General features: G+C 40.3%; 5 protein-coding genes across 7 annotated transcripts in view; 2 read left to right on the top strand and 3 right to left on the bottom strand.

The window, feature by feature from the left end:
* Positions 1-1,005: 1,005 nt before the first annotated feature.
* Positions 1,006-5,341, top strand: PPIL1 (peptidylprolyl isomerase like 1). 2 transcript variants are annotated; one of them, XM_081323617.1, is made up of 4 exons: positions 1,006-1,092; positions 1,746-1,900; positions 2,120-2,188; positions 4,475-5,341. In XM_081323617.1, exons 1-4 carry the CDS (start codon positions 1,037-1,039, stop codon positions 4,693-4,695), a joined length of 501 nt encoding a protein of 166 aa, XP_081179743.1. In that variant the 5' UTR covers positions 1,006-1,036; the 3' UTR covers positions 4,696-5,341. The 2 variants fall into 2 exon arrangements, with proteins under 2 accessions (XP_081179743.1, XP_081179744.1); XM_081323618.1 differs by having other exon boundaries at positions 1,074-1,139.
* A 28,899-nt stretch (positions 5,342-34,240) lies between these two features.
* Positions 34,241-188,572, top strand: CPNE5 (copine 5; the record flags this gene model as incomplete). 2 transcript variants are annotated; one of them, XM_081324931.1, is made up of 21 exons in its annotated part: positions 34,241-34,350; positions 64,538-64,578; positions 73,096-73,142; positions 88,086-88,189; positions 94,063-94,102; positions 96,174-96,250; positions 115,676-115,735; positions 124,260-124,323; positions 132,061-132,164; positions 134,211-134,315; positions 147,536-147,577; positions 148,052-148,127; positions 160,093-160,146; positions 161,346-161,407; positions 175,960-176,006; positions 178,093-178,274; positions 179,384-179,511; positions 180,785-180,887; positions 183,699-183,756; positions 184,214-184,287; positions 188,340-188,572. In XM_081324931.1, 21 exons carry the CDS (start codon positions 34,241-34,243, stop codon positions 188,526-188,528), a joined length of 1,767 nt encoding a protein of 588 aa, XP_081181057.1. In that variant the 3' UTR covers positions 188,529-188,572. The 2 variants fall into 2 exon arrangements, with proteins under 2 accessions (XP_081181057.1, XP_081181058.1); XM_081324932.1 differs by lacking the exon at positions 115,676-115,735 and having other exon boundaries at positions 34,274-34,350.
* Positions 188,573-206,936: 18,364 nt separating this feature from the next.
* On the bottom strand, positions 206,937-207,965 carry LOC308666574 (galanin receptor 2b-like; the record flags this gene model as incomplete). The annotated part of the gene is made up of 1 exon (XM_081325467.1): positions 206,937-207,965. The coding sequence occupies one exon, from the start codon at positions 207,963-207,965 to the stop codon at positions 206,937-206,939; it is 1,029 nt and encodes a 342-aa protein (XP_081181593.1).
* A 7,266-nt stretch (positions 207,966-215,231) lies between these two features.
* On the bottom strand, positions 215,232-268,492 carry SORT1 (sortilin 1). The gene is made up of 20 exons (XM_081324330.1): positions 268,165-268,492; positions 243,870-243,929; positions 241,499-241,572; positions 239,552-239,654; positions 237,982-238,146; positions 236,012-236,085; positions 234,513-234,562; positions 233,139-233,269; positions 231,579-231,723; positions 230,922-231,077; positions 229,791-229,897; positions 229,118-229,220; positions 228,723-228,888; positions 227,485-227,675; positions 226,158-226,347; positions 222,196-222,312; positions 221,244-221,352; positions 220,664-220,770; positions 219,595-219,706; positions 215,232-218,970 (listed from the first exon to the last, which is right to left on the bottom strand). The coding sequence occupies exons 1-20, from the start codon at positions 268,366-268,368 to the stop codon at positions 218,956-218,958; spliced, it is 2,379 nt and encodes a 792-aa protein (XP_081180456.1). The 5' UTR covers positions 268,369-268,492; the 3' UTR covers positions 215,232-218,955.
* Positions 268,493-283,472: 14,980 nt separating this feature from the next.
* PSMA5 (proteasome 20S subunit alpha 5) overlaps positions 283,473-288,358 on the bottom strand; it is a 13,744-nt gene continuing 8,858 nt past the window's right edge. The window contains exons 7-9 of the mRNA XM_081325652.1: positions 286,872-286,974; positions 286,052-286,138; positions 283,473-283,743 (exon numbers count right to left, since the gene is read on the bottom strand). Coding sequence (XP_081181778.1) covers positions 283,666-283,743; positions 286,052-286,138; positions 286,872-286,974 — 268 coding nt within the window. The 3' untranslated portion in view covers positions 283,473-283,665. The remainder of the gene's footprint in view (positions 283,744-286,051; positions 286,139-286,871; positions 286,975-288,358) is intronic.

Consider the following 288,358-nt stretch of genomic DNA (forward strand, 5'->3'; position numbering starts at 1 on the left):
TTGGAATGCTATGCTTACAGTGTTGCAGGCACTCAGGCAATCCAAATGAAAATTATGCAACTTTTCTCCTCGATTTAGGGATAAGAATCAACATTTTTTACTCTGATTATTCAAGAACACTGACAATAAACAATGCTGAGCCACCCCGGAGCAGCTTTTGTATCAGCACGATTGAACTCAGTAGAACCAGTGAGCTTCCAAACAGCGTAGACCTGGCCACAGTTTATTTCAGGCAAGAATGAAGCCATCAAAACCATGCCCGTTTGGCTTGTTTCGTGTATCCTAAGATTGGGACTGAAGTCCTTTGACCGTCCTCTGATTATAGTAACTAAAGTGTAGTCATTTTGAACGGTAGTCTTATGCTTCTTTTTCTTGGAAGAAACAGAGACCTCCTTTGCCTTACCAGTTAAAAACAAAAAATAGTTTACAAGAATCAAGGGCAAGGGATCAAGGGGGGGAAGGCAAGCAGGACGCAATTTTACTTTGCTTGGATGAAAATCTCACTCTGTCTCAGGGAGCGGGGTTAGTTCCCCGATATGTTCAGTGTTGCAAGTTTTAGCTCCCGAATAAAAGAGCTAAAGACAGGTGTTTAATTTGCAAACAAGAGCAAGATGCAAATCGAGTCTCTATTCAATGTTTTACACGCATGCGCTCCTATTTCGTTCCTAAACTCGCCTAAATCCTACGAAGTGCAGCTTCATTTTGCTCCTTTCATGCGAAAATCTATCTATCCCTCCATGCAACATGCAATCCATCCCCGCCTCCAGCGTTACTATCTTCCCCACGCTCTCACCGGAATGTTCCTCCACTCGTACAAACAGCCAAAAAAAAAGAGAGCCGAAAGCAAATTCGAATTTCCCCCTTTTGACTCCGTCACAATAGTGTTTTGCATTCCTTTATAGCGATTGGCCCAAGGCAGGCGGGCTCCCATCAGCAACGCCCACTTTCGGCTTTCTCTCGCAAGGGGACGACGTAGTCGGTGGTACCGGAAGTGTGGCGCGAGAATTTGATTCCCCCAGCGGCTGACAAAGGAAGCATGGCTGCGGTGCCTCCGGACACTTGGCAGCCGCCGACTGTTTCAATGGAAACCACGTAGGTGTGAGAAAGCGTTCGGCAGCATGATAGAGGGAAGGTTCCAGGTTTGGTCTTAGCAAAATCTTAGCAAAATCTCTTAGAAAACTTCTTGGTGGGAATCATTGCAGTCGAGCAGACCGATACCGGTTAAGTTTCCTAAAAGCTGCTTTTTGGAAAGAGTTGAGAGGTGCTAATATCCCAGTGTTTCTGGCTGAGGAATTCTGGGAATTGAGGTCCACATATCCTAAACTCAAAAGACAAATTTTGTCCACGACGATCTGTCCTCAGTGTGATCTTTCAGGTCTTCCAAAGATGCACTCATCAATCACCCCTGTAATTGAGTCCATCCTATTGTTTACTTGCCATCTTTCCCATTACAACCAGAGAGTTAAGTCTTCACATAATATGTCCGAGTAGGATAATGCGTGCCCTGAGTGAGAACTCTGGGTCAGTTTGATGGCGCATTTGTTTGTTTTCATGGCTATGTATGGGATTCTCAGGACTCTTCTCCAACACCAAAGTTCAAAAGCATCAGAAGCTTTTTTTCTATTATGCTGCTTCAAAGTCCACTGTAAAATATGAAAGTGCCATATTGATTATATCATGTTCTGCTTTTTCATCTTAATATTTTATTAGATATTAAATAGCATGAGAATTCTCTCTATTTGCAGCATGGGGCTCATTGTTTTGGAGCTATACTGGAAACATGCACCCAAAACTTGCAAAAATTTTGCTGAGCTGTCTAGACGAGGATATTACAATGGCACAAAGTTTCATAGGATAATCAAAGATTTCATGATCCAGGGAGGTGATCCAACAGGAACTGGTAAGAACACAGTCAAAATATGCTTTTTAGATACTGTTAATAGAAACTAATTGTATAATGTAAATGTGATATTAAGATGGCTGCAGTCTATCCATTTAGCTTTTCCTCAAATTCCTCCAGTCTCATTAAATCTAGGTATCCCAGAAACACAAACTTGCAGGAAGTAGTTTCTGTTTTGGCTTTTCAATTTCTATTTATTTAATCTTATTATTGTGGTAGGAAGAGGAGGAGCATCTATCTATGGCAAGCAGTTTGAAGATGAACTCCACCCAGAATTAAAGTTTACAGGTAGGTAATCATTTAAAAGGATTTATATGCTCTAGATAAATGCTTCATTATCTGTAGTCAAATCAGTTGGGTAAAATTATACTTTAAAGACACATCTTACATCATTATCCCCCCAATTAGTTACTGATGGTGCTCAAATCGAGTTAATAGGGTTTTTTGTTATAATTTCTTTTAAAATTGTTTATTTTTACAGATGTTTTATTTGCTTGACTTGAACTAATTCTGGGTGGCTCACAAAATAAAAAAAATAACAATAAAGTAAAAAATAAATATTAAAATATTACAAAATAGTTATAGATGGCAACCCAGATAATGCACAAGTCCAGCCAACCTACCCCACCGCCTAGGAAAATAGCCAGATTTTCAAAGGCTTTCAGAATGCATTTCTTGAGAGGATGTCATTCTGAAGGATAGGTACCACTGAGAGAAGTTACATTTCCTGGAATCTTGATAGATGACACTATTTAATCTGGCTGGGTAGAAACTTTTGTGGATAAGCAGTCCTTCAGATAACCCAGCCATATGCCACGTAGCTTTATTAGCACTTTGAATCATACTTGGCCGCTAGTTCAGTGTGTGTAGGAGGGAGGTCATGTGGGCATGCCAAGGCAAGCCCATCTTTTATTTGCATCTCTGCATTCTGTACCAGTTGAAGTTCCTAAATGGTCTTCAAGGACATGTAGACCTCATTGCAGTAATTGAGCAATAAGGTGACAAAAACATGAATAACTGTCTGGAAAGTTGCCTGATCCAGGGAGGGAAGCATAGCACTCCAAAATAATTATCTGACTGGAAGGGATGAAAAGGTAAAAACTGTTTTGAGATGCATTCAACTGCTGGTGACTATATGGAGATATCTATGCAGATTTTTTTTTTGGTAAACTACAAAAGTAGTTTATGAAAGTCTTCTCTGGGGTTGTTTTTTTCAATTTCCCAGTCTAGATTACAGGCAAGAATTTTCATCAAAGTACTAATGTAATCAGCCCCAACTCATCTAAATACTAATTTGGTCCTGTTGAGTCTGACTAAGGTTGAACAGTTGTCATTTGCTTAGCCTTCCCCTGTGACTGTAGATATGCAGTGCCTTCCTCCTATCACTTCATCATGGCAAGCAAGGGAATAACAGAGAGAAAGAAGCTATGTCTCTACCTCCCTCTTATGGCCGTTGGAAAAACAGCGTTGGCCAATCATCACACATTTAAAGTGATACAATACAGTTTCTATTACAACACCACAATCATAGTTTATATATATATTGCCAACCCAACCAGTTAGGCCATAGTCATCTACCTAACAAAGTTGGATTCCTTTTAGCATCATTCAGTATTGTGAAAACCCTAATCCCAATGTTTCATGGACCAGATGACTGATAAAAATCTTTTCAACTTTTAAGTCTAGGTTTAGGGGATGAGTCCAGAAAATAGTTATGGAGAAACCCTAAAAGTGGTGGGAATGACACACAGCATGTTCCAGAGAGTGCTGTGAAAGGCATCTAGTATTACAAGGGCTTGTGGATACCAGTTATTGGTCAATAGAGATGAACAGGCATCTGAGTAAGAAATGGGAAATGCACTTCAATTCCAGAATAGGCATGTATGTTATCCTTGTCAGTGGCCTCTTAATGAAGTTGTCGCATACAATAGCTCTGAAGTCACGGAAAGATATCCATTTAAGTATTAATATCTCCTTAATAACTCCTGAGCTTAAACCCATATTTTAATAGTTGGTATAAATGTAAAGGGGGTAGAGGGACGCGGTGGGTTAGGACGCTGAGCTTGTCGATCAGAAGGTCGGCAGTTTGGCGGGTCGAATCCCAAGTGCCGCGTAACAGTGAGCGCCTGTTACTCGTCCCAGCTTCTGCTAACCTAGCAGTTCGAAAGCACGTAAAAATGCAAGTAGAAAAATAGGGACCACTACGGTGGGAAGGTAACAGCGTTCTGTGCGCCTTTGGCGTCTAGTCATGCCGGCCTCATGACCACGGAGACGTCCTTGGACAAGCGCTGGCTCTTCGGCTTTGAAACGGAGATGAGCACCGGCCCCTAGAGTCGGAAACGACTAGCACGCATGTGCGGGGGAACCTTTACATTTACCTTATAAGTGTAAAAGCCATCTGAAACCCATGGGCAGTCCTATAATCTCAAAAATTCTATTGATTTGACTATGAATTTTGATACCGGTGAAGGAATGATGTGCCACAAACATACACCAGGGTGCTACCATTTGTTTGCATATTTGTTACAGGTAACCTAGAAATGATAAACTAGTAATATTTTTTTCCTTCTTAAGGTGCAGGAATCCTTGCTATGGCAAATGCAGGTCCAGATACAAATGGAAGCCAGTTCTTTATTACACTAGCACCAACCCAGTGGCTTGATGGCAAGCACACTATCTTTGGTCGTGTTTGCCAGGGAATTGGGATAGTCAACAGAGTGGGTATGATGGAAACAAATGCGCAAGATCGTCCAGTGGATGATGTAAAGCTTTTGAAAGTTTTTCCATCTGGCTAGACTGGAATCATAAAATTGTTACATATAGACTCTTCCAAAAAAAACCCAAAACCCTGCTGTGTGCCAAGAGATACCTGCCAGCCACTTGCAAAGTAATCTCTACTAAAATTTTCTTCAGGATTCATTGTTGACCTTTTTATTAAAGCTAAATAATCAAGAGATTCATGAACTGTTTGTCATGGATAAATGCCATCAAGGTGTGATAAGTTTTGTTGATAGCATAATTTTGCCATCTATTTATGCTTCATTTGGAATGTAGTAAATGACATGCATAAATAAACATAAAGTTTCAAATGCCCAGAAGTATTCAGGCAACATGTACTATTTTACAAGTCATCATAAATACTTGTTAACCTAGTGCAGAGTCCATATGACTCTGGAAGTAAGATTAGAATGTTCCAAGTAGAAATAGGAAATTGATTTGTTACCATCTGTTTATTATGTAATGATATAAAATGTCATTTATAAAATATAAAATTTGGGACCAAATCATTTATACTTATGGTAATTTAACTCTTGGTCTCATTTTATATCCCTCAAAGTCAAGGACATGAAAACTTATGATACACTGTTTGAATAAAGTGTGTTTTATCAAATACATTTCCTTCTTGTTTTTACCATGATTAAGAATTTAGTGCAGCAAATAAAATACTTCCATATTTGTACATATCTATTCTGTGTTTATCTCCATAATATCATTCATGTGTATTTCTTAAAATTCATACCTACAGATTTCCATAATCTTAACACCTAAAAATATGTAATAGTACTTCAGTACAAATTTGTACTTCAGCACAAAACAAATAATAGGAATCTAAAAAATACTGAGAAAACATTGGATGTTTTTTGACAATGATTGGTTTAACACAGCCTAGAACTCAGTTTATTAGTAACTTAGCAAGTTATACATTTGGTTGTTACTTTTTTAAGACTAGCTAAGTAGTTTATTCAGTCAATCTCTAACGGCACTTTTTGGTGTCAAGCACGTCATCTATAATGCATTAGTTTGCATTAATATTTGATCTTTATATAGACTCTGCTTTCATAAATTTATGGCAGCAAAGACTTTTTTAGTCTCCATAGAATTCATTGTATCGATGGAATATTATGCTAATGGCAGACATGCATATACAAATTCATATGAAGACACCCATAACCTATAAATTGAATGGTCATGAAGAATTAAGAAAATGTAAGTAAAGTTAGGGGAAAATAAAATGCAGGATATATAGACAACTACCTTGATTATGATGATTGTTTAGAAGGTAGATGTTTGCATGATATGAACATTTCTGGACTGGTAAACACATATCTGGAAAAGAAACCCTTTGCTCTTTTCCTGTTTTGTATTGTACATATGTTGATAGTGCACCATTTTAGTTAACCTAAAGGGGGCAGTCTTCCACAAGTATTCTAAACTGACTGTAGAGAAATGATTGAAGAGATTACTAATGGCCATAAGGTGGAGACAGAGCCACCTTATAGAAATATGGCACTGGAAATAAAAATTAGAAGTAATAGAATCATTCTTGAATTATTCAAAAGATTGAAGCATGGTGAAATGAGACTTGGTATTTTTAAAAGCATATGCAAGATCTGCAGATTATACTCTTAATTTCTTTAAAAAAACCTGCTAAGCAAAGTGTCACGTAATGAAATGCCTTTCAAATATATTTATAGTATATAGATTTCACCTAATATTAGCTGGCTGTTTTCTGTATTTGGATTACTTGCATAAAAATATAATATTTCTCAATTTTCTAAAATATTCAATAGTTTTTCAACCAGTTTTTGAAAGATGAAAAATAAAGTCCCAGCAGGATTTAGCAGAAATGCATCTGAGTAAACACAGTTCTCAGTCAATTTATGCAATTATGCTATATAAAAGGCTCACTAGTATAGTACATAATACTTAAATTAAACACAATGCCATAATTTTGCCACCATCAGAATCTAATTGGAAAAACTCTTGACTTTGATAATGAGATGTGCATGCATAATCTGGGAATTATTTTATTCTGAAATCTGTTTTTTATTCTTCTCTTAGCCTTGTCTTCTTCTGGTGGATACATCTTTTTGCTATGATTAATTGGCAAGATAGGAAATAAAATTAACTTCAATAAGAACCAAGTTCCAGGTGGCGACATTAATACCTTCTAATGATTAATCTGTAGTGATTTGTGAAAAGGAAGACAAGCACACCTGAAAACGTCTTAGGTTGACTATGAAAAAGCTGCTGCCTAGTAACCGAGGGGGTTGATTGGTCTGAGATTTTTGATATAAAAGATGTGATGTGATTTAAGAATGCTTAGAGAAACTCTGTACTGCATCAGCCTTCTAGTTCATTTAGACAAGCGCTTCTCCGCAGTGTCAGACATCACTTGTCCAACAGTTTCAGGGCACAACGAGACAGACTCCCTTTTTGAAATCCATTGCTATACAACTGGTAGGAGAATGCATTCTATCCAGTTTCTCTTGCCCATTTTTCACCTCAGCTTGCAAGAGATGAGAAGAGACCCTGCTTTGCTCTGAAATATTAAGGGGAGATACACGAAACCGTGTATATACTGTGTAGTTCTCAAGAACTGGGATCTTCCAAATTGTTACCGGGTTGAGATTAAACAGAGCAAGCAGGAGTTCTAAACAAAGAGTCAAACTGCAGAATGGAAATTCTGGGAAGCTGGGTAATGGGGCTGAGCAAGCCCATCACATTGTTGAACTGTGTTTTTTTTTCCTGCTTTAAAATCCAAAACATATTTTCACAAAATATTGCATTGCCTTTCTTTTAAATAAATCTTTTTTTTTTACCACTGCATTGGTATGGAACATACTTGTAAATAATGATGCCTAAAATTATGCCTCCCTTGTTTTCTAAATCTGGGAGCTGCTTAAATGTTTGATGTCATCCTTTGCCCTGGGGAAGAAAACATGTTTCAGAAGCAATTATGTATTTATTTTCATGAATAAATCTTAGTCCTAAAATTGCCATGTCCTGGTTTTATCACACAGTCTGCAATTAATAGAAGAAAGAAACTCAAAACTCTGGCTCCTCCCAACATCTGCATTGATACTGTTAATCATTTTCTACTGCTTACTTATATAATTAATGCATTCAAATATGGTTCATAATAGAAAAACTGTTAGTGTGTGTGTGTGTGTCTCATACATATACATTCCACAATGTATACCTCACCAAAAAAAAAACCACAGCTGTATTGGAGGAGAATCCAGTTTAAAAGTTAAAAATACTCTGTACCATATTCTGAGATTTTGTCTTTTTACCAGCTGTGAATCACCTCTTAGGAGTCAACATCCAAGACAGGATAAGCATGGTCTAGAGAAGGGGTCTCCAAACTTAGCAACTTTAAGACTTGTGGTCTTTAACTCCCAGAATTCCTCAGCCCCACTATTGTTCTATGAACAGGAGGCTTAATAGTCTTCTTTCTTTCTAGCTTGGTGCCTAATTCCCTCAACTGTTCATGATATGGTTTAGCCTCAAGACACTTTATCATCTTTGTTGCTCTTGCATTTTGTGGGGTCTCAGCATCTTTTTTGTATTGTGACCAGAAATGTACGCAGTATTCCAAGTGTGGCCTCACTAGTGCAGTGTAAAGTGGTATTATCACTACTCATGTTCTTGATGCTGTTCCACTGTTCCTAGGACTGCATTGGATTTTTTTTTGGCAGCTGTAGCACATTGATGGCTCATACTTAAGTGGTGGTCCACTTGGATTAGCTTGATTAGTGTCAAGTTAAGATCCACAAAACAGTATTAATCACTATTGAGTAAGAAATAAGAAAAGGTAAAAAGCCATCTAGGTAGGCAAAACTAATCAATGAGAAATATTAAGTTTCCACACAGAATTAAGAATGTAGATATGTCCTTAGTTCAGAGTAGAGTATGTCAACCTTGGCATGAGTGAACTCTTGCAGTTCATAGGACACTTTAAGAGGTGTAGATTTCAACTCCAAGAAATTCTGACATACTAGTTGGGGAATTCTGGGAGCTGAAGTTCCTACATTATAAATTTCTGGAGAAGGTTGAGAAACATTGCCATACAGTACTTAGTAAGGAATAGAGCCTTGGTGGAGCAGTGGGCTAATGCCTCCTTAAGTAACACCAGCTGCCTGCAATTAGTGCAGGTTCGAGTCCCACCAGGCTCAAGGTTGACTCAGCCTTCCATCCTTCCGAGGTAGGTAAAATGAGGACCCAGATTGTTGGGGGCAATAAGCTGACTTTGTAATAATGCCGCTTGGGGGGGGGAAAGCCCTAATAAGCAGGCATATACATAGAATGAAGGCTATTGCTAAGCACATTGATTTGTGCTTAGATTGTAGGCCGCCCTGAGTCATTGGAGAAGGGCGGGATATAAATGGGATAAAAAAAAATATGAAGAGGACAGATATTTTCTTTATCAACTCACATCCATATGTTTACCTAGGATCCGATACATTGGGAAAATGAAGCCTCGAGTAATTACTGAAAAGCTTCTAGTAACTGATCTAATTCTGAGATAGGATTCTTCTATCTTGGAATCCAGATTTAGTGCAATTCATATTGAGAAGATCTCTTGTAAACAAACTACCAGGAGAATTGTCTAAGTTTCCTACCTGCTACCCTTGAACAGACAGAAAACTCTCTCATTAACCAAGAAAGATCAATACTTACTGGAAAAGGACATCAGCCTATTACTGCAAGCCAGATCATCCTGTCCTATTACATTCTGTCAATTGTTCCAGATTGATACTTCTGCATCTGCACTGTTTTCAGGTTTGCTTTCATTCTTGCCTATTGCTTCTATTCTGATTGCACCTTTGCATTTTTACTTCACTCTCGTCTTGCTTTAGTTCTACCATTATGTTGTACATCCCTGCATAAACTGACACTTAAAGTGTATTGGGAAATCCCTGATGAACCAAGAAAATGTACAATTAAAAGAAAACATCTGCCAAATAGGTAACCTTGATTCAATAAGTTATCATGCTAAGTCAAAGCTAAGGAATGTTAGCTTTGCTGAAAATGTGCTGATTTGATTAGGCAGATCAGGAAGACAAAGAATAGTACCACATATAACAAAACAACAACCAGATTAGAGGCACAATTCAGTGTTTAGAAAATAGCCCAATTCAACTGGACTGAACCAGAAAAAATGAGATTTGGGAAACTGAAGGGCTTTTTTGAGAGTGATGGTGGTGGTGATTTGTCTGTTTTTCTTCTTTATTAGTACACAAAACCCAACAAAGGCTGTAATATTTAAGACAGATATAAAATATTCAGGCACAGGAGCCTGCCCTAAGGCAGGGAAAGTGGAAAAACTTTAATGAACTGTTTTCTGGGATTAGTGATGCCTTAGCAACTTTTCCAAGCTTGCAGAAGCATCAGCTGAAACTGCCTGTTTTGGTCAACAGTTTCTGTTTTTCTCCTCCTTTAGACGTGCACTTCACAGGGCACTTTTTAAAAAGTCTGTGCAGATTTTTTGTTCTGAAAACCACCTCCCATCCTCGAATGTGTTCCTTCCTCCCAAAGATGGCATTTGTGTAACGGTTACAGCAGGAATGGGAATCTACACCCTTCAGATATTGATAAGGTGTAGCTTTCAATATCTTCAACCAGGGAACTGTAGTTCAACAGTCTGAATAGTCACAGGTTTCTTATTCCTGACGTACAGTATGTTTCCCAAAAGCAAAAGATATTTCTAGGAAGGAATGTGGATCAAATAATGATATTGGAGGAATGTGGTGATATTTTTTTTTAAACAGCTGCTGCCAGTTTTGGGCACGGCGGGTGTGGATCAGGTGGAAGGAAAGAAAAAGGAGGAAAGAAAGGGGGTGGGGGTGGTTGCTGTTGTCGGAGAGAGATCAGGTGAAGTCGAAGAGGGATTTGATGTTTTAGCTGATCCCTTTCTATGAAGGAGAGGGAAGGAGAGAGAGTGAGAAAGTAGAATTTTACTGATTTCTTTCGCAGGGGGGATATCCCGAGCGGAGGCAAAAGAGAGAGAGAGAGAGAGTGAGGAGAGAGAAAGTTGCTGGGGTTGCTAAATTCAGATTTTAACAATAAAGGAGAGGGGGGGAGGGGTTTTGACACTGACGAGACCTGAAACTGCGAGCGATGGCAGAAGAGGAGGAGAGGCTGGTCGTTACTGCTTTGGAGACCAGCAGCCATCCAAACTTTGATTATTGTTATTTGTGTAAGTTATAAACATTGTGGGGAGTTGCCCTTGAGAGGCGAGCTGTTACTGCAGAATGCTGACTACCTTTGTTCGTGTTCCTATGGCTGCCTGGAGCCGGGGTTTTCCCCAGTCCACTTGTTTCCAAATGGTTGCTGTGAAATCATTGACTATTGCTGCTATGACTGCCTGGGGCAGTCAAACACCGTCACGCATTGACTATCGGGGCTAGGGGCTGTTCATCTTTGTTCCTGAAAGCCCCCCTCCCCTTTGACGAGGAGAGTCTGCCACCTCCACGCTCCCGTTAGACCTGGCGTTCCCTCCAAACCAGGGGATGAAGGGACCAGCCATTATGGCTCGTCCCTAGGCTGTGAACAGCCGAAGTCACATTTTCCACCAGGCAACTCTTAAAGCAGCATGGAAGAGACTGGGTGAGATCTACCTCTTTTACACGCTAATTACTTTCTGTACCTCCTTAAGCTGCTAAGCATTTTTTCCCCCTGTGGTGAGGAAAGGGGGACTTTATTTCTCTCAAAGCATGTGGATTGAAAGGTTTTTTATTTCCTATTTTTCATTGTCTACTTCTGTTGGAAATCTGGATTCTTTCTTATGAAACAAAAAAAGAAAAACTGAAAAGATTAAGACAACTTTGGGACTCAAAGGGAAACTTTAAAAGGGGCCTGGCTGACTGCCCAGGGAAATAGATAAGATACATAACCTTGATAACTTTGAAACAACAGCTGTGAAGGGCTTTGTGTTCCCTACCAAGGGAAAAAAAATCTGTCTTTTGGATTTTCTAAGTGTAAAGCCTTTAGCTTAAAACACCAATATGGAAGAAGACCAGGAACAAAATTTCCTTATAGATGAAGATTAATAATCTCTCACTATGTTGAAAACATTAATCCAAATTATTACCACAACCAATGAAATACTAAGAGGCTATGTGAAGGAACAAGAAGACAGTCCAGATATGAAAGCCCAAACTTTGACTACAACTAAAGAATCATCTATACAAAATACAACAGAATATTGACATTTGAAAATTCAGAAAAGACATTGACAACTTGGAAAAAAGAAAAGGTGTCTTATACAACTCAGAAGGAACCAGAGGATTTAGAAAAAGAACAGTTGGATGAGAAGATAAACAATTCAGAACAACCATGTCGATATGGAAGAATAAAGAGACAACCCACTAGAGCTACAAGTCCTCTCAAAAAAATAGCGACCGGATGGTTTTGTCAATATCAATTAATATAGATGATATTACAACGAGACTGGTTCGATGACCTAAAAACAAGGACATGGAAGATGATTTGGCAAAGGAAAAAAGCCGGAATAAGACTCAAGAAGAATGGAGTTTCGACAATCTTATTGAAATCTAAAACAGAACATACTTGATAAGATGTGCATGTTGAACACAAGACATTGTTATGAACTGAGATAAAAAAAAATTTTGGTCATTAAAATTTAGCAGTATAAATACTAATAGCTAATTTGAATATTGATTTGTGTATAAAGGTCATGTAAGAGTGAACAGTGTAGATAAGCTAAAAACTTATTGATAAAAGTAATAAATAGGTCTATATGGAACGTTAAAAACAAAAATTATTAATTTAAACAAGAGATAGCAGATACAAAGAGGAAGAGAGAGGAAGTACTAAATACTGAAATAAAAAGAAATTTTGATTATTACTTTAAAAAAACCCTGAAAACTAGCAAAAGGGAAGGATATCATATTGTATCTTTAACCTGTTGACATAGAGGGTCAGAAGTTAAGTTGACGGGATGTGTATTTTGAATATTAGATTTTGTGAGGAATAATGATAGATGAATTGGGAGTATATTAAAAATTTTGGGAATGATAAATATCAAACGTTTAATCTAAATGTTAGTGGAAATTAAAACTGAAAAATCTATTAGGTCATTGATTGTCTAAAAGATTGTATGTTAAAACAACTAGAATATGTGTAAACTAAAAACTTTGGATAGATGTAAGAAAGCTATATGATTGAGAAGATAAAATTTGTCTTTTTAATTTACAAATAGACAGTATATATGAAGGGAAAAAGTGAGGAAATGTTTATGGTAGCAATCTGAAATCTGTACTAATGATATCTGTATGTAATTGGTCGGTCACCACATTGCTTTTCAAATATGTGAATGTAATATTAGAAAATCAATAAAATTTGTATATGTAAAAAGAGAGTCTGCCACCTCCTCACTACACGTGAGCTTCTGCTAGAAAAGACATTTTACTAACACCTTGAAAGCGCAGCTGCAGAGCGCAACGGAGGGCAGTGGGGCTGGGAGGGCCTGGGCTTTGGCGGCCTCTGAGGGGGTAACGCTACAAAAGAAATCTATTTTATTTGTGCATTGGTATTATATAATCAATTTCTTTATAATAGAGCCCTAAGGCTTACCACTAGGTTTTTAACTGAGTGCAAATTACCCTATAATTATAATTGCCTCTTGTTAGCTTCATAGTGACAATGTCTTACAGGAAATGCAATTGTTTCATTGCCAACACTTAATTGCCAATTCACATAGAAAAGCAAAGTTTTCAGCCCAGCAAACATCCTCGTTCCAGTTTTTCAAGGCATTTCCACATCTATAACAGGGACTTTTTGATGGGAATACAAAACTGCAGTACTTATATTCCTTTTTCAAGACTATTAATAGATCATACTGGGTAGCTTATTTATCTTAGAGCAGTTTGCCGAAATGTTTCTGGCTATTTCGTGCACAAAAAATTAGAGTTCTGCTGTTGAGCAAGTATGGTCAGATTTGTCACTGAATGACATCAGCAGAAAGAGATGTGACACCATTTGGAAGATATTTCCTGACAGGTATCAGCTTGTCTAGAGATGGCTAATGAAGTGGCATGCATGGTGACAACAAATTAAGCTGCTGTTTGGATAGTCCTAAAAGAGGATTTTAAAAAAGAATGAGAAAAGTATTTGAAATTAAGGAAAAGGATGTATCTTATTGGATAAGAATAAAAAAAGGAATGCATTAGCAAGCCACGTTAGGAATAAAATTTAGAGCTGTTCTTTACTGAAAATCAAAAACTGAAGTTGACACATGCAGCAAGAAGTAAACGATGGGATCCAGCACTATAGAGAAACAGTCCCATTTTTACAGAAAGTTTTCTTGTTATTCTGCTCTTTCTTTCAGCCTCCTATCTAAAATTTCTTTCTTTTTTTCTTTTTTTTATTGAAAAGTTTTTCAATACATTTTATCTTTAACAAAACAACCTCTCCCCACCCCCTCCCCCCTTCCCAACCCAACCCAACCCTCCCCCCTCCCCTTCCCCCCTCCCCGACTTCCCAGAGCTAAATACAAGGTATAAAAGTAAAAAACAATCATAAACTACCATATGCTAACAACAATAAACTATTAGGTCTATCGCACTTTAGCTCTTATAAAATGACTACAAGCAATATAAATGTCCCATCAATACTTATTCAAATGCTAAATGAAACTTTTTAGTCCCATATTTATTCTGGATGTAATCAATCCATTTTTTCCACTCCACGATATATCGTTGTTGCGAATGGTCTTTCAAATACGCCGAAATCTTTGCCATTTCCGCCAGGTTAGAAACTTTTAAAGTCCATTCCTCTATAGTCGGCAGTTCTTCCTTCTTCCAGTATTGCCCTATTAAAAGTCTTGCTGCCGTAATTAAGTTCAACATCAACTTAGTGTCTACAACAGTAGTATCAGTAATAATGCCCAATAAAAACAATTGCGGACAAAACTTTATCCTTTTCTTAAATATCTTCTGCATATTCCACCGGATTTTAATCCAAAATGCTTTAACCTTTTTACAGGTCCACCATATGTGAAAATACGTTGCGTCTTCGCCACCACACCTCCAACATTTAGGCTGGTAGTTCGGATACATACTTGCAAGCTTTTTGGGATCTAAATGCCACCTATAAAACATTTTATAAAAGTTCTCTCTTAAATTTTGAGCTTGCGTAAATTTTACGTTTCTCACCCAGATCTTTTCCCAAGTATCCATTGTAATAACTTCTTGAATATTCTGAGCCCACTTTATCATGCAATCTTTAACAAGTTCTGTTTCTGAGTCAATTTCTATCAATGCAAGATATATCCGTTTGATATGTGCTGGACCCTGATTTCTAATTTGCTTTACCAGATTTTCATCAGTCATTGAAAAACCAATTTTCTGATCTTCTTTCCACCTGGCCTGTAGTTGCCCATACTGAAACCAGGTTTGAACAATCTTTTCTTCTCGTAAAAAGTTATACGGCTTCAAACACCATACATTCCTCTCCAAACTTAAGATTTCCTTATATGTAATCACATCATGTTTGAACCCAACATTTATGTTTTCTATTGCGTGTTTCGGTATTGCCCATAAAGGTATCTTATAATTTAACTTATGTCTATACTTTTTCCAAACTCGCAACAAAGCATGTCTTAAAATGTGCACCTTAAACACATTATCTACCTTCTTAACATACAATAAATATGCATGCCAACCAAATAACAAATCATGACCTTCAAGATTTAATAATCTCCCTTGTGTTAAGTTAATCCAATCACTTATCGCTGACAACGCAGCAGCTTCATAGTATAGTTTAAAGTTGGGCATTTTAAGACCACCTCTTTCACGCGTATCCTGCATAATCTTAAATTTAACTCGTGGCCTTTTCCCTGCCCATACAAATTTATTGATACCCTTTTGCCATTCCTCCAAGTTTGAATCCTTTTTAAGAATGGGTATCATTTGAAATAAAAACAAAAATTTCGGCAAAACATTCATTTTCACTGCTGCAATTCTTCCCAGTAATGACAATTGTAACTTTTTCCAACTGTCCAATTCTTTTTGAACTTTACCCCATAGCTTTTCATAATTATTTTTATATAACTTTGCATTTGAGGGTGACAAATATACCCCCAAGTATTTAACCCTTTTGACAATTTCAAATCCAGTTAACCCTTCTAAAACAGCCTTTTGTAATACTGTCATGTTTTTAGCCAGTATTTTAGTTTTTTGTATGTTAACCTTGAATCCAGAAACTTTCCCATATTGCATTATTATCTCCATCAGGTCCACAACAGAATTTTCTGGCTGGGTCACCGTAACAACCAGATCGTCTGCAAACGCCCTCAATCTATAATCCTGATCTCTTATTTGAATTTCCTTAATTTTTTCCGAATTCCGTATTTTAATCAATAGTATCTCCAATGTTAAAACAAATAATAGAGGTGATAACAGACACCCTTGGCTTGTGCCCTTTTCAATATTGCATACTTCAGTCAGACTGTTATTTACTATTATACGGGCTGTTTGCTTTTGATATAATGCCCTAATTGGTTGTAAAAATTTGTCCCCAAAATTCATTTTATCTAATACTTTCATCAAGAATTGCCAATCCAGTTGATCAAAGGCTTTTTCAGCGTCCAGAAAAATCAGCGCTGCAGGGATCTGGTTGTTCCTTTCCAAAAATTTCAACGTCAACTATATGCCTCACAAATAAGTGTGCATAAAAGAAGATTATTTTCCAGTTTAGAGAACAGAACATCATTGTGCCTAAGTTGCTACAAAAGGAAATTGTAGAGTTAGGAAGATGACCTTGATGGAGATACGCAAGCCTGCTGACCACTGCAATGAGGGGGAAAACATTTCAAGTTGCAGTGGCCAGGTAAGATTTGAAAGAGGCTTAGACAGAAAGCTGCCTAATTCAATAAATTGTAAATAGCAGAAGAAGGCAGAGCATAATCAGACTTGTGAGATTCTGTTAAAAAGGTAAAGGTAAAGGTAAAGGTTCCCCCGCACATGCGTGCTAGTCGTTTCCGACTCTAGGGGCCGGTGCTCATCTCCGTTTCAAAGCCGAAGAGCCAGCGCTTGTCCGAGGACGTCTCCGTGGTCATGTGGCCGGCATGACTAGACGCCAAAGGCGCACAGAACGCTGTTACCTTCCCACCGGAGTGGTCCCTATTTTTCTACTTGCATTTTTTACGTGCTTTCGAACTGCTAGGTTGGCAGAAGCTGGGACGAGTAACAGGCGCTCACTCTGTTACGCGGCACTCGGGATTCGACCCGCCAAACTGCCGACCTTCTGATCGACAAGCTCAGCGTCCCAACCCACTGAGCCACCGCGTTACTACAGCCAATATCAGTTTTAGCCTTCCGGTGTATTTTTTGCTCTGGTTTAACTAGTGGGTCTGACAGAAGTGAAGAAGAGCTAATGGTCTTAAATGAATGCAAGCATCATGCCTTTTCCAACTGTGCCCTGAAGAATTGCAAAGAAGCAAATGCTGAGATAAGAACTTTCACATGATCTAATTCATGTTACAGCTATTATCTTCTTAACCATGATTATAGTAGGAGATAAACTCCGTCTACAGCATTCCATGCCTCTCCAAATTTTTCACATGTTATTTGGTAGTAAATTTAGATTCAAAAATCAAGGATGACATGTATATACATAATTCAGATGTGGATTTCTAACATTTGGTAAATCTCAGGTATTCTGAGGTAGTGAAATACTCTAATGAATCCAAGTGCTAAAAATAGATTTCACCAACCCCACCACCCCCGTACCAAAACAGTCAATGCTGCCAAAGTTTCCCTCAGAACGGCAGAGGGACAGGCAAAGAGAGGCAAATCATGAAAACAAGATGAAAATAAAAATAATCAGAATGGTTAATTTTTGCGTAAATATTGCAGATTGGCAGGTAGTTGTTGAGACAAAATTCTCTTCCTTAGTTTAGTATGATGTTACAATAACACGGCCGTACAGGTCTGGAAGCCTGGCACAGATTTTTCAAGCCAGGTGCATCTTACAGGTGCTTCAAATCAACACCACAGGTAAACAGCTGACACAGAGGTGCCCTATAATTTCCTGTGCCTAAATCCTCCTATACAAATGCAATTATGTTAAATTAGAAATAAAATCAGTTCTGTCATGCTGATTGGAGCTCTGGGATTAGATTTAAAGTACAGCTTCCTTATGGACCCTGAACCTTGGGTTACAGATGTTTGACACTGCAGCCTTTCAAACAGGAAAAGCTAAATCTTAACTTTAGCCAAGTCAATATTATAGGTAATGCAACTGTAATACACATGAAATGCCCCTGTTTGTAGATTTTTGCTGTTTCAGAAGGCTAGAATTATTCAATTTTCCATCTGCTGAACAGGGCATTCTGGCTCTTTGAGAATGTTGCGTGTATTTGGCAAGACTGTCAAATTGTCACTCAGCTAATCTGCAATTGCCCAAGGTTGACTAAGAATAATATAGCATCAGAATTATCAATGAATGTCTGTATTTTGGCTCAGCTATGATAAGAGAATTACTACAAAGTATATGCTGTGAACAGGTCTGGTTGGCAGAAGGAATATAATAGATGAGAAACATCTTGAAATGGCAGTCCTCTGTTGTTGCCCCAGCATAGACAATCATGCAAAATACAGGGGCAACTGCAGAAAAGGCTGATTCCTCCCTCCTCCGCATTTAATCTTCTTTCTCTGGCAGAAAATGTCAACCACAATTGGCAGAGAGAGTAACAAGGAGATATACCTTGCATAGAAATGAACCAAATTTAGGTGCCCGGCGGCACTCTTTGCCTTGCTCCTCCTATCCTCACTGTGAAGCCAATTAAAAGACAGTGAGGATTTAAGGGTTAGACTGGAGGACTCAAGGTAAAAATTGACGCAGGGGGGGAAAAAACCTTAAGTAAAAAGGCAAAAAAATGTCCATATCTGCATTAAGGAATTACTTAGGAACATTAGAAGCATATTATTCTCACTTGCATTGGGGGACATTCAGAGACATTGGAAAGCTTTGAAATTGTCATAAGAAAGCAATGCGCCATTAAAGAATACTGCTGGGGGTGGGGGGAAAGGAACAGGAAGAACCCCTTAATCAAAGGATAGCTCTCGTAAGCCGATTGCAAGGAAGGGGCATCTATGGGGTTAATAGTCTGGCTTGGGGACCTGTGAGCAGAGCTGAGGGAAAAGTGATTTTCATCAGGTCTCTCCTGAGAAGAGAAAGAGCTCTTAGGTTTCTGAATACTAAGCAAGCTCCCACTTTCTACACTTCAAAAATAAAGCCCATTAATTGCATCTGTGCAGTTAATGGGGCATATAGTTTGGTTCTTAGAACTGTTTACAATAAAACAAAAGAAATTATTTAAAAATTCCCACCATGTCTCCTTCCAGATGCTGGAAATGCCTGTCTTTTGGGCTTGAAAAGCTGCAGATGCACTGGATGTCCGTCAATCATTTTTGAGTTGTTTAAAATTCTGCCCAGCTCCGTGGAAAACAAGAAATAATTATTATGATGATGATGATCATCATCATCATCCGACCATTGCTTTTCCTGACTTTGCAAACACACCGATCCCTCTGCATCGGTAGAGCCCTTGCATATTGCTTGGGCTTTGTGAGTTCTGTTGCAGCAACATGTTAATCTCATATTCCACAAGAAACTCAGGCTGTAGACCCACCAACAATACTTATCCAGCTGAAAAGTGCCAGGAATTTTACATACATGAATGTTATCTTTCTATTACAAATGATTCTCATTTAGCAGCTGGCACACAAATAGGTAGCTATTTCTCCATTGCCAAAGACAATCGTGAATTAATATGCATTCACAAGATGGGGACACTGGATCAAGTGTTTAGAAACAGACGGTTTGTTATAGCAGAAAGAATCTGCATCTTGCTAAATAAAAGACAATGGGTAACCTCCTCAATGACTCTTTACAAATATTGGAAATTACTTGACGTGTTGACAGATTTGAAGTAGAAACCATTGAGATTCTTGGTTTTATGCCAATTCATCTGAGTCTCAAACTTCTTACTCGCTCTTGAATACTGCAGAATTAGATACCCTTCTTTTAGCATCTTTTGTCCTAGGAGATAGTAATTAATAATAATTAATAACCATGCCATATATCACTACCTTATATCATTTATTAAAATTGTACATTAAAATAACATTTATTAATATTTTAAAATGAATATAAATTTCTATTGCTATTTAAGTTATCTTCACCATAAATATGACCCAATGAGTGTTCAGGGAGGAAAAGAATTAGACAGTTTGTTGTGAAAATGCTTTTATTGGGGAAGCAAAGAATGGCACCAACTACTTTAGCTGTTTTGAACGGGGTGCCTCTGATGCTTAGGTGGCAGCAGAGAGAAAAGTCTCTATGATAGAAGTGATAGTACTGTTTTATACTGCGCTAGTTAGGCCACACTTAGAATAGTATATCCAGTTCTGATCACCATGATACAACAAAGATGCTGAGACCCTTAGAAAGTGTGCAAAGAGCAACAAAGATAATGAGGGGTCTGGGAGCTAAATTGTATGATTAATGGTTGAGCGATCTAGTATGTCTAGCCTAAGGAAGAGAAAGATTAGAAGGTGATATGATAGCTGTCTTCAAGTATTAGAGGGGCTGTCACAGAGAAGAGGGGATTGTCTTATTTTTCCAAAGAACCTGAGGGCAGGACAAGAAGTTTCTCAAAGGGAGATCCAACACAGAACTAAAGAGAAATTGCCTGACTGTGAGAACTATCAAGGTAACAGCTTGCTTTCTAGAATTGTGGGTACTCCCATCACTGGAGATTTTCAAAATAGACTAGACAACCATTTATCTGAGGTGGTATAGGTTCTCCTGCCCTGAGCCAGGGTTTGTACTAGAAAACCTCCAAAGTCCCTTCAGGCCTTGTGATTCTCTGTCATTTTGTGGTTGTTGGGATTGCTGCAGCCCAGATGCAATAGTGCTTTTCTTATGGATACTTTGCTTTCTGCAGTAATCTCGTACTTCCCTGCAATAAAAATAGGTGCAAAGGATCCTCACTCTAACCTATGAAGTATAAGAAGTTTACTTGTACCAGATATTCCAGGCAATTCACTGAGACTGCCTTATTTTCAGAGTCCTTAACCATATGCAGGCACGTGACTACCTATGTACAGTTTCTACTGCTAGAAAGATTGTATAGACCACAGGTCAGCAACCGGCGGCTCCAGAGCCGCATGCTCCTGTGGCTCCCAGTCTCCTGGTACGTACGCACCTCTCCGAACGGGTGGCTGTTTGGAGGTCCCAGGGGCGGCTCCGGCAGCGTCTGGGCTGAAGGCGGCGCGGCAACCTAGCGCCCATCGCCAGGGAGACCCGTCGCCGTGCAGGTGCCTCCCTTTTTGCACATGCGCAAAACATTTTGGGTTTTTTTTGCACGTGCATGTGTGTGGACGCATGCGAGCGCACATTTTGAGGCTCCCAATTGTGTGTGTGTGTGATGGAACCGGTTCGGAGTGGCTCTTTTGCTTTTTCCTGTTGCCAACCCCTGGTATAGACAATTGAGTAAAGGAACAAATGGGATGAAATAGCTGCTATGATTCCACTGCTGTTGCTTTCTTGTTTACTATACTGGGTGACTATACTCCTGTTATTAAATCTTTTGTTTTCAAAAGGATTCTAAGGATTTCCCCACTCCAACAATTTTATTCCTAGGATCCTTGTATTTTTTTGTTCTCTTTCAAAAACCATCAAAATTGCTCAGGGCAACCTTTTCTCTCAGTTCTTTTCTCGAAGCATCCAATGCAATTTTACCTTTGTGAGCAAACCGAGATGGGCTTGTTTGTTTCTTCTGTAACAGATGGAACCTATAACTGCTTAGTGCTGTGCTATTGAACCAATCCATTTCACACAGGTCTTCGTTACTAGTTTTTCTCAAATAGAGAATGCACACCATAATATATGACTGGGTCAGGTCATCTTCCATTTGAAAAGCCATTCATTCTTTTTGAGGTCAGCCACAGAGATCTTCCAAGTATGGATATACCTATTTGCTTGGTTCAGAAACAATACTATACCATACTGAAAATAAGGGCTAGAGGTGACACGATAGCGGTGTTCCAATATCTTAGGGGTTGCCACAAAGAAGAGGGAGTCAAGGTATTCTCCAAAGCACCTGAGGGCAGGACAAGAAGCAATGGATGGAAACTAATTCCTGAGTCAGCTATGCTGACTCAGGAATTCTGGGAGTTGAAGTCCACGAGTCATAAAAGAGCCAAGGTTGCCTAGCCCTACTTAACCAGAATGGTTTATCTGCTAATCTCTGATAATTATACATTTTAGCATCCGAAACAGGGTCCTAGCAACTTTTGCTGAATTAAAAGTACAATATGATAGTTTGGAGCGAGCCATGAACAGTGGTCCATTTGTAATGGAGCAAGCATAACTGGTTATAACAAAATGAAGAATAACAAGTAGGACATGTGGCACAATAACCATCTAAATGATTTATTTAGTCAAATTTGCATAGCCACTCATCTTACAGAATGCAACTCTGAATGGCATACCACAATGAAACAGCAAGTATAAAAACAAGAAGATAGCTATATATATATATATGTATATGTATAATATAAAATATTAATTAAAAATATTATAAAAGCATATATAAAATATAAAAAATACCTTTGGCAAAGCATGGCACCTAGTGATCTGAACATATCTCTGGTTCCCTGGGAGAGTGATCCGCTGGTCTGCTTACATAACCACATCTTGAGGGATTTCTAGAACGTCAAAAGAGACGGAGCCAGTCTAATTTCAGGATGAAGGATGTGCCATAAGGTGGGCACCACAGAAGACAAAGAACTTCTGGGAATCACCAAATATCGGTCCCTAGCTGATGGTATCCACAGCATGCCTTTTCTGCCAGATTTAATCATTAGATCTAATCTAAGGTGATGGGGGAGAGGCGATCCCTCAAACAGCTTGCTCCCATGCCATGAAGGCATGAATATTAAATTATTGCAGGACCTCCTAACTTGTTAGCATAGTATTTGAAACGATAATAAAATTCTCTCCGAGGTAATCATTCCAAAGCATCAATGTCATCGAACATGTAGTTATGTATTCTGACTGAATATGGAAAGGGAAAAAAAGAGTTCATCTGAATGTGACTCAGTAGACTATTTTAGGAAGTGATATTAAAAAAACCCTTTATAATCTGTATTTGAACTGAGAATTTTAATTACTGTTCTTTTGTTAAACAGCTTTTGTGGAAAAACACCTAATCAGAGTGAATACATTTGTTTCCAGAACAACTGGTGATGTGAAATGGAAATGCAATGCATGTCATCACAATATAGAAAAGTTGGTGAAAAAATTGAAAAACATTTCTTTGAAAGTGTCTATATGCACTAAATTGAATCTTTTAATGTTTTTAATCAGCTGAATTTTGTACTTTATATTATCAGTTTTAAATCTTATCATGCAAATGTATTTTGCATTTTTTTTTAAAAAAAAAGATTATTTCAAAATGCCAGTTACCTGCTGATTTCCTAAATATCTTTTACATTTTAATTGGCCTCCTGTTTACATAGTCAGGGGTAAATCAACAATAGAGGTAATTCTCAAGTTACAACCACAACTGAGGCCAAAGTTTCCGTTACTAAGCAAGGCAGTTAGGTGAGTTGCGTCCCATTTTATGACCTGTTTTGCCAGTTGTTAAGTGAATCTGGCTTCTCCCATGGACTTTGCTTGTTGGAAGCCAGGTGGAAGTTACAAATAGTGATCACATGACCAGGGAGAGAGCCAATTGCCAAGAGCTCAAATTTTGATCGTGACCTTGGGGATGCTGCAATGATCGTTAAGTGTGAAAAACCATCACAAGTCAGCCACTAAATGAATGATTGTAAGCAAGGCCTGCCTGTAATCCAAGAGGAATTTAGACTGATAAATGTCTGTTGTTCTCTTTGCAAGCAATGTTCTATCGCAGTCTCTTAGTTAGATGTTAAAAAATGGGTTTTTACAAAATATCTTTTTGAAGTCAAGGTACAGTAATAGTAGGAAATAAGATACAGCATCCATTCTCAAGGCATCACTGTATTTCAAGGAGATTCATAACAGCATATATATGCTGTCTGTTCAAAAATGGCTTCTCGAGTTGAAATATGGCCCATCATTTCATGTTATCACAGACTGCGTGGAGGAATGCTGCCCCAGATTCTTGGAACTCTGTAATAGTATGTAGGAATGACCTAAGGAGACAAGGTGAAAAGGTGCTGCCTATGGAACAGTCAGATATGAGGGGATATAACTCACAGCTGCATAGTAGGAAAAGCAAGATGCTCAGGAGAGATCTTCTGTAAGCAAACAGGCTGTAAAGGGGGGGGGGGGAGCAAGATTTTCTACAATATAATCTCCATCTATATCAAAAACTGTCCCAAAGGTGTTTTTCAAAAGGCAATTGGACTTCCTTTGTTTTTCCTTGAAGATGTTTTACTTCTCATTCAAGAAGCTTCTTCAGTTTAACTGAACTGAACTGAAGAAGCTTCTTGGATGAGAAAGAAAACTATCTTCAAGGACAAATAAAGTAAGTTCAACTTCCTTTTGAAAAACAATTTTGGGACAACCATGACCTGGATGATTGAGAATATCCATAGACAATCCAAAAAAGTGTTTTTCAATTACTATAATTTAAGCTATAATTTCATTACTCAACTGGAAATAAGGCCAGGTAAAATTCAAGGTATTATTTATACTTGGGCCAATGGTTCAGCACTTTACAAAACGTTGGTTAACCATATTATACAGGAATAAACGTACATTGAAGTTGATTTAACAAAGAATTTCCTGCTGACCAGGAAATTGATTCTAAATCAAGCTGACGTACACCAATAAACTGATAATGCACAATAATTTATCAAAACTAAACTTTTTATGAAATACAAACAAGAAATATTCATCAGTACAGCATACATATTTAATGAAGATCCAAGAGAAAGTAATACACTGATGAATTTATAATAGAAAATTATAACTTTTATTAGAAAAGCTTATTAATTTGAAAAATGTTGACATAGTATGGATTACAAAGAGATCGGCATATTATACACCTAAAATAGGGCTTCTCATTCTTTGTTATATTGTGCTGTGCTAAAATGATAAATGAATTTGTGTGATAGCTAATAAAACAAATGGTTTCATTGCAGTTAGGATTGGCTAAGAATAATTATTTTAATAATTTTTAATTTATATAACAAATAAAGAAGATTGCAACTGTATAAATAAAGCATTTTCATTGGAAGTGAATAATAAAACACATTTTAAAGTGAGTTTGTTTACTTTTCCATAGTTCTAGAAAACTGAGCTTTATTTTTTAATTTTTTCATTAGTTTATAACATAAAATACAAAAGTACAAAAGAAAATAGTAGGAAAAATAGGGGAGGGAAATGTGTAGGAAAAAGATGAAAAAGAAAGAAAAGGCATTGACTTCTGACTCCCTTTGGTGCAGTAGAATAAGATAACATCAAACCTCAACTTTTTACTTTTACGTAATAGTATAAACTAGCCATTTCTATAACAACAAACCTATCTAAAACTGGGCTTTATTTTTGAGATAACTCTCATTTCTGGTTCTGTGGGTTTTGGGGATCAATATTTGGTCTTTGTAACAGAGCTCAAAACAATCTTGACTTTGCTGCCAGCTTATCCAGGCACAAGGGGAGTAAGCTCTGCCTGTGATCCAGTTTTATGTGTATAGTTTTTCAAGCCTTGCTCCAACCTTGGTTTCTCTAAGAAAAATGGGTGCAGTTCTGACAGTCATTCCAGATACACACGCTCTAACTCTTGAAGATACAAAGTTGGAGCCCCATTAGAACCCAGTCTACACTTTGCTTGGATACGTTGGCTGCCAGTTGGCCTAGGCCAGGGGTAGGGAACCTTGTCTCTTTTATGATTTGTGGACTTCAATACCCAGAATTCCTGAATCAGCCATGCTGACTCAGGAATTCTGGGAGCTGAAGTCCACAAGTCATCAAAGAGACAAGGTTGCCTACCCCTGGCCTAGGCAGAGTAAAAATCGGTCCTGCCAGTGATCCAGTTTTGCTTATTTAGACCTGAATGTACTCTTCACTCTTCTTGGTCAAGCCAACAGCAAGTTCAGTTAATGATCCTGTTTTGCATGTATAACTTGTAACCTTTCCTTTTGAGAAACCATAATCTTGCTCTATGAATAAAGGATGATTAATCACTCACAGTTGCCTTAACACGGTTTTCAAAAATACTTAATAAAATATGATCTAATTATGATGGAAATATTGTCCTGATCATGCTGATATGACCTCAGAATTAATGCATTGTATGGTTTTGTGTCTTCTTAAATGCTTACAAGAGGAATCTTTTATTCCTCTTACTGGAATCTTTCAAGATAAAGCTTTTCAGGTTCAGTCAAGACCCGCAGGCTTCTTAATCAGCAAAGAACCTTTTGTTGTCTTGCTTACATTTTACTGATATTTGCTGTTCGTAAGGGAAATAAAAAACTTCTTCAACTTAAGAAAGGATAACACTGGTTGGATAGAAGTCTGATCATTTTGCTATGCATAGTGTCACTGCTGTCATCATTATCCTCATTTCATGTTGGAATAAGGCAACAAACGTGAGAGTAAATCCCACATAAAAGAATCATTTATCCATTTTACCATAACACAAAAATTATACAATATGTACCCCTTTTTTTACTTCCTGGATTATGGGAGATAAGTCTGGATCTACGAGGCATGTGAATTAATTTTTGTTTGCTGCTACGTATATTGGGATAGCAACAGTGTTTTCTATTTACTACATGGAAGGAATACATTAGAAAAGTAAGCAAAATGCTTCATCTATAACTACATTCTCAGGATATAGGGCAGTGAAACATTTCTAACCAGGCTGGAATAGATCTGCATGAACTCATATACAGTATTTTTGGAAAATCAGTCTCGTGTACATCCCAGCTGTTTTTAAGAGGGATAGGAGACAATTCAGAAGACAATCTCTCTTTCTTAAAATAGCACCCTGAAGATCACAAATTATGCTTTGAAAGTACTTATTTCTCTAATATAACTCATATCCAATGCACTGAATGATTATTGTAAAACAAAGGGGAAACTTATGACAGGGCTAAAGGAAAAGTATTCTTTTCTTATGTTTTTTCTCAACTTTTTCAGTAATCTTAGAGGAATGATTATAGAATTCGATGACAGATTTTATACATTTTTGTAATCTATCATCCACCATCCAAAATTCTCAGTAGACTACCAATTCTAATTAATTATTTTACTAATTTCTGTAATGCATGAAATGACAACCACATTTTTTAAGTAGAGAAGCAATTACAAATTAATTAATCAGTGCATACTCTTGCATCAATAACAATGTCATTACTCAGCTTTAAATGAAGCATTCATGTTACCTTAAAAGTAAGTTTATAAATGCTTTACAAGTGTAATTTTTTTATAATTAGCTGCTTAATGAAATTACAAATAGCACAGGAACAAGCCTTTTGTTTTACAAAGGCCAGAAATAAAGCACTTCTGGCCTTTATAAAATGTCATTCCCCCACCCCCCCACCCCAGGGTCTCGTGACTGCGTTTGAGACCTTTGGCAACCAGGCTAATTCTACTGATTGCCACCAGTTTGATCCTCACCAGCTCAAGGTTGAGTCAGCCTCCCATCCTTCCAAGGTCAGTAAAATGAGGACCCAGATTGTTTGGGGGCAATATGCTGATTCTATAAACTGCTTAGAATGTAAATGTAAAGCATTATGAAGCAGTATATAAGTCTAAGTGCTAAGTGCTAAGTGCTATTACAAGGCTCACCTTTACGGAATGTTGCAGAGTGCCAGTCATGTGGTATTTTTTTACCAGTTTCCAGCAACAACCGTCCATTTGGAAGAATGCTTAATAACTGCAGATTCACTTAACCATCATGATTTATTTAATGACTGTTGCAAAAAAAACCCCTCATTTTGTGGGCGCCTCAACTTATGACCATAATGACTTACCACTGGAAATCTGGTCCCAGTTACAATGATAAATCAAGGACTACCTGTACATTATTTTCTATTTCCAACACATTTAGTCTCCACAGACAATTTAATAAAAGTTCTGTCTTTAGTCCCCTATCCAAGCAAGCTGTATTGCCTGACTCTGCTGGTCGGGATGAGCAAAAAACTCCAGGCGTTTATGGCAGGAATTCATACTCCCAGGAGAGTAATCCAAGCGAAAGTTACCCTACTGCCCAGCTAACGCAAGCAAATACATATACAGAGCAGCAGTGATAAAGGGAAATGTTGGAGGGGGATGATAACTTCAGTGATAATAACAAAGGAATCATTTTGTCCTGTGCAGGAAAAGGCATGGTATACAATTATTGCAGTTTACCAAGAAAACCACATTATATAAAAAAATGACAATATAGTGCCAAATGATGGGTCCCTCAGATCAGATGGCATTCAACGTGCTTCTGAGAAAGAGCTGAAGGTTTTTCATGGTACTAATGGTGTTTATGACATGGCTAGATTCAAGCCTTTAGTATATCTAGTTGCTGATATTTGCCATGCAGAGAAAGAAAATCCAAAGCTGCAAAGACAGAATTACAGTGGGAATGTACGGTAAGTACCACGATCGTGGGAAAGTCCAACACAAGGAAAGGTGAAATGAATCAATTACACCTTGAAATTAAGACATCAGTTGATTGACACTTTCAGTCATATGATCATATTGTTATTACTTAGGACATGAAAAATAAAGAGGGAATGGCATTTTTTTATAGCTGGGAATTGTATAGTAAGAACAGTACTTCCACAATACAGTCAATAAATGAATAAAATTAATTGATTTTTGTGGACAATTATTTAGCAGGATGATTGTCCACGTTTATGCTACATCCACAGGAGAAGAGGGGGTTGATGAGTTTTATGATTAAGTTCAGTTTGAAACTCAGTTTGAATACAAAAAGAAGATGTGCTGATTATCAATGGAAACTGGAATGCCAAAGTTAGAAATATTAAGAAGGCAAATATAATTTGATCATATGACTCAGGAAACTGAAATGAGGCATGAGAACAATTTATCAATTTCTGTCAACAGGATGATTCTTCATTGCTAACACTGTCTTCAAACAAATAGGAAGAATGCCTGTATGCATAGACATCTTCAATACATAGAAATCAAAGTGACTATATATTATTGCAAAAATGAGTTGGAGGTGCCCAATTACAGCATCAAAGACATGGCCAGGTGCTGACTGTGGAAATGTGATGGAATGTAGTAGCCTGGATTCCCAGGAGGAAAGCAGTGCATTCCAGAGGAATAAGAGGAAACTCAATCTAGATATTTGTGAGAGAAAGAGGGTGAAGACAGTTTGGCAGTTTTGTGGCAAATTGTGTGCCACAAAAGAATCACTACTTATGTTTCCTGGGGTGGGGTTGACCGGAACAGATCACAAACTGCTCATATGCAGGTTCTAAGTTAAGCTAAAGAAGGAAAAAGAAAGCCAGCCAGTTTCCAAAATATGAACTTGGGCATATACAATACCTACCATTTTCAAGGAGAACAGCAAAAATTGTTTTGAAATACTGAACCTCACTGATAGAGAAACAGGGAAAGTGTGAACTTTATTTAAAGAAGTTGTGAATGTGAAAGGAGACTGCCCAAAATGGAGAAACAGAAGATAGCAAACTCGATATCGGAAAAAATGATTGAGATTGCCAAGAAGAGAAGCCAAAGCCAAGAAAGACAAAGATCTCAGGAAAGAGTTTAATCAAGATTTTCAGAGAATCATTAGAAGACACAAGAAGCAATATTACAATAACATCCATAAGACATCAAAGATGGAAATAGATTTAGAAAAACAAGGAAAGTCTTTCAAAAGATCTCTGAACTCAGAAAGAGGTTTCAGCGTTGAATTGTTTCAAATGTTATAATAAACTATGTCAATTGACAGATAGTACTATAACTGATTCGAAGAAGATTAAGTAAACATAGGAGGAGTATACTGAAATTCTGTACAGTAAAAATGTCAAATCCAAGATAACTAACAAGGTATATCTCACTTACAAGTACTCCTAGTACTAGAAAATGAAGTTAGATTAGCACTCTGGCCATCACCAACTCTGAAGGCTACAGGAATTGATGGAATAGTTATAGAAGCAAGAGGAAGAAATCAAGTTGTAACCAAGCTATGCCAACAAATTCAAAGGCACACTGAATAATTGAGAACACCAAAGAATACCAAAAAGAATTCAGTATGAGCTTCACTGATTATAGAAATATCTTTGATGGTGTCAATCATATTTAGCTCTGGAATGCACTTAGAAAAATGGAAATTATGGAACATCTATTATCTTCATGCAAAGCCTGTATGCAGTGAGCAAGAAGCAGTACAGGTAAAACCTGGTGAAACAGAGTGACTCCAGGTTGGCAAAGGAGTGAGATAAGATACTCTTATTTATTCAACCTATATGTAGAATATATATTGAGGGAAGCTAGACTGGAAGAAGAGTGTGGTTTTAAAAATGGAGGAAGTCACCAATGTGAGAATGAGAGATGTACCATCTTTGGGATGAAGCCAGTTACTTGCTATTATGTGAGGATTTTTATTGTACTATTATTAAGATATTGAGCATATGTTGATAATATTATTTGGTATATTTGAAACGTTTTAATTTTCCTTTGCTTAGGCTGCTTGGAGTTAAATGACTGAGGAGACATAAATGCAAAATGAAGAAATATACTGCTCAAAAAAAAATAAAGGGAATACAAAATAAGACATCCTACTATTAAATACAGTACACTGTGTTGTTTAAGTGTTCCCTTTATTTTTTTGAGCAGTGTACTAAGATAGCTTAGATCAGGGGTGTCAAACTCAATTTCATTGAGGGCCAGATCAGCATTGCGGTTGCCCTCAGGGGGCCGGGTGGGTATGGCCAGGGTGGGTGTGGCCTACTGGGTGGGCGTGGCTAGAGTGCATATGGCCTACTGGGTGAGCATGGCCAGCTCTACATCGTTCGCATCAAGGGTGCCTATGGGGTCCTGAGCAGGAGTGGGACAGATCTGAGGGTCTTTGGTGGAAGGACGGTCTCTGGGCCAGGGCCAAGGCAGTGGGGGCCGTTCCCTCACTGTTTCCAGGATGGCTTCACGGGCCACATGAAACCACTTCGCGGGCCGAATCCGGCCCCCAGATCCGGCCCCCGGGCCTTGTGTTTGACATGTCTGGCTTAGATGGACAGAAGATACCTGCCCAATCTCTCACTACACCAGTTGGTTCATATACTACTGAATGAGGCAAATGCTGTATTCAAAAGTTGTGAATTAATTCGTTTGCTCTGGGATTATGTTTAAACAACAAGTTGCCTCAGCTAAGGAACGCTGGTCCTAAGAGACATGTTATACAATGGGAGAATGTCTGTAGAGATCCTCGGTCATCCAGGTCATGGTTGTCCCAAAGGTGCTTTTTCAAAAGGCAACTGGGCTTTCTTTGTTTTTCATTGAAGACTTCTCATCTAAGAAGCTTCTTCAGTTCAGTTCTGTTAAACTGAAGAAGCGTCTTGGATGAGAAACGAAACGTCTTCAAGGAAAAAAAGAAAAAGAAAAAGCCAATTATCTTTTGAAAAAGCACCTTCAGGACTCTTTTTTTGGATTATATTCGATATAGATGAAACCTTGCTAATTTTTTTCCTCACTTGACATTTTTGGCAAAAGGTTGAAAATTTATTATTACAGTCATGATGACATGACAGTGGGTGTTATTTTTGTTGCCAGTATAATCAACATTCCTTGATAGCCAGTTCGTTTGCTAAAACTGTGTTAATTTTATTTTATACTGAAATTTAACAAAATATGAATTATATAAACATGTGGTAGATAATTTCTAATAGAAAAAAGTTACACATTTGCATTACTGACTTCTGTGCTGCTATTTAGCAATATTAAAAATCTAAGCAGTATGTAAAGCAAAGCAAGAAAAACTAAACAAATTCTCAAATAATCTTTTAAAAATAATAAATGACAACTTAGCTGCAAAATGTTGAAAATACACTCCTTTACTCACCAGCCCTTTATAAAAAATCCTGTCTTGCATGAAACTGTTTTCAACTATTTAGGTCAAATATATGCTTAAGGCATTTTCTTTGTGATTGTGGGTTGGACAGATGAATATTGCTTATATCACTCACAAACTTTTTTTTTCCACAGGCTGCTGTTTGGTTACATTAGGTTAATATGAACAAAACATGAAAAATATGACCTAATATTATAACAAAAGGAAGGCGGAATCAGAGAATTGGAATATGCTAAATCTTTATCCTGTTGCTTTTTTCTAGTATATCTACTTGCATATACGGAGCAAGAAAAATAACAGAACATTTTTCTCCACACTCTAAATCAAAGCACTTCTTGATAAAAAAAAAAATAGGTCCTAGCTGTGCCTAGCAGAAGCCACAAGGGGCAGATTTCCCAACACCAGTGGTTGTATGTATGCCTGGAATGTGGATGAGCATGTACTGTATATAAGTGTGAGCTGGAGAAATCAGGAATGTGTATTAGAGAGTGACAACCCCCCCCCCAAAGTGTTTAATGTATTTTTTTAATGGGTTGAATAGAGTTGTTTAAAAGTTGTTTTGCTTTTCTTGATCAGAAGGAAAGTTGGTTTTTATTATTTTTATTTTTTATTATGTTCTTATCACTGCTGTGAACCACCCAGAGTTATGGCCCATAAAACAGACGGCCATATAAGTCTCATATACAAATAATATTACTCTTTTTTGTTGCCCGGGAACAAGATAATAATATAAATGACAAGCATGCAAACAGACTCTTCTGGGATAGGAAGAGGATGGGGTTTTGTATCAAGAAGTACTCTGATTCCGGTTCTGTTTATCCTAAAACAGAAGTGGGATTGCACACACTGATTTGAAGGTTTTGCAAAGTTTTGTGGCTGAGATCCCGGACTCCACCCCCTGGCCTTGGCCATCTCTCTCTGCGTTTTGACATCTCCAAAATGGGCCAATACTTCTAAACAAATTTCTACATGCATATTCATCATAAAAATGTATATTGAACTGATGTTATGGTCTTGATGTTTCTCTTGCATATTAAATTTACTTCTTGCTTTCTGACAATCATTTAGCCTGAATGGTGCTGGATAGCTCTGTGACGGTTTATCACCTTTCTTGCATAGTGTAGCCAGGCGGCTGGAAAGTATAATTACTTGTTTTAAGATGTTTAACAAGAAAAAGGAAAACAAAACATACACATACCCTGGAGGCACATACAACCACTCCAGACTATTGTAGAGTTTAGCGTAAGTGCCTCCTGCTCTTCATACCAACCGCATGAGCTTCTCCCAATGGCCTTGTCTATGATTCATCTCTGCCACCATCATACTTCCCAAAGCTTTTACACATGGGAAAGCTGATTTATGTCCTATACCTGAATCTTTGTGCTTTGTCCAGGTCTGCTTAGGCCCGCTCATGTATGAGTAGTGTGTGTGTGTGTGGCTGTCTTAAGAACATACATGTTAGCAGGGCTTTTTTTCTCATAGAACGCTCAGAACGGAGTTCCGGCACCTTTTTTGGATGGAACCTTGTAGGGTAGGCAAGGTGGGTTGTATGACATGTGTGAGTTCCAGCACCTTTTTCTTTTACAAAAAAAGCACTGCATGTTAGGGAATGCACGCGTTCCTTCTCACGATCACCACGCTCGTTCCCCTTTTCTTTCCTGGCCACAGCCCCAGTCTCTGATTCAAGGTCTCCTTCAAATCGCATCACCTACGAGACACTTCGCTAGTTCGCATACTTTTAAATGCCAGGAAAATAGCTTCCTTCGACCGGGTGCCCTCCAGCTGCCTCGGACTATGACTCTGCCCCCCACCCCCACCCCGGTTCGTAGAAGCTTGCAACTCCTAAGCCAAGACGCACGCCATGATACAGGCACCTGCACGGAGACAAAGAGCCTTCGCTCTCCGCCCCTGGAGAAGCGCGGATCCAAATCCCCGCGCGCTTAAGCGGCCGCCGTTGCGGTTGCGAAGGCTCCTTCCAAGCCCTCCCGTGGCTCCGAGGCTGACGCTCCCCCGGGCACCGGCGCAGAAAGAGGTTCCCGCGGGGGATCGGGCTGGGTGGTGGGGGTGTTGGGGGGGGTTTCCCCTGTTTGCCGTAGGAGCAGCGCTGGGTTGAGGCGCCCCGGAGTTTTTTTCTTCCGAAGGAGGTGGAGCTTCCTCGAAATCTCCCTGGCTGGACTTGGGGAAAGCAAGCCCCTTTTATTCCTGAAATCGCGGCGGAGAGAGAGAGCGCGTCACCTCCGATTCAGCTCTCCAAGCTCGGCTTCTCGCTACCGCGGCGCCCAGCGCTTTATGCCCGGCTGGTGCGTGGGTCACAGCGGCGCTTGAGCAAAGAAAGACGTACCGTCAAGGGAACTAGGGAGAGAGCGCCTGTTCTGCCGCCCGCCCGCAGGGCCCGGGGGCTACGATTAGGGCTCAGTGGCGGATTGGTCTCTCCGGCTAGCCGGCGCTCGGCGACTTGTTGGAGAGGCGCCTCTCTCTCTCTCTCCCGTTGCTCTCCCATGGAGGAGGACGTTCTGGACAAACTCGAGGACATGGCGTCGGTGCAGGACTTCGACCCTCTGACGGGCAGCATCCCTGCCACCAAAGTGGAGATCACGGTCTCCTGCAGGTAAAGGGAGGCCGGCGTGGTCGGCGAGGAATGGGTGGGGTTTGCGGATGAGGAGGATGGAGGATGGGGGGTGTGGGTGGATGGGTGCTCAGTTGGAAGTAAGCGAGCGGCAAGTTTCCCGGCGCGTTAGCTGCTGCGAACATGGCACGCGAGGGGCGCCAGTTTGCCGCCAGTTCGAAGTTTTCTGCCACGGCAAACCTTTCGGCTTTTGCGCGGCTGGCTGCTTGGGAAGCGGCTCGGGAACTTGAGGGAGAGAAAAAAAAACAACACAACAAAACACCAACACAACGAAACGAGGTTGGGGGAGCCCGTCCCGCGCTAGCGGCGAACTCGGATATCGCTCTGTTTGCGGAGGGGGTCAGGTTCGAAGGCTCGGTGTGCTCGACCCCCCTGCCCCCCCTCCCTCCCTCCCCACCCGCCGCATTCTCCTGGTTCGCAAATAAGAACAAGGAGATTGCACGCACGTGCGCAAGTTCCAGGACGAGCCCGTGGGCGTGGTCTCGGGGAGCTGGCAGGTAGGGGGCGGGGCTCGTAGGTTCGGGAAGATCTCACCTGTAGAAGTACGAACGGAAGCCGGGCCCTTAATTAACCCCCTGGATGTGCAACTTGGTGTGACTGATTAAAGTTTCCAGAAGTGACTCTTCCGTTCCAAATCAAAATGAAGGTATCCCCCGCCCCCATATTATAGGTCGTTGCCAGGCAGTTAGTGGGGGGGGGGTAGGGAAAATTTTGGTCACTATACTACAAAAATGATGTTGAGACTTTGGACAAAGTTCAGAGTAGAGCAACTAAAATGATCAAAGGCCTGGAGACTAAAACATATGAAGAAGGGCTGCAGGACTTGGGTTTGGCTAGTCTAAAGAAAAGAAGAAACAGGTGACATGATAGCAATGTTTCAGTATTTGAGGGGCTGCCACAAAGAAGAGGGCGTCAAACTATTCTCCAAAGCATCAGAGGGCAGGACAAGAAACAATGGGTGGAAACTGACCAAAGAGAGAAGCAACCTGGAATTAAGGAGAAACTTCCTAACAGTGAGGACAATTAACCAGTGGAACAGCTTGCTTTCAGAAATTGTGGGCGCTTCATCACTGGAGGCTTTTAAGAAGAGACTAGACAGTCACTTGTCTTCTGCTTAAGCAGGGGGCTGGACTAGAAGACCTCTAAGGTTCTGTTCTGTTCTATGCTATGCTATGCTATGCTATGCTATTCTTAGCAACTTTTGGGGATCAACTTTGTCAATCAACATTTGGGGATAGGATTTCATGGTAAGAGCTAGATCCCGAAGACCTGCTTTGGTTAAGTATCCCATTATTTTCAGTGTTGCATATATTCTGCTGGAACAGCTGCATGTGAAAAAGGGAAAGCCTGTATGTTCAATTAAAAATGAATTCTCCTGGTCTCAAGAAGGCCCTATCTTTGTATCTCAGCCAGCAAGGCCAGGAAAGATCTGGAAAGTTGCCTCCAATGGGATGAAGGAGCTCTGAGTTACACGAACCCGTTTACAACTGTTTCATATGTTAACAAAGATTGCCTGTGTGGCTCCAACAAACTTAATTCAAGGGAATGTTTTACCTAGATTGTGCTGTGTAATAAACTGTGAGAGACGACCTATTCACAAATAATGAAATAAGGATGTATTTGGGGAAGAATAAAAACTCCTGAGCTATTAAACCTGCATTAAAGCATTTTTTTTATTACAGTATGCTGAATAAAAGTGGCTTTTGTAATACGAGAAGTCTACTGTTATACAAATTAACTTTAAAGCACTTTAAAATTCCAGGAAGGATTACAGATTCACTAACTGACATGGATCTAGGGCTTATGGAAAACATATGGAGTATTTCTGCATGGAGAGCTAATACTGAACTCTTTCACACATTTTTGAGGTGGCGGAATGGATGGATAGCTGGAAGTTGGCGTAAGATAGGTTGCTGAGGACTGGAAAGATTATTAGCCACTCCCCACCCTGTTATGGAAGCTTACTAAGTGACTTTAGATCGCTAGTTGGTGTCCTTTGACTCAACCTACCTCACAGGACTGCTGCTGTTAAAAAAATTGGAGGAATGGGCCTCAAATGTTCTGAGTGAAGCTCTCAACTTCAGCAATTTTAAGATGTTTGAAATCAACTTCCAGAATTTCCCTGGCAAAGTGCTAAGCTGGTGAATTCTGGAAGCTGAGGTTCAGGCAATTTAAAGTTGATGTAGTTGAGAACGCTGACTTAGAAGAAAGACGGGATAAGAATGAAGAAGAATATTTGTACCTCAGGGTTGAAATGAGGAGTCCTTGGTGCTCTCTGAGCTTGCTTGTTTTCTTGCAGATGTTTCATTATCCAAACTAGGTAATATTATCAGTGCTTGGATAAGAGTCGGGAACAAAATATAAACAATAAGTAAGATATTTTGCAACCTAAATATATCTCTTTGGAGCAATTAAGAACCCCAGATTTTTACATATCTGCAAATGCTGAATATGGTTTGTGGTTTGCAGTTTAACCAGGATTGATGTTTTTGCATATATTATCCAAGATCATCTTATAAATTGCATCATAGGAGAGATAACAGGTTCTCAGAACTATATTTCATAGTGATAAATATTCTGACTCTGACTGTTGTTGAATGATTTATCCCCTTGCTAAGACCCCTGTGCCTGGGCTGTATATGCGGGTACTATCACTGTTAACAGCCTTTGCCAGATAGCAGAACTCATGAAAGTACCTTTTATCATCCAGAAGTACCTTTATTTGCATGCAGAGAAGATTACAGCAAACAAGATGTAGATGATGAATGGACGGTATTCCAAGGTCAAAAGACAGTAATGATCCTGCCTGTCCACGTGTATGGTGGAAGAGTGAAGCACGGAGGAAGAAGGAGCAGGAAGTACGTCCCAGAATGGGAGGGGTGAAAGTACGGAGTTAAGAAGGAGGAGGAAGTACCTCACAAAATGGGAGGGATTGGCTGACCACATTAGCATAATGTTGTAATTCCCCCAAACAACCACATGGTGGCAGCACGATATGCATTACATAGTTCTGACGTGACAGCACAATAAATCTAAAAGAATCCACGTCACAAATTCCCATGTTTTGGACAGATCTACACAGCAACCTTGTCCTTGGGTGAAGAGGGCCACTATCTGTTTGCAGAGAATATTTCTGTATGCTGTCACCTGTATAGCATTGCCTAGCCATGGCTGAGGCAACCTGGGAATGTGCTCCTCTTGGGAAGTTTTTTTTTTTCCTCCCTGTGCTCTCTCACTTCAGAAGTTGTGTGCTGGCATTGTCGAATGTGCTGAAGTGACCTGATCTGTGTTGGCAATTGATTCTTCTAGTTTCCTGTGAGACCATCTCTTCCATCTGGTTTCTGACCTGTATTTCTATCTCTCAGCTTTGAGGGAGATCAGAACCCTGGCTACCATAGCCACGTGCCCTCTCTCCCCTTTTTAAAGGAGTTGGTTGTCTGGTTACCCAAGAGAGTATAAAACTGACTAGGATGTCCTTGGCTTAATGCATATAACTGGAAGTGTTACAGAAATAACTCATCTCTTGTTCCTGTAAAGCCTGCCTGGCTGGAATGTCCTTCCCAATCAATCGCTACTGCCACCTGGATCCCCAGTTCCTTATTTCTTCTTTTCCCATAATGTTCTTTTAGTAATTTACATTACTTTGGGTAATTTACATTAATTTACATTACATTACAGCCTCCCCTTTACTGAAACTCCACTTATTCCGTGGTACTTATCTAATGACTGTCCAAATCCAGACAACCACTAGAGAGCAGCCAAGAGATATAAAATCCCAAGTGCTTGCTGCCATCTTTTGGTCAATATAATAAATAGGCAAGCAGCTGATAAATTGAAATATTTTTTTTTAAAAAATAATCAGTTGGCATTATAGTGGGAAAGAAAACAAATGGGTGTGTATTGTGTTTGTAATGATTGTGCATGTCAGTTAGAGCAGGATTTTCACATAGTGGATACTGTTTGACAGGGCTGGAACTTCAGCTGAGAGAACATCTCAGTTTGAGTGTTGTGCATTCAAGCTGTGCAGAGAAGAGCACAGCACAGAACCTTCTGGTTGCATAGTAAAAACAGCAAAACTCTAGGGCAGAGTGGTTTCTGCTGGCTCTGAGGCAGGAAGAGAGCTGTGTTGATGTAATCTTCCAACCTTTTGTTGTTGTTAGCTGCGAAGTCATGTCTGACCCATCGTGACCCTATGGACAATGTTCCTCCAGGCCTTCCTGTCCTCTACCATCTTCTGGAGTCCATTTAAGCTCACGCCTACTGCTTCAGTGACTCCATCCAGCCACCTCATTCTCTGTCGTCCCCTTCTTCTATTGCCCTCAACCTTTCCCAGCATTAGGCTCTTCTCCAGTGAGTCCTTCCTTCTCATTAGGTGGCCAAAGTATCTGAGTTTTAGCTTCAGGATCTGGCCTTCTAAAGAGCAGTCAGGGTTGATATCCTCTAGGACTGACTGGTTTGATCGCCTTGCAGTCCAAGGGACTCGCAGGAGTCTTCTCCAGCACCATAGTTCAAAGGCCTCAATTCTTTGGCGCTCAGCCTTTTTTATGGTCCAGCTTTCACTGCCATACATTGCAACTGGGAAGACCATAGCCTTGACTATACGCACTTTGGTTGACAGGGTGATGTCTCTGCTTTTAAGTGTGCTGTCTAGATTTGCCATGGCTTTCCTCCCCAGGAGTAAGCGTCTTTTAATTTCTTGGCTACAGTCCCCATCTGCAGTGATCTTGGAGCCCAACCTTTTACACCCCTCTACTGGTGGAGCAGTGGGCTAATGCCTCCTTAAGAAACACCAACTGCCTGCAATTAGTGCAGGTTCGAGTCCCACCAGGCTCAAGGTTGACTCAGCCTTCCATCCTTCCGAGGTAGGTAAAATGAGGACCCAGATTGTTGGGGGCAATAAGCTGACTTTGTAAAAAAATGCCGCTTGGAGGGAGAAAGCCCTAATAAGCAGGCATATACATAGAATGAAGGCTATTGCTAAGCACATTGATTTGTGCTTCTTAGATTGTAAACCGCCCTGGGTCTTCGGAGAAGGGCGGGATATAAATGGGATTAAAAAAAATACCTATGCTAAAAGGGACATGGTGGCTCAGTGGGTTAGGACGCTGAGCTTGTCGATCAGAAGGTCGGCAGTTTGGCGGGTTGAATCCCGAGTGCTGTGTAACAGAGTGAGCGCCTGTTATTCATCCCAGCTTCTGCCAACCTAGTAGTTCGAAAGCACATAAAAATGCAAGTAGAAAAATAGGGACCACTATGATGGGAAGGTAACAACGTTCCGTGCGCCTTTGGCCACATGACCATGGAGACGTCCTTGGACAAGCGCTGGCTCTTCGGCTTTGAAACGGAGATGAGCACCGGAAACAACTAGCACGCATGCGGGGGAACCTTTACCTTTACCTTTAAATACCTATGCTGAATAAGGTATCTTATGGGAAGGGTCAGTTTGGTACACACCTTTTTGGAAATAACTGTTAAGTTCCATAGGACACCTTCCTAGCAACATGGGTAGAAGTCTATTGATTTAATATGAAATTTACAAAGGAAAGGGAATTGTCACCAACCATAAGCAAAGTCTACACTCTGGCACTATTCATTTGGAGAAACAAAAAAAGTCATGAAAGAATGAACAGACTCAACCTGCTTGCTATGTTATCTCAGCTGATGAAGAACCCTAAACAAACTAAAAGCTTGCATACTGTTTTTATGATATTTTGGTTGGATTTCAGGTGAAGGAGTGAATGGATGCTTCATACAACCAGACTAGTCAAGTTGCATGGGAAAAGAGGATGAGAAATTGAGAGAAGACAGTGCAGTAGGGGCAGAGAAGTCATTGTAAGATTATGCATTCAAATATAAGCTTGTATATGTGATATATTCCATGTGAAGGTGTACATCTGCATACCATAGAAGAAACATCCTTTTTCACTCCCTGCTAATTAATTGATTTGGAAAAAGAAATCCCTTTTCAATGCTAATATTCAACCATTTTTATCTTGACCCAAATACATTCCGTACATGCAGTTTTTGTAATTCTTTTTTCCACAGACAGAAGTGGAAGAGTTCTTTTGCAGACAGATTGGATTCAGAGTATTTTTAAAGCAGCAGGCCAAAGAATTTCTTTAGATAATCAGAGCTGCCTAATCCATTTGGCAACTTCAGTACCTCTATTTGCACGGACACAAGCGAACATCGTAATGTTTGTGGTACACTTTTGTGACTCAGGACCTCGGTCTGTTAGTTTGTTAATGAAAACATTCCAAATAGTGTAGGAACTTGTGAGTAGTTCTGATTTTTCCCTTTGCATTGCAATTCTTTAAGGAGTATGACATCTTGGATCTTACATTCAGTCTGAAGTATTGCTTTTCTAGGTGTTGGCTAATTGGGTATAAGTAGCAGGGTCATTATGAAGTAAGCAGTGGATTGAATCATATGCAGTCAAGGTTTTTAACAATTTGAACAAAATGAAACAAATGCTTTCCATCCTGAGTTACCCACATTCATTCAACCATCCTTGCCCTGCTTTCAAATGGAGAGAACTCTTCTGAATAGGGCAGTAAGACTATATTCAACAGAATTAGTACCATGAGGTGATTGTGCCTTGTGCTTCGCTGCCTATCTGGGGGCTGAATTAAAGTGGTTTGTTGAATTAGCACAGTTGACCAACTTCATCTATCATTTTAAAACATAGCACATGTTTTCAAATACTTATGTTACATTTCCATATTAGTCAGGTTTGGGTTGTTTTGATTTAGTATGCTGTGTGAACACAGTCATTTTATTTATTAAATTTGTATGACCACCATCTTGACACATAATTCTAGACAGCTAACAATCAAATCAAAAATATCCAAAATAGCTATTAAAAAAGCAATGTAAAGCGACATTAGTGATCATGAGTAGATCCTCACAGTTTTTGCTATGGTTTAAAATGCAACTTTCTGAAACAGTTTGGGTGTCTCCTTTTCCCCCACTAACTCTAAACAGGACCAGGCCCATCCTCTGCTTTTCCTACTTTAGGAAAGGAAGTTCTTCCTCTTAAGCTAAACCTTAGTTTGAGTTGTGATTTTAAATATAGTTACAATATTTTAATGTTTTATTTTTACCTTTAGCCAACTTAGATGGCCTATGAATGGAACAGCAGCAGTCCATCAATAATAAAGAATATTTAATTGTCCATTTGTTCAAGTTATATAGCTATCTAAATGCATATATCATTGTCCTTTCCTGCAGAAGAGTAACATTCAATATCTGATACATTTCAGGGTAGGATCCATATAAAAGTGCATCCATGTTCTGTCCATCCACTGCAATTTGCAGAAACTGAATCTTCCTTTGCTGCTTAAAACTTTTACTAGTGTCACTAGTAAAATCCCTTTGGTTGCTTAACTATATGTTGACCTCAGCTGTAGCCTTACAGCCATAAATTCTAAATTATTGTAAGAGCAAGTTGGCAACTTCCAAATTGCCTTCCCTAAAGAATTGCATCATAGCGTGAAGCTATTCTGTTACAAACATCCTCCGGCATTTAACTGTATGCCCACAGTGGAACTGCAAATGTACAAGCTGCCATTTTACTACATGAATTTACATTCAATTTCAGAGCTTGAATTAAGGTTACAGCATGGGTCCCCAACCCCCAGTCTGTGGACCAGCACCGGGCTACGGCATGCCAGAAATCGGGCCACACAAACAAGCAAAACCCCATCCAGGGAATGCAGGCAGCACAGGGAACCATGCCTTCTCCGTTCTATGGAAAAACCTCTCTCCTTGGTGCTCAAAAAGTTGGGAGCACTGGTTTACAGCAATGAGAATTCATTCATGTTTGGGTAAACTGATGGCATTTACACTTGCTACAGTTCATGTGTAGCTATGAGGTACTCGGTGAAGAATCCATTTAGTATATTCTAGGGTCTTTTCAACAATTAGCTAAGTCCAGGGTTCCATACATGGATAATGAAGTTGAGCAGAAGTCCTGTATTTTGCTACTGTACCACTTTACTGATTGTCTTCAGCCCAGATGTTTTAAGGAGAGTATATACCCTTTGGAAGCGCAAAATGCATGTGCAGAACTCCCAAAATCATTATTTCCTCTGTAAACTTGAACAGATAGATTTTCTGTTGAGATTTTTCTGTAAAGATTTTCAAGAACTCTTTAATTGCCCTGAATGCAAGCTTATATCCTTTAAAGCACAATTCCTGAACTTTGTGCAGAAGATTTTTCTTCTTTTAGGATGCTTGCATCTAAAAATAAGGTTAACGTGCCTAAATCTTCATTGCTTAGCTCTTTGCTGCTATATAGTGGTCATCTGGATTCAAGCAGCCCAAACATGATACCTTTAAGCAAGAAGGCATTGCTCGGCTGTTCTGTAACTAAGAGCTAGCTCAGATATTGTTAGCTACGGACAAGCCTATTATGCCTGAAGCTCACTCTTCAACTTAGCAGGATTCCCACACCTGCTAAGATTTTTGTGTCTGTTTCGGGGAGCCAAATTAGAAGTGGCAGTTAATTGTGAGAATGTATTTAACCTGCTCTTTAAAAAAAAATAAGTGGCAATTTCAAGGGAGCCTGGGACAATTTATGTTCTATGGTTCAAACAGAGTTCTTGATTTAGAAAGCTATAGGGAGCAATTGATATCCCAGCAGAAATAACATAAAAGAGTTGATGAACTAGAATTAAGCATTGAAACCAGAGAAGCCCAGTTGCCACATTCACACATCTCACATTTTCCCTGCCTTTATTCAGTTCACCTAATTTGCAGACATAGTGCACCACAAACTTGAAGGGGCGAGTTTGGACAGTATATATCAAGCTTTGTGGTTTAACAAGTTTGTGGTTCATTGTATGGCACAAAGGTAGGCAGAGGTTCACAGTTCTGAAAAGCTTTGAGTACAAAGATGGCCAATTCTTTAGCACTGAGGATCCTTCAGCTTCCGTGCTTATGAAGGAGAGGTGTTTCATTCAAACCTGCATCAATCTGAATTGGGGAAAAAGCACTGATAATCATTCCTTCTGTGCAACTGTTAAAGCAGGGTTAAGCCTTTTGTGATCTCACAGCCCCACAACATTTCCAGATTCTTTCTGTCTCTGTTTATGTATTCTTTAAAACCCCTGACTGCAGTGCTGAATTTAACAATTCCGTCATTTTGAGACAGGAAGCCCATGAAAAATAGTATTATAAAATAAAACTAGATAAAATCTTTCTTTCTTTCTTTCTTTCTTTCTTTCTTTCTTTCTTTCTTTCTTTCTTTCTTTCTTTCTTTCTTTCTTTCTTTCTTTCTTTCTTTCTTTCTTTCTTTCTTTCTTTCTTTCTTTCTTTCTTTCTTTCTTTCTTTCTTTCTTCTCCAACCCTGCCCCAAACCCAGATAGTTTAAGTTTCATCCTGTTGCATATCATGGTCCATTCACTTTGCATCACCCTTTTGGAGCTTTTGTCCCCACCCCACCACCTCATTAAGTGCATAAAGAAGCTGTCTGCCAAACGTTTTCAGCCCTGTTAAAAGGGGCCAGATATTGAAAGCCTGATAATCTTTTTCCGTAATTCAGTTATATTGTATTACCCATATGGAAAACCTCTGAGATCTAGTCCATTATTGATTGCTTTGGCTTCTGACAGCTCCCAGAGGTATAGGAAGATATTTTCCCACATCTGCCCCAGGAGTTTATATTACGGACAAGATACCTGACTTTGGATGGATGTGTTCTGCCAGTGCACAGTACTGAGGGTTTCTCCAATATACTTTTTTAAAAACACTTCCATATATTTGGTTTTGATTGTCTCTTCCCTACCCAAGCATTTGCACTGGAACTTTGCTAAAATATTTGTGTGGCATTTTATGCTTGTTGATTCTTTGATATGAAGATTGAAGCTGTGCAGTATTACAGCGTAGATATGAGCAATTGATTAATTTCATATTCAAACAGTTTCAGAACCCTTGGTGAATGGTACCAGAGATTAATATCTTGTTATATTGTTTAACTTATCACTTTATCCTGAAAACTTCTATTGGTTTTTCAATTTGTAATTGTCCCCTTTCCCCATTATTATCTGAAAAACAAAACAAGTTGGAGTGAGTGTCTCCTTAGTAACCTCTTTCCTAAAAGCAAATTTTAAAACTCCCATTCATTTATCTGTCATCAGTGAGTACCTAATGGAGTTTGGTGGCCCCCATGGTCTTACTGTTTGTTCCAAGGCATCCCTTTTAGATAATTTTCTCTTCCATGTGCTTCAGTTCTTTAAAACCTGAAACAGTTTTAAAACAGATTCATGCCTACGCATCCTTTTTCAAGGGGAGACTATGAAGAACTGAGGCAAATGGAGATGGCAGAAAATGAATCTATAGACATTATTGACATATTAAAAATAAATCACTAGGAAAAGAGAGGTAAAACACTTTTCTCACAATTTAAATATCTAGTTCAGATAGGTTTTACTAGCCTTGATGTAGAAATGTATTAGTAATTTGATTGTCTGAAGGCTGTCCAATGCTAAATTAACTTGGTAGTCTTTTGATATGATTTTTGCCCATTTTAACGGCAACAGATTTGTGCTCTAAGAAAAGGAAAGGAAGACACTTTTTGCCTCAGAGAACGAAATACTGTAGACATAAATGCTGTGCATGTAAAGCTCCAAGACATTCATCTTAAAGGAAGTGTAGCAATATATTTCAAAAAAATCCCATGTGTTGCTATGAGCTGCTAAACTATTAGCTAAAATAAAAGTATATGCATGGGTTTGTTTATTATACAGTAATTGCTTAACATCCATTGAAATTAAATATGGATGTCCTAGCTGCATGTGATGGGCTATACAAGATTTTTCGCATATTCCTGAGAGCGCCTAAAATTCCTAAGAATGCCTAAAGTCCACTCTTTCTACAGCATTTATTCTGTAGTTGGTCCCACATCCATGAGAGTAAAAGAGGAGAACAAATCGCAGGAGGAGCCAAGATGAGAATGTGCAGCTAATCTATTCAATATTATCATAATATAATAAAAATGCAAAATTCAACAGAGAGAGGCTATGAATGTAAATTCCAGCCTAGAATGTATAATCCAGAGCCATAATAGATGGCAGTGATAAATTATGTTTGATTTAGGAGCCCTAAAATAACAGTTCATTCCTGTAGTGGCAAATAAACTCAGTGCTTGGCCTTTTAACACACGTAAAAGCAGAAGCCAGTTGTTTTGGCACGCCCTCTGTGTTCTGCTTAGAACTTGGTTATATAGTGATCATATTGCTGCTTCCAGTTTTGTATTGATTAAAAATGTGGTCTCCCAGCCCTTTTAGCTTTTAGGATGTGCAAATGTAAACCTTGTTATAGGTTCTCTGAGTACTAGATGCTAAGTGCCTAATAGTGAACTGCTGAGTATCGCAAGGGAAACAAATTAATTAGAGTTATCCAATATGGGACGCAAAAATCTAGATGACCTCCGGATGGTAGGAGAGAAAGAGAGAGAATAACTGAAAACTCAAGGTCAACATCTTCATATCTGGCTTATGTATTCCTGGAAATTTTAAGCTGACATCTTGCTGGGAATGTAGTGATCTGGCAAGGGAATGCTTACAAGGCTAGCCTGATAGTATCTCCCGCATTATGTAAGATATGATGCAGAACAGGGATTTTTCCCTCTGCCTACTTCTTTTTATACTCAAAGTATATGAAAATTTGTGTGAACAAGATAAGCTCTGATGGGACTTGTAGGAGCACCTGAAATATACACTATAGTTGTGTGTGTGTGTGTGTGTGTGTGTGTGTGTTGCTGTTTTTAATAGGTTAAGGAAGTGCAGAGCAAACATCTTATTTTTAAATGCCCACTTTTGCCATTTTTATTGGCTTGTATTGTTTTTGATGAGAGGAGTCATGGGTTAAAAAAATTCAGAATTAAAATACAGGATTAGATTCGGAAATCTGCTGTCTCCATAATTCATTAAACTCTCTTCAGCTCTGATTTACATTTTTAAATTGGAAGAGCACCTTTTCCACACAAACCCCCCACCACCACAAACCCATCAGTTTGTTGAAAATCCATAAAGTTTGCATTGCTCAATTTTTCTGATTTTTTTTTCCTCAAGGGAGGTATCAGAGGGCATTTTGATGCTTAACATATATAAATCCTCTGATATATTTATTTCAAAGCACTTCAGATGCATTATCTAGCTCTAATCTTTGCAGCAACCCTGTAAGCTGTCTTCACCTTGACTTTCTTTGGCATAAGAGAGAGGGAGAGAGAAAAAAAAATACTTCCAGGCTTTTAAGATTCTGTTATTATAGCCTATATCAATAACATAAAGTTTCAGTATTTCTTGTGGAGTTTGTTTCCTGACCTGGTCTACTTTAGGGCTGACACTATTTAGAGAAGATACCTGAGTTGAATTTTTGGACATTTCAAGGAGAATCATAGAAATCAGTGTAATAATATTTCTGTGAAACAAACAAAGTATATACTTCCCTTGGAACTTGATTATTTCTTGTATTTGTAGTCTTCATGGGTCAGACTTGGATTAAATATAGAGGGGCATCTGATTTTGTCACCAACTGTTCTTACAAGTTGACAAGTTTTATTTCTTATTATTACAGATACTCTGGCCACACGGGGAGAGGGAAAGCACAAAGGAATTACCGGTAGTAGTATAGCAAATAGATTGGTTAGCCTGGTGATGAAAAAGAAGATCCTACTAGATATTAGCAATTCATAATGATTAATAATGGAGGAAAGATCTCCTGAACTTTATCTTGCTTAAGGACAAGTAGTGGTGGTATTCTATACATAAATCGCTCATACAACGTATGTCTTGAGCTTCAGCTTATTGTGCTTTCCTGCTTTTCTATAGATCAGTGACAAGATGATGGAGGACTAGCTGGGGGTTATCCTGGAAGGTTAAAAGAATGCCCAGCTTTTCTATAAAAAGGTAAAGGTAAAGGTTCCCCCGCACATGCGTGCTAGTCGTTTCTGACTCTAGGGGCCGGTGCTCATCTCCGTTTCAAAGCCGAAGAGCCAGCGCTTGTCCGAGGACGTCTCCGTGGTCATGTGGCCGGCATGACTAGACAGACGCCAAAGGCTCACGGAACGCTGTTACCAACCCACCGTAGTGGTCCCTATTTTTCTACTTTCATTTTTACGTGCTTTCGAACTGCTAGGTTGGCAGAAGCTGGGACGAGTAACAGGCGCTCACTCTGCTACGCGGCACTCGGGATTCGACCCGCCAAACTGCCGACCTTCTGATTGACAAGCTCAGCGTCCTAACCCACTGAGCCACCGCATCCTATTCTGAAAGTCCTCTGCAATGCTTTTCTGCTGCTGTTTTACTTTTTTAAAATGAGTTTTCTTTTGTTCTCAAGACTTCCAGTCTTCATTTCCATGTGATATATTAAATCGTGGCTCTTGCTTATACTGGGCTGCATAGCACAGATGAAGATAGACCGAAAGCACAGTTACAGGAGAAAGTGCTTGGCTAAAGGGAGAGTCTCATTAACTGAGGAGTCCTTGAGGGAGTAGTAAGAACAGCTTCGGTCCTCTTTCAAGTTGCTTGGTTTCTGAAAGGAAGCAAAAGGTTGAGATCCTAGCATGCCTATGGGATGCCTGACAAATTATCCAGTCTGAGGTTCTTTCTCTTTAGTACAAAGGAATCTGGATGAAAGCAGGGTGATTTATCCTATGATGATGTCCCAGATTGTGCTTTCCTGGAGCAATTGAGAATGCCAAGCATGTTACGAGGGCTCTGCTTTTGGAATTACTATCTCTCTATAACTGAAAAACAGACATCAGAAGTCCGATTGGGTTTTGTTTTGTTTTTTTAATACAAGGAAATATTAAAAGGAAGGGGCTAATTTCTGTGCCAGCTTTTGGCATCAGAAGCATTTAAACAGAATTCTCCAAGGATACTCAAATTTCCCTCTGCATTCTTCAAGAGATATTAATCCCTTCCATCCATTGCATAGGAACACATGTGCTGTCAAGACAAAATATATAACTTGAAATGTGCTTTCTTGGTGTTTTATTGGTGTAGCTACTATTCCAGCACAAAGAGTATTTCAGTTGTAAAACCAGTAGGAGGGGATGGTTCTTGTTGCTTAGCATTAGTAAATGCAGAAATAAGAATACCTTGCTGCGTAGAAGAAATTGCATCCCAGAATATTTTTAGTTTTCTGAATATATTTGGTGATCCTGATTAATCACAGATCCTGGCTTTCTTGGGGTTAAGCTTCTTGAAAAGCATTCAAAATAAACAGGAAATAAAATAGAATGTAAGTGTCACATTTGGGAGACTTGAATTTTGGTAGTCTTGCTTTGTCATGAAACCTTGGGTGGTCAGACAATCTCTTTCCATTTAATCCATCTTGTGGAGCTATAAAGATAGTATGGAGGATGACAACAGGTAGCCATGGACAGCTGTGGAAGGCAAGAGGGAAGGGTAAGAGATGTCATGAAACAGGTTATATATCATCATAGACTGTGGTGGGATTCAGATATGTGAACAACCAGTTCTCTGTGTGGATGCCACTTCCAGAACTCCATTCTGGGCTTGGGCAACAAAAAAATTAGCTACCGGTTCTGCTGAACTGATGAGAACTGGCTGAATCCCACCAATGATTATAGATGATATTAGGGATTGCCTCATTGCAATAAGGACAGTGAAACCAGTTTGGTTCAGTGGTTAAGTCACCAAGCTAGAAACTAGGAAACTTGAGTTCTAGTCCTGCCTTAGGCATGAAAACTAGATGGGTGGGTGATTTTGAGCCAGTCACTTTCTCTCAGCTGAAGTCATCTCACAGAATTGTTGTTCTGGATAAAATAGGAGGAGAGAGGAATATTAGGTATGTTCACTGCCTTAGTTATTTATAAAAGTAATAAAGGTGGGTTTAAAAAAATATTTTTGAAAATATTTCTCTACCCTTAATTATAGTTCACTGATAGCAGTACAACGGCCTTGTTTAGAGTGATCCCATCCCTACTAGTCAGTGACCAGGTCTAGAACCATCTACAGGGCTGTTGTGAAGATTATTTTGGATATTTAGTGGATAACATTGCTCAGGTCTGCTCCAAGCTGGACTCGACCTGGGCAGATCCAGGTGAGGTGCCTGGGATGCAGTCTTATGGTCTGATCTGGGATGAGTTTGAACATGGTACAGAATTCTCTGTGCTGAAAGCCTGGCCACCTGTTTGTTGGATACAGATCCCTACTGAATCATGAAAGCAGCCAGGAAGATGACCTGTATGTGGGTCCATGCTGTGGTGTCAGCTTCTTTGAGGGAGGAGTAATGCCTCTAGCCTTGAAAGAGGCAATGCTCCATCCCTTTCTCAAGAGGCCAAGCTTGGACCAAGCAGTCTTTTTTTAAAATACAGTTTTTACCGAAGAAATTTTTAACAAGATAAAAACAATACAAATGTTTGAAAAGAAAAAAAAATAAAGAATTTGAATAAGTAAGAAAGAAAATAGAAAAAGAAATAGAAAGGAAATAAAGAAGCAACTGATCTTTTTGACAGCAGTTATAAATGCATTTAGGTTTCACCCTCTCTCTCTCTCTAAGGTTACATCAAAGTTTCCTTCTATCCATGAGTTATCTTTTCTAACATTCAAAACCATAAATCATAAGTTTGGGGTTTTTTTCCTTTTTTCATCTTTTATTCTCCATGTACTTGTTCTAGCAACTCTCGGGAGGATAACCATTTTTCTTTACCTACTGTTTCTTTCTTGTAAAATGCTTCTTATGCTGAAACTCGTAAAGGTATTTTCAGGCACAGTCTGGACTTATATCTGTTCCACATTCTTAATATGATACTTCTGATATTATGAATCTGAAAATCTACATTCACCTTAACTTTATTGTGCCATGGAAAAAACATAATCTCTAAACCTCATATTGTGCCCTTCCAGTCTTCCTTGTTCTTTTGCATCTTGAAGCATTTTATATTTAACTCTTAATTCTTTCTCCTTTCCATTAAAAATTAGTTATATCTTTCTGCCATTGTTTAAATGGTACATCGGTTGTCATTATAGATATTGTTTGAAATTAAAAAAACCTCTCCCAAACAATGACAATTGTAGTTTCTCCTATCTTAACATGTTCCTCTTGATTTTATCCCATGTTTTAACATAATTATTCTGATATAACATACAATTCATGTTAGTTATAGTAATACCAAAGTATTTCATCTTTTCTCAATCTTAAAACCATTTTCCATCAATTCTGTTTGCTTTTTGATGTTCATATTTCTTACTAATACCTTTGTCTTTGGGTTATTAATGTTAACCCAAGCTAATAACCCCAACACAATTTTTTCCATTAATATTTCTATTCCTTCCAGAGGATCTTCCAAAATAATCACAAGGTTGTTAGCAAAAAACCTTTAAAATGTAAGTTTCTTTTTTAATCTTCACTCCAGTAATAATCTCATCTTGCCTTATAGTCAATACTTCTGCAGCTAAAATAAATGGCAATGGTAACAAAGGGCATCCTTGCCTGATCTCTTTCTGTATCTCCAGGGTTTTGGTAATTCCCCATTCACAACTACCTGTGCCTTTTGTGAAGTATAAATCCATGTTACCCATTTGATAAAATTCTCACCAAAGCCTGTATCTTCCAAAGTTTTAAACAAAAAATTCCAGATCAAATTGTCAATGGCCTTTTCTACATCAGGAAAAATCAGTGCTGCTTCCTTTTCATTATGTTGTTTTAAATACTTCAAAATATCCAATACATTTCTAATATTGTCTCTTCGAACCAGTGTTCCTGAATGATGGGACTTCTCCTTGTGTTTTTTTATACAAGTTTTATTGATTTTTTAATATTTACATATACCTGTATTTGTGAAACAATATGGTAGTTGGGTAGTTAAAATAAATGACCAGTTGTAAATAGTTCAGGTTACATCAACAGAGATGCCCTCTCTAATCCCCTTAGTTATTACATAGTCAAAATAAGCAAGTTAGTACATTTCTAGTCGTAACCTAGTCAATTAATAAAATTCAAAATATATTTTCACTAATACATATCAATATCCTGTTTTTAAATTTTATCTAATTGCAATAGAATAGCATTAAAAATATTCTAGAATAGCCTATAGTATATAGGAAAAAGCTTAATTTTGGGGGTAACCCACAATTCCCTATTTCAATAAAGAATAATTCTTTTGTCTACAAAACTTACATTGTTCATTACAAAACATTCTTATGTTTTACCATTAAAGTCTAGTTTTCATCTTAACAAATCACCAGTTATTAGAAATATATTTTTTGTCTTAACCGTTCAACAATTATTAAAATACTATCTTTTATATATAAAATTCTAGATTCTATACTATAGTTCAAAAGTAACCACTCAATATTCTATAAGTCATCTTGACTGTACATCAATTATTAAAATGCTATCTTTTGATATGTCATTCCAAGTTCTATAATATAGTTCAGAGTTATATTCTAAAAGCTAACTTTTGTTTTCCTTTACAGATCTAAAAGCTAAATGTAGAGATTCCCCTTAATCCATAGCAAGATATTTTTATAGTCTATTTTTAGGAATCCCAAAAGAGAAACAAGTTCAGTTTTTTAAATCTAACTCTTGCCTTCCTTTTGTGCCAATCATGCTTCCCTCTTGGCATCTTTAAATTCTCAAATGTATCTTCCTTTCTTCCTATACCCTTATTTGAATCCAGGGAGCGTATCCAAATGTCAGTTTTGCAAGGAAGATGTCCCCTTTGTAACCATTGTATTTTTGCTTTGATAATTCAGTTTTTGATGGTTGATATAATATAGTTGTCATTAAATCAGTCAAATCTTTTTGTTCTTCCAATTCTATCTGGGTTAGGTAGAAAGTAGTAGCTGTTATTATGGTTGTCATTTGATTAATTGAATTCTCAATATAGTGTATTTGAAGGCTTTAGTGTCTTCACTCTTGGTGTTGCTTTCTTCAGGTGCTGTTGCTTTTTGGCTTGTACGTTTTGTAGTTGCCATTAAAGTTTGGACTTTAAAGTTTTCTGTAGGTTGCTTTTGTTGTTCTTTGAAATCTCTTATTTTAGTGTTAGTTTCTACTTCTTCTATTTGGTTTTGAATTATCTTTTCCTCATTTAAAGTCAAATTTTGATTTGGTGGCTTTACGTTCTCAGATTTTTCTTGCAGTTTGGCTTTAATTTGCTCTGTCATTGCCAAAATCGTGTCCAGTATCAGTTTATAATTAAGTGGTGGGATGTATTCATCCATTTCGTTGTTTGCAGTTAAATCTTCCATGGAGGCTATTTTAATAATAGTCAAAGTTTTTCTACCTCCTGAAGAGTTGTATTCAGTGCCAGGTGTTCCCACACTTATCTTTAGGCATAGTGTCAAGGACAGCTCTGTTATTCAGTCAGCTCTCACAACAGAAAAGGGAAATTTACTTGCTGTACCAGGTTTCGCCACAAGATGTCATCAATAACATATAACATGCAATGTAAGAATTTTCTTTTCTCCAAATTAATATAGAACTTTTGTAGGATTAGTCCAAATTTTTTCCTTAATTCACAGCTTAGAGAGAAGATAGGATAGTGGATCCCCAGCAACAAATAGAAGCTTTTTAGTAAATACAGATGAAATTGCTTAATTTCTTTGCTGAATTAATTGAGTTTCTTTTGTAGCTTTGAGGCTTTAAGATTTGTTCCCAAAGTAGATATTCGCTGTTTTCTCAAAAAATGGGGAAGGAAATTTTCAGGAAAGTCCCACAGGAAAATGTTTGAGGGAATAGGAAAGGTAAAAGCTCACCCAGGTCCTCCATATTGCTTCTTAGTGCTAGGTAGTGCTTTTGGCTTTTGGCAGGGAGCGGCTTAATGATCGGCCATCTTTATGGCCGGTCTCTTCTTCTTCGGGCCAAAGGAGATGATCCCGGATTCCAGGGGAGGGCTTCCGTCCTTCCACGATCACAGAGAAGTCCTCCTCTCAGTAATCACCCCTCCAGGGCGATTTTTGACCCTTTTTAGGGTCCTCCCAAAAAGAAAGAAACACACAACAGGAAGCAGACTGTTCCTGCACGTCCGGAAGCTCCACACGTGCAAACCGGAAGCCGGGACTTCTCCTTGTTGAGAAGTTGGTTGGATTGCCATGTTTAGAAACCCGGAAGAAGCAGATTATCTCAACGTGTTTCAGTCAAGTTTCAGGACTGGATTCAGGACAGAGACAATCTTGGTTATGCTTGTTGAAGACCTTTGGCAAAGCTGGGATGGAGGTGATCTATCCTTGTGCTTTTTGATTTCTCAGCTGCTTTCAGTACCATCAACCACAGTATCCTTCTAGACTGGCTCTGGGCAGTTGGAAATTGAAGGCAACATCTTGCAAAAGTTCTTTTCCTCTCTTCAGCTTCGGTTTGCATTAGTAATGGTTGGGGATGGAGAGGTCACTCTCCAGGTCCTTCTTTTGTGGTATTCCACAAGGATTAATGCTCTCTTTATTCATCTTCAGCATATACATGAAACACTGGGTGAAGCTATGTGCTAGTTCAGTAACATGATGATGATAATCAGTTATATCTTTTGACCACAGACCAACTAAGTGCATCTATCAAAGTCCTGTCCCAATGCTTACATACCTGAATGGGGAGGAATCCTCTAAGTTCTACAAAGACTGAGAAGCTGTGGATATTAATGTCACCTAGTTCTGAGGAAGTTCCAAACTTAACCTTGAGTGAGATTGCACTTCTTTATTCAAGGGTAGTGCACAATCTGGGGGGTCTTCTTGGACTCATCGTTCTAACTGGAGCTCTTGCTTGTGCTGTCTCCAAAAAGGTCTTTGCCCAGCTCCATTAGTACACTAGTTGCATGCTTTCTTGGATCAAGAGGCCCTTCAGACAGTGGTTCATGCCCTAATCACCTCAAAGGTCAACTACTGCATTGTGCTGTATATGGGACTACATATACCTTGAAATTCACTTGGCAGTTTCAGCTGGTCTAGGAAGCAGCAGTGGAGGCAATTGTTTTCTCTCGTCCTTACTCTATTTGGTTCAATTATATTGTATTTTATTTTCTTTATTATGTTCTGAGCCACGTAGAAGCAGTTCTGGAGTTGGGCAATACCTAAATTAATTAAATTAAATTATGGCTTCTACAGGCCACCTACATGTACAGAGCCTTATGGATTTCTTGGAGGAAGGACAGGTTGATGTAATTAAATAGGCTTGAAGAATCTCTGGTCTTCTAGGTGTTCCTGAACTATAACTTCCAGCATGTCTCTTTACTGGCCATGCTGCTTACTGGGAACTGTAGTTCAGAGCTTCTGGATGACCACAGATTCCAGTTCTAAGAGCAAATGTCATTTTTGTTTGTTTGTTGTAAAAAACTAACTTTATGCCTTTCTTTAATGTATTTGCAACCAAAATGTTAATTTTTATTATTTCATATCTTTTTAAGATTTAGATTGTAGCAAGTAACTGTTCAGTGTTTTCAGGGACAGAGGGGCAATTAGGTAGATATGGCATAGCAAAACCATTTTTTTTATTTAGATGTATATTAACATTCAGCCACATCACGGTTGCATCATAATGGTATTTTCTGCTCTTATTTATTCTGATTCTTCATTTAAAATAGCCTCATTACCATGAATGTGATTACAAAATTGTTATGGGTCCTGGAGGAGTTTGCAGTATCTAGCTGATGTGACTTAGCTTTGTCTGATGTATGTTAGGGACTGAATGATTACAATACAGCTATTATCTATTTGATACCAGCTGTAGAACAATCCCATGATATTGCTTCTCTAGTGAATCCTCCTGAATTCGTGGCTCTTGATAGTGGCCTCTTTCTCATGGAAAGTTGGGAATGAATTAATGTTAATGAATGAATTAATGTTCAGTGGCTTTTATAAGATGAGATGAAATGGAAACTTTCCTGGACTCATTCACCATGCTCAGTTTGTCAAAACAAAAATAAATCCTGTGACTGAAGAATATCCCTAGTTTATACTTTAGTATTCTCATGATCATTACTCCTGAATCAAATGCTGTTCTTCATTTCTTTCCCAACGCCCCAACCCCTTGTTATATAGATACATGCCTTCATTAAGATTGTTATGGCATTTGAGTCAAGCCAACTCCTGACACCCATCCAGGCATTTTTTGTGAAAGTAGGACAGAAAGAGTATTCAGGTTCTTCTTCTTGAACATTTTCTCCTTTACTGAGTCTAGCTTACATCACTAGGATCTTCTGGGGTCTCCCATCCAAGCACCAAAAAGATCCAATCCTGCTTAGCTAACATTATCTAGGTCTGCTTCCCAGCTCGGCATTAGATGAGGTTCAAATTCATTTTAATCTAGTAGCCTAGATTAAGACTGTTCTCGACTTACAGAGTGGCTGCTTTTATTGTTAGTTGAATAGTTCCATTAGAGTAATATTTACAGTCACAGCCAGCAACTTATCCAAGGTGTCAGAGCAGTAGGTCTTTCTGGATCTAAAGTGGAGATGCCATTGACTGAACATGGGTCCTAAAGCTGCAAATCAGGACCTCTACCTCTCAGCTGTGATTCGTCTTCAATTAATTGTAAGGTTTCTATGGATGTTTTGGCAACTGGCAGAGAGAGGTTTTAGCAGTTTCATTTTGTGCAGCAATGAAAGGGTCTGTTGAAGCTTTTAGCTTTCTATTTTCATCTTATAAAGGAGAGACAACATTGCAGGAAAAACTACAGTGCTCCCACTTAAAATGGCCCCCTTTGAACTGTTTTTTTAAATTTTCCATTGGATTAAATCAGAAGTCCTCAACCTTTTGGGCACCAGAGACTGGTTCCATGGAGAAAAGTTTTTCCATGGACTGGAGAGTGCCTGGGTTAAATGCTGCCTGCATCTCACGGATGGGGCTTTGCTTGCTTATGTGGATTGTTTGCTGGCATGCAGTACCGGTCCATGCCCAGTACCGATCCATGGACCGGGGTTTGGGGACCCCTTGATTAAATTATAAAACCCAATTGCAGATTGTTGAATGAGGATCAGGAACTGTTTCATGTGGAGGAGTTATAGAGAGAGTCTAACAAATGATGGCATTAAAAAAGTGTGAGTGGATTATGATTATAGAGTCTCAGGGCAGGCAAGTTTTATATTTTATATTTATAAAATATGTACATTTGCTAGACATTTCAACATAAAATTCACGATCATCTCTGAATTTTCTAACGGGTGAAGTGGCACTCATTCACATATCACAATAAGCCTCACCTAATTTTGCATGTTTATTGACTAAGCCAAAACCAAGCCAAAGTCAGTCATGTTGAAAAAAAATTGCAAGGTTTGTTTTTCTTTTTTAGCCAATGTTCCGTTTTTTCCTCCTTTATAACTTCCCCCATTTTGATCTTGTGTTGATTTAGAGATAGGAAAAGAGCTTGGAAACAAATCAGGGATAAAATGTGCAGAGATAAAGTTATTATGTAATTATAGTCACTCATTGTACCAAGCCACAATTGCATATAATAGCAATTACGTGTAATAAGTGAAGTAAACAATAATATTTATGACAAGGAGGAAAGAATTGTACAGTCTTGCTGAAGTTCTTTTTTTACTTACAGAAGTGACTTGTCACAAAAATTTGCATGGAATTTTTAGTGTTGATTCTTTGTGATATATGAACAGTTTGTAGGGGAAAAAACCACCATGTTTTTAATTAGTATTTATTGGCTACAAAAAAAGAAGACAAATGGTTAAGTCTTGCCTGGATGGCTCTTCTGCTCAGTCACTCAGCTCTATTTATCTTTCCATATGCTCTCTTTTTGGTTGGCAAATCTGCTTTTGGAATGATGATATCTGTGTGGCACCAATGCAAACTCTGTATACTGTACATGATATGCCTCTAAACCAGACATGTCAAACACAAGGCCCGGGGGCCAGATCCGGCCTGCGAAGTGGTTTCATGTGGCCCCCGAAGCCATCCTGGAAACAGTGAGGGAACGGTCCCCGCTGCCTTGGCCCTGGCCCAGAGACCCTCCTTCTGCCAGAGACCCCCAGATCTGTCCCACTCCTGCCCAGGCCCCCATAGGCACCCTTGATGCAAATGATGTAGAGCTGGCCATGCCCACCCAGTAGGCCATACGCACTCCAGCTGTGCCCACCCAGTAGGCCACGCCCACCCTAGCCATACCCACCCGGCCCCCTGAGGGCAACCACAATGCTGATGTGGCCCTCAATGAAATTGAGTTTGACACCCCTGCTCTAAACTAGCTAGCTAGTGTAATTTTAAAAAAAAATCTTACAGAATCACATTTTCTCAATCAAATTTCAAAGTTAACGTAACTAATTTTATTTGTTTGCAGACTTAAAGCCAACTTGGGGTGGTGTACAATTTCCATATTCAGATTAAAAACAAACAAACATATAAATAATATTGACAGACCACATCAGTAGGAAAAGAAGAAGAAAGAAACAAAATGGGAATGGACCAACAATTAAAATCCTACTCTTCACCAGAGTGAGGAGCAGCCGCATTCTATGGCCTGATGAAACAGTCACAATTTTACAGACTTTTGAAAAGCCTGCCAGGAAGGGACTATTCTGATGTCTGGAAGCAGTTATTCCAGAGGAACAGAAGCATATATGACAAGGTTTCTGAGTTTCCTGCATGTGGAGTCTCCTTTACTTGAGTCAGGCCAGTGTCATTAGGATTCTGGGAGAAGGTGGTCCCCTAATTCTGATTTTAACAGCCAGATTTTCTCTTTCCAAAAATGGAAAGCTTCCAAACATTTTCTTTCTTTCTTTTTTTCTTCTCAGTAAGCTTTAAGAGAGCTGCTAATGGAACCTAACATTGCTCTCTGTTTGATAAAACTAAGTTGCCTGGTTGGAGACACCACCACTGAATAATCAGACTCCTTCTAATTTATTTATTTATTGCTACCATAATCTGACACAGCTCTCCTTCTACAGGATCTCCATTGAATAATGTAATGTGCTTTATTGATCGGACACACTTCTCCCTTCCACAAACTATTTGACTATATAAAAAATTCCTGACAGTCCAAAGGGCTGCAGTGATTAGGAAATAATAAGTGTACCGCTTTTATGGATTTTGAATTGTTTTTCTCATGTACAACATAGCTACTGTTGTTTAACATTTTTAATATTATTTGAATAAATTTAAGAACATAAGGAAAGGCTTGCTAGATCAGCTCAAAACTCTCCTTCCTCACCCAGTCCTGAGTTTGCACCATGTTGGAAAAGGAAAGTAATCAGGTTGCAAAAGTGGAGGTCTTGTTCTGTCAAGAAACAACTATCCTAGACCCATTTTTGTCTTTGCTTATTCATTAACATGCACATAGAAGCATAAGTTTTAAAAATGACAAGGAGTAAACAGCCAGAATGAATAATAAAGCAATTAGCAAAGCAACACTGACTCCCCTTAGAAATGTGCAAAGCCACGAGAGAGAATAAAACAACTCTTTCTCCTGCACTTGGGTGTCAGAAAGTTGAAAAGCTGTATGAGGTATTTTATTTGTAACAAAACAGAAGGTATTTGGCGGGTTGAAGGGTCTTGAGTTAACCAACGAGAAATAGGCAATTATACTGAGATTTCAGCAATATTGCATGCAGAACGAAAACGGATTATCTTGGGAAAATGCTTTTATCAGGGCACCAGCCTCTCTCTCAGAATGCAAAGTTAAGCAGAAAACGAGAGGGTAGACTGAGTTGGAAACCAAGCATCGCTGGTTAAAACAGTATCTCACTGTTATGGTCTGCAAATAGAGTTAGAAGACTGACAAATTTAAGATGCTAATTACAGGCTGTGATGTTCTTGAATAGTGTGATAAATACAAAATGTAATCAGAGCTCACTGCTTTTCAGGAGAGTATCTATGCAGCCCTATTATAGTGCTATAAGAAACCTGTTTAGCTTCAGCCTTCCCCAGTAGGATATGTCTTCAGGGGAGAATTTAAAAAAGTGACATTGGCAGCATGACTGTGTAACTAAAGCCCTGCTCCTTTCTACATGTCTTCCTTGATGCATGCCTGCAGTGTTGAGGTTACAACTCCCACATTTCCCAAGCAATTTCCACCAGGGATGGCATGGAGGATCATAGGAAACAGATTCTCCCAGCTAGTTTCTTAGTGTCCCAAAGGTGCATATGTATAATTTACCCGGCAAAAGATAAGCTATAAAATTTTAGTCAGTTTTATAAACATATTTTTAAATTAAACATTCATTCAAGTTGTTTTTAAACTTGAAGGGAGGGCCTTCTCAGGGTGCCGCCGGTAAAAGAATGCCGGCGGATAACACCCAGGGGGAGGGCGTTCTCTGTGGGGGCGCCTGCCCTTTGGAACCAGCTGCCCGTGGAGCTGAGGACTGCCCCCGACCTTCGATCATTTCGCCGAGACCTGAAGACCTGGCTCCTCGAGTTTTCCGGCCCAGGCTGAGTTTTAATTGGGGTTTTAACTGGGGTTTTATATTTTTTCAGGGATTTAGTTTAATCTTTTTAAATTGTTCTTAATTTTTGTATTGATGTTTTATATACCCTGTAAACCGCCCTGAGTCCTACGGGAAAGGGCGGTATATAAATTCAATAAAATTCAAATTCAAATTAAAGATAATTAAATCTGAGCCAAAACGACTTACCCAACTTCATGTTCATTTTTTCCCAGCTTTGATGAAAAGTTTTTTTGCTTGGTTACTTGATTGCATTTGCTACATGATTGCTGAGATGCTGCCCTTCTTGCTTTTATTTCCCACCGTTCTCTTTGTCTTCCCAGGTTTTAAAATTTTAAATTCCATCTAATGGGCTTCACTATACAGAGGCCCATAATTTTATTAATAATGTCATCAGATCATATGCCTGATGTTATAAACAAAGATATGCAGGTCAGTAAGATTAAACAGCACTGGATGCTTTAAGGAGGATGAGAGTGGTGAAAACAAAGGAGAGAAAAGGAAGTATCATTGGGTACGAATGAACTTTTTGCAAGATTTTAACTTCATCAGATCATCATCTTTTTTGTAATAAATGGTGAAGTTGGAAGGAATACACCAAACATGATTCTAAGTAATGAAAATGACTAGGGAGCAATAGCATGATTTTAAGAGCTATGAATATGCATGGGAGTAGAAGAGGAAAACCTGGCCAAGTGTTTTTCCATTGAGGTTAACACTTAGATGGGGTTGCAGACCTGAGCTACAAAGTCTGGATAACCAGTAGCTGGCAACAAAGCACTAGAGCTTTCTATATCTCTTTGCTACTATCTGGTGGTCTTCTGAAATTTTACCGCCCAGATCTGGTAGACTGGTTTAAGGCACAACTTAGTATAACATGGCCAAACTCCTGAGAAATGGGATGGGGAACCTTCATAGTAGAATTCTGAACTTTCCCAGAATCATCAGGATAAAAAAGACAGTGGCACTAGCCTAGAATATTTTAGTGCCAGAGACAGAGTAGAAAGTGATTGCTCAAAATGCTTAAGGCCTGTCAAGTAATTTTGTAAGCTCAGCAGAAAATGGCTTCCTTGATAGCGTGAAACATTACCCGGCTGCTTTCTATTATGTTTATGACCCTCAAATCAGGTGCCAAAGGCCATTCAGGGACCTGCCAACTGTCCATTATCTTGGAAAGGTAGAAAGAAGAAATTTTAAATGCGCAGGCATAGATTTATAAAGTCTCTGGATTCTATAAGCAATACTATACGCAATCAACTCTTCTGTTAGGGCTTCTTCTTCTTCTTTTTTGTCTGCAGTAAAAATTCTAAACTAGTTGTACTGTGTCTTGGAGGCTTCTGTCAAGTCTATCCAAGAACTGAATTAAAGAGCTGAGGATCTAGAAATCTGTGATTTCCTGCAAGCCTGAGTGTTAAGGCTGACAAATGTAATGCATCATTCTGTCAGTGGCTGGCAGTGCTGAGGTTATTAAGCCAACATTAGTAACAGTAGAACAAATGGATCCACCAATACTGAAATTGTTATATATCTAATTTTGGTCCTTTCTATTTATGTGGGGGTTTTTTTTACAGTGCCTTTCTTTGCCCCACACTTTCTGGTATTTAAAAATCTGCTTGTAAAGTAGCCATATTCTTAATGCAAAAGGGAAGTGACACGGCTTATTTTTTCCCCCTCTTGATTTGTGCCTTTCTCTTGATTTATGGGTCATTCAAGTAATACATAGCAGCCGCCTACACACATTCTCCTGTTTCTGTACATAATAGCCAGGCAGTGAGTGCAGCTTGTCAGTAAGGGATAGGGCATCTTGTTCAATGAAAGTGGATTATAATTGAAAGTCCTAGGATTCTCCAGGGAAAAAGCAGAGCTCTTTTAAGTGTCTGACCCACAAAGTCCCCTATCTTCACTGCAGAGAATGCCAGGGGTCATGTGGAAAAGGGTATCTGGGGCATTACTTAGAAATCATGCTTCTTTCTTATACTGTCTATTATATTTGCTTGCAGGTTTTGGTGAGGTCAAATGTATAGCTTAAGTACGAAATATCAAAGAAGGGACCTATTCTCTGCAATAAGTTCTGGGATATCACTTCATAGCTCTTCACATACAGACACACACACATACACACACCACATACACACATAGAGATATGCAAACCTAACATTTCTAGTCTGTACTCTTCTATTTGCACTCCTGGAGAGTCAGCTGTTGCACTCCAGAACTCCTTGTTAGCTTTATCTCATATTACTGGACAGGGCATTTTTCTCCTTAATTATGATTTTTTTAAAAAAATAATTTAAAAATAGGAGGTAGGCTTTCTTGGTTAATATAGCTGGGTATCACTTCCTAGAAAAAGAGGATAAATAATTGTTCTCTAGATGCTAAATATTTGAGCCTTAAGAATGAATAATAATGGGTGACTCACTTGGTAGTTATTTCCAGTAGTTTCTTGTACCTGATGCTGAATATTCATCTCCCCAATATGACTGATGTATCTTCTACTGCGCTCTGCATTCCCACCTTGCCTTGGGCTACATCATCATGGTGTCTTCTAGAAGAGTTGAAATTACAACCCCTAGAATTTCAGCCATGCTGGCTATAAATTCTGGAAATTGTATCCCCAAAACTCTTAGAGCATTCCACATTGAGGAAGGTGGGAATCACACAGGAAAAAGGTAAGTCTTATTTGATTGCCCTGGTTACTGATCTGCCCAGTTCTTTCAACTCAGAGCTGCCTCCTTCTTTGCCCAAATGCAACAGCTTGACCTGCTGTGATCTCTGAAGTTTGTTTGTCTTTAACATAGTGAAAGATTTCTTCTAGGAAAAAGTGTGCCAAGGAGTTGAAACAAGCTCCCTCTGCATTCAGTCTGTGTATCTTCTTACATTTAATTGGTGTTCTTGCGTGCTTCAAAGATAAGCTATTGAAAGGCCTGGATCTGAAACTGAAATGCTGTTAAGCTCTTTCTAATCCTTCATTATTTCTGCTATTCACTGATGGCACAATATGCCATTAGCGTAGAATCTAAAATTTAACCACATCAGCAAAGAATCCTATACACTTTTATGAACTTTATTTCCTTCAAGAATTTGCCAGTTTTCAAATAAAAATCTTAATAACAAGTATTGTAACTTTTCTAAGCGCTGTCCAGCACTTGCAGTGCTGAATATAGTCTGAAAACATTAGAATAAGACACTGTCGTGTCTTATTGTAATGCTTTCATACTGTATTCAGCACTTCAAGTACTGGACAGCGCTTAGAAAAGTTACAATACTATAGTTGTTATTAGGATTTTTATTTGAAAATAGGCAAATTCTTGAAGGAAGTAAAGTTGTTAGGAAGTTTCCCGAGACAAAATCTTAGTATTGTGAGATTTATGACAATTTTAGGAAAGATTACACCACCTGGCAGAGAATAAAAATGCCTTTTAAGTTTAAAGAAAGAAATATTTTTTACATTTTTTATTCCATCAGTTATCAAGATACTAACTTGTGAAAATATAGTCGTTATAGTCTATTTTTAGCCATCATCAACATCAAGAATTTGTGAATCAGTTATGGCTTTCTTTGCTGTGAAAAGGATAATCTGAATTGGACAGTAATGATATTGGTGCAAAGTGCCAAAACAACATAATTTGTTACCTGGCTAGATTAATTTTTTTTCTGTACTACTTACAGAATGATTCAAGGCAACAAAATATGAAGCTGTTGCTTAAACTATTCTTGAATGATTACTAAACATTTTGGTTCAGGCTGATTAAAGTTTTTTTGTGGGCTTTAGAGGGTCACAAGTAACCATTGTGAAGACTGAGACGTGAATTTCCATTAAAAATGAATTAATGAATTCTAAATTACAGTGAAATTTGGTATAATTCCTTGACATATTCTTTTTAGAAAATAAAAGCTAAAGCAGAAAGGAAACCAAATATCTTAACTAATGTGCCTTCAGTGCTGGCTCATTTAGCAAAGTAACTAGTTTAACATTGTTAGTGACGTTTCCTCCAGTTGTGTTCATTTGCATGTGCTTTGGTATAGATACCTACAGTTTGGCCATTATTTGAATTGATGTTCTGCAGATATGTTAGATTTCAGCTTTCATCTTCCCTGGCCATAATGGGTAAAATCAATATTAATTGAAATTATTAGAGCTGTATTCCAGCTTATCTAAAAAGTGTCAATTAAGGGAAGCTGATTAAACTGGTCCTGGGAGATCATATGAAATACTAAATAGATTGAAAGAAAGTGTTGTTTCTGAAGAGAGAAAACTTGTTCATAAGCAATAGTGAATTAGAAAATGCTTGGCTAATGTTAGGAAGCATATAATCTAGAAATAGCCATTCTGTTACAGTTGTTCTGTATGCCAAGCACAATAAGTATGATTTGGAGTATCTCCTTGGGCAATCAAATGTTCTCAGCCTATAGATTTGCCTGCTGAGTCAGCATGGTTACTGAGTAATTGTAAGCGAAAGATACCTTGCTTGAATGGAGACTTGGTCTGAGAAACCCATTCTTCTTGGATTTGGTGTATTTATTTATTGCATTATTTGGTTTGATTCTTCAGCTCTAATTCCCTAGGTTACTTCTGATAGCTTTCCTGTTAATTTCATCAGAGTTCAATCATTTCTGGGTGTGTATAATTATTTGGAAAACAAAACACTTAATATTATTGTTTTTTTAAAAAAATCAGTTGAGAATCAGTGCAAAAAAACAACAAAACAAAACTAGGGAGGTTTTTGTCAATTCCATTTCTGAACTGAAAACACATCTATCCAGGTCCTACATAATCCTTTCTATTTTTTCCTCCCCTCCCCACTCTCCACCCCCCAGGAATCTTTTGGATAAAGATACATTCTCCAAGTCTGACCCATGTACGTAAGTGTTGCATGAACTTTTCTTCAAGATGAGTTTTGATTACAGTATTTGCATTTGTTCACAAAATTTCTTGTCCCCAATATTGCAAATGTGTGCAAATTACAATTTTAGGGCAAAATAAAATCCAACTTAAATATTTTTAAGAACCATTAATTTAAATCTGGGAAACATAATACATAATTATAATTACTGGGATTTACTAATCTTGGATTGTACATAGAATTAATATCTCCTGGTTTAAAATAAACAATTATTTACTACTTTAAAATATGTTATTGGCTTTAGTAAATGCACAAAAATGCATTACATGTGTGGATGATTGCAGTTTTCACTAGTCAGGTGATTCGCTTTGAATGCATAAAATGAGTATAGACAGAGCGAGTTTCTCCTTTGTATTAAACAGAAACAGCTCTGAAAGGTAGATATTCATGCCTACATAGCAATTACTATGCCCAGCATGGGTCTCTAAGCTAGATTATACTGTATATATAATTCTTCTCCTGGTATATATTTCAAGCACATTTGAAAACCAGAATTAATAGCTTATTATTTCTGGCCCTCAATTCTTCAGCTTGAATAATTGCATTGCCTATATTTCTGAGATACCGTATATACTTGAATATAAGCCGACTCGAATATAAGCCCCTAATTTTACCCCCAAAAAATGGAAAAAGTTGGTGACTCGAGTATAAGCCGAGGCTGGGAAATGCAGCAGCTCACCTTATGCTCCTCTCCAGAGATCTTCCCTCAGCAGCGGCCGGCAAAGTAGCTCGCACGCGAAACAAGCCCGGCAGAGGAGCCGGAGCGGCGAGCAGAGGCGCCCGGCCCAGATCCTGCAAGGCCCGGCCGAGACGCGCCCCCAGCAGCGGAGCTGCTCCGGCTCCTCTGCCGGGCTTGTTTTGCATGTGAGCTACTTTGCCTGATGCTGAGGAGACCCGCTTGGGCACTCGGGTTGGTGTCAGTCTCCGCAGGCCCTTCTCGTTTCCAGGAACGTCAAGCGCGCTTGGCTCTCCACCCCCACGGCAGGGCAGGGCAGGGCAGAGACTTGCTCGCCCTTCTGACGGCCCTGAAGAGAAACGAAGGGCTTGCAAACTCCCCGCGAGAAGCTGGGCGAAGCGCGCGGCTGGGCGAGTGTGTGCCTGCGCGCGTATTTACGAAAGAAACGCTCCGAGAGTTCTTCTTTCTCCGCCCCCTTGGGGGGAACTCTAGCGACTGCTGTAGCCGCGCTTCTCTTCTCGGCTCCGAAAATAGGGATTTCTACTCTCTCTCTCTCTCTCTCTCCCCTCCCCACCCCGCATTCTCCTGCCTCTTCGATTGCGACAATAAAAGGGCGAAGGGTGCGCTGGTTTCTTCCTCCTTCCTCCCCCCCTCCCCTCCCCTCCCCTCCCCGATTGTCAGGTGAGGCAGCTAGAGGTCTGGCCGGGAGATTGTAGCCGTTTTGAAACGCCGCGTCTTGAAACGCCCGATCAGCTGATTTTCGGGTGGAAGAGCCGCGGCTTGAATCTGTTTGCATCTGCCTGAATTAGACCGAAACGGCCTGAATTTGACCAGAGTTGCTTTGTAATGGCTGGAGGAACTGCAGAGGAGGTCTTGCCGGGAGATTGTGGCCGTTTTGAAACGCCGCGGCTTGAAACGCCCGATCAGCTGATTTTCGGGGCGGAAAGAGCCACTGCTTGAATCTGCTTGTATTTGTTTGAACTTAACCAGAAACGGCTCGTAATGGCTGGAGGAACTGCGGAGGGAGTGAATGCTCCAGCCTGGAATATTTGGAAAGGCTGGGGGAACCGGATGAACTGCAGCTTAAGCGACTGTTGCCGGAGGAGCCATGGCTTGAAACGCCCCAGTTTTGGGGCAGCGTTTGCTTGTTCCCTCCCTCCCTCCCTGCCTCCCTCCCCTCTAAATCCTTCCTTCCTTCCTTCCTTCCTTCCTTCCTTCCTCCCTCCCTCCCCTTTCCCTCCTCTCTAAATCCTTCCTTCCTTCCTTCCTTCCTTCCTTCCTTCCTTCCTTCCTTCCTTCCTTCCTTCCCCAGCCCTAATCCGGAAAGTGGAAGGAAAGAAGAGTAAAGGCTGGGCGGAGGAGGAGGGGAAGTTTAAAAAGGGGGCGGCGTTCCCTTTAAAAAGCCGCCCGCCACGCCGCGCTCCCTCGCAGCACTCGCGGCGGCTGGCTTCTTGGCTCCCGGTCTCCCCCAGGCTTCCCGGCTGTGATTGGCGAGCGAGCCTCCCGAGCTCCGGCGGCCGTGACATCAGCAGAAGCGGAGCAAGCAAAAGCGAAGGGGGAAGTCTCCCCTCGTCCCGGGAGACTCTCGCTTCCCCCCACCCCCCACCCCCCACCCTCCCTACATCCCGAGCCTTCCAGATCTTCGCCTGCCTACTCGCGAGCAGGCATGTTTTCCAGCCAATCCGGGCCTGGGAGCAGGGCGCCGGCGGCACGTCCACTTTCCCCGCACTCTCCGTTCAGACGGCGCCCTTTGAGCCTGGAGTGATGCGGACGTCGGAAAAGGGCGCCGGGCGAAAGCAGCGAAGCGGGATCGCCGCGTGCCCCCCACTCCTCCTCCTCCTCCTCCTCTTCTTCTTCTTCCTCCTCCTGGTCGGCTTGACACCCCCATTTCGGCTGCTTCGCAAACTGCTTCCTCCACCCCACCCCACCCCACCTCACCCCTCCCCGCAAAAGATGCCGGGGTCGACAGCGTTTTTTGTACCCGGAACAAGCAAACACGCAGGCAACCCTGCACTATTCAGCTCAGTGAAGTCACGCTTGAAACGGCTTGAAACGCCCGATCAGCTGATTTTCGGGGCGGAAAGCGTGCGGTGTTGTTGTGTTTTTTTTCCTCCCCCCGAAAGTGAACGGCAGCTTTCCGTACTAGTGTATTGGCATGTCAAGACACCAGCACAAAGACCAAGGTACAAGGAGCCCTCCTTCAGTCATTATTGAAACATTTGATCAGCCCAACTTCTTCTTCTTCTTATTATTATTATTAAATCTGTTTTTTAACCAAGCGTGACTTCACTGAGCTGAATAGTGCAGGGTTGCCTGCGTGTTTGCTTGTTCCGGGTAGAAAAAACGCTGTCGACCCCGGCATCTATTCAGCTCAGTGAAGTCACGCTTGGTTAAAAAACAGATTTAATAATAATAATAATAAGAAGAAGAAGTTGGGCTGATCAAATGTTTCAATAATGACTGAAGGAGGGCTCCTTGTACCTTGGTTTTTGTGCTGGTGTCTTGACATGCCAATACACTAGTACGGAAAGCTGCCGTTCACTTTCGGGGGGAGGAAAAAAAACACAACAACACCGCACGCTTTCCGCCCCGAAAATCAGCTGATCGGGCGTTTCAAGCCGTTTCAAGCGTGACTTCACTGAGCTGAATAGTGCAGGGTTGCCTGCGTGTTTGCTTGTTCCGGGTAGAAAAAACGCTGTCGACCCCGGCATCTTTTGCGGGGAGGGGTGAGGTGGGGTGGGGTGGGGTGGAGGAAGCAGTTTGCGAAGCAGCCGAAATGGGGGTGTCAAGCCGACCAGGAGGAGGAAGAAGAAGAGGAGGAGGAGGAGGAGGAGTGGGGGGCACGCGGCGATCCCGCTTCGCTGCTTTCGCCCGGCGCCCTTTTCCGACGTCCGCATCACTCCAGGCTCAAAGGGCGCCGTCTGAACGGAGAGTGCGGGGAAAGTGGACGTGCCGCCGGCGCCCTGCTCCCAGGCCCGGATTGGCTGGAAAACATGCCTGCTCGCGAGTAGGCAGGCGAAGATCTGGAAGGCTCGGGATGTAGGGAGGGTGGGGGGTGGGGGGTGGGGGGAAGCGAGAGTCTCCCGGGACGAGGGGAGACTTCCCCCTTCGCTTTTGCTTGCTCCGCTTCTGCTGATGTCACGGCCGCCGGAGCTCGGGAGGCTCGCTCGCCAATCACAGCCGGGAAGCCTGGGGGAGACCGGGAGCCAAGAAGCCAGCCGCCGCGAGTGCTGCGAGGGAGCGCGGCGTGGCGGGCGGCTTTTTAAAGGGAACGCCGCCCCCTTTTTAAACTTCCCCTCCTCCTCCGCCCAGCCTTTACTCTTCTTTCCTTCCACTTTCCGGATTAGGGCTGGGGAAGGAAGGAAGGAAGGAAGGAAGGAAGGAAGGAAGGAAGGAAGGATTTAGAGAGGAGGGAAAGGGGAGGGAGGGAGGAAGGAAGGAAGGAAGGAAGGAAGGAAGGAAGGAAGGAAGGATTTAGAGGGGAGGGAGGGAGGGAGGGAGGGAGGGAACAAGCAAACGCTGCCCCAAAACTGGGGCGTTTCAAGCCATGGCTCCTCCGGCAACAGTCGCTTAAGCTGCAGTTCATCCGGTTCCCCCAGCCTTTCCAAATATTCCAGGCTGGAGCATTCACTCCCTCCGCAGTTCCTCCAGCCATTACGAGCCGTTTCTGGTTAAGTTCAAACAAATACAAGCAGATTCAAGCAGTGGCTCTTTCCGCCCCGAAAATCAGCTGATCGGGCGTTTCAAGCCGTGGCGTTTCAAAACGGCCACAATCTCCCGGCAAGACCTCCTCTGCAGTTCCTCCAGCCATTACAAAGCAACTCTGGTCAAATTCAGGCCGTTTCGGTCTAATTCAGGCAGATGCAAACAGATTCAAGCCGCGGCTCTTCCACCCGAAAATCAGCTGATCGGGCGTTTCAAGACGCGGCGTTTCAAAACGGCTACAATCTCCCGGCCAGACCTCCAGCTGCCTCACCTGACAATCAGGGAGGGGAGGGGAGGGGGGGAGGAAGGAGGAAGAAACCAGCGCACCCTTCGCCCTTTTATTGTCGCAATCAAAGAGGCAGGAGAATGCGGGGTGGGGAGGGGAGAGAGAGAGAGAGAGAGAGAGTAGAAATCCCTATTTTCGGAGCCGAGAAGAGAAGCGCGGCTACAGCAGTCGCTAGAGTTCCCCCCAAGGGGGCGGAGAAAGAAGAACTCTCGGAGCGTTTCTTTCGTAAATACGCGCGCAGGCACACACTCGCCCAGCCGCGCGCTTCGCCCAGCTTCTCGCGGGGAGTTTGCAAGCCCTTCGTTTCTCTTCAGGGCCGTCAGAAGGGCGAGCAAGTCTCTGCCCTGCCCTGCCCTGCCGTGGGGGTGGAGAGCCAAGCGCGCTTGACGTTCCTGGAAACTAGAAGGGCCTGCGGAGACTGACACCAACCCGAGTGCCCAAGCGGGTCTTCTCAGCATCAGGCAAAGTAGCTCACATGCAAAACAAGCCCGGCAGAGGAGCCGGAGCAGCTCCGCTGTTGGGGGCGCGTCTCGGCCGGGCCTTGCAGGATCTGGGCCGGGCGCCTCTGCTCGCCGCTCCGGCTCCTCTGCCGGGCTTGTTTCGCATGTGATTCCGGGCCAGGTGCTGCTGAGGGCGAGCAGAGGCGCCCGGGCGACCCCAGCAGCGTCAGGCAAAGTAGCTCGGCCGCGCGCAAGTCCTCGGTAAGTTCTTTTTTTTTGTTGACTGGAGTATAAGCCGAAGTGGATTTTTTCAGCCCAAAAAGTGGGCTGAAAAATTCGGCTTATACTCAAGTATATACGGTATGTGCTGTCCAGTGTTTTTATTTTATTTTTATTTTAGTTCTATATCATCCTTTTCCCAATAGAACGAAGGTAACAGTGCATTGATTGCTAATATATGTTAACTGACTCTCCTAGTCTGATACTTATGTATGCAAAATAAGCACCATCTGTATCCATGACACAGGGAAATAACTGGTTTTGGAGAAGCTTAACCTAAACCACCTTGAGTGCCAGAATAAACAGAAAGAACACAGTATAATATTAGGTATATGAGAAAAGTTGTCAGAAATGCCAAAATAAGTTAGATTTTTAAAATTATGTCAACTAAACGATGCCACTGGGAAGGGAGACAACTCACAGAAACCAGTAAAGCAGGAGTGGGGAATGATGGCCCTTTTATGACTTGTAGAATTGAACTCCCAGAATTCCTGAGCTAGCCACCCTGGCTTAGGAATTCTGGGAGTTGAAGTCCATAAATTATAAAGGGGCCATGGTTCCCCAACACCACCGCTGCAGTAAAGATTGGCCAAACTTTGGAGTCTTAGAATGTAATTAGCACAGTGGGGGATAGTATGGAGTAGTCATGGAAGATGTTGTGACAGTCTAGATTTCTGAACAGTAGTATTTTGCACTGTAGCACGTTGTTGCAGATTCAGCTTGTGAAGTTCTAATTCCTTTGATTAGCACTGAGATTACAACTAGTATGTATAAATCCTTAGGCAGATAAAAGACATGAACAGCAGAACATGAAAAAAAGCTTAGTGGGACATCATTTGCTCTCTGGCAGCTTCTCTTCATTAAAGTCTCATTAATCATTTTTACATTTTTGCTATGCTTTAGTAATGGGGAGCAATTGAAAGTGAGCCAAATATATTAGTGAAACACATTATTGGGTAATTTAAAAATCTTGTTTGGTTTTCTGTGATTTCTTTGCAGAGAAAGGAGCTACAGTTCTCTGATTCTGCATTTAGCATAGTAGTAGGGTAGGCTTTGATAGGAGGTAGCCACAAGGAGATCAGATGGTAAAAGCAGCATCGCTGTGTCCCAATTCGAGTTATTTTTTTTAAAAAAATGCATGTCATGTACAACCTTGTGATGTTGCTTTTTTATCTTCCTTTATTTGTATAAATAACTCGAGGCAGCAAAAAAAACCTAATATTCTTTGTCCTCTTATTTCCCCCCCACACACACACACACAACAACAACAACAACAGCAACCCTGTGAGGGGAATTGGGCTGAGAGAGAATGAGTGGCTCAGAGTCACCCAGCTGTCTTTCCTGCCTAAATTGGGAATAGAACTCACAATTTCCTTGTTTCTAGGATGGTGCCTTAACCAGTAGACCACATTGGGTCTCTTGTCATTTTGTTGAAAGTATTTGACTTATAGAAGCAAGTATCCGCTTCTCAGTGGAAAAAAAACCAACAAGGTAATTTCTGAGCATCTCGCCTTGGCCCTTTTTCTACTTTACAGCCCAGCTGCTTCTTTGCTACTTATACAGAAGGGGAAGCAAGAAAAAAAAAGTTTGTTGTAGGAAGGGTCAACCCAAAACTGGAATCAAAAGAAACATGGCAGAACTTTCTCTTTATGGATTTAGACAATAAATTAAGGCTACAACCCAAAGGCTATTGGTTTAGTTATTCCTTTTATTTATATTCTATTTTTATTCTAGGAACTCAATGTCTTCTCCCCCTACTTTGTATTATCTTTACAAAAAATAGGTTAAGCTGAGAAGTTTTCACAAAAAATATATAGCTTAAGCTGAGAGAAGACAGTGAATCCTCAATCATCAGGTTTTTTTATTGCTGTTGAGGAACTGGGGATTAAATCTGAATTTCCCATGTTTGTTTATTTATTAAACTTCTATGCTACCCATTTTGCCAAGGTGAGTCTAGTTTTATTCAACAGAGTAAACCCACTGAATCTAATGAATTTGGATGGAATTAAGCTGCAGTGTTTTTTGTTCTTTCTGACAAGAGTTCTAGTGACACTAATTTTAGTATAGGACTTGCCTTGGCATGTGGTAGTTCCCAGTTGAATGTGATGCAACTTCTGATTCCAAAAGAGCCTTCCTTTTTCCTCCTATAAGCTAAGGCAAATAACTCTTGTGCTACTCCATTATGTGGGAAGACAATAGCAATCAATCATACTCGTGAAATTTCTGTTACTCAGATTAATGGAGCTGAGGTGTAAAAGTAAAGGATCCACTCTTTTGAGCTGCTGTATGGGACAGAGTGGTTAGGATGCTGAGTTGAGATACTTGCCTAACCAGTTTCTGTCAGTCAGTTTACCTCATAAGATTATTATTTATTTTTATTTATTTATTTAATTTAATTTATATACCGCCCTTCTCCCGAAGGACTCAGGGCGGTGTACAGGGCAATGCAATAAAATACAATATACAAAAATAAAAAAAAACATTAAATACTACAGCCCTATTCAATAAATTAATACAAAACTATAAAATACCCCTAAACCCATCAGACATTATGAAGATCAAACACAAATACAAAAGAAAAAAAGAAAAAGATGGTGGAATTTTAAGATGTCACACAGTTCAAAATGTGCTCCTTAGATGTGATTTGAATCTAAGGCCTGATCAAATCATGAGTTCTAGCATTTGTTGCAATTTGTTTCCATTCCAATTTTCCATTATAACCTAGACCTAGAATCCACCCCCTTCTTGCCTTTTTGAGCTTGCAGGGAAAGGCTTTTCATTAATAGCAAAAAGGAAAAAGAAATTTAGATGCTATTTTGGGGTTCATAGAAATAATCTTTTAAAAGAAAAAGGGGTAGAAAAAGAAATAATGCACCATAGCTTTACAATTTTCAAGAATCCAGCCCTCTCCCCCTTCCCCAATCTCATCAGTGGGGGAATCAAGCTTCAGTAATTGTGTTTAGCTTTTCATCTTGCAGAAGCTTGTGAAGTCTACCTAATACAGTCTGTGCTATGTGACACTAGGGCTAAATTCTTTTCTTTGTGCCTGTGGCTTAGTAACTTGTGATTTTTCCCCCTCTTTACAGTGTGTGTGCTGTATACTCAGGGCATAGAGACCAAACAGTGGAGAGAGGTATGTAACTTGTGTGTTAATGGAAAATTTTGTGTCTCAGAATAGTAGTGACTCTCCAGCAGATCGTATCTCCTGGATTTCATTCTGCTTTCCTGCCTCTTACAATTCTTGCAAATCCCATTCTTGCCTTGTGCCTCAATCTTTGTGTGTGTGTGTGTGTGTGTGTGTGTGTGTGCACGCGCACTTCTTTATCATCTGAAAACCAGACTAGGTTAAAGGCATTTGATGAAAATTCTGTTGGTTAAAAATGGATGAGATGCCTTGTTTACCTGTTGATCAGAGTGGTCACTTGTGGCACCACTGAAGGGTGTGAAAACTTCACTCAGAAAGCTTCACGCACACTCAGTATATGTCCATTGGATTACTTATGCTAGCGGAGCACAATATGGCAGTGTTTCTCAACCTTGGCCACTTGAAGACGTCTGGACTTCAACTCCCAGAATTCCCCAGCCAGCCCTGGGGAAGTCCTGACATCTTCAAGTGGCCAAGGTTGAGCTACACTGCAGTACGGCATTGGCGTAGCTGGCATAAAGCTGCAATAGGCTGATGGAAACATTCCAATTCATCCAATTGATGTGAAAGAGAATATGTGTAGAATTGGAAGTGTGTTGAAGAAGGACAGAAATTAAGGCCAAAGTGGGACATGAGAAAAGTAACTCTGGCCGTTGAAACCCAGCATATAGCAGCCACATGGCAAGATGAATTAAGGGGCTGAATTTTAGACATAAAAGAGAGGTGGGGGGAAAGCCAACCTCCATCAACTTTTGTGGGTTGTTATTTATTCTGCAAGGGACACAGTGGCTCAGTGGGTTAGAATGCTGAGCTTGTCGATCAGATGATTGGCAGTTTGGCGGGTCGAATCCCAAGTGCCGCGTAGCAGAGTGAGCACCTGTTACTCGTCCCAGCTTCTGCCAACCTAGCAGTTCGAAAGCACGTAAAAATGCAAGTAGAAAAATAGGGACCACTATGGTGGGAAGGTAATAGCGTTCCGTGCGCCTTTGGTGTCTAGTCATGCCAGCCACATGACCACGGAGACGTCCTCGGACAAGCGCTGGCTCTTCGGCTTTGAAACGGAGATGAGCACCGGCCCCTAGAGTTGGAAACGACTAGCACGCATGTGAGGGGGAACCTTTACCTTTACCTATTTATTCTGCAGACTCTCCTTTACTTTCTGCTAGGTCATGTCTGAGATTGAAATGCCAAAGGGGAGAAAAAGTAACCTGGAATGAGAAACAGAAGGGATAGAAGCCACAGATGGGTGGGCAGGTTTCCACTCCTGTCGTCTCCCTGAAACGCAAACTTGTTGCTTTTAAAAATAAAACCTCCTACTCTTCTCTTCCTACTTTTACATATTTTCACACACAACTGCTGCTGTGTGGGTGCTGGGGGGAATCCTAGGCCTTATTTCTTTGGCTCCATGATGTAACATTATGAGTGGGAAAGACATGGATGATAAAGGTACTTGCTCCCCCCCCACTTGTCCTTAAATGCAAATTGCACTGAAGGGTCCAAATAATTATCCTTTATGTTTACAAGCCTCCTTATTTTCTTCACAGGTTTTTCTGCCCCCTTCCCCCCTACACCCCCAAAATCATGGAGAAGAAACCTGTAGATATTTTAGTTTTGGATCTGTAAATTGTTCTTGGCACTTATCAAAGCGATCGTCGCAAGAGACGGCACTTACACATGATTGTGTAGTGTTGAGTAATTTAGCAGTTTGCAGAACCCTGAGGACTGTGGAACTTGTGGATGACAATTTTCCTGATGAGAGGATACCCATGGATATCTGTTCCCTGAGGTCTTTCCTCTCCCCCAGCTCATGAATAGCTGAGCTACCCAAGTGACTTGGTGCCCTTGCAGGAGGCTTCAGGGCAGCTTAGCAAGAAGTTTAGGAAGGGATATGCCTGCCATATTGCATTGGGGAATGAGCCTAACTAATTTTCTACTGCTTTTCCTTTTATCTAGGGACTTAGCTTGCTTTAGTGAATCATTATTGTGTTGCACTTTGTTATGAAATTGATATCCTGAAGTGGCTAAACTTCAAGCTCTGTGAGCAAGATGGGGTAAAAAGTAATAGAATAAATAAATAAAATATTGCTTCTCCATTTAAGGTACAGGGAGGGAAGTGACATCTCTCCACATTGAATGCCTGTTCTGCACTTAAAAGCTGGCTTCGCATAGACTCATTTGATTAGTAAATTAACCTATTTTTAGATTCATACAATACGCTTTTCCTGATGAGTATGTTTTATTTAACACAGGTTTATGAATCGTGCATTCCTGGAAGCATGCAGTTCTATGTAATGGCTGTTATAAGAAATGAATTTCCTACTCCATTTTACAAAGGAATGGGAGAGGCCTCAATAATTTTGCTGATTGCCAATGTAGTTACTTTTTGTAGAATAGCAAGAAGGGAATATGTTGATGTTGCCACAATATGAAAAAGAGCAGATGGTGCTCTCCCACCCCACCATCCCAGTCCAATCATGTTGAAGCCTATCTCTCTTTCGCTCAGTTACGTGGCTGTTGCACTCCCGTGAGTGCTTTCTATAAAGACTTTCAGTAAGGAGAGAACCTCTCTGTTCTATGAAATAAACTATTTGGAAACAGCACCACTGAGGTTTTGTTATTTGTTTCTCAGGAGCAATTCCATTATTTCTGCAGAAGAAAAGGGCCCCAAGATTTTTCTATAAGCACTTAAGGCTGGCTTAGCAACTACATCACATTTGGCAAAGCAACCGATCTGGTCAGGCTTTGTAATGTTGCTTTCTAAAGATTTTGGATCCCAGAATTCTCAGCCAGTAAAGGCAATGCATCTGGAGTCCCTCATTTTGGGAAAAAGCTTGCTTCTTAGAATGTGGACTCATCTCTACTCTGTCATTTACCCATTTCAAAAGAATTTGCCATTCTTTAAGGAGTACTTTTAAGGGCAAGGTTCACACTTTTGTTACTTTTGCATCAGGACAATAAGCATTATAGGGGCTATGTGACCCATTTTTAAAAAGAGCCTTGGTGGAGCAGTGGGCTAATGCCTCCTTAAGTAACACCAGCTGCCTGCAATTAGTGCAGGTTCGCATCCCACCAGGCTCAAGGTTGACTCAGCCTTCCATCCTTCCGAGGTAGGTAAAATGAGGACCCAGATTGTTGGGGGCAATAAGCTGACTTTGTAATAATGCCGCTTGGACTGCCAGACTGGGGATTATATTACCATGCCGCGGCTCTAAATTGGATTAGAGAATGGATAATTTTGAAAAATAGGAGATTACTGACTTTAGAGGGTCACGATTTACAATTTGGCTGGCACGCTTTTTTATGGACGGAGAAACAAGGATTATCCTCACACTTTCAAAAACATCGGATTAGGCAAGCATTATTTAACATTTGGAACAAAATTAGAATTCACAATTATACTAAAGTACCAGTCTGGCTATCCACTCTCGAAGCGATTGTTTACCCAAATCTATTCAATTTGGGTAACATAATTTCATATAAGGATATTATGAATGAGGAGGGGGAATTGAAGTCTAGAAATGAATTAGATTCACAAGGTATAAAACTGGATTGGTGGGCCTACTTACAGATTCAATCAAGATTCGGGAAGGATAAAAAGGAATGGGGGATAAACACCCAGGAAACGGCCTTGGATAAAATATTATTGGGCCCAGATAATAAACAGATAAAGAAATTATACAATCTGCTTCTGGGATACAAGCTGTTCGAAGAACAAGTGAAGGACCCTATGTTGACTTGGGCTAAAAATCTGGGACATGGCATTGATCTTGATACATAGCAAACGCTCTGGGACAGAAATAAAAGAATAACACTGGCTTCATCTTACAAAGAAAACCTATTCAAAATGTTCTATCGATGGCATCTTCCTCCAGCACGTTTAGCTAAGATGTATAAGACAGTATCTCCCAAATGTTGGAAGTGCTCCGAAGAACTAGGTACATACTTTCATACGTGGTGGTCCTGTAGTAAATCACAAAGATTTTGGAAAATGATTTGGACATGGCTGAAAGAAATATTACGACAAGAAGTTGAGTTTAGTCCAGAATTTTTCTTATTGGGCATAACAAAAGAGAAATACCCTAAAGACGAGTTGTATCTGATGATTCACATTATTACAGTAGCAAGAATGTCATTTGCTCAAAACTGGAAAAGGAATGAAATCCCAGTAGAAAATGAGGTAATTAGGAAAATTTGGGAATGCGCAGAAATGGATAAATTAACTCTGGAATTTAAAAATAAAGATCAATCAGATTACTACAGAATTTGGAATAAATTCTATCTTTGGCGGGAACAAAAGGAAGGTCTCTATTAGGTCTTACAGATTGGCTCACTGTTCTAAGTATTGTATTATACTTAACTGATTTGTATCTTAAGTGTATTTAAGTGTATTTTAGGTGTATATATATATATATATATATATATGAATATTGTAGACAAGAAGGTTTGTCAGTCCGTTTGTACCGTGTCCAATGTTTTTAAATAATAAATTTAATAAAATTTTAAAAAAAAATAATGCCGCTTGGGGGTGTGTGTGAAAGCCCTAATAAGCAGGCATATACATAGAATGAAGGCTACTGCTAAGCTTGTAAGCCGCCCTGAGTCTTCGGAGAAGGGCGGAATATAAATGGGATTAAAATAAAAAAAATAAAAATTTTTATCTTGGGATTCTCTCATTTTACCAAGCTAAACTTCAAAAGTGGAACAGATAAATCACTGTTGGATGTGCCTTATTGTGATTGTTTTAGATCAGTTGCTATGGCTTTTCCAGACTTGAAGTAATCTAGATATTTTTGACGATAGCTGTCACCATCCTTAGTCATTATTGGCTAGGGGTGATTGGAGCTAGTATAACACGTACGAAGTGCATATGGTTAGCGAAGGCTTCTTTAGCGAATTTGGAGCGAACAGTTGTAATCAAAGAATGAGCATGTGTGTCTTTCCTTATCATTATCAAATTCCCAATTCCCCAAAGAATCTTTCTGGCTGTGTTAGTCATCCAGCATTTTCCCCCAACTGACAATTGTCTCTCAAAATTGGTGTCACAATCTGTGTAATTATTGGACCATATCACCGGATACCGTTTCTACTAAGAGTTAAAGTAGTAACGGAGAGCAAAAGTACAAGGTGCTTAACCAAGAGGTCCCTGGTTCAGATCTCACTGCACGTGTGAATTTGGGTGAGTTCAGCAAGGCCTCCCCCATCCTCCTATTCATTGTAATAGAAATATACCATAGATAACAAAGATACAAAATCTCTGTAGCTGAAATCAGGGCATCTCTTCAACACTGCTGATTGAGCAGTTGAGCTGATGAGCTCTGAGCTGAAGATCACTTTGCTGCATTTCCTCTGGAATATTAAAGTGGGCGATTTCCCAGTGGAAACTGCCTTCTGGGATCTATTCTCTTTCCTAGAGCCAAGGTGCTGTCTTTGTCCAGATCAGGGGTAGGCAACCTCGGCTCTTTTATGACTCGTGGACTTCAACTCCCAGAATTCCTGAGCCAGCATAGAGAGCCGAGGTTGCCTACCCCTGGACTAGTCCAATGTATCTTGAGAACAATAAACTGAAGAACTGATGCTCTATGGGGACTCCCCCCCCCCTAGAACTATGGTTTCGGAAAGGCCTAGGGAGAATGTCATAAAGCCAGGAAAAAGTAGCATAATTCATCATGCAGATGGGCGAAGTTGATAAATGACGTCTTGAATTTGAGGAGGGAGGGAAATTTTGCTTTGTCTTTCTAAAAAATTAAGTTAAGCCTATGTTAAGGCTTACACTGCCATTTCCTACAATTTCACACTTTAAATGACAAGAAACCATACAGCTTAATTTGGTTATTTGAATGGGAAAGATTGTAATAAGTACAGAAATGTGGTTCAAGGAGAGCATGTAACTATTGAGAATAGTACAGAATAGAGTAGAGTAGAGTAGAGTAGAGTAGAGTAGAGTAGAGTAGAGTAGAGTAGAATATTTTTTATTGTCCAAATATGATTGGACACACAAGGAGTTTGTCTGCAGTGCATAAGCTCACAGTGTACATATAAACAGCAAGTAATAGGTTATAGATTATAAATCATAGTTACAATAATTAATCATAAGCATAGCTGGCTCAGGAATTCTGGGAGTTGAAGTCCATGAGTCATAAAAGAGCCGAGGTTGCCTACCCCTGGTCCAGATGCTCTGTGTTTGTTCTTTCATTGCTGTGTTTTGGACAACCAGAATCAAGTGCTGTATTTTTCCCCATATTAGTCATAGATAAAAATTCAGTCTGCACTGCCCTGTATCTGAATATGTTTTGGATTCCCTGAGATATATGTTATTTGGTTCTGCACTCATAAAATCGTGACTTGAAACGTATTTTCATAGATACATTCCTTTGCCTTTCCTCTTTTCCCCTCTTGCCCCTTCCCCCTTTGCTCTTTTCCTTTTCCTTTCACCCTGTTGATACATCCCTTTCCAGTCCTGAAACTTCTCCTGGATTGTCCCACTGGAAAACTGTAAGAGTAGGGTCCCCTATTCAAATATAAAATTGCATGTGAGAGAGACGGAGAGGGATTAACTTTTTCCTCCAACATATCCATTTTTTTCATATGGTGGATGAGATGAAATTAGGAATGAAACGTTCAAGCTTGCGACTTGTTCTCTGAAATGACATGATCCAGGGGGAAAAAAAATCTCTTGATTCTCCAACATGTACATGGGAAACATTAGCTGAAAGACAGACATCTTTCAGGCAGATCAGCTTCTCTTGTTATTTCTCTTACAACCAAATTTATTCCCTTTGATTCATATAGAATACTGCGAAGCTGAATTGCCGTCGTCTTCCTAAGTTGAGAATTCAGTCCATTTAATGCTTCTGTTGAAATACAAAGTTCCATTGGTATAGAATTAGCTTTAATTATTAAATGCAGCCTTCCCCCACACAACACTGAACAATTCATCTGCTGCTCGTCTGGATGTTTTATGGCTCTTTGCATTTCTCTGCTGTGGACATAGATTACTAAAATGAAATGATTATTAATATTATAACTCATCACAGACATAGTTCCCTAAAGTATTGGTTCATATTTGAAAATAACATTTGAGGCTTATTTTGTCCTTATTTTTCCCCCTCCCAACTCCCATATAGCTAATCTGTGTATATTGCTATTCTTTGTCAGTCCCCAGCAACTCACTTCCCAACAGAGGATTTAAAAAGCCTGGAAAATTTTTTGAAAAGGCAGTAACTACCATGGCAAGACATGGAGAATGAACTAGGAAACTGAGCTTGTTCAATACCTGAACAAATGCCCCTGGCTTAATTACAGCCCCCAGTTATAAGCAGACATTCAGAACAATTTGCTTGTCACTGCAGTAGTTCAGAAGTGCTCCTACTATAGGTCAGTGTTTCTCAGCCTTATCAACTTTATGATGTGTGGATTTCAGCTCACAGAATTGCCCTACAAAATGGGCTAAGTTTGAGAAACACTGTTCCGAATCATAGAAAGAAGCCAATTGAAGTTTAAGGTGACTGGGGATGCCTGAGATATTATACCAGTTTGATATCTGGAATATCTGGGAGGAAGGAAATCTCTCATTGGCCTTTGTTTCCAAACTAAAGGTATGATTTGGACTAGATGAAACAAAGGTTAGAGAGAACCTCTTTCCATATTTCCCTGGACATTTGAGATCTCCTTTTGGAAGCTGCTAAGTAAACAGGAGAGTCATACTGAGCTACACAGGTTGGGTATTGTGTGTTAGTGTGTGAAATAGACAGAGAAGAGAGATAGTGGTGGTGATGGTGGTATGAATGTCTATGAGACTGGAGTTATGAAGATAATATTTTTAGTACAAGAATGGGGGAATGCCTCAAATCAAAGGCAATACTTGGGATTGGGGGCATGTGGTATAGAAGGAATAAAAAACGACCTTAGATATTAGGCATGATTGTTGGTAGTGAGTTTTGCTCTGAGCCTAACCAGATGGCTAAACATAAATATCCCCATTGTTAGAAGAGTGAAGGTATTTGTACTTGTTTTTCATATTTTGTTTAATCTCTTTTAATTTTTGTATTTTGTCTTTCAACATGTACTGCCCTGTTCACCGCCCTGAGTCCTTTGGGAGAAGGGCGGTATACAAATAAAATAAATAAATAAATAAATAAATAAATAAATAAATAAATAAATATAAAGTTAGAGAGGGGGAAGAGTCCTTCCCTCATATGGACTGAACTCAGCTGATCATTTGTTACCTCTTAATAAGAGTTGAACTAAATGTGATATTCAATGTGTCTCTGTTGAAGGTAGATATTTTTAAATTGCAAATAGCAGTTGGTGGGTAGGAGGGACTGTCATAGCAATTGTGATGGGGGAAACTTAAGCCTTTCCTTCCCTGGAAAGCTTCTGTAAAATACGTTGGTTGAGGGAGAGAGGGGGAGAATTGTGTTTAAGGGATCATGTTTTATCACTTACTTCCTAAAAGTTTCATTTAAAGCTTGGTTCTTCAATGTGAGTAGGGTAACAATTTGTCAAAGTCTTCCTAGATCTGATTAGCCTTGCAGTTCCCACAATTCTTGAATTCCATTGTCATAATAATGATAATAATAATAATAACAACAACAACAACAACAATAATAATAACAATAATAAAGTTGGAAGGGACCTTGGAGGTCATCTAGTCCAACCCCCTGCTCAAGCAGGAAACCCTATACCATTTCAGACAAATGGCTGTCCAGTCTCTTCTTAAAAACTTCCAGTGTTGGAGCATTCACAGCTTCTGGAGGCAGGTTGTTCCACTGGTTAATTGTTCTAACTGTCAGGAAGTTTCTCCTTAGTTCTAGGTTGCTTCTCTCCTTGATTAGTTTCCATCCGTTGCTTCTTGTCCTGCAGCAGAGACTTTTGGTTCTAATCATCTGGAGGTTTCATGTTGGGCAAGGCTGGCTTATACATTATAATATGAGTAAGCTAGATACGTGGCAGCTTGTAGATCTGAAAAAGTTCACTCTGAGGGCAATTCCAAGGTTCTGTCAGTGGCATTTATAGAAGTCACAGATAATCTCAATTCATCTCTACTCACCTTAATAGAATAGGATGCTTGGTGGAAACTGAATGCCAAACTGACAGGTTTAACCTTTTTTGAAGAAGAAGTAAGAAGCTTCAAATATTAACCCTCCAAGTGGAATCAATTTACTTTACTTTTCTCTGCAGATAGCAGCACTTGGCCGACCTAGTCTCTGCTCAGGAACTAAAGAGGGTCACGCCTATTTAGGACTCAGAAAGGAGACCACCTGAGAACCATAAGCAAAATTGATCTGTAGGCAAAATTGGGGAGGTACCCTTCTCCTGCAAACCCCAACTCTGTGAAAAAAGCATTGGCAATAGAAAACCATTGTTGCTAAGAAAAATACGTGGTTAGACCTGTGAAGACATCAGGAATCAAACTTGACTCAAGGGTGTTTTTATTTTCACTGCAGTCACAGAAATTGTAACTGGGTAGTGAATCATGTTGCAGTTCAAGCTTAGATCCAATCATCTATCCCAAGTAGGATGCCCTCTAGCATCGAGCTTAAAACTGCAGAAATTAGCCTCAAACCAACACACGGTGCCTCTGCCTTCCCAAAAAGAACAGATGCTCAGTCCATAGCAACATGATCCTTTGGGGGATTTGCTAAAATCATCCCATATTATTATTATTTTAAGCTCTGTGTTTTCCTGCTAACAGATGCATACTGAAAGTGACTCAGTTACTGCAATGAAGTTCAGCATCTCTGTATGGCAAGCACACCAACTGTATGGAAATTAGTTTTAATTATATATTGTGTTTAGCTACTTCTTTAGTCAACAAAGTGTAAATATTTTGAATAAATCAATGTGGATTCTTTGCTAAACAAAATGGTGAAGGGGAACGCGAGAAAGGCAGAGAGCTCTGATGTTGCTCCTGGGATCTATTGGAGCCACGTGTCATATATGTCCACATGTCCACAGTCATATAGGTATCAGTTTTGAACTTTTTTATTACAGCATATTTAACACCCTCTCTTTTTACCTTTCTTTTCTTTTTCCCTTTCACATTTACTACATCTTTATTTGAAAGTACTTATTATATATGTAAAATCTTTTAATAAAAACTGCATTAGAAAATATAAAAAATACATTAAAAATCAAAGCTCATAACAATCACATTAAATTTATACTTTTTAAAACATGAAGGCTTAAATTGCCTGAATTACACAAGAACTTTAAAGAAGAAGAAGAAGCCTAGTAAATATACCTAGCTGGGAAAATTGTTCCAAAACTTGGAACAAAGGCCCTGTCCCTATTATTTAGCTGTCTCATATTGGAATATCAACCTCTCTTTCAACCTTATTAGGGTTAGGGTTAAATTTGTAATAATGTAAGAAAGTTGTTTTTGACCCACCTTTCCCAATAAAATGCTTATTCAGGTATTCCCGAGCTAACATAACCCTAATTCAAGAAGTTACAGTCTTTAAAAATCTGGTAGGCTGCTGTTTTGGCAGCGTTTCTCAAACATGGCAACTTTAAAATGGCTGGCTGGGGAATTCCAGAAGTTGAAATCACATCTTAAAAGTTAAAAGTTTGACAAACACCGGCTTAAGGAATATCATTCTAAAGCAACTTTCTTGCACTACCCAACTCCTAACTTGTAGCTCTTGATTCTCTAGGACAAGTTGAGGCTAGTGGGCACATTTGGCATTTTTGAAAACTGGGATTTTCAACACATTTTGAGTTTTTGGAAGCCCTGCAGGGCAAGGTTTGCCCAATTCCAAAATGGCACCAGAATTCTACCTGCCATTCCTTCTAGTTCGCCATCTTACAAACTTGTATCTCTGCTTTCCCTTCATCCTTTTTGTGGGCAGGTGGATACAGATTTGAACAGCAGCCATGTCTAATATTTATTTTCTAAAAAAAAAAGCAACAGAACAAATTTGGGGCCTATATGCGCTCTTGAAGGTGAAGTTAAACAGAAGTCTTAATATAAACTACAAAAATATTAACGAATGTTTTTTTTTAAATGCACAAATCAGGGGAAGGGGAATCAGAAAAGTTCTTGGTGATCATGTTGGCATCATGTTATAGTTTCAGCTCTGATAAGCCTTGTCTTGTAAACTGTGTCTGGGCATAGTTGGAAAGTTCATTCTAAAACATGCAGGCGTTGTTGTTGTTTTTTGAAGGAAACTGACAGGATGACATTTTCTACAGCACATGATAAATAACCCAGACCACATGTGTAAATAGCATGCCTGGTATATCTTCTTAACACAAATTTATAACTTGCTCTTATTCCCATTTATTTTACTTCCTCTCCTTTGCTCTTCAAATGGTCATAAAAGATAAGTGCGGCTGTACTCCTATTATTGGGGCATCTGCCAGCATAAATTATACAAGTAAGCTAAAGAGGATTCTAGCCTGTGCTGGAATATGATGGACTAAGGACCAAAATGCTTTGCCAGCAGTTAATTTTGCACTATTTATCTGCCTCTTATTTCACAGTATTGCATATCATGTGGGTAGGGCAAAGTTCTTGGAAACACTGTTTGCACTCTAGCTGCAAGTTATCTTAAATGGCAACCCCCAATTCTGGCATTATCAGAACTACTGGCATCCAGAGGGGGCATAAATTCTTTATTCAATTTATTTTTTTGCTATATTTTATATCCTACCTTTCCTTAAAGAACTCAGTATAACAAGACCTACTTCCAGTTTCCCCCCACTACATCAAAACTGAAAGACTGGGCTAAAAGATATCAACCCAACATCACTCAGTAACCACAGCTAAAGGTGACTTGAACCCAAGTCTTCTCATTCTTCACCAACATCATTTATAAAAGTACTGCATCTAAGCAGTGCTAGCCATATCAGGTTTTATCTTGTGTTCTTTAACAGTGAACATTCTGTGGGATCCAATTTGGATCACTGGGACCAGAGGTTTACTCTTCTGAGCTTTCAGATTTGTGCTGGAGCCCAACCTCAGGGAACTTCTGTCACACCAGAATGTGTCCCTCTCACATATAAGAGCCTTGTTGGAGCAGTGGGCTAATGCCTCCTTAAGTAACACCAGCTGCCTGCAATTAGTGCAGGTTCGCATCCCACCAGGCTCAAGGTTGACTCAGCCTTCCATCCTTCCGAGGTAGGTAAAATGAGGACCCAGATTGTTGGGGGCAATTAAGCTGACTTTGTAATAATGCCGCTTGGGTGTGTGTGTGAAAGCCCCAATAAGCAGGCATATACATAGAATGAAGGCTACTGCTAAGCTTGTAAGCCACCCTGAGTCTTCGGAGAAGGGCGGGATATAAATGGAATTAAAATAAAATAAAATAAAATAAAATTCCTGTGAGGGAGAAATTCCCTGAGAATGGGCTCCCGCACAAGTCCGAAAAGTCAGAAGACTAAAGCTCGGGTCTTGATCATCCAAATTGGATCCTGCAACATTATCCTGGGACATGTATATTTGCCTTCATCCGTGAGTGAATATTCTCTTCCTTTCTGTATAACCATTTGCGTCATCCTTAAAAATATTCAGGTGACTGTAGCCTGATGGACACATTGAGCTTAATAGCAGAATTAGAGGCTGTCCTTGACTGTTTCACTCACATAGTTATAGCTTAAGTTCTGCTCTGAATGTTTTTGAATGATTACTATCTGCTCTTTGCTCAGTTTTCTAGAGTACATTCTCTTTATTTCATCAACAATACTTTCTTTTATTGCTTTTTAGATAACACCAATTTAAAGCTGGTGTCCCCATTTTCTTGCTCCCATTTGTGGACTTTTTCCCTTTGGGAGGCTGGCTTGAGGATGCAAAATCCTGAGACTCCTCTGTGTGACAAATACTCATCAAAAGCCTAATCAAACTTTTTCTTTTTTCCTCTTTGCTTCTGGCATCACATTTCATCACAGAAAGCAAGAGGATAGCTGGCAATTCAGCATGAAGTATGTAAAGACAAACAAAAATCCTGTTTCAGTATTTTTACTTAACTTTTCTTTGCCTTTTAAAGACACCTAGAATTCCCCTTTTATGGGAATGCAATTTCAGATCCCCTCATCTTAGCTAGCTGGATATGCTCTATTCTCTCTTGGCCTTGAAAATCTCTGCTGCCATTTGATATACATACTTGAAATTCCACCAGTGGCGTAGCGTGGGTTGTCAGCACCCGGGGCAATTTGCGCCCCCTAACCCGGTGACGTCATGGCACCGCCGAAAAGACGTGCCCCGCAGCGGCGTAGACTTTCCAAGAAGAGTCGCGCGCATGCGGGATGCTTCCGGGTCCCTCTCGAGGGCGGCTGGGCGGGGCTCCAACCTGCAAGAGCCGCTGCATTCAAGCTCGCACGTGAGCCCCGCTAAATAAAGCCACGCATGCGCACGAAGCTAGGCCAGCCGGCCGGCGGGTCCGTCTTCGCTCGGCCAAGCCTGCCGGGGCGCTTGCGGGGCACTTGCGGTTGGCCTGAGCCTGGGCGGAGAGTTGGGCGCTTCTATTTATTTTATTCAGTTTATGTGGCCGCCCATCTCACCTGCCGGACTCGTTTCGCTTTGCAAGAAAGAGCAGCTCGAGAGCGGAGCCAAGCCGACTCTGTGCAGCCCTTGGGGCTCCCTGAGCAGCTCAGTGTGAGCGCGCCCCCCCAGATGTTGCGCCCGGTGCGGCCGGCCCCCCCCTGCACCCCCCACGCTACGCCACTGAATTCCACTACGTCCAGAGCGTGTTAGGTGGAGGTTCTGGAAATTCATCCCTTTGTTGTGTGAACCCCTGAGGAATGATGGTTCTAATTAATATCTGACTAATTGAAGCACTTGGAGGACTTAGTCATATAGCCTTCAGATATTCTCACTAGGCTAGCTTTGTCTCAAGGCGACTACCAGTTGTTGTGATGCAAGGAGGAAATTAGCAGTTCTTGATGCAACAAGCTTCTGTCTTCGCAAGTGATTTTTTTCCTCCTCCCCTTTGGTGATTTCACCGTTATATTTTGCCCTATCCCCCCCAGCTGTGCCTATGTCACTGTGTGCTGCTTTCTGTGTGCGTCACTTGCTGTAGTGTCTCTAGCTTGCACCTAAATGTGGAGCATTTCTTCCAAAAGTGCCTGCTGGCTTGGCAGAGTTCTAGCTTTCTGGAAACAAATCAAACAACTTTGGCTGCCAAGCTGAGACATTCTGACATGCTGGAGGTGGCACAGATTTTGATAATTGAAATATTATAAAAACAGTAATTTGGCTGAACCTCAGTCAATTAAATACTGTTTCTTGTTTTGCTTTCTTGTGTTGCATTCTTTTCTGAGCTGATTGATGCATATTCTACCTGTTTCTGCATTCATATTTATTATCTGCAGTGCTGCATAACTAGAAACAGCAGTGCGAGTACACATCCAGCTTTAATAACTAAATCTTGACCATCACATGTAAAGTGCAAAAGAGCCATGCCGTTAAAGGAAAAGATTTTTGATAAGGAGAAAGGGAAAGTTAACGAATCTTCCATGTTCCCTCTTTCTTCTCTTCTGTTGATGTTGTTTTATTCTACTGCCAAGACTAAAATCTTTATCCTGAAGCAAGACTAGGCAAACTGTGGCACTCAGCCCAATTTCTGAACTGTCTGTAAGTTATCAGATCTCTGAAAGAAGCCTCTCCCCAGCCAGTGTGGCTATTTCTCAGCATGCTAGAAGTTGAAGTCAGCACATCTGAAAATTACTCACTCTGGGGACTAAGAGATGAAAGAATTATTTCCTGCTCTTAAGCCTAGAAGGAGGCAATTGATGAAGCGTGTAAGAAGCATAAAACAAAGATATTTAATGTTACCTCTTATTTAAATGTATCCAGCCTGGCCTGCATCCCAGGATCAGTTTGGAGTGTGATAAAATACTGTTGTTTGTTTGTTTGATTTTTCAAATCTTCTTGCTAGTTGTTATAATGCTACTAGACTTGTCACGCTCATTTTGTTCCCTTTCCCTTTTCAGTTTGGCAGGACTGAAGTCATTGACAACACCTTGAACCCCGACTTTGTGCGGAAGTTCATCCTTGATTACTTTTTCGAAGAGAAGCAGAATTTGCGCTTTGATCTGTGAGTGACATATTTCTTGATTTTCTAGAGACTGAGCATGTGAAGGGAATATTAATTTGGCTGTATCCCGTAATTGATGAGATTCTGTGAAGAATACAGTATGCAAGTGCTTTGCCTTATCAGGGGGTGCTCTGAAAACAACAACAACAACATGTGCAATGAGATCCAAGGGGGGGCGCTCTCTTTATTCTGAGCTCCAAGGGCAGCAATAATTCTAAGCACATTAAAGGCAAAGTTTTCACTTTTCAGCGGGTTCCAAATTTTGTGAATATAATACATTGCATTCAACATTTTTATCTTCATTTTTCCCCCAGTGTCATACTAATACCATTAGCATAGGGTTATGTTTCAACATCTGAATGATGTAAGGGAAGCAGGTCAGAAGAAAATTAAGACACCTATATTTGGGCCTATTTTATGCTGACATTAAACTTATATAATGTCAGTGTAAAATAGACCCAAATGTAGGTGACCTAACCCTTGCTAGATATCCTTTGGGCCCTGTACTAGACATAGGAAATATTCTGCTGTTTTATTAACAAATCATTGCGTACGAATTTAACAATTAATAAAATATTAGCCCATTGATTTCTTAAGACAGAATATTCCAACTCATTACTCTAAATTATCTACAAATTACCCCACATCTATCTTAATAAATCCTTTCACTTATAAATAAATTAACTATAGGTTTAGCAACTTTGAAAACATTTCCAATAATATCAGTAGTTTAGGAATTCAGAAATAACTATTTCTTGAGACCCAATACACCTCCAAAAGATACTTTAATCAAATAAGCAAAGATCAAACAGTCTTAGATAATCCAAAATGGGGTGTATTTTTTCCAAATATTGAGTGTTTTTGAAGAAATTATTAACAGTAACCTGGTTCAAATATTGTTACCTTTTTTTGTTCATGATTTCCACAATAATTATTTACCAGCAATCTTCAGGTTAGATTTTCCCATAATGTCAATTTCTCATGAGAGTTGAATCAGATTTTAATTTCCTTCCCAATATATAAATCTTGAAACTTTTAATGTGAGAAAACCAATTAAAACAGAAATCAAAATGTTGCCAAAATATAGGTAGGCAAGGTAGTAGCTTTCTAATTGTTCCCAAAATAATTTTTGAGATAAATCAGTTGAATTCCAAAAGCAGTATAGGTCATAATATATGCCCAATGGTATAATTGAAAATTGACAAATTAAAATTCCCGTATTCAGATAAAAGTAATTCTAATATAGTAAATCTATGAGTCTGACAACGCAATGAAAGTTTTCCAGTATTCTATCAATCTAGCTAAAACACTTTACAAATATTAACATAGAATTCTCTCTAATAATATACCGTACATCAACTTTGGACTTACTTTTATATTGATATTTATTCTTCCCTATAGATGCCTGGAGATTTTACACTATTTGTTTATATCATTATTAATCTGATTTAAGCAACTGGGGACTATTAAGCTAATTCAACAAAGGAATCGAGGAATCATTATTCTAAGATATGTAAATGAATTCATACAAAATATGAAGCTATATTTTTTTTAAATATTCATTGAAACTTTAGAACCAGTAAACAGTATATTGTTGTTGTTAGTAATTAACGGAGCAACTTGAAAATGTTTACTAAAGTATTGTACTATAAATGGAATCCATAAATATTGGTTAAGAATATTGGTAGTTATCAGCAAAGGATACAGTATCATCAGCATGTAATAATATTTTATAATTGTCATCCCTTCAGGGTTGGCAAGGTGAGGAAACAGGGGCAGCAGGGATTTCCGGAATGCTCTTTATTGTTAGGATGCTGAGCTTGTCGATCAGAAGGTCAGCAGTTTGGCGGGTCGAATCCCGAGTGCCACGTAGCAGAGTGAGCGCCTGTTACTTGTCCCAGCTTCTGCCAACCTAGCAGTTCGAAAGCACGTAAAAAATGCAAGTAGAAAAATAGGGACCACTACGGTGGGAAGGTAACAGCGTTCTGTGCGCCTTTGGCGTCTAGTCATGCTGGCCACATGACCACGGAGACGTCCTCGGACAAGCGCTGGCTCTTCGGCTTTGAAACGGAGATGAGCACCGGCCCCTAGAGTTGGAAACGACTAGCACGCATGTGCGGGGGAACCTTTACCTTTACCTATAACAAAATATTGAAAACCTGTCAAAAGATATATTTTTTTAACCACACTTTATACCAATCAAAATCAAGACAGGGTTCTTTTGAGTTTCTTTCTCACACTTTTCCTCTTTCTTGGTTCTAAGTGATTTTTTTTCCTCCTCACTTAAGAGTTTTTTTACTCCTTCCAAATGCAGATCCCATTTCCACTAATCTGGTACCTGAAATATTCTTAGATATTTATGTAGAGGCCAATAGTTCCAACGTCACATTAAATAAAAGTAAAAGTAAACAAAAGTATTAAAATAAACATTCTTGATGAATTCCTCACAGTGTTCTAATAGGTAAAGGAATAATTCCAGTTGTGATAACCCTTATTACGGGCTAGAGAGCCACACTTTACTCCAATTTTTAAAATTTGAAGGGAAAACCAAATATAGGTAGCCCTTGATTTACTAGTACAATCAAGCCCAAAATTTCTGTTGTTAAGCAAGACAGTTGTTCAGTGAGTTTTGCCCCATTTTACGACCTTTCTTGGCACACTTGTTAAGTGAACCACCGAAGTGGTTAAATCTGTAACACGGTTAAGTGAATCTGGCTTCCCCACGGACTTTGCTTGTCAAAAGGTTGCAAAAGGTTATCACAGGACCCCAGGACACTGCAACCATCATAAATATGAACATCTACCAATTATTGTCTTTTTAAATTTTTTTTAAATTCCATTTATATTTAGTATTTTAGTATTTTAGTATTTTATTAAATACTAAGGACTCAGGGCGGTGAACAGGGCATATATAAATAGAAAATACAAAAATTAAAAGAGAATTAAACAATTGCCCAGATAAAAACAGTAACAGTATAAAAACCCATTAAAAACCCTAACGTCCCCCATCAGGCCAGGCCAGCTTGTTCAAATAAATGGGTCTTCAGACCGCGCCGGAAGGAACGAAGGTCCGGTGCCCTTCTCCGAAGACTCAGGGCGGCTTACAAGCTTAGCAGTAGCCTTCATTCTATGTATATGCCTGCTTATTAGGGCTTTCACACAAACCCCAAGTGGCATTATTACAAAGTCAGCTTATTGCCCCCAACAATCTGGGTCCTCATTTTGCCTACCTCAGAAGGATGGAAGGCTGAGTCAACCTTGAGCCTGGTGGGATGCGAACCTGCACTAATTGCAGGCAGCTGGTGTTACTTAAGGAGGCATTAGCCCACTGCTCCACCAAGGCTGTCTATTGCTTGGCATCATTTAAAGAAAGCAGATTGTTCCAGATGAGGTCTCAAAGGTTGTATACTTTATAGCCTATAGGCCAAAGATTTGTCAATATTGTAGCATCCACTCTTAACAAAGGAGTTAATCTATTCATTAGTATTGAACTTAGCTTCAAAAGTATAGCTATAAATAGAAGAGGAAAAAACTGTATGAAAAAAGGATTTTTGTATTCAGGCATTCAACAACATAGAAGGGGGAGGAAACAATGAATACCTTGCAGCTAAGTTCTCAAATTTGGACTGTTACAAATGATGCCTTCCCATTTTGTGCAAAAATGCCTTGGCATTGTTTAAGTCTTAGTAAATATATGTGAACTATTGCTAAAAGAGATTCACTTTATAATTTTGTGGCAAACCATTCTCCTTGTATCCTTGGAATGAGCATCCTCCAAATAGCTATCCTTTATTTTATCATCCAGTAATATTTTATTTCAGTATCTATTAGTGAATGATGACTGTTAATCATTCAATGGAACCCTCAATGGAAGTGCATCTACATGGAGGGAAGTGTGTAGTGGGGTGCCCCAGGTCTCTGTTCTGGGCCCAGTGCTCTTCAACATCTTCATCAATGATTTGGCTTAAGGGATAGATGGGGAACTCATCAAATTTGCAGACAGCATCAAACTGGCAGGAATAGCCAACATTCCAGAAGACAGGCTTAAGATACAGAAGGATCTTGACAGACTTGAACATTGGGCGCTATCTAACAAAATGAAATTCAGTGGTGAAAAAAAGTAAGGTTCTACATTTAGGCAGAAAAACCAAATGCACAGGAATTGGGTATGTCTAGTTCAGGGGTGTCAAACTGCCAGCCCACAGGCCGGATGCATCACGTGGAAGCCACACCCACCCCATTGCCGGCAATGGCAAAACTGTCCCGATACATTGCGCGATGTCACGTGACATCATGAGTTTGACATGTCTGCTCTAGTTTAATGAAGGGAAGGATGAGGGGGGACATGATAGCAGTGTTCCAATATCTCAGGGGCTGCCACAAAGAAGAGGGAATCAAGCTAATCTCCAGAGCACCTGAAGGCAGGACAAGAAGCAACGGATGGAAACTAGTCAAGGAGAGAAACAACCTAGAACTAAGGAGAAACCTCCTGACACTTAGAACAATTAACCAGTAGAACAACCTGCCTCCAGAAGCGGTGAATGCTCCAACACTGGAAGTTTTTAAGAAGAGACTGGACAGCGATTTGTCTGAAATGGTATAGGATTTCCTGCCTGAGCAGGGGTTTGGACTAAATCGCCTCCAAGGCCCCTTCCATCATCATCATCATATCATATCATATCATATATCATGTCATATCATATCATAGAAACATTTAACCACATTCATCATTATTTGCAGCAATGTTTCTATGAAGTACATTTCTCAATATCCTCTTTTCTACCATAGTGACCATAAGAGCTCTGAGTCTTCAGGGAAATTCCCAGTTCATATAGAACAATGCAATATAAACAAAAAAAGATTCATCCCAGAACACATTCAATGCTCCGCTTCTGGAAGTTTCCCAAACTCAAGGTCCTCCAGGGGATATTTGGAAGTCTATAGCCATACTCTTTTTGTTAAATGAGTCACATTTAATAGTATTTATAATAAATAGCATTTGATAATTAAAAAGATAATGGAATTATGTGAAAAGTATAGAGTGTCTAGGTAATTTGTTGTTAATATAGAATGATAGCTCAGAATTTCTCAACACCAGTCAGGAGATAGGAGTAGAGGCCTCAGAAAACAGCCTGTCCTCCATTTTTTACCCCGCTCTTTCATCAATCCCCAAGAACATCAGGACCACTTCACAGGTTCACCAGGGAGTCCATACTTAAAGAAACCTGTAGGATAAAGGATTTAGGAGTTGGAACATTTACATCCCAAGAGCCTATCCAGAAATATATGGAGTCCTGGAGGACATATAAGGAGTCCTCCTAACCAACATGCTCAGATTGAAGAAGCTACTTGGATAAATGAAACGTTTCAAACCAACAAGAAAAGAAGTCCAGTTGCCATGACTCAACTTCTAGACTACTCTACCTGGATGACTGAGAATCTTCATCAACATCAATACAGGGATATTAATAGTTCTTACAGCATTAAATCTTTGTCATATTTTATCAGCTGTACTCTTATTTCCATTTGCTGGATTTGCCATTTTTTTCTAATCTACTTCTTCCAGATGCATTCAAATTCAGCTGGCATAATCTAACAATATTATCTTTTGGATATGACTATGGGAGATGAAGTCTACAAATGACTGGAGAACACTGTTTTAAGTAACAGACAGGGAAAAGGATTCTGCTGTAACAGCAGAAACCTAATCTCAGAAACCCATGCCGAAGAAGTGAAAATCTTGCTCTCCAACCTGTTTCCTTCTTCATAGATATTGTACAATGTCCCTGTTGTGTAGGTTTTGCAAAAGAAAAATACCAAGATTCTACATGATTGTAATGCAGTGTGTGATCTCTGCTTCTTCTTCCCTGCAGTTATGATGTGGATTCCAAGAGTCCTGACCTATCCAAACATGTAAGCTAAGTATACATTTTCTTCTTCATTTGCATGGTGTTCTTGAGATACTTACTCTTTGATCCATTTTTTTTGCCTATAATTCAGTACATCATATTCATGTAATTCAATAAGCTTCAATTGTAAAAAAAAACTCTTTGATTGATCACTCATATGATATATGCTCTACAGGCTTTTGGTTGCTTCCACTTAGCTGTATCTTTCATTGAGAGTATCACAAATAAGCCTGGATCACTATCTGTGTTTTGTTTAGAGTAGTGTGCAAATCAAGATTTCTAATTTATTCTTCTCTTACAAACTAGGGTCTAAAGCTATGTTTTTCTCTTAGCTTCTGGTTCTGTTTTTCCAGAAATAAATAAACTGGTTCACGTAAACTTGGTTCACATTTAACTCTAAATAAACCATGGATTGAGTCATTCAGGTTTCATAAGCCACTCCCATTAAGTGTAATTATGAATTGGGTAGGAGCATGATAGTTATTAAGTTAAACTTCTTTACAGATTTAGTTTACCATGTGAAGCTTCCTGATATTGGGTTAACTTATTTAACTATAATGCATAATAACACCAGTTATGATTTAATGCAGTTGGCTAGGAATACGGGCAGAGAGATTTGTTACCAGACTTGGCTAAACTAAAGATACTAAGCTAGATTGCTATGGAGTTACAATTGTTTCAAATCCAGGCAGCATCACATACTGTATACTTGCAGATGCTCCAAAATTATTTAGTACACTTTTATGTGAGATTATATAAAATGGCTGAAATATTGCAAAATTGACAAATCACGAAAAGGTTTTGCCAATCTCACCTAGAGATCTCCCTCAGGAATCCTAAAATCTTGGTCATCTTTCATTAAAAAGGGGGAGAAAAATTCAAATTTCAATCTTCTTGCTTCAAAATCTATAAGAACTTATGTAAGAACAACAAACAAAAGGATTGTTTTTAAAAAATATTTTAATAGACTCATTTCAAAATATTGCATTTAACTGTGGGGTACCACAAATGCCATATACATGTACTGCAGGAATTTTGATGCTTATGGGGGAATGAATCTGGGTCTTTCAGAATGCAGTCTATGCACTATAATCCTTTGAATAAAGGTTTCTCTAAGTTGTGAAATATTGCTAAAACTGCATTTTATTTTTGTCCATTCTACACATACTTTGGTTCATTCTGTTGCTTTATCCTGAATTACTATAATGTTTTACATTTCAAATAAGTAAAAAAAAAACTCCAAAAAAGTGTATAGTGAATCCCAGTTTTTATTTTTTGCTAACTACTTAAAACATGTATAAGTAATTTTAATAGGTACTCATTGCAAAGTGTAGGCTTATGGGGTGACAGCGTAAATTATAATAAATTGGCATGATTTGAGGAAAGAGATATTAATCAAGTTATGCTGGAGAAAAAAAATACCAGCCTATTTTTTAAAATCTTCTGTTTTACTAACATTACTAGCAGATTTGAGAATATGACAGTCAAAATGATCTCAACTATGCTGCATTCTGGATCTACAGAACAGAATCAAGGATGCCAGAGGCTGAAGCACCTATTACACCTGGACAGACATGGACTAGGCCAAGAGGTGTCAAACTCGCAACGTCACGTGACGTGTCGCAACGTATCATGGGGTTTTTTTGCCATTGCCGGCAATGGGTTGGCACGGTTTCTCTATGATGCATCTGGCCCGCGAGCTGGCAGTTTGACACGCCTGGACTTGACACTGAGCCTGATATATAAAATGTTCTTGTTCCATGCGATTATCCTCATGCTACTATCTTTCCACCAGCCTGATTTTTTTTAAAATTCAGCAATGTTTTTAACTCAATACATATAAAAGGACGTACTGTGGCCAGATTCATAAATTTCGAGCTACTTAGTCCCAGACTTCTGTTGTGAGAACTGTAGAAAGGAGCTACATGAGTTGACTGAAGGACTGTTCTTCTCCATAAGTTAACCAGAACAGAAGTTAAGTTTTTAATAATGTTTTGCCTTCAGTCTCTAGGAACTTTAGTTGGCCCTGCTAGGAGGAAAACTTTCATAACATTCATGTCAATTTCTTTCATCAGGATTTCCTTGGTCAAACATTCTGCACTCTGGGGGAGATTGTTGGATCACCAGGAAGTCGCTTGGAGAAGCCTTTGATGTGAGTGTCTAGTAGTCAATGTCAACTGTGATGCCTTTAGTGGGCCTTCCAGCTTTTCTTATTCTGCAGTGGGTTCATTCCATCACACCAAGTGATGTGTAAGGCATATACTGAGGTTTTTAGATAAATTCTATCAAAAAGGTAGGCTAAAGATTAATTTAACTTTGGGTAAAACCAGCAACCAGATATTAGCTTCTTTCCCATTCATTATTATGTCTATGTCAGCTTTCCCCAACCTGATGCTCTCCCTAGATGTGCATGAAACTACATAAATACTGGGTCTCTGATGCACAAAGGAAAGCCAAATAAAAAGACCACATGTTATAAATTCTTCTCAAGTTTGTGAAAGTCAGCATGTAATATTTTGTTCTAAACCTAAACGCACTGAAAATAAAGTCACCAAAACAATTTAGTCATTTTAACATGTTCAAAAATAGTAAATACAAAAGTCTATTTGTATCTTTGGTGAATTTGGGTTCACTTATATGAACCTCAGAGTAGGTCTATATCTTGAATCTTTTCTCCTATTTCTCATATATGTAATTTGCACACTTTATAACTTTTTATATTCCCTCTCAGATGCATTAATATTCATCTCAAGGACATCTGCCTTTTACTGAATTTACCATCTGCATTAGCTTGTTTTAGAACTAGCTCTGTTAGCTACGTTTTCTTCATTTTGTAGAGAAATATGATTGTTTTTTTTTAAATTCAGTATAGCACTCCAGTTTTGAAAAAAAAATATTTTTAGTGCTGATTCTATAGGTCAAATGGATTTGCAGCTAATTCCAGCTTCATTTTTTGGCACATTTTAAACTCTATACCGTCTCCTTCTGCAGCTAGAATGCTAAAAGGAAGCTGGGGCTTATGATCTCTCAAAGAAAAGGAAGAGAGGCATGAACACGATGGCTATGTGATTTACAACAAATTGCTCTTTGCAGTGGCATCTAAATATGTTGAACAGTGGTTTATAGAAAACATGGTTTCTTAAGATAAAGGTAGTCCTTGACTTAGGACTGGAACCAGATTTTCCATTGCTAAGCAAAGGTGGTTGTTCAGTGAGTTGCACCAATTATACAATCTTTTTTTTTTGCCACTGTCGATAAGCAATTGTTAAGTGAATCATAACGGTCATTAAAATGACTCTGGCTTCCCCTGTTGACTTTGCTTCATGGAATCTGGCTGGGAAGTTCTAAAGTGGGGATTACACAGACTGCTGCAACCATCATAAATACTTGCCGGTTGCCGAGCACTTGAATTTTGAATCATGGGGATGTGCAGTGCTCATAAGTGTAAGTCACTTTTTTCGGTGCCATTGTAATTTTGAAACATTGCTATCTGAATGGGTGTCAGTTGAGACCTACTTGTAGTAGATTATTTTTAAATGTGAGGCAGAAGTAAGATGGAGCCATTGTCTGTGAGAAAACAATGTAAAGAAAGGTAAGGGGGAGGGATAGGGGGGTAGGGAGGGAATCTTTAACCGGCACTCAGTCTGGACCTGTTAGGGGTCCTGACGGGACGGGGTTGGGGGAGGTGGCTGTTGGTTCTGGGAATGTGGGGGTGGGGCTTCAAATCCCCACGGCGATAGGGAATGGCAGCAGGTGCTTGCGCGGAGGGCCATATCAACACCCGGGATCGCGCCCCCGCTATCTTCGAGCGGTGGCGCGCTCCGACCCTCCGGTTAGCACCCTCTTACCCGGGGATGAGGGTGATCAGGTCCCTGAGCTCAGGTTGGTCTATTTTAACGCTAGATCCGTAGTTAACAAAGCTCCCCTCATCCATGATCTGATCGAGGAGGAATGTGCGGATCTAGCGTGCATCACGGAAACTTGTTTGGGTTCGGAGGGAGGGGTGCCTCTCACCGAGTTATGCCCTCCAGGTTTCCGGGTGCTGCACCAGCCACGGGCTCAGGGCAGGGGTGGCGGGGTGGCAGTGGTTATTCGGGAGACTTTGTGTCCCCGGGAGGCCACCATTGTCCAGATGGCCGGGAGTGAATCCCTCCTCTTGAGATGTGGTCCTCGGGCTCAGTTGGGCTTGTTGCTTACATACCTGGTGCCCGGCTGTGTGGCAACAGCCCTGCCTGAGCTGCTCGACACTCTCTCAGGGTTGGCGGTGGAATTCCCCAGGCTTATAGTCCTGGGTGACTTCAACCTGCCGTCACTGGGAGGGTCGTCGGAGTTAGCTCGGGAGTTCATGGCCTCCATGACGGCCATGGGCCTGACCCAAGTTATTGAGGGCCCGACTCATGTGGGGGATCATACTCTCGACCTGGTGTTCCTATCTGGACAATGGTTGGATGATCTGGGAGGGGGTTCTCCGTCCATCACCCCTCTGTCATGGTCAGACCACTACCTCCTGAGGCTGGTTTTCCGTTATGCCAACCCCCGCCGCTGGGCGGCGGAACCGACCAGGTGGTTCCGCCCCAGGTGCCTAATGGACCCGAATCGGTTCCAGAGGGCGCTTGGGCCTATACCTATCACCCTTACCCACAGCCCAGTCGATGCTCTGGTGGAGGCCTGGGAAATGGCTGCTGCCAGGGCACTTGACTGCGTTGTACCCATGCGACCTCTGACCCGGCGCAGATCCCGTTGGGCCCCATGGTTCTCTGTGGAGCTCCGGGAGATGAAGCGTCGGAGACGAGGTCTAGAGAGCGGTTGGAGGTCCAGCCGATCCGAATCCGACCGATTGCAGCTAAGAACCTTTATAAGGTCTTATCTTGCGGCGATAAGGACAGCGAAGTCTAACTACTTTGCCGCCCTTATCGCGTCCGCAGATAATCGCCCGGCCGCCCTGTTTAGGGTGACTCGCTCCCTCCTTAACCAGGAGGTGAGGGAGGATCCCTTGCGGGGACGAGCCGAGGAGTTTAGTCATCATCTGGCGGACAAAATCGCTCAGATCCGGACCGGTCTGGACTCTGACTGGGCAGAGTCTGATGTGGAGGAATCGGGCGGTCTTGAGCACATTATCTGGACTGAGTTCGACCCTGTTTCCCCTGATGATGTGGACAGGATCATGGGGAGACTGAGCACCACCACCTGTTTGTTGGATCCGTGCCCCTCCTGGCTAGCTTATGCGGCTCGGGAGGGAACACGAGGCTGGTTCCATGCAGTAATAACTGCTTCTTTGAAGGAGGGTGTCTTCCCTGCCGCCTTGAAGGAGGCGGTGGTGAGACCCCTCCTCAAGAAGCCTGCTTTGGACCCGGCTGTTTTAAATAACTATCGTCCAGTCTCCAACCTTCGCTTTTTGGCGAAGGTTGTTGAGAGTGTGGTGGCGCATCAGCTTCCTCTGTTCCTGGAGGAAACTGATTATCTGGACCCGTACCAATCGGGTTTCAGACCCGGACACAGCACGGAGACGGCATTGGTCGCGCTGGTGAATGATCTCTGGAGGGCAAGGGACAGGGGTTGCTCCTCTGTCCTGGTCCTATTAGATCTCTCAGCGGCTTTCGATACCATCGACCATGGTATCCTGCTGCGGCGTCTCAGGGGGTTGGGAGTGGGAGGCACCATTTTACGGTGGTTCTCCTCCTACCTCCAGGGCCGCTCGCAGTCGGTGTTGACGGGAGGGCAGAGATCCGCCCCGAGGTCTCTCATTTGTGGAGTCCCTCAGGGGTCGGTTCTCTCGCCTCTCCTGTTCAACATCTATATGAAGCCGCTGGGCGAGATCATTCGTGGTTTCGGGGTGGGGTATCATCAGTACGCTGATGATACCCAACTTTTTCTTTCCACCCCGAACCAACCCAGTGATGCCCTCGCCATGATGTCCCGGTGCCTGGAGGCGGTTCAGGTCTGGATGGGGAGAAACAGGCTTCGTCTCAATCCCGCCAAGACTGAGTGGCTGTGCATATCGGCATCTCGGGCTAACCAGACTATTCCACCTCTAACGATGGGGGGTGAGGTGTTACCCCCCGTTGATAGGGCTCGCAACTTGGGCGTCCTCCTGGATTCACGACTCAATTTTGAAGACCACATAGGAGCCGTGACCAGGGGGGCTTTTGCACAGGTTCGCCTGGTGCGCCAGTTGCGTCCCTATCTGGACCGAGACGCCCTACGCACAGTTACTCATGCGCTCGTGACCTCCCGTTTGGACTACTGTAACGCTCTCTACATGGGGCTGCCCTTGAAGACCACTCGGAGGCTTCAACTGGTGCAGAATGCGGCCGCGCGAGTTGTAATGGGGGTCTCCCGATACTCCCATGTAACACCTCTACTCCGCGAGCTGCATTGGCTTCCGGCTGCCCTCCGGGTGAAATTCAAGGTGCTGGTTATCACCTATAAAGCCCTACATGGCCTGGGTCCGGGGTATTTGAGGGAACACCTGCTGCCGGCATCAAATGCCCTTCGCCCAGTGCGCTCCCACAGGGAGGGTCTGCTCAGGGTCCCACCGGTAAGAGATTGCCGGCGGGTGACACCCAGGGATAGGGCCTTCTCAGTGGGGGCGCCTGCCCTCTGGAACCAGCTGCCAGTGGAGCTGAGGACTGCCCCCGACCTCCGGTCATTCCGCCGGGGCCTGAAGACCTGGCTCTTTGAGCTCTCGGGCCCAGGCTGAGGAGTAATTTATTTTAATCGGGGTTTTAAATGCACAGGGTTAGTTTAATCTTTTTTAAATGGGTTTTAACTTTTGTATTGCTGGTTTTTTAACTCCCTGTAAACCGCCCTGAGTCCTCAGGGAAAGGGCGGTATATAAATGGAATAAAATAAATAAATAAATTCTGCTGCATGTAATCTGGATTGTGGGCCACATCTTAAGATATGGGCAGTATTCTGAAACAAGCCTGAAGTCATATCTGATGTAGCCTTAAGCAATTTACTTTTGCTGCTTGCTTTGCTTATTCTGATGTTCTGTTTTGATTGCACTCCTGATGCTTCTCTTTGGTTTCATTGCTTGCTGGAATTATGGATTTATTTTTAGATTTGATTGGTTTTACTGTGGATCCTTTTTAATTTGTTTTGCAAATTGGGAGCTGTTAAATTTGAAGGACAGTCAGGACTTTGCTTAATAAATAAATATAATGCAAAGTTTTGAACACATAGCATTCTGCACTTTCTACCTACTGCTACCATGCATCATGTCAACGTGCTGCAGTGGTTAAAGACCATCTTCACTGGATGGAATTTTTCCTGTTGTGCAGCGTCTTTAAAAATTTGAACTCGGAATCCCTTAGGAAAACAGGATACAGCAAGGCCTGCCAAGATTTTAGGCTACATCTTCCACAACTGATCATGTCTTCTGGGGTTGACAACATCTAGGGGACAGTCAGTTGCCAGCTCAGGAATATCATAATGAGTCCTTCATAATACCAATATGTTGGGTCAGGGCCATTGGTATTTTTAGGAGAAGCAAAGTGGGATCAGTGACATCCAAGGCAAACCATAACAATGCCAAAATTACATACGCAACATGACATCATCATGCAAATGCTTCTATTATGTAATGATATCCTGATGTCTGATGCAAATACTCAATTCATAGCATTTCTATAATGATTTTGTTACGGACACATTATCGTTCTCCACTCAGCAGAGATCCTTGAGGAAGATCCCAACTTCTTGGGCTAAGTCAAATCTCATCAAATCCTTGCTGAGAAGATGTTTATGTTTATGTTTTATGTTTTATTTAATTTATATACCGCCCTTCTCCCTAGGGACTCAGGGCGGTTCACAGGGCATATAAATAAAAATACAATACTATACAAAAGTTAAAACAAAGATTAAATCAGTGCCCAATTAAAAAACAATAATGCAATCTAAAATGACAATTTAAAACACAGCTCCCCCATCAGGCCAGACCGGCCAATTCAAACAAATGGGTCTTCAGACCACGACGGAAAGTTCGGAGGTCCGATGCCGTCCGGAGCTCCACCGGCAGTTGGTTCCACAAAGCCGGGGCACCCACAGAGAAGGCTCTCCCCCTGGGGGCCGCCAGTCGACATTCCCTGACCGGAGGCACCCTGAGGAGGCCCTCTCTGTGGGAACGCACAGGGCGGAGGGGAGTTGAAGCCGGCAGCAGGTGGTCCCCGAGGTACCCCGGACCCATGCCATGTAGGGACTTAAAGATCATAACTAAGACCTTGAACCTCACCCGGAAGACAACTGGTAACCAATGCAGCTCGCGGAGCAAAGGTGTAACATGGGAGTACCGGGAAACTCCCAAGACAACTCTCGCGACCGCATTCTGTACCAGTTGGAGCCTCCGAGTGGTCTTCAAGGGAAGCCCCATGTAGAGAGCATTACAGTAGTCAAGGCGAGAGGTCACGAGCGCATGAGTGACCGTGCACAGGGCATCCCGGTCCAGATAGGGCCGCAACTGGCGCACCAGGCGAACCTGGGCAAAAGCCCCCCTAGTCACGGCCACTACATGATCTTCTAGGGTAAGCCGTGAATCTAGGAGGACTCCCAAGTTGCGAGCCCTATCCACAGGGGGTAAGAGCTCACCCCCCATAGAAAGAGATGGAACATCTTGAATGTCCCGGGATGCCGGAATGCACAGCCACTCAGTCTTGTCAGGGTTGAGCTGAAGTCTGTTCCTCCCCATCCAGACCCGAACCGCCTCCATCATCATGATGTTACGAGTGCAAAATGTCACTAATGCAGCAGTATGCATGCAGCTTCCAGACCCAGCAAACGACACCTTTTTCCTCATTGTCAGAAAACAGCTCCAGAGTCTCCAGAAGGAAGCAGGTGCCAACGCTCTTCTTGCAATTGCCAGCCATAATTGAAAAAGAGAGATACATATAGTGAAAAAGAGAAGCTCTCTGCTGTCTTTTTGAGAAGCAGCTTATTAATTCAGATGCACCATGGGAGGGTAAATGCAAGGTGCAAAGCAGCATGTACAAGTGGTGGGGCGTTACAGAAGCCCACTGTGGAATTAATTATCATTGCTGTTGGAAAGAAGCCAAAGCCCAAGGCTTCTCCCTCGAGAAGCAGCAGATAGGAAAAAAAAACATAAAGAGAGACACAGAGCTCTTGATTCTGAACACAGTAAATACTGCGGAAAGAAGTTTACAAAAGAGGGATTTGCTATGTACAGTTATCAAATTTAAACACAAAAGATCAGGTGTAAAAATGAGCTGTACAAGCATTAAGACCCGATGGGGGTTAAGAACATACATATTTTATTAAGGGATTTGTTTCTGAGCTTTTTGGGAAGCTTGTTCAAGATACATTGTCTTTTTGCTCACCTAAGATTTGCAGGTGAGCTGCAGCACATGGTCTCCAAGCAGTTTTCTCTAAAATGGAGAAGTCCCCTTCATCAAGAATTGGTTTTCCTGAAGTACTTCAGAATGTCATAATTAGTTCAGATTTCCTGACTATTTCACACCCTCATCAATGCAAGGTAGAGTTTTCCTTCCAGTAGTGCCTAAGCATGCCCCACACTTCTTTGGGAAGAGGTCCCAAATGTTCTGGACTCTCCAGTGTCCTCCAATTATTCTTGAGCTTTAATTCCAACATAATTAACTAGCAGCCAGGTAGAAATGACTAGTAAAAATGAAAGTTACAGGGAGGAGGAATACATTTGGTGAGCAATATGGCACATGTGTAGGATGGGTGCATGGTTATATTTTGGAACTGCAGCATCACTAGATGGTTCCTCTTTGTAGATCATTCTCATAATCCAAATTCTCTTAAGGACCAAAGCTGGGTTCTTCAGGTAGCTACTGAAACTAAAGAGGAAACTGGACTTCTTTGTTTTTCTTTAAAAGAATACAAACAACAGCTGTCTGCAGGGAATATAAATCCTTCCATTCCCCACCATCCAGTTAGAGCTGAAGAAGCTTCTTGGATGAGAAACGAAACATCTTCAAAGGAAGGAAAAACAAAGTCCAGTTCCCTCCTGAAAAAGCACATTTGGGACAACCATGACCTGGATGACTGAGAATCTCCATAGACATTTACTGAAAATAAACTGTCCATTCTGTTACTTTGCAAACTGTGTTCTGGTAGCAGCACAGTTTGCAAAATAATAACAATTATCCATGCAACAATTTTGGGCATTATTATTAAAATAGTTCAGTTCAGAAATAGAGTAGCTCATTGAAGTTGATCTTCTGAAGCACTGATGCTTTTTCTGTGTCCTAAAACTTTCTTCCTAACACTTCTAAATTACTGGATAAAATCAATATTTTTGTTTCTTTTCTCCACCTTTCCATTAAAATTCCAGCTAGTGCTCCTGAGGTCTGTAAGTTAGGAAGGATTTATATGCCTTGAGTCATTCAGTTATATATTGGAAATCTTGATAACAATGACCATAAAATCTATTGTAGACATTCTTTTTCTCTCCCTTTTCAGCTTTCATTACCAATGGCTTTAAAACCAAAGATCCTCACCTTGAGGTGATCAAGCTACCTGCAGCTTCCAAACATTTTGGCTGTAGCCCCCCACAGAATCTATAAAGATTTTTATGTGGCCAAATATAATATATCTATGTATGCATATGAGGGACACGGTGGCTCAGTGGGTTAGGACACTGAGCTTGTCAATCAAGCGGGGGAACCTTTATCTTTACCTTTATGTATGCATAGCAATATATTTGAAGAATAATTTTAAATACTGTATTTTAGTCAAATAGGCAAGTGAACATATATCAAAGGAAAGTTAGCTTTTGTTAGCTCATGAATAATCTTGTGGAGTGTCACCCCCAAGTTACCCACTTCTAGGAATACAATACATGCTGATTTACGGTCAAGTCATCCTGCTCTAAGCTGAAAATAACTATGCAGTCAATGTTGCAACTGAAGACAATATTTACTTGTTACATTTTTTAAAAAAACATCTACCTGGTTACGGATATATCTTTGTGGATTACATAAGCAATTGCTCTCAGGTGTTCCCAAGTCAGTCTAGTATATTGGCGAAGGTCTTGAATTAGGATCATAGAAATCATCAACCATAGAGGTCCGCCTAATGCCTTAGATTACTTAGGATCAGTTATTCTCTCTCACACCGGGCTACTTCACTGAGTTGCTATTATGAGAGAAAAACTTAATTAAATAACAATTTAATTAATTCAGCTCAAACCCAGGTACTTTAGCAACTTTGTGTGGTTTACAATAAAAAAAGAAAACAATACATATAGAAAAATTAGCTGACCAAAAGACTAATTTAATAATAGAAAAAAAAATCCAACTTGTACAGACTCCACAACTACAGTTTCCCAAGGCTGGGAGACAGCCAAGTTTTTAATGATTTTCAAAAATGTGAGAAATGTATGGATCTCCAGGGAAGGGGGGATTTTGCAGGTGTCGCAACAGAGAAAGCGTTCCTCCTGAGTTCTGCAAGATGACACTGTTTAATCAATGGGACCTGGAGCACATTTGCTCTGTCAGATCTCACTGGATAGCCCAAATTAATCAGAAATAAGTGATCCCTCAGAAAGACAGGAGTTCTGCCATGATAACCACCCAGAAGCCAACTGTCCACACTGTCAAATTCTGAACAAACTGTAGCTTCTGGATGATATTCAACACAGCCTCATGTAGTTTTCTAATCATGAGTGTGACCAGAGCATGAGTGTCTATCTAAAGGGCAGTATACCCCTCTACAAACCTAATAAAGAAAAAAATAGTGTCACTTGAGTAGAATGTGCTATCATCTGGAACTTGTTGCTGTAGCCTGAAGTCTATGGCTTCTTAAGTCTCTCATTCACAGGAATGACTTGTGGATCCTAATGATTAGATGATATTAGAAGCAGACTTCCAAGGGACCAGTGTAGACCAATGTTCTTTATTTCCCAGTTCATTGGGCCCAATCAGTCTGTTCTCAGCATGGACTGTTTGATGGCTCTGCAAGAGCCATAGTTGGGAGGCTGAGGTTTCTCAAAGCAAAATCACAACAGTATTGATTTAATAAGAAGTAAAAAAGCTGACTATATGGGCACAATTTATGTTCTGTTTAGATTTCCTGGAGCTGTGAGCAGGCCTTTCGAGCACACTTTCTCCTGTCAATGCTCCTGCTACCTCATGTTTCACTCCAAAAATCTGGCGTAATAAAATTGGACAATTTGGAAGAGCTGGATAGCCTGTGAAGACCTGCTTGGACCTCTGATTCCAAACATCTGTCTGCTGCTTGCTTCAGTAAAAGTGAGGGCACCACAGGACGAGGAAGTCAGTGTGCTAATTTACAACTCTCATCACAGAAGTCCCATTGACTTGAGAAGATGAAGCAGAACATTTAAGTTCCATCCTCCTTAGGGGAAAACAACAATGTACATTTTTCTGGGTTACATTTAAATATTATCATTTAAGAATTAGGAGGCTGTGGAATTAGGAGGCTGTTCAGCTCCTGGCCTGGTGTTTGGTATCAGATCAGAAGCTCAGAACATCTCTGAAAAAGAAACTGGATGGTCTGGAGGTCTTTTACTTATTGTGGATGCTCAGTGGATTTTATTTTTTCATTTGGACCTCTTCTGACAACAACAGAAGACATGCTGGTAGTGAAAATGGCTCTCCCCCCCCCTGAATTATGTTTCTCAATATAATTCCAACAGGCTTTAATAATAAAATGATGCCCTGAAGGCAGCAGGTTTCTTAAGTATGGTTTGGGCTAAATTAGGTAATTCAAGATTATTTCCCATGAGATTATTATTTTTTAAGTTACTTTTTTAAATGAAATTTTTAAAAGTGTGGAGCAAATGGTCCAATCTTCTTCAGCCATCCTTTAAATCCACCCATCCAATTGTTCATTTTTTCCTCCCCCCTCTTTCACAACAACACACACATACAAAACACAGCTTAGTAGTTATTTGTTATTGGAACCTCAGTTTCATTATGCAGATAATTCTTCACAGCTTTCCTTGAGTATGAGCTGCTTGCTGCCCTGTGCAATGTTCAGGTCCACTGAATTCAGATATACTAGTGAAAGAATGATGCCATTCAAAGGGAAAGAAGCCATATTCATCAAGGCTACGAAAGGGCCATGTGGGATGGGGGCACAGTTCAGCCTCAGGGCTAATTTTGCAGGATGTATTGAGGATGAGGGTAGACATGGAATCAATCTGTCAGCTCCACTTTAGAACAATCAGAAAAAGGGATACAATTCTGCTTGCTTGCTTCTGCAGCTGGTTCCCATACGAAATACGATGCTGTGGGATCTCCTTCATTAGCTCTTTCTAGTGCAGAAGTTTAGTTTCTTTATATTTTCTTCTTCACGCAAGCCAGATCTTAACATACTACTGAATCTTGAACCTTTTGATAGGAGACAGACAAGACCTTCTTGAAGTCTCTCTGAACTTCACATTTATTTCATACAATGAAGGCTGCTTAGGGCTGATTCACAATTTATGCTTGCTCCAGCATGAAAATGGGCTATCTATTGTGTCAAATGGTAGAACTGGATGGTGTTCTCGACATGCCCTAGGCTGCTGGACAATCAGCCTCCATCAGAGATATTTATGGTCTTCTTCTGGTGTGAGTAGAGCTATCTGGTTGACATGCTATTCTTCATTCCATTGTGTACAAATGTGTCTGTTCCAATTGGCTGTGGGTGCTCTGGGAAATATTTTCCCATGTGCCTGCTCTCTGCCTTCAGTAGCAATAGCACTTAGACTTATATACCGCTCCATAGTGCTTTACAGCACACTCTGGGAGATTTACAGGGTCAGTATGTTACCTCCAACAATCTGGCTCTTCATTTTACCAACCTTGGAAGGATGGAAGGCTGAGTCAACCTTGAGCCAATCAGGATCAAATCCAGACTGTGGGCAGAGTTAGTCTGCAATACTGCATTCTGACCACTGCGCTACCAGGGTTTCAATACCTGTTTTGCATAGGGATGCCTCTCTTGAAAAGCTGAACTTTGGGTGTGTGGGGTTCTTTCTTTCTTTCTTTCTTTCTTTCTTTCTTTCTTTTTTTCTTTCTTTCTTTCTTTCTTTCTTTCTTTCTTTCTTTCTTTCTTTCTTTCTTTCTTTCTTTCTTTCTTTCTTTCTTTCTTTCTTTCTTTCTTTCTTTCTTTCTTTCTTTCTTTCTTTCCAGGTTCAAAGGTTGATTGGTGAAGTGCTGGCCTTCCTTCCTTCCTTCCCTTCCTCCCAAATAGAATTGACAAGACATTGCCAAGTTTTTCATTTTAGCCCAAGCGACTGGAAGAGCCATAAAAGAAATTTGCCCATGTTTTTCTGGGATTGGTAGGAGAATGAAGCAGGAAAATTCACTGATCAGGCATTGTTTTAATAATGGCCAAGACAGAATCCAGGCTATCAATGTGGCCAAAATGAGGAAAGGGGATGAAATTCAGAAAATGGTTTCTTAAACAATCTATTTATGTATAAGAGAGAAACAGCTGAAGGAAGCAGCCCTTAATCCTCCACTGACTCAATAAAAAAATGGGGCAAGCAGGGAAAATTCCACTTACAATAAGGAATAATCACACTTTGCTGTCCCTGCCATCTTACTTCCATAGTGATGGGGTGCTGATTTTTATGGTGACCATTGGAAATTTGAAAGCATTCAGTGCATTATCAGGAATCTTTGTCTCAGTTTGCTGATCTGCAAAAAGCTGTGACTGATTTCCTCTGTCTTGGCTTATTAAATTCATCTTGTCAGCACAGACTGTGAAAACCGGAAGCCTAGAAAGATTCTGGCAAACCATTTTCACATAGGTTATCTTTATTGCACCTGAAATTGTTTTTTTTTATATATCTTCTGCAAATCCGTTTCTTTCTTTTCTTTTCTTTTCTTTATTAGTTTTCCAATATTACAATAGTATCTTTAAAAAGCAACGTGGTGTCTGGGTTACAATAGTTCCATTTCAGACAAATACATATTATTACAAATCTCCAAATTGTTGTAACCAATACTTCTTCTCTCTTTTTTCCTTTAATATATACTATCTCTTATCTAAATTAACATACTTCTCATTGCTATCCATCAGCCTTTAAAACATCAAACACCTTATATATTTTTCTAGCTTTAATTTTACATTGATATTAAAATTAAATTTAAAATTTCTCATTTTCATATTGCTAAATAACCTCTTTTCCCTTTATACAGTTTTCTCCAATACCTAGTAATGTAATACACTTCTTATTTATCTCATTTCCATATCAATATTAGTAGTACAATATTAGAATAGTAGTCATTAGAATAACAATTGCAAGGAGGGGAAAGAGGAGGAGGACAATATAATATTCTTATTTCTCATTTATAGTTTCCACATATTAAAAATTAACCAAAATTTCTTCCGTTTCAACATTTAATACATCCTCTCATGTCACTACATCCAAGTATATTAGTTAAATTCTATCATTTTTAACATATATACATCTTAATCCAAATCATTTAAGGAACTCAGTATTTCAGTGTTAGCATTCATACATCTGTGTTTTATTTTTATTTTTTAATTAGTCAGTATTTTTATCTACTCATCAAAACAATCTCTCGTAATCCAAGTACAATCCTGTCTACTTTGGTATTATCTATTTCAGGCCTCTTAAGAATGTCCATATTTCTTCAATCTTATTCTTGCTTTCTTCCTTTGCCTTGTCATTTTTCGCTTCTTTGCCTCAGGGTCATCAAAGTATTTTTGTGTTGTTATATCATATTGAAGTGGCCCTCCAGTCTCCATTTTTGAAGGATTGAGGAGTCTGTTAACAGCACCAAATCTTCTCATTATTTTCGCCTCTTGATATAATTGTCCTGGTCTGAATAGACTTTTTTCCACCTGTTTTCCATTATAATCTTCAAAAGTCTGTATTTGTTGAATATTTAATTCTTCTGCCAATGTATTTGATTGTTCTGTCCCAATAAAATATTAGTTGTAGTCACGGTTTGAGTTTGTTTCTTTGAGATGCTTTCTAGTTCTTTTCCAAAAGCTCTTATTTCATCGCTAGCTGAAGAAAGGAACTGATAAGTTTGGTAAGATATTTCCCACATAGCATAGATTTGTTTTTGAAACTCTTCCATAGTGAAGTTTCACATCTGGTGTTCAAGGTTGATCTTATCTTGTTTTTCTTAAATATTTTCTTGATTTTTTTTAAAGAGAAAGTCAGATTACAATTTCAGCTTTAGCCACTGGGTGTCCCCCAAGTACTTTGAAAATTCTTTTCTTTTAGCCCATTTCTTTTTTCAATGTTTTTTTTTAAAATACCCCTGGGTTTGCTCGCCGCTTATTTGAAGGGAAGGTTGAATTCCCCCCTCCCTCTCCACAAGGGGGAAGGTACTTAGCAGCTTATTTAGGTGAAAATAAGAAGATTAAGGTATATGAGAGGAATCTTACCACCCCCCCCCCCCCGCCCTGTCTCTTCCACACTGCTTTAATGTTGCCTGATGGTAAGTTTGACTTTGGCTGTCTGCAGCCTAGTAACTGGCCATACTACTATGGTCAGTCTTTCATCTGCCGGTACAAAGGGAATGCAGGCACCAACAGGGGGGTTGCGGCTCCCCCGCATTTCTGCAAAAGCCCCTTCTATCTGGTTGCCCCTCCAAGGTGGCTCTTCGGCCCTTTTAGGACCCCCCAGTGATGCGAAACTGGACGTGGAAGACGAGAGCCATCCTCCAGACGTCTGTGTCGGCTGACTTGGCAAACCGGAAGCCCCCGTTTCTTTCTTTTCTTTCCCCTCTTCTAGAATTAGCCATTTTCCTGCTTTACTGTTTCAGAACCTGTTTCTTTCTTCTTTCCTGAGCCCAGTTCTTCAGGAAGTCTGACTGTACATGAGGTTCCTTGGTCTTGCTCCTGCATGTACAGTTCACCAGATCCTTAATATGTACAAATTTGCAACAATGCAGGCAGAATTTGCTTTCCCAAGTAGAATCATTTATCCCAGTGTACAGTGTAGGACAACTTTCCGTAGTCTGGCTGGGTGATTATGGGGGTTGAAGTTCAACCTACTTGGAGGGCATCTGTTTGAGGAAAGTTGATATAAGTAATTGGGGAGATGTTCAGCAGAGCAGTCATTTTCTCACCAGTTCCTTAAGTGCTACTGAAGACTAATTGGTTTGAGCCTTATGAGTTAATGGCAAGGCCTGGGTAAATTTTCAGTTTTTGCTAGAGAAATGGCAGCTGGCAAAGCCATGTCCTTTGTCTCTGCAATTTGTTAGTCAGTGCTCTCCAGCTGGTAGGAGAAAGGTTGCCACGCTTCACTGTCAAGTAACTGCAGCTAGGGCAATCTGTCATCTCTGCTCATTTACCACTACCATTACTCAGGCAGCATGGTGATCACAATCTTAATAAGAGACTCAAGAAGCCTCTCTGAGGCTCAATAGCAGGAACTAACCTTGGTGAATTTGCTCCCTTATTGCTAATAATGGATTAGCATCATATGGAGAAAGCCACATTGCTTATTTTGCAGAGGCTGTCTACCAGTCATTGTGCTATCTGAGATATATCTAACTTGAGTTCCTTGTTCTTGGGCTCAGAATCAGGTAACAATACTGACTGCACTCTGATCTGTGGACTTCAGCTTCTGAAATTTTATATTGCCATTGGAATAAATTCCTGGATTTGAAGTCCTCACATTTGAAAGATGCCCAAGTTGAAGAAGACTTGTTTATTTAGGCAAAAGTTAATGATATGTCTGAACAAACCATAGCTTCTGCTAAGTAAACCTTTAGAGCATTTATACAGAAGGGATTCCTTCTGTTGTTCTCCATCTCATTGCCCCGCCAGAAATAGGATGGGAAGAACATGTGGACTTAAAGCTTGCAAAGCTTTCATTCAGAGCATGTCCACAATCTGGTGTTATCCAGATGTGTTGGAAATCAATGCTTCCATTGGTCAGGTGGGCTGGGAATTCTGGAGAGTTATAATTCAGCATATCTGAAGGACACCAAGATGGCAAGGCCTGCTTGACATTATGTGTAAAATAAACAGTAGTGGTGCTTCATGCTACCATCCCTGCATAACCCCAAACTTTCAACTTGCAAAGAGAGAGAGAGAGAGAAAGGAAACATTGAGAACTAGGTTATGCCACTGAATGTAGAAGGAGCAGAACAATAGGGAAGGGGTGAAATAAAACAGCTGGATAGTTTTGCAGATCACATGAAATAATCTTGAGACTAGGGAGATCCAAATTCTGCCCTTAGCTATGGAAGTTCATTAGATGACTTTGGGGCAGGCATTATCTCAGCTTAGCCTACCTTAAAGGGTTGCTATTGTGAGTATAACGTTGGGGAAGGAGAAATACTATGTATGTCTTGAGCGCCTGGAGAAAGCACAGTTTATGAATCTAATGAACCTGAAGGCACAGGTTCCTAATAGCTAGCTGTAGAGCAGGGGTCTTCAAACTTGGCCCTTTTATGACTTGTGGACTTCAACTCCCAGAATTCCTCAGCCAAGTTTGAAGACCCCTGCTGTAGAGACTGCCACCTACCAGATAGTACTTATCTAATAGTACCTAATACCTATTGATCAAACTGACCATTAGAAGGCAACTGGTTCAATCAATTCAATGCAATGCTATTTACTGAACCAATCCTGCTAATGAATAAAAGGGATGGAAGACACTCCGGCCCTATTGTAGTGGTTTTCTACCCCCCCCCCGCCCAATATACATAAGAACTAAGGGTGCTTCTTGCAATGGTTTTTACTGTCTAATTGTCATGCCTTGCAGATTTTTAGTGGGGAGATGGAAGTGTCATTATAGCATCTATCTACTTTTTCTTCTCTAAGAAATTCATTAAAGAGGGGAATACAGAAAAGCTGAATGGTATAATGTGACTGGCAACATTAGGTGCCTGCTGTCTGGAAAGTACCCAGCATTGCTAACTTATATTCTAGAACTGAGATCTTTTATCAAGGTCATGCTGTGTATTAAGCATTGGCAGGCATGCAGATTCTACAATTATCATATCTCTGTGCTGCATGTGATCTCAGGGGGATCTTTGTAAAGAAGGAGAATCGGGACAGGCAAGTGAACAAAAACAGGACTCAGGGCATCATGGCCAGAATAGTCTCCTTCCTCGTTCATCATATAACTGCATACTGGGAGATGTAATTGGGAACTTCATAAGGGAAATTCACTTCTGGATTTCTGCTGCAGTAGATGAGTTCAGCCTGTGTTCAAACAACATCCCCAGATCTTACTGGAATTTTTGTTTATCCTTTCAGGGGCTCCTGTTGTTTGTTATAAAATGTTTTTATCAATTTTTGCACTTCTAAATCACTCACCTTACAGTTTCAATTACTTACACTGAACTGAGTCTTTGATGTATGTGGCTTGATGTTGGTTTATTCAATAACACAAATAACCTAGCTAACCACAGTTTAGCCTGGAATTGTGAATGAATCTAGCCTATATTGTTAGTTTTTGGCTTATTGAGCCATGTAGCCTGAGAGAATATTTCACACACATGCAGTTCATTAATTTACACAGAGACAACCTCAGACTTCCTTTAAAGTGGAACGTTGCGTTGTATCACTTAACCAAGCCCACCTCCAAAGTTGCTAATGACAATCATCAGTAAATGTGATCAGTTTATAACAGAAAACATAGGCACAATGCAGCTGATAGACTCAAGAATAGTAAGAAAGTTCAATGTCAAAATGTTCAGGCCAAGATAGATGAGGTAGAAGAGTTTTACGTGATCATCAAGGATAGAATATGGATGTTTTTTGAAAGTAAGAAACATCATTAAACCGATGTTTCCTACTTTCCTATTCCAATGAATCTCAGTTAAGTCAATGCATAGTGAAGATATTGCCAAAGAATACAAATGTTTACGCTTTTATTTCATCTGGAAATATTTATGAATGGGGGTATGTGGACAGCATCAGGTTCACCAACTCATTTTTTTTACCCTTTTGATTAGAGAAATTCACATATAAGTATGCTTTTTTTTACTTCTGAGGTGTCTCTGATCCTGCAAAATTCCTATAGGCATTCTCGTCTGGACTACTGCAATGCTCTCTACATGGGGCTTCCCTTGAAGACCACTCGGAGGCTCCAGCTGGTACAGAATGCAGCCGCGAGAGTTGTGCTGGGAGTCTCCCGGTACTCCCATGTTACACCTTTGCTCCGCGAGCTGCATTGGTTGCCAGTTGTCTTCCGGATGAGATTCAAGGTTTTGGTAATGGTTTTTAAGGCCCTACATGGCATGGGTCCGGAGTACCTCGGGGACCACCTGCTGCCGGCGTCAACTTCCCTCCGCCCTGTGCGTTCCCACAGAGAGGGCCTCCTCAGGGTGCCTCCGGTCAGAGAATGTCGGCTGGTGGCCCCCAGGGGGAGGGCCTTCTCTGTGGGCGCTCCGGCTTTATGGAATCAGCTGCCGGTCGAGCTCCGGATGGCACCTGACCTTCGCTCCTTCCGACGCGGTCTGAAGACCCATTTATTTGAACAAGCCGGCCTGGCCTGATGGGGGATGTGCTGGGGTTTTAATGGGGATTTTTATATTGTTATCGATTGTTTTAGCTGGGCTACTATTTAATTCTTTTTAATTTTTGTATCCTGTATTTTTTATATGTGCCCTGTTCACCGCCCTGAGTCCTTCGGGAGAAGGGCGGTATACAAATATAATAAAACTAAAACTAAACTAAAATAAAAATGGTGGATACTTTGGAAGGAAGATGACAGGAAGTATTTTTAGGAGGGTGGGGTGGAAGGAGAGAAGTGAAAGGATGGCAAGGTATAAATTGAGTACAGGTAATTCTTGACTTACAACAGTTCATTTAGTGACCATTTGAAGTTAACAATGGCACTGAAAAAGTGACTTATGACCATTTTTCACACTTCTGACCATTGCAACATCCCCACGGTCATGTGATTTAACTTCCGATGCTTGGCAACTGACCCACTTTTATGATGGTTGCACTATCCCGAGAGATCACGTGATCACCTTTTTCGACCTTCTGACAAGCAAAGTCAATGGGGAAGCCAGATCCATTCTACAACTGTGTTACTAACTAACAACTGCCATGATTCACTTAACAACTGCGCCAAGAAAAGTCATAAAATGGGGCAAAACTCACTTAGTAAATTTCTCATTTAGCAACATAAATTTTGGGCTCAGTTGAGGTCGAAAGTTGAGGACTACCTGTAATTCATGTTTGATAATTCAGCATTTTGCAACTGCCATTTTATGAGAGCACCGATGACGGGCCCTTCAGATGTTAGAAATGCCTATTGGTTCAAAAGAAGCTGACAATTTCTGATTTATGGTGTTGAATTATATGTGATCTTATTGCTGAATGTTTATTACCTCAGGGCTCTGTGCAAAATGAGAAAACCAACCAGCCCTGGGTTATTGATAATGCATTAGTTGAGAATGGGGGGAAAAATCATGCAGGGTGTTATGAAAAGAGTAGAAATGGTACTTGTGGAAATTAATACTGCATTTTTGTTTTATTCTCATATACTGTTTTTTCATGTTCATTTTGCATTAGTATATTAACATATTTAATTGTGTTCACCCACAGAGTGACTAATGTGAGATATGCAGACATATATATTGAATAACATAAATAAATTATAATTTTAAGTCTGTTTTATTCTTTTTTTCAGGATGGGAGCATTTACGTTGCATTCCAAAACTGGGAAGCCTATGCCATCTGTCTCTAATGGGTAAGTCATGTTTAAGCTTTCCTGCAGATTAGAAAACAGAGAAGGGTTGGTGCATTCCACCCATTCAAAATATCAGTATAAACTGCATGAGGAATCAAAGTCTTTCTTGCCAAATTATGAGATATCTACTTATTGTTTTTTTAAAAAAAAATCCTACAGTCTTATCCTAGCATTAATATTGGTCAAAATCAAAGTAATCTAATTTTGCTGATGGAGTGCTTCATTTATACTTTGATGGAGAATTTCATGCAACAATATAATGTAATCAAACTCATTTTATCATTATTGTGATCAAGTCCATAACAGCTCAGATGTGATCTTGACAAACTCAGTCTATTATTGTTGGCTCTTTCTCTCATTCTTTTCATTTTTAGTGAGAATTCAACAACTCTTGTCTCATTTATTCCCATAATAACTCTGTTGATAAAGTGTGGAGAGAAGGGGAAGGCACATATCATCATTCCTATTTAATATTCAAAGCAGGTAGTACAAAATCTGTTGGGCTTCTCCTCCTCCTTCCTGACTATAACATCCAGTGTAGGGCTTGATTGAGCTTGGATCTTGAATATCGAGTCATCTGTCTTTAAATATATTATGTATCTTCACAAAATCATCTGGATAATCACACGTATTTGGTAAATATGTGGATTGTTAAGCATGTAGCCAATTCTTATAATCAGGAGACTAGATAAGTGTTGTCTAGAAAAAAAAATTCAGAGGTGAGTGTTTTTGCCAGGCAACATTAACAAAATTTATTCTGTGCTTGATTTAGAATTCCTTGTGGTCTTGAATTGTTCTTCTTTTCTTAAATCTTCAACAGAAAGCTGAAATATAGTAAACAAACATGAATATCTCTTGAATCTTTCTGGGAAAAACTCGCCATGGCCAACTTGTCATGGAACAACTCACCATGGGACAAGAGTTACACTAAAAAAGGATGCCAAAGGAGGGACAAAATAAAATGTGAATGACAAAAAATTAAAATACTGTAATGTTTTAATTATTTTAATAATTGAATTGTTTAATTGTCCTGCAATGAGTTGTCCCGCAGCGAGTTGGCCATGATGAATTAAACATGGCTGCTCTGACTTATTCCATCCCAACTGGAAGTCACCACTCCTGATATGTGTGGACAGGCTGATTGATACTTGCTTCCCTTCAAATACATGACATGTCCAACTACAACCCTACAACTGTATGACAGTGTTTTCTATCATATGGAAATATAACACAAATTTAACACACACACACACACACACACACACACACGGCAAGTGGCAGCCCTATAATATGAATGAATGAGCAAAAAAGCTCCTCCCATTTAATAATAATAATAATAATAATAATAATAATAATAATAATAATAATAATAATAATAATAAGAAGAAGAAGAAGAAGAAGAAGAAGAAGAAGAAGAAGAAGAAGAAGAAGAAGAAGAAGAAGAAGAAGAAGAAGAAGTTGGAAGGGACCTTGGAGGTCATCTAGTCCAACCCCCTGCTCAGGCAGGAAACCCTATACCATTTCAGACAAATGGCTGGCCAGTCTCATTTATCTGAGGAACTTGGACAGCTCAAGATTGAAAGATGCCCTTTAAAGAAAAGTGGTGGTAAAAGGGAACATAGATGAAGTATAAGGCGGAAAATAAACAATAACAACCTATAAGGAATAATATCCAAAATCGCAGCAAAGATTACTGCGATATCTGTTGCATCAGCCAGACATAATACTAAAGTTGGCTTGTTTTGGTTAAGGTCATGTTACTACATGGACAGCTCCAGGTAGTTTCTGACTGTAGAACCGATTGTTTCCTTCAAGGAATGTTTTCACTTCCCAATCTTGCCTGGGATCTTAGTGGTCTCCCATCCAAGAATTAATTGCATCCAGTTCTTCAAAAGTGATTTGAGATCAACCAAATCTTGCTATGTGCTGCCACCTGCTGGGCCACATTCAAATTGATACATGGGAAAAACTCATCACAGTTGGTAGCCATTACCACAAACCAGGATTTTGAGTCCACCACTCCATTACCTTACTCCATTTGCCATTTGAAAGATGATATTTAAAATCAAACCTTGCCTATGAAAGTAATGCAAATTGTTCACACTGACCATTTAGTTCTGACTTTGACTATGAAGAGAGTTTAGAGTTTGGAGCTGTGATCATTAGGCATCAATCGCTATGTAGAATAAGAAATAGAATATTTTCATATTTCCATTCATTATTAGTTGAATCTGTATGTATAACCATATCATTTTTCTAAACTAATCCTTTCTTCATCTATTGGTGAATGAAAATAATACAAATCATAAGTAGGGTAATCCTTCTGATATAATTTAGGGCTTTATGTGATTTATATTTGAAAGATCATATTAGTTACCGTATATACTTGAATATAAGCCGACTCGAATATAAGCCGAGACCCCTAATTTTACCCCCAAAAAATGGAAAAAGTTGGTGACTCGAGTATAAGCCGAGGCTGGGAAATGCAGCAGCTCACCTTATGCTCCTCTCCAGAGATCTTCCCTCAGCAGCGGCCGGCAAAGTAGCTCGCACGCGAAACAAGCCCGGCAGAGGAGCCGGAGCGGCGAGCAGAGGCGCCCGGCCCAGATCCTGCAAGGCCCGGCCGAGACGCGCCCCCAGCAGCGGAGCTGCTCCGGCTCCTCTGCCGGGCTTGTTTTGCATGTGAGCTACTTTGCCTGATGCTGAGAAGACCCGCTTGGGCACTCGGGTTGGTGTCAGTCTCCGCAGGCCCTTCTCGTTTCCAGGAACGTCAAGCGCGCTTGGCTCTCCACCCCCACGGCAGGGCAGGGCAGGGCAGAGACTTGCTCGCCCTTCTGACGGCCCTGAAGAGAAACGAAGGGCTTGCAAACTCCCCGCGAGAAGCTGGGCGAAGCGCGCGGCTGGGCGAGTGTGTGCCTGCGCGCGTATTTACGAAAGAAACGCTCCGAGAGTTCTTCTTTCTCCGCCCCCTTGGGGGGAACTCTAGCGACTGCTGTAGCCGCGCTTCTCTTCTCGGCTCCGAAAATAGGGATTTCTACTCTCTCTCTCTCTCTCTCTCCCCTCCCCACCCCGCATTCTCCTGCCTCTTCGATTGCGACAATAAAAGGGCGAAGGGTGCGCTGGTTTCTTCCTCCTTCCTCCCCCCCTCCCCTCCCCTCCCCTCCCCGATTGTCAGGTGAGGCAGCTAGAGGTCTGGCCGGGAGATTGTAGCCGTTTTGAAACGCCGCGTCTTGAAACGCCCGATCAGCTGATTTTCGGGTGGAAGAGCCGCGGCTTGAATCTGTTTGCATCTGCCTGAATTAGACCGAAACGGCCTGAATTTGACCAGAGTTGCTTTGTAATGGCTGGAGGAACTGCAGAGGAGGTCTTGCCGGGAGATTGTGGCCGTTTTGAAACGCCGCGGCTTGAAACGCCCGATCAGCTGATTTTCGGGGCGGAAAGAGCCACTGCTTGAATCTGCTTGTATTTGTTTGAACTTAACCAGAAACGGCTCGTAATGGCTGGAGGAACTGCGGAGGGAGTGAATGCTCCAGCCTGGAATATTTGGAAAGGCTGGGGGAACCGGATGAACTGCAGCTTAAGCGACTGTTGCCGGAGGAGCCATGGCTTGAAACGCCCCAGTTTTGGGGCAGCGTTTGCTTGTTCCCTCCCTCCCTCCCTCCCTCCCTCCCCTCTAAATCCTTCCTTCCTTCCTTCCTTCCTTCCTTCCTTCCTTCCTTCCTTCCTCCCTCCCTCCCCTTTCCCTCCTCTCTAAATCCTTCCTTCCTTCCTTCCTTCCTTCCTTCCTTCCTTCCTTCCTTCCTTCCTTCCTTCCTTCCTTCCTTCCTTCCTTCCCCAGCCCTAATCCGGAAAGTGGAAGGAAAGAAGAGTAAAGGCTGGGCGGAGGAGGAGGGGAAGTTTAAAAAGGGGGCGGCGTTCCCTTTAAAAAGCCGCCCGCCACGCCGCGCTCCCTCGCAGCACTCGCGGCGGCTGGCTTCTTGGCTCCCGGTCTCCCCCAGGCTTCCCGGCTGTGATTGGCGAGCGAGCCTCCCGAGCTCCGGCGGCCGTGACATCAGCAGAAGCGGAGCAAGCAAAAGCGAAGGGGGAAGTCTCCCCTCGTCCCGGGAGACTCTCGCTTCCCCCCACCCCCCACCCCCCACCCTCCCTACATCCCGAGCCTTCCAGATCTTCGCCTGCCTACTCGCGAGCAGGCATGTTTTCCAGCCAATCCGGGCCTGGGAGCAGGGCGCCGGCGGCACGTCCACTTTCCCCGCACTCTCCGTTCAGACGGCGCCCTTTGAGCCTGGAGTGATGCGGACGTCGGAAAAGGGCGCCGGGCGAAAGCAGCGAAGCGGGATCGCCGCGTGCCCCCCACTCCTCCTCCTCCTCCTCCTCTTCTTCTTCTTCCTCCTCCTGGTCGGCTTGACACCCCCATTTCGGCTGCTTCGCAAACTGCTTCCTCCACCCCACCCCACCCCACCTCACCCCTCCCCGCAAAAGATGCCGGGGTCGACAGCGTTTTTTGTACCCGGAACAAGCAAACACGCAGGCAACCCTGCACTATTCAGCTCAGTGAAGTCACGCTTGAAACGGCTTGAAACGCCCGATCAGCTGATTTTCGGGGCGGAAAGCGTGCGGTGTTGTTGTGTTTTTTTTCCTCCCCCCGAAAGTGAACGGCAGCTTTCCGTACTAGTGTATTGGCATGTCAAGACACCAGCACAAAGACCAAGGTACAAGGAGCCCTCCTTCAGTCATTATTGAAACATTTGATCAGCCCAACTTCTTCTTCTTATTATTATTATTATTAAATCTGTTTTTTAACCAAGCGTGACTTCACTGAGCTGAATAGTGCAGGGTTGCCTGCGTGTTTGCTTGTTCCGGGTAGAAAAAACGCTGTCGACCCCGGCATCTTTTGCGGGGAGGGGTGAGGTGGGGTGGGGTGGGGTGGAGGAAGCAGTTTGCGAAGCAGCCGAAATGGGGGTGTCAAGCCGACCAGGAGGAGGAAGAAGAAGAAGAGGAGGAGGAGGAGGAGGAGTGGGGGGCACGCGGCGATCCCGCTTCGCTGCTTTCGCCCGGCGCCCTTTTCCGACGTCCGCATCACTCCAGGCTCAAAGGGCGCCGTCTGAACGGAGAGTGCGGGGAAAGTGGACGTGCCGCCGGCGCCCTGCTCCCAGGCCCGGATTGGCTGGAAAACATGCCTGCTCGCGAGTAGGCAGGCGAAGATCTGGAAGGCTCGGGATGTAGGGAGGGTGGGGGGTGGGGGGTGGGGGGAAGCGAGAGTCTCCCGGGACGAGGGGAGACTTCCCCCTTCGCTTTTGCTTGCTCCGCTTCTGCTGATGTCACGGCCGCCGGAGCTCGGGAGGCTCGCTCGCCAATCACAGCCGGGAAGCCTGGGGGAGACCGGGAGCCAAGAAGCCAGCCGCCGCGAGTGCTGCGAGGGAGCGCGGCGTGGCGGGCGGCTTTTTAAAGGGAACGCCGCCCCCTTTTTAAACTTCCCCTCCTCCTCCGCCCAGCCTTTACTCTTCTTTCCTTCCACTTTCCGGATTAGGGCTGGGGAAGGAAGGAAGGAAGGAAGGAAGGAAGGAAGGAAGGAAGGAAGGAAGGAAGGAAGGAAGGAAGGAAGGAAGGATTTAGAGAGGAGGGAAAGGGGAGGGAGGGAGGAAGGAAGGAAGGAAGGAAGGAAGGAAGGAAGGAAGGAAGGAAGGAAGGAAGGAAGGAAGGAAGGATTTAGAGGGGAGGGAGGGAGGGAGGGAGGGAGGGAGGGAACAAGCAAACGCTGCCCCAAAACTGGGGCGTTTCAAGCCATGGCTCCTCCGGCAACAGTCGCTTAAGCTGCAGTTCATCCGGTTCCCCCAGCCTTTCCAAATATTCCAGGCTGGAGCATTCACTCCCTCCGCAGTTCCTCCAGCCATTACGAGCCGTTTCTGGTTAAGTTCAAACAAATACAAGCAGATTCAAGCAGTGGCTCTTTCCGCCCCGAAAATCAGCTGATCGGGCGTTTCAAGCCGTGGCGTTTCAAAACGGCCACAATCTCCCGGCAAGACCTCCTCTGCAGTTCCTCCAGCCATTACAAAGCAACTCTGGTCAAATTCAGGCCGTTTCGGTCTAATTCAGGCAGATGCAAACAGATTCAAGCCGCGGCTCTTCCACCCGAAAATCAGCTGATCGGGCGTTTCAAGACGCGGCGTTTCAAAACGGCTACAATCTCCCGGCCAGACCTCCAGCTGCCTCACCTGACAATCAGGGAGGGGAGGGGAGGGGGGGAGGAAGGAGGAAGAAACCAGCGCACCCTTCGCCCTTTTATTGTCGCAATCAAAGAGGCAGGAGAATGCGGGGTGGGGAGGGGAGAGAGAGAGAGAGAGAGAGAGTAGAAATCCCTATTTTCGGAGCCGAGAAGAGAAGCGCGGCTACAGCAGTCGCTAGAGTTCCCCCCAAGGGGGCGGAGAAAGAAGAACTCTCGGAGCGTTTCTTTCGTAAATACGCGCGCAGGCACACACTCGCCCAGCCGCGCGCTTCGCCCAGCTTCTCGCGGGGAGTTTGCAAGCCCTTCGTTTCTCTTCAGGGCCGTCAGAAGGGCGAGCAAGTCTCTGCCCTGCCCTGCCCTGCCGTGGGGGTGGAGAGCCAAGCGCGCTTGACGTTCCTGGAAACGAGAAGGGCCTGCGGAGACAGACACCAACCCGAGTGCCCAAGCGGGTCTTCTCAGCATCAGGCAAAGTAGCTCACATGCAAAACAAGCCCGGCAGAGGAGCCGGAGCAGCTCCGCTGCTGGGGGCGCGTCTCGGCCGGGCCTTGCAGGATCTGGGCCGGGCGCCTCTGCTCGCCGCTCCGGCTCCTCTGCCGGGCTTGTTTCGCATGTGATTCCGGGCCAGGTGCTGCTGAGGGCGAGCAGAGGCGCCCGGGCGACCCCAGCAGCGTCAGGCAAAGTAGCTCGGCCGCGCGCAAGTCCTTGGTAAGTTCTTTTTTTTTGTTGACTGGAGTATAAGCCGAAGTGGATTTTTTCAGCCCAAAAAGTGGGCTGAAAAATTCGGCTTATACTCAAGTATATACGGTATTCACTGTCATACCTCTAATTTCCATACTCCATGAACAAATAGACTTGTCATCAGCTCTGAAAATTAAATCCATTTTGAACCATCATTATCCAAGACATCATCTGTCTGTGTGGAATTAAATTGACAAAATCATAAAACTGACACTTTTTAAAAAAGGAAAAAGAAAAAGTGGGTTTCAGGTAAACCACTTTTCCTCTTAGCTTTGTTCTATCTTGAGTTATGTCTCTCAATAGTCAACTTGATATGAGCATTCAAATAAATAGTTCAGTTCAGTTGCTACACATTCAGGAAGTGGTTTAATTTTGCCCCAAACCATCATATGGTTTTAACTTGGAAAAAAACTTTCTTTGGTATTCAGATTTTATACCACCTTTGAACATATCTGATGTTTGAAAGAACTCATTTTAATTTGTAATATTTAATATACTTTTACAATGTCAGCTGTCAGCAAAATGATAGCTTGCAGCAAGCCAACAACCAATTCCACATAGAAACACACACATAAAATCACCCATCAATAGTAAATTAATTAAACCCCCTAGAAATGGCTCCAGTATTTTAAAGAATAAGTCTGATGCTTGAAAAAGCTACACATTTTAGATATCTTGGTTTATTTAATCCACCTATCAGAGTTTCCTGAAAAATGTATAGGGTTACTGAGACATTTATAAGGGAATCCAAACCATGCAACAGTAAAATAATTAATAAACAGAACATGAGAGAACATGCTTATTACTATGTACAGTATAAAGCCTATATCTCCATCTAACACAGGCACTCAGTAGTTAAACCAAAATTGTGTTATGTGGTCCTGCTTCACTTGATGGAAGTGGAGCTTTGGGCTTTAACGCAGTATGTTGAAAGGGAAAAGTCAAGCATTTCACCTCTGTGCGGGCCAACTTGCTTAGCCCAGCTGATCTGCTTTGGCAAATATATCTTCTATGCATGCACACACATTCATCAGAGATTGTCTGGGGCTGATTTCACAGGATGTTTTCACACAGTACCAAACACAGGGCACCTTTATGCTTCATGGAGCTGCATTGAAAGTGTGTTGATCAAAGCTTTAATCAAAACACAGTATTGTCAGCCCTAATGACAGATTTGTGCAAGTCTGAACATGCTTTCCCCCCCCCTCCCTCCCAGTATCTTCATGCAAACTATGGGTTTGTTTACTTGTATTACATTCTAGCCCTTGACTCATCCTCTAATCTGGCCTTTGCCTTGGTAGTGGCTCTTTAGCCTGTCCCTCAAAGCTATCTCTTCTTCTTTCTACTCCATTGCAGAATGTAGAAAAGAAGTTACAGGTTTGGAAAACTCAAACTTAATGCTGACATTTTGGAGTTTCATAAAAGGAGACACTGCAAATGGAACAGAAAAATAAAATTAACATTATTCTATACTGGGGGCAAAGATGGATGGAAACATCAGTCAAACTGTCTCTTTCCTCCCTTTTCTACACACTTCATAAACTATTTTCTCTCTTATTATAGAGGAATTCCAGGGAAAAAGTGTGGCACCATCATTCTGTCAGCTGAAGAACTGGGCAACTGTAGGGTGAGTCATTCTTTTCTCTTTGAATTTCTGTTCATGTCTTTGCTTTCAAAAAGCTTGTCAAAAGAAGAAAGGATGTCTTTGAATTCAAAAGCCCCAGTGCTAGGGAGTCCCTGATGGTCTAGAAAGTTGTTCTATTAAAGTTACACAGATATGCCATGCTGCATCCGAGTCAGAGATATCACGTTGTGAAAGATAATGAGAGACTCTGATATTATTTTTTTGTGATGCAGAACCACACATAAGGTATATATTTAAGCAAGTTCCATCTAAAAACTGCTACTCTTAAATGCTTTTATTATATGTCCTGACCCACACAACTGCAGTACTAGCAAACTGGAGATCTCTTCCCCTCCTGGGGGAAAATGCTAGCTGTATGTATACATATAGACCTGTGGGTATTTAGTAAAACCATTGAAATTTACTTATTTATTTATTCAATTTCTATAGCCACTCAATTCAACCAAGTGACTCCGGATGGCTTACCATTATAAAATTATAAAATACTTAAAACCATTTTTAAAACTGTAGAAACAATGAAAAACATCTACAAAATAAGGTAAAAATAAAGGTTCCCCCGCACATGTGTGCTAGTCGTTTCCGACTCTAGGGGCTGGTGCTCATCTCCGTTTCAAAGCCAAAGAGCCAGCGCTTGTCCGAGGACGTCTCCGTGGTCATGTGGCCGGCATGACTAGACACCAAAAGCGCATGGAGTGCTGTTACCTTCCCACCGTAGTGGTCCCTGTTTTTCTACTTGCATTTTTACGTGCTTTCGAACTGCTAGGTTGGCAATATAAATATAACATACTTTCCTAGCTAAATACTTTGATAGCAGCCAGCAATATGAGTAAAACTCTCAGCAAGATGTACCATGCAGAAGTAAATCAGGTGAACCCCTAGTAGATCAGCAGGAGTAAATCATATGCAGAAAAGTAAGCTGGGCAGCTCCAGGGAGTCATAAGGCTGCAACAAGATATTTCACCCTACTTCTCAAAAAAGGGAAATTACTGTAATTGTTAACTGAACATTTCGCATCATAATTATGGGAACATGAACCAAGATTACAGTCAACATTAGTACCAAAAGAATGCTTATAGCTGAAAACTAAGAGCTAAAATTTGTGTTGCTTAAAAGATAATAATGGGTGCTCACCAAAAATTGATGAATATCTTAAAAAAATGGACAGAGGAAGATTATGGGCTTGATACCTAACGGTTTTTGAGATATAAATCTGGGATTGAGTTGTGTAACTTCATATCCCAAGTTATCATGGCACTGGAAATTACAGCATGAATATTGGTGTGGGGGGGGGGGGGCTGGGGAGTCCTGCTTTCTGTTTTTTTTCTTTTTGTTATGTTTATTTAGTTAGACTATTTTTTGACAACTTCATATAAGAGCCTGAGTGGCAAACAAACACACACACACACACACACACACACAACAAACCAATAAAATCACTTAAAAGTATATAATTTATTATTTATTTATTATTTAAATTTGTATACTGCCCTATTCCCGTAGGACTCAGGGCGGTTTACAGGGAAAAATTAAAAATACATAACATATAAAGTTAAAATTGATTAAAACTAAGATTAAATTAAGTCCCTGAATTTAAACTAAAACCCCATTAATAAATAATTAAAACCCCTCAGTCTGGGCCAGATAGCTCAAAAAACCAGGTTTTCAAGTCCCTGCGAAATGAGCGAAGGTCGGGGGCAGTCCTAAGCTCCGTGGGAAGTTGGTTCCAAAGGGCCAGAGCGCCCACAGAGAACGCCCTTCCCCTGGGAATAACCCGCCGGCATTCCTTGACCGGCGGTACCCTAAGAAGGCCCTCCCTGTGGGAGCGCACAGGACGATGGGAAGTTGATGCTGGTTCCCACGAAAATTATCCTAATCACATAATAAACATATACACACAGAGACTTTACTAACATCCTAGCTCCAATACCCAGGGCAGAAAAGGCAAGTCTTTAAATCTTCTGGAAGACCACAGAGTTAGGCTACCTAAAAGGGAGGAAGTGGTTATTCCATATGGTTGCCCCCATGACAGAGAAGGCACATTTCCTAGGTCCCAACAAATGACACTACTTCACCAAGGGGAACCAATCCACACCCACTTTGTCATGTCTGGTGGGACAGACAGACACTATTAGGAATAGACAATCCTGCAAGTAGTTGGGATTCTTGCCATGTAGAGCTTCAAAGCTAAGAGTCAGCACCTTAGATTATACCCAGAAGTCCCTGGGAGCTAGTAGAGCTCATATTAGAGTTATGTTAAATGGGCCTGCTGTGATATGTCCAATATTGAACAAAAGTTTCATGTCAAGCCATTCTTCATCTGGATGAAACAATATCTGTAAGATGTAGGAGACATATAGTGAGCTGCATTACAGACAGGCAACAGAGAACCCATTAGGTGTAACAGTTAAGGCACTAAACAAGAAAGCAGCAGACCATGAGTTCTATAGCCACTTTCAGCACAAAGCCAGCTGGGTGATTTTTGGCCAGTCATTCTCTCTCAGCCCTAGGAAGTCCTCAAAGTCAAACTGCTTTGCAATCTTGTCACAAAAACTACTAGTCCAAGCCATTGCGAGGAATCAGTGCTGACTCGAAGGCGCACATGCACAGATTGTGTTGACATGCTGCACTAGGTATAGAAAGGCCAAGATTTCATTCTCAACTACGAAGCTCACAAGATCAACTTGGAACAACTATTCTCAGTGGACCCACATCATAAAAGGCAGAGTTTCACTCTTTTCTGAGAACTAGTCAGGCTGAGTATGTATTTGAAGTCTATCCCATCAGGAGAAAGCTGCTGTGGATTTTTTTTTTTTGCACAGCCTATTTCCATTATAGTAAATTGACCTAAAAAATGCTGTCAAGTTTGTTTTTGCCACAGACAAAAGAAAAGCATGCTTTCTTCCACAGAAAAGGTTCAGAGCATCTGGAGCTTTAAGAGTTTGGCTGAGTTGTGTTGGTGACAAAAGAAGAGAAAGAGACTATGCTTGAGTGATCCCAACAGTCAAGTATTGGTGGGCCAGTAGAGGTTCACTATCTCTTTACAACCAAAGAGAGCAAAATAAACCAATGGCTGTTTCTAGAAAAGCATCAGCCTAACTAAACTCCAGCCAAGCCAGATATTTTCAATCTCGTTTTCTCCCACGTACAGAAGATAGCACAAACAATATCACTATCTCACCTCATCTCACCCACAAGTCTGATGTCTACAAGAGGAATAAAATCCTAATTTCTCTCCTACACACGTTTGTACAATTCTTTGTCCTCAGACATACCCATGTTAAATTCCCATGCCTTCAAAACATGCATGCAGATCAGCACTTTCTCACCCTGTAAAAGACTTTTGTGTGTATACCTGTGGAAATGGGTGCACATACCATGTACATGGTGAAAGCTTAGGTGAAGAGTGAGGAAGATTCTCAGGGATGACTCACACCCTGGACGGTATCTCTTTACTCTCCTACCATCCGGTAGGAGATATAGGAATATAGCCAGCCGTACCAACAGGCTGAAAAATAGCTTTTATCCGTGGGCTGTTAGGCTTTTAAATGGGACATAATCTTATGCAGAATTGACTTGGGAGGCCGGTGTGTGGTGTAGTTGGTTCACATAGTGTGGTGGGATGGAGGGTTTGTTGTCACTGTGTGTTGGGGGGAGGGAGCACGGGGGGAGGCTCAGCTAATGTCAATGTACACATGTTGTACTTTGACAATAAAGGTTTATTATTATTATTATTTTATTATTTGTGCTTAGATTGTAAGCCGCCCTGAGTCTTCGGAGAAGGGCGGGATATAAATGGGATTTTTTAAAAAATTATACCATGTTATATTTTATCTCTATTGCTTTTTTGTGCTTGAATGCTTATACACACTCCCTGTTTATTATCTAAAGTATGTGGAAAGGTTTGCATATTTGTATTTACTCTTTCAACACACAAAACACACAGCCTTGCTATTGCATGCTACTTTCGACATAAGATCCACTCAGAATTTCAGGGGTACGCTTGAATGCATTTGAAGCAGCCCATCTGTTGTGCTGTAAAGGGAATTTAACTCCCCTTTCCATCACAACAAACCGAGACCTAAGCAATTAGCTTTACATGAGCGGTCCTGCAGCCTGTACTAGAAGTTGGGTTAACTCTTTCACTTGCACAAAGATGATTAGAAGCAGGAGATGGCTCTGCTTCTTCACCCAGGGCCATATCTCCCTTCCTGTGGCTTACTAACTTCACTCTAACGTCGAAGATCTACTCATGACTACAGCTTGGAAAAGGAAGTCAGTCAAATGGACAAGAAACTGTTGTGTTGCACCTGCTAAGGAGACTAAATAATGTTCCAAGATGCTTCTTCCACTGAAGCCCATGTGATGCATTAATATTCATTGATTCAAACAATGTCAGTGAAGAAGCCATTATACTGGAGAGCCAGTAGTCCTAAGGACTCACTCTAATGCCCTTCCCAAGGACATCTTTTGTTTTCAGTGAGACATGGTCTGATTATTTGCTAATTTATATAAGGAGTTTTCCTTAAATCTGTTTTACATATGCATATCCCCCCGAAACACACATTTTTCATATATTTTTCTATGGGGGGGGGGAGATTGTACTGCAACATTCTGAGAAATTTTAATACCATAGGATAATTGGATCCCAGTTCCATATTGATTTAGGAAGGGTAATTTTATTACATTTATCTCCAAATGCAAATTAATCAAGATTCCCTTCCATTTCTAATCCCCAAGGATATTTTTGGGTTGAAGTGCAGCTTTCTTAAGTGGAAAGATGCATTTTGTGTATTCTTGGCATCTTGGGTGCTTATTCATATACCATTACTCCTGAGATTATATCTTATATTAATGTTATTTGTCACCCTGTTGTCCAAGTTCAGTGCTTCATTCCTTATGCATTTTCCTGTATGATTTGCAAGGTACATTAAACAGAAATGGCAGTGATATTCCATTTCTTAATGCTTTCCAAACTCCCTTAGGAAGCATGAAAACATGTGCCAGAAGCAGAGATAAGGAAGCTTGCTCATGTTCTCATAAGTCAACCTGCCTGGATTTTTGCCTCTTTTGAACTACAATTTACATGTCTGATCTGTGGTTGCTATTTCCCCCCCCCCTTCACTTTAAGCTTCAAGCAATCCTAGGTATTTGTTTATAAACTATGAAGTCCAGATTAGTAAATAAAAATAAAAAAACCCAGAAAATCAGAAGGGCCTTACCAGGTAACAACCACTCCTAAAAAGGTAAAGACAGCAAGACTCTTTCTTTATTTTACCCTGCATGCTCTATTCCTCTTTTTCTCCCAGTTAAAGTGGTACTTTTGGAAAAATTCAGTGTCCATACACACATAGTGATTCGCTAAATTTTCTCCTGGAAAATACCCACTGCTGACTGCCTCCAGCAGCATTGGCAGAGAATTTTGCAGAACAAAAATGCCTTGAGTTGCAATCAGAAAGGTTTGATAAGTGGGGTACTCATCTCTTCTGGCCTGCTTTCATGCTTCCCTACTGGTGGAGAAAGTCTCATCAAACTGACTTTTCATCTCAAACATGACACTTCAAGACACAGTGTGATCTTCAATGGTTTACGGCTTGAAACATTTGGCTTACAACAGCAAGGCTATTATTTCCTTAACACAGCAATATCTTATAGAGTATCTGCAGATAGTTCAAGCCAAATGGTTGGTCCTGGCAAGCATGAAATAAAAAAAATGTATTATACATGAACTCCTGCTGACTGATTGTGATCTTTGAGAACTCCTGGCGGTGCTGGAAGGCTAGATAAGAGCAACCAATATACAAAATGGTAGAGGGAGCACCTGAGAAAATAATGCACCTCTTATTTAGTATCTCTGTTAAATAAATTGTCAAGCAGTGTGGCTATGAGCATTTAAAAAAGAATGCTACCATTATCAGGAGCTAACTGTGATTGTTAGTTGTGTGTTGTCTTTCTATTCCAACTTGAAGATGTATTCAATTCAATTCTGGGAGTTGAAGTTCACATATCTTCATGTTGCCAAGTAGAAAAATGGTGGCATGGTGTTTCCTCTATTTATGAAACATGAATAGTTTAAAAGACTGAGGATGCACTGTGGATGTAATATACTTTGATCTCGGAAAAGCATTTGTCAAGGACGTTCATTATATTTTTGTGGACAGAAAGGATAAATGTGGGCTAGATTGTTATATACTGGGTTCGTTGCTTGATTGACGAGACGAGTGAGTTCAGCAAGAATCATTCTTTATTTGCTTACAGGAACTGAACTGAGAAACAGGGCTGCGAATGCAGCTATTTATACCCTGGCCTCTAGGTGGCAGCCAATAGGTTAAAAGCAGACATGTCAAACTCGTGACGTCACATGACGTCGCGTGACATATCGGAGCTTTTTCCCCATTGCCGGCAATGGGGTGGGCGCGGTTTTGGCGCGATGCGTCCGGCCCATGGGCTGGCAGTTTGACACCCCTGGTTTAAAGCAACCTATTGCTGCCCTAGAAGCAACTAATGGTGGCGCCGGAGACGGGTTGTCTGAGGAGCTGGGAGCCGTTAGCCAGCTTCCCTGCTTAAACAACCTTCCAGCAATTAACCCCACGTGATACTCTTTAGTAAGACAAAACCCAATACATTACAAGATGATACTGTGATCTGTTAGATTTGTAACTGGTTGAACAATCACATCCAAAGGGGCCTTGTGAGTAGTTCTGTATTATCCTGGTGGGAAGGATTAAGTGAGATTCCCCAGGACTCTATCCATGGCCTCCTGCTACTCAATATCTAGATAAATGGCCTAGAAATGCAATGGAAGGCACGCTTATCAAATCTGTAGATGATACAGAGCTAATTGAGAAATATCTCAGAGCACAAAATCACAGCTCGAAACTATTTTGATAAGATTGAGCATTGGACCTAATCCACAGGATGATTTTGAACTATGGCAAATAAGAAAGAGATTAGGGAGACCTGATTTAGCAGCAATGTATGGAGTATCTAGGAGTACTCCAGAAAAGCTTCATCTACATTAGGAAAAATATTCATAAAATGCACAGCAGGGGAAAATGTACATAAAATCCACACATTCTTGCAAGTGAAAATGCAACTTATAGAAGAATTAGGGGGAATATTTTAGCAAGTTTATTGTATTTATGGAATGCCAATCCTAACAAGATTTTTGTGTGCATGATCACAGAGCAGCAGTGACAGTGATTGATAAGTATATAAAGGTATTTATATTTTTCTAACTCATGGAAGCGGCTAGTTCCATTATAATCCTAAGGGCCTGGATTGATTTAAATGCCTGGAAGTGAAAAAGTGTAGTGGATGATTTATCTACTATGAAAATCATTGGCAAGCTGTAACTCTTCTATAGGGAGTTCAGTTTAACATGCTTCAGTGCATGTTCCAGAGACTAACAGGGAAAGAAAATGCCCGAGTACCAAGGTCTATGAGTAAAAAGTCTTAGTTGTAGGTGCAGTATCCTTGTTTGATGCCAAACTGATAGCTTTCCCAGATTTTTCAAACCTTGCTCATGCTAATATAGTCCTTTCAGTTACACACTGGATTAGAATTTCTTTCCATGATGAGCTTCAGTCTTATTGGGCCGATTGCAAACTCTGTTATGTTTATGTGTAGTACTTTACTGTACCACTTTCCAGTATAACTTCTTAAAATTGCTCTGTTAGCTCAACAGCAATAGACAATATATTTTCTTCTTCCAATTCTAAGGATGTAGCCACAATGCAGTTCTGTGCCAACAAGCTGGACAAGAAAGACTTCTTTGGGAAATCAGACCCTTTCATGGTATTCTTCAGAAGTAATGAAGATGGAACGTGAGTACAAGTGGGTTTTTTCTGGGAATAGATTTGTTCCAATTTTAATTGACTCTTCACTAGCACACAGTGAAATTTTCCATTGGCACTTGCTGGTCATTCTGGAATTTTGTTGATGATTTCCCAGTCTGTCTTATAAGTCTGCATTTTCTGATGATCACTCTTTCAAATGCCAGTCAGATCCAAAAGGTTTTTGTTTAGGTCAGTCAGTGTAGCTGGTTGCTGCTCCCTACTCAGGGTTTCCTTAGTAATCAATCTTTTAAAAGCTTCATATAAAGAACTTGTCCAGGCTAATGCGCATCACAGACAAGACTATTGTAGCCATATGTAATCTGGCTTGACCAGTGCTTTTTTTGTAAAAGAAAAAGGTGCCAGAACTCACACATGTCATACAACCCGCCTTGCCTACCCTACAAGGTAGAGTAGAGAAAAAGGTGCCAGAACTCCGTTCTAAGCGTTCTATGACAAACAAAGCCCTGGGCTTGACACTAAAACAATGGGTCCCTTCTTCTTAAATGTTCTTTACCTCACATTACAAAAATACAGTCATTTTGGTTAATTGAAAAGATCATCATTCTGCAATAATATGAAAGAAAATAAACTGAGGATTGATAAGTATTTTTTTAGCATTCTTCCAGTTTTGCAGTCTTAAGAATTAGGGGATCTATATTGTAAAAAAACAACAAGATGATGGCTATGATTGTGTGATTGAAGCTTTACCTGTTCTTATGCATGATCATGCTGTGATGGCCACCATGTCAATTGAACAAACTTTTCTTGTGAGTTGGAAAGGGTTTTTTGGACCAGTTCAAGTAACAAACTGATTTGAGGAGAAAATAAAAAGACTATGCTAAATATGCTAAGTTTTCAACTTTCAGGATCATTTTAAAAAGATGATTTATGGATATTCCTGAAATTGTTCATTAAGCCAGTAAGATGTGAAATGAGAAGTTGTGTTTAATAGAAAAATGGTCTGGGCAAAAGTTAGCTAACAACAAGACAATTCCCTAGCTGACAATTCTGAATAATTAAATAGGCAAATGAAAGTCAGATCTCCTTGAAATTGTGAACATTTCCCTCAATTTTCAAAGTGCAAGGCTAGTGCTGAAATAAAATATTGGCTTGCATCCAAATTCCCAGGCTCAGACCCTAACATTTTTTGTGTGAGCAGGGTGGAGATCCATATTTCCAGAATCAAAATCTGATAGGTTTGGTAGTCTGGAACTAAGATAGGCTACCACTGTTCTAGGCAAACGCTTTCTCGTTGAAATGTCCCAACCAAATTACAGCAAGGATGGTCAGAATGCCAGATTTGGGTAATTCATGTATTCTGTGTTTCATGTAGCCTTTAGCATAGCATCAGAGGATTTTTGCAAAAGGATTGTTTTACGTCGGTAGCAAGAGTGATCTGTCCTTCCAAAAAAAGGTCGGATGGGAGGAAAGGTGGACATTATGGAAAGTTGAGCTAATAGAAAAAGAGAAGAAGAAAAGAGTGATCTGCCCAATTTTGGCTCCGGTCATTACTGGAACATGGCTCCCAGCAGATTATTTCTTAAAAACACAGCCCCTGCCTGGAAAAAAAACTTCCCCCTCCCTTGTTTGAGAGAATATGAGCTTCTCCTTTCTAGAGATATTGCCATATCTTTCTGGTTATTGCTATTAAACTGGTTCCCAATATAGTTCTGCTTTCAGCAAGTTTTGTCTCTGTAGGAATGGATATTGCACTACTTGTGCTAATAAAAGTATAATTTTAATAGAAAATATTTATATCCTCTGAAGAATGTTAGCTAATATTGCATGAAGTTGGTGCTTATTTCTGCTGCAAGTGCTTAGAGAATACCAGTGTTTACAGCTATTAAAGTAATCCATTTTTGTCTTGATCCAACCCAGTGCCAATTTTCATTATCCATGGTGGGTTGGAGAAGCATATTTCAAAAACAAAAACAATGAGATTTTTCTTTCGTCTCTATTGTTGTCTAACCCAAGGCATTTTTCAGTTTCTGAGAATTAACTTACAAACTAAATGGACTTTCTGTATCTTGGTAGATTTACCATCTGTCATAAAACTGAAGTGGTGAAGAACACTCTGAATCCAGTATGGCAGTCATTCGCTATCCCTGTGCGAGCCTTGTGCAATGGAGATTATGACAGGTACAAGTTTTATAGAATTAGAGTTAACATCTGGTATGGTTTGTTCATTAAAAGTGATGTTAGGACTGGTGTCCACCAAATTACCCTCATGGTTCCTATTTCCTAGAATAGCTGGAGGTAATCCCAACATACCTAGTGGGACCAGTTTGGAAAAGATCGGCTTAGAAGAAATGAATTACAAACAGCCCCCTTTAGTTTAGCCAATATCCCTAGACTCCAGATGTTCCTCAGCCATCTGGGACAAACTAGAGCCAGCCATGCTTAGATTTCTAGATCAGTCAAAGTTGGCTAGGTATTACCATTTGTAATGAAAATGAAAGCCTGTCATACATGCTTAAAATGTACTAGAGTTACTTGTAAGCACCCATTAGCAACCTTGGACCTTGACTTAATCCACAAAGAAAGCTGAGGATGAATTTATTAGACCTGGTTGTAGAAAAAATTAATGGGGGGCAAGGAGCTTCCTGCAAAGATAGTTTGGATAGGTAAGACTTGTCCCCAGACTGGGGTTCACTTTACTGTAGGTATAGATGGGCAGAAAATACATATTTAATATTTCATATTAATATCTAAATACTTTATATATTAAACTCAACAACTTCCATGGCTGCATGAATGCACCGAACATGGCAGAAGCTGTCACATCCAGGAATTTAGTGATACAAAAGACTTTTCCTCCCTAAAGATTCTGAAGGGGGTTTAAAAAACACTGACAGTCCTCAGAGCTGTTCTAAATTAGGGAGCTGTTATTCTGTCAGCATTAGTGAAAAGACAAAAGGGGGGAGCAGCTGGGAGGGCTCCCCTGGGAAGGCTGTTTCCTGGCTTCACAGATGCAACTGAAATGTACTTAGGGAGTGATGAATGGATGGGAATGAACCCAAAAAGTATAACAGGTTTGTTGGGAGAAGCATCGGCAATAGATTACTACTACATTGATAAAATCTGCCACGGCTGTCAGTCCACCGCAAAGGTCTGTTTCAATTCAGGAACGAGAGTCTTGCTGATGACGGATGTCCTCAAGAGCACCCAAGGATGATTGGCTCCATTATCAGGGCAATATACTCTTCACTAAGCTTGATGATTTCCTACATCACAATTGAATCTCTGCATCTGTGTTCGTTTGAGAACTACGCGTTAACCGTAGCTTTTATCAGCATATTTCCTGTTGATTAGCAGCTCAGGCCTCTATACTATTTTCACATCAGTGCTTTGTGTTAATAGAACGCAACTTATTTCTGAGAAAGCTCTGTAAGAATCAAAAGCAAGAAATGCCCTCTGACTTTTCCAGGAGAAAAGTAAAAAAAAAACTATACTGATTTTAATTTAAATTCTTTTTTTTTTTAAAAAGCACCTTTTTAATGCAACTCCCTGTAAATTTTTCTTAAAAGAGATTTTGAAGAGATGAAAGCAAATAAAATTCCTCTCTTAATTAATTTCATACAAATGTCAGGATGGTGTTCTGATGAAGGTGTTGAGTTGGGCTTGATGAGTCCCTGGTTCAAGCCAACTCTCTGCCATGGAAATTGACTGGATGATTTGGGGCCACTCACTCTGTCATGGTGCAGCCTTAACCATAGGATGCAATGCTATGTACATCACCCTGAGCTCCTGGGAAGAGGCAAACATAGATCTAAGAAATGTGTAAATAAATAAAAAATGAATAGAAAATCTATTTATTCACAATAGATTTATTTTCCTAAAATGTCATAGTTGCACTTTTAGATGATTCTCATCTGCTGCAGAGACTGGCTTAAAGTAAGCCTTTAGTTACATGGGTCTGACTTTTTTCCTTGCTTCTACTACTATGTTCACCTAATGGAGCTAAACTTCCTGTGAGAATTTAATTTATCCACCAACTTTGTATGTAGTATTTTGAATTGGCAAAAGTTAGAAGTGTTAAGAATTTAAGCCTTCAGTCCCTAACACTTCCTTCCATAATTAATTAGAATACCTTATTATTAAGTAATCCAGCGGCTTGGGAAAATTGGTTTCCATATTGTATCTTCACACCAGCTGTGTTTATGCTGGCAAATGTGCCATGTGGAGCATGAAGCTTTGTAACTAATTTGAATAAGATTGGTTCACATATTGAACTAAGCCATATTGATGGATAACTTTGTGTGAGATGACTGATATAGAGGTCTGCAATTGGTGTCAATGGACTTTCCCAATCTTTTCCTGGGGGTGGAAAGGGAAAGGGAAATAGGAGATCTTTGGGAAGCAAATTATTCCCATTTCCCTCCCCCCCCCTCTTCCATACCTCCTTAAGTGTCCTGAAAAATTGTTGTTGAAACTGAGCTGATCAATTGCTAAATGTTGTTGACACATTTAGAACTATTTGGGGTGGTTGTGAGATTTTAAGGATCAGAAAGAGGATAGTTTGCTTCCCAGAGGGCCCCCACTCTTGTTCCCACCTAAAAAATTTTGGGGAAAACTCCAAACAAATAATATGGTGCTGAACTTCAAAATCTTGTTGCTTCAGGATTATGTGCAGCCCATAAACCAAAGGTTGCCTACCCATTATATCAGAGAACCCAGCTATGGTGGTTTGTAGTTATGGCTTAATATCACTAAAATCCATTTTTAATAAACTAATATATGAATATGGATTTACCCTAGCTTCTCTGGAAAAGTTGCACTCATTAATTTAGCTATAAAGTGGTCAGCAATCTGCCTTATTTACAAAATGGAACCTAAAAGGATGGGGACTAAATCTGCTTTTTCCTCCATCTTCTCCATCCTTCATTGCTTGATATTTTCCCCCAGATCTTTCACCTTCCTGAACAGGGGCATCTTCTCTCTCTCTCTCTCTCTCTCTCTCTCTCTCTCTCTCTCTCTCTCTCTCTCTCTCTCTCTCTCTCTCTGTGTGTGTGTGTGTGTGTGTGTGTGTGTGTGTGTTCTGCTCCCACCCTTTGTGAGTTCTATTTATTGATAAAGATAGAACCTACTTTATTTATTTTTATATTTTTCTTAGCTGCCCATCTCCCTCCCTTAAGCACTATTGTTAAATTATTGGAAACGATGATGAATATTTTTAAGAAGTTTCAAACATCTCTAGAACATAAATTATATTATTTGGTTGTGATTCTAGCAATATTATCTACTACTGTTTTGGATAGGTACATTGTAACCAAAAGTGGCTTGCTAAATCTACCTGGTGTATTCATGATAAAGGTGAAAGTCAGACTGGGAATACATGATTTGAATTTCTTTAGCCAGCATTCACCCTTAAGCTGGGTTCTCATGACTTAAAAGACCACAGATTAACCAGGCACATGTTGGGTGAATCCACCTTATATGGATAGATAGCCTCTAATTAAGTGATTTATGAGAATTAGAACATTGAATAAACCATGGCTCAGGTTTATTGGGTAAGTGTGCTGCGTGAATTCAGCCATAAAGTGCTAAACAAACATGCAATCCCGAAATACTTACTAAAAGAAAATAAATCAGAATATTTGTCATGGTTCGTGCCAAGGTTTCCATCCAAAGCTGTAGCTCAGAACATTCCTCCGGTAGTGCCAGCATTTTTCCATGATATTGTCATAGTATCATGGAAAAATGCTGGCATTACCGGAGGACTGTTTGTTTAACCATGCAAAATATTTAATCACAATCGTTTCACAAAAGCCATCTGAATTAGATCTTTGTGGTTGTATTTCCCAGGAGGTAAACAGCCTTTAGAAATATGAGCCCACACAGAAAACATTACACTAATGAAGTAATTAGCAACCATATTTATGTTTTGTAAACCTTTTAAGTGCTAGGCACAGAAATGTGGAAAAGAGAGGGAGAGAACTTTGACCCCTATTGGCTGCAGAAGCCTATGCAGCAAGTTGGTTCCTGTCCCCAATTCTTTTTACAGTTCTTCATTGCTATATGTACGTATGATTTCAAAGTAAACTCTTGAAAGTTGCAGTCCTGTATATTCTTATTGGAAATAAGCCTCACTGAAAAAAATAGGATGTGTGCATTCAGTTGAAGCCTTTATAGTATACACAAAGGAAGAAACTTTCATCTATGGTCTTGACTTTCTCCAAACTTAAATTCTGAAGTCATTATTAATCATCCAGCAAGGTGACAGACATTTCCCAATGTTAATCCAGCATTTTCTATTTTTTGGGAAAAGTGATAACTGCTTAGTTAAAGCCAGTTGGATCCTGAGATTTTGAATTGTTCACTGATCTTATGATATAATTCTTTTTGTGCTGTTAGATTAAGAAACAAATAAAAATGTGTGTTAGTCCATTTTTTTAACCTTCTTAAATTATCTTTTCAAATGTTTGATATCAGAGAATGATTTGTAAAGAGTTCATTTTATTTCATAAGACGCTTTCTTTCTAGTTTCTAAACATCTGAATACAGGCATCCTTACCAAAAGGCTACATTTTTCAAGTTCTCTTTTGTAAAATCCATGTGATTCCTATATTTAGTATTCTTTTTTATTGAAGGCAGTAAGATATAAGATATGAAGGCAGTAAGATAAGCTGCAATCTGAATATGTCTCCTTAAAACTGAAATAGTAAAGTTGTCTATTCTCTGAGTTCAGTGGAATTTACTCCAAGAGTAGTATATGCATGAATATTGTATATACACTGGGATTAAGCTCTGTCAAGCTTAGTGGAATTTATTCTGAGTAGACATGCATAATGTGCTGATAATAATCTATGTTACATCAGATCCATTTTTTACAAGTTTGAAAATTATTCATTTTATAATAATTTCAGGGACTCAGCGGTTGGTTGTATAGTGGTGGTTTGAAACTCATGTGATTGAGAACATTAAAAGAAAATCCAAATAAAACTAGATAATTGATTTTTGGCTGTCTTCAAGATAATGAGAGGGTGCTGATATAATGAGTTTTTCTAGGAGCCAATTGGGAGGGAAATATTATTTATGTAAAAGGCTGCTTTTTTCCATTATACTGTCTGATTTGTACAAGATTGGGGAAAGTTTGCACTAAAATGTAGAAACTGGGAAGTAATACTAATTGGCTCAGTTAGGACATAATATTAAACCATAATTTAGAGCTATGTGTATTAAACCATAATTTAGAGCTATGTGAGCTTCAGGCTATCATGCACCTCTTTAATATAAAATAAGCTTTAGTTAATTAGAACAAATAACCGATGGCTATTTTCATAACTGACAGATTTTAAACTATAACTTCTAATGTGCACAAAATAATAGATGACTTTTAATGAAATGTCACTACTCACTGGCTTGTACTGACTGAATAAAGGAGAGTATTAAGCCAAGTTCATGATAACTTTGTCCTGCTCTTGACCATAATGCTAAATAAAGGTGTGCTTCCTAATTTTCTTGGATAAATGTACCGGTAAGTTGAATAAATATAAATAAGCCAGTGGATATTTCTTAGCTGTATGAAAATAATAAATTTTAAAAAATGCTTTTAATCCAAATATCATTGTTATACTTTTAATACAGATAATAGATTACCAAGACTTATTTGTATTTCTTTATTTTATTTGCTAATTAAGTGTATATCCTCCAAGAATAGAAATAAAGGATCCTGATACTGTGCTTTGATAAGATGCAGATCAAAGTCATCACAAAGTCTATGCAATCTTCCTGCGTATATAGAAATCATGCCTCTAATTTTCTAGCTACAAGTTTATGAAAAATGAAACCGGCATCACTAATATTATTCCTCCTTGAGATAAAAGGTAATTCCCAAATGATAGGCTAGAATAATAGTACTATAAATGTAGCAGGCTATTTCATTAAGCCTGTTCTTGATGCTGCCTGATCCTTATCCTATTTTGCTTAGAGTAGAAATGAGAGACTCTTTGATGGCTACAAAAGTCTTGATCAGCCTTAATTATTGTCACCAGCTCAGCAGTACCATCCCTCTTCATTCCCTTCTCTTGGAGGAATTCAGAATTTGTTGTGGCTTACTAATTCATGTCAGTGGCTACATCCATGAGGTGAGAACAGAGCTTGAAAAGCTGTTTACCTGATTACTATACTTGCAATTTAGTGTATGTTGTATATGCATACATGTGTGTGTGCAGAGAGAGACAAATAGTTATGCACATGTGAACATGCCTCTAAGGTCTGTATGAAAGAATGCTGTTTGGTTATGTTGCCTCAGCTCAAGTGATCTGTTTTGGGACAATATCTTGATAAAAAGTTGCTTCATCTTAGGCTTCCAGTTGCAATTCCAAAGTAGAGTTTGGAAAAGTTTAGAAACTGGTGGACATTCCTTGAGCTACCTAATTGCGGGGAGTTTAATAACAACAGGTTCAGTTTTTGTATTTCCCAGTATATTTTTTTTTATACTTTGTCATAAGGATATTAACTTAGGCTATCAGTTTCCTATAAGGTACAGTTGTTATTGTTTGCATTTATAAATCACAATTTCTCTGGTATGTCCAGAACATTTTATATGGATCCTCTAATTTTCTTTATTTTATAACAAGGATCTTCTAAGGTAGACTAGAATAAGAGAGCAAATGGCCCAACATGAGATTGGTAAAGACTTGAATATGAGTCTTTGTAAGTTGATAGATTAAGTCTGACACTTAACTGGATGTATGTAGTCAAAATATGTGGTTGCATGGAATAATTTAGGAAGTTGAAAAAATTCCACCAGTTTACTGTAATCTTTATAACAACACTGCAAAATAAGTCTTTATTATTCCTGTGAAACAAATATATGACAGTGGAATAATACGATTCTTTTCAAACAAGGAATATCCCATTTGAACATAAAGCTCAATATTTTCCTTGTTCTCTTGACCATGAAACAAATTTCTTCATATTGCTCTTATCAATAATTAAGATAACAAATATCAAGATAGCTTTTGGGTATCCTATATCATGATATTATCCTTAAGTATTGTAACATTGTCGCCAAAGTTTACTTTTAACACCCAATACTTTTTCATCTTAAATTTAAATTCTTCTGCCTTCTGGTGTTTGATACATTACCCCAGAGCTATGAAAAGTGCAAGTGGACTCATTTTTAACTATTTGCTAAAGTAAAGCGTATGTATATGTCACTCTGTTTGGGTTTACTTATATTTGTAATCTGTTCAGTCATTGAATCTAGGCCATATGAGGCTCCTAATCCGGACCACTGTCTGGTGCACAATGCCAGATATCTTAAACCAAAATCATTATTGGAGAAATAAATGCTTTTTCACTTGATCACACTCATATGGAAATGTGGCCTGAGGAATCCCATTTTCCAACACAGCTGAGCCTCTTTTCCACAGTGGTTGACGGAACTGCAAGCTTTCTATCCCCAGAATCTGTTGTTTTCTTCCATCTTGTTTCATCACCTCCTGAACAAGTCCAGAAAAATTATTAAAATTACTTTTTCCTCATTATGATTCCAATTTGATCTTTATTTAGTTTGTTTTGACTGCTGCGTGGGCCTTTCCCCCATTTTAGATGGTATATTTTTAGCTTTGGTTGCTATGGAAACGTATGACATTGGGACCAAGCTAGTCACAGATCAAGACAACAGACGCAATAGTCTCATTCTGTTTCCTGATTGAAAGTATGCTTTAAAATATTAACCTTTTCCTAGTCCAGTGGATGAATTATAAAGCTGCTACAAATCCTTGCTATCTGAAGAGTCGACGTTTATAAAAGTAGGAGGAATTAAAGATACCTTTATTTGGCATATTCTCCGGTGTGCCATGCTCTGAAATCTGTTCCTCTATAATCTGTAACCAGAGCAACACAATCATACTGCCAGGCTTGAGGCTAAAGGCTCCCCTATCTTAGCATTTTGTGTTACAACCAGAGGTATCCTAAAAGCTCACAAACAAAATATGGGGATGATGCCCTCTTCCACTATTGTTCCTCTTCCACTGTTGTACTAAAAGATTACTCCCTGTTGTTCAAGGAAACAATCTGTGGATGCATTAACATGTGTAGCTATTCGTTGTCCAATCGTCCATGAATTGTTTTCTCCCCTTTGAAAACCAGTTAATTCAATGCCAGTAGGCATATATGATAACAGAAAACTATTTGTTGGGTAAATAATTACTTCCTTTTATTGAGGAAAGTCTTGAATTCTTCCAGTGGTAATATTAATTAGATCACTTTGGGATCTAATATTGTTGGAGAAACTATCATATTTTCTATACAGTATAAAATGGTATATATCACCATCTTATTTCCCATGCCTAATGTTGTTATAAAAATAATAGTCTAGTAGTTCAACCCAAACATCTTTATGACTGGTTTTTTCCCTTTTGTGTAAAATCAAAATTATATATGTTGTTCCCCATGATTGTGGTTTCCTTCATTGTGCTTGTAATTGCTTCTTGGGTTCTTTATAATATTGACTGCTTTTCTTATATTATTTTCCAGCTTTATAATATTCTTTTTGAGGTGCAGTAAATAGAACTAGATGGTTATTTTTAGTGCTGCCTCAGCCCAAGGCTTCTTGAGGGTACATGGTTATTATATTGGCAGTTTTCTGTTTCCTTCCTAATGATTTCAAGGATTAATGTGGGTTGACATTTTCATGGAACTGTTGATTCCAAGTTCCCTTTCTTGATCTTTTCTGATCAGTTACTGCCAACTCAGCCCCCACTTTTGTATATATGAAATCTGAGAGCAGGAAGTGTTGCAAGAGGGTGCCATTGCTTTGCACTTGTTTACATTGAACTGGATTTTCAATTTAAATCCCATTCAACAGAGGGGGAGGGATTTTTTGAAAGCTCTCTCTAATCCTATTTTGATGTTATCAACTTGAGTAAATTAGTATCATCAAAAATCTTGGTGACTTTATCAACATTTGAAATAAAACAAAACTGCAATCCTGATGCAGTTTCTTGACAGACCCTTTTTTGCATACTTATCTAATCTGAAAGCCTTTTATTCTCATTTGCTTTCCATTCTTTAACCATTTACCACCCTCTAAGAGACCTACATAAGGGACGCGGTGGCTCAGTGGGTTAGGACACTGAGCTTGTCAATCAGAAGGTCGGCAGTTTGGCGGGTCGAATCCTGAGTGCCGCGTAACAAGTGAGCGCCTGTTACTCGTCCCAGCTTCTGCCAACCTAGCAGTTCGAAAGCACGTAAAAATGCAAGTAGAAAAATAGGGACCACTACAGTGGGAAGGTAACAGCGTTCCGTGCGTCTTTGGCGTCTAGTCATGCCGGCCACATGACCACGGAGACGTCCTCGGACAAGCGCTGGCTCTTTGGCTTTGAAACAGAGATGAGCACCGGCCCCTAGAGTCGGAAACGACTAGCATGCATGTGCGGGGGAACCTTTACCTTTACCTTTTAAGAGACCTACTGATTGGGGGAAAACTCAACAACCTACAAAGAGAAAAAAATGGGAGAAAACAACAAAAAGAGTAAATTCGGGTGCTAGTATATGTAGTCCTTGACTTACAGTCACAATAAGGACCAGAAAATTCATTGTGGTGCAATCATTAAGTGAGGCCTCATGTGACTGCACTCAATTTTATGATCTTTTTGCTGTAGTCATTAACTGAATCACCTGCTTGTTAAGCAGTAGCTCATACAACTGCAACTTGCAGCCTCCTGCCAGCTTCCCCTTTGATTGTGCTTGTTGGAAGCCAATTGGTCACAAATGGCAATCATATGACTGTAGGATGCTGCAACCAGTTGTTGTTAAATGCAAGCCAGATGCCATGCATCTGAATAATGATCATGTGACTGTAGGGATGCTGCAACAGTTGTAAGTGCAAGGATTGGTTATAAGCCACTTTTCATCATGAATTCAAGGACCAACTGTAGATATAAAACTGGGAGAAAGAAATTGAAGAGTTTACAGAGGCAGATCCAGAGAACCAGTGAATACTTTTTACAGTTAAGCTACTGAACCAGGAGCTGGGGATTTAAATTGTAGTTCCCCCTCAGCCATGAAAGCTCATTGAAAGTTATTCTCAACCCAACCTACTTCATAAAGTAGTATGGGGAAAATAGGAAGTTGTGTGATGCAAATCCCCTTGAGATCCTGTGCAAAAAGCTTGGATATAAGTGAAACCTGGATGTCTTTTAAGTCCCAGCTATGTGACAATTGTGTTATTCATGTGCACACAAGACATGTTCCATCCCTATAATAGTTTATTAAATATATATGCTGCCCAATTCCCAGGGACTCATCATACTATTTTCCCTCAAAAATCTGTGTTTATACTTGGATTGCTTTTATTTTAGGTTTTGGGACAGTCGGAGCTTTTGTATTTACCAAGGACACCTTGTTTTCCAGTTGCAGTACTCCTAACTTTACTTACAGAATCCTACTGAGGGAATGGTGCATACTGTTTATGCTAGCAGTAAAAATCAAATGGCAAGTTTTCAGTCAACATTGAAAAGTTGAAGTGGAATAACAATATAAATGAATTTGGTTTGTCTAAGATTTGGTTGTGAAATTTGCCAGCAAAATATATCAGGAAAATTAAGAATAAACAAAGGTACATCTGAATTCCTGATTTTTTTGAAGGTTTTATTTTATCTGTCCAGGATCAAATGTACTGAACATAATTCAAATCTCTGCATTCTACACAATTCACTGTATTTTTTTTTCTTCAAAATCTCCCCAGATTTCTACACTCTAAAGTATACACATATGCATTTAGTAAGCAACCCAAGAAAAGGTTTCCAAACCCACCTTGACTGTTTAGAAAACAGCCTTTAGTGGAGCTCAGCAAATTCTTCACTTGATCTCTCTGAATTGTTGTTTACCAACAAAATCACCTCAGGTTTGGTTTTTTTTAAGAAAGGATTATTCTCCATTTTGGGGAAGGGAATAAAACTGAAGCTATCAGTCACTTTGAATACATTTTGTAGAATGCAGTAATTGTATGAAAAACCTTGGAATCAGTCTCCAGGCGCTCAATGCTGTAAAAGGACACTCTTCTTGAATGTTAGTTTCCAGGGTGTGACTTGCCATTTTCAGGGCATTTGTGCGTGAGATCTCTCCTAGTTCACAGAATGATAGAATACTTATTATCAGTTGTGTTTATTGACTTCAGTGAATACTCGTTAAAGTTTTACCTTTTTCAAGAATGATTTTTTTTCCATTGTTGCCCATCTCTGCTCGTCTATTATAATCTAGTTCAGAGGTCCTTAACCTTTTGGGCACCAGGGACCAATGCCATAGAGAAAGAGTTTTCTGTGAACAAGCGGGGGTGTGGTTTTGAATACTGCTGCATCCTGATGGAGCTTTGCTTGTTTGTGCGGCCCACTTGCTGGCATGCTACGGACCAGTGTTGGTCCACGGACCTGAGGTTGGAGACCCCTGATCTAGTTGAAATATTGGGATTGTTTGCCATTCTTCTGTTTTGCTTTGCTTTTATAAACATGAGCCTTTTCTTTAAATTGCTGGTGTGTGCAATAGTTTGGAAGTTTGGTTGACTTCAAGAAGCACTGAAAATATTGAGAAAGCAATTCTCAAGTCACAGAAGTGGGCAAGGGTGAGGGGATGTGGCAGTCTCTGCAAATGAGCTCCAAATGGAACTCAAGTCTGGTCTGACATCTCCACTCATTCCTGTGCCTCTGAGGATTCACATGTCACCTGTCAGCATACATACAGCCACAGGCAATTTAATCACTGTCATTTTGCTAACAAGAGTTTAAGAAGCCACTAGGCTGGAGTATTTACTGAGAATAACCAGTGCCTGACATTGAAAATTGCATTGGAGTTAAGGGTAAAAGTGCCAGTGTCCCCATTGCCTACTTGGGAACAACAAATACCTCTGGAATCCTTGTAAGACATATATTAAACTGTTGGGATTAAACAATATCAACCAGCCATTGGCAAATTTTGTCTCAGAAGCCTGTCTGTTTAGTAACATTTAAATGGTTCACATCTCTCCAATGTAACCCAGACAAAATAGATAAAATACATGTGTGGAAATCTCCCTTTTTCCTCATACTTTAAAGACAAACAACAGTTTATATGCATTTAATACAATAATGTATATCTCATCCTTCAATCTCACAGAGAAACATACAAGTAACTAAAACATTACAAAAACACGGGAAAACAGAAATAATTAGCTGATAATAGATGCAAAGAAATCACATGTAACTAAAAGTTGAGAATGTTATTGCTTGACAAATGCAGTGTAAAATGCCAGAGCTGATCAAAATTCTGTCTGAAGTTGTCTTCACCTGCCAGAAAAGGCTAAAAAAGACAGGAAATCAGACCTTCAGAGAGAGAGAGAAAATGCTTTTTTTGAGTATTTTGGGGTGCTATCACAAAAATGATACATCACATGTGCTGGCTAATTTGCAGCTATTCATCTTGGAACACAGAAAAATAACTTTCCGGTTTTATGTATTGGCAGGAAAGTGATCCAAAGACACAAACCTGGTAGAGCCTGGGTTTAAAAGAAAATTATTTTGATTTCTGCCTAGATGCTTATTGCTAATGATGCTGTTTTATTTTCATTTCCTCTTTTGAAACAGAGTAACTTTGTTGCCTTTCTACATCTGAAACCTTTTGGCCAGAGCTGTTATCTGAACATTAATTAACAAACTAGGACCAAGAGAACTCCCAAACTGTGGGATTAATTTTAAGTGGGGAGACCCTATCAATAAACCCCCTCATTAAGAAAATTAACTCTACTGCCCTTTTTGAGAGAGAGAGAGAGATTCTCTGTCTTGTCTAAATTAAGCTTTTAATGAGTCCCTTCAAGCACATTGTAGGCAGCCATTTTCCCAATAGAACCATGTATCATCTTGGGCATCCCAACTCTCTGGATAAAGGACATACTTTAATTTACCAAGTAGAATGGTCCAGAGGAAGCAAAAAAGGCTCATCTTAAAAAAAATCTGGCACCCTTATAATCTATTACATGGCTAGCAAGGAAGTGGTATCATTGTATCATGTTCTATGTTGAGTCAGAATAAAGATAGGGAGTAGTTCGCCCCCTGGTAATTCTGTTTTCCCTACATGGTGAGAGACTTTGTTGTAATCATGTGCTTATTTAATACATTGGTTCCAAGATGCTTATCCAGAAAAGGCAAGAAGGGCGGTTGTAGGCTTACTTAGGAGATTTTGTCCTATTTAGGGTAGCTGGAATAGTGTTGATACAGTATCCCCTAAATCCCACTTGGCTTACTTGCTCAGCTTTCTTAAAAAGAAAAAAAATACCATCTCTAATGCACAGCTTGACACTTTTTCATGTCAGTGGTTTTCTCAGAAGAAAACTGTAATAGGAATTGCAACTTGACCGCTAATGTCATTTTTTGCAGAACCATAAAAGTAGAAGTGTATGACTGGGATCGAGATGGCAGGTAAGTAGCATTTAGTTCCTTGCACTTAGTCATTTTTTAAAAAAATAAAAAATAAAACCTACATTGATAAAAATTAAATGAAAATAAAATGCGGAAAACGCATGCAGCGTGCTTGAATTTACGGGCCTGCGTTCCCCACAAAAGAGGAAAGGCTTACTATCCCACCAGAATTCTAGCTGTGATGTTGAGAATGATGAGAATTATAAATCCAAACACACCTCACAGCCCCTAGATTTGTAAAGGCTTTATAAATCAACTTTAATAAGGAGTCTAAGTAAATGATGGGGAAGAATGAAAAGTAAACTAGAACTCCATATAGTAGTTGGACCAGTATATACAAATTAAGGAAGTGAGGAATAGGCAGAATTACCACTGATTGGCTATGACATTTTGTTATTCCTCATCTGGACCAAGGTATAAAGAAATAAATCTTTGTTGTATATCACCTCTCACAATCCTATTTTCTGTTAACAGTCATGATTTCATTGGAGAGTTTACAACCAGCTATAGAGAACTGGCACGAGGACAAAGCCAGTTTAATGTCTATGAGGTGAGTAGCTTCTACAGGTGCCCCTTAATATTAGCATCCAAAGTTAATTGATATTGATGGATGACTGAAAAAAATGGTTGAAATGGTTTAACGAATTCTTGCGTTGAGCTAGCAGCCAGACTTTATGACACACGTGGTTCATTCTATTAAGACCCCTGCATTCTGTGCTGCTTTGATTAAAACCATGGGGTTTTTTCCCCCCATGCCATCACTCTGCTGAACACTTAATTCCCAGACCACTGTCTCATTTCTCATATTTTCTCATCTTCTCATCTTTTCTACTATCCTCTCCTATTGGTTTCTTATGATTTATTCATTGTTGTTTGTAACTTATGATTAATGATTGTAACTATGATTTATAATCTATAACCTATTACTTGCTGTTTATATGTACACTGTGAGCTTAGGCACTGCAGACAAATTCCTTGTGTGTCCAATCATATTTGGACAATAAAAAATATTCTACTCTACTCTACTCTCTACTCTACTCTACTCTACTCTACTCTACTCTACTCTATTCTGTACTATTCTCAATAGTTACATGCTCTCCTTGAACCACATTTCTGTACTTATTACAATCTTTCCCATCCAAATAACCAAATTAAGCTGTATGGTTTCTTGTCATTTAAGGTGTGAAATTGTAGGAAATGGCAGTGTAAGCCTTAACATAGGCTTAACTTAATTTTTTAGAAAGACAAAGCAAAATTTCCCTCCCTCCTCAAATTCAAGACATCATTTATCAACTTCGCCCATCTGCATGATGAATTATGCTACTTTTTCCTGGCTTTATGACATTCTCCCTAGGCCTTTCCGAAACCATAGATCTAGGGGGGGGAGTTCCCATAGAGCATCAGTTCTTCAGTTTATTGTTCTCAAGATACATTGGACTAGTCCAGGGGTAGGCAACCTCGGCTCTCTATGCTGGCTCAGGAATTCTGGGAGTTGAAGTCCACGAGTCATAAAAGAGCCGAGGTTGCCTACCCCTGGACTAGTCCTAAACTCCCTATTTTTAAAGGGGCTTTAGCTCAACACATTTGTTGGGCAGCTGGTTGGGGAAGGTTGTGTTAGGAAATCCCAGCTTAATTTTAATTAAAATGAGTGGGAGTTACATAAGACCACTATTAATTCAATAAGGTTTCTGCAGACTGTGATCTAAAATATCTTAACAAATAATAGTTGAACAGCAAATGGTACCCTTTAGCTATAGGAAGTTATAGGAAGTGATACCCAAAGCCTGGTAAAATATTTTATTACTGTAAGGGGAGGAAATATCAAAGATCATCTTTCTCCCAAGCAGATAAAATACAAAGCGAATAAGGATAATTTCCACCTCTTTCATGACTTTCAGCTGGAGGCAGTTACTTCAAAGTTCATAATAGGATTGCTGCCCCTGTCAGAAAATACTGTCCCATTGAGGTTTCATTTCATCCTTTATCAGTTCGAACCCTCCAAAACTTTCGAACTTCAACACCCATTAACCCTGCCAGTGTGATTCCTGACTGGGAATAATGCAGGCTGGAAATGATGGCAATTGCAAGGAAAGAATCAGACTGTGGAAGGGTGATCTATTAACATTTTTTCCTCTTTTTTATCTATTCTGTTCAATCGTGCCAATTTTCTGAGACTGGATGGACGAGTTCCTGCCGTTTTCCTGGCAAGGTTTTTCTGAAGTGATTTGCCTCTGCCTTCTTTCTAGGGCTGAGAGAAACTGATCCAAAATCACAAAACCAGCTTTGTGCTTAAGGTGGGACTAGAATTCACAGTCTCACTGTTTCTAACCTGGTGCCTTAACTACTACACCAAACTGACTTTTATTAATATTATAGAACAGTTTTTTATAGTTACAATTGATTCCTTTGATTCCTGGAGCAGTAGCAGAAATTCTTCTCTCTTGTTGAATAAGATTCTAATCCCAACACAGGTCTTTCCTCTCACAATCAGTCTATTTTTAAAACTTGTTTTAGACTACAACACCCTTTCCATTTCTATGCATCATGTATCAATATAGTTTTCTCCTCTGCTAGGGAAAAAAATTCTAATATAAATCTTTCAAAAACCATGTATACTCCTGAAATACTGAGGCTCTAAGCCAATGGAGTAATGCTATCTATCTATCTATCTATCTATCTATCTATCTATCTATCTATCTATCTATCTATCTATCATATTGCTATATATCTTCAGTATTTTCTAAAGGCTATTGGCCAAATTCTGGTCTACATAAGACAGGTAACATTCAGCAAGGAATGAAATGTTTATCCTGGTACATTAACCACGTTTTCTAAATGTGGTGCCTCCAGAGTTGGCCTAAAACAAAGGAAATTTTTCTGCCCTATAAATTGAACTTGGCCCCTAAAAATATATGCACACATTCCTTGTATTTATAGAAGCATTTTTCCCCCATTTTTCAGTTGGGAGAAACAAACCCTTCAAATTCTCCCAAAATTTCCCATTTAGACCAGTTTCAGACCATTGCTTCTCTATACTATATTAGCAGCTTTCACAATCCTATAAGAAGATGTAAATAAAATATTTACAGTCTGGTGTTCACATGGAGAATACCCTCTGAAGTATACACCTGTTATTTTAGATGAAAATACATTAGTTTAAAAATGAACAATAACTTTCGAGCCTGACTTATATCTTTACACTAAACCCCTTTTGCTACTAAAATACTAAGAAGTATATCTGCTCTAGAGCTAAGCAGGGCATACTGATTTAGTATGCCCAGTTGTAGTAAAAAACCACTGATAGGGCATTGGCAACCACAGTACTGTGCTAATTTCAAATCTCAATAAAAACATAAATAAGGGATTGCCAGTATGAGAGTGGAGAGAAGTAATTTCAGCCAGATTGTATGCAGTATCATAATTAGAGTGAATTGGTAGCTTGACTATTATCCGCTCCAGCTATATGATTACCAGTCTGTCTGCCCTATTCCTTTTTTAGAGGAAGCCATTTGAAAGATATTAACTCTATGCCTTGAAATGTATATAGCTTTTGCTAATTTTCTGTTCCAATTCATCCAGGAACTCAAGAAATTAATGTGGATTCTTTTCTCTTATATGACTTTTATATTTTTTTTGTCAGATATTGTAAAGTCTCGGTGACGTTTCCCCATTTATGATTCTTTTTCTGATCTAAAAACTTTCAGACTTTTCAGCCTGAACTTCCCATTGTTTGGAATGGGACTACCAGAGCTTTATGCAACAGTTCAGTTGCACTCTCACCACTGAGTTATATAAAAGCATTATAACACTTGCTGTTCTATTTTTAACCTGTTTCCTGATCTTCCCAAACACAGCGTTTGCCTTTTTCATTTCTGCGATTGCATGCTGAGATGATTTTTTTTAACCTATCCACCACAACCAAAATATCTCTTTCCTGTTGAATCATTAGAGCTTAGGCTACCTGTAGATCTGGCAAAGAATTCTGTTTTCCTAATCCAGTTTGAAGGGGTTGCTTTGGCTTTTGTCAAATTGTAGTTTCACCACCTTGAATAATTTAGTGTTCTTGGCAAGCTTGGCAACTTCAGGGCTCATCTTCTGACCCCGGGTGTTCTGAACCAGCCCTCTTCTGGCCTTGAGTAAGGCAAACCCCTATTCAGAAAGAAGAGACTGGAGAGCGTCCAAGGCTAAAAGGCATCTGCCAAGATTTAATTACGCAGTTAACAAAAACACTAGAGCTTGTCTTCTCAAGCGGAAAAGTTGCTTTCAGCAACCAGCCCCTCCCCAAACACTCCTTTTATAGAGAGCTCAGGGCGTGGTCTCCCTGTGCCTCCTCCCGAGGAGTCCCACATTCTTTCTTTGTTTGTTCCTGCTCGACTGCCTCCTGCGTCGGGCGTCCTTGAACAGGGCCAGCTGTGGGTCATCATCTTCCGCACTATCGGGCTCACGCAGCTGAGAAGAGGGCCCCGGCTGGGAACTCTGCCAAGCCTCCACGCCATCATCAACCGGTTCGTCTCCCACACGGTCCTCCTCCCCCTCATCTGAGTCATCCGACACATCTGAGCCGGCTGCCGAAACCACAGGCTGGCCCTGAGTCACAACACCGGGTCATTGATGAATAAAATCCATAACATGAGGGGAGGGGTATGTGGGAGAGGTGTGGGGAGGTCATCACTTGTTCCATTGCGAAAACTGTAATTCTCTCCTCAATTCCATGTCATGCACAAACATTCTTATGAGATAACTTATAGGTCATTACAGGAGTCTGTGGGAAAAGCTTTTCCTCAAAAACTGTTTCCAAGCTGAAGAATATATATTTCCCATGTCTGTACAGCATTTGGTAAAAGCGCTGCTGATGTTATACAATTGGCATAATTTATGTGATAGTGTCACGATATGCACAGATACCCGTGCATATCTACATACCTCTTGAGACTACTGACATGTAAGGTTAATATTGAGCTTTAAATAGTGCTCCACAAGTGCCAAGAGTCTGGAACTAGATTTGACTGAGTTCACACAATGCCAGCCCCACTTAAGCAGACCAGAACATGAAATCAAGTCTGTAAGTTGACAAAAACTGCTTTTATTGAAAGTGATCACTATAATAGAATATTGCACATGCTAAGTGTGATGTACTTTGCCCTCCTGCGTACAGTTCAGTGAATTCAAGAGGCCTGAGCCACTTCTGAACGTTAGCTGAATGTTCCAGACTTAAAAATGTTTTAGCCCCTTTTACCTAGGTAAGTTTTTCAGTGTCTCTGCCAGGGCCATCTTCCATGCTCTGTTCATATGGTGAACTAAACCACTATTAGTTGAATCCTGCCATTGTACCTTGTAAAAAATGATGAACAATTTAATATTAAATGTAAATTCAACCATTTTTTTAAATAAAACATGATTTAAAAATCACATCTTGGCATGACATGTGATCTCAGCCAATAGAGTTTGTGGCCTGTCACTAGTTCTAGTTGTAATATGCATTGATGGTGCCTTTCTGCTTGAGTTGAAGATCTGACTTGACCGACAGATGACAAAGTCCATGTGCAGCTGAAAAACAGAGCTACAGCAGTGTGCACGCCTACATATGTGGCCAGTTGGTTCAGACCCTGGGGTTCCCGTTATTACCAATCGTTTTTTGCATCGTAATGTCTTATGCTCAGTAGTCCTATCATAATAGTATCTAATGTGACAGTTCTAGGACAATTTCTCATATGACTGGCCTGACTAGGCGGAGGGAGATCCCAGCTGCTCCTCTCAAAGAGTTTGTCTCCTCAGTACGGGAAAAATGGGTAGGAGAAGAAGAAAATAGAGATGAGAAATTTGCATAGTTTATATAATTCACAAACTCTGCTCTTCTAGAGGACAGAATGCCATGAAATTGGAAAAGGAATCTACATCTCTGTTTTTCATAATAATGAAAAGAAAGACATTCTCTTTGGCAAAGGGCCATAAAATCAAATCTGATATTTTTTTCTTATTTCCTTTCAAAGGAATGAAGGAACCCATATGTAAGATTATATTTAAGCCATTAATAGGAAAACTTGTGATTCTCCAAATATTGCTTGACTGTTGCCCTTGTAACCCTCCCTACTGGCTATGCTGGCTGAGATTGCTGGTCGTTAAAATTTAGCAAGAGCTTCTAGAAAATATATGATTAGTAGATATTTATTGTGTTATCTTTTTATAATGGAGCTAGCTGAACCCATTCAATGGAAAGCTGAATATTTCAATCTTTTTCTCCCAGAAATCATCTGGGTCTTCACACTTTGGCCTAATGTCTTGCTTTCAAATAGTTACTAACTAGTGCTGATATCTGTTGCCATCACCCAATTCCCTACTTGACACACTTCCTGTAACCTTTCTGTGTCATTCATTCATTCATTCATTCATTCATAACATTTACATAGCTGCCCCCACCCTTTTTTTTTTTTACAAAACTCTGGGCGGCTTCCCATCCCAATATATGAGAAATACGGGATTTTCAAACCTTTTGTTCCCTTTCTAGCTATTAAAAGGTTAAAAAAATAAAATAGAATATTTCCTATAACACAAGCTTCTGAGTGTGTAGCTTAGAGGCATATGGCTAAAAGATTTCAGTCCTTGCTTGGTATATGGACAAATCTCACAAGATATAGACAAAATCAAATTTTATTATGAGAAGGAGATAAACTACAATGCTCCTTTTGAATGTTAAAGTTTAAATTACACATGTTTAACATTCTAAAAAAAAGTTACAGAGTTGCCTTAATCAGGGTCACCACCTAAACCAAAAGGCCATAGAAAAATCAAAAGAAAGTAGGCCACAAAATGGGGTGGACCTGCTACAAATAAACAGAAAGCATTCCAGCAGACTCTTGAAAAGGGAGAATACAAACATTCCAGATGAATATATAATTTTTAAGAAGATCCTAAAGAAAATATTCACTCTTCATGCCCCTGCTATATGAACAAAAAAATAAATAATCTCAATTTTCTGACGTAAGCAGCAAAAATTAATATTATTTTTCTGCATAGTTTAGAAAACTGGGTTTACCCCAATTTTTTATTCTTTTCCATGCAGAAAAAGCAAAAAAAAAAAACAAGCGCAGTTTTCTAGCTAGACCCTTATGTATTTCAACAGAAATATCTAAATAGTAGTTTTCTGCATCCTCCAGTTTTGGGGGAGACTAATCAGAAGAAGTAAGGCACTCTTAATCTTTTTCATTCCTTTTCCCCTGTTCAACTACACACACTGCTTGAAAAAAATCCCTTTTTTTCTTTAGAAGAGAGAGGGACTCAGTTTAACTTTAAATGTGGCCAAGAATCATGGTTCACTTGTGGATGTGGATTAACTGTCTGACATGAATTTGGTCACCTATGAATGCCATATTTTAGCCTGCCCATTCACAATATTTCCTTTCATTTTCCCTATCCCCATTTAAAATTACCCAGCCACTGTTATTTATGGATTAGTGAATTCTACAGAGAGTCTGCATTATGAAGGGCACTTCCATTGATTAGCCTTGACCCTCCCACTAATCTGCTATAGTACCTTTTCTTATGTCCAATAAGCCTGTATAAAACCTTGGCAATGAGCACTTAAAAAGAAACATTCACACATATGAATGAAGCATTCTTCACCAAAGTTTTGGAAAAGTCACATTACTTAAAAGTTTCATGTAAAAGCTTTAGGTCTTTTTCCAGTTGTCTGAATGTGTGCATTTGTATGCAGACTGTGACCTACTGAGATTTTCAGTGAACTGGGGTGACCACATGGATATATCTATGCTGCAGTAAGCCTTCAAAGTGGCCACATAAATCTTTTAAAGCTCGCAACCATTTTAATGCTTTGAAGAGGGATATTTTGCTGGCACCAAGGTGCCTTGCAAAACCGCCCCTTTCAAATGAATATGCAGTGAATTGTCTAACACATACAAATTCCAAATACAGCTGTGTCATAAATTGGTATATTTATTTATTTTTATTTATTATATTTGTATACCGCCCTTCTCCCGAAGGACTCAGGGCGGTGAACAGGGCAATACATGTTAAAAAACAAGAATACAAAAGTTAAAAAAGATTAAACAAGATGCCCAAAAACTATAACAATAAGTTAATTTAAAATACATAAAAAACAATAAAACCCAAACCCATCACCCATCAGGCCAGGCCGGCTTGTTCGAACAGGTAAGTCTTTAGATCGCGCCGGAAGGAGCGAAGGTCGGGCGCCATCCGGAGCTCAACCAGAAGATGGTTCCATAAATCCGGCGCGCCCACAGAGAACGCCCTCCCCCTGGGGGCCACCAGTCGACATAAAATATTATGGTGGGAACTTTATTTTCAAATTTCTTTCTAAAGATCCTTCAGAACAGAATTTCTCTTACATTTGCATTTCCAACTTTAAGTCTACAGTATTCTCATTTATTGAAATATTATATAATAAGTAGAAAATTATCTCAGAGTGGTTAATTTAGAATTTGATCATTGGAATTAGAGCTTAATTCAGAAATATTTTCTTTTAAACTTAGAACTGTCATAGTTCAATAATCTTCTATTGGAAAGAAGTCAAATTTGCACACTTGCTATGGTCATTTACAATACTAGATTGCATAGTACACTTTGCATTTTCAGTTTCTTTTCTTTAAAATAATTTTATATTTCATAGCCGCATTTCATGGATTATATCCCAGGAGACATTTATGATTTGAAACAGAAGGAAACACCCAGTTTATTTGAATGTTGGGTCTTGCATCAGAGTATCTAATAATTCCAATAGCTTGATGATCTGTTGAACGAAGCAGAAGGACTGCATGGCCTCCAGCATAGTGCTTTAACTGCTGAGATAGTAGCAGTCTGGTGTGTACATCATGGTAAAAATGAAACTTTTGCTCCAGAATATCTCAAATCTGTTAGCAAGGAAATCTGAGTTTCCTAATATGAATAAATTATACACTTTTTTTCTTTACTTTTTAACTGGCTTTGAGAAGAGGATAAGCAGGGCATTTTAACCTCATTCCCAAGCATTGGAAGCCTGATGCAGCTGCAGTACTAGCTGCTAAGATTTAATAGGTGTTGGCTAAACATTAGCTGGACACCTGCTCGATAAATATTCCTTTGATTAAGACAAAAAAACACAGAAGAAGATTTTTTATTCTATACTAATGCTATATTGTAGCATTAGTTGTACCCATGCGACCTCTGACCCGGCGCAGATCCCGTTGGGCCCCATGGTTCTCTATGGAGCTCCGGGAGATGAAGCGTCGAGACGAGGTCTAGAGAGCGGTTGGAGATCCAGCCGATCCGAATCCGACCAATTGCAGTTAAGAACCTTTATAAGGTCTTATCTTGCGGCGATAAGGACGGCGAAGTCTAACTACTTTGCCGCCCTTATTGCGTCCGCAGATAATCGCCCGGCCGCCCTGTTTAGGGTGACTCGCTCCCTCCTTAACCAGGAGGTGAGAGAGGATCCCTTGCGGGGACGAGCCGAGGAGTTTAGTCATCATCTGGCGGACAAAATCGCTCAGATCCGGACCGGCCTGGACTCTGACTGGGCAGAGTCTGATGTGGAGGAATCGGGCGGTCTTGAGCACGTTATCTGGACTGAGTTCGACCCTGTTTCCCCTGATGATGTGGACAGGATCATGGGGAGACTGAGCACCACCACCTGTTTGTTGGATCCGTGCCCCTCCTGACTAGCTTATGCGGCTCGGGAGGGAACACGAGGCTGGTTCCATGCAGTAATAACTGCTTCTTTGAAGGAGGGTGTCTTCCCTGCCGCCTTGAAGGAGGCAGTGGTGAGACCCCTTCTCAAGAAGCCTGCTTTGGACCCGGCTGCTTTAAACAACTATCGTCCAGTCTCCAACCTTCGCTTTTTGGCGAAGGTTGTTGAGAGTGTGGTGGCGCATCAGCTCCCTCTGTTCCTGGAGGAAACTGATTATCTGGACCCGTACCAATCGGGTTTCAGGCCCGGACACAGCACGGAGACGGCATTGGTCGCGCTGGTGAATGATCTCTGGAGGGCAAGGGACAGGGGTTGTTCCTCTGTCCTGGTCCTATTAGATCTCTCAGCGGCTTTCGATACCATCAACCATGGTATCCTGCTGCAGCGTCTCAGGGGGTTGGGAGTGGGAGGCACCGTTTTACGGTGGTTCTCCTCCTACCTCCAGGGCCGCTCGCAGTCGGTGTTGACGGGAGGGCAGAGATCCGCCCCGAGGTCTCTCATTTGTGGAGTCCCTCAGGGGTCGGTTCTCTCGCCTCTCCTGTTCAACATCTATATGAAGCCGCTGGGCGAGATCATTCGTGGCTTCGGGGTGGGGTATCATCAGTATGCTGATGATACCCAACTTTTTCTTTCCACCCCGAACCAACCCAGTGATGCCCTCGCCGTGATGTCCCGGTGCCTGGAGGCGGTTCAGGTCTGGATGGGGAGAAACAGGCTTCGTCTCAATCCTGCCAAGACTGAGTGGCTGTGCATATCGGCGTCTCGGGCTAACCAGGTTATTCCACCTCTAACGATGGGGGGTGAGGTGTTACCCCCCGTTGATAGGGCTCGCAACTTGGGCGTCCTCCTGGATTCATGACTCAATTTTGAAGATCACATAGGAGCCGTGACCAGGGGGGCTTTTGCACAGGTTCGCCTGGTGCGCCAGTTGCGTCCCTATCTGGACCGAGACGCCCTACGCACAGTTACTCATGCGCTTGTGACCTCCCGTTTGGACTACTGTAACGCTCTCTACATGGGGCTGCCCTTGAAGACCACTCGGAGGCTTCAACTGGTGCAGAATGCGGCTGCGCGAGTTGTAATGGGGGTCTCCCGATACTCCCATGTAACACCTCTACTCCGCGAGCTGCATTGGCTTCCGGTTGTCCTCCGGGTGAAATTCAAGGTGCTGGTTATCACCTATAAAGCCCTACATGGCCTGGGTCCGGGGTATTTGAGGGAACACCTGCTGCCTGCATCAAATGCCCTTCGCCCAGTGCGCTCCCACAGGGAGGGTCTGCTCAGGGTCCCACCGGTAAGAGATTGCCGGCGGGTGACACCCAGGGATAGGGCCTTCTCAGTGGGGGCGCCTGCCCTCTGGAACCAGCTGCCAGTGGAGCTGAGGACTGCCCCCGACCTCCGATCATTCCGCCGGGGCCTGAAGACCTGGCTCTTTGAGCTCTCGGGCCCAGGCTGAGGAGAAATTTATTTTAATTGGGGTTTTTAATTGTACAGGGTTGGTTTAATCTTTTTTAAATTGGTTTTTTAACTTTTGTATGGTTGATTTTTAACTCCCTGTAAACCGCCCTGAGTCCTCAGGGAAAGGGCGGTATATAAATGCAATAAATGCAATAAATGCAATAAATAATAATATTTTTGTCAGGCAGTGAGGCACACATGTAACTTGATCTATGGTAGCCCATGATGGAGGAAAGGGTGATACCGCAGCATGTGTTGGCCGTCATGTGCTTGATGCAGAGTGCAGTGTCAGATATTATGGGTGTTTGGTGTGATAAGATTAAAATCTGGGGTCGGGGGAGGTCATGGCATAAAAACATTGCAAAAATGTAGTCAGTGTAGGTGGGATAAAGGACTGGATAGTCATAGGTACCAAGTTCATCCTAACGCATATACAATATTACAACTGATTTAATTCATATTTCATATTTGGCATGCTAGGAATTACACCTACTATCATACTTATTTTATTATTTTATTTTATTTGTACAAAGAAACTTTTATTTAAGATGAAAAACCAGTTTAAATTCCATTGATATTATGGTAAAATACCTCCACTTTAATACATACCCCCTCCCCAACTCCTTAAAAGATACCTGCTTCACAGGGCAAGAACAGTATAAATTGGTTTTGGTGTCATATTAAAATAAAATCTTATTTTTGTATGTGTCATGGAAAAGGAGTGTACACTAATTAAGATTAACCTGGATTAAGATAACATCATTTGCCTTTTTAGAAAGATCTGTTGAGTGTAACAGATGTGTTGATTTGTTTGGGACCTCAGGTGGCAAAGCTTCACCATCTCCTTGCCTGGAGTAGTTTAATTGGTATCTCAGTTTTCATTCTCATTGGGCTTCTTGCGGGATAGTTGCAAGGACAAGAACAAGAAAAGCTGAATTCTTCGTATCGCTTTTCAAAAGTGTTTGTTTGTTTGTTTGTGGGAAGCTTTAGCATAAGTCCCTGCTCGCTGCATGGCTGAAATAGAACTCTAGCATATATAACTAAAGCAGAAGCCGGATGATTTGCAAATGAAGTTGTTTACAGGATACCCACATTTTGTTCTCTGGCTTCCTTTCCCACTTGCCTCTTCAGTCCTAGACTTCCTTTTTGTTTAAATAGAATTTGTAAACTCCTTGGGGCTGCATCACATCTTTTATTTTGTTTCCCAGTAGCCCTCTGCAAAGTGTCATAGATAGAGATGGAATTAATATAAACACCAGGAGAGCATCTACTGCTTCTAGTATACATTGCAGGTTCAGCCAGACCAGATGTCTCACAGAGATGTTTATTTAAGCATAATTTTTCTTCTTTCTCTCAGGTGGTAAATCCCAAAAAGAAAATGAAGAAAAAGAAATACTCTAATTCAGGAACAGTGAGTAACATTAGTATAAATGTACTTGATGTATTAAAATACTTCCCCAACATGTTATCTGAGTAATTTTGAAGTTGGGATTTCTTTTTTTTTTATTTGAGCTGCAACCATAGAAAATAGACATCAAATTGTATATATTGATGTCAACTAAACAGCAAATAATGCATGACCATCGCTGTTGTTTTCCCCAGCAGTTGTATTATACAAATACCAGCAAGAGGAAGGGCCAATAAAAACAGGTGGCTTTCAGTCCTGTATCCAGGATTCCACAATTAAAATAATAGACAATAGTGCAATCTGATTTGAATCAAAGGCAGACAGAACTGATAAATATTTCAACACAGAGTAAATGTAGAAAGAATTTTGAATTAATGTTAATTCCTGCACGCAAAGAAAAATGCAGGCATTTGGGCTGATTGATACATTTGCCAGATAAATCCAGATTATTTTGTGGGTAATTGTTAAATCTGGCTGATGTCTCTGGCATGATATATTATGGTAGCTTGCTCTTTGTTCCTTGTCCATAGGAGAAAATGATTAAATTGTTAGATATATAAGGAAGAGCCATAGTAGTAGATCCCATACAGAAAATCTGAGCTTTAGTTCCCAGTATGAACTTATGGACCAGAGAGATTCCTGTTTGAAAAACTGGTAAGCCACTGTTAACAATGATGTTCTTTAATTAAATGATCTCACTCTGTTCCTTATGAGTACAGTGACCATATGGTCTTTATTATAAAGAACACCCTTTATTTTAAAAAGTTATCCTTTAGATTTTATTTTTCAAAAAGTCGCTTTTGACCTTTTAATTTAGTCATTTAAGTTTTACTGTAGAAATGATACCGTTTAATGCAGTCTTTCACATTTGTGTGAAAAATATGAACATTGAATTATCTTTTTTAAACAAATTTACATATACTGTTTCTTTTGAGAGATTCTCCAACTGCTGTGACTGGTCTTGTGAGTCTGAGTTCAAATTTTCAGTAAAGAAATAAATGTTTCTTTTGGATTTTTGCAACCCAAATTTGATAAAGTTAAAAATAACAGGTGTGTGGTAACCTATTGGACTGGCAGTAAACTGAAGATGGGATGGCCTTGGACATGACTGCAAATCATCATTAGCAACAGATGCTCCTGACCCAGTAACAATTATTTCATGGGTCCTTATGTGACATACATCCTGTTTCTTCCTTTTCAAGGTAACACTGCTGTCATTTGCCACAGAATCAGAACATACATTTCTTGATTACATCAAAGGAGGGTAAGTGGTTTCTCTTACTAAAACACTGAAAAGACTGTTGGGCTAGGTATTCCTACCAACCTGTGCTTGCTGTAGCCTAATTAAGATGGAATTGTATTTCAGCCAAAACAAATAAATAGAATAAATTATGCAAATGGCTAGTGTTAATTTGCTCTTTCATTTTCAAGATCTTGAAGAAGGCATAGTATGATTAACCCCACCATCAGATTTAGGGTTAAAATATTAAAACTGGATTACTTTTAAAAGCTATAAAGCAAGGTTTATGAATTCTGATTTGTTTGTAATATTAATTCTAGGTTCAAATGTTCCTCAGTGGCAAGCTACAGCCTGCTACAGATTTAGTAAGTCTGGCACCCCATTTATAGCCTCTAAAACGTCCAAAAATTTCTCCTGCCAAAACAGAGTGTCAAAATGATAATATTTAGTTGTATGATTTTAGGTATGAAAATATCTAAAGAAACAGTGGGAATGTTCCCCAAGTCTCCAGGAAGTGAAACATGTCCTGTTAAAATTCTCCAAAATCCTCAGAAGATAGATCCAAATCATGCTGCCAAAAGATAGCATCGAAATGGCCAAAGATTTTCAGCTGAAAAAACAGAAATAGAGATGGGAATGCAAGGATAAAGTTGTAGTATTGTGAAATGCTCCCATTTCCAACCCAATCCACCATACACCAAAGAAAACAAAACAGGCTAATATTTTTTTTATCCCTGGTCCCTCTGATCCCATCATTGACATCACTGGAGTTGTGGTCCCAAAGATCAAAAGATGGCTCCCATATAAAGCTTTCTTTGCTTCATTTCTCCAAAGAGAAGAAGCAAACAGAAGGGATCCAGCTGTTGCACCAACATGATTCTTGTTCCAGCAATGGTTTATTATCCTCATTTGACATGACATGGGAATGCAATAGGTGATTCTTACATTTCATTGTAAAACTATGTTGTAGGATTAGAGATGGATAATAAAGATTTAACCAAAACCCTGAAGCACTGGGCTGGTGGCATAATGTCAAATTCGATTTCATTGAGGGCCACATCAGCATTATTGTTGCCCTTGGGGGGATGGGTGGGGTGGCCAACTGAATGGGCATGGCCTGCTCAATGTCACTCGTGTTGGGGGGTCGCCTGTGGGGGGCTGGGCAGAGCTATGGGGAGATCCGGAGGTCTCCAGAAGAGGGGGCAGGACTGGGGCGAGCACCGGAGCCTGGTCCATTGGAGGAGTCTTGCCATCCTTCTTGGGCCATGTGAGGGTCCCCCAGACAGCAGCGTGGATTGTCTGGGGCACTGAAGGGGGGGGCAGGCCTCAAGCTCCCAGGAAGCCGGGACCCCATTACCCAGCCTGGCACCACTTCTCGGGGGATGCCTGACTGCACTTGGGGCAGCTCCAAGGTTGGGCTCAGTGAAGCAGGGATGGGAGTCCCGGCTGAATCTTGGGGATGGAGTGCTCCTTGCCTTTCATGTTTGCCAGGACCATCAGGCAGGTGGGATGCTTGTCCAGTGTGTGCGGCAGAGCTGGAGGACAAAGTTGGATGGCGAAGGCTGAGGGGGCAGGGGCCACAGCATGGCAGTTTTTGCATGCCTTCCCCCCTTCACCCTGCCTCTGCCTGCTGCTTGGAGGGCTGGCCTAGCAGCCATGGCACTCAGACCCACCGTCTATCTTTGCTTGCCCACACCTGTCGTGGCTAGGTGGGGTGGGTGGGCGGCGGATTGCCTTGTGCTTCTGGTGGGCCAGATAGCATGCCTTCCCCTCCCCCAAATGCCTCTGCCTCCACCTGCTGCTTGGTTTGGCCTGTCAGCCGTGGCGTTTGGACCCAGCTGTACTGCTTGGGCTGCAGGATCTGATGGGTGGCTGAGGGACTGGCGGCATACAACTGCTGCCAGATACTGTCGGCCACCACGTGCTCACTGCCTCCTGTGCATGTGCCTAGGGGGCGTCCAGCCAGGTTAGGGTGGGCCGAGGAGGTGGGGGCCAGTCTCTCGCTGTCTCCAGGGTGGCCCTGTGGGCTGGAACTGGGCCCATCACAGGCCAGATGCAGCCCGCAGGCCTTATGTTTGACATGTCTGGACTAGACAAACGAGTTTAGTTTTAGCTAGTGGTGGTAATTGGACTTCTTCTACTTTGAGAATCCCTCAAATAAGTATACAGGCAGTCCTTGACTTACTTTGGGTGGTTTGCCATTGTCTGCTTCCTAGGGCTGAGAGACAGAGACAGAGTTAAAGTTACAACAGATTCCCCCCCCCAGAAGTACTCACAACTTGGTTCCAAAGTTCTGGTGACTGTGCTGCCCTATGGTTACACGACTACATTCTGAGTGCTCAGCAACCAGCTTGCATTTATGATCATTTGCAGCATCCCACAGTCATGTGACCACAATTTACAATGTTTTTGCCAAAAAACAACAGCATTTTCTTCTGATTTTCAGCACAAGTGCTCCCTAGTGAACAGTGGGTTCACTTAACAACCATGGTGTTCACTTAATGACCACATATTTACTTACAACCCTGCTAATTCACTTAAAGGCTGCCACAAAAAAAACACCTCATAAAATTGGGTCAGGTTCCATTACAGTTGTAAGTCAAGGGCTACCTGTAATCTCCTGATAAAATTACACTTTCCGTTTTGTTTCAATATGTTTAGCTTATATCAGAGTGATTACCAATAGAACTGATGAAGAAAGATGCTGCAGTTCTCTGACACAAGCTAATTATGTGCTATTTTCTTGCCAAATAAACAACTCTAAAATGCCACAGAAGAGCAGCCATTGAGCTATTTAGGATTTAAAACTTCACATATGCCTGCCATTCATACAGTTAAACACCTGGACAAGGTCATGTATCAGATACATCTGTATAATGTCATATTTATTATCACATTTTGTCCATCCTCTTTTCAAAAAGCTTAGTGCATGGGATTTTATGATAATAAAATGGAAAGAGAAACAGATAGATTCCCCTAGCTATGTCAGTGTAACAAATGGCTTTGCTTCCTGATTTGAATTGTGCTTATTTGCACCATCAGACGTTGAATTACTAATAAATTATTCAAATGAACACTGGAAAGAAAATTGTTGGGTACAAAATCCATGCCCAACGGTGGTGAGCAGACTATTTATTTTTTAGAAAGTGGAACTGTTACACAAGAACATAAAAAAAGCTGCTAAAAACACACAGGGTTGGATCTAATTTTTGCCATGCATGGAGAATGCCTGCTAAAAGGAGATTTTAGTCTGATGTTACTGGACTTCACGATATAAAATTAATGTCAAAATATGCAAACAAAAGCAAGAAAATATCTTTATATTTGGGACAGTATAAGACCATGTAATACAGAGCTTTTGGTCCAGTGCCTAATTTATTAGACCTAAAAAGAACAACTTACCTTAGATAAAACAAGCATTTGGGGTAGAATCTTAAAGCATAAGCTAATAAAAGATTGAAGACAGGTAAAACAAATGAGGAATAAGGTAAATTAGGAGAGGCTTAGTTGTTACCATTTTCTGCATTCATCTTACATGATGTAGCTTTATTACTTCCTATTTCTCTTCAAAGCTGCAACCAAAAAAAAATGAAGAAAAGCCTCTAAAAGTCCAAAGTCATTTTGAAGAAAGAAGCTAAAACACCTTGGAGAGATTGTGCTTTGCCGATATATTTTTGTCTCAGTCAGAATCCCTTTTGCCTGCCAAATACTGAGTCATCACAGCCAGTTCTCATAAGAAAAATCTCTTTATATTCAGTCCACATGATTTTTCATATAGTTAATCAAACGTCTCTTTTGTTCAGTTTTCCCATGCATCACTTTTCCCATCCACTTACAAGACTGCAACTTTTCCTAACAAATGCCTTTAGTAGGTGGTCTTCCCTAGGGTGCACATTTTGGTGTTGAGAACTGGTATTGTGAAATTTGGAGATGTGCTCTGCCTGAAGGGTCACTAACTTATTTAGTCACACTTAGAAGTGCAAGTATTCCTCGAGTTACAACCGCAGGTAAAAGGTAAAGGTAAAGGTTCCCCCGCACATGCATGCTAGTCGTTTCCGACTCTAGGGGCTGGTGCTCATCTCCGTTTCAAAGCCGAAGAGCCAGCGCTTGTCCGAGGACGTTTCCGTGGTCATGTGGCCCGCATGACTGGACGCCAAAGGCGCACGGAACGCTGTTACCTTCCCACCGTAGTGGTCCCTATTTTTCTACTTGCATTTTTACGTGCTTTCGAACTGCTAGGTTGGCAGAAGCTGGGAGGAGTAACAGGCGCTCACCGCAACTAAGCCCCAAATTTATGCTGCTAAGTGAAACATTTGTTGTTTTGCCCCATTTTACAACTTTTCCTGCCACAGTTGTTAAGTGAATCATTGCGTTTGCTAAATTAGTAATATGATTGTTAAGTGAATCTGGATTCCCTGTTGACTCTGCTTGCCAGAAGGTCTCAAAAGGTAATCACGTGACCCCGGGGCGCTGCAACCGTCATAAATATGAACCAGTTGCCAAGCATCTTAATTTTGATCATGTGACCATGGGGATGCTGCAATGGTCGTAAGTGTGAAAAACGGGTCATAAGACGCTTTTTTCAGTGCCATTGTAACTTTGAATGGTCACTAAATGAACTGTGGTAAGTTGAGGATCATCTGTACAAATTGCTTAGTTTAAAATGCTAGCCATATTTTATTTTATTGTAATGCATCTGGATTAGACAATGTGAAGGATACTGCAACAAAATGCTGCATTGTGGGAACCTCACATTAAAAATGCTCCCTTCCCTAAGTAATAACAGTCACCATTTCATCATCACTAGGAAGCAAAGTCTTGATCGGGCTGTTATGCAGTCCTCTACTTTTGAAGTGTCCTGAATTTCTGCAACCCTTACAGTTCCCCAAGTCTGAAGGATATTTCCAGCCTTTGCTACTGCTTTGTTGTTGTTGTTTTCTATATATTGCTGATGGCTGGCTTTTGTTTAGACATTGGGCAGTGGGCTCGTTGTTTGCAGCCAAGAGTATTTTAGCTGATGTATCTACCAGCCATTCTTGGCCCATAAAAATCCCACATTCTCCATATGCAAATATCCAATCACCAAAGAATCCATTAGAGATTGGTTTGTGGCTTTTGAGAAGTACTAGAGTCTAGAAATCAATCTAAGCACATTCAGAGCACTTAACAACCAACAGGTTGTTAACCCATTATTAATTTCTCAGAAGGAATCCTAAAAGATGTAGATTCATTGAAGGGTGAAGAGACTTCTTATAGTTATTCAGTATTAAAGAGGACCTTGAATGATTTTTGGTAACTAGCATACATTCTCTGAAATGTATTAGTAAGTTTGTTTTATTCTTCTTTTTCTTGAAACTCATTATCCTGTTACCCTTTTCATGTTAGTAATTCAACATGCTTCCTCTCATTGACCAGTTTTTCCTTAGGGTCCTCTCATTTCAGGAGAAAGGTACTTAGTATAACATCTTACTAATTATTCCTTCCTTTCCTTGACCATCTGTTTTCTTTTTTGGTAGAAATCAAGTGAGCTTCCCAGCAAGGTTCCACTGCCAAGCTTGTCTGATGATTTCTTACTATCCTGAATAGTTATTAATAATTAAATAATAATGAGAAAATCACAAAAAACATAGTCCTGCAAATAGAAGTACTGTAGAACAACTGTGACAAAAGAAAGCATTTATTTAGCATGTGGCATACAATGTCAGGGAAATCTACACAATGCTGGACGCACTGCAGTCCTGACAGCCTAAATTGCTAGTTCATTCTGTTCAGTGCTTGTGTGCCTATCCTTACTGTACTGCAGGGAGATAGCGGTTTACTTTATACCAGTTAACTAGCGGCGCTCAGGATGCTGACTCTTCTGAGCTTCTTCACCTTGCCTTGTGTCGCGATGCCTCATATCCGGCCTGCTCCAGTGCCAGCTTCCGCTATCCCCACACACGAACAGAGCTAGGTTTTTCTCCCACTGAAGTAGTATCTACTTGTAATGTTGCATGCTTTTGAACCGCTGGGGTGGGTGGAGAGGGCAGGAGCTAGGGATCGAGCAACAGGTATTCACTCCTACTCACGGAGCCAGATTTGAACCACCCGTGTGCAGACCATTTCTGGCCAGCAGTTCCAGTGTCATTGCAAAGATAGTACAATAAGGATAGGTTTCTGGATGCAATCCCAAAACGACTGGAGCACAACATAAACATCATCAGCATGGGCAAAATCATCATCTGTCAATTGCAGAAGACAGCTGTACTTGAAACAGCTTACATCTTGTAATGATACATTTAACACCATCAAACTACAACATCTGCTTATCCCAGGTTTTTGAAGGACTCTAGATAGATAAAAATGCCAAATTCAGTCTATTGGCTGTGTCACCAACCATAATTGATTATTATGAAGTTTGTTTTGAACTCAGCAAGCTGTGTGAAAGGTTAGTGCTTAAGGCCTGGAGACCAATCTGCTCTGTATTGCAGGAGATTATTTTTTTTTTATAACTTTGATTTTACATTTTATAAGTTTCCTTTATTACTTATTGGATATGCCACATCTCCAGGCTCAGAGGTAATATGGAAATAAACACAAATGGGGAGTGTCCTTAAGCCTTCCCACATGGCCTTTGAGCTTCTGAGTAGGAAAATTCAAACACTACCAATTGAAGAAATGGAAGTATGGGGTTCTCAGTTTTGCATAGCCCCAGACAGTTACATCTTAGTGCTCTTTCCTAGAGTTAAAAGTACATCCCTGGGCAATGCTAGATCTAATTTGGATGTATTTCCAGAGCAGCAAAACAAAGAAGCCTTTCCCCTCAACCTGGTCTCTGTCTTTCCACCAGGCATTTTAAAATGTTATCTCCCACTGACAGCTGCATTCTTTCATTGAAGGCTTGTATGACATTTGAAGGAAAGACCTGTCATGGGAGCAATTGCTTTTGGTGGAGGGTGGGAGATGACAGATTTGGAATCTCATCTAAGAAGGCTGCCAGAGAAATGTCTGCAGACAGCTTTTTCAATCATCCATTTTAATAGCACTAATGTTCACTGTCCTTTAAACCCCTATTCCCTGTTCACCTAGATATAGGCTCTGGAGCTGAGAATTGCGCTGATTCATAGGAACTCATGGAGGGACAAAGGGTTATTATTATTATTATATAGCTATTATATAGTTGTTAGTATCTGGTATTGGCAGCAATGAAACACGTCTTCACTTTATTTCATTTCATAGCATTTTAGGCCACTGTTTGGCGGGATTTTTATATTTATCATACAAAAAGCTGCCATAAAAACCTGTCAGCATTTTAATATAAATCATAAAATTATTTTAAATGTAACGGAAGGCCACCCAATATACATAGGTAGATGTCTTTTAGAAATGTCTTTCAGTGCCTTCCTGAATACTAGAAGAATAGGGTCAAGTCCATCTCAGGAGATTGCTTGTTTCACAGAATGAGGGCAACCATTGAGAAAGGCTCCCTTCTTTCTTCTCTCTGGGGTGAAACTTTCAGCAGGGCATAGAATAGAATAAAGTATAGAATAACCAAGCTGGAAGAAACTTTAGAGGTCTTCTAGTGCAGGGGTCCCCAACCTATAGTCCGCAGCCCAGTACCGGGCCACAGCCTGTTGACCACCAGGCCCTGGGAATAGCTGGCGAGCCCTGCCCCACTCGCGATAACACCACCACACGGGCACTAGCAGCCAATTTGTGCATGTGTGGGGGTGCTAGCTCGTGCACCAGGGGTGTTCGTGGCCTACTTGCGCATGCTAACTCCGCTGTTGTGCACACGCCCATTTGCACATTTCTGTGCTGCTCCCTTTTCTTTCGGGCCACCAAGGTGGAAAGGTTGGGGAACTCTGTTCTAGTCCAAACTTCTGCTCAAGCAGGAGACTCTACACTATTCCAGACGATGGTTGTCCAGTCCCTTCTTGAAACTCTCCAGTGTTGGAGCACCCACAGCTTCTGGTGGCAAACCATTCCACTGATTAATTGTTGTCACTGTCAGGAGATTTCTCCTTAATTTTAGGTTAGATTTTCTTTGACAAATTTTCACCCACTACTTCTTGTCCTGTCCTCAGGTGCTTTGGAGAATAGGTTGACCTCTCTTCTCTATGACATCCCCTAAAGTATTGGAAGGTTGATATTATGTCACTCCTAGTCTTTCTTTTCACTAGACTAGACACGCTCTACTTATATCCCACAACCGTTCATAATACACCTTAGCCTCTAGACCCCTAATAATCTTTGTTTCTCTTCTCTGCACTCTTTCTAGAGCCTCAACATCTTTTTTGTATCATAGTCACCAAAATTGGATGCAGTGTGATCTTCCAAGTGTGATCTTATTAGTGCAGTATAAAGTGGTACTATCCCATCACATGATCTTGATACTATCCCTCTGTTGATGCAATCTAGGACTGCATTGGCTTTTCTGGCAGTTGTGGTACACTGCTGGCTCATACATAAGTGGTTGTCATCTAGATCAGGATTCCTCCCACAGTTACTCTATTGAGCCAGGTACCACCTATTCTACACCTGTGCATATTGTTTTACTTGCCTTACTTTCTTGCCTTACTTTTCTCACCACTGAATTGCTTTCTATTGGATAGGGCCCAGTATTTAGGTCTGTCAAAATCCTTCTGTATCTTGAGTATATCTTCAAAAGTGCTGACTATTCCTCCCAGTTTGGTGTTCTCCACAAATTTGATAAAATTCCCCTTTTATCTCCTCAACTAAGTCATTTATGAATATGTTGAAGAGTACTGGGCCTAAGACAGAATCCTGAGGTACCCTATTGCATATTTCCCTCCATTTAAATATACCGTATATACTTGAGTATAAGCCGAATTTTTCAGCCCACTTTTTGGGCTGAAAAATTCCACTTCGGCTTATACTCCAGTCAACAAAAAAAACTTACCGAGGACTTGTGCGCGGCCGAGGCTTTGGTGCTTCCGGGATCGCCCGCACCTCTCCCAAGCCACCGCCGTCCGAGACCTGCCGAAGTTTGGGGAGGTTTGGGGAGGTGCGCGCGCACCTCCCCAAACTCCGCGCCTTGCCTGCCTGCTTCTTTCCGCAGCGGAAAGAAGCAGGCAGGCAGGGCGCGGAGGAACGGAGACTTGCCGACGTTTGGGGAGGTTTGGGCGCCTCCCCAAACCTCGGCAGGTCTCCGTTCCTCCGCGCAGACCTGCCGACGTTTGGGGAGGTTTGGGCGCCTCCCCAAACCTCCCCAAACGTCGGCAGGTCTCCGTTCCTCCTGCCGACCTTTGGGGAGGTTTGGGCGCCTCCCCAAACCTCCCCAAACCTCGGCAGGTCTCCGTTCCTCCTGCCGACCTTTGGGGAGGTTTGGGCGCCTCCCCAAACCTCGGCAGGTCTCCGTTCCTCCTGCCGACCTTTGGGGAGGTTTGGGCGCCTCCCCAAACCTCGGCAGGTCTCCGTTCCTCCTGCCGACCTTTGGGGAGGTTTGGGCGCCTCCCCAAACCTCGGCAGGTCTCCGTTCCTCCTGCCGACCTTTGGGGAGGTTTGGGCGCCTCCCCAAACCTCCCCAGGTCTCCGTTCCTCCTGCCGACCTTTGGGGAGGTTTGGGCGCCTCCCCAAACCTCGGCAGGTCTCCGTTCCTCCTGCCGACCTTTGGGGAGGTTTGGGCGCCTCCCCAAACCTCGGCAGGTCTCCGTTCCTGTTTGGGGAGGTTTGGGCGCCTCCCCAAACCTCCCCAAACCTCGGCAGGTCTCCGTTCCTCCGCGCAGACCTGCCGACCTTTGGGGAGGTTTGGGCGCCTCCCCAAACGTCCCCAAACCTCGGCAGGTCTCCGTTCCTGTTTGGGGAGGTTTGGGCGCCTCCCCAAACGTCCCCAAACCTCGGCAGGTCTCCGTTCCTCCGCGCAGACCTGCCGACCTTTGGGGAGGTTTGGGCGCCTCCCCAAACCTCCCCAAACCTCGGCAGGTCTCCGTTCCTGTTTGGGGAGGTTTGGGCGCCTCCCCAAACCTCCCCAAACCTCGGCAGGTCTCCGTTCCTCCGCGCAGACCTGCCGACCTTTGGGGAGGTTTGGGCGCCTCCCCAAACGTCCCCAAACCTCGGCAGGTCTCCGTTCCTGTTTGGGGAGGTTTGGGCGCCTCCCCAAACCTCCCCAAACCTCGGCAGGTCTCCGTTCCTCCGCGCAGACCTGCCGACCTTTGGGGAGGTTTGGGCGCCTCCCCAAACGTCCCCAAACCTCGGCAGGTCTCCGTTCCTGTTTGGGGAGGTTTGGGCGCCTCCCCAAACGTCCCCAAACCTCGGCAGGTCTCCGTTCCTCCGCGCAGACCTGCCGACCTTTGGGGAGGTTTGGGCGCCTCCCCAAACCTCCCCAAACCTCGGCAGGTCTCCGTTCTTCCTGCCGACCTTTGGGGAGGTTTGGGCGCCTCCCCAAACCTCCCCAAAGGTCGGCAGGTCTGCGCGGAGGAACGGAGACCTGCCGAGGTTTGGGGAGGTTTGGGGAGGCGCCCAAACCTCCCCAAACAGGAACGGAGACCTGCCGAGGTTTGGGGACGTTTGGGGAGGCGCCCAAACCTCCCCAAAGGTCGGCAGGTCTGCGCGGAGGAACGGAGACCTGCCGAGGTTTGGGGAGGTTTGGGGAGGCGCCCAAACCTCCCCAAACAGGAACGGAGACCTGCCGAGGTTTGGGGACGTTTGGGGAGGCGCCCAAACCTCCCCAAAGGTCGGCAGGTCTGCGCGGAGGAACGGAGACCTGCCGAGGTTTGGGGAGGTTTGGGGAGGCGCCCAAACCTCCCCAAACAGGAACGGAGACCTGCCGAGGTTTGGGGACGTTTGGGGAGGCGCCCAAACCTCCCCAAAGGTCGGCAGGTCTGCGCGGAGGAACGGAGACCTGCCGAGGTTTGGGGAGGTTTGGGGAGGCGCCCAAACCTCCCCAAACAGGAACGGAGACCTGCCGAGGTTTGGGGAGGTTTGGGGAGGCGCCCAAACCTCCCCAAACGTCGGCAGGTCTGCGCGGAGGAACGGAGACCTGCCGAGGTTTGGGGAGGTTTGGGGAGGCGCCCAAACCTCCCCAAACAGGAACGGAGACCTGCCGAGGTTTGGGGACGTTTGGGGAGGCGCCCAAACCTCCCCAAAGGTCGGCAGGTCTGCGCGGAGGAACGGAGACCTGCCGAGGTTTGGGGAGGCGCCCAAACCTCCCCAAAGGTCGGCAGGAGGAACGGAGACTTGCCGAGGTTTGGGGAGGTTTGGGGAGGCGCCCAAACCTCCCCAAAGGTCGGCAGGAGGAACGGAGACCTGCCGAGGTTTGGGGAGGTTTGGGGAGGCGCCCAAACCTCCCCAAAGGTCGGCAGGAGGAACGGAGACCTGCCGACGTTTGGGGAGGTTTGGGGAGGCGCCCAAACCTCCCCAAAGGTCGGCAGGAGGAACGGAGACCTGCCGACGAGCCGCGGCCACACAGGGTATTCCTGTGTATTCAGGCTTGCAGAACGGCGGATCGGCTTATACTCGAGTCAATAACTTTTTCCAGTTTTGGGGGGTGAAATTGGGGGTCTCGGCTTATACTCGAGTCGGCTTATACTCAAGTATATACGGTAGTTCGATTGAGGACTACCTGCTGAATGTGACTGGCCATCCAGTTGCAAATCCTTCTATCCCATATTGTTCTATCTTAGGCTATGGTCTACTTTGTCAAAAGCCTTATTAAAATCTAAGTAAATGATGTCTATGGCATTTCTCTCATCCACTAATTTAGTCACTTTATTAAAGAAGGCAAGTAAGTTTATCTGGCATGATCTGTTTTTAACAAATCTATGTTGGCTTTTAGTAATTTGTTGTTGTTGTTAGTTGCAAAGTCATGTCCAACCCATCGCAACCCCATGGACAACGTTCCTCCAGGCCTTCCTGTCCTCTACTATCTTCTGGAGTTCATTTAAGCTCACGCCTACTGCTTCAGTGACTCCATCCAGCCACCTCATTCTCTGTCGTCCCCTTCTTCTCTTGCCCTCAACCTTTCCCAGCATTAGGCTCTTCTCCAGTGAGTCCTTCCTTCTCATTAAGTGGCCAAAGTATTTGAGTTTCAACTTCAGGATCTGGCCTTCTAAAGAGCAGTCAAGGTTGATCTCCTCTAGGACTGACCGGTTTGATCGCCTTGCAGTCCAAGGGACTCGCAGGAGTCTTCTCCAGCACCACAGTTCAAAGACCTCAATTCTTTGGCGCTCAGCATTCCTTATGGTCCAACTTTCACAGTCATACATTGCAACTGGGAAGACTATGCCTTGACTATACGCACTTTTGTTGGCAGGATGATGTCTCTGCTTTTTAGTGTGCTGTCTAGATTTGCCATGGCAAGTGTCTTTTAATTTCTTGGCTGCAGTCCCCATCTGCAGTGGAGCCCAGGAAAATAAAATCTGTCACTACCTCCATTTCTTCCCCATAGTAATAGTAATAGCTTTTAGTAATAGCTTTGCTCATTTCTAGGAGTTTGCAGATCTATTGCTTGATTATCTTTTCCAGGATTTTCCTAGGTGTCAATGTCAGGTTGATTGGTCTGTGGTTTCCTGGATCCATTTTTCACCCCCTTTTGAAGCTCCATTTCCAGTCCTCTGGCATTTTTTCAGTGTTCTGGGAGCTTTGAAAGATTTGGTCCAGTGGTTCCAAGTTCACATCTGTCAGCTCCTTTAGAACTCTGGGATGCAATACATCTGATCCTGGTGATTTGTACTCGGCTAGAGTGGCAAGGTGTTCTCTTATCATTTTTCTTTCCTATTTGGACTTGTATTCCTAGTCTGTCTTCTACTATAATGCTTTTGAAAGGTTGGTCTGTTTTTTCCTTTTGTGTAAAAACAGATGCAAAAAATTAATCAGTTCTGCTTTCTCCCTCACCTCCTTGTCATCTTCTCTCATTGGTGGACCAATTGTTTCTTTGATTTTTTTCTTGTCTTTTACATGTTGAAAGAAATTTTTATTATTATCTTTGGCATTTCTTGGATGACTTAGTTGATTCTGAGCTTTAGCTTTCCTGACTTCATTCATGCAGATTAGGGCTATTTGTTGGTATTCTGTTATGCATCCCTCTGTCCATCTTTTATGCTTGTCCTTTTTTTCTCTCAGTTTACCAGAGAGTTCTTTAGGCAACCATGTTGATTTCATCTAAGGCCTCTTATTTTTCTTTCTCAATGGTATTGTGTTAGACTGAGCTTTTATAATCTCATTTTTCAGAGTTTCCCAAGCACCTTGAGTTGTTTTCCCCTTTAAAATTTCCATTCATGGAACCCTTCCTAAGCTTTCTCTAAGTTTGTTGAAGTTAGTTTTCTTTAAGTCTAAGACACTTGCTGTCACAAAATGCCATTACAGCCATTGTGGATTATGTTTTCAGCATTCACACAATCTGTGTTTAGACTATCAGCAATTTCCTTCAGTATCCTAGACCTAGAAAGCATTTCATCTAGTGTTCTTCATATTACCTATCTCAAGCTTCACTCCTGGTCCATCTGAATGGGACCATACAGCAGTTTTCATTGTTGTTGTTTGGAATATATGTTTTCCCATTGGAAAAGACAGAACCAAAATAAGAGTTGAGTAGTTCTATTTTTTTTTCTTATCTGTTAGAAGCTGTCAGGACCCACCTCAATCCACATCTTAGGAAATAAGAACTCTTGGATGCAAGTTTAGTCCAAAAGGAAAATGTTTACTAGGATGGAATCGATTGTGGGAATACAAGACGGAATCTGACAAAAGTTACATTTCAATCCTATATAAACCATCCCCATTTCAGCCCCTCCCCTCATCCATTTGGTCAGGCTGTCGTCAGTTGCTAGGTGTCAGGTCCTTCCATGGGAAAGGGAACTCTCCTTGGTTTTATGGTTATTGCTTTCCTTTTCAGTTGTAAATGAAGATACAATCCAGACCTGTCTGTCCCCCTCCCTTCCCCAGTTAAGACATCCCCTGTTGTTTGAAAATCGCTTTAGTAACCATCCTCTCCCCCCCCCCTCGGAGAGATGGCAGAATCCTCAGAAATAGCACGTTGTTCTACCTATACAATTATGAAATGTGATATAAATGGATTCTGACAGAAGCTTACATTCTAAATAAGCAGCTGACATACTGATTCTTTCTTCTCTTACTCTTATTCTGATCATATCTGAGGACACATTTGTTTTTTTGTTAACATTGTTCACCAATCTCAGCTCATTCTGTACCCTAACCAGTCTAACGTCATCATTACAATTGTGGTTTGTATGATATTCCTCAGTGAAAAATTCCAGTATGAACTTCCCATAAGTATTCTTTTTATATAAATAAATAAGACAGGCATTAATGGCAGACAAACAGCATGTCAGCCATATATGAGAAACATAGTAAGCTTACAATAGCACCATCTGCCTTTTTGGCTTTTCTTTGAGATCTCTTTAGGGAAAGAGATTTAAAAATTAAATCTTATTTTAATTTATTATTATAAATATAATTCTTGGCATAAGAATAATAATAGAAGGAAAAAGGAAGTAGAATGAATTTCATTTCTCTCAAAAGTGAATTTCATTTCTCTCAAAAGTTATGGACTAAATTACAGTTGTAGATTGTACAATTATATAGCCTAAATGAAGATTCTGTGATTTTTTTTCTAGGACACAGATCAATTTCACAGTGGCCATTGATTTCACAGCTTCCAATGGTAAGTTTTGATTTATTCATTGTTGTTAGTATGCTATGTATTTAATGTGTTATTTGCTTATACAATTTACTAGCGTTTAAAAATAAAATTGGATCATTATACTTTTATTAAAGTCATTAAATCTTAACCTTAAGCATATTGCATAAAAGTGCCTATTATGTTTCAAGGAAGCTACCATTCATTAGATCATAACCAAGGGGACCCCAGAAAAACTATCTAATATCTCTTCTAAACCTATGAAAACTTCTGAAGCCAATTCTTTTTTAATTCTGAGCTTTGTAACATAAGGTCAGATTGCATTGCCTGCCCTGTAAATGTGGATGGCATCTTATCACCAAATTCAGTATCAAATGATAAAGCAAAATATTTATTCTGGAAACACAGTTCAGCTAGGAACCATGGAAAGGTGTGGTAAGATAATAAAGAAAAAGGCAAAATTAGCTTCTCTCATCACTTTTTGCTTTAAAAATCAGCCTCAATTCACTTTAGACAGGAATGTGGTCTCCTGTTATATTGATTTTTGTGAACTGGTTTCAGGGACAAAATTAGAAGAGGTGAGCAAGACTGGTGATGCATATATGAATGTAAAAGGTGCAAATATGTGCCTTGGAAAATCATTGCCAAGAACTTTCCTTATTTTAGCTGCATAAACAAGCTAATGCTCTCTTTTGTACATGCACACAATGCACGTCTGCTTGTACTTGTAGATAAGATCTCTGAATCAGATTCAAGAGTGTTTCAATATAGCAAGATAAGACTTATTATGCCACCTGCTGTCTCTTTCATGAAATTTCATTAGATGTCCAGATACAGGTAGTCCTCAACTTATGGCCACAATGGAGCCCAAAATTTATGTTGCTAAGTGAGACATTTGTTAAATGAGTTTTGCTCCATTTTATGACCTTTCTTGCCACAGTTGTTAAGTGAATCGTTGCTGTTGTTAAGTTAGTAACACAGTTGTTAAGCTGCCCGTGGAGTTGAGGACTGCCCCCGACCTCCGTTCATTCTGCCACGACCTGAAGACCTGGCTCTTCGAGCTCTCTGGCCCAGGCTGAGAATTTTAATTTTAATTTTAATTTTAATTGGGGTTTTTATTCTCTCAGGGACTATTATAATCTTTTTAACTTTTGTATTTCTTGTTTTAATTCCCTGTAAACCGCCCTGAGTCCTTCGGGAAAGGGCGGTATACAAATCCAATTAAAATAAAAAATAAATAAATAAATAATTTGACTTTGCTTGTCAGAAGGTTGCAGAAGGTGATCACATGATGATCACATGACCCGGAGACAGTGCAACCATCATAAATACGAACCAGGTGCCAAGCATCCAAATTGTGATGATCCCATGGGGATGCTGCAACAGTCATAAGTGAGAAAAATGGCCATAAGTCAGCTTTTTCAGTGACATTGTAACTTCGAACAGTCACTAAATGAACCGTTGTAAGTCTAGAACTACCTGTACAGTAATGACAATTACTACCTCTTCTAACTTCTAAGCCTTACACATCTTCCTGTGCTTCTATTATCTTTTTTTTCCCTTGCCATAGAAAGTTAGCAATGTAAAAACAACAGAATGACCGTGCTGTATAGATTTTACTTGGCAGTGTCTAAAGGCAACTCTAAAAATTACTATTGTATGACAATTCAAGTATGTAAGGTGTGTATAACTGGCTTGATGTGTTTAAATTGTTTAGAGCATTTGTATATGGCCCTGCGTAATGTTGAGCAGGTATAGCAGAGCAATACAAGTGAATAACAGATTCAATACTAATTCAAATAGCAATGCAAATTCCACTTTCTGTGTTTAAAATATAGCATCCTTTCAGTACTTCAAATACCAACCCCTGAAGTGCTTGAGAGGATGAGAATGTCATGATTGCCAGTTCTGAAAAATAATGTAGCATCAGGTGAAGCTCCTCACGGAGAGCTTCCCAATTACAGCATTCCAGATAAGGGTTTTGTTTTGTTTTGTCTTACTTTAAGCAAACTTCATCAATGCAGCTGGCTCCCAGGCAGTGAATTCACTTCTGTTCCTTCTCCTTCTCCCTCCTTCGGATTCTTCCTTTTTCTCTCTCTATTTTCTGCAGGCAATCCTTCTCAGTCTACCTCCCTTCATTACATGAATCCATACCAGCTCAATGCATACGCCATGGCACTGAAGGCTGTTGGGGAGATCATCCAGGACTATGACAGTGATAAAATGTTCCCAGCGCTTGGGTTTGGAGCCAAGATTCCCCCCGACGGGCGTGTGTCTCATGAGTTCCCTTTGGTACTGACACTTCCCTTTGAGTCACACCAGCATTCAAAAACAGCTCCCGGGGGACGCTTTGTTTCAGATCAGATCAAGTGCCAGACTGAGGAGTTCAATGTGTCACATTCTGAGATGCTTTTTCTGGAGAGAGCAAAATGCCATATAAACCTGTTGGCAGAGAATTTGTTTCATTGACAGTAGAATCAATGGATCTTTTAAGCTGCAATCCTAATCACACTGACTAGGGAATAAGCCCTCTTTTCTACCCTGTTTATTTCTCCTTGCTCCTGGATAAAATGAATAGGCTGGCTGGCACTGTGTAGTCCTGCTTTCCTTGGCCATGGCCTGGCTTTTCAAGGAGCATGGAATTTACTTACAAAAAGTCCTATGGACCCCCAAATTTTCCTCACTACATCTTTTAGCAGGCTCAGCTAAGTACTATAGCAGCATCTGGAAGACAAAGATTGCCTACTCCTGAGTTATAAGCCTTGAGGGTTATAATAACAAAAGAAGCAATGTTATCTGGGGCCCTTTTAAATGTTGACATATCTGTAAAATCAGCATGAACCCTCAACCCAAGAAAAAATGTCTTCACTACCATTGCTATCCCTTTAAACCCCTGAGAGGCAGCTTCAGTTGCATCTGCTTAATCTATGCTGCCAACAGGGAGGAAGTCCTTCATGATAAATCTAAGGATGCATGCATTACTTAAAGATAGCTAGCAATAGTTTTGTTTTTTCATGCATGCATGTTGTGTGATCTAACATGCAGGGAGAGAGATAAGATACATGTTGCATGAAATATATCCAGTCATAGATCAAAGCTGCCTTAGAGAACCACAAAGATAAAGCTCCTAATCTGTCTCAATAAAATTCTGATCTGGAGCAGTCATACACTCTTTCTTTTAAGAAGGAAGCCAAGTTTTATAACTGGGTCTTTAAAAAAACACTGTTATTCATAGGTAACCATCCACGTGCCTGGTATTTTTCACTTTGTTGTGGCACATTATTAGATGAAAGGGCTGTTTAGAGACAGATGGAAGGATTCAAGCAGCCAAAGGAAGATTGTTAGGATGCAGTCACTGCCTGGAGATTGCCTTTAGTTGTGTCTCCATTTTTCTGTTGCAGAATGGCAACTGTGACAATCCTCACTGTAGTGGAATAGAAGGAATCCTTGAAGCCTATCACCAGAGTCTCAAGACTGTGCAGCTCTATGGCCCAACTAACTTTGCACCAGTGGTAAACCACGTGGCTGGGTAGGTTCATACAAGTAATAAAGTACTTTATAAAGCATGACTTTGAAAGCTTCTTGCCATAAAACAGGCACACAAATTCATACCACTTGTTTTTACAAGTCAGAAACCCCATAAACAGGGGTGTCAAACTGCCGGCCCACAGGCCAGATGCATCATCCCAAAACTGCGCCCACCCCATTGCCAGCAATGGAGAAAAAGCTCTTATACATCGCGTGACATCACATGACATCATGAGTTTGACATGTCTACTATAAACTGACAGCTTCAATGGAATTGCATGTTGTATTTATTAGGATTGCAATACAGAAGGGAACATAGCCAAGTGACAGAACATATCCCACATTCATATTCAAAAAAGGAAAACAACTCTGAATTGGAGGTGGTCACATGTACACTTATGGGATGCTAATCTGCATTCCTCAAAACAATTGGGCCATATGGAGGTTCACAACATCATGATAGGCAGTCTGATAGGCAAGAGAATTAACTATGACCAGGGTAGGTATCATTGTCCTTCCTTTTCAGTTTGACATCTCATCTGCTCCTAAAGAAAGACCAAGTCAAACATGCCCACTCATACCTGTTGTTTCCCCCATTTTCATGTAACAAGCCCATGATTGTATTGGGACACACAAGCTACATGGACTTTCCCCCCAGGGTTTGTAGTGTTGAAATCACCCATGAAATCTGGGGAACTCCAACACCAATCCTAAGACAACATCCAGGAATTAATAGAGGGTTGGTGTTTAGATGGACTGTATACATCAGCAGCCCAAGCTTGTCTTTGCTACTTAATTCCACAGAAAGGCACTTGCAATCTAACTATATCCAAGTGCTCTTCATCAATGCGAGCATTTCACATACTATCACATCTGCACCCCACTCTTCCCCTGCCTATCGAAGTCCTAGTCTATTTTGCACTGCATTATCCTGGAAGCAAAGAACATTCCCTTCCTTATATCCATCCTAATATGCCACAAGCCCATTCCCTCAACTTCAACTATCATGAGCATCCAATGATTACGCATTACCCATACACTTAACATAAGCAAAACCCTCTCATAATACCCAGAATTCTACAGATCCTCCTGACTTGTACAGTTACAAGTAAAAGTGCAATGGACACTTTTTTTGAGAAATGAATTGTTTCTACTAATGCTTGTAGGATTACAATTTGATGCGGTTAACTTCACCATTTGTGTTCAGTTCAGGGTTCAGAGGTCCACAAGAAGCTGTATCTTATCGTATTCAATATTATTTTCTCCCAAATCAGATATGCCTCAGCTGTGCAGGATGGCTCCCAGTATTTCATTTTGCTCATCATCACGGATGGTGTGATATCAGACATGGCTCAGACAAAAGAAGCAATTGTCAATGTGAGTAGCTCACGTGGGGAATGTAGCAGTCTGATTTCAGCTTTGTCAAATGACAGACATATTCTTATATGTGGTGGGTGTGGTGGGAAGAAAGGGCTTTTCAGTTCTGCAGCATAGCATATTAGTAAGCTGAGCGCCTGGAATTTACTGCTAGCCACAGTTAAGAGGTATAATCTTGCAGCCGTAGCATATTCCTCTTTTCCCTATTGTAAATCTACTGAATGTTCCCTAACAGGAATCATAGGCGCTGCCTCTTTTATTAAATATGGGAAACCCTGAGGAAGCACAGAGGCAGGAAAGGCATTTGTTGGGAATGTTTCCATTTGAATTCCTGTATTGAGCAAGGCTTGGACTCAGGGTACTAAATGGTCCTCTCCAATTTTGTCATTTTGTGTCCATATTCTTTTTCCCAAGCAACTGGTTTTTGGTTCCTATTATTAATACAGCATTTCCAATCAGATTCAGAATCAGTGGCATCCACAAGAAGGGGCAAAGTAGGTCACTCTGACAAAAGCAGCATTGTGGTATCACAAAAGTAGCCTTTCCCCTTTCTTACATATGTTGTGATGTTACACAGACCCCAAAGAGACCAAGCTTGTCTCTTTCCTTATTCTAACAAAAGCAACAAGATCCTCCAGAGGCCACTGCTGATAATTCATATGCCTCATTCATACATAATGCCAGCCTACAAGAAAGAAACCAGGGTTTACAAGCCAAAATGGATGGGCATCAAGCTAAGTCCATACTCAATGCATTAGCTCTTAAATATTGTGTGCATTGTGCCATGAAGTGCTCAGTGTATTGGTAATCCTTTCACCAGGAGGGGAAAATCTGTAGCCCTCCAGATGATGCTCAGCTACAACATCCACCTTCGTGGCCATGTTGGCTGAGGCTGCTGTTCAACAAAGGCTGGAAGCCCATGGATTCCCCATGCTTTATTTAACCAAATATTTAGCCTCATCTAATCCATGGGGTGCCAAAGCAGATAAACAGCAGTCAGCCTTAAATCACACAGCAAGAGAAAAAGAAAAAGGCTGCTAGCATTCCTTCTGGGGACTGCATCATGGAGAAGGTCTAAACTCATAGCCCCTCTTTTTTTTATTTTGGTTGGAGTTTGGATCAGGTTTAGGAGGTTCAGCCAAATGTATCCTGGCCCTACCCAGGAACTGGGCCTCAGTGTTTTATATTGATGTTAAACTGTTTATTCTCCTCACACGTTCGTGAGGAAGAACACGGCAGCCCGATGACAGCTGTCAAAAGGGCTGCCGCCTCTCATCTACGCAGGCGCAGCAAAGCAGCTGACTTTGACAGCTGTCAAGCTGCCGCGCAGGCGCAGCTCACTGACAGCTGTCAAAGTTGCCTGGGCCGCGCATGCGCAGAACATCCGGAGCTGTCAGAAGTTGCCAGCTGGCCACAGCAACAGCCCGTTGACAGCCCGCGGCTGCTACAGCTGACCACGCTTGATTGGCTGCCGCCACGCGGCGGGAGAACACCACCCGCTGATTGGTTTAACGTTACACAGTTAGAGTAGAAATAAGAGGGAATCCCGGCGGTGCCTCTCCCGGGACACGATCCCAAAATAAATCGTTTTAAACTGTGCCTGCTGCCTCTTGGTCTTCCCTCGACTACAAAACACTCAGTATACTGTGGGACAAATGAAAGAGGTCACTGCAGGCTTTCCCCACAAATAATGGGAAAGAAGAAGAAAAATCACTTGCCCAAAGCTACCCTTCCCATGGCTCCAATGAACCTTGAACTCAGGTTTCCCAGAGGGGATTTGAAGATCAGCTGGACCGTATGAATAAACGAAGCTTCTTGTTATGCAGGTGTTTGCTTCTGTGCACCATCTGCCCCCACCCTTCTGTTTCCAGCCATTAGGACACTGCCATGTGCTCCGCTTTTGATTCCAGTGCTGATGAGTAATGAGTGTACTCCTGATTAAATTGTTGCTGCAGTCCATTGTTCAACATTGCTAGAGATCTGTTATAGCAAAGAGCACTGATTATTGCCACTTCTGCATTTAACAGCAAAAACAGTCACTGATTGCTGAAGGGGAAGAAAAAGGAGTTAGATAATTTGATAACAGGACAGCGTGTTAAGGACAAGCTCAGGCAGATTAGAGAACACAGCGTATCATTAGAAATCTTTTTTTTTTTTTACTCTTTCAGTAACTTCCGCCTCTTGATTTTTAGTCTTTATTTAATCTTTCTTAATTCTTAATCCTTTTGTATTATTTTTATCATGCTGTAAGCCACCCAGGTGAATTTATTTATTTTATTTATTTATTTATTAATGGGACTTATATCCCGCCCTATCTCCCAAAGGACTCAGGGCGGCTAACAACAATAACATATAATAAATACAGAACTTAAGATAAAATTAAAATTAAAGGCCTCTGTACAATAAATTAAAATTAAAAATTAAAATAAAATTAAAATTAGAATTGCATATAGTGAGATGAATGGCATGTAAATTTAATAAAATTTAATAAAAATAAATAAATAAATAAATAAATAAATAAATAAATAAATAAAGAATGAATGAATGAATGAATGAATGAATGAATGAATGAATGAATGAATGCACAGAGGGCTGTGGAGCCAAGCAGTGAAGACATTATGATGAATTGAGTACAGGCAGCAAGTTGACTGCATGAAGGGAGGGAGTGGACCTCTGGATATATTTAATTCAGCTTTCTCCATATTATTTTGTAGTTGTCTGTTCTTAATTCAGGCTCTTTCTTTGTTTCTTCTTCCCATCTCCATTTTGCATGTCCTCCTCTATTTTTACTTGTTTCCTGCTGGTCCTCAGGCTGCCAGACTTCCAATGTCTATAATAATTGTGGGTGTTGGACAAGCTGAATTTGATGGTAAGAATCTATGTTGTGTACCTTGTCTCCAATATGAGATAGGATATATGAGAATATATGTCATGTATTTGCTTGAGCTTTCAATTAGCAACTGTTAAGCCTTGTATTGATAGTCATCTGTGCAAGAACTATCATTTGCTGAACATCTGAATAACGCAATTCAACAGGTAAAGTATAATGACTTAATTATACTTTGTGGAGAAAAATGGGACCTGAACGTTGATTGGTTCATTAAGAAAGCAAGTTGCAACATGCAAAGAGAATATTCAGTATATGATTCCAGTTCAACATTTTGAAAGAAAAGAGTAATGCTATTTTTTACAAGTCCCCCCCCCCCAGTCATTAATCAGTTGTTTGTGGCACAAACAAATTTTTGGAGCTTTTGGCTTTTCGCTCTTATTCCCACTGAATGTTTAATAGTTGATAAGCATTCATTTCCTCTTCCTCCAATGAACAGCAATGGTGGAATTAGACGGAGATGACGTTCGGATCACATCTCGTGGAAGGACTGCTGAACGTGACATTGTCCAGGTATTTAGAAGAGAACAATATCGCTTTATTGTGCACATTCACTAGCAAAATCTTGAAACCAGGTGGTTTCTCAGTGAGGTTTTTCTAAAATTTGTAGAACATTTAAACCTCAGATTGTGTGTGAGCAACAATAGCCACCTTGCAAGTTGTCTGAACAAAATCTGTCAAGCTCTGAGTAAATAGTTTTCCCCAGCCTAATGGACATGGAAACATTCTAGTTTTGGATTATTATGGAAAGAAAGCAACTCTCAGGAGAAGAGCTGATTGGGAGAGCATATATTTACATAGAGAAATTTCCAAGTTTAATACATGATATAAAAGTTGCCTACATGGAACAGTGGAGAGTTGATAGACAAACATTTGTTGTGGTATAAAGCAGTTTATTTATTTATTTATTTTATTTTATTTGTATACCGCCCTTCTTCCGAAGGACTCAGGGCGGTGAACAGGGCAATAAATACTAAAATACAGAAATACAAAAATTAAGAACAGATTAAACCATAATGCCCAAATACAATAAATAAATTACATAAAAACAGTAATAAAACCCAAACCCATCAGACCAGGCTGGCTTGTTCAAACAAATAGGTTTTTAGATCACGTCGGAAGGAGCGAAGGTCGGGAGCCATCCGGAGCTCAACCGGTAAATGGTTCCACAGATCAGGCGCACCCACAGAGAACGCCCTCCCCCTGGGGGCCACCAGTCGACACACTCTGACCGGTGGCACCCTGAGGAGGCCCTCTCTGTGGGAGCGCACTGGGCGGAGGGAAGTTGATGCCGGCTGCAGGTGCTCCCTAAGGTACTCCGGACCCATGCCATGTAGGGCTTTACAGGTCATTACCAGCACCTTAAATCTCACCCGGAAGGCAACTGGAAGCCAATGCAGCTCACGGAGCAGAGGTGTAACATGGGAGTATCGGGAGACCCCCAACACGACTCTCGCGGCTGCAGTCTGCACCAGTTGGAGCCTCTGAGTGGTCCTCAAGGGCAGCCCCATGTAGAGAGCATTGTAGTAGTCTAACCGAGAGGTCACGAGCGCATGAGTGACTGTATGCAAGGCATCCCGGTCTAGATAGGGCCGCAACTGGCGCACCAGGCAAACCTGGGCGAAGGCCCCCCTAGTCACAGTTACTATATGATCTTCTAAAGAAAGCTGTGAGTCGACTTCCGGTGGCGACGCGATGCCGAAGACAGCCGTTTTCGGGCTGCCCGCTCCGCAGCTGTGTTTTTCCATCGTAAACAGCGTCGATCAGCTGTTTAGATGGATTTGAAGCCCCCTCCTCGGGAGAAGAGGAGGGGGTGAGGCCCCAGGTAGGGGTTGAGCTCTCCGGGGCCGCCTGAGCTGAGAGTTTGGGCGGCTGAAGGATTGAGCCCCCCCGAAGCCTGGGTTGCTCCGAGCTGCGCAGCGCCCCTGCTCCGGGATTTATGGAGCAGAGCCAGGCGTTAGCAACCACCCCTGCCAAAAGGAAATACCTTTGATTATCAAGATGCAGGCAGAGCGGTACAGGAGGTCAAGGTGATGTGGACTCTTATTTTTACTCTCTAGCTCAATGGATTTTATAGCTTCAAAGTGAAAGTGCGCAATAAGTGAAAGTGGGGGAAGATGGCGGCTAAAACTTCTAAAGCTCTTCGGAGTGCGGGGTCTTCCCTGGTGCAACAGACCTCATTGCAAGCTTTGCTTCCTCCTGCACCTCCTCCGGCATTGACGCTTAAGGATTTACAAGATGCTCTTGGAAAGCATTCACAATTGATGTCTGACATGATGGATGAAAAGCTGAAAAAGTTGGAGGAGAAACTGGAGAAGAAGATGGAAGAGAAGTTTAGAGCAATGAGGGTGGACATGTTGTCTATGATTGAATCTGTAGCTGAATGTGTGCAACAGCTGGATGAAAAAGTGAAGGATCTCAGTCAAAAGAACTCTATATTAGAAGCAAAAGTATCAGAAAATGAAAATATAAGGGATAAAATGGACGGAGAATTGAGCCTTGCTCAGTATCATCAGATGCAGTATGCTATTAGAATCAGGGGTTTAAAGGAGAACTGTAAAGAAGATTTAAAGCAGCTGATTTCTGAGGCTCTGGAAGGGGTATTGGGCCAGTCAGCATCTGAAATTGAGGGAAATATGGACAAAATTTTTCGTGTAAATTCATGGATTGCAAGACAAAGGAAGTTACCCAGAGATGTGGTGGTCTATTTTACAAAGAGAATAATTAGAGATGAAGTTATTCAAGCTGCCTGTGTTACTAAACTGGTAGTGGCTGAGCAAGAAGTCTTGGTTTTAAAAGAGATTCCTCCGAAGATTTTAAGGAGAAGGAAAGATTTTGCATTTTTAGTACAGGAACTTAAGAAATGTGATATTAAGTTTAGATGGGAGATTCCAGTTGGACTGGTGGTGACGCATGAAGGTAAAAGACATCGTCTGGTTACTGTGGCCCAGGCACGTGATTTTTATAGCAATGTGTTAAAAGCAACCCCACTATCATTTTTGGAAGCTGTTAAGGGATACGGCGAGGGAAAGCTTCAAGATGTTGCAGACAGACAGATAGAGGACAATGGTGTTGGAGGGGATCAAGATACAGTTTCATTGGATGTTGCAGGAGGCCAGAGGAAGACGCGTGCCGCCTTAAGAAGAGCGAGACGAGAGCAAGAGCAAGACCAGCAGATAGTTATGGAATCTCCAAAGTGTATTTACAGTGAAGATGTGGGAGGGGCGCGGTCCAAAGAAGTTTTGGGGGTCATGACAGACGTGCTCCAAAAGTTTTGGGGCGTTAAGATTGCTGATTAAATTTTTAAATTAGTATCTTAATGGATTAAATTTATCATAGAGGAGAAAGAAAGTTTTTTTTTAATATGTAACACAATTTAAGATGGATGTTATTTGCTTGTTAGAAAAGTATATTAGGGTTATGGACTAAAAGTGTGTGTTGAACTAAGAATGGGTATGCAAGCTCCTAATTAACAATAAGTTGTCTTACAGACTGCTTAACCCTTTTTTTTTTTACTCTTTTTATTTGAACTCAAGGATGACCTGGAACTGTGAGACATTTGGTGTGATACATGCAAGAATTATTTTTGATTATGGTTTAGTTTGGTTGGAGATTATTAAGGTTAATAGATAGGCGCTTTTGGCGCGTAACTGAGAATTTGTTTATTTTTTTTTCTTTGAAATTAATATGAATAAGGACTGGGATTAAGAAAATCTATTCTGAGTAAAGCTTTTTTTGTTTTTCTCTTTTTCTTTTTTACTTTATTTGTAATATTAATATTGTTTGTATTCATTTTACATGAGCTAGAGGGAGATAGAACTAATAGTTTATTGCTGATAACATAGGGGTGCTTATGTTTGTTTTTTGATTTTATACCCTGTATTTAGCTCTGGGAAGTCGGGGGGGGGGAGGAGGGAATGGGGGGAAGGGATAGGGAGGGTTGGGTGGGGGTGGGGGAGGGGGGATTAAAGTTAAAATGTATTGTAAAACTTTTTAAATAAAAAAAAAGAAAGCTGTGAGTCTAGGAGGACTCCCAAGTTGCGGGCCCTATCTACGGGGGGTAATAACTCAACTTCTTGTACTCCTAATTTTTATTTACACTCAAAGAGGAATTAAACAGAGCTGAGACTCTAGCAAATTTTGAATTTGCAAGCATGACATGGGAATGCTCACTCAAGGATTATTGTTATAGGCATGGCCAGCAACAAAAATACCCTTATCAACTTAACATAACTGAGTAACTCCCCGTTCCTGTATAGCCCCCTAGGTTGTTCTTTCCCAGTCTAGTATTTTAAAGATAATTTAATAATTATGGGGACATTAAAGCCTTGGCCATTATGTTGGCCTTAATAGCATAGCCTGGCCACTTATTTTAATTTATCTAAGATTAGTGAATTCTCTAACAAATTCTGTCTCTATTGAAGTGTTTCAGCTGGGAGGTTTGGGCACAATAAGTAGCTGGAGTATTTAAATACATGATTACCTTTTACATTACTTTGTGATGCTGTCTAAACTGAAAAAGAAATGATTATAAAAATATGTATGTTGATCTCTCTCTCTCTCAGTTTGTACCATTCCGCGATTACATTGACCGCACAGGAAACCACGTCTTGAGTATGGCACGGCTGGCTAAGGATGTGCTGGCTGAGATTCCAGATCAGTTCATCTCCTACATGAAGGGGCGTGGCATCAAGCCTAATCCAGCTCCACCTCCTTACTCCCCCTCAAGCCACACCCTTCAGACCGAAATCTGAAGATCGGGCAAAGAAAAGAGCAATTTTAGAGAGAGAGGCGTCGAAACACCTGGTCACTCTTTGGTGTCTGCCTATCTGTTTTCTGGGGCCCGAGATCCAGGCAGTATCACACCAGAATGAGAAAATCCACAGTGTTCTCTTTCCAAAAAGTTCATATTGAGAACTGTTTATGCTGAAATGTTGACACAATATGTTTAACTCATAGACATTTCCATTTGGGAAACAGCAAAAATGGGAGGGGGTATTTTTAAAAAAGGACACACTTGATCATTGGTAAGCATCCTCATTTCCTTTCAGGAAAGTAACCAAGATGGAGTCTAGTATGTCTTCAGGAAGTTACATGAGTAATTTTGCTTATGGTATGTGTGATGGATTTCCATAAATCTTCCAAGCATCCCTTTCCCCTCCTCCTTCCAGCTTTGAGAAGTTTTGAATTATTGGGAATTTTTATAGCCTGTGTATCATCTGCCTGCCACATATTAGGCCTTCTGTCTTTCCTTTGTAACAGCTCAACTTCTGGATTGACTTGGCAGGCTAAATATTGTGATTGAGTATCTGTTTGATGTCATGTTGATGCTGCTACTAGTTCCTGTACTAAACCCCATCCCTAGCTTGCCCAATTCCCTTTATTGTTTGTAAATCTGCTTTGGCAATATTTGTGCAGGTTTGGATTGTTAATTAGTATGTCTTAATGCCTCCCTTAAGTCCCTTTTTAAATTTTTCTAAAGCTCTGGTTTCCAGTATCTACCTGGAAACTAATTTCTCTCTTGCCTTTGATATGTGACATTTCTGTGTGGGGCATTAATGACGTATTTGGAACATCAGAGAAGAAAATTAAAACTGAGCCTGATTTGTTTAAATACCTTATTGTGGTTTTGCCTATCAGGTTAGCAATATAAAACATTAACAACAGTCTGCTCATTCAGAGCAAATGAGAGCTGCCACATGAAAACAGAAAATTGTCCAAATTTCATAACTTGCAAATGCAACCCAGTACAGAGTTCCAGCAATTTCTCAGCAGTTCCATTCTTTTCTGGAAGAAATTAAAATCATAAGAGTTTGAAGGGATCATGGAGGTCTTCAACCACCTGCCTTAGAGCATCCCAAAGGTGCTTTTTCAAGAGGCAACTGGACTTTCTTGTTTTTCTTTGAAGATGTTTAGCTTCTCATCAAAGTTTCTTCAGCTCTGACTGGATGGTGGGGAATGGAAGGTTTTATATTCCTTGCAGACAGCAGATCATTTAGGCAGAAATCCTCACATCACCCCTGACAAATGCAAGGATGAAGACCCCATGAGCCCCATTATACTTATCCAGGCAATCCTATCAGTAAGACCAGATGGAAAGTCTATTTGGATTCTGCTCATGAATAATTCCCTCAATGGCAGTACGTAAACTTCCTCTTACTCATAATTGCTTGCCCATCTTGAGACTCCTTCCAGCTCTCCAGACCAAATTTTTGCATTGCTATTATTATCCAATTATACAACCACTCTGGTAGTTGATGTTCTCTTTCCATAGGAGAGCTAGCTAGGGAACAGTTCCCTGTCCAATGATGGTACCTAAATTATTCCCAGAAGGTAGGAAGGAGAAAGATAGAGAACAGAAATGAAATCAAAGATTATGCTATGTTCCTTCTCAGGGTTAAGTGCAAGAATTGAAGCTTCTGAGGATTTGAATATATTGATTATATAGGCCAATTAAAAAAAATTACGGTGAAGCCTCCACTTTCCAAATGTTGATTCTCATTTGGCAAAAGATGTACTACTTTGCTTAATTATTTGCAGCATCTCAAATATTCCACCACCAACCCTTTTAACTGACTGCTTTGTAGAAGTTCAAAGAAGGTCTACTTCAAGAACTCACTCTTTGAATCTTTCTGAACTGTTAATAAGATTTGCATTGCAGCTGGCTGGCATTTTGCTCAATTGTAGGAGAGTGAAAGAGGTATTAAGCAGCAACCGAGCAATTATGCCCAGCTGTCTCCTTCAGAGTGATAATACAAGGGATACAAGTTGCAAGGCACTTGTTCTACAATTAATTTGTTTAGGGTTAATGAAAATTTAACTAAAGGTAGTCTCAAAGGTGCTTTTTCAGGAGACAACTGGACTTTCTTGTTGTTTTTTTGAAGATGTTTCGCTTCTCATCCAAGAAGCTTCTTCAGCTCTAACTGGAATGGAATGGAATGGTTTATATTCCTTGCAGACAGCTGGTCATTTGCATTCTTTTAGAGCAGAGGTGTCAAACTGCCAGCCTACAGGCTGGATGCATCATCTGGAAGCTGCGCCCATCCATTGCTGGCATTGGCGAAAAGGCTCCAATACGTTGCGCGATGTCACGTGACGTCGCGAGTTTGACATGTCTGTTTTAGAGAGTCACTGAGGCCACTTGAAGGTTTATCTGTGTTCTCAAGATCACCTGAGAGGTGCAAGTGGACCCTTCTTGGAACTGCTGAAAGGACTGTGTTGTATATAGAGTTAGATGATGTCGTATCCCTCCCCCTCTGTTGAGAGAGGACTGTTCAATTTTGACGATGTTGAAGAAGTGTCTTGGATGAGAAGTGAAACGTCTTCAAATAAAAACAAGAAAGTCCAGTTGCCTCTTGAAAAAGCACTTTTGAGACAACCATGATCTGGATGACTGAGAATCTCAATAGACATTCACTTAACTAAAGGTAGTTAACACGTTAGGTATTCTCAGTCTCTATTTACTGGAACATCATTCAGCTCTTGCAATTTGTACGGCAAGAGTGTGCATCCTTGATTAGCCCATCAGCCATGTTGGTCTTTGCACAGCACATACTTCCAAAGTGGGTGGACCCAGGACCTATTTTGGGAGAAGGTTCAGGGAACATAAGAAATAATGCCATGGGTGCTATAAACATCAAGGTTTAAGGCCTCTATTTTGTCCCCAATGTAAAAGAAAATTCAAGGACTTAAGCCCTCTTGCTCTACTGGGTCACTGATGTGAGGGACAAAGGAGTTTGCATGCTTAACATGTGAGATCAGATGAACCAGTTGGTCCATGACAGTTGTGGTCCAGAAGTTCCTGTTTAAAATGTCTCATGTACCTGAATTAAGGCAAGTTCCACTGTAAGTAGAAATAACAACAGGATATTGCAAAACTCTGTAGAAGTCCGGTGTCCTAATTGTTACTAGACATGATGTCTTTCAGGTAATTTCCCACAGGTATAACCATCAAGTAAATTGGAACAAAGCAGATTAACCCAGGGACTGGAATGAAAGAAGAAATCCCTACCTATGGATCAAAGATGTCCTTATAGATTACATTATTGCACCAACAGAAATGTGATACAGAATTAGGGGAAGAGATATGCAGTGTCCTTTCTCATCATTTCGGCTATATTGGATCCAGTTTACGGCTATCTTAGTGGTTTACTTTGCCACTTATCTTTATAATACCCATTCTGTGTCTTGCCCATAAACTAGTCAACATTTTTTTAAAAAAAATTCCAGAGTTCAGTAGTGGGGTTCTTTTGGTGCTTAGTAAAAATTGCTGGATTTCGGCAGCTGATAGTGACTGACAGTCTGCTCAGTCCAGATCCTCTGTTGACCCCCAACTAGTTGGTGAAATTATTTTCAGCTAGAAATTCTTGGACTGAGGCTAGAATTATTGTATAAAACTACCCAGCCCATGTGCTGAATGATATAATCTCAGGGAGAAATCCTGAACTATTTACAATGAATGAGAGTTCTATTTTTCACTTTGCTTTTGCTGTGAATTATACTCCCCAAAATGTTACTTGCACAGCTATATGGTCTTCCAGCCCTCAAAATAAATTAATTTCTTTGTCTTAGCACTATACGGAGATTTCTCTTGCCCTCCCTGTCCTTTTCAGAATGAAAAGCTTCCAAAGGAGATAGTGGGAGGTATCATGGCCCAAATACCGAATGAGCAGAATGTCTGTGCATGTTGGTTGTAACCCATCTTCTATTTGTGCATTGCTGACAGTAAAAGTGCAACTGGTGGATGTTGTTTACTCTGCAGTTCTCTGTACTGCATCTTTGTAAAAGCATTGTGAAGCATGTCAGAACAATCTTGTCCTCACTTGTGTGAGTGGAAGAGCAAGAAAACCTACATCATGCAAATTGGTGCTCCATTGAGTAAAGATGCAATGTTTGCAAGAGAAAGATATCTGACATAAAAGTCAGCTTTTCACGTGGGCAAAACTGCTGAATCTCAGCCCCATTGAATAGCACTAAGTTGTAATGGAAACAGTGACTTTTTTTTAGGCAATCTTTTGAAGACATGAAGTAAGGCTGTTGAACATGCAGTCTATTGCCCAAATCAAAATATCATCTACTTACCTAACTCTTACAGCCACTTAGCATGCTTTCACCTATCTATATTTCTTTCTTCATTCATAGCTCTTTTTATTTGCATGACAATGACTTTTATCTCTTTTATGCTACGATATATTCTATGTTGAATGTTTGATGTAATATGGTTTCTATTGGATTGCCTTAAATTGAAATAAATTATTCCTTTTATTTAAATAGCATGGAAGCAAGCATAATTTGTTAAGGTTATTAGATGCCGATTGCAAAATTGGAGAGGACAAGTTGGAAAAATCATTTCAGGAGAGACAATGCTGTTATATTGCATATACCGAAAAGAAGCAGATTATAGTAGAAAACATTTGGAGACATAATCATTACTGATATTTTTTTCTCATCGTTACAAGCGTATGTACAAAATCTTTGAACAAATTCTGAAAGAATAAATATTTGTGCATTCATCCAAATAGTACTTAAAATATACTTAATAACATAAATCAATGAGTGGGCAACCTGGACATCAATACAGTACAATAGCTTTAAACTAGGTACAATGGTGGTTACCAAGAGCAGATATTGAGTACATCTGTTCAATTATTATAATTAGATTAAACCTGGAGGCAGAATTTAAATGGTCTGAAATCAGGACAGATAGGCTCAATTTATAACTTTTTTCTATCTTTATAGGAAATACATATAAAGAAAGGCCCTTTTGACACAATTTGTGTTGACTCATAGATTTTGAACGTGCCTGAAAGAGCACGAGAATAAGATACAGCACTTAGTAGAAACCAGAAACAATTTTGAATTTCAAATGAGATGGTGTGAACTTGAAAGTTTTCCAAAACTGAAAACATGTCTCAAGCTTGAAATACCTCAAAATTACCCAAATGGCCTCTTTTGAATGCAAAACAAGTGATTGAAGCTGGAAGCTGCTGTTTTCAACCCAAAATGGAGCATTTGGAAATAGAAATAGTTCAAATTGGTAAGGTTTTGCGTAAGATTTTAAGTCTTAACTATAGCTATTTACTGGATAATATTGGTTATGACTTGTAATGTATTCTTAACAAAGGCCAGTATTGCTATTATTCCTTCAAAGTAGAACTGGTAAAGACAAAAGTCCTAGACAATGGTGAAGAGAGATCCTGATGCGAGAAGTTTGAATTTAGAGTTTCTTATCCTCCAGGTAAGGCTCAGCAGTTAAAGATGCTGAGCTTGTCAGTTGGAAAGATGACAGTCCAGGTTCAAGACCTGGGCACTGTGCAATGGGATGAGCTCTCATTACTTGCCCCAGCCTCTGCCAACCTAGTGGTTCGGAAGCCTGCAAACACGAGTAGATAGGTACCACTTCAGTGGGAAGGTAACATTCTGTATACCTAGACATTTAGTCCTGGTGGCCACATGACCACCAGGGCGTTCTCTGTGGGCGCGCCAGATTTATGGAACCATCTTTTGGTTGAGCTCCGGATGGCGCCTGACCTCCGCTCCTTCCGGCGCTATCTAAAAACTTACCTCTTCGAACAAGGTGGCCTGGCCTGATGGGATGGGGTTGGGTTTTATTAATGTGTTTGAACCTACTTTTTAATGTGTTTTAACTTATTGTAAGAGTTGTGGGCATTTTGTTTAATCTTTTTTAATTTTTGTATTTTGTCTTTTAACATGTACTGCCCTGTTCACCGCCCTGAGTCCTTCGGGAGAAGGGCGGTATACAAATAAAATTAATAAATAAAAATGCATTCCGACAATACTGGTTCCCTCAGCTAAGAAGATGATGAGTACCTCCCCCAGAGCTTGACATGACTGGAGAGGGGAACCTTTACCTTTACTTTATCCCCCTGGTAAATTAAAATCTTAGGGCTTGAAAATTCATGTTATATAACAAAGTTCTTAAACACTTTTGAGGTTGTTCAGTGTAAACTTTAAATCACTGAAAGGTTTTGTGATCAATTTGATATGTCTAGGACAACTGACACTACCAAATTCACACAGATCAGTGTGCAATAACATTCAAAAGGGCTCTGGCTGCCTGCAAAGTGCTGTGTTTCATGAAAAGCTGTCCTTGTTATTATGGCTTTGCAACATGCTAATTCACTGTGCAAGAAGCACAGACCTACATACTGCTGGCATTGGGAAGGAAATTAGGCACCGTAGAAGACTGGTATTAAAATAAAGAACATGAAAGAATAAGAAAAACAAAAAAGAAAGATTTGAAATGCAGCAAGTGGAATTATGTAAAAAAGATGCTATATTCTCTCCCTGTAGGGTGCTGGGCATTTATACTTATAGAGCAGACATGTCAAACACAAGGCCCGGGGGCTGGATCCGGCCCGTGAAGTGGTTTCATGCGGCCCGTGAAGCCATCCTGGAAACAGTGAGAGAACGGCCCCCACTGCCTTGGCCCTGACCCAGAGACCCTCCTTCTGCCAGAGACCCTCAGATCTGTCCCACTCTTGCCCAGGCCCCCATAGGCACCCTTGATGCGAACGATGTAGATCTGGCCATGCCCACCCAGTAGGCCATACACACTCTAGCCACGCCCGCCCAGTAGGCCACGCCCACCCAGGCCACACCCACCCGGCCCCTTGAGGGCAACCGCAATGCTGATGCGGCCCTCAATGAAATTGAGTTTGACACCCCTGTTATAGAGTATCGGCCTCCCAATCTGGTATTTTACATTATACAACCTCTCTGCACTTAGTCAATGCAATACACATAAATCATTTCACACAAAGCTCTTCTCTGGATCTCACTTGCTCTAAAATGTTAAGATGACTCAAGAAATGTCTTTCAGGGTGGAATCAGGAGCTCTTGTTGAGAAAACAGAATCAAAGGGATATCACCTTGTTGTAGCCTGATGTAGAGTACCAAGGAAAGATTTGATCCATAGTACAGTTTTATGAGGAGAATCCATGGAACCTGTTCTCCCCCTTCATCTTTAAAGTGGCATTTTGACATATTGCTTAAACAAACTCCTAGTTTCAGACACTCATTCTAGAATGATAGTGTAATACAGTGTAGCAAAAATCTAGAAGATGGTAGTTATCTAAACCAGGGATCTCTGACGTTGGCAACTTTAAGACTTATGGACTTCAGCTCCCAGAATTCCCCAGCCAGGCTGGCTGAGGAATTCTCAAGAATTTAGGTCCACAAGTCTTAAAATTGCCAACATTTAGACTCTTGGTCTAAGCCTAGCAGTAGAGCAGTACGCTAACTAGTAACTAAATAAGACAAATCTACCATAATACTAATGCAATATAGACTAAGAATTAAAATCACTCAGTACAGTACTGAAACTAAAATCATATCCTCCAAATGGCATTGGAATCAAAACAGAGGCTTACAGATTTTAAAGAAGAAGCAAAAAAGAACTTGAGCCTGGCACTCAAAAAAAATCAATGTTAGTGCCAGATGAGCTTATGCTACAGAGGGAAATATTTGTTTTTTTGTCTTTGTGTTGGCTGCTGGCAACTGTTTTCTTGGCAAGATTTCAGAAGTTGCTGGCTTCCTAGGGCTGAGAGGGAGTGACTGGCTCAAGGTCACTCAGCTGATTTAGTGCCTAAGGTGGGACTAGAACTCACAGTCTCCTGGTTGCCTTAACTACTATACCAACACTGGCTTTCAAGATAAGTAGGGTTAACACTAAAAATCCCTCATTTGACCCCTCAACAAAGAGGGGTCAAATGAGCAAGACCTTCCACACATTTTTAAGGCAAAAATAGGTCCATAAACAAGAAGCATCATTACACAAACTGTCCTTTGCATTGAGTTTGGCACAAATCAGCTGTCTGGGAAGCTGAAATAATTTGGCTAGATCACAGGTCTGCAACCCGTGGCTGCAGAGCCACATGCGGCTCTTTCAGCCATCTCCTGCGGCTCCCAGTCCTCTGCCATGTGCAGTCCAAAAAAAAAAAAAGTGGGACTAAAAAAGTTCAACCAATCAATTCAAATATGCAGGGTAGGTGCATATCTCGCCTTGTCTCCACTCTTCAATCAAACCGTTCTGCACATGCACGCATGTACGCACATGTGCACACATTTTTTGCGGCTCCCAGTTTTTCCTTTTGTGAGGGAACCGGTTCCGAGTGGCTCTTTCACTGTTTCAGGTTGCTGACCCCTGGGCTAGATGATTGGCTGCAATTTTGGTTTTCCAAACTTTTGGATGATTATATTTATACTCAATGAGTTGTTCAGAACAAAATAAACAAACCTGCTACTTGTCACTATGGTGGTAAAAATGTATAAACATCCAGGTTAAGATTTCTCTGATCTTGGATCATACAAAGCATGTCTTTCCCTCATCCTTGCAAATCAGTGTTCTGATCTCAGATGAGGGAATCTGCAGTTTTCCAGACTGACTCTTTGAATGGGAATTTTCAGCTTGGAAAGCTCCCAGAGAGTCCATGTCTTGCATAGGATTTGGGAAAGGAGATCAGAATCCAAGGGATTCTATGTGTTGCCCTTAGTCTTTTAGCACATTTCCAACCTGAGACAGGGTTTCAACTGGTCATATGAGATGAACAGCCCCAAAATAGCTCCATGAGTTCAAAGGGACTCACTCAAAGTATGAATTCTAATCCACATAAACATGCAGCTTTTCAGCCTGCCAACTTCAATTATATAAACCAGCCAATATTTATCATCACATAAAAACTATTAACAACCATTGTGTTTGAGACATTTATACATACTGATGCTTGTTGCGCACAAGCTGAATGCACCAATTCAGAATCTGTAATATTGAATGAAGGTAGAGAAGGCAAAGAAATCATAATTAAGGCCCTTAAAAATAACTGGCTGTTTACTAAAACTGAATGAGGAGAATTTGAACCACACATAAAGCTGAACATATTAAATGTGGGAAAATACTTAAGAAATATTAAACATTTCTAGGGAAATGCATCAGTATGAGACTATTAAGCAACACCTATGGCTTGTGCAGTTCCCAGCTGGTCTTGGCTGACCTCTGAAAATTAAGCAAAGTCAGACTGGATTAGTCACACTTGGATGAAAAACCACTATCCCCCCCCTCCAAGATATTAGACAATGTTATGACGCACAGAAAAAACTGACAGAGCTTTGATCACAATCATGGCTGCCATCTTGACTTTTCTGACCACATCCTCTGAGCACCCTTGCGATGCAAGGGAATTGAAATAAAACATTCTGGGAGAAGACAATGTGTCACCGCTTCCAACACAATTTGCAAGAGTGTACTTTTAATTAAAACACACGATGTTAATCTGCACCACAGACCTGAACCAATTTGAAATATTAAACATACTTACAAGCAGAAATCTAGCATTTAAGTGGAAACTAGTTCTTAAGAGGGAGGGATGTCAAAGAAGTAACTGATGAGCATTTTACTGGTAAAATGTGGTTATATAAATATTTCATAAATGGCTAAATTGAGGCGGGCAGGGTACAAACAAGAGGACAACTATCCGGCAAGTTACAATTCCAAAGGAGTTTTGAAATTATGAAAGCATTTTTTTGTGTTTGGAGGCGAGGGACAGTAAAACACATGAGAGGATTTGTTGAATTAAAAGCAGCAGGAAGTAGCAAAACCTATCCAAATATGCAAGGGGGAGGGGGAATGAAGAAAAATAAATAATAGATTCACCCAGTGAAGTTTTTCTCATACTGTCTGCCACTAAAAGGTAAAAAGGTAAAGGTTCCCCCGCACATGTGTGCTAGTCGTTTCCGACTCTAGGGGCCGGTGCTCATCTCCGTTTCAAAGCCGAAGAGCCAGTGTTTGTCCGAGGACGTCTCCGTGGTCATGTGGCCGGCATGTCTAGACGCCAAAGGCGCACGGAACGCTGTTACCTTCCCACCGGAGTGGTCCCTATTTTTCTACTTGCATTTTTACGTGCTTTCGAACTGCTAGGTTGCCAGTGAAGTTTTTCTCATACTGTCTGCCACTGTGGGCCACTAAATAAGCATTTGCAAACAGCAGGGATGCCCTGCTTAAATAAACATTCTGTCTATACTTTAAAGTATTGCAAAGTAGGAGAGCACGGTGTTTGGTGAAGATGATAGGTGCATGTGCATATGCTATTCCATCATCCCCATTTCAACATAGCTTTTTAAAACTAAATTTGACATAAATTTGATTGACCACTTGAGGTGAGGGAAGAGGCGGCCAATGGGTGAGGGTCAGTGAATGCAGGGGGCAACAAAGAATTATAGTAGCAATTTGTTTGTCTCTCTCTGCTGCCCTCTGGTGGTCATATGTATTGGTTTACTCAAGAGAAAAAAGGGGATGCATCTGCCTTCTAATCTAGGCAGTAATTTAGCTGGGCAGAGAGATTCAGTGAGAATAGAGCCCTTTGTTCCGTATATCTAGGTGAAACAACGAGATCTGAAGACCAAAGCAGGAAGCAGCAAAAGTAACAATGACTCTGAAGGGTTTTTCTTGCACTGTATGGCCTTCAGTCAGGAGTACCCATAGAAAGAATATGGGAAAGCACTCTAGGTCATAGGATAACAAAGGCACCACCCTCACAGATTGTTTTCCAGAAAATAAAATAAAATTTCTAATTCACATCTAACTTCTATTAGTTTCCAGAGTGCTGTGTATATTTCTAGGCTCTTCAGTCCCAAACTGGCTTAGAGGCAGCCCGAGAAAAGATGCTTCACTCCTTCCAGGAGGGAAAAACCACAACAAAGACAAAATGGAGCCTACTCCTCTCCTTTCTTAGAAACTCACTGAGAGAGGAGAACTTTTCCATGCCTGGTGAGTGGCTGAGAGTTTGATTTTCCTGGACTTTGATGATCTCTGACTGCTACCTTGATGGATTTCTTAGATTTGATTGTCAGAGGACATTCAATGTTTCCTTTAGCTCTTTCTTGCCTGAACTTTTGGGGAAGAAAGATTTCTCCATAAACTACCAATGTAAATACAGCAGATGCAGGCAGGATTCACCTGATCTGACATAAGGGAGTTGAGGACAATGGCAGTGTCACAAGTCCTGCCTCTTTTGTAGGTGCTTCATGACATTGCACCCAGGTATGAAATGGGTGAGGCTTGTGGTGGGATGCCACAACAATGCTTTCACTGAGGAAAACAGTAAGCGCCTCCAGCTGTCCTTAGTTGTGCATCTCTGCAGCATCCATGCTCTTCACAGAGAGCGGGGGTGGGTAGGGGGAGACTGCTGAGCTGATCATGCTGGAATCTTTAGAATTGTGGCTGTGGTCTGGTAGTGTTAAATGGCAATACTGATTGCTCAAGTTTTAGCTATTAAATTAAAACCATTAGTTCTCCTCCCAACTCATTTTCGGAGAACCACAGCCTAATCTTTTTTGAAGGGAGGCAGATGAAGAAGCTTGGACATATGTCTAGGGAGTCAGCTTTCTGGTCAGAATCTTTAAGGTTGAGTTCACGGGGTCTTGAATGGAATGAAGGCACAAGACAACTCAGTCATTGTCTCTGATGCTCACTCAGATAAGAAAGAACATATCCAGCTTTACAAACAGTAAGAAAGCTATGATAATGATGTTCATACTACAGCTAAAGAGAGTCACGTATGCATTCTTGGAATCCATTTAGAGGTTCATACAATAAAGAGGGCTCCTGGTGCCTAGGAAAAAGGGAACCACAGTTACCAAAAGAAGTGATGGAAAGGCACAACTCTTAGCCAGCTCAGAGAGCAGAGGTGGTTGTAACTCTAGTGTTATTCCACTCTTCCTATCTCATAGCAAATAAATGAGTGCCACAAGCCAGGGTTCAATACAAAGGTGATTTGCTTGTAGCTCAGTATGTTGCATGAACCCAAAATAATGTTTTCTAAAGCAAGGCCTGTAGCTTAATGTGTGATGTCAACCCAGATAATTGTGGTTTATTCAACAAACTATGTTTCAGTATGTCAAGGAAGTACAACCAATGTTATCATATTTACGAGTCAGGGAGTTTGTATAGGAATAATTTTTTTATGCCCAATAGATTTGTCTCTGAGAGGGACGCAGTGGCTCAGTGGGTTAGGAAGCTGAGCTTGTTGATCAGATGGTCGGCAGTTTGGCAGGTCGAATCCCAAGTGCCGCGTAACAGAGTGAGCACCTGTTACTCGTCCCAGCTTCTGCCAACCTAGCAGTTCAAAAGCACGTAAAAATGCAAGTAGAAAAATAGGGACCACAACGGTGGGAAGGTAACAGCGTTCCGTGCGCCTTTGGTGTCTAGTCATGCCGGCCACATGACCACGGAGACGTCCTCGGTCAAGCGCTGGCTCTTCGGCTTTGAAACGGAGATGAGCACCGGCCCCTAGAGTCGGAGACGACTAGCACACATGTGCGGGGGAACCTTTACCTTTACCTTTACCTAGATTTGTCTCTGCATCCCACTTCTTCTGGAAGTAGGAGATAAACAATGGAGAAAGCAATCAATCATGTTGCCATCTATTCCAGAGGTCCCCAACCTTTTGGGCACCAGGAACCGGTTCTGTGGAGAGAGGTTTTTCTGCGGACCGGAGGGAGCGTGGTTTCATGTACTGCTTGCATCCCACGAATGGGGCTTTGCTTGTTTGCACGGCCCTGTTTCTGGCATGTTGCAGCCTGGTGCCGGTCCACTGACCTGGGGTTATGGACCCCTGATCTATTCTACTAATCAATATTTTTAAAAAAATTGCGATGTCTAACTTTTGTACCAGTCTGGTAATATTCAGATGTATTATTCATTTATCAGAAACTTCCATCTTGCTGGAAAAAAATGGTTTATATTTTCATTTGATTTTTCCCCCCAATTCTTTGACTATTTAGATAACCACTGAAAGCTCATCGCCATCAGAACTCCTTGCAGAGAGGTCGGTGTTAATACTTTTAAGCACTGGCAATTTATTTTCAGAGAACAATAATTTAACATTAAGATTAAAAGTGCTGCTTTGTGCTCAGAACTCTGGCTTGCCTTCCTATTTCATTAACAAACTTTCCTAAAATGCAGCAGCGACATCTAGGGGCCAGATCAATGAACAATTTTCTTTTCTAATGCTGATAGCTTGGGTAGAATTAGCCTTAGATTGAATCATAGAATCATAGTTTTGGAAGGGACGTTGGAGGACTTCTAGTCCAACCCCCTCCTCAAGGAAAGGAGTCTTATACCATCCCAGTCAAAGAGTTGTCCAGTCTATTTTTGAAAACCTCCAGTGACGGAGCACCCACAACCCCAGGAGGCAAGCTATTCCACTGATTAATTGTGCTTACTGTCAGAAAATGTCTCCTTACTTCTAGCTTTGGGTCTCTCTTTGACAAGCTTCCACCCATTACTTCTTGTCCTGCCTTGCGGTGCCCTAGAGAATAAGTCAATCCCCTCTTCTTTGTGACAGCTCCTCAAGTACCAGAAGACACTTCATCATATCCCTCCAATTCTTCTCTTCAATAGCCTTTCTTGGAAGGAAATGTGGAAGGGGAGGAAGGCGCTTTAAAAAGTCAAGACGGCAGTTGCAATCACATAATTTAAGCCTCACTACCTTCCTGTGTGCCACCTATGTAACACATGTAAATAAGGGGACAGGGCTTCAACTGCACAATCACAGTTGGGCTGGACCACAATTCCAGTTATGAGCAGGATGGAATAATGTCTGTCAATATATTGGCAGAGCATCATCAACGGAATAAGTTAATTATAGCCCACTCTGCCCTGTGGGCAAGATTTATAAACTATGTTGCAAACAATGTTATCTGACAGTGGGTTTCCTTGATTGTTCTCATGGATCGTACTTCCGATTCTGTTTTCCTAAATATATGGTCTACCTTTTATCTTTCAGAATGTGGAAATAATATGTGGACATGTATATGTCAAGAATTATAAGAAATTAATGGGTAATAGAGCCTTGGTGGAGCAGTGGGCTAATGCCTCCTTAAGTAACACCAGCTGCCTGCAATTAGTGCAGGTTCGAGTCCCACCAGGCTCAAGGTTGACTCAGCCTTCCATCCTTCCGAGGTAGGTAAAATGAGGACCCAGATTGTTGGGGGCAATAAGCTGACTTTGTAATAATGCCGCTTGGGGTGTGTGTGAAAGCCCTAATAAGCAGGCATATACATAGAATGAAGGCTACTGCTAAGCTTGTAAGCCGCCCTGAGTCTTCAGAGAAGGGCGGGATATAAATGGAATTAAAATAAATAAAATAATAAAATAATATTAAAATGTTGTATCGTGATCACATCGTGCACTGAGCATGATACCAAGTCTCAGTTTTTTCTTTTGTTACATTGCTAAAGTTTTTACTAAAAAGGCTACCAGTTCATGCAGGGGGGAAAAATGCAGAAACAGAGCTGATAAATGGGTAACTACAAAACACGTAGGAGTCTGTGGAAAGCTGGAGGTGGCAGAGAGGTAAATCACTGTATCTGTGGGATAAAAACTATGAACACAAACAGGATGCCACACAAGGTTCAGCTGGATCTTTATTTCTAAACGGCCTGCCAGCCTCCTCCTAAATTACAGTAACTGGATTAATTTAGAAATAGCAAAGATCAACAGATCTTCAAGACAGCTTGGTGTATTGGTTAAAGTATCAGGCTACAAACAAGGATAGCGTGAGTTCTAGTCCTGCCTTGGGTGCAAAGCCAGTTGGGTGACCTTGGGTCAGTCTCTATCTTTCAGCCCTAGGAAGGAGGCCATGGAAAACCATTTCTGAACTCAGGCTCAGATGCTGTGGATGTTCTTTTGCATTGCCTGGAGGCTTCTCTGCATCTGGGAATTTATTGGTTTTGGTTGGTATTGCACTACCCAGACAGACCCAGGGCACAATCTGGGGGCTCTCCTGAACTCCCAACTCTTGCTTGAAGAGCAGGTGGCAGATAATTAGGAGGGCCTTTGTTCAACTTTGTAGTGCATACCAGTTTCAGCTCTTCTTGGATAGGGAGACTCTCTACTTGGTCATGCATGCCCTGGTCATTTCCCAGTCATTGGACTTTTATGATGTGCTCTACATGAGGCTACTCTTGAAAAGTATCCAGAAGCTTCAGCCTGTACAGAATGTGGTCACATGAGCAATTTTTGACACCCCGAGGACAGTTCAGGTAACCTTGGCTGTGCAAGCTGCATTGGTGCCAATTTACTTCTGGATCCAGGTCAAAGTTTTGGTTATGATCTTTAAAGCCCTGCCTGACATGGGGCCAGATTATCTGCAGGATTGGCTTTGCCCCATTACCTCAGCCCGTTCTATCCAGTCAGGCAGGGAAGGTATGTTGGGTTTCCTCCTAGATTCACAGCTCTCCTTGGAAGATCATATAGGAGCTGTGACTAGGGGGGCCTTCGCCCAGGTTCGCCTGGTGCGTCAGTTGCGGCCCTATCTAGACCAGGATGCCTTGCGCACAGTCACTCATGCACTCGTGACCTCCCGTTTGGACTACTGCAATGCTCTCTACATGGGGCTGCCCTTGAGGACTACTCGGAGGCTCCAGCTGGTGCAGAATGCAGCCGCGCGAGTGGTGGTGGGGGCTTCCCGATACTCCCATGTAACACCTCTACTCCGTGAGCTGCATTGGCTTCCGGTTGCCCTCCGGGTAAGATTCAAGGTGCTGGTTATGACCTATAAAGCCCTAAATGGCATGGGTCCGGGTTACTTACGGGAACACCTGCCGCCGGCATCAACTTCCCTTCGTCCAGTGCGCTCCCACAGAGAGGGCCTCCTTAGGGTGCCGTCGGTCAAAGAGTGTTGACTGGCGGCCCCCAGGGGGAGGGCGTTCTCTGTGGGCGCGCCAGACCTTTGGAACCGTCTACCGGTTGAGCTCCGGATGGCCCCCGACCTTCGCTCCTTCCGACGGGACCTAAAAACACATTTATTTGAACAAGCCGGCCTGGTCTGATGGGTTTAGGGGTATTTTATAGTTTTGTATTAATTTATTGAATAGGGCTGTACTATTTAATATTTTTAATTTTTGTACATTGTATTTTATTGTATTGCCCTGTACACCGCCCTGAGTCCTTCGGGAGAAGGGCGGTATATAAATTAAATAAAATAAATAAATAAATAAATGTTGCAGACCATGCCAGTTAAAGAATTTTGACTGCGTGGGGTGCATGAGAGACTTCACGGGGGGGCAGGGAGGGAGGGTGTGTGTGGGGGGGAGGTGAAGCATAGATCAGGAAGGCCGTGTGAACGTGCGCAGAGTGTGTGAGAGGTTCCTTCCTTGCTGTTGCACCTTCCCTTCCAGAGGTGAGGCAGCCTCCACTCTCATGGACTTTTGGAAATGTCTAGAAATCTGGCTCTTCTTCAGGGGGGAAATTAGCTGGGACTGTAAACTCCATCATAATTACCCACACTATCTGCCAGCTTCCCATAAGAGCCAGCAGGGAAGTTGCTCTGTTGAATCTTCCTTACCCACACAACCTCCCCCAGCCCCTCTGCACTCACACTCTGCTGGTCACTCCCCTATCCCACGCACCTTTCCTGACCTGCTCCGTACCCCCATAGGCCCACCCTGACCCACATGGCACCTCTTGTGCCTCCACACACTCCCGTCTCCCTCTTAGGCATCCTCCCTGACCCACTTGGCACCTCTTGTGCCTCCACACACTCCCATCTCACTCTTAGGCATCCTCCCTGACCCACTTGGCATCTCTCACACACTCTGCGCACATCCACACACCCTCCCTGGTCTATGCTTCACCCTACACACACACACACACACACACACACACACACACACATCCTCCCTCCCCCCCGTGAAGCCTCTCATGTCCCCCCAACACACCCTACCCGATCTTCACTTTAACCCCACAATGATAAGTTACTACAATTATTTATAGTTGTTGTAATAAAGAGGGGAGTCACTTCTTTATATTGTATATTTATTTTCTTTTTCTTGACTACCCTATATTCTATTTTTTTCAAAGTTCTTTTTTTCTTTTCTGCATCTTCTATTTTTTTCTTTTTTTCTCTCTTTTTAATTTCTATCAGTTTTTACTGCCGTACTGCAAATTTCAATAACATTACTGTTTCAAAAAAAAAATATCCAGATGGGTCATCCCAGCCTTCTCCAGATTAGAACCCCTTCTGTCTTGTTCCCTGTATGAGCTATTGCCATTTTCCACTCTCCTTGAATTAGGCATAGGCCTACTGCTTCTTTGTCACCAAGATAGATGGAAGAAGTCATATAATCCTATGAAGGATACGTACATTTTTAAAGCATCACAGCTCACATTAAGAAGCTTTAGGTAGAGGTGGTAGCTATATTTCTCAGGAGTGAATAACCTCTTTTTTCTCAGATTTTCATTCCATTACTGGCTATAGCCAGAATCAAAGTGGACAGATTTAGAGAGGGCTTTTCTATGAACAGAGCGCGTGTCAGTGTGAGGCAGTAACAACAAAAGACAAGTACACCTAGGCAATCTTTTTCATCAGGAGCTGGGCAATTTGAATAATGTGAAGTAGAGAAGTGGATGGAAGGGGGAATAGTCTTAGGGGTAACCTGAATAACTGTAGGTTTGAAGAGATGCTGGTTCCCCATTTTCACAATAGTGGCTGAAATTATGGCTCTTAAGGGATGACTGCAGAGAATCTTTCTTCCTGAGATCTCATTAGCCTATTTGGCAAGGCACTGGATTTCTTAACTCAAATATTAAAGGTTATTCCAGGGACTCTTAATTCCCAGTGCAGAAGCTTCCATGCAATTAACGTTGCGTCGAGAGACCTCCTTCTGTTGTTGCAACTAGAACCATTTGAAGTGAACGAACATGTAATATTCCTTGGGAATGAATCAGTGTCCAATTAAAGGTACACAAACAACTCGGAAATAAACAAAGCAAAAGCAGCAATCTGTACTTCAGGCAGGAAGAAAACTATCTGGAGACATTCAAACTGAGCAGCTCTCTCCAGATGCAGTAAAATATGTCATTGGTTGAACGACATGGCTCAAAAAGAAGCCCTATTTAGGAACAATAATGAAATTAAAAAGCAACTGTTCCTTCAGATATTTTAGGGAGTAAAGCAACTAGAACTGCAATAAACAAAAAATATCCCAGAACTATCATCTTTTCAGATGAAGTAACCAAGTAAATATTTTAAAATTGGTGCAAATTACAGTGGCTCTTGTGAACGCTTCATAGGAAACTTTCAGCTTAGCAATAACTTTGTAGCCCCATGTCTTTGGTAATCACAGCCTATATAACATAAGCCTTATGATGAGCTATCCAAAGTATCTATCCTACCCAGGTGGATGGTGCTTAGCCGATTCTGTCTCTTCCTTACCCTCTGAAAGAGATTCTTCAGTCTAGCTCGAAATTGGAAGGAGAGACAAAAACAGATAAATGGATTAATGCAGCGATTTGCAAAGGCCAGGAAGAATGTCAGGTGATACACTATATACTTATAAGCTGTGTTTAATAACTCTTCATACCTGATGAAGAAAATCACTAGCCAATATGGAAGCCACATGATCACAAGTACCGCCAAGTTGACCAAAATCATCACTGTAGCTCGCCAATTAATATGCAAGATAGCAGCTGTATGAATGGATATTACTGTCCTCATCCTTAGGGTGAAGATGATCCTTGAGTAGCAGATCATCATCAACAAAATGGGAGGCAAGAATCCCATCCCTCCCAGGAGTCTTAAATAAAGGGTCATGTCTTTGTTTTCCATTTGGTTCACGCAAAATATTTCCCCTTCCCCTTCTACAAAATTCTCCAGGGGGATCATTTTATAATGAATCCAAACAGGAATAGTGAATAAAAGACAAACAATACAAATTAACACACAAACACTAACTATTTGCTTTAGGGAAACGGATATCACTCGCATTGGATGGATTATAGCAGTATAGCGGAGGAGAGAAATAGCCAACATGGTATAGAAGTCGGCAAAGGAGATCCATAAGGACAAGCTGTGATTAGTGACACATAACAGGTGATTCAAACACCACTTCTTGAGAATGGAATTGCCAAATATCACCAGGAGGCTGTAGAGGAAGAAGAAGAGATCAAGAGCTACTATGTTGATGTAGAGAAGATCAGTCAAGCGTGAGACGTGGCTGCCACTTTTTCTTTGGAGACCTCTGATGAGTACGGAGAGCAGCAAGATGTTTCCTGGAATGCCCACAAGGAAGAAGACAGTATAAAAAACAACAAACACTGTCTTGCTGTAGGACAGGAAATGTCCACTCAAGCTAGAGCCGGTGTAGTTCCTTGAACTGGAATTTGAAGCCATAGTTGCAGGAGGTCTGATCTGCTACACGGCTTAGCAATAATTTAGCTTTCCTTCTTCTTCTGAAAACAAAAAATGTGACAATGAATTGAACCCAAAACAACAGAACATGGGATAATTTCAGTAGTGAAAGTGTACTTCAAAGTACTGAATTTTCCAAGAGTTCTTTTACCTGTTTCTTTTCTGTCTCTTGCTCTACTCTACAATATTTCTTCAGTTATTTTAATTATGATATATAGGTTATTTTTCACTTTAAGATCTGTTGTATATTCCAATTTGGCTTGCATGCACTCACTGAACATTTTGTGTTTATGGGTCAATGAAAACTGAATAAAGAACTTGAAGAGGGTGATTTGAAGTCATGGGGCTTTACACAGAGCCATTCCAACGCCGATTTCTAGAACAAAGTGGTAAATGCAACATGGAAAAATGACTGTCACTTCAATTCCTCCAATCAAACTATTAGGGTGGGTCTCATAGTTTCACCCACCTGTTTGGCTCCAATAAAAATAAGCTTTTACAGGTGCTCATGCAAGAAGACAAAATTGGGAATGTGCTCTGGAGCCTAGAAATCGGGTGCTCGGTTAATGGATTTCATCAAACCAAACGTCAAACATCCACAGGGGCCTATGTGTAATTATATCCCTAAAGAATTAGATTTTAGTCAAACATAAGTATTAATGGAACTTAAATTTTATTCTTGCATCATTCTTAAGTTATATCTTCTGTCATTTTTATATCTGCCATCATGGAACAAGAAGTAAATTTCCCCATACTGTATTCAGAGCCTTAGGTCCAGCAAATGTATGTGGAGTATAAAATGTCAGTATTTAATTGTAACACACAATAGACCATCGTGTGTGGTATCCAGGGCTTTTTTTCTCATAGAATGCTCAGAACGGAGTTCCGGCACCTTTTTTGGATGGAACCTTGTAGGGTAGGCAAGGCGGGTTGTATGACATGTGTGAGTTCCGGCACCTTTTTCTTTTACAAAAAAAGCACTGGTGGTATCCATACTTTTTCTATCACGAAATGCATTGTTTGTAATATGAGGTAGTCCAAATGGGACAACATGACATCTATTCTAAACTTATTTCTACAACTTCCACCACCTTTTAGTTCTAATGCATCACATTTTTAGCAAAAACCATGTCTACCAATTCCATTAGTATTAACCTGAAAATGAGTAACTCGGTTTGTTTCCTGGCTTTTTGAAGCAATAGCTCTTACCTCACTGCTGGTGCCTGGACTAGGTACCTCCAGAAGAAAGCCAAGTGATGGGCAAGTTATGCTGCATTGTTCAGGAGCAATTTCTTCATGAGTTGCCTTCACTTTTCAGTACCTCTATTTATATTATTTTCAAACCACAAAAGGTGCACACCCACATACGGTACATACCACCAGATGGGAATGCTGACTTGTTGTGCTGACAGTTATTACCAAGGAAAGCTTGCCTGTCAGCACCACCCATCATTTGCACCAGCAGGCAGCTGGTTTATAGGTTCATCCATGCATTTCACCTTCTGGAAATTGGAATGGGTTTTCCAACTGGAATGTAATGAGTCATTTTTCAATGGTGGTCATCCTTGATGGTTCAAAAATAGAGTTGTGTTAAGTTTACTATTGGCATCACCACTTCCAACAATAGTGTGGGTCCTACTTCAAAGGATCTTGCTTGACAAAGACTCCAAAAACAATTTGGTGCCATTAAATGACATCCAGGAAAGGGATGAGGTACTTAGCTGACCTCTGTGTAAGTAATCTCTTAGTCTGTATTCTCTCTCATATTTGTTATTTCATCACCCAAAGGTTAATATAAAAGTTTAACAATTGTGTATTCTATTACACAATTGCAGGCAATTTCCATGGGACTGTAGATTTTAGCTTGTAAAATCACACATCTCATCAATACAGTAAAAGTCCTACGTAGGCGACAAGAATCATACGACGGGTTTGTATCTGACATTTAGTAATCTGATGTTTTCAACTGTTACTAGATATAATTCCAATTAGGATATCACTTTGGGATTTGCTTCTTTATTTTGCATGTATCAAAAATTGCCTTAGCATATAAATAAATAATAATCGTCACTGAAATCCACACCAAGCTCTGTACATTTTTCCTTTTGTCTAATTCTGATTTTTAAAATGAAATCAGGAAAATGCATTTCTTTTCTAAAAACTAGAGGGAGATGTTTGGAAACCTCAAAAATATTCCACGCCTTGTCATATTGTTTAATTATGATTAGAAATAAGAGGCTATTCTTGCTATTTATCTTGCTTTCCTTTTAATTCCAGGCACGTTACTTATAACAACACAGATATATAAGGTACCTTAACACCTAATCTTCATGGTTCACTCCATTTTCCTCCATATCTTTTTTAACAATTCATGTTATCAATAGCGTATACGACACTGAATCTCCAGTTTTCTCCCATATCTTCTTTACTGCTTTGTATTTTCCTTGTGCAGACTGCATGTTCTGGGCAAATCTAAACATGTTAAGCAGATCCTTCCTGATCCAGCTTGCCTTCCTGCTTGAATCCCATTGTGTATGAGAGAGATAAGATTCATGCACCAGTTTTAGGGAAAAGATGGAATAATGTCTTTCACAAGTGCATTGCTGAATAAAAGGGTTACAGGGAAGGACAAAGGAAGCAGCATTCAGGAGCAACACAACTTAAGCGCTGCAATTAAAACTCTCAGGTGAAAAATAACTGCAGAAAGGGGATGAAGAACAGTTGTATCCTGATGGACTATAAGCACTGAGCAGCTAATGAGGGTATGAAATTTAAGGATTTTTCCCAGCGCTTTAAAGCTGTTCAGAAAAAAACATGAAACAAAGCCCTCTCAGTAGCCCTCTCATTGGGTAAGAGCAGGGCTTTTTTTGTCATAGAACGCTCAGAACGGAGTTCCGGCACCTTTTTTGGATGGAACCTTGTAGGGTAGGCAAGGCGTGAGTTCCGGCACCTTTTTCTTTTACAAAAAAAGCACTGGGTAAGAGGCTGAGCTTTGAGCATTAATATTGATTTTTAAGTAGTATATCAATAGGGCAGCACTACTACTGTAGGTTTTCTTTTAAGAAAGTCAAAATGACTTAAGCCACCAATATAATTGTGCACTATACAATTTAGCATCCTGTAAACAATAAGAGGAATATTTGTGCTGACTAGGAAACAGTCAAAGATGCTGCTCTTTTGAGGGGGAAGAATAATGTTCCTAAATTCAGAAGATCCATCTCCTCCATTTCTGTTTGTAATGACTCCAAGCTTCAGATCTTTCCACAAATATTTTACAGTTGTCATTTTATGCTAATGAGAAGTACTGATGTGGACTTGATTTTTTGAGTTTTGATAGTTTAACAAGAAAAAAGTCATCATGGAAATATATCCTCAAGACTTCATCAGTAGGTCCCAAAAACTCACTATAGCACTTCCCGAAGGCTGTAATTTTGTTGAGAGAAGCAGGAATAATTTCAGCACTTATTGGTGAGGATAAAAGACAACACATTTGAAGCAGAGCTGAATTAATGCGCTGGAACTGCTTGAATTTATTTTGACTGAAATGGCAAGTACTGTAAAGCTTTTCAGAGGAGGGGGGAAAATGATAATTGCTGTTCTATTATTCTACTTTGATCAGATCCAAGGCAGACAACTTATGTCAAGGATAGATAAAATACTAACGGCTGTAGTTTGTTCCAAAATTCCAGTGTCATTTGTTCAGTTCTGTTAGTCACTTGGATCAACACAGTCCTGAATCATCATATAGTGATTTTGTAACCTAAAAAATTGAACATATTTTGTCTCCAGTGACAAAAAATTCGGAAAATTTGTGTTGCCAAGGTCAGTCACATGGGAGACTGGGAAGCCAAAAAATTTTTCAACCGAAATGCTAAAATGGATGCCAGGACCAGATTTGTCATTAAATTTCATGCTAAAAAATGGTATTGGTAACCTTTTTAAAAAATTGACTCTATTTAGTCTCCAGCAACGAAAATTCAGAAAATTCATGTTGCCAATGCAAAGACATGGGAGGTCAGGAAGTTACAATTTTCTTCAACAGAAAAGCTAAAACAGATGTCAAGTTTCAGGGTTGAATTTCATGTTTAAAAATGTTGTTGCTTGCTTTTTAAAAAATCAGCCATATTTTGTTTCCAGCAATGAAAATTCAGAAAATTTGTGTTGCCAATGTAAGGGATGTGGGAGACCTGAAGGCCAAAAAATTTTCAACCAAAATGCTAAAACGTATGCTGGGACAAAATTTGTCATTAAATATCATGCTTAAAAATAGCCTTTAAAAAAAAAACGACTGTATTTGGTTCCCCAGCAATGAAAATTCAGAAAATTCATGTTGCCAATGTCAGGGATGTGAGAGGCCTGGAGGCCAAATTTTTTTTCAACCGAAATGGTAAAATGGATCCCGAGTCATGTTTCAGTGCTGAATTTCATGCTTAAAAATGTATTGGTTGCTTTTTCTAAAAATCGACCATTTTCATTTCCAGTGATGAAAATTCGGGAAATTCGTGTTGCCATGTCCGGAATGCCAGAGGCTTGGTGACCAACTTTTTTTCAACTCAAATGCTAAAACAGATGCTGGGAGAAGATTTGCAGCTAAATTTCATGCTTAAAATGGTGTTGGTTGTTTTTTTAAAAAATAGACCATATTTCATCTCCAGCAATGAAAGTTCAAAAAATTCATTTTGCCAAGGTCAGTGAGAAAAAACAATTTCAACCAAAATGCTAAAACTGATGCCGGGAGACCAAATTTCATCTCCAGCAATGAAAATTCAGAAAATTAGTATTGCCAAAGTAAGGGACATGGGAGGCCTGCAGTCCAAAATTTTTTTCAACCAAAGTGCTAAAACGCATTCCATGTAATACTTCGGGGTTGAATTTCATGCTTAAATATTTTGTTGCTTTTTAAAAAAAAATGACATATAGTGTCCAGCAACAAAAATTCAGAAAACTTGTGTTGCCAAAGGCAGGGACACGGAAAGTCTGGAGGCCAAAAATCCTCTGTACCAAAATGCTAAAACGGAGGCTGGGACTAGATTTGCTGTTAAATTTCATGCTTAAAAATGGTGTCGGTAGCCTTTTGTATAAAAATTGACCACATTTGGTCCCCAGAGAGAAAAATTCAGAAAATTTGTGATACCGGTGTCAGAGATACAGGAGGCTGGGAGGCCAAAAACGTTTTCAACCGAAATGCTGGGACCAGATTCCTTATTAAATTGCATGCTTAAAAATTTGAGATGGTTTGATTCATTTTTATTTCATTCATATAGCTACCCACATCTCATACATAGTTCTAGATGACTTACTACAAGAATAATCAATAAAAACAACGTAGTAATATGAAATTATTAGGAAGGCTGACTATTCTTGATAGAATGCTTTCAAGGCTCCCTAAAACGTCTAGAAGTGCTTTTATCTTGAATAGCCATGAATTTTAAAGGATTAGGGAAGCCACAAAGGTACATTGCTGGGCCACTACCTTTATCGCCCATGGGGTGGGCATTTCTTTTCTTAAAAGATTGCAGAGGGACATTTGAATGGGCAGCAGAAGTGGACCTGTACATATCTGGATGCAAGCCACAGTACTTTGACACTATTTAGATCTGGATGAAAACCAATAATCAATGCAGTGATTGCAACATTGTTAAATCTGTTACCCATAAGTAATTGAACCACCACGTGTTTTGGACCAGTTGAAGCTTCCAAGACATCTTCAAAGCAACCGTATTTAGAGGATATTACAGCAGTGTGTACATGAATAGGAATCACTGTTGTTCAGACATCCTGGACCAATGTGGCCCATAATTGGCACAACTTTTGTGATCTCCACTTGTTGCTCTAGCAGAACCCATGAATCCAAGAGTACTCCCAGATCACATACCTGCTCCATAAGGGGGCAATCTTCTCAAGAGCTAAGATCAGAAGTGAAATAGAGCCAGATCCATCACCAAGTAACAGTAATTCCATGTTGCAAGGTTTTAATCTGAATGTATTTGAACTACAAGGCTCTTACAAACTCTGGGCCTTTTGTGGTATACCCAATTCAGTCTGGAGTGGCAAAATAAAGAATAAATCTAGATATGAAATGTATTTGAAGTAAAATTCCTATCAGACATGTGAGGAAGATGGGCAAACAAGTATGTGAAAGGGAAACTCTGATAAAACTGCAGTTGTTTATTGGGAAGGAGACAAGACAAAATTTCAGTCCAAAGATGCTGGATGGGAGCATTATGCGTTAAAATATTCAAAGAAAATTAAGTGTTACCATTCCATCCAAAACGTCAGATTTTAATGCTTGCTTACTCCACTTATAGCCGGTTAATCAGTGTGGTAAGAATGGTTCCATCGCTTCCCTAAGCTACATATAGCTATATAGCTAGACACACATTCTGAAACCAGGTTTTTTTTTAAGCCTAAAAATATCACTGTCTTCTCTCATCTCTCTGTTTAAGAGTGTGAAACCAGGTTGCTTGCTCTTAAAATATGATTCTGCATTTAATCAATTCAGGAATAACTTTATGCCTGTTAAGATCTGAACAGTGTGAAACATGAGTTTTGCTCAACCTCAACTTTCCACTCTCAGAATGGAAGCATACTGTGTGTGTGTGTGTGTGTGTGTGTGTGTGTCTTTTATTATTGGTGACCACATTTTCATTGAAATTATTGTAACTCTTGTACTGGCCTCAGTTCCGTCGAAATTAACTTAATTTTTGCATTTGTTGAATTGTCCTGGGGCGAGTTGTCCCACAACGAGTTGTCCCTTTCCAGGCTGGGGAACTGAAGTCCATACATCTTAACATTGCTGTGATTGAAAAATACTGCATTAAAGAATTGGAAATTTCTTGACGGATGACAGAGCATCATGACAGATGCCCCAATGCTCTCCCGTTCATTCTTATTCATGACCTGTTTAGCGTGAAGCATAGTTTTTCAAAATAAATAAATAAAAAATCTTGAGCCTTGAGCTTCTTTCATGAAACAAAAGAGATCTAACCTTTCTAATAGAGGTCTTGCAGACTATTCACAGGGGAAATCAAAGAATCAGTCAAGTTACTGTACAGAAGAGCACACTGATTGAGAGAGTAAGAAGCAGTCAATTAAAGGCAAACCAGGGACAGAAACTAGATCTCTTTCATTTATACAAAAACCAGAATATTGTGCAGGAAGTCTGAAAACATGAGCTAAGTAATGCTTAGTTGTAAACATAATCCTATAAGAGCTTTGATACTCAGAGTAAAGGTAGACAACATAAAATCCAAATAAAAGCCCATTTATTAATTCTAACCCAAATATTGCAAATATACAGAAAAATACCAGTACAAATTTATAATATAGCCAGGCATATTTACAAAACTCTATACATGGCTCCTTTTTGTTATCTTTTTCATGTTGCCTCAGACTGTACATCTTAGGAAATTCTGTATAGAGGAGTGCTATTAACAATGGCTTTTGGCTACATAGCATTCTGTAGCCATCCCACAGATGGTATGGAACAAGAATGGTTTGCCTTGCAGGCACATTAGGAAGACAATTATGCTTCAAAGCGCATGCAATGGCAACACTGCCATGGTTGCTATGTTGCTTGGGCAACACTTACAAAACAGTGAGAAATATGTCACATTATCTACATATTCAACACTATGGGAGGAAGACTACCACTGCCCAGCGTAGATGTGTAGCAGTAGTAAGCCCCTGATTTACTGGGCAGATTTCAGTTTATTGGAATGTTGTCACTGTGTCAGTCAATGTACTCTACCTTGAGAAGAAACGGCCAGTAGAAATGAGGCAAAGGAAGAGGTTCCTAGCCTGAGAGAGATAAATATCCAGTAACAAGATTTCTAAGCCTGTCAGAGATGCCTTAATACACAGAGAAATTTGACATTTACTAGAAAAAGGAAGTAATCACTTATTACATACACATTGTGCTGGAGAAGATCTGACAGGTTTTCTCCTATATTTCCAGTACCAGATTTCAGTCATCAGATCCAGTTTAGTGGAGCAATCTGATTCTACACAGGGGGTTTCTGCACAAGTATGTTTAAATAGTTTTAGAGTAAAATAAAGGACTAAGTTTTAGTTCAAGAACTGGTAACCATGAGCTGTAAGAGATATCATTGCACTGTACACGTTAGTAATATATCAGGTATGCTTGTGTACTATCCAGTACTATAAACAAAAGATAACTTGTGGGAGTTTTATGTGGAACAGGTCTTCCAGGAACAGACATTTGTTCCTGCCCTTTCTCTTGTCTTATGAGTATTCCTGTTGGTGCATTTATTTTTTTCATTAGGGATCAACAATCTGGAAATATTACTACTCTGGGCATCATTATATTATACAATGATACAAAGGAAAAAAAAGGATTAGAAACCACAGTAAGGGTACAAGAATTGAGAGAGATGGTGGACAAATTCAAGACAACCACTTGCTTTCAGGCTTCTCACTCTCATTTTATTGCTATCAAAGGAGAGTTGGAAAGCACTACAACTATAGTAGCCTGCTCTATCTTGAAGTACCAGCTAGCTTTTGAACAGCTAACAAATCCTAAGTGGTGTGATGCAAGTCACTAGTGATAAGCTAACTGCATCTCAAACAGATCAAGCTTAGTCTTAGGGTCTGCGTGAAGATGAAATGAAATGGAAATGAATGGTGAGACAAATATTAAACAATTAATCACCAAAGAATGCCGAAGATGGGTCATTTGCAAAAAGGAATGTGTATGCTAGATCAGGATGAGATCGTGTAACGTGTAACATTGGTGATATTTGTAATTACCCAATTTAGTGCAATATAAGCTCGATTTTCTCCATTTTTAGTCAGTCCAGTCTTTGCATACTCTCCCACCCAACAACTATGATTTCCAATGCTGTGATAGCAGCATCTCAAGCATTGTAAGTATATCTCAAGTACCAGATTGGTAGTATGGCAGTAGAGAAGAAAAGTCTCATGCACAGACCTTGAATGGATATTTTTTGCTGGTATGATCCTTTTACAGGTAAGACTGAAGGAAGGAAATAGATGGGTGAACATCATCATGCAAAACAACCTGAGATCCAGATGTAGAACTGACCTTAAAAAAAAAGGCTCTTTTCCATTTTTTAAAAATAGTTCTACTTGCCAAGCCCAATTCTCAAATGAGGAAAAGTCAGTCACAATTCATTATTTTGAAAGAAACTGAAATTATTATCTGAAACAAGAGTATTTTCTTGTGGGTATAATCCTTTAATGAAAGGACAAATAAAAACCATCAAAAACTAAGGTTAATGTTTATGAACATTCCTTTGGAGTGCAAATAAAAGGATTCCGTTTGTTTTATAAATGAGGTGGGCAATATTGCTGAGTGTTTGGCAGCTTACTTATCACTCTGGATGCAACAGTTGAACCTGGAAACGGTTTTCTAATATTTTGAAGCAAGCACATGATATCTGTAATGGAATCCCTAAAATAGTCTTAAAATATTTTTAAAACGAAGAATCCTCCCCCAGCGTTTTCCCCAAATTTAAGAGGGGAAAACCTCAAATTTCAATTTCAGTAACCATGTACTACTGTCTGTACACTGCAGCTCTTCTCTCCACCACCAGTGGAAAAAACCTCACCATTGTTAGAGTTGGATTTACCCAATTGCCTTTCAACCATTGACTGAAACAATGTCAACAATTGCTGAATGTATTGGAATATATTCCTCTCCTTCCATCCCAACATGCACCCCAAATATATTTTGGAGGATTAAAGAACCTCCCGGAGTCCAGATGGAAACTGCAGGAGGGAAGCAATGGAGTCACCCCATTGGGAAAGCAGAATACCCACATAAAATTCAAAGTTGCCTATTGGCCTGGAGTGCTTTTAATTGGTCAACTGGTTTGTTTGTTTTTAGCAGAATCAGTTTCTATCTAGACTTCAAGACAGTTTGAATTAAATATTGTGAAGATTCCATTTCTATTACTTTCGGAAAACCAAACATATGATTTCAAAAGGGTATTACAACAGTTTAACTATACTGACATAAAGGGGCTCAGAAAGCCACAACAGTAAAATGGTGCCAAAGTGGCAAGCACCAATCTATTGCTTTCAAGAAAACATTGAAAAGGGAAATATTGAAAACTTCATAGTGCTGCCGCAAGTAACAGGCTTTCTTCAAGAAGCTGATATAATGTACTTAATTTGGTACCTAAGCAATGTACCTAATTTGGTACCTAAACAATTTAAATAACTCTTACTTCTAACAGATCTGTACTTCTTATTTTTTAAGATTTTTTTTTTAAAAAAACATTTCTTTCCCATCCAGAGCTTGTTTTTGATTGTGTAACAGTACACATGCTAATTTCACAGTTCAGTTCCTTGGAATCATAGGATGTTGGGCTGCAGACGTATTTCAAGCCTTGGAGACATCCTTATGTTACACAGTACACATCTACCCATTTGATTACATTTTAGATAAAACAAAAATAGAATGCATTTTGGCACACAGCCCATTGTGATGCTGGTTAATACCCACAATCTCTGCCCAGCATCTCATTGCTCTGTTTGCTAGGAGTGTTGTTGTGCTAAAGAGATTTAATGCAATTTTATCACAGTGTTGGAGTGCAGTATGTTTCCCATTTGGGGATTTGGGAGTTTCTTCAAGCAGCATAGTACATTGTACCTAGTAATGCTAATATTTAGTGAAATCCTTATTTCACAGTCCTATTAGTTCTCCTTTTAGAGCTGGAGAAATCTGATTAAAATAAAATTATATTTAAATTAAACAGCTTTCCTTCTTCATTTATCAGAGTTAGAGAACCTTGCCCTCCCCCTTAAAAATCTAATGCAGTTCTTGCAGCTCTGTTGGTTTTAGACATTTGATAGAAGCAAAAGGAATATAGACTTTCTCAGATACGGGAAAGGCATCCATATCAAAAGTAAGATGGACTGTTGGCATTCGTGCCCTTCTATAGCAGCAGCCAAACTTATGAAGTGTGCAATCCGAGTGAGACCATCACTACTCCAACAAATCCTGAGCAGAAAAAAGAAAGAAAAAAAATATATTATAAACTAGGTAAAGGTAAAGGTAAAGGTTCCCCCGCACATGCGTGCTAGTCGTTTCCAACTCTAGGGGCCGGTGCTCATCTCCGTTTCAAAGCCGAAGAGCCAGCGCTTGTCCAAGGACATCTCCGTGGCCATGTAGATGCCAAAGGTGCACGGAACGCTGTTACCTTCCCACCGGAGTGGTCCCTATTTTTCTACTTCCATTTTTACGTGCTTTCTAACTGCTAGGTTGGCAGAAGCTGGGATGAGTAACAGGCGCTCACTCTGTTACGCGGCACTCAGGATTTGACCTGCCAAACTGCTGACCATCTGATCGACAAGCTCAGCATCCTAATCCACTGAGCCACCGCGTCCCTTTTTATTATATTTTGAATTAAGTATTTTGAATTAAGAATTCTTCTCAAGCTGGCTGTGGTAAATGTAAAGCTAGCCAGTCTCTTAAAACAGTTCTTGCCCCCATTACCTCAGAAATCGTATTGTCTTTATAAACTGACATATGCTAAACAATATAGAAAAACAATTCACAGTTGTCAGGTTCTTAGCTAACCAAGACTGCCTAGAAAGATGCATGTTTAGGGGCACAGTCACTTGCCTCATCAGAGTCATCATGGTAGCCAATTTTACTGGCACCAGGTACGTCAAGTCCTTCAAAGCCATTCGCTTCTGCATGTTGCTGCAGGACAGAATACCGGTGAACCAGAAATCTAGGAATATGAAAAACACTGATGAAAGAACCATCGTACATTTGACTGTATCAGTTCAGACTCCTTGAAAGAGAAGTTAAAGTAGAGATCTTTTGCAGGTCTTAATATATCGGCTACTATTACCAATCTCAATTTCTTCAGTAAGCTGTTTTACAGTAACAATAAGCTATAAAAACTGGAAGGAATAAAGCCTTCAAAATGACAGAAACTGGAACGGTGGTCAGAGAAGTTACTAAGCCTAGAAGTAAACAGTGATTCTCATTATATCAGTGGCTCTCCAACTCTGTGATACCAAATTCTCTCTAAACGATAGACAATCCTCCATCCCCACCCCTTATACAACCAGACAACACTTCAGTGATTGGTGGATGATTCTGACGGATCGCCAAACTTTCCGAAAGTCTGATCTGAGCTTTACTCCTGCTCTGGGTGAACCTCTTACGGGTTTGCTCAGGCAAACAAAAGTGAAGGTTGCCACTGCTCTGATTTTGTCTATGCAAGCCTGTCAGCTTAAAAAAAACAACTCTCCCCCCCAGCTGCTCATCATTCTCAATGCTCCCCTCCCCATTTCATGTCTCTCATTGTTCTAAATCTAAAAGCAGATTCTTCTAGATTATTCGCAGCAGCATAGCTTCATATCTGGAACAATCAGCTGGCTCAAAGGGCTCAGAGGCCTCCCCACCCCCCACTGCTTTCATTCAATCACAAAGCCCAGTTCTGGAAACAAACAACATCAATGACTGCTTTGGAGACAAAAAAAAAGGAAAAGGAAAGAGTTTAGCAGTATCACTAACACTCAGTTTATAGGAACACGTGTCTTGTTTCTCCTCATGTAAGGATGACATTGCTACCAATACATTTCAGTCTCATTCTGTTGCTTCCACATCTATGTAACAAAGACGGCATTTCCCCCCCCCCCTTACAGCTCTATTTGTCATTCTCCACTCTGAGGCTCACCTTCCCCCACAGACGTATTTCTTAATGATGACTACTCCAGCCACAACAGTGATGAGCATCAAGGCAATTACAGCCAGGATGACTGGAGTAGAGTGAGAAGAAGTGTTCTGCAAGGAAAAAAAGCAGAAAGCTGTCTAAAGCTTTAAGTAACACATTATTAGACACAAGACCATTATAGTTACAAGGTGCTTCTCTAATGATCTTTCTAGCATCTCTCAATTGCTCCTTACCAAAAGGGCCTCTGCACTCCTGTCCTGAATGCAGCAGAGATTTGGAAAAAAAAAGAAATAAATAAATTTGAAAAAGGTGAAGCCCTTTGCAGTTAAGATTCCCTCCCTCAAAATGCTAATCAGCAGCTCGTCTGCAAAGCAGCTGGTCTCAGCAGCTGGTTTCCGAAGCTCATTTATCACAACGACTGCACAAAATTGAGGTTCGTAGTATCAGAAAAATGAATGAAAAATTATGAAAAATACTTCTTGGGCATTCTCCCACTTTTTGGACTATGTTAGAATGTTTTCCCTTATCCACCACAATTATTTCAGCAGATTTTTTTTTCTTTTCATTTTTTTGGGTAACCTACCACGGGGCCTGAATGCAGGTAGTTGCTTGTGCACTTTTGCTTCAGATCCATCTCTTTACGTTTGGGATTCTTCCCACCTACACATTTGTCCCCTGGAATCTTCCGATATCTGAAAATCAAAAACAGTTTTAATAGGGAATTGGGGATATAATAACAATAACAATAATAATGAGTTGGAAGGGACTTTGGAGGACTTTTAGTCCAACCCCCTGCTCAGGCAGGAAACCCTATACCATTTCACACAAACGGCTGCCCAGTCTCTTCTTAAAAATGTCCAGTTTTGGAGCATTCACAACTTCTGGAGGCAGGTTGTACCACTGATTAATTGTTCTAACTGTAAGGAAGTTTCTCCTTAGTTCTAGGTTGCTTCTCTCCTTGATTAGTTTCCATCTGTTGCTTCTTGTCCTGCCTTCAGGTGCTTTGGAGAATAGCTTGACTCCCTCTTCTTTGTGGCAGCCCCTGAGATATTGGAACACTGCTATCATGTCACCCCTCACCCTTCTCTTCATTCATTAAATTTTCTTTTAATGAGTGAGAGCATCTCACGCCAGCAAAGATCAGCTTTCTATACCAGTGCCAGTTCAGAACAGGGAAGTTGAAGGCTATTTATTTGTCTGATTAACCTTGAGTTATCTCAAGCTCTAAAACACTCCCCTAAAGTCAGCATTATTTTCGGACTGGCCCTTCAAAATGGTATTTAATATGATGGCATACAATCAATGAATGTTCTTATCAAGCTCTATGCTCTCAAAATATTTCATCAATAAAACGTTTGGGTCAATGTAACATCTAAGTCAGGAGATTATGGGACCCTAAAAGACCCAACAGTTTAAACATATCTATTTTATAAAAGGACCCACAACACTAAGGCCATCTTCCAATTTCTCTTGCTGGCTAAGAACATCAATTTGCATGCTGCTGCTGATGCATTAGAATCTTACAAAAAAATTACCCGCTGGTCTTTAATAGCTCTTGCTTCCCATACAAGCAGAATTCCAAGTCATGACCCTTCAGCTCTGGCTGCTCCACACATTCAGACTGATTTTCTGGGCGGAAATAGCCAAAATCACTAGGGGAAGAATAAAAAAACAACTACATAGAAAGAAAAGCCACTGACTTCATCTGAAACATATATATGCATGTTTACACAAATATTTACTGATATTTAGCTTATGTGTGTAAAGAAGACTGTAAATATTTTGACTGTTATCATGATACTTGTGGTTATATAAATATCTGCAGAGGGGACAGGTGATTATTAAGATGCTTTATCATGAATGTAATGCACACATACACACACATATACACACACGTGCATGCATACCCTTTCAAAATAAATAATGAAAGGTCTTTCGGTGGCAGGCAGTGCAAGCAGAGCAAGCAGAGGAAGATACAGAAATGACAGGTGTTCCTGATTTCTGTTAGTCTCTCAGCTATAGTCTTCTATTTGATGGTGCCTTCCCAACTCAGTATGAAGATGGTATTCCTGAATGCCAGATTAGAAAACAATAAAATTATGATAACATTCAGGATCATCTGGCTGTGCGCTATTGACCTTACCTAACGCGTATTACAGAGATCTGGTTGTTGGAAAAGATGAGGTGAAATTGTCCCTGTTCTCTTTGCCATACTGGTCTGGGGACAAAAAGTCATAGTTGCTTCAGTTTATAATGACTTCACTCCCAACAAAGTGCCCTGCTTAATAACCTAGGAGTTTTGAATGTTTGTCTTTCAGCAGAAATGACCAGAACAAAATGAAGATTCACCTGAACTACAGAGAGTCCTTGACTAACAATTGTAGTTGGGACTGGAGCAAGGTGCTGGCAAAGCACAATGTCATGTGACCACATTGCTTAGCAGCAGCAATCCCAGCACTCTCCGATGCTGTCATTAAGTGAGAAGTGTTCATTAAGCGAGTCCCAGGTGCTTTGCAAACAGGCTAGTAAGCAGATAAGGATGGCATGAGTGCTGCGGGTCCAGTGATGGCTGTTGCCAGGCAGGTGGAAGGTGCCGGAATGGCTCATAAGAATACAGTAACTACTTTTATTGTTAACTCCACGGACCAGTCGTTTCTCTACTTGAGCTTACTGCATGGTATGTTTCTAGACTGATGACATCATCCCACCTCATTACTCATGCATACCTTACTTTCTTGGGATTTATTCAGGATTTCAAACAGTAGGCTATCCTGAACTCTACAGGTAGTCCTCCACTTACAACAGCTCATTTAGCAATAGCAATAGCACTTAAGACTTATATACTGCTTCATAGTGCTTTACAGCCCTCTCTAAGCAATTCAGAGCCGCCATATTGCCCACCCCCCCAAAAAAATATCTGAATCCCCATTTTACTGACCTCAGAAAGATGGAAGGCTAAGTCAACCTTGAGCCGGTCAGAACTGAACTCCTGGCAGTGAGAAGTGAGTTAGCATGAAATAGTGCATTTTAACTACTGTGCCACCATGGCTCTTTTTTAGTGATTTGGTCAAAGGTTACAACGGCACTGAAAAAAAGTGACTTATAGCTGTTTTTTCACCCTTATGGCCACTGCATCCCCATGGTCACGTGATCAAAATTCAGCCATTTGGCAATTGACTCATATTTATGATTGATGATGCAGTGTCCCAGGGTTATGTGATTACCTTTTGTAACTTTCTGACAAGCAAAGTCAATCGGGAAGCCAGATGCGCTTAACCACCATGTTACTAACAACTGCTATGATTCACTCACCAACTCTGGCAAGAAAGGTCATAAAACAGGTAAAACTGACTTAACAAATGTTTCACTTAGCAAACTTTGGGCTCAATTGTGGTCGTAAGTTGAGGACTACCTGTATTTGGCCATGTAGTAGGACATACTCTGAATGGTACTGTCTTGGACATCATTCTGTTCCATTTTTTCATGGACAGGTCATTAGGTAGCAAGTTTTAGTTTGGTGTAGGTAACTTGTTGCCTTCCATATTTTGGATTACAACTCTCAAAACCTCTTATTGTTAGCCCTGATGACTTAGGACATTAGGTTGTCTACTCCTACAAATATGAGCCTATAAAATTTGTACAGATGGAAGATTTACTAAGAAATGTACAGCGATGGCTCCTGGGGGAACCATGTTCCTGTTTTAATATCTCTTGATTCTACTGCAATTCCAGTCAACTGCTCGAAAAAAGGAAATAACACAGATAGTTCATGCAATGCAATGATAAAAATACTGGCAAGCAAGTTCTCTAATTTTCCAGGAAGTTCAGAGTGGCAGAAGAAAGCTTAATTAAATTCTATTAAATCCAGGTTAAAGCACATATTCGGCCTTATACTATTGCTATTTTGGGAGTACGATATTCAACAACAGTACTGTACAGAATCTCAGTTCTTGAATTATCATCAAGATTCCCTTCATATAACAGGTAAACAATAGGTTTACTGAGAGAAAGCCTTATCCTGATCCTCCCAACAAACTTACTTAAGATGACTGGTTTCTACTTTCATTAACAATGCAAATCAGAAATCTGGTCCTACCAGTTTACTGATCCTCTAATCTTTAAGATTCTTAACAAAAATGGGACAATGCTTAACAAGCCTGCTGATTTCTCACTACCATTATCTAACCTGTTTGCAAACATTCAGCTGATGAGCTGGTTAGTGAAGATTCCCATATTTCCAGAGGACACTTTTTTTTTTTGCATTGCACTTCCAACTGCCTATTCATTTTCCAGAATAAGCATCTAATTTGTAATACATTAAATATTTAAGCCACACATGTATATAATTGAATGTATTATATCCATTCATGTATTGCATGAATGAAAAATACATTAAAAAATAGGTCTTGTGCCAAAATTAAAGGAATAATATACATTACAATTTTAGGACAATGGTATTACTGTTTGCTGAATCTTACTGCAGTGAGAAATGCCTTTTTAAAGAAATATTGACAAGTGCAGCCATAACTGAGAGGATAAGTTCAGGTATTTTGTGCAAAAGCACAAAATAGTGCCATCTCAAACAAACCTATAAATAAAACGTGGTAATCATAACCAGCTTCTAGCACAACTCTTACTGCTTGCTGTAGTAATCTCTGACACATTAACTCACATTGCTTTCTCTAGTTCACTAACGGTCACTCATTTCAATAAATTTTGTAGTTTGGACTATAACTGTGTTATGTCATGTCATACACAGAAGGTGGCAGTGTTCACACTTCATTATTTATTTTTTAATTCATTTGAACACGTTTATTAATGTGGTTAGTGTGGTTCTAAAATACTATGGCTTTTGAATCCAGCCACTAGATTTCATAAAACATGTATAGCTTTGCAATTAGATCAGAATTAGGCCATTATGATTTGTTCATCAATCAGTGCTTAAAACAAAGCATATTTTACTGCTATATGTAAATCAAGACATTATCTAATGTCTGACGTGTAATAGGTCACCAGTGACACAGATCAACTTCCCTAATGACAGTGGAGCTGGATTCTGCCGTCACAGTCTGAGAAAATAGAAGAGACTTGAAAATGGCAATAAGAAAATTGACAGAGAATTCCGGTGATCCAGTGGAGTAGAACAAAGGAAGCAGAAAAATGGGGCCTGACCTGGGAGCAGTCCCAGAGGAGGGGGAGGGGGGGGACTAAGAAGGCACACAGTGTCTCTGGTACAGTTCAACCACATGATACAACTGAAAATCTTGAGCAAATACTGTGCCATTATTACTGCCTAGAGAAAAGCTCTAGTGGAAAAACATACACGGGGAAAAGTAATCGCTCTAACCATTTCATAACATTTAAAAAAGACCAAGAAAGGAAAATGCCATTCTATGCATCGAATGAAGTTTCTAAAAGCAACTTATGAAAGCTTATGCCTTGTAGTAAAATTTGTTAACTGAAAAAGGTGCTACCAGATTCTTGATTTTTAGCGTACCAAAGAAAGTCATCTAATGTGCAAATGCAGACAGATGGCTGTGTGGTCACAATGTAGTCCCGGCCATTTTTACAGACAGATGATTTGCGAAGGCGTCTATATTCCTCCTTGTAGCCCAGTATGCATCCATCTGTGGGATTATTGGGATTGCTGGAATGAGCCAACCACTTTGTATAGTCCTTTTCTTCACCTGAGGAAAGAATAATGGCCAGATTTCTAAGATTGCCAAAAGAAACTAGAAAGAGTAATAAGTGTTTTTCCTGACAATTTTCAATTCTTCGCAAAGTGATACACTCGGGTATTACGGGACCCTAGGGGAATTGTGTAGTTTTTCCAGTTGGGAGTTTGCAAAGCTACATCTCCTGGGCCCTGCATGTGCCATATACACCAATCAACAAAAAGGGATGAAGGGAGACATCCCTGCTCCCCTGTACAATTTAAGAGAACAAAGACGGAGGAGACGTTTTCTAGAATTACATATAGAAATAGCTGGAGTATTTATCTGTGCTCTTACATTGGCCCCAAAACTTGCTCAAATTCTTCCAATTGTTTTTGAAAAATTCAGAGATTTCCAGAATTAAATATGCGATTTAAAATTATCTTGCCTAGCTCTGAAAATATTAGTGACTGGAGATCTGCAGCTGGCATCATAACGATAGTCTCAAATGGGTGCCGCTGGAGGGTGGGGGAGGTGCAGGTCACATGCAAGTTGGGCAAGTGGGCTACTGTGTTGTGAAAGCTGAGGGACAGAGAGACAGTGCGAGGGCAGGGAAGCTGAGGAAAGGAAAGCACGGTAGGCGTGCATGGAGGCTGAGCAGAGGAAGGCATGGTGTGGTAAGAGCTCAGGGAGGCTGAGGGAAGCAGAGTTTGGCACAATGCTCAGGAAGGCGGAGGGAGACCTATCAGAGCAGCACATGACTTTTCTTGCCAGTTTCCCCATTGACTTTGCATGTGGGAAGCCAACAGGGAAGATTCTGGATGGTGATTATCTGACTGTGAGATGCTACAACTGTCATTAAATTCAAGCAGATTGTCAATTGCCCAAATCATGATTACGCAACTGTGTAGGGGTACCGGAAGGGCCGGAATTTTGAGGACCGGTTGTTAAGTACAACTCGTTCAGTGCTGCCGCAACTTAGAACACTCACTGAACAACTGGTTGCTAAGCAAGGACTACCTGTATTCTAATTGGAAAGGTACCAAATCACATCAGTATAACATCATAGCCTATGCAGGATGTTCTGCCTCAGTTGCTCTTCTGGATTCATAAAGCCGTAATCGTGTGTGGGTGGCTGCTGCTATTTCTGTAAGGAATGAGATCACTCACAGTCTCTGCTGAGGAGATCTTGGAAATCAATGGTATATGAGATCCACTGGCGAGATAAGAAGCTCTCCTGAAATCCCCAGATGCTAACATTCATTGATTTTGCTCCAGGTTCTGAGGCCAAACCAGTGAAAAAGATAGGCTGCTCGCTGAAAACATAGCTGTGCCAGCACTGTCCTTCATCTGTTGAGAACCTAAAATAAATAATTATTAGAAATTTGGTTTCGAATCATGATCCAGATCTATTTAAACTGATCAGAAAGCTAATTTAACAACAGTCCCTAACAAGATGACTCATCTTATTAAGCCAAAAAAATGTGGAATCATACAGGAAAAAGAAACCCAAGCATATACATAAAACAACCTTGCCCCCACCTCTGGTTTTTTTTTTGGGGGGGGAATGAGGAGGAGATGGTTGAAAAATAGATTTTTTTTCCTTTTTCCTCAACAACTCACGTCTTCACAAGAGATTACGGTAGTTCTCTCTTAATGACCAGTCACCGAGCAACTGGTCGAAGCTGTAAGAAATTTCTTATGATCCGGATAATGTTCCAACACTTCCCTCCCTCCCCACCAGTCATGTGATCACATTTTGAGTGCTCGGCCACTCTCCTGCATTTACAGCCATTTGCAGCAACCTAAGGTCACATAACTGCAATTTACGGTTTTTGCCATAAACCAATGTTTATTTTGGGTTTCCAGCAAAAGTGGTCACTGCAAACAATGAGTTTGTTTAAAGACCACAGTGGTTACTTAGTGACAGTGATGTTCACTTAACAACTGCCACATTTGCTTTATAAAATTTGCTACAAAAAATGTCATAAAATTGGGCCAGTGATCCCAATTAATGATCAGCATGATTTACAGCTGTAATTTTGGACTCAACTAAATTGTAAATCAAGGACTACCTGTATTACCCCAAACTATATGCTCAACTATGATTGCCTTTCTTCTTTGCACACTTTTTCCTTGGATATAATTCCATGTATATTAACTTCAAATTGTTCTGGAGTTTATTTTTGAAATAAGATTACAAATTCTGTTGTAATCCTTTTTATGTAAAGCTGGCTCTTGTCCATTTTCATATATTTCATATGTTCTAATTTCAGAGCGATCCCATTTGACATTATATCAGGAAAACAATTTCTTTGAACTTCTGTAACCAGTGACGTGGAGGCTGAGAACCAAACAGAGAACTTATGTCCTCTTACTAAACGAATATTAGCAAAACTCTTGCGTACTTAATCTCGTTGACAAAATGAGTTTGTTCAACAGCCACAATGATGCCTCCAGAGTCCAAGATTGCATAGTGATGGGGACCTTCAAGTGTCCGTGTCCAGGTGTAGCCACCATCATCCGAAATGTAAACATCTGGGTTTGTTATTGAGATAGCATCACCAACACTTCCTGCAACATAAAGCACCATAAATGGCAATTGTATCAATTTTCTCACGAAGACCTATCACATGTATTTCTTTGTCAAGCCCACAGTCTCTCACATCCTTTACAGTGTATCTCTCCTAATTAAGCAGGGAGAAAAAAAGCAATCTAAAGGTAGGGAAGGATAACAAGAAAAGTCTCTGCTCTTGTACATTATTTCATTGCATATTATGTGTGCATAAGATTAATTCATTACCATGAGAAATAATAATTCCAACAGCATTTGGTTCAGTCAGAGGTGCCATAGGTACATTCAGCTTCTGGGAGATGCTATAGGATGCATGAATGTGAAGGTTGCACTGTAAATATAAGATAATCCAAACAAGAATGAGAGACAAAATACAAGTGCATCATGGATCTGATTTCATTAAATGCAAAGCTAGCATCATTACTCATCTCAATGCATCTGCCAATATAGAAAAACTTTACTAACGCAAAGCCAGGGCAGACTAAATTTAAGAATCAAAATCTCAAAAGTGAAGCAATTCATTCAGAGCCTACATGGTCCAAGCAACTTTTTAATTTTATAGGATCAACAGTTTTACATTTTCTTCTTTTGGCTAAATCAAAATCCACTCAGTATACATTTTTTCAGCATTCTACTTTCCTTGCAAAATGTTCCTAATAATATTTTTAACTTTAATTTTATCTCAAATTCTAGGCATTAATCTGTCTTGCACATGAATTAAAACAACCACACAGGTCAGCTTCCAACAAAACAATTCCAAAGGCTGTTCAATACATGAATTTTGTTCGTGTAACATCTTAACATGATTCCTTGATCTCAGGAAGGACCTATCGTACATACTTCTTTTGCTTGTCAACATTGATTGAGTTTACACCTCATTTTTGCATTAAAAAAAACAAACCTTTTCTTTACTTTTGGCTGTTGAGTCACACTTGGCATTTTCTGGTTTCCTCAAGTGGACCCATTCCCCTCCTTCATCAAAGGTAATCACAGACTGAATGGAATTATCTGATAGAAGGAAGAAAAAATCCATTACTTTGTCTAATATACTATAATCCATACAATATCCTCAGAAAACCTAAAATTTGTTGGGGTTGTTTTGTTTCCAGGTTATGCAACCGCTATTATTCCAAGCGTCAAAGAACCATGAACTTTTACCAAAAAAATACTAAAAAGTTTTTTCTTTAGAAACCAATCAGTTTTTATTTTTCAAAGGCAGATTACACTTTAATTAAACTAAAGAGAAAACAACATCTGAAGTTTATTCAGGAAAATAAGTAGATAAGGAAACCAACCAACAAGCAAACCACCCATTAGTGACATGCAAGAAAGAATAATCTTCCTTCAGTAATTTCTTTTTACAAGTTTATAATAGCAACGGACTGTAGATTCTTCTCAGGGATTCACATTGTATGAAAAAGCACTTTATATACATTGATTTAAATTCATTTCTCAGAAAATGAGGAAGGAAACAAGATAGAAACACAGCTTTTCCTGTCTGTGTTACTTACAATATAATAATCATCCCTATGCTTAGAAGCAATTGGGCCACTGTATGTAGTTTGACCTCAACGTTTCAAACACCCGTTCCTATGCACAGGTGTTATTTTTTTGATTTGAATAAAACATAATTTCCATATAGAATTTCAAAGTTTTACACTGTAGCTTGACATTTCCACTCTGAATAAAACGTTTGATCTACATCTGCAGAAATTGCTTGCCTTACATCATAATTTGGCACATATTAATTTTATCTTCTTACTTTACCCAAGTAATGTAAAAAGTTTCAACTTTCGGCAGAAACTAAATAGTTCTAGTCAATATGGCATAAACAATGACAACCAAAGTGCTAATTAATTCTGACGTTTTATAAAAGTGTTCCACAAGAACATCTTCTAGATATATTCTAGATAGTATTTCTTTCATTCTAAATTAAATTGTATCCAAATATTTTAACCATTATCTTAGAAGAATTCAGCAATCCTATAAACTTTCAGTGACAATTAAAGAAATTTGAAAAATGAAAACCCACCCACTGAAAGCACACTGGTAATGTAGGTGCCTCGTAGGGAGGTTATATTAGTGAAATCTGTCTCTCCCCCAGTGGTAGTATAGAGATGCCTTTCCAGGGACTTGGAGTATATGATGCCTTGATCATCAGAGGTGTAAATTGTTCCATGTCCGGTATCTGGAAAAGAAACAGCAAATTGAAAGGTGAGAAACAGCATTTTACAGAAGGTGGTTTTAAGTTGTATCATAATTCACCAACAAACTGTAAGTTACTAGAAAGCTCCTGCACACAATCTGTATTTCAGATCAGCCTAAAACCTATTGCAGTAATAGTACGCTAAATGAAGAGCCAGATGAAGTCTACCTAAGTAAAAACATGTTCATACAATGTATTTGTTTAAACTAGCATGGAAAAGAAAGTTGTCAAGAAGTCCACATGTTTATATACATTATACTGGCACTGAGAACAGATTTTCAAAACAACAATTTGTAAATCTGCTGGAAATCTATTTACTAAATGTGCAATTCAAACACTTTTGTCTCAGATAAAATCTTTGTCCCTATATAATGGTAACAATTGAGAGAACCACTTTTCTTTTAAAATGAAATTATGTAAGCATAATCAAAGCAAAATTTGGATATACTGAATGACACATCACCCATTTTGTATTCCTCTCACCTCCAGGTTCATCTACATGCATAAACACCATGTCATCATTTGCTGCCAAAATAGAGTAAAATTGTTCTTGTCCAACCGAAGGAAGTTGAGCCATGTTCCACGTTTCACCTTCATCTAGTGACACATGGATTCTTCTTGTATTAGTCTAGATAAAGCAAAAAAAAATTCTCTAGAAACATCCATATTCATTTATGAGGAAGCTGTTCATAATATGAAACAACTAGAAAATGTTTACAAGGATATATTGTTTTTATAACAATTTTTTTTAAAAAAATGTTGCTGTTTATTAAGCAATGACAAACTTTCACAGAACTTACACATTAGAGCAGCCTTGCCTTTGAGAAAATATAGCAAACAGAAGCAGGGCAGGCAAAGTAAAGCTAAGGTCCTCTGGGGCTCAATTGGGCCCAGTGTGTGCTTGGTGGTGGCCACTACATGGACAAAGGAGCTTTTGGAAATGAGGATGCTGGAATTACTGCTGATGGAAATGATATGTGTGCACTGAGAGTATCTTCTCAACTTCTGTAGAATAGCCTTTGTTTCCTGAATCTGAAAGGGGTGGTAGCAGCCACTGGCGGGGCCTTAGAGCAGGGGTGTCAAACTGCCCGTCTGCGGGCCGGATGCGTCATGCCGAAACCACGTCCGCCCCATTGCCGACAATGGAAAAAAAGTTGCAATACGTCGAAACATGTCACGTGACATTGCGAGTTTGACACCCCTGCCTTAGAGGCTGAGGCTGAAGGGTGCCAAAATATATGGATGGAGAAATGTATATAAAAGGACCTGCAACAGATGGGTAGGAAGATCTGGTAGGTAACAGGCTAGCTGTGTGAGGGAGAGCAGGCTACAGACAATAAAGAACACTGATATTAGTTATAAGGTGAGAACATCTAGCAACATCTACGGATCTCATAGCCAAGCATGATACTTGGGCTGTAGTGGGAAAACTCATGGATGTTGTATATCTTGGGAGGAACAAAAAAACTGATGCAGGCCAGGAAAGAGGAAGAACCAGACCAAATCGACTGGCATTATTTCTGCAATCTTTCTCTTAGGCCAGTCGAGTATTTGTCTCCTTCCCATTCACATCAACCAGGAAAGTACTTTTCCATCAGCATCTGCACCAGAGGAAGAACTGTGAATAGTTTTTGTTTGTTTGTTGTTTACCTTATTTGTTGTGGACCTCTTGCAACAACTCAATTGCTAACAGTTTAGGAACACTGCATTCATTCAGAGATACCAAATGAAGCTGTGGAGTTGATAAGCCGAGTTTTTCACCGCTCTGACAGAGATAAACGTTCCAGGAAGGGTAAAGGAGGAGGACTGTATGTGTATATACACTGTGAATGGTGTGTTAACAGCAGATTGGTATACACGTATTGCTCCCCAGATGTGGAACTGATGACTGTTATATGTAGGCCTAGCTAATCTCAATGTACACATGTTGTACTTTGACAATAAAGGTTTATTATTATTAGAGGAAAGAAAAAAGAGCCTGATGTGAACAAAGAGCATCAAGTCTATAGAAATACAAAAGAGGCCCAAGCATAGTTTTCTTACTTTTTCTATCATGACGGATGCAAAGAGAAAACGACCACCTAGGCCAAAGGAGTAAATGTTGTTTCCTATAGTCTTGAATGTCTTCCCAAAGTCTTTAGTTTTCTTTAACTCCAATAATCCGATATCAGTTTCTTCAGAAGAGAAATAGATGCATTAAGATCACTCCATTTAGAAACAGACACGCTCCCTCCATGACACGCTAAAGAAACAACTAATCTCCTTCCAACCTTGTGCAGGAACCCAGCCTGCATAGTGAACATGAGCATCTGAAGAAAGAATTTATACACACGGACTTCCATTTTGCAGACATCCACATAAACATCAGGTTGGAAAACCAAACTACCTCAGAAAACAGATTAAATACTTGAAGACCTCTTTACATCAGCAATCTAGTTGATTCATATTTATGGTTATGTTATATATGGCAGCGTTTCCCAACCTTAGGAACTTGAAGATGCGTGGACTTCAACTCCCAGAATTCCCCAGCCAGCTATGCTGGCTGGGGAATTCTGGAAGTTGAAGTCCACGCATCTTCAAGTTCCTAAGGTTGGGAAACACTGATATATGGGTTTCCATAAGCAGCAATTTATATCTAGTTGTAATAAAAAGATTCTTTTATTGCTCGCCATCACTCATGAACTGGCTCAATTCTGCATCTTTCAGTTAAAAAAAATTTAGTACTTAAATTTCCCCTGTCCTAAACGTTACATTTCATGCAGTATGTCATTGGAAAGTAGGGAAAATTAATTACTGCTGTCTTGATTATGGTTTCACTAATACAATAGTGGTGTATTTTTTCCCAAAATGGCTAGTCAGATTTATAATTATTCTTATCTTTATAGTTATAAACTTTAGGTGTTATTCATAAGTACTTTGGAAAAGGGGATATGTGAAAACCAAGGGTCACATGTCAAATCCCTCTCCTCTGAAACTTCCCTCAATATCATAATCAAAAGTTAATTTCATGCCGTATAAAGGCAGTAAATACCTATTTACTAGGCAAAAGTTCTGTGAATTGGAAATGCATCAGCAGCAGAAAGAGAGAAAGAAGGGAACAAAATGGGACTACTGTAACTCCTAAGCACTAGCAAGCAAGCTGAGGTTTTGACACTTCCCACAACGTTTAGTCACAAGACAGTGACATTTTATAACTACAATTTTCTATGGGTGGATCCCAGGGAAAAGATTCCAAACATTGATAAACAAATATATAGATATAGCAAGAATATCATTTTCCCACATTAAAATAACTGCAGATGAATAAGCTATGGTCAAGACGTCTTGAGGCTGTGGACTCAAAGAAAAGAATTCATAAATTCTGCAAAAAAGCTCTAAACAGAAGTAGCTTTGTTTATTATACTAAGGGTTACTTACTACAAGAGCCATTCAGGTAGGTAGTAAAGAAGATAGCTCCACCAGAACCCCTAGAATAGATCAAGAGAATATAATTAGTGTAATGGTAGAAGGCTAACTAAACAATTGAGACTTCAATTCTGTGGGATGGCTTCATATATATTAAATTATGGCTTCACTATGGTGTATTAAATAATTTAATTTAATTTTAATTTTAACTTTAATCCCATTTATATCCCGCCCTTCTCCGAAGACTCAGGGTGGCTTACAATTTAAGCACAAACCAATGTGCTTAGCAATAGCCTTCATTCTATGTATATGCCTGCTTATTAGGGCTTTTGGGCCCCCCCCCAAGCGGCATTTTTACAAAGTCAGCTTATTGCCCCCAACAATCTGTGTCCTCATTTTACCTACCTCAGAAGGATGGAAGGCTGAGTCAACCTTGAGCCTGGTGGGATGCGAACCTGCACTAATTGCAGGCAGCTGGTGTTACTTAAGGAGGCATTAGCCCACTGCGCCACCAAGGCTACAATTAACCAGATTGTTACTACATTGGGGTAGATGATAACACTTTGTGTAGTTAAATAGATACAAACCACTAAATCAAAAATCAGAATTGTGTGACAGTATTATTTTGGGTTCGGTATAGAGTAGGTTTTCCAGCTGTTTTAAAATTCAGTTTCAGGAATGCTGTAATGTAACCCAAAAATATGGACGTTTCAGTTCTAATTTTCAATAAATTGACTGAAGAATTATGAGGGGTGAAGTTCAAGATATCTGAAGGATATCAGTTTGGGCAACTTCATGTATACAGAGATGAGTTGTCACAAACTGTATCTAATTAGTAAGCCAAGCTAAGATTTTTGAAAGTTAAAAATGCATTCAGTGGCAGAAGAAGCATTAGGATTGTATGAAATCCACAGATAAGCCTCACTGAAAGTAGCAGTCACATAGTAATAGGGAGTTCACTTTTATATAAATTAGACTATTGGTTTATCACTATGCTAATAAGCAGCAACTTCCCAAGGTCTTATGCAAAAGTTTTTCTCATTTATGTAATATACTTTTATTTGGAAATGTTTGTTCCAAATCTGGGTTTCCTATGACAGCCTGTGGTCATCTCCCCAACTATTTTATATCTGCTCACTAAATTACCCTGGTATACTCAAGATGAAAATTAGCAAAAGCAATGCATTTGAATTTAACAGTTACAAAATTGGCTCATTATATATATACAGCTCTTGCTATGTACACAAAATGTTGAAATAATGTAAAAAATCTCATACAAACAAGAGTGGGTTATTTTTCAGAAATGGCATATGATACAATTGTAATCCTAAATAAAGTCTTTAAATGCTTTGTTCTAAACAGCTTTTTACATGTTTTTACAAACTATCAGGTATAGCACCTTTAATATACACTTATTTTAATATACATTAAACTTTCAATATACATTTATGCTACTTTAATATATATTAAACTATCAGTTTTCCCTGGATAGCATTCATTAAGAAATTTACCATTTGGCCAAGCAAACATCTTTGTGAATTTCTTTCCATTTCTCACCAAATGTCTTTGATATCCACAAGCTACCCTGGAACATTTAGAAAGAGTTGCTTATTATTGGTTCATCATATTCAAGTGATTGGCAATTAAGAAAACAAAAAGTCCATAGTAAAATTATACATGTTTACATTTATAGTGTACAGATTAATCTGTAACCTAATTTATTTAAAATTGCTGATGTAAAACAATGAAGATTAAGAGAAAGCCGGAAAAAAACAAAAAACGGAAAAACTTAAAATCATTTTACAATAAGAAAAATAACTCACTAGGCCAAATGTAAGATTGAGAAGAGCAACATTATCTGCAATAGCAACTGAATTTCAGTAGGAGAGAGACAGGCCTCTCTTAGCAGGCAAAATACATGGCCTCAGTAAAGGTCAAATTTGTTGAACATAAAGAACATAAAGAATAGCCTGATGGATCTGTTGAAAATGTTCTTTTAACATCCTGGACCTAATCGGTTAAACCACAGGTCTGCAACCCATGGCTCCAGAGCCGCATGCGGCTCTTTCAGCCGTCTCCTGCGGCTCCCAGTCCTCTGCCATGTGCAGTCCAAAAAAAAAAGGTGGGACTAAAAAAGTTCAACCAATCAATTCAAATATGCAGGGTAGGTGCATATCTCGCCTTGGCTCCACTCTTCAGTCAAATCCTGTTCTGCACATGCGTGCATGTACGCGCATGCGCACACAGTTTTTGCGGCTCCCAGTTTTTCCTTTTGTGAGGGAACCGGTTCCGAGTGGCTCTTTCACTGTTTCAGGTTGCTGACCCCTGGGTTAAACCATTGAAAGTCAGAACCAGCACTTTGAAATGTGCCCAGAAACAGAGCAGAAACTAGTTAAACTCTAGAAATAAAGAGAATTTACATACTCCTGAAAAAACCAGTCCTTCCCAATTAGGACCCTATTATTCTGGACCAACCAAAGCTTATGTAATATAAGTCTATCAATTAAAATTGGCTAAAGAAGTTCAATCATGCTTTAATCAAATGTATAATGTTTTACAATCCTCAAAGAAAAGGACTTGTTTATCTAGGCCAGGGGTGGGCAATTAATTTTCCAAAGAAACCACAAGAGAAACATGGTTTGCTCTGGAAGGCCCCTGCCATCGCTGCTCAATCCCTCATTGTTGACACCCTGATGCCGTGGCTGCCAACACTGCACTGACACACTGCCCCCCCATCAACACACTGATGCCGATGCTGCTGACACCCCAGCCCCTGCTGCTGACACTGCTGATAACAGAGGCCAGACTGGGACTGCCCATAGACCAGATGTGGCCCACGGGCCATAAAATGTCCAAGTTTCATCTAGATCAATCACTATTTTTTAGCCCCACCTTTTTCACGGAACTGATGTTATAAAGGCAAAATGAAGAAAAACCTTTATATGAACTTGCATGAGCTTCATAGGGAAAATCAGAATATAAATATAGGTAGCCCTTAACTTCCAACAGCAGTTGGTACCTGAATTTCAATACTGATGTAAAGTATGATCACATCACTTAGTGACAGCAAACTCTGCAGAATTACCCAGCAATTTGTAACTTCCCCTGCTGGTTTCCCCACTAACCTTCGGAAGAAATCATCAGAAAAGGATGCAAATTACAGTCATGTGAACACGAGGTCATAAGCGCAAGCCAGTTAGCAAATGGCCAGATTGCAATAATATAAATGCAAAGATGGTCAGAACTCTGAGGACAGGTCATAATCACAATATTCAGTGCTATCCTAATTCAATGCTGTCCTAATATCTGAATAATCATCTGTAAATCTAGAAAACATATATTTTTCTAAATAGAAATTGTGACTATAAGTAGTCATTCAAAATCATCCCCCCCAAAAAATACTTCCATTTTAGATCACAAGATCACAATTTCAATTGCCACACCAATGAAGAAACCTCCATCCCCTTTCTCCAAATCTTACCTCAGTACTGAGGGTCAATAACAAATCAGAATTCTGAGGGTGATAAATTATTTGAGTTAAAGGATGGAAAGGAAGATCTGTTAGTACAAAATTCTTCGCAAAATCAGATGATCGGAAGATTCTTCCACCATGGAATGGTCCAGATCTATCCCCAGTCAGTATGACCTAGAAAATGAAAGATGAGAATCATCTCCCAAACATTCACATAGGAGCTCATCCCCACTGCCAGTTTGTCATGTGTTGAAATTAGAATGTCTGAATCCTTATTTAGAATAGTTTTTAAAAGTACAAAATAAGTCCCTGGAAAAAAAAGTAAGCATAAGTAGCATTAGAAATTCTAATGCAAGACACTGGGTTTATGGTTTTTGTGATGACAAATGGAACTGCTTTGCTATGCCACAAATGATTTTATGAAACCCAATAAGGAAATCTCTAAAACATTAAACTATTCCTGCTTATCCCTCTGATAGAAATGTCAGGGAAAGAAAAATCTTATCCATATTATATCTATGGACAGCCTCAATAATGTAGGATGAAATTATGTTGGGAGAAAAAAAACATTTTTTTCGTTCTGGAAGCAAACTAATGGCAGTAATTTAAAATTCAGTACAAGTTAGAAAAACCATAACCTTATCTCCCCACTAATGACAGACAAGTCCTATACAGTTTATTTAAGACAGTGTGCAGCAAGAAGGGGAAAGAAGAATTAGATGATACTAGCCTACTCTAACAAGTAAGGTTGTGAGGTTGCATTGCAGAGCTGCCCAATTTTCTTTAGGTCAAGGGCACCCCAGATTTTGAACAGCACAGTAAAAAACACAATCCAAACGTGGAAAGTGATAAGTAGGAATCCAAAAAAGCTTAAGAAACACAGTTTGCTCAAACCTTCCTTTGACCTTTTAAAATCCAAGAAAAAGTCAATATTTTCGGACCTATTCATTAGGTTCATGAAACCATGGTGAAGCAGTGATTAAAATGCAGTATTGCAGGCTAACTCTGCTCACTGCTAGGAGTTTGATTCCATAAGGACCCACACTGTTGGGGGCAATATGCTGACTCTGTAAACCACTTAGAGAGGGCTGTAAAGCACTGTGAAGCGGTATATAAATCTAAGTGCTATTGCTATTCAGTAGATCAGAATGTCAAACTCGTGACGTCACGTGATGTCATGCAACGTATCGGGACAGTTTTGCCATTGCCGGCAATGGGGTGGGCATGGCTTCCAGATGACGCGTCCGGCCCACGGGCCAGCAGTTTGACACCCCTGCAGTAGATGGTCATATGCCAGAGATGAACCTTGTCAGTTTTTTGCACCACTCCTCTAGAATGCCTTGGCAAGTAGCAACCACTGGAAAACTAAGAATAAACTTAAATCCACTTAAGTAATAAACTTAAATAGTTCCAGCCATGTTAACAGCTGAAGTTCAATCTTAAATCTATTCTCCAATACTAAGCTAAATTATTAAAATGCAGCCGTTTTAGACCCTTCATCTCAAGACTTCCAATTTTATCACAAAGTATAGGGCTAACAAACAGCCTACTCTGCACAGTAATAACTAATTGTTCCTACCTTCCCTGAATTCTCTGGCCCAATAGCCATTCCAAATTCTGTTCTGATGAAAGTGTTGTTAATGAGGTCTGTAATATCTGTGAAAGTTTTCCCATAATCTTCACTAAGATAAAAGGGGGGGGGAAAAGACAAAGGACAAAAATTACCCAAACAGCTTGAAATAATCATTTGTCTTATTGAAGCAATAAAATAAATATCAAAAAGAACTGGAAAAATGTAAAAGTTAACAATGTAAAAATCACTTAAGAGGTTTTCTATGGCAAGATTTAGTTCCACGAGGAAATATGTGCACAATAATAGAATGTTTATATATGTGCACAAATATAAAAAAAACAAATTGTAGTGATAATTATCCTTTACACAGATACAGCTACCGTATTTTCCGGCGTATAAGACGACTGGGCGTATAAGATGACCCCCGACCTTTGAGAAGATTTTCATGGGTTAAAAAGTCGTTTTATATGCCGGAAAATACGGTACTACACTTTATCATATAAAATAGCTCCCATATTTTAAAATTCCTCTCATTTTCAGGTAATCGTCAAAATAGTTAACACAATTAAAAATTAAAACAAGCAGTCAATTACACTGTAAAAAATGCCATTAAAATCCATAAATCTGTACCCATTCTGAAAGTAGGAACCATAATCATAAATGGCGCCTTCTACTAAACCTCTACGGAACAAAATTGATTTGGCTTGATATTAGTAGCACTGATGATTCAGTCAGAGAAGGGTTTTCAAAACTGGTGCTCTCTCATAGCTAGAAGGATCCACACCAGGGGTAGGCAACCTCGGCTCTTTTATGACTCATGGACTTCAATTGCCAGAATTCCTGGGAGTTGAAGTCCATGAGTCATAAAAGAGCCGAGGTTGCCTACCCCTGATCTACACAGTAACTATTGCACTGAAACAGTCTGTATTAGGATTGTTCTGGAGCAGTCTTTCTCAGTCTCAGCAATTTAAGAGGTGTGAACCTCAACTCCCAGCACTGGCTGGGGAATTTTGGGAACAGAAGTCCACACCTCTTAAAATTGATGAGACTGAGAAAGACCACTCAGCCTTAGCAGAGGAGCTTTCCCAGTTCTTCCACAGCAAAACTTAATTTACTGACCGCATGTCAGTAAATCCCTCTTCTGCCTGTGGGAATCTTGAAGTTGGGAGCAAACTACCACTGTACAGTATGCCAACCCTTGGCAGGAGCAATTCCTTTCTAAAAAGGACTACTTCTTCAGGCTTCCCCTCTCTGGTGTAACTTGTTCTACGGAACTACTGAAAAATGGAAAAGCAGGAGCAGTCAGCTACACCAAAGCAAATATTGGAGGAAAAAGTCTAACCAATATTTCTTGTTTCCAGCTGAGAAAAAAAATAAATGACTGTAATTCTAGCCTGAATTATACGAGATGTTAATTGGTAGGTGAGGCCTTCATCTTATCTCAGCGTTTTATTAACTCTACTAGGCAGTGCTTTTTTTGTAAAAGAAAAAGGTGCCGGAACTCACACATGTCATACAACCCACCTTGCCTACCCTATAAGGTTCTATCCAAAAAAGGTGCCGGAACTCCGTTCTGAGGTTCTGAGCGTTCTATGACAAAAAAAGCCCTGCTACTAGGAATCAAAAAGGGGGCTGCTTCTGAAGTTATTTCCAACAGGCAGAGGAAAGAGATGGATTATATTTGCTCATCTATTAAGATAAAAAAGTCCTGGGTCAACATGTTCCTATTTAAAAAAAAACAGGTTTATGTTGCCATTGTTTAAAGTTAAGCATGGAAAACTATACATATTTACAGGAAAGCAGCATTTTAAAGGAACAGGTCACCCAACATTTAATGGATGGAAACAGGCTTTTGTAGCAATTGAGCACTGAAGCAATGCTGACTTAAAAAAAGAAAGAAAACTTAATAAATATCTGATTACATAGAACTATAGACAACTATAAAGTCTTTACCTTCGGTATAATTTAGACTGCCCAAAGCTCACGATGACTAGAGGAAGCTGGAAAGTAGTCAACACAAGAATAACCTGGAAACAGAAAGTGGAAAAGTTATTTATTTATTTTTATTTTATTTTTATTTTTATTACATTTATATCCCGCCCTTCTCCGAAGACTCAGGGTGGCTTACAAGCTTAGCAGTAGCCTTCATTCTATGTATATGCCTGCTTGTTAGGGCTTTCCACACACCCCAAGCGGCATTATTACAAAGTCAGCTTATTGCCTATTTTAATAATAGCGTTCAATTACTTTAATAGATGCTATATAATAGCAAAGATAACAAAAGGGTTCTGGCTAACAATTGGTTTCTGTCAGGCTCAACTGCTTTCAGCCACATTTCAGCATACTCATACAATGCGTCTATTCAAAAGGTAGATCAACCAAATAAAAATTAATACAGCTGGATGAATAAGTCTCTAGAAATTATTGCATGTTCATTTCAAAAATTAGGTGTTATACATTACATTATATTAAATAATTTTATGAAAAAATATTCTACCCTTGTTATTACAGTTATCTAATCCTTAAATTCCTATCCTAAACCATCACCCTATTTCTCCTTTTCTTTGCTGGAGGAAAAATAATTTATTTAAACCTTCATAACCTTTAATCAAAAGAGCAACTTAAACTGTCAGTAGAGTTATACTTTAAAAAATATCTATGTAGCTTTGATGGAGCTATGAATCAGAGTTAATATATGATCATTCATTTGGCCAAGTATAAAATATTTTAAACTGTGCACCTTCATTCTGGAATGTCCACTTGCCCTTTGATTATTGAAACTGTGCAAATACCTGGATGATATACTCATTAGACTAAGACATTAATAATTAGAATGTTTAGAATTTGGTATTTTGTCCCCTCCTCCCAAAAACATATTTCCAATCTTAACACATCATGAATTGGAAGTGTCTGCTTTTCAGTAATACCAGAAATGGGTCTGTTCTCTTATGCTGAGCATCAGTGAAATTCCTGAATGAGCATTAGACTGGATTTATTGAAAGTGAAGGGAAAGATTCCATCAGATTAGTATTTGTTTATTTATTTGTCATCCAATTCCAATGGGCTGAACTCAGTATGGCCATGGCCATACATTTCACTGGCACAAAGATGATTTGCCACTGTATTCTTCCACAATTATTGGCCGGGGGGGGGAGTCTCTTATCTAAATATTAATCAGGTTTAACTCTACTCACCTTATCTTGAGATGAAAGTTGGCCAAGTTACTGACACTATTAGTAATTTAAATAAAGGCGTATGAGAAGCAGACAGAAATAACTCGATTTAAGATTCCATTATTTTTGAAAGAGAGAAAAGGAAGTTGGCAAAACTATATCATCTGCTGCTGGGCACCTCCCAAACATCTCTTCCTGGTTTAAAAGGAAAAACTGGAAAAACATATATGATTTCCCCCTAATTCTTCTCCCAATATGCTCAATTAAATCCAACTATCCATGAAGTCAGCTGACAATTTATATGACCCCTTCTGCCATGGGTCTATGACAATTCCCCCATGGCCAACTTGCAGCAGCCAACTCACCGTGGGACAACTCGCTGCACAGCAAGAGTTACACTAATATCAAAGAAATGGTGGAATAGAATGATTAAAGAAAGGATGCAAAAGGAGGGGCAGAACGAAATGTGAATGACAAAAATTAAAATAATTTTAATTTATTTTAAATAATTAAATTGAATTGTTAAATTGTCCTGCAGCGAGTTGTCCCGCTGTGAGTTGGTCATGGTGAATGGGCCGTGGTGAGTTGGCTGTGGTGAGTTGTTCCATTCCATCCTGCTACTGTCACTTGCCCTACACTGTACAATGGATAATCTTAATTGTGTCTAAAAATTGGCTCAAAATTATATATATATATATAAATGCTCTGAAATTGAACCACTCTCTTTCAGCATGGGATGAACAAGCAACAGCTCTGTGTAGGATATTAAGAAATGTGTGGTTTTCTCTCCACATCAACAAGGCTTAATCACTGAAGCAATTATCACTGCAACCCTGAATGAGTAGATAGATGTTACTTACCAAACCTGTGAGTCACTTCATTTACACAACAAAACACCCACAAGAGTTCTTTGTTCCTGAGTAAGATGGCAATATTTTAAATAAGAAACAGAATAGCTTGCAGCTGTAGAGAATAATTTCTTATCACCTACCAGGCAAAAATACTATAATTCTTTTTTATTTGGGAAGGTTAAGGCAAAAGCATCTTTATTTGAAAGTACAAAACCAAGTCATGGCATGGAATTATTTCATATATTATACTTTTGCTTTTTCTGAATACTTAAAATATCTGATCAACCAAGTCTTACTTACTCCAGTGCTATCTCCAATCCAGGAAAGGGACACTGAGCCACTGAGGTCATTGAAGACACGCTGTAAAGACAATTGCAGATACATTTTAGTCTCTGCTCTTGTTGCTGACATTATTCAACAAATACGGTAGCCCTTTCACTTTCTTCCAAGAGGGCTAGAAACTTGTTTCTGGACACCATATTCCTCACAATCTTATTGCATGTTAAATTTAATAGTTATAATTTCCCAATAAGGTATACAAGAGAACAGATAATGTAACCCTTATGGAGTTGATCCTCTAGAGCAGGGGTCTTCAAACTTGGCCCTTTTATGACTTGTGGACTTCAACTCCCAGAATTCCTCATCCAGCATCCCTGGCTGAGGAATTCTTGGAGTTGAAGTCCACAAGTCATAAAAGGGCCAAGTTTGAAGACCCCTGCTCTAGAGCATGTGTGCGCAGCCCACAGTCACATGACGCCCCAGACAGCTAGTAATGCAACCCCACTAGATTGTAATTGTTTAACATTACTGTGTGACCTAATGCCAAAACACACTTACAAAAGCAATTCTTGCTCTAGCATAGAACATTACTACTTCCTTTCATACTTCCTTCTGTTTTATTTTGCAGAATTATTTAAATATTCTTGGTACATAATACAGCTCTAAAAATAATTCAGAATTGTCCTAAACTGGGAAAAGATTGCTGAGACTAATAGATTTCCCAGAATTAACATTTATTCATAAAGTATCATTTAACACTATTATTAGTATTACTCTAAACAGCAATTTCCAACTTGATGCAAATACTGTTCTCGCCATGGTTCCCCCCCCCCTTTTTGGTATTAGAATTAAGACAGTCTAATTAACAGAAGTACAAGATCAGAACCCTCAAACATTTTTTAACCCAAGTTGGAATAAATTAAAAAAAGGCTCCTCACATTTCACATTCTCTTCCAAGATGGCTTAAAAAATTATTTGGGCACAGCAACTGCTAAGCACATTGATTTGTGCTTTAGATTGTAAGCCGCCCTGAGTCTTCGAGAAGGGCGGGATATAAATGGGATTAAAAAAAACACAAAACAAAACTGTAAGCTAAACATAAATTAAATAGGCCAACCATCCATCGTTACAGTATGCAACTGGTCTTCAAAAACTGCCACAATACATAATCAGAATATGGCATTAGACAACTCTGTGTAATGTACAATAGTAGTCCAAAGTTCTCTTATTTGTATTCCCTGAAGGCTGTGCCAACACCTGCTCAGTAGGTTCAAAGCCATAACAATAATCTTGTATGTTGCATAAGGACGACACTCTTAATGTTCCAAAGATACAAACCAACCATGCTGTTGTATGCCTAAAGATATATGTTGATATTACTTCAGAAAGAAAAACAAAAGCAAATTCAAATCACTAATTTTTCTACAAAGGCTGCAATGTTTTCTTTACAGCTCTGTAAGCACCTGACTCAGAAATATCACAATTCAAACACTGTTATAAAGTAGAAAACATACTACTGATCAACCAAGATCAGTGTTAAGAATCAATATGAAACACACAATCCCTGAATCTCCAAATATATGAGATGAAAACGTCCCAGGCATATTTATTACTTCAAAGTAAGAAAAATAAAAGCACATTAACAATGCAACATTGGCACAATTACAGTTCAGAAAGCCAAACAAAGGACTTCATCCTCAGGAATCCAGGTGTTATTGTTGGTTCCCTGGGGGAAGAAGAGGGCACACAAGAAGTGCTGCAAAACACAGTCTCGTTTTGATACTGCTTTCCTGAACACCATATATTGAATGCTGTACAAATAAAAATTATAATTGTAACTAGCCATGTGTTTCATATGAATAACAGTTTAAGAAAGAAGCAAACACTGTGTTATAGCTATACAGGTATATAAAATAGAGAAAACTGATACTATAGGGTTAAATTACTCTTGGCTATGGAAACAGCTGTAATTAGCAACCAGTCTGAAGGAGGAAGAGGTTGCTAAGAGCCATTTGTGTAACAGACAGCTTCCTCAATAAAGAAACAGAAGGGGTAATATAAATGCTTCTCCTGAACTATTCTAAAAGCTGGTATCTAATTCAAATATATCTTTAGCTTTGTTGCTAAATATCAGCCTACTGGTAGAGTTAAAATTTAGAAGCAGCAGTAAAACTAGATGAGAGCATTTGGGGGAAGAATAAGTTAAACAGGAGCAAGGAAGACAGAAAAATGAAGAGAAAACCAAGAGTTATTATTACTTGTGACTTGAAACAGAGCTTTTAAAAAATCTTAAACTGCTGGATGGCTCCACAGCAGACCCAATGAACTGTACTGTCCATATTACTTAACAACATATTACTTAACAACAAAACTGCATCCAGTTTTGGTCACCATGATGTAAAAAAGATGTTGAGACTCTAAAAAGAGTACAGAGAAGGGCAACAAAGATGATTAGGGGATTGGAGGCTAAAACATATAAGGAACGGTTGCTGGAATTGGGTACTATGTGTAGTTTAACAAAGAGAAGGGTGAGGGGTGACATGATAGCAGTGTTCCAATATTACAGAGGTTGCCACAAAGAAGAGGGAGTCAAGCTATTCTCCAAAGCACCTGAAGGCAGGACAAGAAGCAACGGATGGAAACTAACCAAAGAGAGAAGCAACCTAGAACTAAGGAGAAACTTCCTGACAGTTAGAACAATTAACCAGTGGAACAATCTGCCTCCAGAAGCTGTGAACGCTCCAACACTGGAAGTTTTTAAGAAGAGACTGGACAACCATTTGTCTGTAATGGTATAGGGTTTCCTGCATTATTATTATTATTATTATTATTATTATTATTATTATTATTATTATTATTATTATTATTATTATTATTATTATTATTATTATTAATTATTATTATTATTATTATTATTTAAAAGAATCCCAAGCATTTAATTCTACATTTCCTCCAGGAGCTCAAAGCAATTTACTTTTTTTTAAAAAAATCACCCAACCCCATGATATATACAGATAGTCCTTGACTTACGACCACAAGTGAGCCCAAAATTTCTGTTGCTAAGTGAAACATTTGTTAAGTGAGTTTGCCAGTTTTAAAACCTTTCTTGCTACAGTTGTTAAGTGAATCACTGTAGCTGGTAAATTAGTCAAACTATTCTTAAGTAAATCTGGCTTCCCCGTTGACTTTGCTTGTCAGAAGGTCACAGAAGGGGATCACGTGACCCAGGGACACAACAACCGTCATAAATACATGCCAGTTTGCAAGCAACCGAATTTTGATCACATGATCATAGGGATGCTATAATGGTCGTAAGTGTGAAAACTGGTCATAATCAATGTCATTAGTAACTCTGAACGGTCACTAAACACAAAATAAGTCGAAGAATACCTGTACTGAGTTGAAATGGACAGACCCAAAGTCACCTAACAAAGTTTCCATGGCTGAGGATAGATTTGACGCTGGGTTCCCACACAGGAATCCTTGTGACAGCCAACTCCTCTTCAAGAATTATTGACTAATCAGATTTCTCCAGAGAATTGCGTAACATTTTGGCTTTAAAGCCATTTTGGCTTCATAGAATGCCTTTTGGTTTTGAATATGAAAAACTAGGTACTGAAAAATTTGGTTGCATAGTTTTCTCCCAATTTTTGTACTTTTATAAGAGCCTATAGTTCTAATTCTATAATAATCACCTACTGTATTCCATTTTCCAAGGTTACGCTCAACTCTTTTATGTCAACAGCATTAGAAAGTTACTTCCTGGCATTTTATTAATAAAAAGACTATGGTTCCTTTTTGGCCTCACAGTACTGACAGTATTATGATTATAACTCTGTCAACTGTTCAGTTGTCAGTTGAAATAAATGTATAAATGTTCAAAATAATTTCTGCATTCAGAAATTTTACTCAGCAGTGAGTGGTCCGTTCTTGATACAGCAGTCCAAGAAGTACACCGGAATCCTGTAGGACAATTAATTTGAATCCTCCTACTTTCTTCAGAACAGCTGTGCTCTGAATCACTTTGCAGTTTCTTCCACATTAGTCCTCATTTTCAGAGCACTGTAATCTTTTATTAGAGACTGCAGCCGTATGTTATTAATTTTGAGACTCCAAGACAAAGCTACATACTAGGCATCTGAAGTTATTTTGTTAGTTCTTAATAGCTTTTACTGCTATTTTTTTTTGTATTTATTTAGTAGTGCATGCATTTCCTAATATTTATTTATTTATTTATTTGGATTTGTATACCAAATTTGTATTTTGGTAGGAAAAAGGTAAACTACCACTTTTTTATTACTTATGGTTTTATCAAGAACAAAAGTGAATGCTATAACTATAAAAACACAGAAAAATATTTACAACATTGGAAAAAAGACATAACATTTCATGCCATCAGACGGCCCCCTAAAAGGTATGGTATTTGAAATCAATTTCTGTTTACTAAATATTTTTTCACTACAGTAGAAACAAATGCAAATATATTTTGCTGTTAGATTTACATTCTTCACCGTCTGACTCCTCCAGATACTGAACTAGCTTCTTACTGCGAAGTGGTTTTTCTTGGAGCATGGCTGGAACAGGAAAGTCCTCACCAGAGCTCAGTTCAATGACAAATATATTAGTTGGTTTCTAATAAAGGACTTTTTTTCTGTTGCTCACAAGCATTTCTGACAGAATTATTTTGGAATTTGGTCCTATCAATTTTCTTGATTTCCGTATTTTTCAGGGCCTTCTTATAAATTACGGTATATTTATAAAACCTATTTAGGTACAGCCTACCTATATCTATGTAGGTAGACTCTATCTCACATTAAGGTACTAAGTAACATTTATAAACTCCACATTCATAAATATATGGAAAGTTTGCTGCTTAAATTCTCAGCAATTTTATATCAATTGATGGTTGCTATACAACATTTATTTTGAACATTTATACATTTATTTCAACTGACAATTGAACAGTTGACAGAGTTAAAATCATAAGCTGGACGTGGCACAGATTTCTGTTTATATTCATTTTCCTTCTATATATTTCTTTGGGTGAGTCTTAAAATTAAGGTCATCTTCCTTGGAAGCAAGTTCAGGTAGCCCACAACTTATGAGCACAATTTCTGTTGTTAAGCAAGACAGTTGCTAAGTTAGTTTTGTTCCATTTTATGACCTGTCTTGCCAGTTATTAAGTGAATCATTGCAGTTCTTAAGTTAGTAATATACTTGTTAAGGGAGCCTGGCTTTGTTTGTCAGAAGGTCAGAAAAGGTGATCTTGGGACAATACAAGTCATAAATACATGCCAGTTGCCAAACATCTGAATTTTGAACATGTGACATGGGGATGCTGCAATGGTCATAAAAGTGAAAAATGGTCATAAGTCACTTTTTTCAGTGCCCTTGTTAAGTTCAAACAGTCACTAAACGGATGGCTGTAAGTTGAGGACCACCTGTACAGAAAAATAATCTCAGTGTGCTGAAATGTTTTTGCAACTTTACAGTGAAATTCATTTTAAGAAATTGCAATATACAGGTCATAGGCATTGTGTACAAGATACAAAAATGACATTTTCTGAGTCTTTAGCATTAGATATGTTCAGGACACACAACATAAATTATGTTTTCTGTTCACCATTAATTTTTACAAAGCAATTTTATTAGTCGCCTAACTCCAATGGACTCTAGAAATATGTAAAATATTTATATATTTTAGTACAAGTCAAGCTAGCATTCTGCTGCATACAGAATGAGAACTGGTAGCTCAGAAACTTTGTTTCTGGTCAAAATCAGAATTTAATGAAAACCTTGTGCTTATACTAGTTAGCATTTACTGTTAGTTCAACAAAACGTACATTAGAATTTGAAACATGATGCAAGTAACTGCATATCAACAGTTATGGATTGCATAATGAGTAGAATTACATGACAAGTCCATTTTAGAGAAAGTTGGAAAACCCCTGTTCATGTTGAATCTCAAGTGCCAGGTTCTTCAAATTTCTTCAGATGTCTGGTTGACATATCGCAATAACTGCAGTTTGCTGAGGTATTACACAATCCAATTAAAATACTGATTCTAACTGAATCTACTAGGAAAATTCCCCTGCCTTGTTAGTTGGCAGATGCAAGAGCATTTCTTAGTTTATATTCATTTATTAAAACCGTATACGCTGCTACACACTTCCACTCTGAGACTATAGGCTTTAACATCACTGCCATGCTAGAATTGATGATGTTTGTCGTTTTAGTTTTGCTGTTTTTTGTGGTACTTTATTGAAGGCGCTGCAGGGAAACTTAAAAATCAGTTGAATGATATCCATGAAGGTGCTTTAAGCTAGAGGATTGAGGAGTTCTCAAGATTAAGATAGTGGAACTATAAATGTATACCATAAGAGAGGGCAATTTGCAAAATCATTATAGATGCACAAGGACCAGGAAGAATTAAAAGGAAAACAAATAGAAAATGAAAAACAGATGGCTTCAACTATAAAATAGTTAAATAATCATATCCAGCAAGTTAATGTGAATAGCTCTTGCATCAAAGTTGAAAGAGGGTTGAGCTGTGTATTGCAGAGTTTTCCTCGAGCCTGTGCTATTCAATATACTTTTAAATTAGATAAGGGGTTAAAACTGGATTTATCAAATGTCTTGGCAGCACAAAGGTAAGGAAGGATAGCAAACATCTTGTAGAACAGTATCACTATTCAGGTGATTCAAGCAGCAACAATAGACATCAACTAGCAAATTAATTTCAGTAGAACAAACATCCTAATTTGGGTAGGAAAAAGTTATGTACACCAAATAGGAGATACCACATTGGGTAGCAGCATATGAGAAAATTATTGGTACAGCTTGATGAAACACAAGCTGAGCATGAGCCAAGAATATGATGCGTACACAGAAAAACTCAAAACCATCCTAGACTGCATTCCCCAGAAGGAACGGGTTGAGATCAACAGAACCAACCCCACTTTCCTCCTCCCTATTTTGCATTGTTCAGATTACATCTACAATACATTGCCAAGTTCTTGGCACTGCAGCTTAGGAAGGATACTGACAAATATATTCATGGAATGAAAACAAGATATTGGTTTCAATTTTTGTAAGTGTACTTAAGTGTTTCGTCAATATTTCGTTTTGTGTGTTTTGAAAAATAAAAATAAAAAAAGGAAAAACCCAGGAGGAACAGTTGGAAGTGTTGAGTTTGTTTAGGCTGGCAAAAATGTAATGTGGGGTCTCTCTGAAATATGTGAAGGATCCATGTAGAGAACAAGATAAATTTGCTCAGCGTTGTTCTAGAACACATGACAGTCAGTTTACACTGGAAGATAATAAAGAGTTCAATTGATCACCATTATGATAAGAGCAGTTCAACAATAGAAACCATTAGCTGGGGGAGTGGGTAGATTCGCCTTCTCCATAAGTATTCCAACAGAAACTGACTAGCCATCTGCTGTAGAGTTAGGTCTTCAACCAATGCCCTATCATTATTCTAGCAGTTTTTCCGCATCTTCTTCAAGAAACCACATTTCCCATCCCTGTTTTGTTTTAGTTTTGTCACTAGTATTAATAATCATCTGACTACACTGTCACTTCACAGATCAAGTTAAAAGATGTACTAGCCTATTTTTTCTTTCTATAAATATTTGTGGAATATTAATAATGTTTACTCTTTATGCTTTAAAATTTCTTGAACTAATTTCCTCACTATACCTAAGCACAACATGTACCACAAGATCTTCACTATCTGCCCCTAAATTTGGTACTGCATTTCTTATTTGACTATACATGCATTGATGTAGTTACATGCATAGTAGATCCAAAGCGTAGCAGATCGAATAATATCTAGCCACAGCTGATTTAAGAGGTTCATATTTGCTTGGAATTAAAAAAAAATTAATCACATTACTATCATACTGCTGCAAGGATAGCAATCCTTCTGTATGCAACTCTGAAAGATGCCCTATTACTCATAGATGTCATAGTTTAATGCCCCAGTTTCTCATTTCTTCCACATGAACACCAAAAATTAATCAAACAATAATGCTTTAAAATAATAAAGACTCACGATTGAATTGTGCAATATCGTACATAGCAGCACAAATACTAGCACCAAACGGCATATATCATCTATCTCTGCATGTTATAGCTATGAAAACACTGCACCTGCATCACTGCTACCTTAGCAATAATAGGAAGGATTACACGAGAGGCTGCCATCCTGAAATGCAGCAGTAATGACGTGTTAGCTGGGGAACAGCTGGGGAAATTCAGATCTTCAATAAAACAGACATTCAAAATCAAAATTGCTTACTTGAGATTCCTCACTATTAATAACTCATTTAGCATTCAACAAGAGTGAAAAGCATAGCTTAGCACTTTATTTTGCCAGAATTACTATAAAGTTAACAAATTAGTGTCACAAATTAGTGTCCTTAGCACTTCAGTGTCACAATCTTTCTGGAAGACTACAGTAAATAGCAGGATCACAGCATCTTCCTGCGTCTTGACTTAAGGCAGTTCAATTACCATTGAATCATTCAGATGACACTGCCAGAGCATATTTGTCATCTGGAGAATTGTAATTTATAAGTTCTGATGATGTTTAACATCCATAATTAAGCAGGAGGGATAGTACAAACTGAAAGGAATGCACTTATGGTAATGTCATAACTGCCTATTTAACCACATATGTGAAATTACTGTGAAGTAGGATGTAGTTTCCCCGGTGCCCAAAGCATTATAATAAATCTGCAACATTGCTAGACCAATCTTTCCCTCAAATTAACAAATTATATTAACAATAACAAATTATACCGGTAGAACCGCCAATATCTCAAGTGAGTTGACATTCAGCATACTGAATATGATCCTAACAGTAGTAAATAGTGAGCAGTATTCACAATTTATTACATGGAAACCTGAAGGGGATGAGAAATTGGGCCTATCAGCATTAATAATGCTTTCTGCGATCTGACTTCAGGAAGACTGAAAATAATTGTGAGAGTTAGTTCTCTCATTGTCTAAGAAAAGCAACTAGGACTAATCTGTCTATTCCCAAAATAAGAGAAATCTAGAACATGGGTGCTCTGACTACAAGAAAAAGCTGTTCTGCCTTTACACAATTAGGGGCAATAAACACTGACTTCGCTATAAGTAAGACACTATGGATGACTTAATTCTTATTATGGACAGAATTCTTCCATAATAGCTTCCCATTAGGGCCAGAATGGAAACAGCCAAGAACACATATCAGAGAAGAAATTATTAATTTACTTCCAACATTGTGGCACTCAAGAAATAACCCAAGAGGAAAATGGGGAAACAACCTCTTCAGCATTACTTATTCCAGGAGTAGCCCTCAGCCCTATTGCTGAAGCCTCAAGAACCAATGATACTACACAATCAAAATTCAGTAGTGTAATGCAACGTGCATTTTGCAGAGGAAAGACTGTAAGACTGACATACTCATTTTGTATTAAATCCCTGAAATTTCCTCCCCTATTAAAATGGGGGGAGGCCTTGAAATTGAACCTTCACCCCTTTTCAGTGTAATATGTACTTTCTGAAATATGTAGTTCTTCTTACTACCTTCCATAGCAAATAAAAACACAGTATCAAACTATTTAAACCTTTCTTGTCCTAGACCTAGAAAAAGGGCAGAGAAAGGTTAGCACTCCTAGAAACTCATTCAAACCACGAAAAACTGGTCTTATTGAACCAGAAATTATATATTGCCCTTCTTACTAAAAGTGATATCATGATGGCCTAAGATTAAAGTATGGATTGAGAATGACACACAAAACAGCTTTCTTTTTCAGGGTTGCCTACATATCTAAATATAAAGAACACCTATATATAACTACAGTAGTAGCACTGTAATTCATTCTTCTCAATAGTATATTTCTTGCAAACAATATCACCACATGTAATGTTATAAATCAATGGTGCAGAAATGATTCCCAAGTACCCTCTAAGATCTCACAACGAGCCACAACAAAAACAGAAAAACACAACAGCAGTAATAAAAATATGTAAAATAATAAAATAGTAAAGAAGGCACTGTTAAAAAGAATCCTCAACTTTTAGAAGATGATTAATGAGGAACAAAGAGTGGCCTCTCCTGAGAGAATTCCAGAAGCCACAACTGTCAACGCTGCTAACATCCAATGTTATTGCTTGACATTGACAATGACTATACATTGACTATACATTGTTATTCTTCAAAGTAGCCATTTCATATGTTAAACTTGTGTATTGCTTTAAGAGATTCAGTTTAAAGTTGGGAGGTGGGAAGAGGAGGATTGTACCTTCAAGGCCATCTCTAACTAAAGAAGATAAGACCTTGGCAGATTTTTCTAACGGAAGGGAAACTGATTCTTTAAATTAATTGGAGAATATGATTAATGACAAAATTAGAAAGGTGGAGAATTGTGTTTTAATATATTGTGCAAGGGGCGGAGATTTCAGATTCCTTCGAGCAAGTATTTGCTAATAAAGGACTTTTAAGGTAAACAATGCCTCAGAGTCACCTGAAAAGCCCATATGTCGGAAACTTGACAACAACAATCACTAAATACACATTTTTAAAAAGACATTTTTTTGTTTTAAAACAAAAACAAAGACAACACATAACACATTTCCTTACTTTTGTATTTTCCAAGTTAGCTAAATAATAAACTACTTACTGTTTAAATAAAACAATAACATTTGGTTATTTATCCTGTTTTTATTTTTTTATTTATTGTCTTGGGGACTGTGGAGACCCAGAAAAAAATCTTATGACAATGATACTGGACACTGGCACTTTGTATCACCATGCCCATTTCCCAAGGTTTTTTTCTATAAAAAAATATAAAGACAAATTAGTGATAAATAGGGTAGAGACTGATCACCATAACAGTCCAAAAATAATGAATATTTAAAATAGTATTTTAAAGTATTTTAAAAAGTATTAAAATAGTATTTAAAACTATTCTTTTAAAACAATCTACCATATCTGGTTAATGAAAGACAATACGAAAATGCTAAAAAAATATTCAGATAAAAAGAAATTAACTCCCTATTCCACTTAGCAGATAGAAAAATTCAGTTTTAATTATGTCAATTATGGTTCTTATTTCTTCTACTGCAATGGATCTTAGAAGATACTGGCTAAATCAGGAAGGGAAATTTTGAGGATAAATTATGAGTTAGTAGTAGCACTGCCAAATATAGATAGATGCCCAACAAACAGAGCAATGTCTCTCTTTTGAATACCTAGGCATCACCTTTCATAAATTCATTGTATAGAAAACACATTTAACCACTATGGACACTACTCTGAACTACTCTTCCAAAAGAGGGCAGCTGATAGCCCCTACATTTAATATATTCCACAGCAAGATGACAATCCAAATGTTGTATGGGGATGGGGATGAGATCTGGTGGTGGATAAGGTTATTGCCCAAGTGGAAGTCATACAGAAAGCCATCAAGTATCCCAGAATGCAGACTTCGCTTCTCCTGTTATACCACTAATTATGGTCCAAACTTTTATATCCTTTCTATAAATGTATTCCCTACCCACGTTGGGATAACATAGCTCTTGGAACAGAGAAAAATATTAGAAATATTTTCCGTTATATATTCAAGATGGACAGTATTTAATATTTATTTGTTATGTATATGCAGGGGTGTGGGTCTATACATGTGTTGTATATAGTATGTTTAGGTGTGTGTCATGTATGTGTTTCACTTTGAGAGCGGGCAACTAAATTTCATTTTTGAAGTGTGCCGTTGTGCCCACAGTAAAAAAAAATGACAATAAAGGTTATCTTATCTTATCTTAAATAGATTTTTTGAAAGGGATACCAATAAAGAGTCTACTGCAGTTCAGTCATTATTATTTAAACTTAAATCTTAATCATAGCTCTTGCTTTATTTTATTTCAACCTCTTTGCAACCAATATTTATTTTATTACTTTTACTGTCATTTCATTTTATTTTATATATTGTGTGCTATGCTACATTGTTAAGGTTTATGGTTACAAGGCCAGTACAAGGCCCACTTTATGAATCAATGAATGCCATTTCATGCAATCAAGACCACCAACCAGGTCCAAATGAATGATTTTCATATCCATGTTTATTTATTTATTTTTATTTATTTAGTTATATTTATATACCGCCCTATTCCCTGAGGACTCAGGGCGGTTTACAGGGAATTAAAAATCCAAAATACAAAAATTAAGAACCAAATTAAAAAATATTAAATTGACCCTGTAGTCGATTAAAAAGAACCCCAAATTAAAATTTCTCCTCAGTCTGGGCCCGAGAGCTCGAAGAGCCAGGTCTTCAGGCCCCGGCGGAATGATCGGAGGTCGGGGGCAGTTCTCAGCTCCACCGGCAGCTGGTTCCAGAGGGCAGGCGCTCCCACCGAGAAGGCCCTATCCCTGGGTGTCACCCGCCGGCAATCTCTTACCGGCGGGACCCTGAGCAGACCCTCCCTGTGGGAGCGCACTGAGCGAAGGGCGTTTAATGCTGGCAACAGGTGTTCCCTCAGATATCCCGGACCCAGGCCATGTAGGGCTTTATAGGTGATAACCAGCACCTTGAATTTCACCCGGAGGGCAACCGGAAGCCAATGCAGCTCACGGAGTAGAGGTGTTACATGGGAGTATCGGGAAACCCCCATTACAACTCGCGCGGCCGCATTCTGCACCAGTTGAAGCCTCCGAGTGGTCTTCAAGGGCAGCCCCATGTAGAGAGCATTACAGTAGTCCAAACGGGAGGTCACAAGCGCGTGAGTAACTGTGCGTAGGGCATCTCGGTCCAGATAGGGACGCAACTGGCGCACCAGGTGAACCTGAGCAAAAGCCCCCCTGGTCACGGCTCCTATATGGTCTTCGAAATTGAGCCGTGAATCCAGGAGGACGCCCAAGTTGCGAGCCCTATCGACGGGGGGTAACACCTCACCCCCCATCATTAAGGATGGAATAACTTGGTTAACCCGAGATGCCGATATGCACAGCCACTCAGTCTTGGCGGGATTGAGACGAAGCCTGTTTCTCCCCATCCAGACCTGAACCGCCTCCAGGCACCGGGACATCACGGAGAGGGCATCACTGGGTTGGTTCGGGGTGGAAAGAAAAAGTTGGGTATCATCAGCGTACTGATGATACCCCACCCCAAAACCACGAATGATCTCGCCCAGCGGCTTCATATAGATGTTGAACAGGAGAGGCGAGAGAACCGACCCCTGAGGAACTCCACAAATGAGAGACCTCGGGGCGGATCTCTGCCCTCCTGTCAACACCGACTGCGAGCGGCCCTGGAGGTAGGAGGAGAACCACCGTAAAACGGTGCCTCCCACTCCCAGCCCCCTGAGACGCCGCAGTAAGATACCATGGTCGATGGTATCGAACGCCGCTGAGAGATCTAATAGGACCAGGACAGAGGAGCAACCCCTGTCCCTAGCCCTCCAGAGATCATTCACCAGCGCGACCAATGCCGTCTCCGTGCTGTGTCCGGGCCTGAAGCCCGATTGGTACGGGTCCAGATAATCAGTTTCCTCCAGGAACAGAGGGAGCTGATGCGCCACCACACTCTCAACAACCTTCGCCAGAAAGCGAAGGTTGGAGACTGGACGGTAGTTGTTTAAAACAGCCGGGTCCAAAGCAGGCTTCTTGAGAAGGGGTCTCACCACCGCCTCCTTCAAGGCGGCAGGAAAGACACCCTCCTTCAAGGAAGCAGTTATTACTGCATGGAACCAGCCTCGTGTTCCCTCCCGAGCCGCATAAGCTAGCCAGGAGGGGCACGGATCCAACAAACAGGTGGTGGTGCTGTCTCCCCATGATCCTGTCCACATCATCAGGGGAAACAGGGTCGAACTCATTCCAGATAACGTGCTCAAGACCGCCTGATTCCTCCACATTAGACTCTGCCCAGTCAGAGTCCAAGCCGGTCCGGATCCGAGCGATTTTGTCCGCCAGATGATGACTAAACTCCTCGGCTCGTCCCTGCAAGGGATCCTCTCTCACCTCCTGATTAAGGAGGGAGCGAGTCACCCTAAACAGGGCGGCCGGGCGATTATCTGCGGACGCGATAAGGGCGGCAAAGTAGTTAGACTTCGCCGTCCTCATCGCCGCAAGATAAGACCTTGTAAAGGTTCTTAACTGCAATCGGTCAGATTCGGATCGGCTGGATCTCCAACCGCTCTCTAGACCTCTTCTCCGCCGCTTCATCTCCCGGAGCTCCACAGAGAACCATGGGGCCCAACGGGATCTGCGTCGGGTTAGAGGTCGCATGGGTACAACGCAGTCGAGTGCCCTGGTGGCTGCCATTTCCCAGGCCTCCACCAGGGCATCAACTGGGCTGTGGGTAAGGGTGATAGGTATAGGCCCAAGCGCCCTCTGGAACCGATCTGGGTCCATTAGGCGCCTGGGGCGGAACCACCTGGTCGGCTCCGCCGCCCAGCGGCGGGGGATGGCATGACGGAAAACTAGCCTCAGGAGGTAATGGTCTGACCATGACAGAGGGGTGATGGACGGAGAACCCCCTCCCAGATCATCCAACCACTGTCCAGACAGGAACACCAGGTCAAGAGTGTGACCCCCCTCATGAGTCGGGCCCTCAATAACCTGGGTCAGGCCCATGGCTGTCATGGAAGCCATGAACTCCCGAGCTAACTCCGACGACCCTCCCAGTGATGGCAGGTTGAAGTCTCCCAGGACTACAAGCCTGGGGAACTCCACCGCCAACCCTGAGAGGGTGTCGAGCAGCTCGGGCAGGGCTGTTGCCACATAGCTGGGCGCCAGGTATGTAAGCAACAAGCCCAACTGAACCCGAGGACCACACCTCAAGAGGAGGGTTTCACTCCCGGCCATCTGGACAATGGTGGCCTCCCGGGGACACAATGTCTCCCGAATAACCACTGCCACCCCACCACCCCTGCCCTGAGCCCGTGGCTGGTGTAGCACCCGGAAACCCGGCGGGCATAACTCGGTGAGAGGCACCCCTCCCTCCGAGCCCAGCCAAGTTTCCGTGATGCACGCTAGATCCGCACATTCCTCCTCGATCCGATCACGGATGAGGGGAGCTTTATTAACTACGGATCTAGCGTTAAAATAGACCAGCCTGAGCTCAGGGGCCTGATCACCCTCATCCCCGGGTAAGAGGGTGCTAACCGGAGGGTCGGAGCGCGCCACCGCTCGAAGATAGCGGGGCGCGATCCCAGATGTTGATATGACCCTCCGCGCAAACACCTGCTGCCATACCCTATCGCCGTGGGGATTCGATGCCCCACCCCCACATTCCCAGCGCCAGCAGCCACCTCCCCCAACCCCGTCCCACCAGGACCTCTAACAGGACCAGACTGAGTGCCGGTTACAGGTTCCCTCCCCACCCACCCCTCCCTCCCCCTCCCTAACCTCTTAAAATAACCGGCTAAAAATCTGATCAGGGGCCTCTTAGCGCGTCTTAACTCGAGGCCCCTATCCAAGCCCAACCACCTCTCGGAGTTCCAAAGCTTGGGCCCGTCATTAAGGGGAGTATGAAAACAGGCGACAGGTCGCGCCCATGAGGCAGGAACCGCCCTAAGGGCATACAAGTCCGCTTCGGAATAACGATGGATCATATAGCACTCAATTAGTCTCTTGGGGCCGATGTTGAAAATATGGCCAAAGGATTGTTCGTTGATGGTACAAAGATGGAAAAAGAACAGGTCCAGTGGGCATATCTCTCAATCTGCAAAGCCATCTCAGCTCTCACCAGAGATGGAATTCCAAGGGACAACCTCAGCCGTCCTCTCACTCCGGCTGAGGAGTCTAACTGGAGCAGAGAGAGAGAAGGGGAGTCCTAAGCCAGGCCCACCCCAACTGGTCTCCCACACCAGTGAGGTGGTCGCTGACCAGTCCAAAACCGTCCTCCCACCACGGTTCGGTCCCGTCCACACTGGATTATCCATAGGGAGATCTTAGTTCCCATCAGGTATGGAGCTAGCCGTAATGCCTGCCTGTCAACAAAAGAAGTAAGGAACAGGCAGGCCAGGCCTCTGTCAATCCTCACAACGCCAGCCCGCACCGCCAGTCTGGGGGGGGGGGGAGAACAAAACATTCTCTCCCCAATGTCCATCCACCAGTCCAAGCCATCCTTCAACGGCGGAGAGAAGTGATCCCAGCAGTTATGTTGAGTCCTGGAATTCACTAACATGTCCGCCGAGGCCGATGACCAGGCCCACAATCTGCAACCACCATCCGGGAGAAGAAGGAGGCTCCTCGCCACCAAAGAACGGTGTCAGCCAGCAGATGGTCGTAAAAAGGATCTCCATCCGGTGGGGTCGTTGCCACTGCCCCTCCGACAAGCAGAGGGTATCCACGGCGAACAGGCAGAGGAAAGAAGGCAGGTGAGGCGTCCTGGGCTTCACGGCGCTGTAGCGGTGATTGACGCCATAACAGAGCTCAACAGGTCAGCAGGGATTGTCAGCGCTGCTCATTCAGATCAACAGGCCGCTAGCTCGGGGGGGGGGGAGGCTCAGCGTCATGTTACCTGTGTCCTGCCATTATTGCTTTGATCTTCCACCTGGTCATTTGCCACCATTGTTAAAGCGGTAGGTGGTGCAGGAAACAATGTAGGGTGCTACTTGTAGAATGTAGCCCACCCCAACGTAGGCAGTTTTCTCACATTTTCTCTGTTATTGGTTGCAACACTCATTGCTGCCAGACTATATCATCACTGAGCTGATCAAGGAAAATTTATTTATTTTATTTTTAATTCCATTTATATCCCGCCCTTCTCCGAAGACTCAGGGCGGCTTACAAGCTTAGCAGTAGCCTTCATTCTATGTATATGCCTGCTTATTAGGGCTTTCGCCCCCCCCCACAAGCAGCATTATTACAAAGTCAGCTTAATTGCCCCCAAATGCCTAATGACCAATGGAACATGCTTATCCCCATGGCATGGAAAGGTCACTCAGTGTTTTTGATGGTTGGCCAGCATTCAGCACCGTACAGTGCTGCTGGGCAGATCATCCTTCCCCCACTTTTGATTTTAGGCATACTGCACTCCTGTGAACATCTTCCACCACAGCCATGTTGCATTCACCTTTGCACTGTCAATCATCAATTCTCAATACTGCTGTCACTTTGTGGGTGGCATCTTAAATAACAGAAGTTTGTTTTCACTACTCGATCTTCACTGCTAGTCTCAAGATATTTTATCACTTTGAAAAGGCAGAACATAAATTAAATATGATTTATAAAGTTAACTAGTAAGAGAATTAATGGGCATTAATACAACTTAAATTGAATTTAAGCAATATAAACATACTTAAATTGATCCTAAATTTAAACATTGGAATATTTTCCATAAAATGTAAATAATTTTGAACTGTGTTAAGATGCTTTACAATTTCTTGACATTAACATCATTATCTTATATGCCATGAAGTTCACCTCTTCACGAAGAAGCACGTATAGTCTTCTTACATTTATCATTATTTAAAGTAACACAACTGTATAAAATAAGTGTGACATTGTTAAATACATGAATATTGTGTAATTATAGCTCTATGGTAGATGCAAGGTCTAAATGTCCTATGCCAAATTACCTTTATGTTTCCCTAGATTTTGCTTAGCCCTTGTTGGGAAAGTGTACATTTCATAGCCCAGCAAGGATAGCTCCAATATAGGTTCCCAAGATACAGAGTGTGCCTTAGTGTCATATATAAAACAAATCAAATAAATCTGATACTGAGTTTAAACTTAATTCAGAAAATAGAAACCATTTATAGAATATAATTCTGGACATGGACTTAAACTACATCTGAAGTTTGAGTTCCTTTAGCATAAGACTTTTAAAAAAGATTTTGCTTACTTGTTATAATAACTACAGACGCTAACAGATTCACCCAAAATTGTTTTGTTTATTCTGATTATTCATATCATATCATATTGGTTGCCTTTCCTAATTACTGATAACAAGTTTTAAAGTAGTACACTGATATAAGGTCATCTTTAAACACAGAACTATAGTTAATTAAAAATTCTTTAATTTTGTACAGCTTGTAATCTTTTTCTATTTTTTAATTTTTCCTTCTTTTTCTTTTTACTTGGCTGCACTTTTAAATATCTGTTTGGAAGAAGAGTCCTAGTTAGCTGATAAAAATGGGTTTGAGACAGCAGCATGAGGTTCAGATATAAGTTTAACTATTACTTTTTAAATGTGGAAAAAGTCTATAAGAACATTGTTGAAAACCATTGTTAGCTTTTTAGTCTCCAACAGGCACTCTTTATTCTATTACAGATGACAACGACCGAACAGACACTACAAGCAAACAATTCCACATTCTTTCACATGCTGAGACATCAAGCTCTTATAAGGCTCTTTTATAACATAAGCTTTCCACTAAAAAACAAAAAATAACCCTTGTGTAAGCTAAAGGCAAAAGGCTGGCAAGCAAGTATCCAAGTATTTCACATTTCAGTGGCTGATGGAATTAAACCAAGATCTCAATTCCTTTCCATTCCAGCAAAAATAAATATAACAAAATGACTTTTAGAAGCTTATAATAACTATAAGCTGAATATCTGAGATATATCACATAACAAGGAATGATTTCCAATTTCCAAAGCTCTACTGAAAGCAGACCTTTAATATCAATGAAATTTTAGGGCAAACAAGGGAAAAGCAGGAATAGATGAAAGGAGAAAATAAAAGACGGCAGGTACAGATCTCCAAATATTGAACTTGATTTCCCACCAGACCCACACAGTACGGTTAATGGTAAGAGAAATCAGGTCCAGTTCCAAGCCCGGAGGGAAAAAATGGAGGCTGACTGCTTACGAAAAAAGGTTCTTGTTACTGATGAGCAGAACCAGCAACAGCATGCAGTTCTGGGACAGCTGACAAAATGGCTGAGTGGATGGATCTTTATAGGGTTCTGATTGAGATGCTCCAGGGGGTTGTGCAATGTAGTGAGCTTTGTACCAATGGTGGTGGGTTAATCCTATTATGTCCTAAAGGTCATGTCCTGTCCTTAGAATTTGGGTAGGGAAATGTAAATTCTTAATCCTATCAGCTGAGGGGGTTGAAGGCGTTTTGTTTATGAATAGATTGGCCCAGTCTTTCTTTTTATTGAAAAGTTTTAAAATACATTTTTAAAAACATACACTCCCTCCCTCCCCCTCCCCCCCACTTCCCCTCCCTTCTCCTCCCCCCTCCCTGACTTCCCAGAGCTGAATACAGGGTATAAACTTTAACCAACTTACCGGTAAGCTAAAATATGCTAACCAACTAAAAAAAGACACTATAGATTCTATCGCACTTTAACTCCTCTTAACATAACTAAATAACTAAATAATAATAACTAATTAGTAATACATCATATAATACTAATACTTATTCATATACTAAATGAAACCTTCTAGTCCCATATTTATTCTGAATATAATCAATCCATCTTCTCCATTCCAAAATATATCTCTGTTGCGAGTGTTCTTTCAAATATGCTGAGATCTTTGCCATTTCCGCCAGGTGAGAAACTTTTAAAGTCCACTCTTCTATAGTAGGCAGTTCCTCCTTCTTCCAATATTGTGCTACCAAGAGTCTTGCTGCCATAATTAAATTTAACATCAATTTAGTATCTATAACAGTACAATCTGTAATAATACCCAACAGAAATAAATGTGGGGAAAAACTTATCTTTTTCTTAAATACCTTCTGCATATTCCACCAAATTTTAATCCAAAAAGCTTTAGCTTTTTTACAAGTCCACCATATATGATAATAGGTTGCACCATCACAACCACACCTCCAACATTTGGGCTGATAATTCGGATACATACATGCTAATTTTTTTGGATCTAAATGCCATCTATAAAACATTTTATAAAAATTCTCTTAAATTTTGTGCCTGTGTAAATTTCACATTTCTGACCCATATCTTTTCCCCTATATCCATCGCTATGGGCTCCTGAAAATTCTGGGCCCATTTTATCATGCAATCTTTAACAAGTTCCGTTTCTGAGTCTATTTCTATCAGTGCATTATATATATTCTCCTTATATGCGCTGGACTTTGATCTCTTTATTTGTTTAACCAAATTTTCATCGGTTGTCGAAATACCAACTTTCTGATCTTCTTTCCATCTAGCTTGTAACTGACCATACTGAAACCAAGTCTGCACTATTCTTTCTTCTTTTAAAATATTAAATGGCTTTAATTGCCATACATTCCTTTCCATTCTGAGAATTTTTTTATATGTAATCACATCATGTTTGAATCCCACACTTATATTTTCTATTGCATGTTTAGGTATTGCCCAAATTGGTATTTTATAATTTAGCTTATGTCGATATTTTTTCCAAACTCGCAACAGGGCATACCTTAATATATGTGTCTTAAAGATATTATCCACCTTCTTATCACACAATAAATATGCGTGCCAGCCAAATAATAAATCAAATCCCTCAATATTCAGTAATCTCCCTTGTGTTAGATTAAACCAATCACTAATTGATGATAGAGCCGCAGCCTCATAATATAGTTTAAAATTGGTCATTTTAAGACTACCTCTTTCACGTACATCTTGCATTATCTTAAATTTTACTCTTGGTCTTTTCCCTGCCCAAACAAATTTATTAATACCTTTCTGCCATTCTTTTTTGAGTATAGGTATCATTTGAAACAAAAATAAAAATTTTGGTAAAACATTCATTTTCACTGCTGCGATTCTCCCCAATAAAGACAATTGTAATTTTTTCCAACTATCTAACTCTTTTTGTATTTTTAACCATAACAATTCATAATTATTTTTATATGATTTTGCGGCCCAGTCTTTCTTAATAGGTACAAAATATCCATCTCTAAGACTTGAGGCTTCTGCTTGAGGCTATTAAGAAAGACTGGGGCTGCTTTCTGCCTTTGTTAAGATTTTTCTCCATTTCTCCTTTGGGGAAATATTCTGCCTCTTCTTAATATTAAGAATAAAGAATATTTTAATCTGGGGAGGGGGGCTTTCCTACAAGACAATAGGAACTGCAGTCTAATACATGCAGACCGGATAGAGACTACTTCAAATTATTTTTTGTCTTTTAGTCTACTACTGGTGACTGCACAACAAAGCTTTCTTGGCAATAATATGGATGTGGTTTGCTGCTGTTTTCTTTCACAATGTTTTTCGACTTCTCGGTCTAAGCTTATAACTCCAAGATTTCTTAATGAACTCTTGTGTAATATTGACCAGGTCTGATCCAGCTAAGCTTTTCTAAGATCAGCCAAATCTTGTTTTGAATTATCTTCATATTAGGGGAAAAAATCTATAGTACCAATGACATGTATTTTAATGGATAGTTGGATATTTTGACTATAACCCCCTAGATTCCCCCAAACCAGGAAAACTAGGAAAAGAAACATTAAACAAGTTGGTAAATTAACTGTGACATAATTCCCATACTGTGAAAGGTACGCCATAAATAGCCTAAAGAAAACATTCTAACTGCAGGCCCATTGTCTTACCAGTTGGTCAGGTTCTCCCTTTCTATTAAGGCCAGATCTCCAGCTTGGTCAGCAAGAGTATGAAATGAATATATCACCTGACTTCCTACTTTGAGCTCTCTAAAAAAATAACTAGAAAAAGCCAGACTTTGGGGGAAGGGGGGATGGAGGCATCCTTCTGTTTAGATGCTGGCAAGTGAATACACAAAGATACAGATTGAGATAGGATACTCAAAATACATATAACACATTGATTTGTTACAAAACTCAAATAAAAAAAATACATTTCATGGACAAGAGGGGGAGGAAAGGTGAAAAAGCAAAGTGTCATTGAATTATACATAAGGATACAGATTGCCTGATACTAGATATTCTTTTTTGCACATATCTCAAAAATATATTCAGAACTAACTCCAGAGAATGGGAACAGAAAAGAATGAAATACAGGCATGTACAATGAGCAGGAAATCTCATCTGGTTCACCAATGGGGAATCAGATGACCCACAGTTATTTATTAGGGTTTTTAGAGTGTCACACACATGCAATATTCTGATTTAATTAGAAAAAAAACCCTTCCAAAGTACAATACAATAATTAATACCATTGACTATGGATATTAAGATGAATATGTTGATTAGAATCACACTCATTTACATATGAAAATTTTCAGAAAAATTCACATTTCTGCTTCTTATAATAATTATTTTCCCTATAAAAGCGTTTAAGTATTAACATGTACCTCTCTTTGAAAATCTGGTAAGGTACTATATTGGTTCTAAAGCAGTTATGACAAAGCCCGTTGAGGCAAATTACAATCAGATAAATTAATGCCAATACTATGCGTCATATATTTAATGGTAATAATACATCAGATATTACACAAAATACAAAAGCAGCACAATCTCTATTGAGAAAGAACACAATAAACAGCATGTCAGAAGAACATTACTTTTTAGAACCAGATTCAACGGAGGCAATCTGCATTTAACAGAGCTTTCAGTCCTACATGTTGACAAAACTGAGAAGACTTGGATTTAGCAAAATACCAGCTGAGAATTTATAGTAATCTCTGGCAGAACAAAACTGCTCTTTCTACTTTGTCACATATAAGAGTAATAACACACACAAAAATGGCATCAGCCATATGGACAGTATAAGTAAAGAATAAATGTAAGAGTAATCAGGAATGGGAACAGTATTTTTTCAAGGTAGATATATACTTATGAAGTGCTCAATTCTGAGGATTTTCACTATTCTCTTCATTTTAGAATTTTATTTTAAAAGCAAGCAACAATATAATTCCAAAAATAACACAACAGAAATCAAAACTATTACCACAGGAAAGAGCTTTTGCAGAATACTGACAGATGGAGAAAAGCTTTAGCATGCAAACTGGTTTTCTTTCTTTGGAACTGGTTTTGGCCTTTGTTACCTATATTTAGAAATAATATGTAGCTATTATCACTAAGATGCCTACAAATTAGTTTTCCATAAATCAGAAATAAAATGTAGGCCTACTTTGACTTTTTCTATTTTAAGCAAGGCAAATACAAACAAGGAAACAGGAATGGAAAGGCAATGCAGCCAGGTGAATGCATGGATTCAAATTATCTAACATTAAAATACACCAAGAAAGCCATCAAGTTAGATCATGTTATACAAATGAGGGACTGAATTAGTAAGGAAGAAAAATAGGCCTATCAAAGAAAAGTAGAAAAAAAATAGGAAATGAACATTCACTGTAGAATCCTATTCTCAGGCCTTCAGTAGTTTACTTTCTCTCAAGGGCCATTCCTGTGTCCAACTGTCACATTATCTTGACAGAACTTTTTTCCCCCTAAAAGGGTGCCTACCAAATGCATTGAACCTTCAAATTTCCAGATAGCATCAGGACAATAGGGCATCGAGAAAGACTGGTGTAGTGATGGGATTAAGGACCTCAATACAATGATCTAAGATTTAACTGCATCACTGATGACTCTTTGCTCCATAGGAATTGACTTTTTATTTTAATCAAGCTAGTAATTTCTAGCCCTGCTATTGTAGGAGGCCTTGATCGTACAAACGCTAAGCTCAGAATCAGTATGCATTACTTTTAAGACCCAAAACAGACGCTGATTAAGAATTGAGTACGCTCTAGGCAACCTTTACCTTTTATGAATGTCATCAGTGTTTAGACACACAGAATCAACCAAGAGAAGAAAAACTGACCAGCTAAGTTGTTCCTTTACTTTCAAAAGCTCCAAACCGGTTTTTGGGGGCTGCTATTCTGTCAAGGGAAACCGTGCACCTTTCACACTATTTTTCTCATTACAGCGGGTGAATATCAGCCTAGCCTTTTGCTCAGGCGGAGGGAAAAAAAGGTGATAAGCACTTTATGCCCAACTCCCTCTAACCTACCAGATCATTGAGCTCCCTTGTCATCTAAAGGTGTGGCTATCTTACCACATATGCACCACAGTTCACCTCTATACCTAAACACACACACACACACACTAGGTGTCGTGTTGCCTAAGGACGAAAGAAAACAATCTGCTTCGTTGTCGTGCTACTTGATCTGTCCTCAGTCCAAGATAAACAGGGCGAACCAAGGAAGCTCATCCAGCTGTTGGTTCTCAAAAAGCACTTCTGCCCATGTTAAAGGCACCAAAGCGACACTGGCGGATTGCAGAGAGATCGCGCCCGGACGTTGCCTCGATTCTCTCTCATTCCAGCGGGAAGTTCGGTTTCCCAAAGTCAAAAACCCCCCGCCCTACATCACAAGCCTTGGCGGAGGCAGCAGCGCTAGCAGCCCCATCCGTGCCCCCAAGCCTCGCCTCTCGACCCGGCCAGGAAAGCCACTCCCTGCTCTCACCTTGTGAGTGTTGCTGCCAAGCACCTCCTTGCCGAAACCCTCGTCTTGCGGGCCGCATCCAGTCTCCGGCTCAGCCTCACCGCGTAACTCCCGCCGGACCCGCAGAGTCTTCGCCCCGAACCGGATCTCTCGGCCGTGGAGCGGAGCCGCCAGGAGCAGGAGCAGGAGCAGCCCTGCGTGCACCAAGGACGGCGACAACAACATTTCTATCCACGCTCCCTACCACCAAACTCCTGTCCGTGCTCGGGGAACTGCTCACCTGCCGCCCGAGCCGCAAACGCCTCATTGGGCTGCGCCGAACAGGTATGCAAAAGCCATTGGCTGCAGCACACGTCGATCTGTTCGTCTTTCAGCCGTCGGCCAACCTCTCCTGAAGCTTCTTTTCCATTCGCGCAGCTATCCCCGCTTCTGCTTTTTAAGTGGCTCGCTGAACTGCCGATCTGGGCACAAGTGGACACTTCATTCCACCGGCCAGCGGCCATTGGCTATTCCTATTCCAAGCCTCCTCCCTTTAAATGAACCGGCTGGTCAATATCACCCCACTTTGAAGAGCGCTTTGCTCATTGGTTGATTTCCTTCAAGCGTTTCCTTCTTTCAGATTCCCCGAGTAATTTAAAGCTTCACGAGACTTTACTCCTGTTGCTAGGATGCCAAGTTTTGTTTTTGTCCTTTCTTTTTTTTAAGGGTAGCGATGAGAGCCGGCTTTCGTCCATTGTGTGCGGTCGTATCGAATGGTAGAACGAGGCATTCTCTCCTATCAAGCGTTTTCCTCTCATTGGCGATATAGAGGTTAAAAGCTGGCCAAGATAGGAATTATCCTTACAATATTATAAATATTCCTGGGTTGTTTCTGTAGATCTTTAGAGAATCATTTAATATGTGACAAAATTATTAAGGGCTACTTATGGCACATGGAGAAATTAAGCAGGTAGTAAGTAGTAGATAAAAGGGACACGGTGGCTCAGTGGGTTAGGACACTGAGCTTGTCAATCAAAAGATCAGCAGTTTGGCGGGTCGAATCCCGAGTGCCCCTTAGCAGAGTGAGCACCTGTTACTCGTCCCAGCTTCTGCCAACCTAGCAGTTCGAAAGCACCTAGAAAAATAGGGACCACTACGGTGGGAAGGTAACAGCATTCCGTGAGCCTTTGGCGTCTAGTCATGCCGGCCACATGACCACGGAGACGTTCTCGGACAAGCGCTGGCTCTTCGGCTTTGAAACGGAGATGAACATTGGCCCCTAGAGTCAGAAACGACTAGCACGCATGTGCGGGGGAACCTTTACCTTTAAGTAGTGGATGGACACCTCCAGGAAGCTCTGAACTAGTATTTCTCGACCTCAACAACTTTGAGTTTATGGGACTTCCACTCCCATAATTCAGAATAATAGAGTTGGAAGGGACCTTGGAGATCTTCTATCTATCTAGTCCAGAATTCTAGCTGGCTCAGGAATTCTGGGAGTTGAAGTCCACGAGTCATAAAAGAGCCAAGGTTGCCTACCCCTGATCTAGTCCAACCCCCTGCTCAAGCAGGAGACCCTATATATCATTCCTCAGCTAGCATGCTGAATATTGAAATCCATGCAGTTTAAAATTACTGAGGTTGAGAAACATTGCTGTAAACTATGTAATCAAGGTGGTTGGGTGGAACCCCTGAAGAAGGCAATGATAAACCACTTTAATTTTACCAAGAAAAAGGGTTCGGCCCTTATTCTTGGGAGTGTTCTAAAATGTGCAGCAATTGTCACTGATTAATGCAAAGACCTCTGTAATTTGTCTCTACAAACAATCTACATGTAGTTTCAAATGTTGCCACCTTTCTTTCTCTTCCTGTTTTACTTCTTTCTTTGCTTGATCTCTTGCATGAATTACAGAGAACTCAAAAGGTTTTCATTAATTTTGAATACCAAATGAAAGTCTGGGACATTTTCTTATGCAGAAAATATTGCTTCCTTTGTTTTTTAAGGACTCTAAATATCAGGTGCAACAAGCAGCTTGCCACCGTCCATGATCCTGCTGATATTTAACAGATAATATTTATTCAGTCTTTTAAAGTCTTATTACTATATTCTGAACAAAAGCAAACAGATTTTCTCTGAGGATCTGGATAAATACTATTTTTCTTCATACAAGAAATATCTTGAGAATCATTAGTATGCCAGATCAATGAGCAATTAATTACTTGGCTGATCTGCACTTCCCATTGCCTTGAATGTGGGCCCTGTAGATCAGAAATTATGATATTAGTAACAAGTCAAGTTGGTATTTATATTTTTCCTAAAAAATTGATATTTTTTTCATCGAAATGAGATACGATTCATTATGTCTGCTGTTTAGAATTTGCATATAGTACAATCCTTAGTGCTACACCACATAAAACTGTACTGTATCAAAATATAAGCAGCCATTGAAAAGATCTGAGGCAGGGCATACTAAAAAAAAGTGTGATAATGCTGGTGATGACCATTAAAGCCCTAAATGGCTTGGGTCCGGGATATCTGAGGGACCACCTGCTGCCGGGATCAAGCTCCCTTCGTCCTGTGCGCTCCCACAGGGAGGGCCTTCTCAGGGTACCGCCGGTAAAAGATTGCCGGCGGACAATACCCAGGGGGAGGGCCTTCTCTGTGGGTGCACCGGCCCTTTGGAACCAGCTGCCTGTAGAGCTTAGGACTGCCCCTGACCTCCGCTCATTCCGCCGGGACCTGGCTCTTTGAGCTTTCTGGCCTGGACTGAGAGTATTAATTGGGGTTTTAATTGGATCTTAATTGGGATTTTTATATTCAAGGTTAATGTAATCATTTTAATTGTTTTTAATTTTTATAATTGTTGTATTGTTTTCTTTTTAAAAAACCTTGTGAACCGCCCTGAGTCCTACGGGAGAAGGGCGGTATATAAGTCTAATAAACTAAACTAAACTAAACCCTCCTAATGTAACAATATTTTTCTTTCTACTCTAATGATTAATGCTATAATGCATCTTACGTAATGAGCTGCAAAAGCCAGTATCTGCCCTGTAGCACAATAGGATTGCTAAATTCTGACCGTACACATGCTTATAATCTAAACCTAGTTAAGAAATTATCTTCTAAGAAGGTGACAAATTATGGTCTTGTTTATATCTGCATTTGAAAATCAAGGAATGAATAGCTGCAATCCAAAGGATTGCACAAAATGAATAGTGAAATGCACAAAATGAATAATATGCATGCTCTCACCTCATTCATACCAAAGGCAAATTAAAGTTTTAAGGTTACACGCAAAATGAAAATGTATTCTCAAAGCTATAAACCAGAACAGACTATAAATCTTCAGACTGAAAAAAGAGAATTAAACAAGTGAGAAACTTAATAACAGAATAACAGAGTTGGAAGGGACTTTGGGGGTCTTCTGTCCAACCCCTTGCTCAAGTTATACGTTTGTTTTATCTTGCCTAAATGTAGAACCTTACTTTTCTCACCATTGAATTTTATTTTGTTAGATAGGGTCGAGTATTCAAGTCTGTCAGAATCCTGCATCTTGAGCCTATCATCTAGAGCAGGGGTAGGCAACCTCGGCTCTATTATGACTCGTGGACTTCAAGTCCCAGAATTCCTGAGCCAGCCATGCTGGCTCAGGAATTCTGGGAGTTGAAGTCCACGAGTCATAAAAGAGCTGAGGTTGCCTACCCCTGATCTAGAGCAGGGGTCCCCGAACCCTGACCCACGGACTGGTACCAGTCCGTGGCCTGTTAGAAACCAGACCATGCTAGCGGCAGGCAAGCAAAGCTTCATGTATGCCTGTGGGGGATCTAGGTTGCATATGAAACCTCCCCACCCTCCCCAGTTTGTGAAAAAATTGTCTTCCATGAAACTGGTCCCTGGTGCCACAAAGGTTGGAGACCACTGATCTGGAGTGTTGATGTCATCTGAAAATTTGATGAGTTCCCCTTCTATCCCCTCATCTAAATCACTTATGAAGATATTGAAGAGTACTGGGCCTATCATTATTAGCATTCTTAAGGGAAAGGGAATATTGCATCCTAAATCAATGCAATATGTGCAAAACGTGGATGCAGCCCAAATGTTATTGTATTTTTTTAGACCAACTTGAGGATCCTAGTGAGTTAACTAGAAAATCAAACAGAAACAAAAATGGCAGTAAGGACAGCCCCAAAATCGTAAATAGCCAAGTTGATTAATTATAACAGAGGACCATGATTACATAGCCATTTTTGCATGTTAGTAATGAATTTATGAGCATGATTATTTGCACTTGGAACAATGCTGTAATGTGTGCGTGCATGAAAAGGTGAACAGGAAACTAAGTTAGCATGTAGAAAAATTGCAACATGAAACTTGGCAGGGAAGAGTGGGGGAAAAATATCATGCAACAAGAACCACAAGTTGTAGCAATCATGTATACAGTAGGAATCATGAGCGGGGAGGAGAAGCAACATATTTGAGCAGAGTTAAGAGTGAGATAAAATATTCTAATAAACTAGAATAGTAAATTAAAACACAACCTAGTGTTACTAATGGAAGAGAATATTGTAGCTCAGGTTTGAACTGTGAGGTCCTTGCTGCTCTCTGAGCTTGGTTGTTTCGTTGAAAATGTCTGCAACTTAGTGTCCTCTAAATAGTTTGGATTTCAACTTCCATAACTCCCATCTACCGCAGACGTCCACTGGGCCATTAAACCAAATGAACTGCAGGCTACCATGTAGCTAAAAAATCAACTTTGCAAATGGCGAATCTACAAATATTCAGCTGTAGCAGTCAATAAAACTTAAGCGGTTTTTCCCCCCCAATTGGCATTCTGTAGAGGTATTGGGATTATTATTTGATTATGTTGGGTGGGCATTTTGAAAGTTGCAATATGCAACTCCAGAATATCTAGAGGTCACCAAATTACAGAATACTGCAGTAGGCACATTAGCTTTTATTCTTGTATCGCAACTGCAGATTGTATATTTGATTTAAGACAAAATTAATTAACCAGGATAATGTGATATAACAAATCTTTCTCATGCATTTCATAATATATGGCTATTAATTTGTAAACAAAACTCTATTTTTTCCATGCCATGTTCCAGTTGAACATTGGTTAAAGTAGTGATCATCTGCCAGATTGAAACTGAAATTATTTGTATAAAACAGAAATTAGCAAAAGAAAACTTTGAATTATGAAATGTGTGTGTCCAAATAGAAATAAGAGGTATTAATTTGTTTTTATATAATTAAACACTCTTTAAATTGCTACAGGTAATAAAATGTTTAAAAAGATTGACAGATGATATATTTGAGCTTCTTTCATTTATTTTGGACTTAGCATATTATATGTTGTGCTAAGTTTATAAACCATTTTTATTGATTAAATCATGATCTGAGGCTCATAAGCCATAATTTGTTTATGGGCAAAATCAGCAAATTGTTCAATGAACCAAAGTTAAATGAACAATGGCTACATGCAATATAAAAACCTAACTATTATCTCAGCATCTGCTTTGGTGACCCATATTTAGTTCATTAAATAAAAGAAGCCCCATTACCTTTTTTAAAAAAACATCTCTATTCTATTTGGACATGTTAGCACAATATGGATCCAGCAGGTAAAGGAAGTAATACATTTAGTAAAGGTAAAGGTAAAGGTTCCCGCGCACATGCGTGCTAGTCATTTCCAACTCTAGGGGCCGGTGCTCATCTCCGTTTCAAAGCCGAAGAGCCAGCGCTTGTCCGAGGACGTCTACGTGTTCATGTGGCTGGCATGACTAGACGCCAAAGGCGCACAGAACGCTGTTACCTTCCCACCGTAGTGGTCCCTATTTTTCTACTTGCATTTTTACGTGCTTTCAAACTGCTAGGTTGGCAGAAGCTGGGACGAGTAACAGGTGCTCACTCTGTTATGCGGCACTCGGGATTCGATCCGCCAAACTGCCAACCTTCTGATTGACAAGCTCAGCGTCCTAACCCACTGAGCCACCGCATCCCTAATACATCTATTACTGAATATTAAATGAGATAGCTAAGCGATTGGTAATTGGGTTAGAAAAACAAAGAACAATTTCATTGAATCATGAAGCATTTTGATGGGATACATAATTTGATCCACATGAAGTATCACAAAGTCCAATCTTCCTGAAATGGCAAACAGGCATAAGAATATAAGTAGTACCATAGAGCAGACATGTCAAACACAAGGCCCGGGGGCCGGATCCAGCCCGCGAAGCCGTTTCATGTGGCCCACGAAGCCATCCTGGAAACAGTGAGGGAATGGCCCCCACTGCCTTGGCCCTGGCCCAGAGACCCTCCTCCTGCCAGAGACCCTCAGATCTGTCCCACTCCTTCCCAGGCCCCCATAGGCACCCTTGATGCGAACGATGTAGAGCTGGCCACGCCCACCCAGTAGGCCATACGCACTCCAGCCACACCCACCCAGTAGGCCACACCCATCCTGGCCACACCCACCCAGCCCCCTGAGGGCAACCGCAATGCTGATGCGGCCCTCAATGAAATTGAGTTTGACACCCCTGCCATAGAGGATAGCAGTCTTGCACAAAATGTATTTGAAGTGAAGAAGATTGAGTCTAAAGCTAAGATAGCAGATAAATATTTAGTTTATCATATCTCCTGGACTAAGACTAAAGATTTACTTTTTGGGTGGCTTTCATCAACAAAAGTTAGGTGCTACTTCTTCGCAGATTAAACTAGGGGGAAAAGCCTTTAGGGAAATCATGAGACTATCTCACTGTAGCTGGTACTAACAACTGTGCTAAAAGCGAAATATAAAAAAGCCTTTGTCTTAAGTGCCAGGAGGATTTTTCTTGTACAAATCAAGGGGGAGAAAAAACTAGTTGCAAAAAAGGAAGCATTTTGTATTCTGGAAGAACCAGTTCCATCCTTTACCGCATTTTCCAAACACACAGAATGTAGAATGGAAAGTAGGTCCTTTTTTACCCAGGGTCTTATTTAACTTATGCTTTATATTAATATTCTCCAATAGGATGTTTTTCAGTGGATATGAACTTCAACTCCCAGAATTCCAAGAATATTCAATGCTCAGGCAACTTTTTTATTTATTGCTCATTAAAACTACTAACTTCTGGAAATAATCCCAGAGCACCCCATATTGGAACATGCTCCCAAAATGTCAAAAATAATACATTGTTATGGATTTGGGGTTTTTCATTATATTAAGAAGTGGCATTAAATAGCCTACAGATTTTATGTAAAAAGAATGTACAAGCATCCTTATTCCTTTTATGCATAATTAAAGAGTATTTCCCCAGCTCTCTAAAACTCCATCTGTTATCACTTGGGTGGCATTAGATCATTGTCTCATCCTCCTTGTAACATAATATTTGGCAAAAAGTGGCCCACATTTATTCAAAGTTTAAGTGCATTTTCTAAGGCATAATTGTATACCTAAAACAGTTTCAACAGTGTTCCAGTTAGTCATCAGAACCTCATTGCTTCTAGTTACTGTAACCATGTTTTAGGCAAATGGCTGGAAAATGTGTTAAGGAGTTAGTCTAAAACAGTGGTCCCCAACCCCCGGTTCGCAGCATGCCAGCAACCGGTCCACACAAACAAGGAAAACCCCATCCACGAGATGCAGGCAGCACACAAAACCACGCACCTTCCGGTCCACGGAAAAACCTCTCTCCAGGGAACCGGTCCCTAGTGTCCAAAAGGTTGGAGACCTCTGGTCTAAAAGACAAATTTACTTTATTTTTTTGGTGCCTTGAAATCAGTGTTGACCCCTAGTGACTGGATTAGTCACTGCAGTTTTTGTGGCAAGATTTTGGAAGCAGTTTGTCACTGCCTCTTTTCTAGAGCTGTGAAAGTGACTGGCACAAGGTCACCCAATGGGCTTCATGCCTAAGGCAGCATTAGAACCCACAGTCTTCTGGGTTCTAGTCTGACCAAACTTAACCACTAGACCAGGGGTAGGCAACCTCGGCTCTTTTATGACTCATGGACTTCAACTCCCAGGATTCCTGAGCCATCTTGGCTGGCTCAGGAATTCTGGGAGTTGAAGTCCATGAGTCATAAAAGAGCCGAGGTTGCCTACCCCTGCACTAGACCAAACTGGCTCAGATGTATTTTAATTATCTTTTTTTTTCTTTGCTAGAATAAGGTCTGCTTCATGTGGTCTGTGCTTCAGGTATATCTACTTTCACTTCATGGATAGCTGGTCTTAAGTAATTTCCAGATCTATCAAATGGACACCAAACAGAGCACCTTCCATAGAAGATTTGAGTATCTCTGAATGAGGGCATGCAGCATAACCACAATGATTATTCTACCAACATGCCACCAGATGGTAGCAAACAACAATGATGCAGCCCTTAGGTTTTCAAATGGCTGGGAAAAATTTAAACAAAACAGGTTTTGGAGTCTTGGAATATCTTATCCTGCCTAAAGGTTTGTGTTTCAGGCTGCAACTTCTACTTTTCCCAGATTGATTTTTTAAAAAGTCAAAGCATTAAGTTAAAATTAATTTAAAAGGCAGGCCAGTGAAAATTAATCAACTTTTTATATTGGCCATCTGCTGAATAACTGTCCACTTTATAAAAAAGAATTGTGTCTCCCTCTACTTCCATTGCCTCCTTTATTTAAGGAGAAAGTGGGACAATAATCTGGGTGACATGCATCAACCAATAGAAAAAAATATTTTTCTATATTTCTAACTTTTTCCCCGTTTTGGAACCATCCATAACTGATCTCTGGTTGTAACACCCAGTTCAGATAATGAACTTCATCCCAGAGAAGGAAAATACTAATCTAACCAGATGCTGACCTAGAACACAGAGAAGCTATCTCATGCACACTTAATATTTTAAAGCAATGTTTCTCAACCTTGGCACTTTTAAGATGCCAGGGTTGAAAAACATCATTTCATACCAACAACTAGCAAACTATTCTCAACCCAGATTAGTCACATCATGTATCTTAGAAACAGTCTATCTACACCTTCCAATGGACACCTTCTCTCTAGCAACAGAGGTATTTCCACTACTGAGTCCTCTTCTTTTCACCTGTTGGCTTATAAAATCAAGCTTTTTCTCAAGTTTCATAACTTCACCTTCAACAGCTCCACCTAAACTGTTATTTAGGAGTGAGCAATGAAGGGGGACACCAGTCAGGTTTGAATACTGCAGGTTTCTTAGCATTATGCCAAGAGGCCCAGCTAGTTCAAACCTTCAGACATGAGTGAGAGCTCATGATTGCTGAACCCCAGTCGTCTCTCAATTAGCCAGCAAAGCTCAATTGCTACAGCTGCAACAGGTTATTACAGATAATCCCTTTAGGGCTCTAGCCCTAAAATCACAGGGATTCCTTTATGATTTTAATAACAGATAAATCCTGGTTAGGAAGACTTAGCAGGGTCATATAAATCAATGAATATGAATAATCTGAGTAATTGGGCAAAGCAAAAACTATCTGGAGCCATCATACTCTGTCAGGCTATCTTACATACTTTATGACATTACCTGCCACAGTTGTTAATCACTTTCAGTTGTTAATAACACAGTTGTTAAGTGACTCTAGCTTTCCCATTGACTTTGCTAATCAGAAGGTTGCAAAAGGTGATCACAAGATCCCAGGACACTGCAATGGACATAAATATGTCAGTTGCAAAGCATCTGAATTTTGATCACATGATGATGGGGATGCTCCTAGTCATAAATCACTTTTTCTAGTGCTGTTGTAACTTTGAATGGTCATTAAACAAACTATTGTAAGTTGAGGACTACCTGTAATCCAATCAGGAAGTGACTAAGGCTTGAGTGACTGCAGGCAACAGAACATCACTTCATCAATGAACTTTTTCGTTTGACTATAGACTGATTAATCCAAGTTTTCAATCTGGGGAATTGGAGTTGCTATTCATGTACTTACACGATTCATATTATTTTCCCTCCTGACACTGGAAGATGTATTTATTATAAGGTGAAAACCCAATTGGATAATTTTGTTCAAAGTTCACTTTCTTTCTACCCATAATTTGGCCAGAAGAATTTCAGAGGTCTTCAAATATTTTGCCTTAAAACAGTCATTTGCCTGGGCTGTGCCCTCAGTCAAAAAGTTAGCTTCTCAGGGTCACTGGCCGCAAGCACTCATCCTGCCTTCATAGCCAAGTCAAGCAAAAATATTTAGGAAAATCTGGCAGAATTAGAATATTTTCAGAGTATTCAGTACATATTATCAAATATGGGTCAATCCTTTGATACCTTTCATCAAAACTCTAAAGAAAACCTGTCCAATATCACCCGAACCTGATTAACAAATATTAATATAAATCAATATTAATATGCTTAATATATAATTATGTATCTCTTCTTAAAATCTTCATTCACTACCAAAGTAGCAGTCAATTCAAATTCAGTGAAGAAATACAGATTGCAGAACTGGGTAACCAGCTGTCATTGACTAGCATATTCACTGGACACCTCAGCCTTGGAGCTCTCTGTAATTCTCAGCCAGTGAGGACAATTGTACTTTCAATGAAAGCACCTTTCATATCTATCAAGAATCTTATATAACCTTGACATGTTCCACACTGGATACTTTCCACATCAGAGAATGGAATATTAATTGTTCCTTCTGTTTGGTATATGGGGAATTCAGATCTGTACAGTTGTAAACATTCAGTAGCTGTTGCCACACTTCACAAGTTCACACCTTTTTAAGAAATAGAAAATGTTCAGTTTGTATTGGCAACATATGGCAAGAAGCTCGCTCTCTAATTTATTTCATTCTTGTGTTTCACTGCAAAATAAACCAGGTATGTACTGCACAATAGTGGGATGCGGTGGCTCAGTGGGTTAGGACTGAGCTTGTCGATCAGAAGGTCAGCAGTTTGGCGGGTCGAATCCCGAGTGCCGTGTAGCAGAGTGAGTGCCTGTTACTCGTCCCAGCTTCTGCCAACCTAGCAGTTCGAAAGCACGTAAAAATGCAAGTAGAAAAATAGGGACCACTGCGGTGGGAAGGCAACAGCGTTCTGTGCGCCTTTGGCGTCTATTCATGCTGGCCACATGACCACGGAGACGTCCTCGGACAAGCGCTGGCTCTTCGGCTTTGAAATGGAGATGAGCACCGGCCCCTAGAGTTGGAAACAACTAACACGCATGTGCGGGGGAACCTTTACCTTACTGCACAATGTGGGCAAGCACACCAGACCTGTCAACACTTTCTTAGGTTAAACTTGAAATGATCCTGGGCATTTCTTTAAGGAGTTGTCAACATATGCTATGTGTCTCTGTATGCTCTGAATCACCTTTTCATCTTCTGAATCCAGATGGGAGTCTCCCAATACTCCCATGTAACACCTCTTCTCCGTGAGCTGCATTGGCTTCCAGTTACCCTCCAGGTGAGATTCAAGGTGCTGGTGATGACCTATAAAGCCCTAAATGGCATGGGCCTGGATTATCTGAGGGAGCACCTGCTGCCAGCGTCAATTTCCCATCGTCCTGTGCGCTCCCACAGGGAGGGCCTCCTCAGGATACCACTGGTCAAGGATTGCTGACGACGAGCGATCCCCAGGGGGAGGGAGTTCTCTGTGGGCGCGCCTGCCCTATGGAATCAACTGCCAACGGAACTCCGGACTGCCCCCGACCTTCGTTCATTTCGCCGGGACCTAAAAACCTGGCTCTTTGAGCTATCTGGTCTGGACTGAGGGGTTTTAATGTTTTTAAATTGTGATTTTAATTTTTTGGGGCTAGACTTAATTTAATTTTATATTGTATTGTTTTTAAATTTTGCCCTGAGTCCTTTGGGAGTAGGGCGGTATATAAACCAAATAAATAAATAAATAAATAAATAAATAAATAATACACGAAACCCGACACTTTCCTACTTTCTCCTTGACTTGTACAAATAGTTAGCCCATCTAACAACAACAAAAATAGCCCTCATAGTATGCACCTATGTTCCATTCTTACCTTTCTTGGCCTTACACCTTGCATTCAAAGTGAGGATATTCGTCCAGAAATCTTGTTCACAAAATATATGAAAAACAAAGTCACCTGGAAGGAGCTTAAGCAGTCTACAGATGTAATCATGTTTTTTTTCTAAACAAAAAATTACCATTAAGGGAGGCTCGTTTTTTTTTTAAAGGCAGGTATAGCATAAGGTGTCAAAATAAGAGCCATATAATCTTTGGGTGACTAATAGCAGGTTCCTCCCAACTGAAATAATAGAAATAATTCCTGCACATATTTCATTATGTGCCATCAAATGGATGTCAACTCTGAGTACATAGATAATTCTCCAGGAAGACCTGGCCCATGCTTGTCTTTTAGGTCTTCCAACAGCATACCCATTGCTACTGTAACTTAATTCATCTACTTAGCCCCTGCCTGTCAATGTTTTCTTCTCTTTCCTTTTACCCTTTCCAGGATTACAGCCTTCTCAAAGGAACTAAGTATTTGCATAATATATATGAAGTAGGATAATTTAAATCTGGTCATTTTTTTCTCAAGTGAAAAATTTGGGATTTTTGTTCAATGATCCATTTGTTTTCTTAGCTGTCCACAAGTGTCTTCTCCAACACCAAAATTCAAAAATGTCAATGTTGTTCTGTTCCTACACACACACACATACACAGGCTTTGACCTCCCATTCAGAGCCAAAGGAACTTATCCGTTAATACATAGAGCTTAATTGCAAATAAACCTTGCCCAGATACTGGCACTTTTATTTAACATTCAGTGGTTAAACCCTAGGGAACATTCTGATCTTCACCGTTCAATCACTCCTGTCCACTAATCTCATCCTGCCCTCCAATTTTCACCCAGGAGGAAGACAGCATATATTTATTTATTTATTTATTTGGATTTATATACCGCCCCTCTCCCGAAGGACTCGGGGCGGTGTACAGGGCAATTAAAACACTATATACAACACATAATATACAAAAATTAAAATAAATTAAACCAAATAGCTCTAAACAATAAAACACGTTCTAAAATGTAAAATTTAAAATCTAAAATCCCAGTCCCAGTCCAGGCCGGCAAGTTCAAATAGCCAAGTCTTCAGGTCGCGGCAGAAAGAGCGAAGGTCGGGAGCCATCCAGAGCTCAACAGGGAGCTGATTCCAGAGGGCAGGCACGCCCACAGAGAATGCTCTCCCCCTGGGGGCCGCCAGTCGACATTCCCTGACCGACGGCACCCTGAGGAGGCCCTCTGTGGGAGCGCACTGGACGATGGGAAGTTAACGCCGGCAAGAGGACTGGCAGTCAATATTCTCCTGCGTCTCTCACTTGAGGGTGAATAAATCCAGCCTCACCTTGCAAAATACCCTCCTACCAACCCCCAATCAATTCAGATCTCTCCTCTCATGATGGCAACATCCACAATGTAACCTCCCTCCACATAAACTATTTCAAATCTGCCCTGGTCCACCAACTATAGGGCTAATTTGTCCAGTACAGTAGTTTGAGGAAGAAAAGTGAGGGCATCAAAATGGCCAATGCAACACATGGTTAGTCAGGATGCAACCACAGGACTTTTCTAAGATTCTCCTGTAAAATTACCAACTTATTCCTGTTCTCGTTGTCATCCATTGGACATCCAGGTTCTTCATTACATCAAGGACTCCTGCTGCTTGAATACCAGAGCCAGCGCAACCTCTTTACACAGAGTTGACCTGTATCCACTCCATCCCAGGAGGATGAGAGCAGAGCTATTCCTCTGTATCCACTACTTCTGTAATGGATGTGATCTCTTGCACCTTGATTCCATCTTGCCCTGCCAATCACTTGAGTCAAGAACAACAGATCTGCAATGCTGCCAGATTCTGTTGCTTGCCACCTGCTGTGTCTTCAAAGTTTAAGTACAGAGCTGAATGGAAACAGTACAAATCCACTGCCTACACTATCCCTTCTGTCCAATGCCTGGGAAGATACAAATGGAGTTTTTCTCTGCTGCTGCTCATGCTGCTGCCTCCTCTCCCATTTTTTTCTGCTGGCCTGCACTTTGCTCCAAGTCGCTTCTGGAAGCCAATCACTCCGAGACCCCATCTAACAGCCCATACATTACCTCTAACATACCCAAAGCCATCAAAAACATCACGCCCCATACCACACATCCACCTCGGCATGGTTAACAAATATGTATATTTATAGAAAAATTGTTAAGAAATTCAATCTTGTTTCTTTTTATCCATTTTTTCCCTCTAGGTTTTATTTTGGAGTTTTAAATAACTGATTGAATAAATCATTACATATCAAGAAGGTAACCAGAACTGCTTCATTTGCTTAAATATGCTGCCCAATTATCTCATGTTCCACAGGAGGGAGCTAGGTAAAAGGCTAAAAATGGGAGCGCCAGGAATGACTTTTGAAGGCCACATGTCTGGGAGTTTGGTTACTATCATGCCATCCAGAAAAGGAAGAAAGTTTAGCCTACTGGTAATATTAGAAAGACACCAGATACCAGCAGTTAGACAACATAAGGGAAGTAATATACAGTAATTATAACTGTATGTACAGTGGTTGAAGCTGTACTGAATTTTGGGAGGTAACCTTTCAGTTTGTAAGAGACTATAAAGTCCTGAAATATTGTCCAAAGGGATCTCCTTTCTCTTTTATGATTTATTGCTCTACTCAACTGCTGCTTTAATCCCAATGACTATGTTTCTATTCAGCCTTCCACAACCAGCAATGTGGTCCCTGCAACTAGGATCAAAGTGCATTTTGTACCTAAAAACTGAATAAAATCTGCAGCTAGTTGGAGCTTTAAGATGTTCATTTATTCTATTCAAACAACAGACACAGGTAGTCCTCAGCTTACCACCATAATTTAGCCCAAAAGTTCTGTTGCTAAGTGAGACATTTTGTTGAGTTTCGCCCCATTTTACAATCTTTGTTGCCACAGCTGTTACGTGAATCACTGCAATTGTTAAACTAGTAACAGTTATTAAGTGAATCTGGCTCTTCCCCACTGATTTTGCTTGTCAAGTTACAAAAGGTGACACTGTAACCATCATGAGTCAGTTGCCAAGTGTCTAATTTTAATCACATGGCCATGGGGTGCTGTAATGTTTGTGTGAAAAACAGTCATTACGTCGCTTTTTTAGTGCCATTATAACATTGTAACTTCAAACGCTCACTAAATGAACTGTTGTAAGTCGAGGACTATCTGTGCTAAATAATAAAGTACTGAAAATACGTTTGTGCATGGAAGAGCAAGGCAATTATTCCTCTCTCTTGTATGCATCCCTGAGAAAGCCAAATTTGATGTATAAGAAACATTTGAAGATGCACCTACTCTAACACTACTAATTTTAAGCATTCCTCCCACCTCAGAACTTTATTAAAGAATTAGTGACATAAGAATAACAAAATGATTTATTCTAGTTTCCTCTTGTTGAAGATCTTTATGTACAGAAACTGTAAAAAAATCTTTGCGCCTTTAAGAGCAGGCATACGTGCTGCTGAAATAAAGTTACGGGCACTGGAAAAAAACTGAAGTTTCAGTTTGCTGTGGTCAGGGAATGAGGCAGTTGGAAAGCTCCTCCTCTCATCAAATATCTTTGATGACATCTTCAAGTTCTTCTTTTGTGTACATGTGGAACTTCTTCCCAGGTTGCACTGTTGCAAGCTGCAAGGACAGCAAAGGCAAGTTATAAATATTTGTTCACATTAGAAAGTAGCAGCCCTTGACATACAGGAGATTGATTACTGCACATGAAACAGATTATACTATTCCACGGTCTGAATACTTTTGGCTTGTAAATCTTTCCACCCCAATACATTTCTAAAAAAAACAAAGTCATTTCTAACATGCTCTAGTTCTTCAAGCTGATCTGTGACAGTCTGTACCTAAACCAAAATATGCATGTTTCAGATATATGGTCTGTATATGGAATAAGGACAGGACTGTTTTGTGGAAAGTATTGCAGAATTGAGTGGTGAATAAGAGTGGGAGCTGAGGGGTCTCCTTGGAAATGGTAGTGCAATTATCAGCAACTGAGATAAGGCCAGCGGAGATCTGAAGGGAAGGCACTGGGAAGCACCAGGCTGGCGAAATAAATTGCACTGGGAGACTCTTCTTTACTGCTGAGACCCTCTTGGTATGGAACAGGCATTGACACTATAATACAGCACTGACTAAGAAAAGGCAAAAGAGGGAGGTAAGATGGGAAGGGGTCAGCACAGTGGTGGGTTTTTTTTAATTTATCTTCTGCAAAAATACCATGCAGCAATGTCAGCATGGTGACTGAGGGAAGGTGAGGAATGGAAGAGAGGAAAAGTACTAGAAGACCAGGGACTGGGGGGGAGGCAGGTTGATAGAAATGCATTGGTAATCTAATGTTTAAAGATCATGGCAAGAAACAAGCCAAAATACAGATAATCAGTGGGGGGGGGGGGAGAAGGGGTGGTGCAGGAAGGTATAGTACTGAGAAGATTCAGGCGCCAATCAAGAATCCACCAATAAACATCTCCTATAGTCCAAATATTCCATCTGTTGTGTTATATCAAAAGACACATTTCTGTTTTGGAGAGAAGACCACTATGTTAAGCTTATGTTGTACAGTGTAATCACAGCATTTTAGTTCTAACTCCCTCCGCTTTAGTGATTTCCTGACACCTTTATGCAATTCACTTAATTTTTGTTGGTCTTAAGCAGGGGTCTTCAAACTTGGCCCTTTTGTGACTTGTGGACTTCAACTCCCAGAATTCCTCAGCCAGCATGCCTGGCTGAGGAATTCTGGGAGTTGAAGTCCACAGGTCATAAAAGGGCCAAGTTTGAAGACCTCTGGTCTTAAGGCTACCCTCAGTGGCTGCATTCAGCATTGCATACATCCAATTTCCTAAAAACCATTGCAATAAAGCTACTTGGCAGCTTTATTGGTTTTTCCAATATATTCTTTGGGAAGGTTCTTTCACCTCCCACTTTAACCTTCAGCCTTGGCATTTCCAACTGATATACTATCCATGTTTGAATAAGATCTCATATGCTTTTTGTTAAAGATCACCTAAAGGCACTAGACTCCACAGCCTTGTTCCATGGCTTCAATATGTTCTAGCTCCTGAGTTCCTTACCCTGGCCATGTTTGGATATCCTCAACCTTAATTCATCAAAAACAATTACATGGCATTTCGGATATCAAAGCAGTACATCTCTCAATTCCAGCTGTTGGGGAACAGAAGGTTTTCTGTTTTTCAGTTAGGTACTATCCACATTCCTGTCTAATTGTCCAGTTAGTAGAACAGGGGTCCCCAACGCCAGGTCCGTGGACCTGCACCGGTCTGCGGCATGCTAAAAAACAGGCCACACAAACAAGCGAAGCTCCATATGTGAAATGCAGGCAACACATAAAACCATGCCTTTTCCAGTCTGCAGAAAAACCTCTCCCCACGGAACCGGTCCCTGGTGCCCCAAAGGTTAGGGACCGCTATAACAGAACATTGAATTAGATCATGGGTGTCAAACCTGATTGTGTCACGTGATGTATCGCAATGTTTTTTGCCTTTACAGAGCCAGGGTGGGCATGGCCAGCATGTGATGCATCCAGCCTGCAGGCCACCAGTTTGACACTCCTGAATTAGATGGAACTTGAGTCACCAGTATTAGTTTTTAAGATTTTAAGTACTCTTGTTTATTCACATCACATTAATTTTTGCTACTACAGTAGTACAGTACCTTTCCATTGCCATGCAGATGTTAAGAAGTTAAGTATATGGGTCACTATTTCATTGCAAAGGTATCAACAATCTAATCTCAGGAATATCAACACTGAAGCAGCAGAGCCAAATATGCAACTTTTAGGATCCTAAAATCCTACCTAAAAATAATTGGGACATAATATACTTTCCATAGCAAATCTAAGTTACTTCAATACCTGTGATGAAATTCCTTTAACGTGGACATAGTAGGAAAACCTTTAATAAATGGATTAACATACCTCAATGTTAGTTGCATTCAGCTTCTCTTCCATAACTTGTTTTAGAATTATAAGGGACGACTTAATTGCCTCTTTCAATGTCATTGACTGTGAGAGAAATCATGATATTTAAGGCTGATATGATAGGCACCAGGTTGCTGTAGTTATCACACTGACTGGATATTTTTCTTAAATTATACAAATGCTAAAGTAAGTCATTATACAAAATGATATATATAAAACTGACTGGACAGTGCTCTTACTCCATATGCTAGCCTAAACTGAATTTACATAAATCTCAATTCTTTGATGGAAAAGTATTCATAGAAATCTCTCTCAACAATTGGATGCAGTTCACCATTGCAACAATATTTTTATGATTGAGAACGTCAGGTTTCAATCATTCATATCATAACTAACATGCTATATTTATCTAAAGACGATACAAACTCTTGTTTAGGCATGAGATTAAATTACTAATTTGACTTGTTAGTCAAGAAAGCAGATTTAAAATATCTCAAAATTTCTTTTCATGATATTTCTATAAAAGGTTCTACTCCTGTGAACTTCTCAGATCCAAAACCAGTTTAGATACCAGGAGCCTATAAATATGTTGAAAAAATATTCAAAATGCCATAGGTAATGACACTTTTCAAATTGCTCAAAGTATATTGATGACAAGCATAAAGATAACTCAGGTGATTCTAGAACACTGTATTAAAGTTACAACTCTTTTTAAAACCAAACACAGGATCTTGTGGATACTGCTACAAGTCACACTTAGTTTTCTTTCTCTCTCTGCTTACATCAAGGAGCAAGGCCAAATAAAATGGACTTTCACCTTATGATAAATCTCTTGCAGTGAGCTTTGTGCACCTTCTGAAGCTGATCCAATTGCTCTTGCATCACACTGTACAAAAGTCCCAGAAGGATCCATATGAAATCTACATGCATAAATAAAAGATAGGAAAATGCATAAACCATCAAGAGCTATGAAGATCATTGATAAAGTCTGAAGTTTTACTCTATGAGTTGTATTTGACTTGAAACAGATTGTGTAGATACACATCTGCATATCATAATCAAATGGTTACATCCAACAAATTTGGGAAACTAGTAGGGATAGCCACAGTTCTACTACATGGCTTAGAGCAGGGGTGTCAAACTACCGGCCCACGGGTCGAGTGCATCACGAGGAAACCACGCCCACCCCATTGCCAGCAATGGGGAAAAAGCTCCAATACGTTGCGTAACATCGCGAGTTTGACATGTCTGGCTTAGAGGCAGAAAATATAGCACGGTGAATTAGATTCATCTGCCTTGGCTTTCTTTTTAAATGAGAATCTGCCAAGAAGGCATCATATACTCAGCCAGATGAGAAGAAATGCTTCAATACAAAAGAAAAAAAGGACACCTTGGATGCAAATGTTTAGGATGTTTCCTGTTCTTTTAATAGCCACAAAAATATCACCTGTATTAAATTTTCCTTCTCTCTCATTCTAGCTTTCTCCCTCTCTCCCTTTTTCTCTCACACACACAATCAAATCATATCAATTTCTATTCATCTGTTGTCTAAAAAACGTAAGACCGAAATTAGATTTTTCCTTTCACTTATTAAAATAACCAAGATTGTCCTGCAGAAATTACTTTTACACTTTCTATAGTCAATTTTCCTCCTTTGGCCAAGCTTATAGTGTGAATAAGCAACTATCACTGCCCTTCCTTTCTTCTAAAAGACTCCTATGAATTTAATCTCGCTATTTTTTGCACTTTCCAGATTTTTGAAGCTTTCTTTAGGATTTAAGTTCCTAGAGCTCATGCAATTACTTGTACACCTATAATTCTACAAACCATATTAATGATTTTATCAAAGCTATCTTTTGAAAAACAGGTTGCTGGATTTTATCTAGCAGCTCAATGATTGGTCCACAAGCACTTTAAACTAAATTAATAAATATGATGGCATGGAAGGCAGTAATATAACTGTGTGAACCAAAATCTCTATAGGCATAGCTGAGTTCTTATAGAAATACATTGATGGTAGAAAAAAAATCTTTAGGAATGGTTCAGAGTTGAAATAAATTACCTTATTTTCTTGCAGCCATTTAATAAATTTCAGCAACTGATAAAATATTTTACAAACCATAACAGTTCATGTTCTTTAAAATACATCTTTATGGTGTAATAAGTACCATTTCTCATTTGCTTGTTTTAACAAAGAACATTTTGTTATTGAACAGTTGGTGTCAACTATCATTTCCTCTTATCATGAAACTGTGTTCAATTACTGAAGAAAATAATTGAAGATAAGAGATGAAAAAAGACAGC

The sequence above is a fragment of the Vipera berus genome (assembly GCF_964194415.1).
Source record: "Vipera berus genome assembly, chromosome: 3".
In the NCBI taxonomy this organism is placed as follows: Eukaryota; Metazoa; Chordata; class Lepidosauria; order Squamata; family Viperidae; genus Vipera; species Vipera berus.

Excerpts from the sequence above, each read along its gene's own strand:
- SORT1 (XM_081324330.1), bottom strand. The coding sequence starts at position 268,368 with ATGTTGTTGTCGCCGTCCTTGGTGCACGCAGGGCTGCTCCTGCTCCTG. Across the intron at positions 239,655-241,498 it reads CAGTCTAAATTATACCGAAG|TGAAGATTATGGGAAAACTT; the intron begins GTAAAGACTTTA and ends CTTTTATCTTAG. Across the intron at positions 227,676-228,722 it reads CATTTTGTCAACGAGATTAA|GTTCTCAACAGATGAAGGAC; the intron begins GTACGCAAGAGT and ends TATTTATTTTAG.
- PPIL1 (XM_081323617.1), top strand. The coding sequence starts at position 1,037 with ATGGCTGCGGTGCCTCCGGACACTTGGCAGCCGCCGACTGTTTCAATG. Across the intron at positions 1,093-1,745 it reads ACTGTTTCAATGGAAACCAC|CATGGGGCTCATTGTTTTGG; the intron begins GTAGGTGTGAGA and ends CTCTATTTGCAG. Across the intron at positions 2,189-4,474 it reads CCCAGAATTAAAGTTTACAG|GTGCAGGAATCCTTGCTATG; the intron begins GTAGGTAATCAT and ends TTCCTTCTTAAG.